The 288,358-nt window shown below is 44.6% G+C and overlaps 2 protein-coding genes across 4 annotated transcripts; one reads left to right on the top strand and one right to left on the bottom strand.

Moving 5' to 3' along the window:
* Nucleotides 1–50,211: 50,211 nt before the first annotated feature.
* On the bottom strand, nt 50,212–72,733 carry EXOC1L (exocyst complex component 1 like). Its single transcript, XM_056551676.1, has 3 exons — nt 72,213–72,733; nt 52,183–52,313; nt 50,212–51,305 (listed from the first exon to the last, which is right to left on the bottom strand). The coding sequence occupies exons 1-3, from the start codon at nt 72,331–72,333 to the stop codon at nt 51,042–51,044; spliced, it is 516 nt and encodes a 171-aa protein (XP_056407651.1). The 5' UTR covers nt 72,334–72,733; the 3' UTR covers nt 50,212–51,041.
* A 15,577-nt stretch (nt 72,734–88,310) lies between these two features.
* LOC130302034 (uncharacterized) lies at nt 88,311–235,657 on the top strand. 3 transcript variants are annotated; one of them, XR_008852373.1, is made up of 18 exons: nt 88,311–88,346; nt 88,420–88,493; nt 90,857–90,968; nt 100,865–100,939; nt 106,504–106,592; nt 107,777–107,939; nt 113,877–113,957; nt 127,894–127,958; nt 136,853–136,930; nt 178,647–178,707; nt 179,297–179,441; nt 181,473–181,552; nt 190,880–190,943; nt 210,454–210,494; nt 222,523–222,585; nt 223,789–223,836; nt 225,334–225,539; nt 233,864–233,990. XR_008852373.1 is itself a non-coding variant. In XM_056551663.1 (17 exons), exons 1-17 carry the CDS (start codon nt 88,317–88,319, stop codon nt 234,083–234,085), a joined length of 1,491 nt encoding a protein of 496 aa, XP_056407638.1. In that variant the 5' UTR covers nt 88,311–88,316; the 3' UTR covers nt 234,086–235,657. The 3 variants fall into 3 exon arrangements, 2 of the variants coding, with proteins under 2 accessions (XP_056407638.1, XP_056407639.1); XM_056551663.1 differs by lacking the exon at nt 225,334–225,539 and having other exon boundaries at nt 233,864–235,657; XM_056551664.1 differs by lacking the exons at nt 88,311–88,346; nt 88,420–88,493; nt 225,334–225,539 and adding an exon at nt 88,901–88,952 and having other exon boundaries at nt 233,864–235,657.
* Nucleotides 235,658–288,358: the final 52,701 nt, after the last annotated feature.

Below are 288,358 nucleotides of genomic sequence, written 5' to 3'. Positions count from 1 at the left end.
GGAGTTGCAGGGATTGCTGTGTATGGCAGTGTTGAAAAATAACAGTGAAAAATCAGATCAACATGTTTGCTTAGGTGGCTATATTCTGGCTATATTGAGGCTTTGAGGGCTAGGACTGCCCAGACATTGCCGTCCCCAAATTAAATTTTGTGCTGAAATTACATTGTGTGCACTGTGCAGCAGAATCCTATTGACAGCAATTTAAAGTGGAATTTCAATTGGAAATTCCATAGTCTGAACCCAGCCTTACGTGGCAGGAGAGGGGACTTACAAAATTGATATACCTTACCATCCCTGGGGGGGATGGCGAGGATAAAGATTTTAACATATATAACACGTTGCCAAGCTTAAACTTTAAAATGTAAACTTTTTAAAAGCATAGAATTTTTTTCCAGAGTGCCACTTTAAAGCAGTGTGCCATTGACTGCATATGCCTTTTATTCCCTATTGTATAGATCAGCTGATCACCCACTCCTCCTGCAGGCTGTTTAACTTTTTACAGTCTGGCTGCTGTTTTTAAACAAATGTTCTTTGTTCTTTTAACCCCTTAGGGACTCAGCCCATTTTCACCTTGAGGATCCAGCCCTTTTTTTTGCACATCTGACCACTGTCACTTTATGCATTAATAACTCTGGGATGCTTTAACCTATTAATCTGATTCCGAGAATGTTTTTTAGTGACATATTCTACTTTAATATAGTGGTAAATTTTTGTCGCTACTTGCATCCTTTCTTGGTGAAAAATCCCAAAATGTCATAAAAATTTTGAAAATGTAGCATTTTTCTAACTTTGAAACTCTCTGCTTTTAAAGCGCAACTGTCATGACCTCTCGGCTATATAACCTACAAATAGACTTATTACAGTGTGCAGTTGGTGTTTACAGTATAGTTTCTACCTTATTTCTTCCAGCTTTTATCAACCCAAAAAACACTTTTGATACCAGCCGCACACAGTCGGATAGGCGTGGCACAGTGTACAGGGTACACACAGGTCCCAGCGCATGCGCCCCGCAGAGTGTGTTATCCAGGCAAGCGCTCGCTCCACTAACAAGCGCTTGCTCCCGCTGTCTGCCTCCTCGGTTCACCTGCGCAGTGCTAGAGGCAGAAAGCGCACCTCTTCTCTGCCTCTAGTAACAGGACTGTCCAGCATGCACGTCTCCAGACAGACACTGTAGAGAAGAAAAAAGACTAGATAGCACGCGCTGCGTCACGCAGGTTAGGTGAGCTGAGGGTCACATGCGCTGGGACCTGTGTCTCAATCACACAGCAGTCCCAGCGATGATGTACAGGGGGTGGGCGTGGTTTTGGTGGGGTATAGCGTTCCCACTGATATCTTTTAATTAAAGAAACCCTCCAGATTTGATAGTTTTTGCCCATTACATGCATACTCACCATCATTAGTCCTACAGCGCCATCTGTTTGATTCCATCATAGCTGCATCCTTGTGTTTCATTACTGTAACTCGGTCTGACATACTAAAAATCAGGGTGCTTAATGTGTCAGAGAAAGTGGTTGGTCCTGGGTCAGCTGACTTCATGTGAACTACAGTATGACATTATCAGATCACTCTTGCTAGCTCCCAGACACCTTCCAGCTATACCTGTATGCTGCTGCTGGTGGTATATCTATGGGATCAGGAAATATAGTAGTTATACACCTTCCCTGAGGCTGTGTTCACACATTGGCCCTGATTTACAATTGTACACCCGACATGTGTTGGGTTGTGCGCCATAAATTCTGTCTGCGCCAGAATGTGCGCCAGTATTGAAAAAACCCGACTAACTCTGCATTTTACTGAGAAACCCCGATAAATGGGCGTGGTCACTGGGGAAAGTGGGAGTGGTCACCAAAATGGGGGCGTGTCCCGACATTTTCACAAAAACCCACACTATTACCTAAGGTTTCCACAGAAAATGTAATGGATTTGAGCTGGAAAAAAAAGCAAGATGTAGGGAAAAGTGCAAAATGTAGGGAAACCTTAGTAAATACTGTGGGGAAAAAATTGTAGAGAATTAAAACCCACAAAGAAAACTACACTACACTCTTAGTAAATCAGGGCCATTATGTTTTATTTTGCTTCGTTTTTTATTAGTTTTTTCCAAAATCGGTGCAAAAATTGTGCTATTTTATTGCAACTGGGCAAATCACAATAAAAATTGTCACTAACTGCCAAAATGCAGTAAAACTATATGAAAAATGCTATTAAAAATTCAGTGTGTACACACAGCCTAAGGACTTGAAATATTAATTTAATACACTACAATTGTGGTCCCGTTGCTGTCAATAGGATTTTGCTGCACAGTGCACATTTCAGAAGTTCAACGGTGGACCTTCTGCCACTAAAGTTCTGCAAACAAAAGTTTGCTCATTCTTTGAGTGGAAACCGTGTGGATTACATTGCCCTCTATAGGAATGGCACTGTCTGCTTGGTCCTAGGCTGCTCTCAGAATCTCCGGCCTGAAGTTTTTGCCCAGAGCTTCAAAATATAGAGTTTAACTAGACTTTAAATATACTTTAACTCCTCAATGACCTCCATGCAGCTTTTTATATTAGTAGTAGAGAAGGGGTTGTATGGAGTAGATTCAGTGTTTCCTCTCGCTCCTGCAGTCGTGGGTGGGGGGGGGGGGGGATGTCGAGGATAAAGATTTTAACATATATAACACGTTGCCAAGCTTAAACTTTAAAATGTAAACTTTTTAAAAGCATAGAATTTTTTTCCAGAGTACCACTTTAAAGCAGTGTGCCATTGACTGCATATGCCTTTTATTCCCTATTGTATAGATCAGCTGATCACCCACTCCTCCTGCAGGCTGTTTAACTTTTTACAGTCTGGCTGCTGTTTTTAAACAAATGTTCTCTGTTCTTTTAACCCCTTAGGGACCCATTTTCACCTTGAGGATCCAACCCTTTTTTTTGCACATCTGACCACTGTCACTTTATGCATTAATAACTCTGGGATGCTTTAACCTATTAATCTGATTCCGAGAATGTTTTTTAGTGACATATTCTACTTTAATATAGTGGTAAATTTTTGTTGCTACTTGCATCCTTTCTTGGTGATAAATCCCAAAATGTCATAAAAATTTTGAAAATTTTGCATTTTTCTAACTTTGAAACTCTCTGCTTTTAAAGCGCAACTGTCATGACCTCTCGGCTATATAACCTACAAATAGACTTATTACAGTGTGCAGTTGGTGTTTACAGTATAGTTTCTACCTTATTTCTTCCAGCTTTTATCAACCCAAAAAACACTTTTGATACCAGCCGCACACAGTCGGATAGGCGTGGCACAGTGTACAGGGTACACACAGGTCCCAGCGCATGCGCCCCGCAGAGTGTGTTATCCAGGCAAGCGCTCGCTCCACTAACAAGCGCTTGCTCCCGCTGTCTGCCTCCTCGGTTCACCTGCGCAGTGCTAGAGGCAGAAAGCGCACCTCTTCTCTGCCTCTAGTAACAGGACTGTCCAGCATGCACGTCTCCAGACAGACACTGTAGAGAAGAAAGAAGACTAGATAGCACGCGCTGCGGCACGCAGGTTAGGTGAGCTGAGGGTCACATGCGCTGGGACCTGTGTCTCAATCACACAGCAGTCCCAGCGATGATGTACAGGGGGTGGGCGTAGTTTTGGTGGGGTATAGCGTTCCCTGTGCCACGCCTATCCAACTCTGTTCGGCTGCTATCCGGCAGAAATAAAGTAGAAACTATACTGTAAACACCATCTGCACACTCTAATAAGTCTGTGCGTAGGTTATATAGCCCTGAGTTCATGACAGTTGCGCTTTAAGGAAAATGGATATTCCAAATAAATTACATATTGATTCACAAATACAATGGGGGACATTTATCAATGTTTGCTTATGTATTCCTTTTTTTTAGTTCTTTATTTTATATATATATTTTTTTTTTTACTGGTTGCAGCCTGTTGATAAATGTATTTCACGTAAGCAATTTATTTTTTTGCTTTGGTAGTGGCTTTTTCTGCTCCATGTCTGAGCTGGAGAAAATGTAGTAGTTTTTTTCATGTAATGTGACTTTTTTGCGACTTTCGCACTTAATAAATCTCTGAACACTGCAAGTCAAAATTAACTTTTGCTTTGGTAAGCAAGTTTCTTTTTTTATTGCTTAGGACACTGCACAATCAAAAAGTCACACAAAAAATAGAGTAGTCGCACATGCGACTTTTTTGCGACAATTTTAAGCAAAAAAAATCTACTAAATGCTTTGATAAATGTCCCCCAATATGTCTACTTTATGTTGGCATCATAAAGTTGACTTTTTTTTTTTACTTTTTGAAGACAGAGGGCTTCAAAGTATAGCAGCAATTTTCAAAATCTGAAATTTTCAGGGACCAGTTAAGTTTGAAGTGGATTTGAGGGGCCTTTCTGTGGGAAATACCCCATAAATAACCCCATTATAGAAACTACATCCCTCAAAGTATTCAAAAGGACATTCAGAAAGTTTGTTAACCCTTCAGGTGTTTCACAAGAATAGCAGCAAAGTGGAGGAGAAAAATCTAAATCTGCATTTTTTACACTAACATGGAAATACCTCATATGTTGATATAAAGTGCTCTGCGGGCTCACAACATGGCTCAGGAGGGAAAGAGAAACTTTGGGATTTTTTAAAACAAATTTTGCTGTCATTATTTTTGGGGGCCATGTTGCATTTAGGAAGTCCCCATGGTGCCAGAACAGCAAAAAAAAAGAAAAAAGAAAACCCCACATGGCATACTATTTTGGAAACTACACCCCTCAAGGAAGGTAACAAGGTGTATAGTGAGCCTGGATGTGAAAATTTGATTTTTAACACTAAAATGATGGTGTTACCCCAAATATTTCTTTTTCACAAGGGGTAATAGGAGAAAATGCCCCCCAAAACTTTAAACCCCAATTCTTCTGAGTATGGAAATACCCCATATGTGGACGTTAAGTGCTCTGCTGGCACACTACAATGCTCAGAAGAGAAGGAGCAAAATTTGGATTTTTGAAAGAATTTTGCTGAAATTATTTTTGGGGGGGCATGTTACATTTAGAAAGTCCCCAGGGTGCCAGAACAGCAAAAAAAACTACACATGGCACACTATTTTGGAAACTACACCCCTTAAGCAACGTAACAAGGGGTACAGTGAGCCTTAACACCTCACAGGTGTTTGACGGGTTTGCGCTGAACTTGGACGAGAAAATGAAATTTTTTATTTTTAACACTAAAATGATGGTGTTACTCAAAATTATTCATTTTCACATGGTGTAATTGGATAAAATGGACCCCAAAATTTGAAGCCCAATTTCTCCCGATTAAGAAAACGCCCCATATGTGGACGTTAAGTGCTCTGCTGGTGCACAACAGGCCTCAGAACAGAAGGAGCACCATTGGAATTTTGGAGAGAAAATTTTGCTGATATTGAAGTCGGTGGCCAAACCTCCCATGGTGCCAGAACAGCAGAAACCCCCCACATGTGATACCATTTTGGAAAGTATACCACTCCAGGAACATAACAAGGGTTACAGTGAGTACTTACACCTCACAGGTTTTTTGAACAGTGGGATATAAAAGTGAAAAATTAGATTTTTCGCACAATGCTGATAGTGTTACTGCAAATGTTTCATTGTCACATGGGATAATAGGGGAAAAGGCCCCCAAAATTTTTTTGTGCAATTTTGCCTGAGAAAGAAAATACCCCATATGTGGATGTAAAGTGCTCTGCGGGCGCACTGCAATGCTCAGAATAGAAGGAGTGCCATTGGGCTTTTGGAGTGAAAAGTTTGTTGGACTTGAAGTTGGGGGCCATGTGCGTTTACAACACCCCCATTGTGCAAGAAACCCCACCCATGTGACACCATTTTAGAAACTGCACCCTCCCGTAACATAACAAGGGTTATACCTCACATGTTTTTTTGAACAGTGGGCCATAAAAGTGAAAGAATACATTTTTAACACTAAATTGCTGGTATTAACCAAAAATGTTTTGTTTCACAAGTAGTAAGAGAAAAAAAGCTCCACAAAATTTGTAGCCCAATTTCTCCAGAATAAGGAAATACCCCATATATGGCAGTAAAGCACTATGTGGGTGCAAAACAGGGCATAGGAGTGAGACAGCACCGATGAGATTTGAGGCCTAAAGTGGTGATTTGCACTGCAATGGTTGAGGTTCTGACATAAAATCTTAAAAAAACAAGAAAAGAAAAACATGTGACCACAATTTAGAAACTACCTCCCTCAAGGAAGGTTAAAAAGGGTACAGTGAATACTTACATTTTCACATGGTTTTTTGAACAGTGGGCCGTAAATTGAAAAAATTGATTTTTTTACACTATAATGCTGGGGTTACCCAATTTTTTACATTTTCACAAGGGGTAATGGGAGAAATTGGGTTACAAATTTTGGAGGGCTTTTTCTCCTGACTATGGAAATACATCCACTTATGGGGTAACGTTCTGGGCGGGGGCACAACAAGGCTCAGAAATAATAGAGGTCTGTTTGCATGCCTATGGCATATCAATAGCCGCCGGTTACATACATTCAGAGGAAAATACAAAAATGAAACACACACATGTGACACCATTACAGAAAGTACCCACCCTGAGGAATGGGTATAGTATAGGACATTTTGAACACACAGGTTTTCCTAAATTTTTTTTCCAGGAATGGATGAAGAGTAGCTTTTGAAAATTGTAATTTTCAACTTATGCTCTGCTTCATCTTTCTGGGAACAACTAATATGTGACTCCAAATTGTCGCCTGGAAATACGTAAGAGCTCATGAGCAAGAACTCTTCGTATTTTAGGCCGATGTTTCCAACTGACCTAACAGTTACCGTATTTATCAGTGTATAACACGCATTTTTTAGGCTAAAATTTTTAACCTGAAGTCTATCTGCGTGTTATACGCCGATAAGACGCTGCAGTTCAATGATTTAAAGCGGGTGCTTTAAATCAATGAACTGCAGCGGCTTTTGCAGGTCCAGAGACCTGCCGTCGCTGCCCAATTCTCTGCCCCTACCTGTTCTGGGGTCCAGAGACCGCTGCCGCTGCCCCGTTGTCTCCCCCATCCCCGGTTTTATAATTACCTGTTCCCGGGTTCGAGTCCGCGCTGCTTCGGGCTCCTGCATCGTTGCTATGCGCTGCGCAATGACGAGTGACGTCTTCAACACGACGTCACCGTCAGTGGACCAGCGCACAGTGACAGCTAAGGAAGCCTTTGGAGCCAGAAGCAGCATGGACCTAAACCCAGGAACAGGTATTTATAAAACCGGGGATGGGGGAGGCAACTTTTTTTACCCAAAAGTTTTTATCCTTGGAAAAATGAGTGTGTGTGTTATAGGCTGGTGCATGGTATACCCCGATAAATACGGTACATACATTCAGAGGAAATTACAAGAAAGGAACATCCACATATGTGAGTCTTCACGCCATACCACGCTCGCTTGGTTGGGATGTATTGCCGGAAGCTGAGTCTCCCCTTAAAGCTGATGAGAGACTCATCAATAGAGACCTCCCTTCCAGGGACATAGGCCTCCCAAAATTTGGCCCCAAAGTGATTGATGACTGGCCTGATTTTATACAGGCCGTCATATGCAAGATCAGTGCGGGGGGCACATGCCACATTATCAGCATAATGCAAACATTACCTAATGGTCTCGAACCGGGGACCCGTCATGGCCATACTGCAGTGTGGGGTCTGGTAGAGGACGTCCCCACTCCAGTACTGCCTGACCCTTGGTTTTTTAGCTAGACCCATATGCAGCACGAGGCCCCAAAAGGTCCTCATTTCGGCTGCATCGACTGGGAACCAGCCACCGGGCCTAAGTAAAAAGGAGCACAGGTTTGCATTGACAAACTGTTGGGCTTACAGATTCATCTGCTCAACCATCATATTGACAAAGTTGTCACTGAAAGAAAAAACTAAAATAGTCCATTTCAGTGAACCAACAAACTCAGGAATCATGGGCTCGTGGTCCGCTGGAGTCCAGACAAGTTCTCCGGTACAGGGCACCAGTGAACTTGGCTAGGGGGCTTGACTAGTATGAGCGCCAGGGGGCTCATACTAGAATGGGGCACAGAGTCAAGAGCAGAGGAGGTTTGCAGCAACATGTCCACCGTATGGCATATGCCTCCTCCACTGAAAATGTCCTGCGGGCCATTTTCCTACTCTAATGGGGATTAAAAAATTAAAAAATAAACTAAAAAAATAAAAAACTTTTAGGACTTCTAGCGCAGAAATCCCTGCAAAAAACAAACAAACATTTACCTAATCAGTGGTGTGAGCAATGATTAGCGCTTGGTGGCGGCAGAAGGGGCAGAAGTCAGTAGGGGGTCTGGCCACCCAGCCAAGAACAGTGGCTGGTGGCACGTACACAGACCCCCACACAAAAAACCTGAAAAACAAAATAAAAAATGATTAAAACCCGAAAAAAAGCACCTGTCTGAACCCCCCCCAAAAAATGCTGATCAGTGATAAATCACTGACAGCGTTGGGGCAGGCCGCACACACAGGTATGGTCAGTCCACACAGTATGGACCACCTATAGGTGCAAAGAAAAAAGCGCCTGCACCACAAAAATAAAAACACTGATCAGTACTAAGTGACTGATCAGCAGCGGGTGGGCTTTAGCTAACGGTGGCTGGCCACTCTTTTATATGGAAAGAGGGAAGGCCACAAAGTTTAGCAAAAAAAAAAAAGGTCTGCGCCCCCCAAAAATAAACGCTGGGGCCAGACCGCAGTGACCCTGTAGGGCGCGGGTCACACAGCTAAAGGTGCTGCGGACCCACGGACACCTATAGATGGTACGCTGAAATTTTTTTTTTTCTTTTTTTAACTCCTTCACGACGTATATTCATGTCCTGCGTTCGCTCTGCGATATAACGCGGGGTCACGTGCGGGGCCAAGCAGCATATGTTTTTCTTTTGAGGTAGATGCATATAACTCCATAGCATATAAGCTAACAAGCCAGTGGCATGAACATTTGTACTCTTTTATTTTCTTTTACTCTATTAAGGTTTTTTTTTTTTTAAGTATACAAAACCCTATTAGTGTTTTATGGGTGGTCTGCATGGGCCCTGCAGACACCACACATATAGCACGATTTTATCTACATATATATATATATATATATATATATATATATATATATGTTAATAAACACAATGATTATTCAAATATCTCTCTCTCAGTATCTATTTTTTTTAAATTACCGTATTTTTCGCCGTATAAGACGCACTTTTTCTTCCCCAAAACTGGGGGGGAAAAGTTGGTGCGTCTTATACGGCGAATACACCCCTATTGCGGTGGTCCTACGGCCATCAACGGCTGGGACCCGCGGCTAATACAGGACATCACCGATCGCGGTGATGCCCTGTATTAACTCTTCAGACGTGGCGATCAAAGCTGACAACCGCGTCTGAAGCGAAAGTGACACTAACCCGGCTGTTCAGTCAGGCTGTTCGGGACCGCCACGATTTCACCGCTGCGGTCCTGAACAGCCCGACTGAATAGCCGGGTTAGTGCTTACAGGACACCGGGAGGGACCTTACCTGCCTTCTCGGTGTCTTCTCCGTTCAGGATCCCCTGTATGGCCGGCGCTCTCCTTCCTCGTCATCACGTCGTCGCGTACGTGCGTCGGCGTGCGTAACGAAGTGATGGCGGCGACGGAGAGCGAGGATACCCGGCCGGCAGCAGAGACGTTCTGGAGCGACGGGGACACGGCGACAGCCATGCAGCGACATCCAGGGCAGCGGTGACGGGTCCGAAGCGGCGGGGACACGTGAGTATTACCTCCTATGCAGCGGTCTTCAATCTGCGGACCTCCAGATGCTGCAAAACTACAACTCCCAGCATGCCCGGACAGCCAACGGCTGTCCGGGCATGCTGGGAGTTGTAGTTTTGCAACATCTGGAGATCCGCAGGTTGAAGACCACTATTGGGTTCAAAATCTTTATTTTTTTAGATTTTGCACCTATAAATTGGGTGCGTCTTATACGCCGGTGCGTCCTATAGGGCGAAACATACGGTATATAATTTTTAGTAAATTCCTACACTCCTCACTCTAAATCTAGCTTTAGAATGGTAACTTTCTCCTTTATCCTTTCGTTAATAACTCTGGGATACTTTTACTTTTCATTCTGATTCATTCTGATTTTGTGACATATTCTACTTTATGTTAGTGGTAAATTTTTGTCGATACTTGCATCATTTATTGGTGAAAAATTCCAAAATTTTAAACTCTCTGCTTATAAGGAAAATGGACATGCCAAATAAATGATATATTGATTCACATATACAATATGTCTACTTTATGTTGGCATCATAAAGTTGACATGTTTTTACTTTTGGAAAGCACCAGAGGGCTTCAAAGTTCAGCAGCAATTTTCCAATTTTTCACAAAATTTTCTAAATTGGAATTTTTCAGGGACCAGTTCAGTTTTGAAGTGGATTTGATTGGCCTTTATATTAGAAATACCCCATAAATTACCCTATTATAAAAATTACACCCCTTAAAGTATTCAAAATTACATTCAGTAAGTGTGTTAACCCTTTAGATGTTTCACAGGAATAGCAGCAAAGTGAAGGAGAAAATTCTAAATCTTGATTTTTTACACATGCATGTTCATGTAGACCCACTTTGTGAATTTTTACAAGGGGTAAAAGGCAAGAAATCACCCTAAAATTTGTAACCCAATTTCTCTCGAGTAAGGAAGTATCTCATATGTGTATGTTAAGTGCTCTGTGGGTGCACTAGAGGGCTCAGAAGGGAAGGAGCGACAATGGGATTTTGGAGAGGGATTTTTTCTGAAATGGTTTTTGGGGGGCAATGCACCCCTATGGTGCCAGAACAGCAAAAAAAACAACACATGGCATACTATTTTGGAAACTACACCCCTCAAGGAATGTAACAAGGGGTACAGTGAGCCTTAACACCCCATAGGTGTTTGACGACTTTTCGTTAAATTCGGATGTGTAAATGCCTTTTTTTCCCAATAAAATATTGTTTTTTCCCCAAATTTTACATTACAAGGGGTATTAGGAGAAAATGTCCCCCAAAATCTGTAACCCCATTTCTTCTGATTATGGAAATACCCCAATGTATGGACGTCAAGTGCTCTGCTGGCGAACTACAATGCTCAGAAGAGATGGAGCGCCATTGAGCTTTTGGAGGGAGAATTTGGTTGGAATAGAAGTCGGGGGCTTTGTGCATTTACAAAGCCCACCGTGGTGCCAGAACAGTGGACCCCCCCACATGTGACCCCATTTTGAAAACTATACCCCTCATAGAATTAAATAAGGGGTGCAGTGAGTATTTACACCCCACTGACAATTGACAGATCTTTGGAACAGTGGACTGTGCAAATGAAAAATTACATTTTTCATTTTCACGGACCACTGTTCCAAAAATCTGTCAGACACCTGTGGGGCGTAAATGCTCACTGTACCCCTTATTACATTATGTGAGGGGTGTAGTTTTCAAAAAGGTGTCACATGTGAGGGTTTTTTAAACACACGTGGCCTTCAATTCTGGACAAATTTTCTCTTCAAAAGCCCAATGGCGCTCCTTCTCTTCTGAGCATTGTAGTGCTCCCGCAGAGCACTTTACATCCACATATGGGGTTATACATTTTGGAGGGCTTTTTCCCTATTCTCTCTTTTGAAAATGAAAAATTTAGGGTAACAACAGCATTTTAGTAAAAAAAATGTTTTTGTTCATTTTCCCATCCAACTTTAACGAAAAATCGTCAAACACCTGTGGGGTGTTAAGGCTCAATATACCTCTTGTTACGTTCCATGAGGGGGGCAGTTTCCAAAATAGGGTCACATGTGGGTATTTATTATTATGCGTATATGTAAGAAGCGCTGTAAAATCAGCCACCCCTGTGCAAATCACCAATTTAGGCCTCAAATGTACATAGTGCACTCTCACTCCCAAGCCTTGTTGTTCGTCCGCAGGGCATTTTACGCCCACATATGGGGTATTTCCGTACTCAGAAGAAACTGCGTTACAAATTTTGGGGGTCTTTTTTTCCTTTTACCTCTTGTGAAAATAAAAAGTATGGGCAACACCAGCATGTTATTATAAAAATTTTTTTTTTTTTTTACACTAACAGGCTGGTGTAGACCCCAACTTTTCCTTTACATAAGGGGTAGAAGGAGAAAAATCCCCCCCAAAATCTGTAATGCAATTGCTCCTGAGTACGGAAATACCCCATATGTGACCCTAAACTGTGTTCTTGAAATACGACAGGGCTCCGAACTGAGAGAGCGCCATGCGCATTTGAGGACTAAAATAGGGATTGTATAGGGGTGGACATAGGGGTAGTCTATACCAGTGATTCCCAAACAGGGTGCCTCCAGCTGTTGCTAAACTCCCAGCATGCCTGGTCAGTCAGGGGCTGTCCGGAAATGCTGGGAGTTGTTGTTTTGCAACAGCTGGAGGCTCCGTTTTGGAAACACTGCCATACGACTCGTTTTTCATTTTTATTGGGGGGATGAGGTACAGTGTTAGGGGGGTGTATATGTAGTGTTTTAGCCTTTATTTTGTGTTAGTGTAGTGTAGTGTTTTCAGGGTGCATTCACCTGAGCGGGGGTTTACGCTGAGTTTCCCGCTAGAAGTTTGCGCCTCGGCAGAAAATTTGCCGCAGCTCAAACTTGAAGCAGGAAACTCACTGTTAACCCGCCCCTGTGAATGTACCCTGTACATTCACATGGGGGGGGGGGGGGGGGCGGCGGTGGAGGCAAACGTCCAGCTGTTGTGAATCCCAGCCTGTCACTCACCTCGATCCTCTGCTGTCTCTTTACCTGCCTCTCAGCTCCGGTGCGCCTGCCTTAGGAGATGGGGACACGCGCGCTGGAGCTATAAGATTTAAAGGGCCAGTACGCCCATAATAAGTCGTAACAGCTGTGCCTCACTTATATATTCCTGTACCTCCCACACATTCCTGCCGGATCTTTGTTGCCTTGTGCCATTGAGAAAGCGTTAATGAGTCTTGCCTTGCCGTGTTTCTGACCCCTTGTTCTGTGACCTGACCTTCTCCAAGTTGGACTTGCGGGGAGAATTTAACCTTATTCGTATCCGCGAGGGAGATGAATGAAAACAGCCTTCAATACTCGTAAATGGACATTTTGAGTATCTCGTGATGCCTTTCGGTCTCTGCAATGCTCCTGCCGTTTTTCAAGAATTTGTCAAAGATATCTTCTGCGATCTTCTGTACACCTGTGTTGTCGTGTACCTAGATGACATCCTGAACTTCTTTACCAACTTAGACAAGCATCATACACGTGTATGTCTGGTTCTTCAGCACCTTCGGAAGAATCATCTCTACGCCAAACAGGAGAAATGCCTATTTGAGAAGTCAAGTCTCCAGTTTCTCGGCTACATTGATTCTCATCATGGCCTGCAGATGGATCCAGATAAATTGTCTGCGGTATTGCATTGGCCTCGTCTTTCTTGCCTACAGGCTATTCAACTCTTTCTGGGACTATTTAACTATTATCGTCCATTCATCCCACATATTCTCTTCCTTTGTTGCTCCAATTGGGGCTCTCACTAAAAAAGGCTTTAATCCCAAGACTTGGTCTCCTGAGGCCAAACAGGCCTTCTCCCGTTTAAAGTCTGCATTTGCCTCTGCTCCCGTACTTTCTAGACCTGATCCGGAGAAGCCTTTTGCCTTGGAGGTTGATGCCTCATCAGTTGGAGCCGGTGCCGTTCCCACTCAGAAAATTGCCAAGGGCAAGACTGTAACTTGTGGTTTCTTTTCCAAGACTTTCTCACCTGCTGAGAGGAACTACTCCATTGGAGATCAAGAACTCCTCGCTATCAAGCTTGCCTTGGAGGAATGGCGACATTTATTGGAAGGGTCTTCTCATCCGGTCAGCATCTACTCAGACCATAAGAATCTTCTGTACCTTCAGTCTGCTCAGTGATTGAATCCCCACCACGCAAGGTGGTCTTTGTTCTTTTCTAGATTCAATTTCTTCATTTACTTCCGTTCTGCTAGCAAGAACATCAAATCTGATGCTCTCTCCAGGTCCTCAGACACTTCCATCGCTATGGATTTTATCACCGATCTGCCACCATCCCATAATTGGGTTGTGGTTTATCGGGTTCCCAATATGGCTAATTTCATCCCTCTACCAGGTCTCCCATCTACTCCACAGCTGGCGAAGTACTTTTTGCTACTTATCTTCCGTCTACATAGTCTTCCACAGCATATCATTTCGGACTGCGGAGTTCAGTTTGTTGCTATGTTATGGAGAGCTCTTTGTGCCCATCTAGACAATAATCTGGACTTCTCCTCTGCCTACCACCCTCAGTCCAACGGTCAAGTGGAGAGGGTTAATGAAATTCTGAAGACTTATCTTTGTCATTTTGTTTCTGCTCGCCAAGATGATTGGGTCGACCTTCTCCCTTGGGCAGAATTCTCTTATAAGGATTCAGAGTGCACAAGGTCTTCTCCCTTCTTTGTTGTTTACGGACTCCATCTCCATCCTCCTCTTCCCCTTCTAGTTTCTTCCTATGTGCCAGATGTTGATCAGCTTGTCTGTGACTTTTCTTCCATTTGGCTACAAACTCGACAGTCTTTATCTTAAGCTTCCTTACGCATGAAGGCACAGGCTGATAAGAGTAAAAGACCACCTCCGTCCTTCTCTCCTGGTGACAAGGTTTGGATTTCCTCCAAATACATTCGGTTCAGGATTCCCTGCTACAAGCTTGATCCTCACTTTCTAGGCCCCTTCCAGGTGTTGCAAAAGATTAATCAAGTCTCCTACAAACTCCGTTTACTTGCTACTTTACGTATTCCTAATTATTTCCATGTTTCCCTCCTCAAGCCTCTAGTCATTTCCGGCTCTTCTGATGTCTACAAGGTCAAAGAGATTCTTGCCACAAAAGTAGTGAGCCCCGAATTGTCAAAATCAGCGGGATGACTTCTGGATCTCCACCTTATTAGACCCTCGCTACCGTCCCAAAATGGGGGCCTTTTTTACACCCACTGAGAGGGAGGACAAACTGACCTACTACAGAGAGATTCTACGTAGTCAGTTGGCTGATGCCTATCGGCCACATGGTCCATCCACTCGCAGGTCTGACTCGGGGGGCCCTCTGCGCTCACCTTCCACTGCCATGCCACCTTCCACTGCCATCAATCAGCAGCAGCCTGAGTCTACAGTCGCTGAGGAGTAGCTTTCTTCACCCGCATAGTGAAGCAACTCATCAGCAGCAGGTAGACATGGAGCAAGACCTGAACCAGCAGGTGGTGGCATACCTTGACATGGCCATGCCAACAACCATTGAAGATCCGCTGGACTTCTGGGCAGCCAAACTAGATTTATGGCCACAACAAGCAGAGTTTGCACTGGAAAAGATGTCCTGCCCTGCCAATAGTGTGCCATCAGAGCGGGTGTTTAGTGCAGCCGGGGCCATAGTCACCCCAGGGCGAACTCGTCTGTCCACTAAAAATGTGGAGGGACTGACGTTTGTGAAGATGAATCAGGGATGGATCAGCCAGGATTTCCAGCCACCAATGCCAGATGCCTCAGAGTAGATTGACCATGCTGCTACACCAACATTTCTGTTACGCCGAGCGCTCCGGGTCCCTGCTCCTCCCCGGAGCGCTTGCGGCGTTCTTCTGTGTGCAGCGCCCCGGTCAGACCCACTGACCGGGAGCGCTGCACTGTTATCACCGGCGGGGATGCGATCCGCGTAGCGGGACGTGCCCGCCCGCAGGTCGCATCCCAATCTCCACACCTGCCCCGTCCTCCTGCTGTTCTGTCCCGGTGCTCTCTAGGGTCCGCACGCGCCGGCTTTCTGAAATTTAAAGGGCCAGTGCCCCATTAATTGGTGCCAAGCCCAATCAGTACCTACACCTGCTAACACATAAAAACCCACTTCCCCTTCCTGTCCTTGCTGGATCTTGTTGCCTTAGTGCCCTGTGAAAGTGTTTAGTGTGTTCCCAAGCCTGTGTACCCAGACCTTCTGCTGTTGCCCCTGACTATGACTCTTGCTGCCTGCCCTGACCTTCTGCTACGTTCGACCTTGCTCTTGCCTTGTCCCTGTGTAACGCGCCTGTCTCAGCTGTCAGTTGGGATTGAGTCGCTATCGGGTGGAACGACCTGGGGGTTACCTGCCACTGCAAGTCCATCCCGCTTTGCAGCGGGCTCTGGTGAAAACCAGTAACCCCTTAGACTCCGTTCCCCTGGTACGGCCCACGCCATCACCCCACCCCACTGACACAGAGGATCCACCTCCAGTGTCCTCGCTGCATACCAGTCCGGATCCTGACAGTAGATCTGGCCATGGATCCCACTGAGGTCCCGCTGCCTAGTGTCGCTGACCTAACCACAGTGGTCGCCCAGCAATCACAACAGATCGCGCAACAAGAACAGCAGCTGACTCAACTGACCGTCATGCTGCAACAGCTTCTGTCGCAACTTCAGCAATCATCTCTTCCGCCAGCTCCTGCATCTCCTCCGCAGCGAATGGCTGCTCCTAGCTTCCGTCTCTTGTCTCTACCGGACAAGTTTGATGGGGACTCTAAACAGTGCCGTGGATTCCTGTACCAGTGTTCCCTACACTTGGAGATGATGTCGGACCAATTCCCCACTGAACGGTCTAAGGTGGCTTTCGTGGTCAGTCTCCTGTCTGGAAAGGCCTTGTCATGGGCCACACCGCTCTGGGACCACAACAATCCCGCCACCGCTATTATCCAGTCCTTCTTCTCAGAAGTACGTAGTGTTTTTGAGGAGCCAGCCCGAGCCTCCTCAGCCGAGACTGCTTTGCTGAACATCGTCCAAGGGAGTTCTTCTGTAGGCGAATACGCCATCCAGTTCCGTACCCTCGCCTCTGAGCTATCATGGAACAATGAGGCCCTCTGCGCGACCTTCAAGAAAGGCTTATCCAGTAACATCAAAGATGTCCTGGCCGCACGAGAAATTCCTGCAAATCTGTCTGAACTTATTCATTTGGCCACCCGCATCGACATGCGTTTCTCTGAAAGACGCCAGGAACTTCGACAGGAAAAGGATCTTGTTCGCACCAGGCGATTTCTCTCCCCGGCTTTCTCTTCCTTTGCAATCTGTTCCTGTGCGTTCCACCGAGGAGGCTATGCAAGTGGATCGGTCCCGCCTGATCCTACAAGAGAGGACGCGCCGCCATAATGAGAATCTGTGCCTGTACTGTGCTAGTACCGAACACTTCCTAAAAGACTGTCCTATCCGCCCTCCGCGTCAGGAGAAACACACTCAATTACTTCACAAGGGTGAGACGACTCTTGGTGTGAATTCTGCCTCTCCACGTCTGACTGTGCCTGTGCGGATTTCTCCTTCCGCCAATTCCTCCTTCTCAGCAGTGGCCTTCTTGGACTCTGGTTCTGCAGGATACTTTATTTTGGCCTCTTTTGTTAATAGGTTCAGCATCCCAGTAACCGATCTCGTCAAACTGCTCTATATCTCTTCTGTTAACGGAGAAAAATTGGACTGCACTGTGCGCTACCGCACAGAACCCCTGCCTATGAGCATTGGACTGCACAACTGCACCTGAAGTTCTTCTCGACCTACCGTGGCTCCAACGTCATGCTCCTACCCTCGACTGGACCACAGGGGAGATCAAAAGTTGGAGTCCTTCTTGTCACAAACGATGCCTCACATCTGCTCCCATTTGTCAAACCACTGAGGCTCCACCTATACCGGGCCTTCCCAAGGCCTACCAGGACTTTTCAGATGTTTTCTGCAAAATGATTGTCCCATTGACCTCCTTCCTCCTTCGGACCACTCCGCTCCGTGGCAGGATCTACCCTCTGTCTGTCCCAGAGACTCAAGCCATGTCTGAGTATGTCCAAGAGAACCTAAAGAGAGGTTTTATTCAGAAGTCCTCATCCCCTGCTGGAGCGGAGTTCTTCTTTGTTTCTAAAAAGGATGGATCCTTACGACCATGTATTGACTACCGCGGTTTAAATAAAATTACCATCAAAAACCGCTATCCCCTGCCTTTGATCTCTGAACTCTTTGACCGTCTTCGCGGAGCTAATATATTCACTAAATTGGACTTAAGGGGTGCGTATAATCTTATGCGCATCAGGAAAGGTGATGAGTGGAAGACCGCGTTCAATACCAGAGATGGACATTTTGAATATCTAGTTATGCCCTTTGGGCTCTGCAACGCCCCTGCAGTCTTCCAGGACTTCGTTAATGAGATATTTCGGGACTTATTGTATACCTGTGTTGTGGTTTACTTGGACGACATCTTGATTTTTTCCTCCAACTTAGAGGAACACCGTCGTCATGTCCGTCTAGTGCTCCAAAGACTTTGTGTAAACCACCTGTATGCTAAATTTGAAAAATGTCTCTTTGAATGCAACAGTCTTCCTTTCCTAGGTTACCTAGTCTCTGGCCAAGGGCTTCAAATGGATCCAGATAAACTGTCAGCGGTTTTGGATTGGCCATGCCCTCCTGGACTCCGCGCTATCCAACGCTTCCTGGGATTTGCCAACTATTACCGACAGTTTATTCCCCACTTCTCCACCATTGTGGCCCCTATTGTGGCCCTGACCAGGAAGAATGCTAATCCTAAGTCATGGCCTCCTCAAGCAGATGAGGCCTTCAATCGTCTCAAAACTGCCTTCGCTTCTGCACCAGTGCTGTCCAGACCTGATCCATTGAAGCCATTCTTCCTGGAAGTTGACGCTTCCTCAGTCGGAGCCGTAGCCATACTTCTTCAAAAAAACGCTATCGAACGTAACATTACTTGTGGTTTTTTCTCTAAAACTTTCTCTCCGGCAGAAAATAATTATTCCATTGGAGATCGTGAACTTCTGGCCATCAAGTTAGCACTCGAGGAGTGGAGGCATCTATTGGAGGGTTCCAAACACCCCATTGTCATTTACACTGACCACAAGAATCTCTCGTACCTCCAGTCTCCTCAGCGTCTGAATCCTCGCCAGGCTAGATGGTCGTTGTTTTTTGCCCGTTTTAACTTTGAGATACACTTCCATCCTGCTGACAAAAATGTCAGAGCTGACGCCCTTTCTCGTTCCTCTGATGCCACCGAATCTGAAACCCCTCTGCAGCATATCGTACTGCCTGAGTGCCTGGTCTCCTCTGCTCCAGGCTCACTGGGACAAACCCCCCCTGGAAAGACTTTTGTTCCTCCACGCCTTCGCCTCAAGATCCTCAAATGGGGGCATTCCTCTCACCTGGCTGGTCATGCTGGCATTAAAAAGTCCATCCAGCTCATTTCCCGTCTGTATTGGTGGCCTACACTAGAGAGTGACGTTACTGATTTCGTTCTGGCCTGTACTATTTGTGCCCGGGATAAAACCCCTCGCCAGAAACCTGCTGGACTCCTCCTTCCTTTGCCCGTCCCTGAGCAAGCATGGTCCCAAATTGCCATGGATTTCATTACTGATCTTCCCGTATCCCATGGCAATACCGTCATCTGGGTGGTCGTTGATCGTTTTTTCCAAAATGGCTCACTTCATTCCGCTTCCAGGTCTTCCTTCTGCACCACAGTTGGCGAAGCAATTTTTTCTGCACATTTTTCGCCTTCACGGGCTTCCCACGCATATCGTCTCGGATAGAGGCGTTCAATTTGTGTCAAAATTTTGGAGAGCTCTCTGTAACCAATTAAAAATCAAATTAAATTTCTCGTCCTCCTTTCATCCCCAATCCAATGGACAAGTAGAAAGAGTAAACCAGATTCTTGGTGACTACTTGCGACATTTTGTCTCCTCCCGCCAAGACGATTGGGTCGACCTTCTGCCCTGGGCTGAATTCTCGTACAATTTCAAAAATTCGGAATCCTCTGCCAAATCCCCATTGTTTGTGGTGTACGGCCGTCACCCTCTGCCCCCCCTCCCCATTCCCACTTCTTCTGAAGTTCCTGCTGTAGATGAAGTAACTCGGGATTTCTCTGTTATCTGGAAGGAGACTCAAAAGTCGCTCCTACTGGCCTCATCTCGTATGAAGAGACATGCAGATAAGAAGAACTCCTCCTGTCTTCGCTCCTGGGGACAAAGTGTGGCTCTCTGCCAAATACATACGCTTTCGTGTCCCTAGTTACAAGTTGGGTCCTCGCTACCTCGGTCCTTTTAAAATCAAGAATCAAATTAATTCTGTCTCTTACAAGCTTCATCTTCCCTCTTCTCTTTGCATTCCTAACTCTTTCCATGTGTCACTTCTCAAACCTCTTATGCTTAACCGCTTTTCTCCCAAGGTTACTGTTCCTGCTCCTGTTTCTGACTCCTCTGATGTCTTCGCTGTCAAAGAGATCCTTGCTTCCAAGTACGTCCGAGGTAAAAGATTTTTTTTATTGATTGGGAGAATTGTGGCCCTGAAGAAAGGTCCTGGGAACCTAAGGCCAACATTTTTGACAAGGAGCTTGTCCGCAGATTCCTGGGCTCCAAAAAGAGGGGGAGACCAAAGTGGGGGGTACTGTTACGCCGAGCGCTCCGGGTCCCTGCTCCTCCCCGGAGCGCTCGCAGCATTCTTCTGTGTGCAGCGCCCCGGTGAGACCCGCTGACCGGGAGCGCTGCACTGTTATCACCGGCGGGGATGCGATCCGCTTAGCGGGATGCGCCCGCCCGCGGGTCGCATCCCAATCTCCTCACCTGCCCCATCCTCCTGCTGTTCTGTCTGGCGCGAGCGGCCCCGCTCTCTGGGGCGCGCGCGCGCCGGCTTTCTGAAATTTAAAGGGCCAGTGCACCATTAATTGGTGCCTGGCCCAATCAGTACCTACACCTGCTAACACATAAAAACCCACTTCCCCTTCCTGTCCTTGCCGGATCTTGTTGCCTTAGTGCCCTGTGAAAGCGTTTAGTGTGTTCCCAAGCCTGTGTACCCAGACCTTCTGCTGTTGCCCCTGACTGCGACTTTTGCTGCCTGCCCTGACCTTTTGCTACGTCCGACCTTGCTCTTGCCTTGTCCCTGTGTACCGCGCCTGTCTCAGCTGTCAGTTGGGGTTGAGTCGCTATCGGGTGGAACGACCTGGGGGTTACTTGCTGCTGCAAGTCCATCCCGCTTTGCGGCGGGCTCTGGTGAAAACCAGTAACCCCTTAGACTCCGTTTCCCTGGTACGGCCCATGCCATCATCCCACTGACACAGAGGATCCACCTCCAGTGTCCTCGCTGCATACCAGTCCGGATCCTGACAATTTCCCAATTATGGTTGGTTATGAAACCCTCTTGGGTTATCAATTAGGGCTATGAAACCCTCTTTGGTACTGCGATTGCCTGCTCCTGGCTCATCCTGTGTCTTTCAGGAACTACTTGCCTCACTGATGCTTCTGGCCTTAAGCCTTTAATTTTTGGATGTTTAGCAGTAGCTAAATATATGCTTAATGCAAATGTCAACATTGATCTTTAAATGTAAGGGGTTGGTTATGAAACCCTCTTGGGTACTGCTCCTGACTGCTCCTGACTCATTCTTTGTCTTTCAGGAACTACTTGCCACCCTGATGCCTCAGGCCTTGGGCCTTCAATTTTTGGATATTTAGCAGTAGCTAAATACATGCTTAATTCAAATTTCAACATTGATCTTTAAATGTAAGGGGTTGGTTATGAAATCCTCTTGGGTACTGCGAATGATTGCTCCTGACTCATTCTGTGTCTTTCAGGAACTACTTGCCTCCCTGATGTCTCAGGCCTTGGGCCTTCAATTTTTGGATGTTTAGCAGTAGCTAAATACATGCTTAATGCAAATTTCAACATTGATCTTTAAATATAAGGGGTTATGAAATCATTTTGGGTACTGCGAATTGTTACGCCTAGCGCTCCGGGTCCCCGCTCCTCCCCGGAGCGCTCACGGCGCCTCTCTCTCCGCAGCGCCCCGGTCAGTCACGCTGACCGGGAGCGCTGCACTGTCATGGCCGTCGGGGATGCGATTCGCACAGCGGGACGCGCCCGCTCGCGAATCGCATCCCAGGTCACTTACCCGTCCCGGTCCCCTGCTGTCATGTGCTGGCGCGCGCGGCTCCGCTCTCTAGGGCGCGCGCGCGCCAGCTCTCTGAGATTTAAAGGGCCAGTGCACCAATGATTGGTGCCTGGCCCAATTAGCTTAATTGGCTTCCACCTGCTCCCAGACTATATCTGATCACTGCCCTTGCACTTCCCTGCCGGATCTTGTTGCCTTAGTGCCTAGAGAAAGCGTTTACTGTGTTTGTCCATACTGTGTACTTGACCTCCTGCTATTGCCATATTGACTACGATTCTTGCTGCCTGCCCCGACCTTCTGCTACGTCCGACCTTGCTCTTGTCTACTCCCTTGTACCGCGCCTATCTTCAGCAGTCAGAGAGGTTGAGCCGTTGCTAGTGGATACGACCTGGTTGCTACCGCCGCTGCAAGACCATCCCGCTTTGCGGCGGGCTCTGGTGAAAACCAGTAGCAGCTTAGAACCGGTCCACTAGCACGGTCCACGCCAATCCCTCTCTGGCACAGAGGATCCACCTCCAGCCTGCCGAATCGTGACAGTAGATCCGGCCATGGATCCCGCTGAGGTCCCCCTGCCAGTTGTCTCTGACCTCACTACGCTGGTCGCCCAGCAAGCCCGACAGATCGCCCAACAAGATCACCAGCTGTCGTACTTGACCACCATGACACAGCAACTTCAGTCGCAGCTACAGCAGCTTCAGTCACAGCTACAGCAATTTCAGTCACAGCTACAGCAGCAACAACCATCTCCTCCGCCGGCTCCTGCACCTCTTCCGCAGCGAGTGGCCACTCCTAGCCTCCGCTTGTCCCTGCTGGACAAATTTGATGGGGACTCTAAGTTTTGCCGTGGCTTTCTTTCGCAATGTTCCCTGCACTTGGAGATGATGTCGGACCAGTTTCCTACTGAAAGGTCTAAGGTGGCTTTCGTAGTCAGCCTTCTGTCTGGGAAAGCTCTGTCATGGGCCACACCGCTCTGGGACCGCAATGACCCCGTCACTGCCTCTGTACACTCCTTCTTCTCGGAAATTCGAAGTGTCTTTGAGGAACCTGCCCGAGCCTCTTCTGCTGAGACTGCCCTGCTGAACCTGGTCCAGGGTAATTCTTCTGTTGGCGAGTACGCCATCCAATTCTGTACTCTTGCTTCCGAATTATCCTGGAATAATGAGGCTCTCTGCGCGACCTTTAAAAAAGGCCTATCTAGTCGCATCAAGGATGTGCTGGCCGCACGAGAGATTCCTGCCAACCTGCAAGAACTTATCCATTTGGCCACCCGCATTGACATGCGTTTTTCTGAGAGACATCAAGAGCTCCGCCAGGAAAAAGACTTAGATCTCTGGGCACCTCTCCCACAGTCTCCGTTGCAATCTACGCCTGGGCCTCCCGCCGAGGAGGCCATGCAAGTGGATCGGTCTCGCCTGACCCAGGAAGAGAGGAATCGCCGTAGGGAAGAAAATCTTTGTCTGTACTGTGCCAGTACCGAACATTTCTTGGTGGATTGCCCTATTCGTCCTCCACGTCTGGGAAACGCACGCTCGCACCCAGCTCTCGTGGGTGTGGCGTCTCTTGATTCAAAGTCGGCTTCTCCACGTCTCACGGTGCCCGTGCGGATTTCTCCTTCAGCCAACTCCTCCCTCTCAGCCGTGGCCTGCTTGGACATCGGTGCCTCTGGGAATTTTATTCTGGATTCCTTGGTGAATAAATTCCGCATCCCGGTGACCCGTCTCGTCAAGCCACTCTACATTTCCGCGGTCAACGGAGTCAGGTTGGATTGCACCGTGCGTTACCGCACGAAGCCCCTCCTAATGTGCATCGGACCTCATCACGAAAAAATTGAGTTTTTGGTCCTCTCCAATTGCACTTCCGAAATTCTCCTTGGACTACCATGGCTTCAACGCCATTCCCCAACCCTTGATTGGTCCACAGGAGAGATCAAGAACTGGGGCTCTGCCTGCCATAGGAAGTGCCTCTCCCCCCCTCCCAGTCCCGTCAGGCAGGCCTCAGTGCCTCCTCATGGCCCCCGTCCTGGTGTCACACTGCCCCGTGCCAGGCTTCGCCCTCTGCCCTCCCTCCCCATTCCCACTCCTGCTGTACTGCCTGCCGTTGAGGAAACCCTCCACTCTTTCCCGGTGTCCTCATCCCAGGGGAGGCAGTTACCGGACAAAGAAAAGGGGAGACCTAAGGGGGGGGGTACTGTTACGCCTAGCGCTCCGGGTCCCCGCTCCTCCCCGGAGCGCTCACGGCGCCTCTCTCTCCGCAGCGCCCCGGTCAGTCCCGCTGACCGGGAGCGCTGCACTGTCATGGCCGTCGGGGATGCGATTCGCACAGCGGGACGCGCCCGCTCGCGAATCGCATCCCAGGTCACTTACCCGTCCCGGTCCCCTGCTGTCATGTGCTGGCGCGCGCGGCTCCGCTCTCTAGGGCGCGCGCGCGCCAGCTCTCTGAGATTTAAAGGGCCAGTGCACCAATGATTGGTGCCTGGCCCAATTAGCTTAATTGGCTTCCACCTGCTCCCAGACTATATCTGATCACTGCTCTTGCACTCCCCTGCCGGATCTTGTTGCCTTAGTGCCTAGAGAAAGCGTTTACTGTGTTTGTCCATACTGTGTACTTGACCTCCTGCTATTGCCATATTGACTACGATTCTTGCTGCCTGCCCCGACCTTCTGCTACGTCCGACCTTGCTCTTGTCTACTCCCTTGTACCGCGCCTATCTTCAGCAGTCAGAGAGGTTGAGCCGTTGCTAGTGGATACGACCTGGTTGCTACCGCCGCTGCAAGACCATCCCGCTTTGCGGCGGGCTCTGGTGAAAACCAGTAGCAGCCTAGAACCGGTCCACTAGCACGGTCCACGCCAATCCCTCTCTGGCACAGAGGATCCACCTCCAGCCTGCCGAATCGTGACACGAATGACTGCTCCTGACTCATTCTGTGTCTTTCAGGAAATAATTGCCTCCCTGATGCCTCAGGCCTTGGGCCTTCAATTTTTGGATGTTTAGCAGTAGCTAAATATATGCTTAATGCAAATTTCAACATTGATCTTTAAATATAAGGGGTTATGAAACCCTCTTGGGTACTGCCAATGACTGCTCCTGACTCATTCTGTGTCTTTCAGGAAATAACTGCCTCCCTGATGCCTTAGGCCTTGGGCCTTCAATTTTTGGAAGTTTAGCAGTAGCTAATACATGCTTAATGCAAATTTCAACAATGATCTTTAAATCCCCACCGGGGCCGATCCGAGGACCTCACTAAACCATCCAATCGGTAGTAGAGACATGCGGTGTGTACAAAGGGCAGAGACTTAATGAACCCGAGCTTATGACCCGCGCTTAGTTGTGATTCTTCTTTCCTGGCAAATAATTGCAATCCCTGATCCCTATCATGAACGGGGTTCAGCGGGTTACCCGTACCTGTCGGGGAAAGATAGACACACGCTGATCCGTTCAGTGTAGCGCGCGTGCAGCCCCGGACATCTGAGGGCATAACACACCTGTTATTGCTCAATCTAGCGAGTGATCGTGCAATGTAAGGGGTTATTAAAGCCATTTGGGTACTGCTGATGCCTACTCCTGACTGCTCCTGTGTCTTTCAGGAACTACTTGACTTCATGATGCTTCTGGGCTTGGGCCTTTAATTTTAGGATTTTTGAAATACATACATACATGCTTAATTTAAATTTCAACATTTATGGTGCAATGTATGGGGTTATTAAACACTCTTGGGTAGTGTTTTTTTCAAATTTTCTGATAATTATCACAGTACTAAAATTGAATTTTCCACAATAATAACCATTATACCATTGAACACTTGTTTTGTGTATTTTTTTAAGTAAAATTTTCAAAAAAAATACGCAGAGGGATGAACTCTGCTTCTTTATTTCATAAAAAATTATTTTATAGAAGAATGTCTTTTGGTGGTCCACCGTCCAGCATTATAGAGTCTTCTGAACTCTTGGATATGTGCTTGTTCTTAAACAAAGGTACAAAAACAAAAAATGGCCGGTCAGGGCTATGGAGACGTTGCGCCTACATCTTACGGGCACATGAGCCCTGTGGGTGCTTGTGAGATTAGGTCCATTGTACCCACACGGTGGGGTCCGGGACACAAATTTTGATTTAAATTTCAAATAAAAAAATCACACATTTGGTCTCCTCATGCTGCAGCCAACTCCAGGCTGCGTCATTCTGGTAATATAAAGAGAGCACTCACTGCCCTAAATTTTCGTTAACATTTTTCGTTTACTGATGCTGCTGTGGGTCTGGGAATTTCAAATTTTCTCATAGGTAGCACCCGCTATCCAAAATCTTTTTCAAAAATTTATAAAATTGTTGTGTTTTTTGGGGGGATTGTGAAGCCCTGGTGTGTACTCATGCATCAGCCAACTCCAGGCTGTATCATTCAGGCAATATATGGTTTACTGATGCCGCTGCTAGGCCTGGGTCTGGGAATTTACAATTTTCTCATAGGTGGCACCCGCTATCCAAAAGTCTTCCTCATAAATTTCTACTATTGTTGTGTTTTTTTGGGGGGATTGTGAAGCCCTGGTGTGTACTCATGCATCAGCCAACTCCAGGCTGTGTCATTCAGGCAATATGTGGTTTACTGATGCGGCTGCTGGGCCTGGGTCTGGGAATCTCAAATTTTCTCATAGGTAGCACCCGCTATCCAAAAGTCTTCTTCATAAATTTCTACAATTGTTGTGTTTTTTTGGGGGGGATTGTGAAGCCCTGATGTGTACTCATGCATCAGCCAACTCCAGGCTGTGTCATTCAGGCAATATATCGGTAGCACCCACTGTCCTAAATATTCTTCATTTTTTTTTTTAAATGGTTGCTTTTTCTTTGGGATTCTGAAGCCTGGTATGTACTCAATGCTGCTTCCTGCTACACTCTGTCAGCCCGTTGGTCCTGTGACAGTGTGCTACTCCGCCTCCACATCCTCCACTGTGTCTTAAGGCTCCACTGCCCGGACAAGTCTCAGTGGCCCTTCAGCATACCATGTGTGCAGGTCACGGCGGTGTCACACTGTTCTTCACATGGTTTGCCTTGGCGAGAAGTCTTGGAAACAATGGCCGGTCAGGGCAATGGAGACATTGTGCCTAAATCTCACAGCCAACTGAGCCCTGTGGGGGCTTGTTAGATTTGGTCCTTCATACCCACACGCTGGGGTCCGGGACACGCAAAGGTTGTATTAAATTTCAAATAAAAAAATGATGGCGCTGCTGGGCCTGGGTCTGGGAATTTCACATTTTATCATAGGTAGCACCTGCTATCCAAAATCTTTTTAAAAAATTTCTAAAATTGTGAAGCCTTCTGTGTACTCGTGCATCAGCCAACTCCAGGCTGTGTCATTCAGGCAATATATGGGTTACTGATACCACTGTGGGGCCTGGGTCTGGGAATTTCTAATTTTCTCATAGGTAGCACTCGCTATCCAAAATCTTTTTCAAAAATGTGTAAAATTTTTTGTTTTTTTGGGGGGGGAGGGGGAAGGCGGGGATTGTGAAGCCCTGGTGTGTACTCGTGCATCAGTCAACTCCAGGCTGTGTCATTCAGGCAATATATGGTTTACTGATGCCGCTGTGGGGCCTGGGTCTGGGAATTTCAAATTTTCTCATAGGGAGCACCCACTATCCAAAATCTTTGGTTTAAATTTCTTAATTCATCTTTTAATATTGGGAATTGTGAAGGCCTAGTGCCTACTCATGCTGCTGGCAACTCCGGGCTGTGGCATTCATCCACTATATGGTCTCCTCATGCTTCAGCCTCATCCAAGCTGTGTCATTCAGCCACTATATGGTGTCCTCATGCTGCCAACACCTCCACGCTGTGTCATTCAGCCACTATATGGTGTCCTCATGATTCAGCCTCATCCAAGCTGTGTCATTCAGCCACTATATGGTCTCCTCATGCTGCCAACACCTCCACGCTGTCATTCAGTCACTATATGGTCTCCTGACACTGATGCCACCACCAGGCTCTGTCATTGTGCTGCTGTGCGGCAGTGATTCTAACAGCGATGCCGGTAATCTGCATGTTATTCTGAATAACAGTATTATTTCACTAACCCAGCACACTCCATATGCATTTTAGAACACAGCAAAGTGTTCTATACCCCTGTAGAGGCTGTATGTAGGCTAGAAATAGCCTTTTTTTAATATAGATTCGCTGCGAAAAAATTGGATCGAAACTAACTTTTTCGGAAAATTCGGTGAATCGGCCGAATCGAATTTTTGAAAAGTTCGCTCATCTCTAATGGGGATGTTTGAGGGATAATTTTTTGCGCCTTGATCTGAAGTGTTTATCGGTACCATTTTTGTTTTGATCTGACTTTTTGATCACTTTTTATTCATTTTTTTATGGTATTTTTTTATGGGAAAAGGGAGTGATTCAGACTTTTATTAGGGAAGGGGCTATATCACATTTATTAACACTTTATGTTTTTTTTTACAATGTTATAGCCCTCATAGGGGACTTTAACATTGCACACACTGATTTCCTACACTGATCATTGCCATGCAATATCATGGCATTGATCAGTGTTATCACCACTTGACTGCTCATGCCTGGATCTCAGGCACGGAGCAGTCATTCGACGATTGGACAGCAAGGAGGCAAGAAGGGATCCTCCTCGCGATTTCACCGCTGCAGTCCTGAACAGCACCACTGATCTGACGGGAAGGTTTACTTTCACTTCAGACGCGGCAAACAAATTTAGTCACCGCATCTGAAGGCTTAATACTGGGCACCACTGCGATCGTGATGTCCAGTATTAGCCGCTGGTCCAGGCCATTGATGGCCACTGGGACCAACCCGATATGAAGCGGGGTCACCGCGTGACCCAGCGTTATATCGCAGAGCCGGCGCAGAACGTCATTATACGTCCTGCGATGTTAGGAGTTAAGGACTGGGGATGCAGGGCCTACCTGTACGCCCCGGGGTCCCCAAGTGGTTAAGTTTCAACATTTTTTCACAACATGCTGCTGTTTATGTAGCATCATTTTAAAATAGGCAAAAAGGTAGTTCCTCAGCTCACCTCTCCAGCCAGAAACCTGACGCACAGCACAGTGTGAACCAACACCAAGGCAATATAAGAAAGTAGAAGTCCAGCGCAGGGTCTTGTGCAAATAAAAGCTGATACTTTATTCAAGATACGAGACAGCAGGATACAAAGTAATGCATTTCAGCCAGTGTGACCAGCCTTACTCATACAAAGGTACAAATGATACAGCCATTCCTTTATGGGAGAAGGAATCAACGAACCGCCCAGGTAAGCATCTGGGTCAATTAGTTGAATCTACTGATGGCATGACATAAGAATATAAATAAATAATATGTAAATATATATAGAATATAAAGATATATGTAAAACTTGCCAAGAGTATATAAAGAAGGAGAGGCACCAAAAACTTTGTTAGTACACTATTGAGATAATGAAATGAAAGGAATATATCATGAGAAATTACCATAACATATGTAAAAAAATAATAATATATTGTAAACCATGGTAGACAGGAAAAAGATAAATATATACTGTATATGTTACTTAATAATGTAAAATAACATCGTGTCTACGGTTTAGTCCTTTGGGAAATCGAGAGTCAAAATCCAATATACCTCACGGTCAAGGATTTTTTGTCTGAAATTCCCACCCCTAATGGGGGGAGTAACCCTTTCAAGTCTGCACAAGACCATGGAAGAATAATCTCCCTGGTGGACCTGTGCGCAATGTTGTGCGACCATGGATGTATGACGAGAGTTGAAATGAGCAATGTCTGAAATATGTTTTCTGATTCTGACTTTGAGTGAGTTTGTAGTACACCCTACATATTGAACTTTACAGGTAACGCAAGAGAACAGATATATAACGTGTTGCGTTACAATTTATGTATTGTTGCATTTTGTAATTTTTTCCAGTAGAGTATGAAGTGAATTCAATGACATTATGCATAAATTTGCAACAAATACATATTTTGTGACCACATTTATATGAACCCTTTGTAGTAAGCCAGGTGAGTGTTGTAGACGTATTATTGAGAAATAATAGAGAAATATAATTTTTGCCCTATAGTGGGAGCTCTTTTGAACACACATCTGTAGCCTGTATCCAAAACTGAACTGTATAAAGGATCACTAGTAATGATCAGCATATATTTGTGGATCAGGCTGCAAATTGTGCCAAAATCGTGACTGTATAGAGTAACAAATACAATAGGTTTTTTTATTTTTTTGTTGTGTGGAAATGTCATTAGATTCAATGTTGTTATACACCTGAGAGGAAGAAGATATAAGTTGGGCACTGTTTTTGTTCAAAGCTTCTATGTTATCTGCCTCCTTTTGAAAGAGCTCCAAAGTGGAGCAATTTCTTCCTGCTCTGATCATCTCCTCCACGGCAGGATTATGAATCACGTGGGGGGGGGGAGGGGGGGATGACAGGAGGCAGGATGAAGGATGGTATTAGATGCTGTATTTTTACAAAAAGTAGAAGTAACAATCGTTTCTGTGGCCACATCGCCAAGCAAGTTGAGATCCAAAAAGGAAACAGAATGTTTCCAACATGAAAGTGTAAACTTAAGTCCCAATTGATTGTCATTCAGGAAGGCAGAAAACCCCTCTACAGCCGCTACATCGGGCCCCCAAATAAACAAGAGGTCGTCGATGTAGTGGCCATACCACCGAATGCAACCAAAAAAAGGATTACTGGAGGCGAAGAGAGACCCCTTCTCCACCAACACATATATATGTTGGCGAGAGAAGGGGAGAACTTCGTCCCCATCGCTGCCCCGGTGTCCTGCAGGAAGTACATATCGTCAAACATAAAAAAAATTAAGGAAAAACAAAAATTCAACACAAATGACTATGTATTCCTGCAGGTCACCGGGATAGTGGGAATATGTAGTGAGAAACCATCTGAGTGCAACTATGGCTTTGTCATGGGGAATAACCGAATATAGTGCAGTAACATCAGCTTTGATCCAGGAAAATTTGTAATTTCGTAATCTTCCTGTGGGGGAGATGATCAGAGCAAGAAGAAATTGCTCCACTTTGGAGCTCTTTTAAAAGGAGGCAGATAACATTGAAGCACACCTCACATGTAGAGGCTATCCCAAATGGAACAAAGACAGAGCTAGGAACATTGCTTTGAACAAAAACCATGTCCAACTTAAATCTTCTTCCTCACAGGTGTATAACAACATTGAATCTAAGGACATTTCCTTACAAAAAAAAAATGAAAAACCTATTGTATTTGTTACTCAATACAGTCATGATTTTGGCACAATTTGCATAATGTCATTGAATTCACACGTTATATATCTGTTCTCTTGCGTTACCTGTAAAGTTCAATATGTAGGGTGTACTACAAACTCACTCAAAGTCAGAATCAGAAAACATATTTCAGACATTGCTCATTTGAACTCTCGTCATACATCCATGGTCGCACAACATTGCTCACAGGTCCACCAGGGAGATTATTCTTCCATGGTCTTGTGCGGAATTGAAAGGGTTACTCCCCCATTAAGGGGGGGGGGGAATTTCAGACAAAAAATCCTTGACCGTGAGGTATATTGGATTTTGGAACTTGATTCTTGATTTCCCAAAGGACTAAACCGTAGACAAGATGTTATTTCACATTATTAAGTAACATATACAATTAATATTTATTTTTTTCCTGTCTACCATGGTTTTCAATATATTATTATTTTTTTACATATGTTATGGGAATTTCTCATGATATATTCCTTTCATTTCATTATCTCAATAGTGTACTAACAAAGTTTTTGGTGCCTCTCCTTTATATACTCTTGGCATGTTTTACATATATCTTTATATTCTATATATATTTACATATGCATATTTATTTCTTTATATTCTTATGTCATGCCATCAGTATATTCATCCATCTATTATGGAATTTTTTTAATAATATTTTTATATAATTTTTTTATATATATGTACTTTTGTAATTCTATCTGTGTTTTTTGTATTTTCCCTGTGGGAGTGGATTCAACTAATTGACCCAGGTGCTTACCTGGGTGGTCCGTTGATTCCTTCTCCCATAGTACCTTTGTATGAGTAAGGCTGGTCACAATGGCTGAAATGCGTTACTTTGTATCCTGCTGTCTCGTAGCTTGAATAAAGTATCAGCTTTTATTTGCACAAGCCCCGGCGCTGGACTTCTACTTTCTTATATTGCCTTAGTGTTGGTTCACACTGTGCCGTGCGTCAGGTTTCTGGCTGGAGAGGTGAGCTGAGGGACTACCTTTTTGCCTATTGCCTTGAACTTCCCTCATGCTTCCTGCCTCCTTGCGGTTTTTCTTAAGACTGCGATATACTGACGAATATACAGCATGTCCAATAGCATTTGTTTGCAACCGCTGGAGAAACGCCAGACACGTGCAGAACGTATAAGCCAAATTTTCAATGCCACTAATACAGACATGCAGGATATTGTGGATCTCAAGATTCACATGGATAATTTGGAGAGTGCACTATCATCTGAGACCAAAATCTGGTGGGATATTTCCACTCTAAAGAAATAAGTGGAGCAAGCTATGATTCTGCGGGGATTACATATCCGCAAATTTCCCACTACCATATTTTGCCAACGTTTTCAAGAGGAGTGGGAACATCTTCTTACTGACTCCTCTTTGAGATTCATGAAGTTAATTATTGATTATGAGGAACAAGCACTGAGTGATATAAAAGAAAAAATATCCTCACTTCAACATACAATCTGACAATTTGAAAATCATCCCTCTTTTGTCTCATATGATGAAAGGATTAATACCAACTTATCCAAACTTGAGTATTAGGAAATCAAGTTTCGCAGGGATTTACAAGATTATAAAACAGGTGCGGCTTATCATTGGACCCAATGTGGATAATAAAACCTCCACACCCCATTCTATTTTGAAAAAGAACACAAATTGCTAAAACAAACGCAATAAAGTGAATAAGCCACATAAAGTAAGCTTCAACGCTACCGGCATGGACTCCACTGACCTGGACTTGCGTTCTCAGGAAGCTTAAGCCGGATCTTCCCTTGTTGTGGCTAACAGCACTTCCTCCTCCCCACAGGTGTCTCTTGATGTGGGACACAATGTAAATTCATCCACTCCAAAAAATGGAGGTCGGGGAAGAAACACCGGCGAACCCAGCAAAAGAAATCCTCAGCTCGGAGTGAAGAAAAGGAATTAAACTTACCGGTCATCAACATCTCGGCCAAGGTACTTACGGAGGCACAAGTATCTACATTGGCAAAGGGACTTTCTTTTTCTCCGACACACAGATTTGACTTTTTTCATACCATGTTGGACATTAATCGATTTGTTAGGAACATCACTCTCCGTAAGCATTTTTCTAATTGTAATGATGATGATAATACCATATCTATTAATAATGACAATACTGTCTCTGTTAATGCCAACTCTTTTTGTACGCAACAATCTAATACAAGTTCATTGCATGTTCTTATGCCTTCTGATTGTACTTATATCTCCAGTGAATCTCGGGCCCCTGGGGCCAATGCGGCCGCGGGCTTCTCCTTTCGGGAGCTTGTGGCTGTTTCTGACCTACAGGAGCTTACAGATCCCCATTATGATTTTGTCATTCCTTTCTTTTCGGTTTCTAATCCTGATATTTACCCGGTCAGGTCTAGAACTACTGCACTGGATAACTTTCAGGAGTGCATGGAAAGAGAACTGTCCCGTCTAATGCATAACTCGCCTCTGCTCCCCCGCCATCTGCCTTGTTGTGAAAGATTAGCTATATCTGAATTATTTGAAATGCAGGATATTATTGTACGCGAGGCAGATAAGGGAGGGGGTGTTATAGTTATGGATAAGGGATTATATTACAAACTTAATTTGGACATGTGATCAGATGAGAGAACTTACAAAAAATGATCTAGTAACCCTGTAACCAGTTTTAAACAACAATTGTTTGACCTTGTGGATCTTATGGAGAAGAAGGTTTTTTTCACCACCAAACAGGCTGACAATATAAAAATTTCACATCCAGTCACAGCCATTTTCCACTCTCTCCCCAAGATCCACAAGGAGGTCTTCCCTCCTACCATAAGGCCTATAGTTGCAGGAATTACCTCTTTCAATGAGAGACTGTGTGCGTGGGTTGATACCCTACTCCACTGGTCATTACCATACCAAGATTCCTCAGGGATACCAAACACGTTCTGGCAGCATTCAGCCAGATACAGTGGAATGACAAATTTTCTTGGATCACAGCTGATGTTACTGCACTATATTCGGTTTTTCCCCATGACAAAGCCATAGTTGCACTCAGATGGTTTCTCACTACATATTCCCACTATCCCGGTGACCTGCAGGAATACATAGTCATTTGTGTTAAATTTTTGCTTTCCCATAATTTTTTTATGTTTGACGATATGTACTTCCTGCAGGTCACCGGGGCAGTGATGGGGGCGAAGTTCTCCCCTTCTCTTGCCAACATATATATATGTGTTGGTGGGAGAAGGGGTCTCTCTTTGCCTCCAGTAATCCTTTTTTTGGTTGCACTCGGTGGTATAGCTGCTACCTCCTGTTTATTTGGGGGTCCGATATGGCGGCCATAGAGGCATTTTCTGCCTTCCTGAATGACAATCAATTGGGACTTAAGTTTACTCTTTCATGTTGCAAAAATTCAGTTTCCTTTTTGGATCTCAACTTGCTTGGCGATGTGGCCACTGAAACGATTGTTACTTCTACTTTTCGTAAAAATACAGCAACTAATACCATCCTTCATTCCGCCTTCTGTCATCCCCTCCACATGATTCGTAATCTTCCCATGGGGGAGATGATCAGAGCAAGAAGAAATTGCTCCACTTTGGAGCTCTTTCAAAAGGAGGCAGCTAACATAGAAGCATGCCTCACATGTAGAGGCTATCCTAAATGAAACATAGACAGAGCTAGGAACATTGCTTTGAACAAAAACCTTGCCCAACTTATATTTTCTTCCTCACAGGTGTATAACAACATTGAATCTAATGACATTTCCGCACAACAAAAAAATAAAAAACCTATTGTATTTGTTACTCAATACAGTCGCGATTTTGGCACAATTTGCAGCCTAATCCACAAATATATGCTGATCATTACTAGTGATCCTTTATACAGTTCACTATTGGATACAGGCTATGGATGTGTGTCCAAAAGAGCTCCCACTATAGGGCAAACATTATCCCCTAGTCTTTTTCTCAATAATACGTCTACAACACGCACCTGGCTTACTACAAACGGTTTGTATGAATGTGGTCACAAAATATGTATTTGTTGCAAATTTATGCATAATGCCATTGAATTCACTTCATACTCTACTGGAAAACATTACAAAATGCAACAATACATAAATTGTAACACAACACATGTTATATATCTGTTCTCTTGCGTTACCTGTAAAGTTCAATATGTAGGGTGTACTACAAACTCACTCAAAGTCAGAATCAGAAAAAATATTTCAGACATTGCTCATTTCAACTCTCGTCATACATCCATGGTCACACAACATTGCGCACAGGTCCACCAGGGAGATTATTCTTCCATGGTCTTGTGTGGAATTGAAAGGGTTACTCCCCCCATAAGGGGTGGGAATTTCAGACAAAAAATCCTTGACCGTGAGGTATATTGGATTTTGGAACGTGATTCTTGATTTCCCAAAGGACTAAACCGTACACAAGATGTTATTTTAAATATTAAGTAACATATACAGTATATATTTATTTTTTTCCTGTCTACCATGGTTTCCAATATATTATTATTTTTTTACATATGTTATGGGAATTTCTCATGATATATTCCTTTCATTTCATTATCTCAATAGTGTACTAACAAAGTTTTTCGTGCCTCTCCTTCTTTATATACTCTTGGCATGTTTTACATATATCTTTATATTCTATATACCGTATTTTTCTTCATATAAGACGCTCCGGCACATAAGACGCACATACCGTATTTATTGGCGTATAACACGCACTTTTTTAGGCTAAAATTTTTAGTCCCCTGCGTCGTTGCTATGCGCTGCACGGCGCGGCGCATGACGACAGTGCGCTGCGCCGTGCATAGCAACGATGCAGGGGACGCACGACGGAGGCCTGCAGCAGCGCGGACCCGACCCAGGTAATTATGCCACCGGGGATGGGGGGAGGCAACGGGGCAGCGGCGCCGGCAATGGGTGCCGCTGCCCCTTCTCTCCCCCTGGCTGTCGGCCGGCAGCAGGGCTCTAGACCCCAGGAAAGGCAGGGGGAGAGAAGCGGGCAGCGACGGCCTCTCTCCCCCTGCCTTTCCTGGGGGTATATCGGGGTATACACGCGCACACACGCACCCTCATTTTACCATGGATGTTTGGGTAAAACACTTTTTTTACCCAAATATCCTTGGTAAAATGAGGGTGCGTGTTATAGGCCGGTGCGTGGTATACCCCGATAAATACGGTAATTTTATAGGATAAAAATCTAGAAAAGAAAGATTCTGAACCAAATACAATGTAAAGTATAGGACAGTGATCTTCAACCTGCGGACCTTCAGATGTTGCAAAACTACAACTCCCAGCATGCTGGGAGTTGTAGTTTTGCAACATCTGAAGGTCCGCAGGTTGAAGACCACTGGTATAGGAGGTAATACTCATGTTTCCCCGCCGCTCTGTACCTGTCTCCGCTCGTCACCGCTGCCCTGGATGTCGCCCTCCATCTCTGTTTCGCCGCGTCCCCGGGGTGTCCCCGTCGCTCCGGAACGTCTCTGCTGCCCGGTATCCTCGCTCTCCGTCGCCGCCATGACCTCGCTACGCACGCCGCTACGCACGCCGCTACGCACGCCGCTACGCACGCCGCTCCTATTGGATGACGGGACGGCGTGCGCAACGACGTGATGACGACGAAAGAGAGCGCTAGCCATGCAGGGGATCCCGGCATGGAGCAGACACCGAGGAGGCAGCTAAGGTCCATCCCGGTGTCCTGTAAGCTGTTCGGGATGCCGCGATTTCACCGCGGCGGTCCCGAACAGCCCGACTGAACAGCCGGGTTAGTGTTATTTTCGCTTCAGACGCGGCGGTCAGCTTTGATTGCCGTGTCTGAAGGGTTAATACAGGGCATCACCACGATCGGTGATGTCCTGTATTAGCCGCGGGTCCCGGCCGTTGATGGCCGCAGGGACCGCCGCGATAGGTGTGTATTCGCCTTATAAGACGCACCAACTTTTCGCCCCCAGTTTTGGGGAAGACAAAGTGCGTCTTATACGGCGAAAAATACGGTATATTTACATATGCATATTTATTTCTTTATATACTTATGTCATGCCATCAGTATATTCAGCCATCTATTATGGAATTTTTTATATAATATTTTTATAATATCATTTTGTTTTCCTATATGTACTTTTGTAATTAGATCTGTGTTTTTTGTACTTCCCCTGTGGGAGTGGATTCAACTAATTGACCCAAGTGCTTACCTGGGCGGTCCGTTGATTCCTTCTCCCATAAAGGAATGGCTGTATCATTTGTACCTTTGTATGAGTAAGGCTAGTCACACTGGCTGAAATGCATTACTTTGTATCCTGCTGTCTCGTGGCTTGAATAAAGAATCAGCTTTTATTTGCACAAGACCCTGCGCTGGACTTCTACTTTCTTACATCATTTTAAAATGTTTAATACTTGTTTTGTCTATTCGTGCTTACCGCTTCATTATTCACAGTTTTGCTACGCTCAGCGGGAAAGGAAACATGCTTGTTGTATTATTATTTTTTCTCTGGCTCACAATGATGTCTGATATTCCAGGATAGCTAAGTGCAGTGTCAGTTCCTTCCTATTCTTGTTTTTTTCCTCCTGTTACTTCCTTTCCCTTTAAATAGACAGAAGGCAATTAATCATCATAATATCTTATTGAATACATTTATATCATTTATATGATAAAAACTATAATTTAAGATGTATTAGATTAGTGATGGATAATATCTTTCACCTTTTTAAAGTGACTGCCCCCTCCCCCCCCCCCCCAACAACAATGATGCCCTGTCTACTTGGCCTCCCATGATTTTGAGAACAAGTCTGCCACTCCATCCATTACCTATTGGACTGCTGGAAATAACCAAGTGCTTTAGATACAGGATAACTGAAACTGGTTGGCAACACCTTAAATGTGTATTCCAAGAATACAATTAGGTCATCTCTGCACAACCCATTTTACCTCCCTTCATTCCAAAAGCCTTATGGCCCATTCACACTACAGAAATTCTGCACACTAAGAAATTTTCTATTTCAATGGGATTAATCTGCACAGTTCACACTAAGGAATTTCCATGGAATCCAGTTTTTGTTGAAACAGTTAACATGTTCATTGTTTCAGCAAAATTCCACTGCGAAATCCCATTTGTTCCATGGGACTTTTTTTTTTTTCCAGATGCCTATTCCCATGTAAAATATGCTGCTATGGGGACGTGTCTGGTTATGGCCGAGTAAAGACGTGCTTCTGGGAGCTCCTGCCTGCCACCACCTGTTTTGCCTGTCTTCTGCCGCCGACATGGAGAGATTGCAAAAGAAAACTAAGGGGCAACCTGCCACAGGGCCCCTGTCCCCACTTTTGGGACATTGAATCCTATTTTACTCGGTCCCAGCTCCTCCATGCTGGGACCACACTGCCTGCTGAGGGAACCTGCTCCATCTTGGAGAGGCCGGCGCCGGAGCTCCACTCCCCCGCTCATCACCCCGCATCTCCTACCTGCTCCGGGAGCGGGACATCTGTAGCCACAGCACCTGCCTTTAACTCGGAGACACTGTCAGAGACTACTCCCCACCGAGCTCCGACGTCTGCTGCTGCCGCCTGCTGCTCCGGTCCTGGACCTGCCGCGGACACACGCCTGGACCCTGCTGCTGCTGCCACCGCCACTCTGCGCCAGGTGGGCCTGCTCCCTGTTACAGGAATCTCCGCTGCAGCACATTGTAAGCCTCCTTTGCTTCCCACATCCCTGACTGTGCCCCAGTCACGGTCCCCTGCTCTGGACCTTCTCACAGGGGACTCTGATATAATCACTTCGCTGCTGATGCTGCAATCCCCCCTGGGGCCCTCACATCCACAAGTGCGGGCTGGGTGCACTGGCCCCATGGCCCTTGCTCTGTCACCGGGTCCCCCAGCTGGAGTGCCTGCATCCTCCCCTAGGGTGCTGGCAGCCCTGGAGCCCCCCTGCCTCTGGCATACCCGCAACTGCACCGTCCCCACCCTGATTCTCTGGATCCTCCTGGGATGCCGCCCATGCCGGGACTTTAGCCTTATCCCTTGTCGGGGGTGCACGCCATTCTCCTTCCACCCGGGGTTCCCTGTCCCCGCTTGGTGGGCTGCTCCACGGCTCCCCACCTCTGCCCATTGACTCCCCGTCATATGTGCCGCCTATGTGCCGCCTGCCTGCAGCCTGGATTTCACCGCTCCGATTTTACAGCAATCCATGCGGCCCTTGGGAGGGTTCTCCTCCCCTTCAGGACTCATGCCTCAATTCCCATATTATATAGTAAAGTTGATGAATCAACTGTAAACCAGTCCTCAAGGTATATTTAAAGACAAAGTGTAATGCAAAAGAGATGAAAAAGAGATGATCCTGATATAAAAATAAAATTAAAAATGTATTAGAATAATCACAAAAATGTTAATTAGTCACTAATATTCGCTGTCCCTGCAGGGCCCTAGCATGGGACATAGAAATCAGCGAAAATATACTAATAAGATGTCATAAAAGAATATCATAAAAGAATATTAAAATAGAAACTTGCATCCATATAAATTGGTCTATAATCAATAATATAGTCAATAATGCGCTATTTAGTAACAGAAAGAGAGTTCTGTGTTTTTCAATAGCTGCAAAGTTTAGTTCCAATAGCTAGATAGTGACAAAGTTCAACAAAGTTCAAAATGTAGCGATCTTTGTATATGATGAATTGACAGTCATTGGTGATACAGTGTTGCAAAGTAGTTCCAATGGCTAGGTAGTGACAAAGTTCAGCAAAGTTCAAGTGTAGCAATCTTTTTATATGATGAAATGACAGTCATTGGTGGTACAGTATTGCAAACTGTAGTAAATTGTATTACTTCAAATCACTAGATGTGATAGATAGATACGAGGTCTGGTGCACAGCACCACTCACCGCTCCTGACGCCGTCTAGGTAACTTTCTGTACGGGCTGGTGTGGAGATGTCAGTCTCCAGCGATGCCCGGTGTCTCTGCTAGCCGTGCGGATCTCCTTCTCCTTTGGTCCTCGGCTGGCACGGATGGCACCGGGCTTTCAGGTATGCCGTGGATCGTGTGTTGGTCCAGGGAGACAGCAGTGATGGCAAAAAGTAGCAATGTAGTAGCAGCAATGGCGATGTAGTGGCAGCATTGAGAGTAGGTGCTGCGTGCCTCGTGTGAACTGAGCGCTGTGCGTGCGTAGTGCAGCGGTGGTCCCGAAACTGGGGACTTCCAGCAGTTGCAAATGGACTTTTTAATAACGCTATATTGAAGATAAATTCAGATGGATTTGGGTAGATGCAAGTCTATGGTCAATGCACGTTTAATGGACCGGATGTGTTGGGTGCCTCAACACCTATTACTCTGGCTGACCTTCAATCACTGGTTCATGCTCTCCCCACTAAGGGTGACATCTCAAATCTAGCTAAGCAGCTTGTGGACGAGTGTAAGCAAGAATTTGCGCAGTTCCGATTGGAACTATCAGCTCTTACTGCAAGGGTCTCTGAAGTGGAGACTGCGCAAGATTCAACTTCTACTTCTATGCAAGCCCTGCAATCTGTAGTCAGCAGTCACACGGAACAACTGTTCTCCCTGGAACAACATCTGGACGATATTGGAAACCGCAGCCACAGGAATAATATCCGTATTCGGGGTCTCCCTGAAGTGGTGTCCCCTGGGGAACTATGGGATGCTCTCACTTTTATCTTCAACGACCTCCTAGACCGTCCACCTGATGCTTATATTGAAATGAACAGGGCTCACCAAGCATTGTGGCCACCTAGTACGGATGACCAACACCCTTGCGACGTGATTTGTCACATCCACTTTTATGCCCTGAAAGAGGACATTCTCCGCAGCACCAGACGCCGCCAACGGATCTTCTTTAAAGACGTTCCTATTCAACTTTACCCGGACCTATCCCGCCACACGTTGGCGCAGAGGGCTGCCCTGAAACCTCTTCTATCTGCTGTTTGGGACCGGGGTATCCAATAACGCCAGGGCTTCCCCTTCTCCCTCTTGGTTCGACAAAATGGACGGACTCATTCCCTCCGATCTCCTGATGACTTGCCGGGCTTTCTTCAAGATTTGGCGCTTCAAGATGTTGCCCTCCCGGACTGGTCAAAGTTACTTTCCTTTCCGGCTAAACGTCCGCTACTGGGGTCGGCCCCACCTCCTGCCAAGTCTCCAAGATCGGAGATCTCCAAGATCTCATCCCCGTGGCCCCAGACGAAGAGGTCCCCAGTGTCCCCTCATCGCAGGGATCTGAAGTCACTGCCTCTGCACCCAGGGGTGGTGGAGGAGGAGTTTGGACCTCTGTTATGTGATTGTCTACTTTTAGTTGCCCTTGACAAACCTCAGTTTTTTCCCTCAGGTTGCTCCTGTCAGTTCCAGCTTGCTGGCCCTCCCCATGATACTCTCCTGTAACTACCTCCTCCCTCTCCCTGATTAATTTTTCTCCTGTTGTTCTGCAGTGGCCTTTATTTTGTCTTGTCATATTTTTGTGGCGGTGGGGGCTCCCTTTCTCTCCCCTCGTTCTCTGACCTACCCTTCCCCCTCATAGGTGATAGGTCCTGGTGGGCGGGTGTCCCCTGGGATCCTGTGTTTAATATTGTTTTCTTTTCCTAGTTTATGCTGCAGTAGTTTCCTTCTGTCTTCTACTGCTTTTTGTGTTTCTTTTTCTTTCTTTTCTCTCCTGGTCCTCTTGCTGGTCTCCTGATCTTCTACTCTCCTTTTCTCCGATCTGTTCGTCCTTCTTCTCTTTCCCCCTTCCCTGCTCAACTCCTCTCCCTTTTTCCTATCCTTCTTCTCTCCTCCCCTTCCTCTTCCCCTTTGGAATTTGTCCACTGATATTTACTGTGTGTCTCCCTTTGCCTTTTGTTTCATTATGGCCGACCTCAAGATTGACACCTTTAACGCTAAAGGTCTGAATACACCTGAGAAGCGTTCTCAAGTGCTCCACCACTTTCACAAGCAGAAGGTACACCTGATTTGCTTTCAGGAAACTCACTTCAAGGTAGGACACGAACCCTCCCTTAAGCACCCACACTATACGTCATGGTTCTGCGCCAATAATCCTCACTCCAGGTCCTGTGGGGTGGCGATTGCCATTCAAAAGTCCCTGCCTCACCAGGTCCTGGACTGCACGATTGATCCCTCTGCCTGGTACATTGTCCTCACACTCAGTAGGGGGTCATGAACTCACTCTCCTGAATGTTTACGCTCCTAACCTTAATCAGATCCCTTACCTATTGAAATTTATGGACATGGTCCTCCCACTGCTAAAGGGCACCGTAATCCTACGTGGCGACCTTAACCTTACTTTAGATCCCACTCTTGATAACTCCTCTGGTCGCTCTTCTACCTCATACTCTGCCATTAAGCAGTTGAAACGGGCTCTCTCCCTCTTACAATTGCAGGACGCATGGCATTTGCTTCAACCCTCAGACAGGGACTATAGTTTTTTTCCCCTCCCCATAACTTCTATAGCAGAATTGACTACGTCTTCCTACAGCATAGTGCCTTGTCCTGGCTAATTTCCTCTACCATTGGCAATATTCTTTGGTCTGATCATGCTCCTGTCTTCTGCACACTGAGCTTGCCATTTCTTGTCAAGGGGGAGTGGACCTGGCACCTGAATGATTCCCTCCTACTTGATTCTGTCTGTATGGCTGACGTTGACAGGACAATTACGAACTTCCTCCTTGATCATACCCAGGATCCCGCTCCCTCTGTCGTGAAATGGGAGGCCGCGAAATGTGTGCTTCGGGGAATCTTTATCAAACATGGTGGCCGCCTTAAAAAAGAAAAGGCAGCTGCCTTGAAACAGGCTCTGAGGCGGGTTTCTGACCTAGAACTGGCCCACAAACGTGCACTTTCTGCCTCTGTCTTGGTTGACCTCTTGTTGGCACAAGAGGAGGCCAAGTGTCTGCTTGATGCCTCATCAAAGCGTGCTCTCCAGCTTTGCCTCGGAAAATTTTATGAGTTTGGTAACAAAAGTGGACATATGTTGGTCAGGGCGCTTAGGGAACGAATGGTCAGATCTCATGTTCCTTGCCTCACGGTCCCGGGGGTGAGGGGACGGGCGCACACTACCCCTGAAATAGTCGAAGTGTTTCGCACTTACTACACTGACCTGTACAACTTACCCCCTGCTACCCGGTCTGGCTCCGGGCAGAACTCTTTCCCTGTCCCTGACCTTCCCAGTCTCTCCCCCGCCATTGCGGAGGAACTGGACGCTCCGTTTTTGCAGGGTCAGCTTTTGGGAGTGATCTCCTCCTTGCCTGGAGGGAAGAGTCCCGGCCCGGATGGCTTTACGATGGGCTTCTACAAAGAATTTGGTGAACGCCTGGCCCCTATGCTTTTAGCTGCGTTTAACGAGGTAGGCCCCGACGTACCCTTTCCCCCTCAATCCACGTTGGCCCATGTCGCGGTCCTCCCTAAGCTGGGCAAAGACCCGCTAATGTGCTCTAACTATAGACCTATTTTGCTTTTAAATGTGGACCTTAAAATTTCTGCTAAACTTATTGCTTGGGGCTCATTTACCCAGGCTCATCCACTCTGACCAGATGGGCTTTGTCCCGGGAAGGGAGGCTCGCGACAATACCCTTAAAACCCTAGATATCATACATTATGCTCAATCTCGTGGCATCTCTTTAATGATCCTTTCCCTCCATGCTGAAAAAGCATTCGATCGGATATCCTGGTCTTCCCTCCGAGAAGCTCTACACACAATTGGCCTTGGTCCTGTCCTCTCCTCGAAAATCCTGTCCCTGTATCACTCCCCCTCCGCTCGATTAAAGGTTAATGGCACCCTCTCCCAGTCCTTTCAAATCTCCAACGGTACTCGCCAGTGATGCCCCTTATCCCCTTTACTGTATGTCCTGATCATGGAACACCTACTGGCCTCGATCCGCAGCAGCCCGGACATCTCGGGGGTTAGAATTGGAGGACACTAATATAAATGTTCGGCTTTTGCTGACGATCTGTTAGTATACGTCACTAACCCCCATATCTCTCTCCCCTCCATGTTATCCGGATTTGGGGACTGGTCCAACTTCAAAATTAATGTGTCCAAATCGGAAGCGTTAAATGTATCTCTCCCCCAGCCCCTAGCCGATTTCATACGCACTAATTTCCCTTATACTTGGCCCTCCCCTGGTTTACCTAATTAGGGACAACGATCAGGGCCGATCTCTCCTATCTTTACCAGTGTCATTTTGCAACCTTACTCACTCATTTCTCTGCTCACTTGGACAGATGGCAAGATAAAACCCTTTCCTGGTTCGGTAGGGTCAATGCCATCAAAATGACACTCTTGCCGAAGTTGTTGTAGTTGCTCCAGACCATACCGATTGCCCTCCCAGCTTCATTTTGGCAAACCTAGCAAGGCAGGTTCGGTGCCTTCATTTGGCCATCAGGGCGTTGGTGCCTTAGAAGGGTGGTACAGTTTCGCCCCAAGGAGGCGGGGGGAGTGGGCCTCCCTAATTATCGGCTCTACTACATTGCAGCTATGCACGCACGTCTACTGGACCTGCTGCACAACTCTGCCACAAAATTGTGGGTACGATTAGCACGGGACGTCTCTCCTACAGACTTCTCCGGGCTTCCATGGCTGTGGCCCCCTCCTCCCTCCACCTTCACCAGGTTGTCATTTACCTCTGTGCAGACACTCTCTGTGCTGGGCAAGTCTGGGTCCCGAGACTCCTTGATCGATCGGGCGGGCCCACTACTGCCCATTACTGGGAACCCTGCCTTTCCCCCTGGGTTGTCACCGGGCACTTTTCTGGGGGGTACGAGCCACTCTCCATTGAGGTTTCATCATGTGCTTTCATCCTCGGAACTGCTCCGCCTCTCAGCCCTGTGTCCAGGCCCAGCGTCTCAAAGTCGTGACTATATCCAATTACAGCATTTTTATGCTTCTGTTAAACTTAACTCCCACTTGCATCGTGCTTTGACCCCCTTTGAGACGCTCTGTCTCGCACCCCGCTGCCACCTCACACCATAAGCTTCCTCTATCAAATGTTGTTAGATTGCCACACTTCCTCCCTACCCCCTTTTTGCGCAGCATGGGAGACAGAGCTAGGGAAATCCTTTACCCCCGCCCAGTGGTCAAAGTGCTTTCATCTCACTCACAAATCGGTCGTTGCTAATAAGGGGCAGGAGACCAATTATAAAATTCTGTCTCGCTGGTATAGGACCCACCGATGGTACCCTGCGGTATCCTCCGAATGCTGGTGCTGTGGAAATGCACAGGGCACTATGCTGCACATCTGGTGGGATTGTCCCGCACTGACGCAGATTTGGTCAGATGTCTTGCATTCTGTAGGGGTGGTTACTGGGATTTCTGTCCCCAGCTCACCTGAGGCGGCCTTATTGTTTCAATTTCCCATATCTTCCACTTCTGGTAAATCCCTCCTAAGTCATATGCTCCAAGCAGCCAAGACGGTTATTCCCCGTAGGTGGCGTTCACCAATGCCCCCGACGGTTAATGAGTGGGTGATGGAAATCGCAAACACTCAACGCATGGAGGAGCTTATGGCATTGACTCCTGCGGAGAATGAACGTTATACTAAAACGTGGTTTGACTGGCTCACCTTCCAGGAATCCTCAGGCTACCGGGCCCTTCTGGTCGATGTAGTGTCCTACCCTCTCTTTTACCCCTTTTCCTTGTCTCTCTCTTTCCATATTCTTTGTTCCCCGTGGTTTCTCCTGTTCTCATTTCCTCTCTACTCTCTCTTCTTGCTTTCTCTTCTAGGCGTTTCTCCCTCCAATTGCCGGCTGGTTATCCGGCTCGGACTTGTACACTCTCCGCCCTCCTCATTAGACCACTTACCTGTTGTCTTTGTTTTCATTTTCTTGTTATCATCATCAGTCATTGTGTATGAAATCTTGTCATGCACAAGGTTTCAATTGCCTATATTGCATTATTATAATGTTCTGGTACTCGTGTCCTTTGGTCATACCCTGTACTGAATTTTTGTGCATTTGGTTTTTCTGCCTGCTACCATTTTTTCCTTTTTATTTCTGTTATTTCTGTTTATACAAAATAAAAATTTCGAAAAAAAATTAAAATATATATGCTGCTATTATGGGTGGTGCCTATTTCATGAGTGTGCAACAGAAATTCTGCTCGGGTAACACTAAGTGAAATTTTTTTAGTGTGAACAGGTATTTAAAAGGAATCTGTCAGCTGCAATTAAGGTTCCAAATAGCTGTTAGGGCAATGATAGCTTTCAGAAATCTGTCTGTGATTCCATGATGTAGAAAAATGATTTTATTCTCCTGTGCCAAGAGTCAAAGAGGCGTTCCCAAGACACTAAAGAACTAAGGGATGGAACTTGCTCCCCCTCCTATCCCCTTCCCTGATCAAAACTTTATTGCATGGGATGTAATACTAGGCAAGGTTCACACTGCCATTGTGCTTCAACCAGTTTAGGCTCTTTTGTTCCGCAAATGGATCCTGAACAGGTTGAAGCCCAACTGACACCACTGGGTCCAAATGGAGTTGAGCAGAGAAAAAAAATAGGAAATTAACTATTTCATTTCTACGCTCAACTCCCGTCCTACCGATGAACTGAGCGATGGAGCCTTTATTGTTTTGAGAATTCCATATGTATTTGTGTTGATTGTTTTGTGATGCTTACTTCATCAGGTTTTTCATTTAAGTGCTTTTCCTACCAACAACACTTCTCACCTATCTGCAAACGGCTCACAAACAAAGATAGATTAAAGAAAAAGGACTGCCTTTAATGTACAATAATACATTGAGAGCAAACAACAGATGTGTCTGAGTGATATCCACTCACATTAGTAAACTTGCACATAAAACTCTTTGTGGGTTTGAAAGCAAGGTGGCTGCTTGATGTTAACCCTCAGTTATGGATATAAATGTAATTTATTTTAAATATGAATAAAATATTGATATATCCGGCAATCAGAGGGAACATAAAATGTTTTAGATGAAAGTTGGGAATGTACAAAAAAGAGACTATTCCATTTCACCAGGGGCACTGAGAACAAATTCAGGAGGGTTCAACTTAAATTAGTTTTATCAAAATGATATGTGAATAGATTTTATTAGATGGGTTTGAATCTATTACTGTATTAGTACTGTTTTTTATTAATATTTATTGTGATTTTCTTTTTGTGTTGGATATGTGATTGATTTGTATAATTTTAATGGATGTTTTAGACATGTATACCTATGTATTCATGCTATGTTGCCATGTTTTTATGCAGTTTACAATCTTATGAAGGTGAATTCCACTCCTGGAAGGGGTCATTGACCACAGTTGTTGCAGGTTTTGCTGCAGAAATGCTGTGGATCTGCCTGATGCTAAATATGGAAGCTGTATATTCCCAACCCATTATCTAAGAAATGGAGTGTCTGGAATGTGCTGAAAGGTCATAGGTTCTTTTATTTCTGTCTCTGTCCCCCAACCCACCCCGTGTTTCTTCCAAAAAGAATAGGTTACCTTGATAAAATTTAACTTAGTCTTGTAAACTGGCCTTTGCCCAAGCTACATTTGTTTCAGCTAGCTCTAGTCAATGCTAGGCCTACATCCATACAGGCCATATATACTATACCTTCAGTCAGTGTTTCTACCTTGATTCCAATCCATGCTGCAAGAATACATTTTATATTACCTTAGCCTCCAAGAGGGAAGGTATTTTCCAAGAAAGGATAAGTTATACAAGGACCTTTCGCTGTCTTTTGCTAATTCAAGCCTATGGTCAAGTCAGTGGCAGCCTGTCTGCCAATACCAAGTCAAGGACCTCCTTGCATGAACCTTTCTGAGTGTCATGACACAGATTACCACCAGAAGAGTAAGTAAAGTAAAGTCCTATATTGCACCTTACACAACGGTTAACCAATCCATGAGTCCAGTAGTTCCAGGAATTTGGATTTTAAAATTTACAGAACCTTAAATCCCTGCACAAAAATCTGCAGAAGACATTTTCATGTTCACATGCGAGAGCACTTTAAAGGGGTACTCCGGCGCTTAAACATCTTATCCCCTATCCAAAGGATAGGGGATAAGATGCCTGATCGCGGGGGTCCCGTCGCTGGGGACCCCCGTAATCTTGCACGCAGGACCCCAGTTAAAATCAGTCCCCGAAGCATGTTCGCTCCGGTTCTGATTACCGGCAACCACGGGGCCGGCGGCGTGTGATGTCACGCCTCCGCCCCCGTGTGATGTCACGCTCTGCCCCTCAATGCAAGCCTATGGGAGGGGGCTTTAATCAGACCCGTGGTTGCCGGTAATCAGACCCGGAGCGAACATGCTCCAGGGACTGATTTTAACTGGGGTCCTGCGTGCAAGATCACGGGTTTCCCCAGCGGTGGGACCCCCGTAATCAGGCATCTTATCCCCTACCCTTTGGATAGGGGATAAGATGTCTAAGCGCCGGAGTACCCCTTAAAGTTCCCTAAAATTAGCTAAGTTGCTGTAAAAACACTATTTCAAGGGACAGTGATCAAATCTACATTGTCCTGACTTCTAAGCTTTATTATCTGAAACTATTTTCAAGTGCTGTATACTTATCTGAAATTGGGAAAGAAGTACAGTAAAGTTTACAATGGATTCTCCTAGTGGAGCTCCAACACGGATGTGTACTTAGCCTTACCTTTTTTGTGCTCCATATTTGTGCAGTTAGACATGAGGACCGGTGGTCATGTGACTCATGGACAGGTCCATAATCCCTCTTCTACCCAGAGTTGTGCAGGGAAGAGTTTCTGCACAGAACTGACAAAACTGCACAGATCTTGAGAAGCAGCAAGTTCTGGGCAGGCAGTGAAGACCCCCCTCCCTACTTTACAATGATAAACCAGCCCATGTATGTAATTATTAAATTGTAATAAGTAAAAGCAGAAGAAGCACTGGAGAGCTGAATTTTTATACCTGTATATTTATGAAGTATTATTTTATTGGAAGCTGGGCACCATTAAATGCGGAGAAGGACAAACTGGACTGGTTTGTGTACAGACATGCAAGTCTCATGTGCAACATCAGGTGCTGCTCTTTAGTGCTATGCTGATCTGAATGAATGCAATCATTAAGGATTAAAGGGGTACTCCGCTGCTCAGCGTTTGGAATAAACTGTTCCGAATGCTTAGAGCCGGCGCCGGGATCTCGTGACGTCATAGCCACGCCCCTTCATGATCTCACGCCCTGCCCCCTGAGCAGCAGAGTACCCCTTTAAAGCTGAGCAGCAGGCAGGTGGAAAAAAATACAATGCAGGCTTTGTTTAAATAGGGGGAGATTTATCAAAACCAGTGCAGAGGAAAAGTTGACCAGTTGCCCATAAGAACCAATCAGATCACTTCTTTCATTTTGAAAAGGGCCTCTGAAAAATAAATGAAGCGATCTGATTGGTTGCTATTGGCAAGAGGTCAACTTCTCCTCTTCACAGATTTTGCTAAGTCTCCCTCATAGTGTTTTTGTTTCCATTTACCATATAGGTTTGATATTTAAAAAGTGAAAAAATGTATATGTTAATGGCTGCTAGAAACAGATGCTGCGGCATGCCATGCTGCAGACTCATTTTCCTATTGACTAAAATTATATAAAAAGCCCCCTTTTGGCATACACAATAGCATAGTTGACTACATTGTTTACATAAAGCAAAAAAGAAAAGACATTTGACTAGGTAGGTATATAAATAGATTTTATTTTTGGTAATATTACTGATAAAATTAACAGTACACATTGATACTACTCTTGATACATTGAAATGATGGAGTTTCCACAGAGAATAATAATTCTGCATGTTATAATCATTTAAAATTTGTATAATATATTAATTACAGCCAAAGTTCTCACCCTGTGGTTTGTGTACCTTATGGGGGTACACATTATTTCTCTAGGGAAGGTCACGCTGTTCTTTTCAGTGTACAGCCCAGTATTATACTATCACAGGCATGAGGGTACTTTGGTGTAAAGTATTCGAGTAGAGTGCTTAGAAACAATGAGAAACAATGCACAAATTGGATTTCCATAACTTTTGGAAATGTACAAAGATGAATTTAATCAGGGCCGATGGGAGTCCAGACTTTTATGTAGCACTGCGTCTCCATAGTTGAAGGCAACAACTGATGTCACAACTCCCATAATAGACACAATTCAGAATCCAACCAATTGCCAAAACTGTTGCATTCTATTATGCGTTTTAGAGAAACGTCTGAATAGCCAAAGTGTGGTGTTTCTTAGAAAACAGTGACCCTTATGTTCGATGCTACCGTCATAATATTCAACTAGATACAAAATGGTTCAGATGGTTAAGAAAGTGCTGTGACACCTTAGATTTAGGTATAGGGTGAGGGTGGCTTAAGGTGTCGGAACCACAGAAATAATTGGTAATGACTTGAATGTGAATTTTATCTTATAACATTTAAGGTGCCCTTACACATTAGTGAAAAGTTTACCAAATCTGCCGACTTTAGTGGGACTGACTGACTGACTAATGTGTATGGGGGCCTGACAACTCTCCCCTCAACTGACAGATAGTGTTTGGTTAGAGAAAAGATTTCAATTGTCCAACTCTATTGTTCTTAGAGGGATAGATTGTTATTTTTCTTCATGAAAAAGTTAATTTTTTTAAATGTCTTAATGATTTACCTTTATTATTCTACTTTGTACCTTTTTACATGAGACATAAGAGGTATTCCTGCCTAGTCTTATGCTTGTCATTTACTTAACATTCACCTCAGTTTAGACTAAGTATTGCCTTTAGCATATTCCCATAATATATTAGCCCCTAAAAAAGTTCAGTAACAATCTGACTGACATAACTCACGTAGCCTACAACCTGGATTGTGCATGCTCTAACACTAGAATAGTTAATTTAGACAGACCTAACAACAGGTCACTTGTGACTTTTAAGAGATTTGGTAACCTTTTTGCTGCTTACCATGTAGCCTATGGCATAGGACATAAAGATAAACAAAGAAGATTGGAAGCGTAAAAACATATTCTCATAAGTACTAAGCAGTCCCCGTTGTTTGAAGACCAGATGACACCCTCTTCTATGTAGGAGGAGTCAAAATTTAACACCTTGATGTCCCTCTTTGTATGGAGAGTGTTCAGCTTAATTAAACTTCGAGCAAAGGCGTACTTGGAGGCACAGCTGTAGGCTTCCACATTGCAGACTTCATCAAACATCATATCGAAATGTGGGTTGTCCTACAGAATATAAAGGAGAGTTACATCAAGCACAAAATACACTATTGGGGTTTGATCAAGAACAATTTTTATTTTTTTGTTACAAATTTGAGTCCAGAAAGCAGGCAGAAGAGGGGAGCACCAAAGACTGAGCACTAGCAGAATGACAGCGGCAGGGAATTGGGGCAAAAAAAGGTCAAGTGGCAATAGTTCAGTGCTGGAAATGATTATTGAGATAAAAATAATAATGGCGATACAAAGGGACAACAAAGGAACAGACCAAGAAGCACAAAGCATGTATACGGCAACCAGGAAGCAAAAGGCACATATATATAAAGCATGTATAGAGCAAAGTCATGCAGTCAAAACCAGAAAGTTCCTTTCCACTCTATGTGGTTTCCCAGTGATTCTAGATGCCCAATTAGCATTGTTAAATATAAATATTAATAAGCATTCTCATCACCACAAGAAAATAATACTTCCCACCCTGATATCAGTATGTCAGGCTATTGTTAAAGGTGGAACTCAGATTCCATCCCCACACTTAAAGGGGTACTCCGCTGCTCAGCATTTGGTACAAACTGTTTCAAACGCTGGAGCCGGCGCCGGGAGCTTGTGATGTCATAGCCCTGCCCCCTCATGACATCATGCTCCGCCCCCTCAATGCAACTCATTGCATTGATGGCTGTCACGCCCCCTCCCATAGACTTGCATTGAGGGGGTGCGGTGTGACATCACTATGACGGCTATGATGTCACAAGCTCAGCCCCCTCCCATAGACTTGCATTGAGGGGGCGGGACATGATGTCATGAGGGGCGGGGGGGGGGGGGGTTGGTCAAGCAGTGTTATTGGCATTGACTTATTAATGAGTATTGTATTTTTATGATTAAAACTTACAGTATCTGGTTCTTTACCATCAATATATTGAAGATCTTTCAGAAACCACATCTCGGCCACTTCATATTTCTCATCTAAACAAACTCTGTAGTGTCTCACCAAGGATATATGAACTTCCTCCTCCTTAGCCACTGGAAGACATAATTACAATGTTACACAGTCTCTTGCAATGATATATAATGCACATGAATCATCTGCTTGAAATATTCAAAGACTTTAACATTCCTCCTGGGACTCTTTAAAGTGGCAATGAAGATTATGTATAGATAGATGTATTTTATCTATAATTTATCTCCTTCTATTCCAGATGTCAGGCTGAAAATCAACAAGGACAGTGACTGAGTTTTGTTAAATGCATCATATAACTCATCTGAAATCATCTATACTTGATTTAATATGATGATTTTAGCTATTTTAGATGTCATATAAAACTAATGTTTGTAAATCAAGAGGCCTAGGGTGTCTATGGGGACATGATTATTTTATCACAGCTGGTTTTTAGTCCTTTTTATCTTTTCACTAGCTGATTACCCGGCGTTGCCCGGTTTTTCCTTCCTAATCCTTGTTGGGGAGGAAAATATCTTGACCTCCTATCTTGACCTCCTATCTCGACCTCCCATCCCGTCCTCATATTCCGACCTATAATATGTGTACCAGGTATTGAAATATCTCCAGCCGTACAGAAGTTATGTGAGAACATACATTTCCCATTGATTTGCATGGGACTTTAAACAAAACCCCCGACCCTCACAAATGGGGGTAGTTAAGGGTTAAATGAACTATCCTATATTTTAAGTGGACATATAAGTAACATGTGACCAAGTATTATCAAAATATCTCCAGCCGTTTGGAAGTTATGCAGTAACATATATTTCCCATAGACTTGCATAGGACTTTAAACATAAACCCGCCCCTGGCCCCTGGGGTAAGTAAGGGTTAAATCACCTATCCTATGTTTGTTGCTGACATGTGTAACATGTGTGCCAAGTTTGATGTTAATATCTTTAGGCGTTTGGAAGTTTTTGTGGAACATGCACACATACATACATACACACACACACACACACACACGTTGAGTTTTATATATATATCTATATATAGATTTACTTCTCAAGATCAGTGTCTGAGAACTAAATTTATTTTATTGTATGAACAATACAAACATGGAAATCACCATCATCATTTAAATACTCCTTTATATAAGAAGATAACTATCTTAAATCTAGAGGTGTATGATTCTACTTGGATTTTTAGTATTTAATACTGTTCCTTATCACCATCACTTGGCCTGGGCATTAGAAGCCTTTGATCCTGGTCCAATCTACTGTGTCCTGAACCTCATGGCCAACTGATGGACAAAATGACAGTATATATGCTTTGTAGTAACGCAAAACAATATATTTATAATAACATAATGGCCACAATTTATACTAGTGTATATAAATGAGGTTGTGCTCCAAGGCATTGCATTGCGCCAGATCATTAAATTAATTGCAAGAAAAAGGACTTATGAATATGAGTCTTATTAGACTAAATAACATCAGTTGAAGAAGATAAAACAATCTTTCCGGTACAGTATGATCCAATTTTGCAGCAGCTGCATGCGGACTAAACCAGAACCACAGTGGTCATGGTCAATGGCTGCATGAGCTTGAAGGGAATAATGCACTTTTACTGCCAAGGTCATACGGCTAATAGCCTACACATATTGGTGTGTTTTCATCCATAGGTGGTAGTCATAGTGGGGTAACGTAGCCTTATAATATGAATAACAATAATGGATTCGATAGAATAGTGATGATTGACAAGATTCAGTTACATATCTGGCCACCGTGGGGTTAACATTGCACATGTTAAGAGAACCCGTCACTAAGTTTTACCCTATATCCTGATAACGGCATCTGCAGCAATGCTGTGGTATTGTATGGCTCATCGGATCACCTGCGGCAGGACAGCGAAGATCTGGTAAGCCAAGATGGCAAGTGGAGGTCCCCTGCTTTGTTATTTTTACAAGGGGTAAAAGGAGAAAAAGCCCCACACAATTTGTAACACAATTTCTCTCGAGTAAAGAAATACCTCATATGTGGAAGTAAAGTGCTCTGTGGGTGCACTAGAGGGCTCAGAAGAGAAGGAGCGACAATGGGATTTTAAAGAGCGAATTTTGCTGAAATGGTTTTTGGGGGGCATGTCGCATTTTGTAAGCCCCCATGGTGCCAGAACAGCAAAAAAACACCCCACATGGCATACTATTTTGGAAACTACACACCTCAAGGAAAGTAACAAGGGGTACAGTGAGCCTTAACACCCCACAGGTGTTTGATGAATTTTCAATAAATTTGGACGTGAAAATGAAAAATTTTATTTTTTCCCTAAAATGCTGATGTTACCCCAAATTTTTCATTTTCACAAGGGGTATTAGGTGAAAATGTCCCCCAAAATTTGAAACCCCATTTCTCTTGAGTAAGGAAATACCTCATGTGAGAATATTTCCGGTGGAAAACATTTTTATTTAATTTTTTTCATATCAACTAGCTCCAGAAAGTTAAACAGATTTGTAAATTACTTCTATATAAAAATATTAATGCTTCTTGTACTTATCAGCTTCTGTAGACTACAGAGGAAGTTGAGTTGTTCTTTTCTGTCTGACCACAGTGCTCTCTGCTGACACCTCTGTCTGTGTCAGGAACTGTCTGGAGCAGGAGCAAATGCCCATAGCAAACCTCTCATGCTGTGGACAGTTCCTGACATGGACAGATGTGTCAGCAGAGAGCACTGTGGTCAGACTGAAAAGAACAACTCAACTTCTGTAGTAAACAGCAGCTGATAAGAACTGGAAGGATTAAGATTTTTTTTTTTTTTTATAGAATTCATTTACAAATCTGTTTAACTTTCTGGAGCCAGTTTAGATGAAAAAAAAAACAATTTCCTCCGGAGTACCCCTTTAAGGCCAAAATGAGTTGCGTCCTTTAGCGGTTAAAGGAAATCTGTCAACTCTTTTTGGTACTAAGTGATGCAGACACTGTTGGATAGCTGTTAGGTATATAAAAGAAAACTGATGCTTTATAAAATGTAAGCTTTACATATGCTTTATAAAAAAAACTGTTTATTTTTCTTCCACATCTCATCTTCTTGAAAGAAATTAAGCTCTACTCATTAGCTTGCCTCTTGTAGCTTGGAAGATAAATACTCTTCCTGAAGATCAACCTCTATTCAGATAGTTTCAAAGCCTTAGATTTGTTGACCACAGATCAATACAGCCTCTCCATATATACCATACAGATTCCATAATAATTTTCCATTGCAGTTATGTTCATACTTTATGATTGGGCTGAGCCGCCTGTTAAAGAAGAACTTATATCCAAATAATCCCAAGAGGGGCTCCCAGGATTAATAATGCAAATTGTACCAATTCCCATCCGGGTTCACACCCATTCGGGACTAATGATCTCCAACTAGGGAACCCCCTTGGGGATCATTAGTCACGAATGGGTGTGAACCCGGAGCAGAATTGGTACAATTTATTAAAGAAGAAGTCTCATAGTGAGAAACTTATCCCCTATTCTATCGCAGCAGTTGGGCCCCCTGCTATCTCCTATACAGGGCTCCAGCTTTCCCTGGAGTGGCACGTTACGACCCCCGCCCGAAGCTGGGGCCGCCACGCCCCCTCCATATACTGTATCTCTATGGTAAAGCCGTTCGGCTCGGGAGAGCTGGGGCCCCCTACAGGAGATCACAGGGAGTCCGATCCTGGGGCCCCATTCAGGAGATTGTGAGGTCCAAGCAATCGGACCCCCTGTGTCTAAAACGTATCCCCTATCCTGCGAAAAAGGGATACATTTTTCACTGTGACATATTACCTTTAACTCCTGTTCTTGTAGAAGTACAAGACCTAAGTGATTACAACAATTAAAAATGCCAATCCCTGCCAGGTATTAAATTATACCCCCATGATCACATTAAATAATGAACCATTTCAGTACCATTTTCATGTTTAGGGTACATTCACACAACGGAATTCCACGGTGTAAACATAACATTTGTGTGAATGGGTCTCCGCGAGACCCGTTCACACTGCGGAATTTCAGTGGCGGACAGCTCCGCTGCTCAAATTGTTCCACGCATAGAAAGAACATGTTCATTCTTTGTGCGGATTCCTTGAGCACTGCATAGTCGTCAATGGTGACGGCCCAGTGCCCAGAGGCCCTAGCGCCGAAGTATTTTCGGCAGCGGCCACCAGATGGAATCTCCGTTCTCTGAATTCAGCGAGCAGAGATTCCGCAGTGTGAACGCACCCTAGGATCATTTGACCGTGCATTATTTTGTGCTTGTATTTATTTTTGAGGATCTATGTTGATGTGTTAATAATGTGATACATCAATATTATCTAACATCTCTGATACAACCCTGGTGACCAAAACTTGCTTTATTTTATTTATGGTGGATTTGCAGAGAATGAAGAGAGGCATTGACCATAGACTTGTTCATGTACATCAATGACTGTCAAAGACCTAGTTGTCCTTGATTTTGTTTGTTTTAACCAAAGCATCCATAAAAAAAGAAAACAAAAAATGTTGTTGTCTTAAAGATAAAAGTTAATAGAATAAAAGTGGTGTTAACTGAGAAACAGGAACGCAGACATCTAGCTTTGGAAGGCTCCCTATAATATAGATGCATGCATGATGTTTACAATAAGATAATTCCTTTTCATGCGTATTAAATATTAATATTAAATGCTTAAGGTGTAATTACTTCTCATAGAACTAGCACTGACTTAGCACTGACATTCCATTGACAAAGGCATTAGGAATGTCAGTTGTAACTCTAAAGATCTGCTGTACTTGATAATGTATCATTAGCATGGTCTCTGAGTACATTATAAGACAGCCCAGCACAATGCTTTAACCCCTTTTGTTTTACATGTTGAAAATTACTATAGGTATTAATACTGCTATGGACGCCTTTGGATACATTTTTCATAGAATGTATTATAGGATAAAATGTTTTTGTATTTGGTTTCTGTTAAAAATCTTTGAGCATTTGGCTTCTGCAGCTTGCACTATCATAATACACGGCAAGCTGCTTAATGCCATTCAGTGTCAATTCCATTAGACAGGCTCGAGTGTTATAGAGAAACAGCATTGTCTGGAGATCGAGCTGTCAGAGACCTGGCATAATGGAAGTGACACTTGCAGCTTGCTATGTATTGTGAACCATGTACATGCAGATGCCAAACAATGCACATTTTTTAATAAAAAATAATTACGAAGATGCTGTTTAGACAATACTATATGCAATTCAGCAAACAAACAAAAAGATCCAAAAGTGTCCATAGCCTTTCAACATGACTTTCAATTAGTACTCTAAAGCAAAAAATATAAAACAGATGCTTTTTCTTCATTTATTGAACTAAGCATTATGTGTACAAGGGTATAAACACACTCCACTATTAGTAAGTTTTTAGTCATTAGCTAAAAACTGCTGTAGCTATTACAATGAGCCATGAAGTCAACAATCTTCAAACACAAAACTGTATATTTGTACCACAAATTTTGAAAAAAATTAAAGGGATGGGTGCACAATCACATGTTATACGTTGATCTATTGCTTCTGTGAGAAGGTGAAAGGCATCGTGCTGGATGGGCGTTATGTGTCACCAAGGCTCCTGAAGTAAGAGCCAGTATTATTTATTGTCGGTGCTGCGATGCAGTCTCACACTGTGGCTGTAGTATGGCAGGAAGGCAAATCCGGGACGGCTCTTACTGGGAATGACTAATTGCAGGGTGAGGGTCATTCCCCACAATCCAGGCCGCCTTTTGTTGGCCTTAAAGGCAACCTGAGGGGGATTTGCTAGTTGCAGCTCACACTACCAGAGAGAGCTGCATGTGGAGTTTGTCCCTGTGTTTGCTCTAAGGTTGGAAGCTGAACAGCCTGCCTGGAGGCCTGGAAAAGACTTGCTTGATGCTGCATGGCATGGACTCAGGTGTGAACAAACACCTAAGAAAATAACATGTGGACTTTTGTTACGTTTTCCTTTTGTTCTGCATGTAATGACTGTTTGCTGTGTGCCACGTGTGAATAAAACACTGATCTTTGATTTGAAAACTTTGATTTGATACTGTTTCCTTGCCTCTATACTGCAACCGCACCTATTTGCAAGAGCAAGTTATCACATTTGGTGGAGGATATGGGCAGCGCAGGTAGGTCAGCGGTTGAATTGCAGTACGCTGTTGCCAAGAACCAAGCCTGGGAGAACCCGTTGGAGTTGTTGCTAGGGGCAACAAACCTTACGACAAGTGACTGTCAGTACGACAGGTGTGTTTTTCCTGTGAGACAAGGCAAAGCAGTGCTCCAGTGTCTGCAGTGATTCAGTGTCTGCAGTCTTGCCAAGATGGAGGCTGTCGTAAAAGCACTTGTGGAGGCCAACTTGCAACAGTGGGAGTCCAACAAGCACCAGCAGGAAACCAACCAGCTGCTGTTGCAGCACGTGATGGCTGAGCCTGTCAGGCCACAGTATTATGTCCTGTTGCACCGCCTGCAAAAATGGCTGCAGCCAGAGGTGCTAAGCCCCCACGCTATGCTGGAATGTCTCCTGGCCGATGTATTCTGGGGGGGCTTTGCCACATTCCCTCCAAAGCTGGATTGGCCAGGTAACCCATGACAATGCCCTTGGGATGGTGGACCTGGTGGAGAAGTTCGATGCCACCATGAAACTGCGGGAGGGGGCGGTGAAACCCAGGAGGTCCCAACCCTTGCCCAGGCAGCTAGAAAGCCCTAAAAGTCCCTGGGAGGTGTTTTCCAAAGGCCCCGCCCTGTTGCTGTGTTGGGGGTGTCAACAACCGGGACATGTTGGGGCTGATTGTCCCCAGCGGGAAGAATTTATGGACACCAACTACGCACTCCGCCCGTCCCTGTATGCCCAGAGAGTGTGTGCCACAGTTGTTCCCAGGGCAGCGGACTCTGATAATCTCTGCCAGGTGAGGATGGAAAATACTGTCGTGGTGGCCCTGATTGATTCAGGTAGCATGGTGACTTTAGTGAGGTCCAACCTGGTGCCACCCACGGAGTACACGGGACGACAGGCTGGAGTACTGTGTATACATGGGGACTCTGATAATCTCTGCCAGGTGAAGGTGGGAAATACTGTTGTGGTGGCCCTGATTAATTCAGGTAGCATGGTGACTTTAGTGAGGTCCAACCTTGTGCCACCCACGGAGTACATGGGACGACAGGCTGGAGTACTGTGTATACATGGGGACTTAAAAGACTGCCTTGGTGACTTTGTTAACAGCAACTGGCTGCCGGACTCATGAGATGGCCATTGCCACAAAGTTGCCATATGAGATAATAGTTGGGAGAGACTTTCCAGGGTTCGTGTCTCTGTGGCCCCAGACAAGAGTTCCCAAGACCTGCTCAGGGGTGACCCCGGAACCCTGGGAACCTGAGTCAGAAACAACGGCAGTTGGGGTGACTACCACTACGGTGGAGGAGGAGGAGGTGTCGTCTCCACTGAGGGTAATGGTAGGAGATGAAGAGGATCTGCTGTCAGGGCCAGAGTTGGCAGACCTCAAGGTTACAGGAGAAAATTTTGGCACAGCACCAGGACCCGACTCTATCTCGGGCCTGGGAAAATGTTTTAATTGTTGAAGGTGCACCACAACAACAGGGAGCTTAGACTGTATACCCCCGTTTTGTGGTCCACCAAGGGATGCTGTACCAGGTAAACCAAATTTGGGGTGAGAATGTGGAATTGGTGGTGACTAAAGCATATCGGAGGCTGGTGTTAGAGTTAGCCCATCAGCATTTTCTAGTGGGGCACAGGACCGAATTTTACAGCACTTTTACTGGCCCAGTGTGTATAAAGAGGTCTAAAGCCACATTACCGTAGTCCCCTGATCCCTCTCCCCATCATCAAGGTTCCATTTGAGCGGATCCCTATGGATCTGGTCGGCCCATTGCCAAAATCAGGGGGCACCAACACATCCTGGTAGTCCTGGACTATGCGACTCGTTATCCCGAGGCACTGCCTCTATGACATACCTCAGCCATAGCTAAGGTGCTAATAGAGTTGTTTTCCTGAGTGGGCTTACCTAAAGAGGTATTGACTGACCAGGGTACCCCGTTTATGTCAAAGGTAATGAAAGAGCTCAGTAAGTTACTGCAGGTAAAACAGCTATGGACCTCCGTCTACCACCCGCAGATGGACAGCCTGGTAGAAAGGTTTAACCAAACGTTAAAAAATATGTTAAAGCGGGTGGTGGCTAGAGATGGAAAAAATTGGGATCTTTTGCTGCCTATCTCATGTTTGCAGTGTGGGAAGTGCCCCAGGCTTCTACTGGGTTCTCTCCCTTTGAACTGCTATACGGCAGACATCCGCATGGTCTGTTAGACATAGCGTGGGAACAGCAGCCCACACCGCACAAAAGTGTAGTTGAGTATGTCACTCAGTTGCAGGAACGGATGGAAACAGTGTTGAACTTGGTTAGGGAACATATGGAGGCAGCTCAGTGAGCTCAAAGCAGAGTGTATAATGGCCAGGCTTGGGTCCGGAATTTTAACCCGGGAGATCGGGTTCTGGTTTCAGTACCAACGGTGGATAGTAAATTTCTGGCCAGGTGGCAGGGTCCCTATGAAGTGATCAAAAAGGTAGGGGAGGTTATGCACAGGGTACACCAGCCTGGGCCAAGGAAGCCAGAGCAAGTGCACCATGTACACTTAATGAAACCTTGGAAAGACAGGGAGACTAGTGTAGATGACAGCCCCCGGCCAGGTTTGTTAGGGGTGGAGTTTCCCCTCCCTCAGTCTGGTGTAAGGGAAGCAGTTGCCACAGTGAAAATTGCTGACAGCCTTTCCTCTGCACAGACTCAGGAGGCCAGGGAGTTCGTCAGTAGGAACACTGATGTGTTCTCAGACCTTCCTGGACGTACTGCTGTCATCCGCCATGACATTGTCACTGAACCCCAGGTAAAAATACGGTTGAAACCATACCGGGTACCTGAGTCGCGGCGATAAGCCATCTTGGAAGAAGTACAGGAGATGTTAAAATTGGATGTCATCGAGGAATCAAAGAGTGAGTGGGCCAGTCTGATAGTCTTAACACCTAAGCCAGATGGTATGTTGTGGTTCTGTAATGATTTCCGCAAACTTAATGAGGTGTCCAAGTTTGATGCATATCCCATGACCCGAGTTGATGAGCTTATTGAAAGGCTAGGACAGGCTTGGTATTTTTATATTTTGGACCTCACCAAAGGGTACTGGCAGGTGCCCTTGACGGAGGCTGCCAAAGAGAAAACAGCCTTTGTCACACCAGAAGGTTTGTTTCAGTACAAGGTGTTACCCTTTGGTTTACATGGCGCTCCTGCTAAATTTCAAAGGCTAATGGATATTGTACTTCCGCCACATTGTCAGTATGCCTCAGATTATCTGGACGATATCTTCATCCACAGTACAGACTGGGAAAGTCACCTTCCTAAAGTACAGGCAGTGGTAGACTCCCTTAGGAAGGCCGGGTTAACTGCTAACCCCCAAAAATGTGCCATAGGATTGTAAGAGAACAAATACCTGGGGTATGTCAATGGGCGTGCTGTTGTCAAACCCCAGGTAAACAAAATAGAGGCCATCCGGAATTGACCCCGACCTGTCACTACCCGAAGTCGTTCTTAAGAATGGTGGGTTACTATATGAGATTCATCTCCCATTTTGCTACGGTGGGGGCACCCTTAACAGACCTCCTGAAGGGACGCTAGTCCGTCATGGTCCGTTGGAACGAACAGAGCAAGCGTTTTCAGCTTTAAAGTTGGCCCTATGTGGGTCTCCAGTGTTGGTGACACCCGACTTCAAAAGGGAATTTGTGGTACAGACTGATGCCTCTGAGATAGGTCTCGGTGCTGTACTCTCCCAGGAAGTCAATGGGGAAGAGCATCTCATTGTCTTTCTTAGCTGCAAACGGACCCAGGCACAGACCAGTTATAGTATAGTGGAGAGAGAGTGCCTGGCCATTAAGTGGGCACTCGAGTCTCTCCGCTATTATCTGTTGGGCAGGAAGTTTTGTCTCGTATGGATCATTCCCCCCTGAAGTGGATGTGCCAGGCCAAGGACAAAAATGCCAGGGTCACCAGGTGGTTTCTGTCGCTACAGAATTTTAAGTTCAAGGTTGCACACAGAGTGGGTCCTTTGCGAAGCAACACCGTTGCTCTGTCACAAGCCCACTGTTGCATAAGTGTTCACCCCCTCAGGCTTGAACAAAGGCGGAAGGGGGGTATGTGAGAAGGTGAAAGGCATCGTGCTGGATGGGCATTATGTGTCACCAAGGCTCCTGGCTTTGTAGTAAGTATTTATTCAGTACAACTGGGAGGAGAAACACAGTTGGCACTGCTAATATGCCCGGAACAGACACACCTTCGTAGGAATACTGACTTGCAGATGTATGATACCACAATAGCAGTTGCATCAATCAATCCGGTGCTCAGTGAATAGAGTGAAGGTACAATGTCCCATAATATAAGATAGAAGGAAACTCACGGCACTTGGTCTGGATGAGGTTAAATGTCTTTATTCCCAGTAGAGGTACATGCAGACGTCGGGAGGGGGAGAAGAGATGGGTCAACGTCTGTTTCGCAGCTCACACTACTTCCACAGGTCCCTACGTCACTTCTCCTTCCTTCACACTTTTAATACAATTCGAAAAGTGCTCCTGTTCGGTGAGGGCGTTAACCCATCAATTGCCGAACGGTGCCTGTATCTAAAAAGCAACAGCTAGTTCACATTGTACGTTAACATCACTATACATCATCCGATTAAAATTACATAGTGACCACAAAAACTTGTGCACATATATTATACATCACTACAGATCCTAAAACTCAAAAACATAATCAATTTGTTCAAATACTGAACACATTAATATCTCTCCGATCATTCAAGCCTAGTTGTCCTAGGGCTCTTGATTTTAACATAATTGATGTTTCTTTCTTTAAAAACATCGTATTCATATCTCTGCCTCCCGGGGTACAATCAATTCGTACGAGACCCATGAAGGACATGGATGAGATGTCCCCTCCATTGGTTTCCCGAATATGCTTAATTAGTCTAGGGGCCCCTTTACCTGTAGATATGGATCTGACATGTTCTGAAAATCTAACGTTCAGTGGTCTGATTGTTTTGCCGACATAAAACATGCCACACTCACATTTGATGGCATAAACGACCGACTTTGTGCGACATGTTATGTTAATCTATCCTATATGATTCACCTCTCAATTCTACCTCTTTGCTAGGACACATATATCTTAACCAGTTACAAGACCCAAACCGGAAGTTGCCCGTAGGAATAACTTGTGTTAACCAATTCGTTTGGGCTTAGTTCACACGTCCCCTAACTAGCTTATCGCGCAGGTTAACGGTCCTGCGGAATGTGATGAGTGGTTTCTTTTTCACCACATCCTGGAGGATCTCACCCTGCGCTAGCAAGAACCAATTTTTATGAATAGCATTTTTAAGAACTTGTTCCATCAGACAATATTCAAATGAAAAAATGAAACGTTTATCCTTGGAAGCCATGCTGCCTTGCTTTTTCTTCTTTTTAACCAGAAGTTTTTGTCAATCCAAAGCTCTCGCATTCCTATAAGCATGCTGCAGCATGGCTTCTGGATAATTTTTCTGCCGTAGCCTTTCCATAAGTTCCTCTGCCTGAAAATCAAAATTTGCAATATTAGAGTTAATGCGTCTTAAACAAAGCATTTGACCAAATGGCAGCAAATTTTTCACATACATGGGGTGGTAACTATTGTGATTCAGTAGTGAATTAACCGCTGTCTCTTTGCGGCCAAAAATCCACAAGTCTCTCGACTGCCCACCCGGGGTTGGTGACGGAGTTGGTGTCCAAATACCTTGACTGGTATTTACGGCCTTTATTGGAGAATGTTCCATCGTATCTACAAGATACAGGGGAGCAGCTGGCCAAATACAAATTAGCAAAATTCGGGGCGACCGGAGTCACCATTGTTGTCCCCGACGATTGCCTGTACCACCTTCGATCAAATTGGAAAGAATTACATTTTAACACTAAGAAGAGAAGTTCACAAATAAAATCAATCATGCCAGCACCCAACTCTGGGACATAACTTAATTGTCTGCGGATCGCCAGTACACCTGCATCCTGCAGGATGCGGGTGTACAAGCTCTCCACATCTATGCTGGCAAGATGGAACGTCTCCTCCCAAGAGAAATCCTCCAATAATCGAAGGAGGTCCCCTGTATCTTGTAGATACGATGGAACATTCTCCAATAAAGGCCGTAAATACCAGTCAAGGTATTTGGACACCAACTCCGTCACCGACCCCGTCCGGGCGGGCGGTCGAGAGACTTGTGGATTTTTGGCAGCCAATACCAGTAGGGACGTTTTGGATATTCCACTATAAGTTTTTCTGCAAACTTCGCTGATATTAAACCCTGCTCAACTCCCCATCTCAGAACTGAACAAATCTTACTGGTATATTCGATAGTTGGATCCCTAGTTAGTGGGGTATAGGTATCAGTGTCCTGCAATTGTCACATGGCCTCCTCTAAATAATATTCACGAGATAACAACACAATATTGCCCCCCTTGTCGGCCGGTTTCAATATAATATCTTGTCGGGATTGCAGCCATTTCAGAGCGTTTAGCTCATTACTAGATAGATTAGATTTATCTTTTGGATATATAAGAGACAAAACTTCTCTTGTGACTGCTTCCATAAATTGATCTAACGGACTCCCGGCCGGCAATGGGGGATTACATTTAGAAGGGTTCCCTTCTTGAAACATTTCATTAGATACCTCCGTATGCTGCTCATAGGGTCCCGCTAATTCACACAGTGCGGTCAGAACGATCCGGTCCTGTTTGTTAAAATTAGGACTAAGACCAAAACCTAGAGGACCTCTACTCGGACGGGTCTCCCCCTCCCCTGTATATCCTGTCCCGGTGCTGGTAGCAGAGGACCGGAAAAAACGAAACAGGTACATTTTTCTAATTGCTCTCCTAAGGTCTATCTCGAACTTGACCGGATCGAACTCTGTAGTAAGACAAAAATGTAACCCTCTATTCAACATAGCAAGACATTCATCAGTTAGAGTCACATATGTTAAATTGACTACATTAGATATAGCATCTAGGGGGTTAATACTCACTTATGTGGTGGTAATGGGGACAGTATCACCTACTGACACCAGGTGACCTGTTGCCTTTTGTAGTGTACGATCTGTAGTGATGTATAATATTTGTGCACAAGTTTTTGTGGTCACTATGTAATTTCAATCGGATGATGTATGGTGATGTTAACGCATAATGTGAACTAGCTGTTGCTTTTTAGAGGCACCGTTTTACAGGCATCGTTCGACGAATTATGGGTTTACGCCCTCACCGAATAGGTGCACTTTTCAAATTGAATTAAAAGTGTGAAGGAAGGAGAAGTGACGTAGGGACCCCTATCCAAAGGATAGGGGATAAGATGCCTGATCGTGGGGGTCCCGCCACTGGGGACCATGAGTTTCCTTCTATCTTATATTATGGGGTATTTATTCAGTGTCTGTGCTGCGATGCAGTCTGACACTGTGGCCGTAGTATGGCTGGAAGGACAATCCGGGACAGCTCTTACTGAGAATGACCAAGTGCAGGGTGGGGGTCATTCCCTACAATCCAGGCCGCCTTTTGACGGCTTTAACCTGTTCAGGACCCATGACGTATGCATACGTCTTCACACCCTGGGTCTTAAGGACCCATGACGTATGCATACGTCATGGCGTTTTCCGGTCTCTGCCGCTCGCCGGGCAGAGATCGGAACTGGATGCCTGCTGAAATCCTTCAGCAGGCATCCAGGGCAAACGCCGAGGGGGGCCATGTAGGCCCCCCATGTCGGCGATCGCCGCAAATCGCAAGGGAAATCGCCCTTGCGATCTGCGGCGATACCGGGCTGATCGGGTCTCTGGGACCCGACCGCCCGGTAATTTCGCATGATCCCGGCTGTCGCAGACAGCCAGGACCATGCTGGAGTATCGGAGCGAGGTGGCAAGCCGGCCACCTCCTCCGATCCCCTGCGATCTGTCGGTTAGTTAACCGACCAATCGCAGGAGGGGGAGCGGTTACTTCCTCCCGTCCTGCCCGGCCCCTGAAAGTCCGGAGAGGACGGGAGGAAGACCGGAGGACGCGGCGGGGGACGGGGGAGTGCTGGGGACCGGCCCCGGTACTTACCTCGTCCCTGAAGACCCGGATCCAGACGATGAAGATGGCGGCGGCGGTGACAGGTGAGTAGATCTTCAGCCGCGGTCGGGCCCTTTACAGCAATGCACGTCGCCATAAAGCGACATGCATTGCTGTAATAGGACCCTGTAAACTACAACTCCCAGCATGCCCAGACAGCCCTTGGCGTCTGGGCATGCTGGGAGTTGCAGTTTTGCAACATCTGGAGGTACACAGTTTGGAGACCACTGTGCCCTTCCAGATGTTGCAAAACTACACATCCTCAGCATGCCCTTACTGTCCAGGCATGCTGGGAGTTGTAGTTCTGTAACATCTGGCCCTTCAGATGTTGCAGAACTACAACTCCCAGCATGCCTGGACAGTTTTGGCATACTGGGAGTTGTAGTTTTGCAACATCTGGAAGGGCACAGATTGGGAACCACTGTATTAGTGGTCTGCAAACTGTAGTCCTCCAGATGTTGCAAAACTACAACTCCAAGCATGCTGGGAGTTGTAGTTCGGCAACATCTGGCTCTAAAGATGTTGCCGAACTACTACTCCCAGCATGCCTGAGAATGTTTGGGAGTTGTGGTTTTGCAACAGCTGGAGGCACACTGGTTGGGAAACATTGTTTCCTAACTCAGTGTTTCCCAACCCGTGTGCCTCCAGCTGTTGCAAAACCACAACTCCCAAACATTCTCAGGCATGCTGGGAGTTGTAGTTTTGCAACAGCTGGAGGTCCCCCCCTGTGAATGTACAGGGTACATTCACATGGGCAGGGGGCTTACAGTGAGTATCGGGCTGCAAGTTTGCGATGCAGCAAATTTTGCGCGGCAGCTCAAACTCGCTGTAATCCCCCCGCCCGTGTGACTGTACCCTAAAAACACTACACTACACTAACACAAAATAAAATAAAAAGTAAAAAACACTACATATACACATACCCCTACACAGCCCCCCTCCCTCCCCAATAAAAATGAAAAACGTCTGGTACGCCACTCTTTCCAAAATGGAGCCTCCAGCTGTTGCAAAACAACAACTCCCAGTATTGCCAGACAGCCGTTGACTGTCCAGGCATGCTGGGAGTTTTACAACAGCTGTAGGCACCCTGTTTGGGAATCACTGGCGTAGAATACCCCTATGTCCACCCCTATGCAAATCCCTAATTCAGGCCTCAAATGCACATGGCGCTCTCACTTTGGAGCCCTGTCGTATTTCAGGGCAACAGTTTAGGGCCACATATGGGGTATCGCCGTACTCGGGAGAAATTGCCTTACAAATCTTGGGGGTCTTTTTCTCCTTTCACCCCTTATGAAAAGGTGAAGTTGGGGTCTACACCAGCATGTTAGTGTAAAAAAAATAAACTTTTTACACTAACATGCTGGTGTTGCCCTATACGTTTCATTTTGACAAGAGGTAAAGGGGAAAAAAGCCCCACAAAATTTGTAACACAATTTCTCCCGACTACGGAGATACCCCATATGTGGGCACAAAGTGCTCTGGGGGCGCACAACAAGGCCCAGAAGGGAGAGTGCACCATGTACATTTGAGGTGATTTGCACAGGGGTGGCTGATTGTTACAGCGGTTTTGACAAACGCAAAAAAAACAAAACCCCACATGTGACCCCATTTCGGAAACTAGACCCCTCACGGAATGTAATGAGGGGTGCAGTGAGAATTTACACCCCACTGGTGTCTGACAGATCTTTGGAACAGTGGGCTGTGCAAATTAAAAATGTTGTACAGCCCACTGTTCCAAAGATTTGACAGACACCAGTGGGGGGTAAATGCTCATTTTATGCCTTGTTACGTTCCTCAAGGGGTCTAGTTTCCAAAATGGTATGCCATGTGGGGGTTATTTTGCTGTCCTGGCACCATATGGGCTTCCTAAATGCGACATGCCCCCCGAGCAAAATTTGCTCTCAAAAAGCCAAATATGACTCCTTCTCTTCTGAGCATTGTAGTTCGCCCGTAGTGCACTTCAGGTCAACTTATGGGGTACCTCCATACTCAGAAGAGATGTGGTTACAAATTTTGGGGGGTATTTTCTGCTATTAACCCTTGTAAAAATGTGAAATTTGGGGGGAAACACACATTTTAGTGATTTTTTTTTTTTTTTTTTTACGTATGCAAAAGTCGTGAAACCCCTGTGGGGTATTAAGGCTCACTTTATTTCTTGTTACGTTCCACAAGGGGTCTAGTTTCCAAAATGGTATGCCATGTGTTTTTTTTTTTGCTGTCCTGGCACCATAGGGGCTTCCTAAATGCGACATGCCCCCGAGCAAAATTTGCTCTCAAAAAGCCAAATATGACTCCTTCTCTTCTGAGCATTGTAGTTCACTCATAGTACACCTCAGGTCAACTTATGGGATACCTCCATACTCATAAGAGATGGGGTTACAATGTTTGGGGGGTATTTTCTGCTATTAACCCTTGCAAAAATGTGAAATTTGGGGGGAAACACACATTTTAGTGAAATTTTATTTTTATTTTTTTACATATGCAAAAGTCGTGAAACCCCTGTGGGGTATTAAGGCTCACTTTATTCCTTGTTACGTACCTCAAGGGGTCTAGTTTCCAAAATGGTATGCCATGTGGGGGATTTTTGCTGTTCTGGCACCATAGGGGCTTCCTAAATGCAACATGCCTCCCAAAAACCATTTCAAAAAAACGTACTCTCCAAAATCCCCTTGTCGCTCCTTCGCTTCTGAGCCCTCTACTGCGCCCGCCGAACACTTTACATAGACATATGAGGTATGTGCTTACTCGAGAGAAATTGGGCTACAAATATAAGTATACATTTTCTCCTTTTTCCCCTTGTAAAAATTCAAAAATTGGGTCTACAAGAACATGCGAGTGTAAAAAATGGAGATTGTGAATTTTCTCCTTCACTTTGCTGTTATTCCTGTGAAACACCTAAAGGGTTAAAACGCGGACTGAATGTCATTTTGAATACTCTGGGGGGGTGCAGTTTTTATAATGGGGTAATTTGTGGGGTATTTCTAATATGAAGACCCTTCAAATCCACTTCAAACCTGAACTGGTCCATGAAAAATTGTGAGTTTGGAAATTTTGTGAAAAATTGGAAAATTGCTGCTGAACTTTGAAGCCCTCTGGTGACTTCCAAAAGTAAAAACTCGTAAATTTTATGATGCAAACATAAAATAGACATATTGTATATGTGAATAAAAAAAAAAATATTTGGAATATCCATTTTCCTTACAAGCAGAGAGCTTCAAAGTTAAAAAAATGCAAAATTTTCAAATTTTTCATAAAATGTTGGGATTTTTCACCAAGAAAGGATGCAAGTTACCACAAAATTTTACCACTATGTTAAAGTAGAATATGTCACGAAAAAACAATCTCGGAATCAGAATGATAACTAAAAGCATTCCAGAGTTATTAATGTTTAAAGTGACAGTGGTCAGATGTGCAAAAAATGGCCGGGTCCTGAGGTGTAAAATGGCTGGGTCCTTAAGGGGTTAAAGGCAACCTGTTTCACCAGCTGAGTTGCTAGTTTCAGCTCACACTACCAGAGAGAGCTGCATATGGAGTTCGTCCCTGCGTTTGCTCTAAGGTTGGAAGCTGGTGAACATCCTGCCTGGAGGCCTGGAAAAGACTTGCTTGATGCTGCATGGCATGGACTCAGGTGTGAACAAACACCTAAGGAAATAACAGGTGGACTTTTGCTACATTTTCCTTTTGTTCTGCATGTAAAGACTGTTTGCTGTGTGCCACGTGTGACTAAAACACTGAACTTTTATTTGAAAAGTACTGTTTCCTTGCGTCTATACTGCAACCGCACCTATTTGCAAGAGCGAGTCATCACACTTCTCAGTGCAATTTACACAACTAACATCAGGTATTTAGTATATATTTTATTTAAACTGTATAAGGCCATTTTCCACTTCACAGCCAACTGAATAAAGTGGGTCTCAAACTCTAATAGCGTGATGTGGGGCAGCAACCACCTTTGCCACAATGCCAGTGCAGCAAGGTGAGTAACTGAGTGGTCCTGCAGCCCCACTACTGACAGCTCCCTGGCTCTGAGATACACCATCCCAAAGACATAACTGCACAGCAACAACAGCTGCCACATGCTGCCACACCAGTGTGAACCGATTACTAAGCTCACATTGACATATGCTCTCTTCCAGAAGACTGGGAAAAGCAAGGCTTTAACCAATTGAAAACGCTGGCAGGTATGGAAAGGGGAGCTTAGTGATCTGTTCACACTGGTATGGAGGCCATTGTTGCTGCAGTGCTGTGTTTGTGGGGTGGCATAGCCCAGAGCCAGGCTAGGTCTGGCAGTAGTTGGGCTGCAGGAACAATGGTTCGCCCCCCCCCCCCCTTATGGGCACTGGTATTGCAACTATGGTTGTCACTGTCCGGCATTAAAGTTAGGAACCCACTTGAAATAGGTGGCTGTGAAGTGCCAAGTGGGCTTATACAGTTCAATCCAGATGTATACTAACTTCCATGTTGTTAGTTACCAATATTTTTCTAAGAAACAATAAATCAATGTTTAACATGTAGATGTGCACCCTGGTCTTTCTAAATTTGTGGTACATTTGTATTAGTTTGCCCCTCTTGGTTCCATCACTCCACCCATTTGGCTCAGGCATTTATAATTAACAGGAGACTGCATAATGGTTAATACCTATCTTCTTCCAGTCTGCTGGCAGGGAGCATTTGGAAAGGTGAACCGAATGATCTGTTTACACTGGTGTGATACAATGTGGCGGCCATTGTTGCTGCACCACTGTGTCTGTAGTTGGAGTAGCCCAGAGCCAGGGGACTAGGTCAGGCAGTAGTGGGGCTGCGGGACCACTGGGTCATTTCCCTTATGGGGACTGAGGTTGTGGTGATGGTGATGATCGCCACCTAGCGCCTTACCATTAAAGTTAGTTATTAGTATATAACATGTGAATGTACAGCCATGTTAATCTTTCTAAATTAATGTTACAAAACTGTATATAAGCTTCTTTGCCACTTTGTTACTCTAAATCTTCCTTTATGGGTAATATGCTTCCATAGTAGAGCCATGCGGTAGAGTAGATTAGAAAAAGTAAGTCACTTTTGGCTTATGTCGGCTTAGGCATTGCTGAATGTAGTATCTATAGCTGTAGTCTACACTTCTCTATTATCACAACTTCCTGAACACATTTCAAACCAGTAAAATGTAAAAATGCTTTGGCTAAAACTGTAAACTGCAACCTCGGGATGACGCAATGTTTGGTCATCTTGAAATGGTCTCCTTTCCTATATTTAATAAATCACATATCCTCTCACTAGTTACATGCCTTCATTTTCCTATTTCAATATCAATCATTCTATATCTTGGTATTTATATATTGTAGCTAGCAGCAAATATTTAACCAAAATATACAGAATAGGGAAAGAAAAAGCTTCTTGTGTTTGGGCCAAAAAGTGTTTATGTACATATAATGTACATATAAAGTGTTCTGATCAGCATTATGTAGTATAGTAACAAAGGCAATAATGTTCTGTTGTTTTCCCAGGAGACATAATACAGATTCAGATTAATATCATTTTAACAAATGAATATAAAAATATTGCATGAAATTCCAAAGAAAAAACTGTGTTAACTTCGTATGACATTTTGAATATGATATCAATTTTATATTTTAAATTATTCATGAAAAAGCACTAACACTTGTCAAGGTATATTGCAATTTTATATTCAGTAGTCTACCTGCAGATAGTACATAGGACATTGATACACAATGTCAATACATAAGTTAATGACATAAATATTGCAGGTAAAAGTAAAGCATTGAAATACATTGTATATTACCTGAAGCACACAAATAAAACCTTTCCTTGCTTTTGGACCTTGTCTCGATGAACTCATACAAAGCCTGTCCCAAAGGTTTGAAAAGTTTTTTTTCCATGTCTTCCTTTAAGAGTGATGACATGTCCAGTTGTTGATTCTCTTGTATAGTTGGAAATCATCCAGACTCACAAGAGTGATTGTCTGCTTACCCTCGTCGTTCTCCTTAGGTCTTTAAGTACCATGGAACTGTGACCCGTAGCAGCCTCCTAGTGTCTTAAGAAGAACAATTTCATGGAAGTCTTGCAGCAGATATCTTCTAGGTTGAGGTTTTGTGACCTCTTGTGAGCAGGGCGTTTGCACAAGAACTCATATTTTGATGTATATAGAGACGCAACTTAACCATTCTTGTCATTTGTAGAGATTTTTAAATTCCAAACTGAGAGAAAAGAAAAGCTGTTTAGACTCCATTAAAATAATCTGTTAACAGCTGTCTTGATGTATTGATTCAGCTCCTCTTCCATTAAGACTATTATTACAAGTAGCAAATGAAGGCTGGGCCGTTCTTTTATACTGCTGAACACTTAACGCTTCCCACAAGTCTATACCCATGACGTTGCTGTAGAAAAAGGAGCCAGACAATTCCCAGTCCAAAACCGCTTTTTAAAACCATGCAGCATCACTTGCATTATCGCTAAGAGCACCACTTCATGAAAAGAGCTGTATTCATTTATATTCGGCACTTCCCTTTACAGTTGCCAAGAGTTATTTATTAAAAGACACTCTCTTTGTATCTGAAATCAATTTTCATTAACAGTGAATGAATCCATGCAGTATTTCTCTGTATAATTGAAATTCACTTCTGGTCCCAAATAATCCCCTATTCAATCTGCATTTACAAAATGGCTGGCCTTGCTTGTGGGCATCTTGTTACCCTGGATGTACATAGTAACAAGATAAAGTCTTCCTCCATCAGTTGTGTTTAGTACCCAGGATTGGGATTGATTTCTTGGAAGTGTTCATTCTACTAATTTCTAAGTGATTAGATCAAGAGAACTGGATCAATTGTCTTATATCATCCTAATAGAATCCAGAGGTTGAAACCAAATATGGTAGAATTCTATTATCTTTAGTCCAACAAGATTCAAGATTTCAATTAGGATGGAGGAAAATTGATTGGAAATAGTATTGAGTTGTTTGCAATTGAAGGAAGACATTGGTTAATATATTAGAGGATAGTATTAAAGGTCTTTTCATACCAAGCACAGTACAGGGAAGCGACCAAGGAGCATGCTAAGGTTTTGGGAAAAACTGTTTTTAGAGATTTCAGAATGAAGGCAATTACAATATACTGCTTGAAAAGTATAAAATATATATAGTTACACAGACTATGTGTCCAGTATGTGTCAGCGTTCCGTTGCATCCAGACTGCCAATATCTTTTTGCCTTTACTCATCAAGGTGGACAGTACACCTGGACCCGCTTGCCACAAGGAGCTCAGAACTCCCCCAATCACTTTTCTCAAGCCTTATCCACTTGTCTGGATCCAAGGTTATGCACCCATCATAATGTGACTCTACTTCAATACGTGGATGACCTTCTACTCTGTGCCACATCGCAACATGAGTGTGCCACCACATCAGTGGATCTACCATCTTTCCTTGCGTCAATCAACTGCAAGGTGTCCCTTTGTATTCTGAAACACACCCCGACAGCCAACAGGTCTAAACCCATATGAGACACATTTTTTTTTTTTGGGGGGGGGGGGGGGTCCCTAAGCTAGGATGTTACTACTCTCAGAAGCTTAGTGCAGGAAATGATTGTTTGGTAAAGTTTGTTATCACACTGTTGAAATGAGCTGAGAGTAACACATGCTGCAGTTTACTCTTCCATTCCAGATCCAGACGCTGAACCAGGAAGTCACAATCTGCAGCCCGGAGAGTTTGTCCTCGTGAATAGACATATGAGGGGGCCGCTGGAACCTAGATTCAAAGGCCCCTACCAGGTTCCACTGACAACTCCGACCTCGGTGAAACTGGAAGGAAAATCAACATGGATACACGCCTCGCACTGCAAGAAGGTTCCTACACCATGTTCCTGATACATATCCTTTTTTGTATATGTGGAGTGTAAACCCAACAATCCAATCCAACTCCACAACACTACTGGGCCAATTTGACAATGACCCAAGGGTTGTATACCATGTATTGGTATTACTCTTCCAGTGCCGATTGGCTACCTTTGAATTTGACTACTGTGACATAGTGAATCGTCCCGAGGTGCCAAACCAATGTCTTATGTATGGAGATGACAATTCAATAAACATTTGTGTGGTGGATGACTACTGGGGGAACAAATGTGACTATTGGGGAGCAGTGGAATGGAACACAGGGACTGACAGGGACTATAGACCATGGAGTGTCAATAGAAGAAAAGTAAATACTGGCAAGTCTCTACTCCAGAGAATGACACTTACTAAATCAGGCTCCTGTAACAAAAATGGGAAAACTGGTTCTCGTATGCCTCTTACCATCAAGATAGAAAACCCAGGCCCACAAAATCAGGGGGAATATATTCTAGGGTTGTACATGGCGGGACACTCAAGGGGAAACTGGGGACAATTCAGCCTAATGAACATGGCCACTTCAAATGAGTCAAAAGATCAGTTAAGACCAATAATAAATGCCATACTGCAACATGTATCTAATATAGAAGTCTCAGGTGAAGTATCAATCTGGGTACAAAGAGGGGTGGCTTACAAGGAGCCACTCGTCTCAAACCAGTGAAGCATCCAATACCCAATTTTTTTTCCCCACCTGAACCTGAGACTATTAGGCAGAGTATATTGTAACAATCCAAATGAAAGCAGCACCTCCTGAAAACAATGTGGTCGGGTGCACGCCCTAGAACCTCGGTGCTCCGGGCCGTAGTAGGTATAGGTCAATGTAGGCAGCACACCAAAATCAGTGCAAAATTCAAGTGTTTATTCCAAGGATAGGTGACAACGTTTCGGCGATCTCACACCGCCATATATATATATATATATATATATATATATATATATATATATATATAAACAGAAATATATGCTAATATGCTGCAGAAAAACATTATTTTCCTTATAAACCTATATATCAGCTTGCTATTTGCTTGCAACTAATATGGAGACTTTGGGAATAAGTCCTGGTTTTTCCAAACTTTTTTCTTTTAGAATTATGAAGGCTACTGTGCTCTTGGGAATTTCCGGTGAAATAAAATAATGAAAGGGACTTTAAACTTTCTGAATGCATTGTATTATAGTAAAATGTCAATGCCAGTTTTCTCAGAATAAGTACTCTTTGTACTTTTTCAATGATATGTAACGGAAACACCTTTTGAAGATTTGTGTTGGTAATGATATAATGTTGGATATGTAGTGGGCACACAACATGTAAATTAGGCATATGGTGAGCATTTTGATCCTTCATACTTAAGATGTACAGCATTATCACACTGTCTGAATGGTTGACTGCAACAGTTAAACCCAATGGTGGCCCCTTCGCCATGCTAGCTAGCAAGTTATTTATCCACTACAATTCTGCATATAAATGTCAGTACATATTGACAGTAAAAATGCCCATACACCTTAGTCTAAAGTCTGTTAAACCCGCCGACTCAATTAAGTGTATGGCAGCCTCCCAGCTCTCATCACGACAGATGATGTCAAGGAGAGAAGGATTGGACATGTTGAATTTTAATTATCATACCCTATTGTTCTGGGAGAGCTTCAGATTAGAGTGAAGATAAACATTCAGCTGTGTGGCATGTTCATCTGTAGTTGGAGGTTGACAGAGATTTGCCTGACACTTTCCGAATTATATATTAATTATATATACAGGGGTCCCTCAACAAATGATGGTAATTCGTTCCAAACGACCCATCGTTTATCGAATCCATCGTATGTTGAGGGATTTGTGCAATGTAAAGTATAGTAAGTTATACTCACCTGTCCCGCCGCTCCGGACCGCGTCCTCACCGCTCCCGATACTGTCCCAGGGGCTCCCAATGCTGTACCGCTGCTCCGGCGTTTTCTTCGGGATCCTCCGGCTTCTTCCACATCTTCTGCAGGGTCCGGGCCTCGCTTTCTGGTGACGTTATTACGCTGCTGCGCCGACACGGCGTGCGTAGCTACGTAATAACGAAGCCGTAAAGCGAGGCCCGGACCCTGGAGAAGATACAGAAGACGCTGGAGGATCCCGAAGTGGACCCGGAGCAGCGGGGATAGGTAAGCGAACCTGTCCGGGATGCTTAAACTGCTATTCGACAGCAGGTTAAGCATTTTGAGCTGTTGGATAGCAGTTAATGCGATGGCCCCGACATATAAAAGCATCGTATGTCGATGCTGACAGAGACATGCGATGGCCTCTGAGAGGCCATTGTATGTCGATTTGATCATATGTCGGGGCCATCGCATGTCGAGGGGTTACTGTATATATATATATATATATATATATATATATATAAAATGTGTCTGCCTCAGTGCATTCATTGGCACACTGCATTGCAGGGATGTAGTTGTAGTTGTATGTAGCTAGAGTCTGTTGTTTTGTTACGCACTGTGCTATAAGTTTGAACATGTTATTTATATTTAATGGTATTGGTCCCCCATTGTATTGATATACATGTATAGGGGAAGCCATTTTGCTCAGATATTACTGAACTTACCTCTCTAAGAACTCTTGGGTGTAGTCCATCCGGCCCTGGAGATTTGCTTACATTTACTTTACTTAACTTACCTTGTACCATCTCTACATTAAGCCAGTTCAGTACATTACATGATGTGTTACCAGCACTGACCTGGCCAATGTCAGCTCCTTTTTCCATAATGTATACAGAACTAAAGAACCCATTCAGTAACTCCGCCTTCTCTTGATCGCCCGTGACAACCTCCCCATTATCATTATTAAGGGGTCCTACATGCTCTGTCCTTGGTTTTTTTGTATTTATATATCTAACTGGCAACTCCGCACAACGTCAGGGGAGGTCACACGTCTCCCCGGCAACCACGCAGCTCACTTACAGTAGCCGCGGCCGAATACTGTCAAATACTGGCCAATGCATGGCCGGTATTTGTCAGCGCTTTCGCGTACCCCCAAGCAACCCTTGGTGTACCCCTAGGGGTACACGTACCCCAGGTTGAGAACCCAGGTTATATACTGTCTCACCGGAATATTAAGAAGCCATCTGGGTAAATGACAACTGGAAAATAAAATAAAACTGTTTGTCGAATGTGCTACATACAGGTTTTCCTGAGGAGCTGGAGACGATGAGATCTAAGAATTCTATCTGGAAATAATCATTGCATGATGTAAATTTGAGTTTGTGGTTATTTTTGTTAAAATTTTGGATGAAGGTTACTAGTTCTGTTGGTTTTTTGGCCCAGATGAGTATGATATCATCAATGTAGCGTCGCCATAGGACCAGACCTGTGCCTGGGTGGGGAGTGATGGTAGACCCCTCCCATGCCGACATAAATAGGTTGGCATAAATAAGCGCAAATCTGGTTCCCATTATTATTTACTGCCTGTCTGCTGTGAATAATAATTACCATTAAAATTTAAATAATTATGTGTTAGGATAAATTATATACTGTCTAAAATTAACTGTATCTGTGGTGGTGGTAAATTGACATCATAAGATGTTTATTAAATATGTCTGTGCCCAAATTGTGTGGAATGATGGTATAAAGAGAGCTGACGTCTAAGGTGGCTAGTAAATAATTGGGATTCCATGTCAAGTTTTCAATAATGTTTATTATTTGGGTTGTATCTTTTAAATAGTGGGGGGTGTTCTAAACGTATGGTTGCAGGAATTGGTCAATGTGTTGTGATAAGTTAGATGTGATTGAACCTATGCCGGAGACTATTGGGCGGCCGGGGGAGGGGGGGGGGGTAGTTAATTGGGTCTTTGTGGATCTTGGGGATCGTGTAAAACACGGGGATTCGCTCTTGTGTTCCTACCAGAAATAGTTTTTCTTTTTTGGTTAGTTGTGCGAGTTCTGCACTATATTGCATCGTGGGGTCTTTTGGGAGCCGATAAGTCTGTGTGTCTGATAATTGTATAAGACGCCCTTTATTATATTGATCTGTGTCGAGTATCACGATACCCCCACCTTTGTCTGCTGGGCATATCATGATACCTTTGTCCTGCTGGAGCTGTTGTATCTCCTGCCTTTCTTTGAATGTAAGATTGGATTTGTTATTTGTTGTTGGATTAAGTCTCTGGATGTCATGCCTAACAGCTTGTTGGAAGGCAAAGATGTAAGGTCCCATTTCGTGTCTGGGATAAAAGTTTGATTTAAAAGTACATTTAGTGTGGCTGTATGGGTCTGCTGTAGTGGTTGGGGTCTCTTAAAGGTGTTTGATGAAATATTTTTTCAGGCACAGTTTCCTGACAAATTTTTCTATTCCTACATATGTGTCAAATTTATTGAGTTGCTGAGTGGGGGCAAATTTAAGTCCTTTGTTAAGTAGTGTAGTTTGGGATTGAGTGAGGGTTGTGGTGCTCAGATAAAAGATACTACTAGTACTAACTAATTGGCTTTGCCTATTTTGTTGGGAGGGGGTATTGTTGATTCTAGTTCTTCGATTTCTTTTACATAACCTCTTTTTATAAGGTATTGGGAGTGTGTGTCGAGTGTTGAGGATGGTGTCTCTGAGTGAGAAGATGGCATTGTTGTGGGAACTTCTGTTTGGATCGTGTTATTGTTGCATCTTGGAGGTAATTGGTGGGTTGTGTGTGTGTTGTCTGTTTCGTGATTGAAGTGGGGAGAAGTGGTGGGGACTTGGTCGTATGTGTTGGTTTGAACTGATTTGGGGAATAGTGTCTAGTGGGGGTGTATGTCTTTGATGATATCTCGGAAAGTGATGATTGTAAATGGGAGGGTGATGTGCATTATTGCTTCTGCCTAAAAAAATCATCAGAGATGGGAGTGTATCTGTTGTGTGTTGATACGTAGTATCTTAAATGTGGTTTCTGAGGTGGAAAATTTTTTGCCATTTTGTTGGGATTATCTTTATTTGTGCACAAAAAAGAAAGGATGGGACCCTAACATGCAAAATCAATTCACCTTCTGCTGGGCATATGGCCTCTGACTGGGTGACATGCAGGATCCACTATGAAATTGAAATTAAAAACCTCCTATGAGGTGGCCCCAATTTGGATGGGACCCTGACATGCTTAATTCACTCACCTACTGCTGGGCATATGGCCTCTGGCTGGGTGACATGCAGGATCCACTACCAATTTAAAACCTCCTGTGAACAGGGAGGGGTGCAGAGCTAGAGAGGGTGTCAATCCCCTTTGCTTGTAAAGCAAAAACACAAAAAAGAAAAATAGCCAGCATAACTGTTGTGTGTGTTTCTGCTGTGTGTTGATATGTTGTATCTGAACTGTGGTTTCTGAGGTGGATAATTGTTGGCCATTTTTTTGGGATTATCTTTATTTGGCGGTATATTTTCACTGTTTCTAAGCCAACTAAATCTTTTAGATTTTTTTCAGAATAATATCAGATTCTAATTTGTCCAGTTTAGTGCATAATTTCTTTTGATAATTTAAATAGCTCTTGTTTTTTTTCATATTTGACTAGCTGGTCTTTAATGTCTTGTATGTTTGTGTCGTGTACGTTGAGGAGTTGCGTTCGTCTTTATAAGTTGCATCAATATTCTTGACTGCTCCTTCAGTCAACTATTAAATTCGTCACTGTTCAGGTTACCTGCTGGAGTTTTATGTAACATGAGGCCTTTTGGGATAGAAAATGTCTAAGACTTTAAATTTCCCATTGCTGTCTAAGACGTTTGTGGGATGCATATTCTGATCTCTTAAATAAATCTGATACTGTAGGTTGTGTACTGATGTGTGCTTCATGTTCTCTTACTGGTGTGTTCTCTGTGAATTGGTAATCATCGATACTTCGTTTTTTGGCCTCTAAATGTTTGGAAAGGACAGGAATTAAATTGTTCTGAATACAGGGTTTAAATTTAAAAATTTTGAAGAAAAAATTAGGATGTAGTCAATAAACGTATATTTTATTTAAAATAATTAAAGGGATACTTTGGCCCTAAGACATCTTATCTCCTATCCAAAGGATAGGGGATAAGACATCTGATTGCGGGGGTCCCACTGCTGGAGACCCCCACAATCTCTCATGCAGCACCAACCTGTCTCAGCTGCACGAAGAGACGACCATGGGGCCTGAGTATCCGCGCCCTTGTGATGTCACGCCCCACTCCCTCAATGCAAGTCTATGGGAGGGGGCTGAGCTGCGGGGACTGCAGCACTTGCGAGGAGCTGATCATAAGAATTTGCAGAAGCAGTAGGGTGGATATAGTAGTTAGTAGATTGAATGGGTATGGTCAGACGCGTTTCGGGGGAGTCCCTCTTTATCAATGGATATATGTGACTGAATGGGGTATTGCTCTTTAACTGGCAACATTACCATTAGTCCCTAATGCAAAAATTAGGTTTTAGCTGGTATATTCTCTTTTAAGTGTTATTTTCTATTTTAATTTCATTATTTTTCTAATGTATTTTAGCTACCAATGGAAGGTACCATGTGTACATATGCATATAGGTTTTTTACATTTTATTTCTTTATTTAACTTCCCACCAAGGAACAACCCCTGATCCTGTGAAATAGAATCCAGGACAAGTGTTCCACTGACAAATGGTTACCAATCAAAATGGCACACTATATAAGCCTGCCATATCCCATTCAGTCACATACATCCATTGATAAAGGGGGACTCCCCTGAAACATGTCTGGCGATACCCACGCAATCTACTAACTACCATTGTACCGCCACTGTTTCTACAAATTCTTATGATCAGCTCCTCGCAAGCGCTGCAGTCCACGCAACTCAGGACTACCGCATGGTGTGTTTACGTGCCTGACTGCTGCACAAGGATAGCTCCCTGATCAGATTTGCCAGCGATACTTGTGCTATTCAACTACCGTCATCCTGAGCCGGACGCCGGTCTGTGCCACAGACCAGCCAAGGGAGCCGGCACCTGCACGCTGTACAACACAAACAGCGCTTCTCACTATTATCTGCTCACAGCTACGATCTTCGTTTCACCCATACACAGCTACGATCTCTACTTCGGGACCACAGGTAAAAGACATCATCAGGCCGGGAGCAGCACGTGCCAACCTGTGGGGCATAACTATTACAGATGAGTAGTTTGTCTTAACGATTTACTTTCCAACTGGATTTATTGCTTTCTCAAATTGCTTGTGCCATAGTACTAACTGATTGCCATAAACTGTTCCAAATCAGCACTCGGCACTATCTAAGATATTATTTTTCCTTCAAAGTCGCCCTTATATTGTAACTATACTGGTTTTAACAACATATAACCATCCTATGTTACGACCTTAGTACCAGAAATAACATTTGAATTTAAGTTCAGAAAGGCGGCAGATTGCATCCACCATCTGAATCTGTAGTAAGGGCCCTGCTCAGATTCTAGTCATGCCTATTTAATTATTTCTAATAAAATATACATTTATTGACAGACAACCAGCTACATCCTAATTTTTCTTCCAAAAATTTAAATTTTTAAACCCTGTATTCAGAACAATTTAATTTCTGTCCACATCTAGAAGGCTGATTCCATTTATTTTTTTACCCCAACAGGAAATATCAGTTCACAAGAAAATAGTCTCTGTAATCTGGTAATCTCACAACATAGCCATTTAGTTCCAAGACAAACACAGATCCTTCCTAAGCATGTCCATTACTGTCTGGCAGGTACGTACTAAAATCACCTTATGGTGGATAACGCCTTTAAGGGCTCATCTAATGTGGATGAGTTCAGGGGCAGCTGAGTCAGTTTGTACTCTGGAACCTTCCATGCTTATGGGTGCAGATTTTGGAGGCCCATTATGGACGGGTTGAGAGAGACATGGACAGCTGTGTATTCAAGTATTCAAGCATCTGCACAAGAAAAACGGCTACAATGTTTTCCTGCATTGTAGGAATCTTGGACTTTTGGACTTTATTCACTTTTGGGGTACACTATAACAGCATATGCCGGGGACAGTACAGCTGGGTGTACTCAATTGACTGGCTAGTTTACTGAGCCCTGTGTGACAAATCGCAGGTAATTCAGAAGAAACTTTAAGGCAAAGCCAGCTCACCCCTGGTCCGGATATTGAGCACGGAAAAAGTGCGGACTTGCACTCAAGCACAATGAGAAAATAGAAAGGAATCCAGCTCAACTGCAGATCAAATATGGGCAGCTTTATTTCAAATCATGCCCAAAGCAACAGGTACAAGTCGGAAATACATTTCTGACTTGTACCTGTTGTTTTGGGCGTGATGTGAAATAAAGCTGCCCATATTTGATCTGCATTTGAGCTGGATTCCTTTCTATTTTCACAAATCGCAGGTAGGTTCTCTGTGGTTATCTTGCCCCCACCTTCAGCCTCTGTTTCCAAACAGCTTCCACCTACTACACATGCAAATACATACCACACAAATACATACATATTATGTATCAGTATAACAGCTCTGATCTCTTAAACCTGTTGTTCTGGGAAACAGCACTTTACAATTGGGGAGTTATTTATGACACTTCTCCACTGCTTAGGCAAGTAAAACTTTCTCCATTAATACAGTATGTACATCTAGTTTATATTTAATGGAGCATGAAAGTATTCTTTACTCCAAGTGTGTTTACTTTAAATAGTGTCTCCCCTATTCCATTACTAAACTATTTTTATATATATAATGGTCAAATGTATTCTCAGCAGAGGTGTACTTTAACACTGTTAGAGAGCCAAGGCTCAAAGTGCACCTTTACCTCTGTGAGGCACATTGCCTTTTATAGGCAATGCCAATTGTGCTACTCAACCTGCTTTAACAGAAATAACTTCTATTATAATATCTGTAATGTCTATTATTTGTTAGTTAGGTTATATGTACAACCTTCTCCCTTTCATACTTAAAAATGTGATTTTAAATAAAAGTTTAAGACTCTTCTGGTGGTGGCTTATCTCTGAGAACAAAAGGATTGGTAGATGAAATTCAACATGGTCGATCCTTCTGTCCCCCAACATTATCAGTCTGGGAAGAGACAGAAGCCCCCCCCCCCCCCCCCCCATTCATTATTTGGTTGGTCAAATTTTTGTAGGGGAATTTGTGAACAGAAAATCCGCCTGAAGAATGGCGTTGCTCATTCTTCAGGCGGATATACTCGCGGAACACATTGCAGTCTATTGGGGACTGCAATGTCCGCACGGTCCTAGCGCCGCACTCATAATCTCTAGACGCAGATTTTCCGTCTGAAAATTCCGCAGTGTGAACCTAGCCCTAGAGACACTCTTCGTAGCTATTCTTCACTCTGGCCAAAAACAAAAAGGACAATTCTTAACAGAGAAACCCCCTCTATTAACTCACATTTTCTTAATAGGATACATAAAAATGGGCTTAATTTTCTGGATAATGACTTGGATAAATCAGTCTTCTTAATTCATCCTGCTCTCTAACATGCTGCCAGCAGATTGGACTGCAATTTCTCTTAAAGGTATGCTGTCAGTTACATTTTTGGGAGAACATGGCAGGCTTTATTTAGTGTGACGAATATGCAATAACTGGGGACATCTGGGGGATGCAAATACTTTGCTATGCCATTGTGCATTTCTTACATAGTCACATAGTTTATAAGGTGGAAAAATGAATCCATCATGTTTAACCTTAAACCCCACTGTGTTGATCCAGAGGAAGTGGAAAATCCTCCATGAGGTGGATGTCAATTGCCCCAGAACAGAGGAAAAATTCCTTTCTGACTCCAATACGGCAATCAGAATAAATCTCTGAATCAATGTTCTATGCCCAAAAAATATGATATAATATGTAATTTATTCTCCATAACTATAAATATTATATTTTTCAAAAAAAATCCAGTGCCCTCTTGAACTTATTTATTGAGCCAGACATCATAACATTGTGTGGCAGAGAGTTCCGTAGTCTCACAGCCCTTACAGTAAAGAATCCCTGTCTGTGATAATGGGGAAACCTACTTTTCTCTAGATGTAGAGGATGCCCCTTGTCATGGTTACCAGCCTAGATAAAGATAACTAGAAAGATCTCTGTGCTGTCCATTCATATACACTGCTCAAATAAAAAAAAAAGGGAACACTAAGATAACACATCCTAGATCGGAATGAATGAACTCATTGTATGAAATACTTTCGTCTTTACATAGTTGGATGTGCTGACAACAAAATCACACAAAAATTATCAATGGAAATCAAATTTATCAACCCATGGAGGTCTGGATATGGAGTCACACTCAAAATCAAAGTGGAAAACCACACTACAGGCTGATCCCACTTTGATGTAATGTCTCACAAGGGGTCTGAGGATCTCCTCTTGGTACCTAATGGCAGTCAGGCTACCTCTGTCAAGCACATGGAGGGCTGTGCGGCCCCCCAAAGAAATGCCACCCCACACCATTACTTACCCCCCGCCAAACCGGTCATGCTAGAGGATGTTTCAGGGAGCAGATTGTTCTCCACAGCATTTCCAGTGCTCAGTGTGAACCTGCTTTCATCTGTGAAGAGCACAGGGTGCCAGTGTCGAATTTGCCAATCTTGGTGTTCACTGGCAAATGCCAAATGTCCTGCACGGCATTGGGCTGTAAGCAGAACCCCCACCTGTGAATGTTGGGCCCTCATACCATCCTCATGGAGTCTGTTTCTAACCGTTTGAGTAGACACATGCACATTTGTGGCCTGCTGAAGATAATTTTGCAGGGCTCTGGCAGTGCTCCTCCTGCTCCTCCTTGCATAAAGGCGGAGGTAGCGGTCCTGCTGCTGGGTTGTTGCCCTCCTATGGCCTCCTCCACATCTCCTGATGTACTGGCCTGTCTCCTGGTAGCGCCTCCATGCTCTGCACACTACGCTGACAGACACAGAAAACCTTCTTGCCACAGCTTGCATTGATGTGCCATCCTGGATTAGCTGCACTACCTGAGCCGCTTGTGTGGGTTGTATACTCCTTCTCATGCTACCACTAGAGTGAAAGCACCGCCAGCATTCAAAAGTGATCTAAACATCAGCCAGGAAGCATAGAAACTTAGAAGTGGTCTGTGGTCACCACCTGCAGAACCATCACAGAAGTGTGATTGACTTGGAGTTACATTGTGTTATTTAGGTGTTCCCTTTATTTTTGTGAGCAGTGTATTTGTACATTGTGATCAGATCGCCCCTAAGATGTCTTTTGTCCAAACTAAATAACCTGTCTTGGTCCTGTAATCCTCCCATACCATTAATTATCTTGGCTGCCTCTATGCCTCTCTGATACATCCCATGACTTAATTAGCCTTGACAGCAGCTGCCTGGCACTGGGCACTAAAGTTGAGCTTACTGTCCACCAATACTCCCAAGTCCTTTTTGGTAGCACTTTCATGCTGCCCTCACATTGAGCTCCAACAGGTTCTCCCTACCTCCAAAGCCTTGATTTATAGAGCTCTCTCTGTTTGGGTATAGGAAGGGATCTCATAATCAAGGCCCGGTTGGGAGAAGCCAACAAGATCACCCAACCTGAGAGTAATGATTGGTAAGTGTTCTGACTAAAATGATTAGAAAATGTCCTTAAAGGGGTACTCCGGTGCTTAAACATCTTATCCCCTATTCAAGATGCCTGATCGCGGGAGTCCTGCCGCTGGGGACCTCCGGGATCATGCACGCGGCACCCCGTTTGTAAACAGTGCCTGGAGCGTGTTCGCTCCGGGACTGATTATCGGCGACCGCAGGGCCAGCGGTGTGTGACGTCACGCCTCCGCCCCGTGTGACGTCACGCTCCGCCCCTCAATGCAAGCCTACGTGAGGGGGCGTGATAACTATCAGGTACAGACACTATATTACACTAACTTTACAGCCCCTTTAGCATAGTCAAATAAAAAAGGATCCTGGAATACCCCTTTAATTTGCTATCAATTCCAGAGGCGCTCCTATGGGAAGGGGGGTCAGCTGTTTCAGTCACTCCAAAACCATGATTTTAGGTGGGACAAGGGCCATTTTGCTACTTTGCAAGACACCAGTACTATTATTGAGGTAGGACAGTTAAAGGGACTGTTGCAGATCTTGCATTGTGCCCAGGAGCTTCAGGAATTCCTTTCTCACAGACAACATAAAAAAGGAGAATAATAAGGGGAAAATGTAAAAAGTGTCTATCATAAAATAATAAATACCTTTTCTGAACAATCGAATATTTTGAAATCCAGATTTGTAGCCAAAGGTTATCCGAAGGATTTGATTAACAACGCATACAAAAGAACATGTATACTTACCCAGGAAGAATGCTTGGAAAAATCGGACCCAGGGACATCATATCTGAGAAAGAAAGAAAAGAAGAAAAACATCGAAGAAACAAATAGATGCAATTTTGTCACTACATCAGCGGGGCAAACAGAGATAACAAAAAATCCTAAAAAAACATTGGGACCTGTTGGTCAGTGATCCTTATTTGGGAAAAATTCTTCCAAAAAACCCTGGACTTACTTTCAGGCGAGCACCTACGATAAAGGGCATGATAGCCCCTAGTAATTTGAAAAATCAGAGTGAATCCACTTGTAGAAAAAAAAAATACATGAAATATTAGGTGTTTACAAATGTTAAAAATCCAGATGTCTTTGCTGTCAAACTATATGTCACAATCGAAAATGTTTTTCCAGCCCATGATGGAGACATGAGTAATATATCTATAACCCCTATAGAACATGTTCCATCTGAAAGGAAAAATGGGTTTGAAGCCTTAGTACGGAAAGAGATGTACTGGATTTATAATCTCCAGACGTTACAGCCTCATGGACTTAATGAGGCAGTGGAATTAATTACCTAGTGGGAATAATAAATAAATAAACTAATAAATAAATATAGATGTTATCACATATACCAAGGTTAGGGATTCCTTTTTTTTAAGAAAACATCCTCATCTGTACTTTCCCTTTTTTTGATTACTTAATTTTTTTGCATCCAGGTGTATATATTGTCCATATAAAATGGAGATACTAATTAGGAACTCACTCTCTGTGCCCTGCTATTATGTTGTTATTTATTGATATTTGTCAGACAATGTTGCTATTTAGGAGTGGGATATTTCATCTACGGTTATGTTGTATATATCCATTGTATGGGCTTACCACTGTCTGTACCTCTGGAGAGGCATTTCTTTGTCCTGTTTTTTGGTGTGTCTGTCGGCGGCGCGGTGCCATCTTCCGGGCATTGGCATGTTCCTCTGATGGCGGCATCTTGATGGGAGCCTGCATCAGCGGGACTGGTGGGTGTCGGTCTCCCATTGTGATTTTGGCCAGAGGTCCTTATGCACGGTCCTGTTCCGGGAGCTGGGTGCCTTCAGCGCTGACCTGGTGAACACGCTCACTTGGATAACGATCTGTCAGCCGAGGACCGCAGTCTTTTTCCCGATCCAGGGAAGGTATGTAAATCTCTGATACGCTCCCCACAATACTCGGACGCATGTAATATTTAGTCATTTTAATTCCTCCAAATCCATGGACTTGGATCTGAATATAATGTCACTTTTATCAATGTATTTTAAGGATAATTGTATGTTTTTCCATGTTTTATTATTTTTACTAATCCTTTCGCGGGTATTTCGGGGATATAAATAAAGCGTCATCCCGATAGCCCAATCAGAGAGCCTGATGAAGAGGGGGTCCCCTCCCCTCGAAACGCGTCATTCTGTATATCTTGCATGCTGGAAGAATAAATCTTCCTGGTTCTTTTATAAGCTATCCGTGTCCGAGCGGTTATTTGTATTTTTATTTTACTTTCCTGATCCACAGAGGAGAGCGCCGATCAAAGCACGTCCATTGATGAGATCACCTGGATCCACTGCTGTTTCTATAAAAATAATAAATTAAATATATAAAGCAACAACAGACACAACCATTCATATGCAGTTCTATAGAACAGTTCTTACAGGAAATATCATTTATTTAGTAAGCAATGTCACCCTGACTACACATACCACAGAATCATTGAGGTAGGTAAACATTTCCTCATGCAGTCAGCTGTGTTAGTAACTCATTGTTGTCACAGGACGGTGTATAGGCTGCAGCATGAGTAATGTGCTCCTTACTAATGAAAAGGTAATACATGATTATTAATAACTACTCTTATCATTATGATTATATAGATTATATATATAGTGCATTTTTACAGGGAGGATGCCGTCGGTTCTATCGGGTGGCCACCAATATCAAGCATGTGTGTGGGATGCTGCTCAGCATGAAAAGGTACTGTCACCTAGAGATGTGCTAATGTGTGTGTTACTGTCTGCAACGTGATCTTATTTATCTAAATGCCGCAACTCTGGAACCTAATATGCCAGGATTTTTTATAGCAGCAAAAAAAGCAGCATTGTTTCAGCTCCTTATCCGTCTTCATGCTTAGAGTAATGGGAGTTTAAAGCTGAATTTCTTTATTAAAGGGGTACTCCAGAGCTTAGACATCTTATCCCCTATCCAAAGGAGCGTGTTCGCTCCGGGTCTGATTACTGTCGATCACGGGGCCGGAGCATTGTGACGTCACAGCTGTCACGCCCCCTCCCATAGGCTTGCATTGAGGGGGCGGAGCGTGACGTCACACGGGGGCGGGGCTGTGACGTCACAATGCTTCGGCCCCGTGATCGACAGTAATCAGACCCGAAGCGAACACGTTCATTTGGATAGGGGATAAGATGTCTAAGCGCCGGAGTAACCATTTAAACCTAGTAGTATTTTAACAGATGTGTCATAATTGTGTAGCTACATGGGATACCAGACAAGAAGCACAAAGCTTCAGGGCTCATTCACACTACGTAATCACCGCCTGGAGATATTCCGGATGGAGATTCCATCTGTTACGGGCGATGTCAAAATATGTCGGTGCTAGGACCACTGGGAAATGCACCATTTCAGTAGACGGCGATACATTTCAGAGCAGATTCTGCAGAAATAATGGACATGTTTGTTTTTTCGGCAGAGTCTTAAAACCAGAATTCTGCCGCGGAACGTGGTGCAGCAGAAATCCATTGAAAAAAATGGAAGGCTGCTGCACTATAATTTCTGAGCAAAATTCCGCTTGGAAAATATGTAGTGTGAATGGGCCTTTAGGTGAACCGTAATTGGGATAACTTGTTGTTTTTCTGACAATAAAAAAAGCAAATGCCTATAAAATGATTTGAATATTTGATTATCTGGTTAGTTCTCATTTGTTGGAATTTATTATACCGTTAATATTTATGTAGTGAGGTGCAAAATTGGTAATTTTCCAGTATGTCTGAATCATAAATTTGGCCATTTGGTGGGGACCTATACGCAAACATGTTGGGGGGAATTAATCAGAACCTGTGTAGATGAAGAGTAGTGTAGTTGCCCATAGCAACCAATCAGATCGCTTCTTTCATTTTTCACAGGCCTCTTTAAAAATAAAAGAAGCGATCTGATTGGTTGCTATGGCAACTGCACCCCCTCTTCCTTTATACTGGTTTTGATAGAACTCTCCCCTTCTCTTTAATATAAAGTGTAAAAGAAAGATGTACCCTATGTGTAACCTGTACATCCACACTGGGACCATGTGAACAAGAAAGGGCACCTACCTCTATTAGATCCCATACAATCTCTTTATTTCATTGCTTGTTGTATAAACGTTGGATTCTGGCCAAGTGAAAACCAGGCTTGTCTTTGTTCATAAATCCACAGCTTGGAAAATATAGGCTTTGTGTTGGTAATACCGTATTTTTCGCCCTATAGGACGCACCGGCGTATAAGACGCACCCAATTTATAGGTGCAAAATCTAAAAAAATAAAGATTTTGAACCCAATAGTGGTCTTCAACCTGCGGACCTCCAGATGTTGCAAAACTACAACTCCCAGCATGCCCGGACAGCCGTTGGCTGTCCGGGCATGCTGGGAGTTGTAGTTTTGCAACATCTGGAGGTCCGCAGATTGAAGACCACTGCATAGGAGGTAATACTCACATGTCCCCGCCGCTCCGGACCCGTCACCGCTGCCCTGGATGTCGCTCCATCGCTGTCGCCGTGTCCCCGTCGCTCCGGAACTTCTCTGCTGCCGGCCGGGTATCCTCGTTCTCCGTCGCCGCCATCACGTCGTTACGCACGCCGACGCACGTACGCGACGACGTGATGACGAGGAAGGAGAGCGCCAGCCATACAAGGGATCCCTGAACGGAGAAGACACCGAGGAGGCAGGTAAGGTCCCTCCCGGTGTCCTGTAAGCACTAACCCGGCTATTCAGTCGGGCTGTTCGGGACCGCAGCGGTGAAATTGCGGCGGTCCCGAACAGCCCGACTGAACAGCCGGGTTAGTGTCACTTTCCCTTCAGACGCGGCGGTCAGCTTTGATCGACGCGTCTGAAGGGTTAATACAGGGCATCACCGCGATCGGTGATGTACTGCATTAGCCGCAGGTCCCGGCCGATGATGGCCGCAGGGACCGCCGCGATAGGGGTGTATTCGCCGTATAAGACGCACGACTTTTCCCCCCCAGTTTTGGGGAAGAAAAAGTGCGTCTTATACGGTGAAAAATACGGTAAATAAAAATAGCTGTGTGCTTTATTTGTGGACGGTATTGATGCTATTTTTCATGGTTTTTTTGCAGATATATTGGAAGAAACAGTGTGCTAGAATGGGCGCTCTTCCACCTTCAGATGCAGATACACAGTAGGAGAGATTTGCTCTTTAATATCAGCAGCTTCTCAAAAAACAATATGGTAAAGTATATGAGAGTATATGTAAAGAATATTAGAGTATATGAAGGTGGCACGATTTAGTAACAAATGCCTTGATACTATTGAATCATGTTTTACTTTAAGGCATTGCTGCTTGTAAAAAAAAAAAACAGCGACCCACATTTGCTATGGCTCATACGCCAGAATTTTGACACCACCTGCGCCATAGTTTAAAACCTTTTATTATGTTGTGTGTGCCAAAAACAACTGGAAAATCTGTCTCTATGGACATTGGTGTGACCTACCTGCAAAGTAGGTTATAGGCATTAAAGGGGTATTCCAGGAAAAAAAATGTTTTATATATCAACTGGCTCCAGAAAGTTAAACAGATTTGTAAATTACTTCTATTAAAAAATCTTAATCCTTCTAATAATTATCAGCTGCTGAATTTGAGTTGTTCTTTTCTGTCTGGCAACAGTGCTCTCTGCTGACATCTCTGCTTGTCTTGGGAACTGCAGAGAGTAGAAGAGGTTTGCTATGGGAATTTGCTTCTACTCTGGACAGTTCCCGAGACAGGTGTCATCAGAGAGCACTTAACCCCTTAACGACGCAGGACGTATATTTACGTCCTGCGACGGCTCCCGCGATATGAAGCGGAATCGCGCCGCGCCTATGGGACCTATAACACTGCAAAAAAAATGTAAAAAAAAAAGTGTTAATAAAGGTCATTTAACCCCTTCCCTAAGAAAAGTTTGAATCACCCCCCTTTTCCCATAAAAAAAATAAAACAGTGTAAAAAAAATAAAAAATAAACATATGTGGTATCACCGCGTGCGTAAATGTCCGAACTATAAAAATATATCATTAATTAAGCTGTACGGTCAATGGCGTACGCGCAAAAAAATTCCAAAGTACAAAAAAGCGTATTTTGGTCACTTTTTATACCATTAAAAAATGAATAAAAAGTTATCAAAATGTCCGATCAAAACAAAAATCATACCGATAAAAACTTCAGATCACAGCGCAAAAAATGAGTCCTCATACTGCCCTGTACGTGGAAAAATAAAAAAGTTATAGGGGTCAGAAGATGACATTTTTAAACATATAAATTTTCCTGCATATAGTTATGATTTTTTCTAGAAGTGCGACAAAATCAAACCTATATAAGTAGGGTATCATTTTTACCGTATGGACCTACAGAATAATGATAAGGTGTAATTTTTACCGAAATATGCACTGCGTAGAAACGGAAGCCCCCAAAATTGCAAAATGGCATTTTTTTTCCCGATTTTGTCGCACAATTATTTTTTTTTCCGTTTCACCGTGCATTTTTGGGTAAAATGACTAATGTCACTGCAAAGTAGAATTGGCGACGCAAAAAATAAGCCATAATATGGATTTTTAGGTGGAAAATTGAAAGGGTTATGATTTTTAAAAGGTAAGGAGGAAAAAACGAAAGTGCAAAAACGGAAAAACCCTGAGTCCTTAAGGGGTTAAACAGAAAAGAACAACTCAACTTCAGCAGCTCATAAATACTGAAAGGATTAAGATTTTTTAATAGAAGTAATTTACAAATCTGGAGCCAGTTGATATATATATATATATATATATATATATATATATATATATATATATAAAAAGTTTTTTCTTGCATAACCCCTTTAAGGGCTTGGCTTAAAATTCAGCACAGTGCACCAAAAAATATGTGCCATTTTTGGCACATTAACTGAAGTAAGTAAACTAATAATTAGTGCAAACCAAAACTCGGTAATGCTAACTTAGGCTAGACAGTCTACAAAAGCGTATTTGAAGTCTATGGAAAGAAGTTCTGAAAGTTTGTGTCTGGCACAGTGTGGCAAAATCTCTTAAACGGGTTATCCAGAAAAAAAACTTTTTATATATATCAACTGGCTCCAGAAAGTTAAACAGATTTGTAAATTACTTCTATTAAAAAATCTTAATCCTTTCAGTACTTATGAGTTTCTGAAGTTGAGGTTGTTCTTTTCTGTCTAAGTGCTCTCTGATGACATGTGTCTCGGGAACCGCCCAGTTTAGAAGAGCTTTGCTATGGGGATTTGCTTCTAAACTGGGCGTTTCCCGAGACAGGTGTCATCAGAGAGGACTTAGACAGAAAAGAACAACCTTAACTTCAGAAGATCATAAGTACTGAAAGGATTAAGATTTTTTAATAGAAGTAATTTACAAATCTGTTTAACTTTCTGGAGCCACTTGATATATAAAAAAAAGTTTTTTCCTGGAATACCCCTTTAAGTTTTTGCACCAATTTGTGCAAAAGTTTAGCAATTTTTTTGTCACCCTGTGCCATACATGCCGAAGCCCAAATAGGGTGTGGCTTCACCAGAAGCGGGCTTGGCCTTTCCACACATCAAACTAACTAAAATTCAGGCCTGCTTACCAGCTTAAATAGTAGTTGAAATCTACGTTAGCTCCGAGCTGACATAGATTTCTGAGGCTTAGATGCATTGGATTTATTAAAACACTTGTCTTACTAAATCCCTCCCGTCTGTCACTGTCTTAGCATGAGACAGTTTTAGTAAATTCCCTCCATTGTTTTAGTATCAAACGGAGTAAATTTATTGAGGCTTAAGAATGTTTCACATCATACAGTACAGCATTTGCAAAGTAACAGAACTAGTGCAATAACAAAGGATTAATGCGATATATAGGTCAACATGAACCAAAATCCAAAAGGGGAAAGGGGGAGGAACCAGGAAGGGAAGGGTAGGGGGGGGGGAGGAAGGGTCAGGTACATATAAGCTCAGTACATAGTAGTTCGGAGCACACAACTAGAAAGGTCAACCATTCCAGAAGTGGGGGGAAACAAACAGGCGATGGTGAGAAGATGGCATCAGAGTAAAATCATACATATAAGACCCATTACAATGAGATATAGTAAGAGATATCCATACCATGAGGGGAGTTTATCCAGGGATCCCATACTTTGTTAAAGAGCAACATCTCATCCCCCCTGATAGCATTCAAACGTTCTGATAACATAATATCATTAATTTTTGTTATGACCATCGATATGGACAGCACAGATGTTTTCCATTTGGAAGCAATATGAATTCTCGCTGCCAGAAGAATAAATTGTAATAGTCTAAATTTGGCACCAGGTAAGGCCCGAGGTCTGTGGCCCAACAGGAAAATAGCCGGATTTCGTGGGCAGGAGACATGTAAGACAGAAAAAATCAGGTCCCCAACCCGGTGCCAAAATGCGGTAACATACTGGCAAGACCACCAAATATGCAACATATCATCTGTATCCTGACATCCTCTAAAGCACAGAGGGGAGACAGATGGGTAAATGGCGTGCAACCTGGAGGGAACACAATAGGTCCTATGAAGTATTTTTAGAGCAGTTTCTGATAGGGAGGTCTGCCAACTACCTCTGCTCAACTGCACACAGCATTCATGCCATTGCGGTAATGATAAGGTAATTTGGAAATCATCCTCCCATTGAGGCATAAACAATAACTTCGTGTCCCCGGGAGGACGGTTTAGAACCAAATAAATAAGGGAAAGAGTCCCCGTGCGTAATGGTGAGTATATAGCCGTGGTTTCATAGAAGGAGTTCTCTATGGCACATGAAGTAGTATTTAAGGAGCGCCAGAAGGAGAAGATTTGGGAGACTCTGAACATTTCCTCAGGAGGTGGGTTATACCTGCTGATGAATTCTGATTGGGTAGTCAATCGTTTACGTACAAGGAAGTGGTGGAGTAAGTAGAGTTTGTGAGAAAGCCACCAAGAAAAATCCGACCTCTGTAGACCAGGAGGAAAGGAAGGGTTAGCAAGTAGGGGGGTTGTAGGAGAAACTGGAGATTGCAGCTTGTACTTAAAGCGCACCGACCGCCAGAGGAGAAGAGAATAGAGGGATAGGATAGCTGAGGAAGGAACATAAGAGGAGACTGAAGCAGTAGACCACATGAGAGATTGTAAGGTATATGGAGAAAGCAACTCATTTTCTAGCGTAACCCAACGGGGAGAGTCCGATGGAGAGTTACAAAGGACTAGTTGAGCCAGACGAGCAGAGTGATAGTAGTGTATGAAGTTAGGTACAGAGAGCCCACCCAGTCTTTTGTGGTAGTACATGACACTTCGAGGGATTCTGGGTTTAAGACCCCGCCAGATGAACTCAAAAACATCTCTCTGTAACCTCCTAAGGTCCGTCATGCGGACTGGGATAGGTAAAGTCCTAAAGAGGTAGAGAAGTCTAGGTAATACCATCATCTTTATGGAGTGGAGACGTCCAAGCCATGAGATGTGGGGAAGGTTCCATCTGGCCAGGTCCTCCCGAATAGATTTGTAAAGAGAGGGGTAGTTAAGTTTATACAACTGTGATAAAGAAGAAGGCAGCGCGATTCCTAAGTATGGAAGGAAGGAAGAAGAGGGACGTAATTGAAAGTTAGTAGATATAGAAGTACACAGCCGAGAAGGTGAATTACATAAAAGGATCTCCGACTTGGACCTATTGATTACCAGGCCCGATATTGTCGAGAAGCGATCGAGTAAGGGGAATAGATTAGGAAGGGAAATCAGGGGGTTAGTTAAGGTAAGTAACAGGTCATCAGCAAATAAATTGGTTTTATACTGTGAAGAACCTATAGAAACTCCGGTAATATCTGGGTGGGAACGAATTAGGCTCGCCAGGGGTTCCATGACCAGAGCAAAAAGTGCCGGGGACAGGGGACAACCCTGGCGAGTACCCCTCAAAATAGAAATGGGAGACGGGTGGAAGATGGGAGTTTGAGGTATGCTACAGGGTTAGAATAGAGAGTATGAATAGCTTGTACAAAGGGTCCAGAAAATCCCATGGCAGACAGAACCCCAAACAAATATGGCCAAGATACCGTGTCAAAAGCCTTTTCTATGTCGAGGCCTAGGAGTGCCAGAGGAGTATTATGTACTGAGGCCCATTGGATGATGGAGAGCACTTTTCGTATGTTGTCTGGGGCCTGTCTGCCCGGGATTAAGCCTACTTGATCATTATGTATTAGGTTAGGTAACAATCGATTGAGGCGGTGCGCTAATATGGACGTAAACAGTTTAGCATCTAAGTTAATAAGCGAAATGGGTCTATAGTTAGAGGGTAGTAGTGGGTCCTTATTGGGTTTGGGAATAACTACTATGGACGCTTGCAGAAATTCAGGTGGCATAGGGGTACCGGATAATAATTTATTGCAATAGGCAGTGATGTGGGGAATTAAGATAGAAGCAAATTTCTTATAATAGAGGGCGGAGAAGCCATCAGGTCCTGGGGCCTTACCCAGCTTCAAATCGGAGATCGCAGCATCCCCCTCCTCAGCCGTGATAGGGGAGTTAAGGGAGTCTCTAGCGGTGGAGGTAAGTGTAGGGAGGGGAATCGAGGATAGGAATGTAGAGATGTCAGACTGTGAAGGAGAAGAGCGGCCAGTATTATATAAGGAGGAATAGAAGGAATGAAAAACCGAGTATATACGGGATGCGTCTGAGGTGGGCACCCCAGGTTTTAGTTGTATGCTATGCACTTTATTAATTCTCTGTCTATTTCGTAACATGGATGCTAGGAGGCGGTCTGGTTTATTTGCCCATTTATAGTAAGTAGTTTTTGTCCAGCGCAGGGCTTTCTCTGTGCGTTCAGATAGAACAGTGTCTAGCTGTAATTTAGTGATGCGTATGGCCTGTAATAAATACATGGAAGGATTAAGCTGATGTGCAATGGATAGCCTGGCCAGCTTATTTTCAAGCATGGTCTGAGCTTTTAGGCGTTCCCGTTTGAGACGGGAAGCCAGAGAGATAATCCTACCTCTCATATAGGCCTTGTGTGCCATCCAGACCCACCCCGGTTCAGTAAAAGAAGAGGAATTATAAGAGAAGTAGTCAGAGAGGTCGGATTCAAGTTGGGTACGTACATGTGGTCGGCATAGCAGTGACTCGTTGAGTCTCCATGAGAAAGGTGTGGAACAGCGAGTACCTATGTTAAATTCAGAAAGAACAAGATCATGGTCAGACCAAACACAATTAATATGGCGAGCATGAAGTAAGTGAGCAAGAGTACATGAGTTAGTTAAAATCCAATCTATACGTGTATAGAGATTGTGTGAGGGGGAGTAATATGTATACCCCCTCTGTTGTAAATTATGTTCCCTCCAGGTATCAACCAACTCAAGGTCAGCAAAGGTCTGCAGCAAAAGCCTCTGCTGGGCCCCCGTGCGACGGAAGGAGGTGGTGGCAGATCTGTCTAATATACCGTTAAAGACCATATTAAAATCTCCGCTCCAGATGAGATAGTCATAGGTAAGAGACTGTAACAGGGTCGCCACGGTTACAAAAAAGGCAAGGGGTTCTTCATTAGGGGTATAGGAATTGACAATACACATTTTTTTTTCTTGGTAAATTCCCTCTAGAATGAGGTACCTACCCTCGGGGTCGTCATGTATGGTTGTGGGGGTGAAAGGGAAAGAGTTCTTCAATAATATCACTACCCCCCTCGTTTTTGTCTGAAATGAAGCAGCGTAGAAGCGAGAGTAATTCTTATGCAAGAAATTCGGAAAGGAACTAGTGGTGAAATGAGATTCCTGGAGATTGATAACATCTGGGTCATGTGTGAGATAATCAATAAATGCCTTTTTCCTCTTAATCGGGGAGTTGAACCCCCTCACGTTATAGGATAAGATGCGACACATTAGGAGTGAGGGTATAGAGCTGAGTAAAGCATTCGTTGACCAAGACATACAACAGTAAGGATGAAAAATCGGAAAAATTCAAGTGTACTGCAGTTGGTAAGATAGTGCAGAGGGGGAAAAGAAAAGACAATAGAATGGACACTTCAGGTGAGGGGGGGGAGAGGAACAAACAAGGAAAACCAAGAACAAGGGAATAGTACCAGAAGAGGATGGACAAAAAAAACCCCATCATAACTATCCTTCCCACCATCTCTATCATTCCTGAAGGAGAAAGGGGCAACAAGATCATCCACCCCCACCGAGATTCCTAAGGGTAGAGCATCAGCAGCAGCATGTAATAGCACAGTAAGCACAGTTGGGCAATAGATAAAGAGAAGATCTAGAGGAGAAAGGAGTAGTAACATAAAGTAGAAATTAGGAGGAGGGAGGTGGAAAAGAACCGGCAACAGAGTAAAGAGAAGCATAAGTAGAAAGCAAGAGAAAGGAAGAAAGAGTACTGGTAATGACTCACTAAGCCGAAAAGGTGGTTAGAGATAGGCACCCCAAATACCCGAGAGTAAAGAGCAAAGATGCTGGTATGCATCTGGGCAATTTAAAAAAAAAAAAAAAAAAACAGCAATCATTAGCCAGTATATATAACTATAAACTCCAAAAGGACCTCCATAATGCAAGGAGGTACAGCATAACAAAACAGTCATTATAAGAAGGAAAACGGATGAACTAGAGTCCATGGAATCCGACTCCACCTGTAAGAATAAAGGTTAGGCAGAGATATAACACATGGCCTGCGGCAAGAGAAAAATAAAATAATAAAGAAAAATAGGCTATTCAGCCAGGCTTGTGAGGTTGAGATCTTTGGCGCTTGTGGGGAACTTCGGCTCTTTGCCACATCCTTTTGAGGGTCGGAGAGCGTGAGGGTAATGGAGCATGTTCATCATATGGAATGTCCTCACGATGAAGAATTTCCATGGCTTCCGAGGGATTGCGGACCACATAGGAGCGGGAACGAATCTGGAACTGCAGTGAAAAGGGGAATCCCCATCGGTACTTGATCTGGGCCTTTTGGAGAGCCAGGGTGACCGGTCTCATGTTCCGTCTTCTTTCAAGTGTGGACGGAGCCAGGTCCGCATAAAGATGGACCGAGGACGGCATGCCGGGTAAGGGAGAGACATTGCGGGCTGCTTGAAGGATTTTGTCCCTCATGTCAGGATAGTGCATACGGAGTACTACATCTCTCGGTACGTCAGGATTTTTAGGGCGACCCAGTGCTCTGTGGATCCGGTCCATGCGGAGGTAGGTCCGGTCAGTTTGTGGTAGTAGAGCAGTGAACAACGTCAGAGTCGCAGTGTTTAAGTCGGTTACTGCTTCCGGTAGTCCGCGAAAGCGAATGTTTGCTCGTCTGGATCTATTTTCAAGATCTTCCAATTTTAGTTTCAGGATATCAAACTTATCATTATGCTCAGAGAGGAGACCTTTGTTAGCCTCTATAGCGTCAGCTAAGTCATCGGCCCTTAGTTCCATGTCGGAAACTCTGCTGCCTAGGTCGCCCACCTGTTTGGAGAGGTCTGCCACGGCCTTTGAAAGTTCTGTCTTAAACATCGCTTGGATGGAGCGGTATAATTCAGCCGGGTTCATAGGGTCAGCCGGTAGGTCTGGTACTGGGGACTCGTCCACTATGTCCTCCTCCTCAGGAGCAGCAGGGCTGGAGGCGCGCGAGGGAGTCGGCGCCATATTGGATCTTCGCCCCGAGCGAAAAAATTTCAGGTATAGTTTGGGATAAGGACTTTTGCGAGTCTCCTGTCCGGCTCTTCTCCCGCAAGTTTAGCCCACCTTAAGAGTGTGCGATGCTGCTGTGGAGCCGTAAAAACAGCGCTGATTATGGCTTAATCTCGGCAGGTGGCGCGGAGCTCACGGGGAACATGTCCTTCTCAGCGAGCCGCGCGCATGCGCCGCTTCCCCCTCCATTGTTTTAACATTGACTCATCATATCACTTACCACAGCTGATGGACCAGTGTGACCTCCTGTGACACCTAGGGACAATTTTAGCCTTTTTGCTGCTCAAGGAGCAATTTAGAGGTGAGGAAGGCTGACAGGTACATGGAGAGGCAGGATGAAATACTGCCTGTTTGCAAATAGGAAGGGTCAGCAGCATCAAAGGTGAAAAGCTTAGCTCACCCCATTGATCTGTACCCATCTATGCACTTCATTCTTGCACAGAATATACTATTATGTTATATTTTAAAGTGTACCTGTCATCAAGAAAAACAACTTGTTGACATGTCCTAAAGAAATGTCAAAAGTTTTTATTGTTTGGGGTCTGAGTGTTTAGAAAGCGACTGATCGCTAGAATGAGCGCGTAGAAGAATGCCCCTCTTTGTTTATGAAACCAGGATGGCCCCATAGAGTCGGCAGAGAACATGCTGAGCCCACACTTCTCCAAGCTTGTGATCAGTCTGGGTGTAAACTCACACAGTTAAAGGGGTACTCCGGTGAAATTATTATAATTATTTTTTAAATCAACTGGTGCCAGAAAGTTAAACAAATTTGTAAATTACTTCTATTAAAAAATCGTAATCCTTCCTGTACTTATTAGCTGCTGAATACTACAGTGGAAATTCTTTTCCGTTTGAAACACAGAGCTGTCTGCTGACATCACGAGCACAGTGCTCTCTGCTGACATCTCTGTCCATTTTAAAATAGACAGAGATGTCAGCAGAGAGCACTGTGCTCATGATGTAAGCAGAGAGCTCTGTGTTTCAAAAAGAAAAAAAATTCCGCTCTAGTATTCAGCAGCTAATAAGTACAGGAAGGATTAAGATTTTTTAATAGAAGTAATTTACAAATCTTTTTAACTTTCTGGCACCAGTTGATTTAAAAAAAAAGTTTTTCACTGGAGTACCCCTTTAAGTGCATGTACTCTTTAAAAAAGTTCATCCTCTCTATTATCATATGTGCTCTGAGCTGTTTAAAGTCCTGAAATATACACTTGTGTAATGAATATACTATATAGCAGTGGTCTCCAACCTGCGGACCTCCAGATGTTGCAAAACTACAACTCCCAGCATGCCCGGACAGCCAAAGGCTGTCCGGGCATGCTGGGAGTTGTAGTTTTGCAACATCTGGAGGTCCGCAGGTTGGAGACCACTGCTATATAGTCTATGTTCTGTATAAATTCTATGCCATGGGGGAAATAATACAATCCAGCTACTCATTTTATTGAGTTATTTGTTTGTTTTTAATTATTATTTTAGAAAAAGGATTTTGAAAACTTGAAGAGTTTGTTATCTGTGCCCCCGATACAAAGGAGTCCTGAAATTCTTCGACAGGTAGGATGAAAGCTTCATATTTATTCTGGAGTATTGATTATCCATTGTAAGAGCCGTTATCACTCATTACTAGGCATTCATTGCTGCCACTATCTGGAGAAAGAGCGATTATAATCTAACCTGCATTCCTGTACTGACACATTACACCTGTCTGAATAAACAGCAGGAAACTTTAGCCACTCACAACTCCCAATAATGTAAATGGAAATAGATACCATTGTGGTGTCCCGGTACCGTATTGCAAACCGTACCTAGTGTAGAGTTCCCCAAAGTCAGGTTAACTACGTTCAGCTAGGGTTCCTCAGTTGGGACAGCCCCTAGTTGTCTCTCTTCAAGTCTATCTCTAATGCTAATATATGTATATATTTAATAATTATATATATTTTATAGTAATGTATAGTGCTTACCTTGTTCAGCGTCGCAGGACCTTCGGTCATGTGACCATGATAGTAACCTCTATGGTATGTTGTAGGACCTTAGGAGGTCCTTTGGTCACGTGTTACCCACAAATCTCTGTAATGGTGATTGACATCAATATGGACCAATTAGCATTAGTCCAGCCCATGCCCATATAAGGGAGCTGCGTCCAATTATCGCTCTCTTGGGTTGCTGCTCTCGTGGATGCCGAACTAACAGGATGGTGCTACGCAACTTTCAAAGACACACTAGGCCTCAAAAACCTGCCACCTCAGCTGAACCAAAACCGTGAGTTCACATCTAAATCCCCGCTAATGCTAGCGTGACTACTGGACCGCAACTAACCCCTAAATCCAGTGGAGCAACGCAATATACTAAAAAGACTCTTAATGCTAAAGTCCCAACCTTTGCCAATCTCCAAGGAAAGCTGTTATTATGCTTAGAGACTGTTATGTTATTGAAGCTTTCAGAAAACCTTCAGTAAAAGTTAATGCTGTTTCAGAAACTCTCCGGTTGTGGACAATCTATTCTTCTTATCTACCTCCCTATCGCTCTTGGGAAGGGTGGCGGTAGGAAAAACGTTATTGAGGAACCCACACCCTGGCATCGCGAATAGCAAGGGTTAACAAGCACCCTTTAATTACTGCACAGCTACACTCCCCATACCCCACGCCCCCAAGGCTATCACAAATGCATCATAGCATTAAACATACAGGTTCATATCTCCCTTGATGCGGACATGCTTGAGTCTGAGATAGTGGGGGACTTCATCTCAAACATATCAGCATCAGGTGAGATATGTTAAATGCTACAATGTACGTATATTATGTCCTATGGGTGCTATATTTGGATGCTGAAAGTATATATACACTGTCAATTGTAGCTGTCCAGGCATTGTGGGAGTTATAGGTTAGCAACAGCTGGAGGCACCCTGGTTTGAAAAAACTGACCTATGTACACATTAGCCCTGATTTACCATTGTAAACCCGACCAACTCTCCATTTTAGAAAACTTGAAAAAGGGGCGTGACTGTCAGGGAAAAGGGGCATGGTCATTTTTGAAAAATCCCAACATATTTGCTAAGGTTTCCACAGAAAATAGGGTGGATTTGAGCTGTTCAGCACAGAGCAAGTGTACAAATAACAAAAAGGAGATTTTTTACACTTACCATAAAATCTTTTTCTCAGAAGCTCCATTGGGGGACACAGGAACCATGGGTATATCTTGCTGCCACTAGGAAGCTGACACTAGGCATGACAAAAAAAGGTCGGCTCCTCCCAGCAGGATATATCCCACCTACTGCCTTAGAGACACTCAGTTTTAGTCCCAAAGCAATAGGAGGAACCGAAAAAGTACAGAGTCCGGAGGGAGCCCAGTCAAAACACATGAACCAACAGACTGACAGGTGACCGACTCTCAGACCACAACTAAAACACTGGGTGGGAGTTGTGTCCCCCAATGGAGCTTCTGAGAAAAAGATTTTACGGTAAGTGTAAAAAATCTCCTTTTCTCATTCAGCTCCATTGGGGGACACAGGAACCGTGGGACGTACCAAAGCAGTCCCCGGGGCGGGAAAACAATGCAACCTGGAATTAAGCGGACGGCAGAGCCACCGCTGCCTGCAAAACCTTACGCCCCAAACAGGCGTCGGCGGATGCAGAAGTGTGCACTTGGTAAAACTTGGTGAAGGTGTGCACCGAAGACCAAGTGGCCACCTTACACACCTGTAGGGCCGAAGCCCTGTTAAAGACCGCCCAAGAGGCCCTCAGGATATGCAGAACATGCCCTCCCGTGCGTGCACTGTGCTCAATTGAACGTGCAGTAAGCGCAAAATTAAGAGGCGGGGCTACGCGCCAGGACCAGGCCAAAGCCTCGGACTAAAGTAGCGGCATGGCCCCGGGCCAGACGCTCTGAAATGCCGCCCGGAGGTAGGAGAAGCCGGCAGTGGTCTCCCAACTGTGGGGACGGCTGCCGGAGATACTACAGCCGCGGACTAAGTAGCGGGCAGGTCCCAGACCGGACACCCGCAATGTCACCCGGAGGTAGGAGAAAGCCGTCAGCGGTCTCCCAAGTGTGGGGACGGCTGCCGGAAGATACAAACATGCCGCAGTAGCGGCCACATGTTGGCACTAACTGTTGAAAACTGCCGCAGGCCCCTAAAGTGCCCCCTCTCGCAACTGCCGCAGGCCCCACAAAAAAAGACCTCTCCACACAAGTTTTAATAAACGGTAGTCCCATCATTAACCCCTGAGGGGCCCCAGGGTGGGGATGAGGTGGGGTGGGGGTGCCGGGGGGAGAAGGAGCATACTTACCTAACTGTGGAGGTATACTTACCTCCCTAGAAGTCTTCTCCCCAGAAGTCTTCACCAGTCTAGGCCAACTGCATCATGCCAGGCTTCAATAAGCGGGGCGAACAGAGGCAATAGGTGATCCGGACCCAAGGTACAACCTAGTGCTGGTCATTGGCGAGGAAGGGTTAACGGACCATACTCTAGGGACCGTGCCCTTCAGTCGCATGTGGGGAAATCAGGCAGCGCCATGCTCCTGTCACCCCTACCTAGAAAAACTAAAAAGGAGAAAAAAATCTAAACTCTAACACTAGAAAATTATAAAATAGACCAGGTCTGGAGAAACCCAGACCTATGTTGCTTCCTAGGACACTAAGCTAAAAACTGAGTGTCTCTAAGTCAGTAGGTGGGATATATCCTGGTGGGAGGAGCTGACCTTTTTTTGTTATGCCTAGTGTCAGCCTTCTAGTGGCAGCAAGATATACCCATGGTTCCTGTGTCCCCCAATGGAGCTGAATGAGAAAGGTAGGGAAAAGTGAAAAATGTAGGGAAACATTAATAAATACTGTAGAAAAATATCTGTTGGGGGGAAAAAAAAACACAAAGAAAACTCCACTCCGCTTTTAGTAAATCAGGGCCAGTGTGACTGCACCAGCAGAATAGTGAATGCAGCTCTGTAATATAATCCATTACGGTATGTTTTTTTTTTTACACATACCCCCAGGAGAACTTCTGCGTATCCCTGGGGGTACATGTACACCAGGTCGGGAGCAGCTTTAGATGATTTTTTTTACAAACTCTATATGGGCTTTCATGTGTCTTTTCCTGGAAGAGGCTTCTTTCTGGCCACAAACTATGCTATAAACCCTGGATTGGTGGAGTGTTAGGGTCTATTCACATGGCAGAATTTCTGCTTGTGAAATTCCACCTCAAATGAAAGCCTGATAGACTTCTGTGGGATTTCGCATTCCCATTCACACTTCTGAATTTCTGCACCGATTCTGCACCAATTCCGCACAAGCCAGGAACCACCGAAGGAAGCGGAATTGTGGAGGTAATTCTGCCGTGTGAATAGACCCTTACAGTGATGGTTGACCTTTTGGAAATTTCTCCCATCTGCACACATGATCTTTTGAGCTCAGAGTGACCACTGATAACCTCTCTAAGGAGTTATAGGTGTCCTGGTTCTTCAAAACCTTTTCCATTTAAAAATTATGGAAGCCACTGTGTGCTTGGGAAATTTGTACCCTTCTTCAGATCTGTGCCTCCACACATACTGGCTTTGATTTACTATTGTGAACCCGACATGTTTTGTTGGGTTGTGTGCCAGATTCTGGCACATTGCGTCAGATTCTGTCTCACTACGCCTAAATTCTGTCACATTGCGTCAGAAATTAGAAAAAACTGACTAACTCTCCATTTTTCTGAGGGCGTTCCCGTCTGGAAAAGGGGGCGTGGCCACAGAAAAGGGGCATGTTCCTGACAGAAAATTGGGTGGATTTCAGTTGAGGAAAACCCAACAGATCGGAGCATGTATATATAAAAAAAAAGCAAAATGTAGGGAAACCTTAGTAAATACCATGCAAAAATTAAAACCCACAAAGAAAACTACACAACACTCTTAGGCCCTTTTCACACTACAGATATCATCCTGTACAATAATGGATTAAAAAAAACGGATGCAATAACTGGTAGTAACGGATGATAACTGATGACCATCATCCATTATTTTTAATGTTTTTTTTAAAAACCTGATGTTGTTAGTCCGTTATCATCCGCTATTACCAGTTTTTATTACCTGTTTTAATATTTTCACATTCTCATCATGTGGATGCACGGCTGCAACATCACAACATTTAAAAAAATGAAAGGGTCTGAAATGTTTTCGAATGCATTGTATGCATCAGTAATGTCTTTTACAGATTTCTACAATAACGTTTTTATGGACCAAGTGCTGTGTGAAACCTATTCTATACTCCACTGATGTTATGTAATAGATATAGTGCAACTTCACTAAACTTCACACCGATCAACCGTTAAAGAATACACTGGAAAAAAAAAAATTCCAATCAATTGGTGCAAGATTATACAGATTTTTAAATTACTTTTATGTAAAAATGCTAAAGGAGAACTCCAGGATAAAAAAATATATCCCCTATCCTAAGTATAAGTAGGGGATAAGTGTCAGATAGCGGGGTCCAACCGTTGAGACCCCCCCGTGATCACGGTGTCCCGGCTCTCCTTCTAAATGGAGGACTTTCATCACCACATAAAGTGATATCCAACATGCCTCCTCCATGCAGCTCTATGGGAGAGCTGGAGATTTCCGAGTGCACCGCTCTCCCAAGGAGATGCATTGAGTGGGCGTGTTGGCCATCGCTTTGTATGGTGGTCGACATGACCCATTCCAGAGAATCGCGGGAGATTGCGCGTGCGGGGGTGGGGGGTCCCCGACTGCTGAGACATATGGGGCAAGTTTTTCTATCCCAGAGATCTGCTTTAATCCTTCCAGTACTTATCAGCTGCTGTATGCTCCAGGGGAAGTTGTGTAGTACTTTCCACAGTAGTCTGACCACAGTGTTTTCAGCTGCCACCTGTCCGAGTTCAGAGCATGAGCAAATCCCCAAAGCAAACCTCTCCTACTCTGGACAGTTCCTAACATGGATAGAGGTGGCAGCAGAGAGCACTGTGGTAAGAACTACACAACTTCCTCTTGAGCATACAGCAGCTGATAAGTACTGGAAGGCTTAAGATTTCTTAACTTTCTGGCAACAGTTGGTTTGTAAAAAAAAATAAAAAATTTGCCTTCGGATTACCCCTAATACACTAATGCTTTATAACACGTTTTTATCCTTCAAGATACGGTTTTGTCTAAAGAAGAATAGAGCATTTCAGAGTCTTCGTGAGAAGACACAGTTGGAACTTTGTCAGCATCTTATCTACCAAGAGTAAGTGTTCAGACTGTACAGATCAGTAAATGGGAAACAAAAAATTCTTATAAGTGCATTGTTTTGATAACATGATGCCCCTGGTTATGATCTATTAAAGGGGTACTCCGGTGGGAAAAAAATATGTTTTAAACCAACTGGTGCCACAAAGTTAAACAGATTTTTTAATTACTTAGTTCTTTATATGAACAGAGGTGTCAGCAGAGAGCACTGTGGTCAGACAGAAATGACATTCAAATAGAAAAGAACTTCCTGTGGAGCATACAGCAGCTCATGAGTACTGTAAGGATTAAGATTTTCAAATAGAAGTAATTTACAAATCTGTTTAACTTTCTGGCACCAGTTGATTTAAAAAAATTGGTTTTCCACCGGAGTACCCCTTTAAGACAGTCACAAATACTCAGTTCAACTGAAAGTTTGGGCAATTGGTCTCCACTGTGCATGTAAGCAAAGGGGATTATGGGAAAGTGTATGCCTGGCAATAGCACAGTCACCGTTCCAAGAGGAAACGTATATCCTGGGGGAGAAGACTTATACAGTCATATAAGTTACTTTACTTAAAAATAGCACATACTCCTTCACATATAGTATATGCACCAACTTTTCTTTGTGGGAAAATGATTCTCCTCTAACAGCTGTACTACTTCCTCAGAAGGTTCCCTTCATTTTATGGAGTCATGCAGTAAAAGGATACAGTAGAAAATAGTTTTCCTTGTCCATGTGAACTTACAGTCTTAGGGTAGAGTCACATGTAATGGATCCGTAGTGTATCTTATGCTGCGGATCTGCCAGTGACCCCACCCAATAGTGTGCCTCCAGCTGTCCCCCCCCCCCCCTGTGTAGCGCTCGCAGCAGTAATCCGCTGCTACGAGCAGCCACACAGGGACAAGCAAGTTGCCGCGCATGCGCAGTGTACTCAGACATCTTGAGTGCACTGCGAGTGTGCTCAGTGACTCGCAAGTCCCTGTGTGCCTGCTCTTATCGGGGGATAAACACTACACGGGGGGGGGGGGGGACAGCTGGAGGCACACTAAGCAGGGGATATTGAATCATCTCTATCTCTGACATATACACAGACTCCAGGAAGTTGGTGTGCTTGGGAAAAACAAAGAAAGAACAAGTGTTGGTTGTTTCTATCATGTCACTCTCCATTACTATAATTGTATGATGTGTATGTTTTACAGATATGAATCAAAAACCTTAGTTATTAAACAAGGACATGTACCATGCGAGTGTTATATAATGTTATCTGGACGATTAGAAGCAACTACAGAGGCGTCCAGTTCAAAGAAGCAAAGTTCATCATCTTCTACATTATATGAAGTTGAAGAAGGAGATTTTGTGGGGGTAAATATTTATTACATTTCTAGAATTTATCACAACAGGTAGAACAATATATTACTTATATATGAGATTACAGTAAGCAAATTCTGACCTCTTTAAGGCTAAGTCTCCACTTGGTTTTTTGCACTGCGTTTTTAGGGATTCAAAAAACGCCTGAAAAATCGCCAGTGCAAGTGACGTCATTATACGTTTTTTCTGGCGTTTTTTCCAGCGTTTTTTTCATTTGTGTGGAAATTGCACCTTGGCATTTTTTTTTTGGTACCCAAAATTTCTTGGGTACCAAAAAAAAAAAAAAAAGGATGCAGCAGTGATGGAAATTTTTTTTATTAAATGCAATGTATATATTTTATAACCCAATTTTTATTATTTTTTAATAAAGTGTGTGCTTCACTTTTTTTTATTTTATAAATTTTTAACATTTTTTATGTAGTACTACTACTCCCAGCATGGAACAGACTGTTCCATGCTGGGAGTGATAGTACCTGCACTACAGACATATATTGTCCAAGCGAGCGGGTCTATACATCGCTCGCCTCTCTGCACTATACTCCGCCCAGAGCTGTGGTTGGCCGGATGGTTTCAGCCAATCACAGCTCTGAGGAAAAGATGAATGAATGAGTGGCCGGCCCGGAGTATAGTGCAGAGCAGGGATGCGCGCAATGTATACAGTCGCTCCATCTCTGCTATAGACAGGTCGGTAGCAGCGGGTGTCAGTAGTGACATCCACTGTGATGTGTCCTTAAGCAGGCACTACTACTCCCCACATGGAGCACACTCTGCTCCATGCTGAGAGCTGTAGTACCTGTATTAATAGACAGATCGCAGCAAGTGTAACTTCTGACACCTGCTTTGATATGTCTGTTAATGCAGGTACTACAGCTCCCAGCATGAGGCAGAGTGTGCTTCATGTAGGGAGTAGTATTACCTGCAGTTATGGAAAGATCACAGCGGGTATCACTTCTGACAGCCGCTGCGATCCTCCTGTATAATGTATAGATGCAGTGGCCGCTCTCCTATGGTCCCCTGCACGGCCGTATATATACACTGTCACGATTCGGCAGGCTGGAGGTGGATCCTCTGTGTCAGAGAGGGATTGGCGTGGACCGTGTCGGTGGACCGGTTCTAAGTTGCTACTGGTTTTCACCAGAGCCCGCCGCAAAGCGGGATGGTCTTGCAGCGGCGGTAGCAACCAGGTCGTAACCACCGGCAACGGCTCAACCTCTCTGACTGCTGAGATAGGCATGGTACAAGGGATAAGGCAAGAGCAAGGTCGGACGTAGCAGAAGGTCAGGGCAGGCAGCAAGGATCGTAGTCAGGGGCAACGGCAGGAGGTCTGGAACACAGGCTAGGAACACTCAAGGAAAGGCTTTCTCTGGCACAAGGGCAACAAGATCCGGCAAGGGAGTGCAGGGGAAGTGAGGTATAAGTAGGGAGTGCACAGGTGGAACTAATCAGGGAGATTGGGCCAGGCACCATCATTGGTGCACTGGCCCTTTAAATTGCAGAGACCCGGCGCGCGCGCGCCCTAAGGAGCGGGGCCGCGCGCACAGGGACAACACAGACGGGGAACGGGTCAGGTACGGGGACCGAGATGCGCATCGCGAGCGGGCACGTCCCGCATCGCGAATCGCATCCCGGCTGGGAGCAATATCGCAGCGCACCCGGTCAGCAGGTCTGACCGGAGCGCTGCGAATAAAAGAACGCTGCGAGCGCTTCGGGGAGGAGCGGGGACCCGGAGCGCTCGGCGTAACAGTACCCCCCCCCCTTGGGTCTCCCCCTCTTCTTGGAGCCTGAGAACCTGAGGATAAGACTTTTGTCCAGGATGTTGTCCTCAGGTTCCCAACATCTCTCCTCTGGGCACTTAACTACAAAGGGTCCAAGATAACGTGGTCCCAGATTAAAACTGGGGACACGGAAGCGGATATACTTGGTGGAGAGCCACACAAAAACAGGAGGAGTTCTTCTTTTTTCTTCGGCAAGCTTCTTCACCCGGGATGAGGCTAGTATGAGGGATTTTAGAGTCTTTTTCCAGACGGTGGCGAAGCCCCGGGAAACCTCATCAACAGCGGGCACACAAGAAGGCGTGGGAGTGGGGAGGGAGGGAAGAGGGTAAAGCTTGGCACGGGGCAGAGTGTTAACAGGACGGGGGCTGTGAGGATGAGACACAGCATAGTCCAGATAGGCCTTGGGGAGACCAGGTAAAGGAGGAGACACAGAGGTTTGACTGACGGGACTGGGAGCAGACGTGAGGCATTTTCTGTGGCAAGAAGCACCCCAGCTCTTGATCTCCCCGGTGGTCCAGACAAGGGTAGAGGAGTGACGTTGGAGCCATGGCAGACCGAGGAGGACTTCAGAGGAGCATTTGGGGAAAACAAAAAGTTCAATTTTTTCGAGATGCAGTTCCATGCTCAAGAGCAGGGGTTCTGTGTGGTAACGCACAGTGCAGTATAGAAGTAAATCTTTCTTTCTGCGGCGAGTCCTCTCTTCAGGCGTCAGGCGAGATCGATCCACTTGCATAGCCTCCTCGGCGGGAGGCACAGGGGTGGATTGCAAAGGATACTGTGAGAGAGGTGCTCCGAACGGTGTGGCACATGGCAGGGCCTTCCCAGGCAGGAGACCACGGCAGAGTCTAGAGTCCCCATCAAATTTGTTCGGCAGGGACAAGCGGGGGTTAGGAGCGGCCGGTCGCTGCGGAGGAGTTGCAGGAGCCGGCGGAGGAGATGGTTGTTGCTGTTGCAGCTGCTGTGTCTGTGACTGAAGTTGCTGTATCTGCGGCAGCAGCTGCTGTATCTGTGACTGAAGTTGCTGTGTCACGGTGGTCAAGTATGACAGCTGGTGATTTCGTTGGGTGATCATTAGGGATTGCTGGGCGATCACCGTGGAAATGTCGGCAAGACTTGACAGCGGCACCTCAGCGGAATCCATGGCCGGATCTACTGTCACGATTCAGCAGGCTGGAGGTGGATCCTCTGTGTTAGAGAGGGATTGGCGTGGACCGTGTCGGTGGACCGGTTCTAAGTTGCTACTGGTTTTCACCAGAGCCCGCCGCAAAGCGGGATGGTCTTGCAGCGGCGGTAGCAACCAGGTCGTAACCACCGGCAACGGCTCAACCTCTCTGACTGCTGAGATAGGCATGGTACAAGGGATAAGGCAAGAGCAAGGTCGGACGTAGCAGAAGGTCAGGGCAGGCAGCAAGGATCGTAGTCAGGGGCAACGGCAGGAGGTCTGGAACACAGGCTAGGAACACTCAAGGAAAGGCTTTCTCTGGCACAAGGGCAACAAGATCCGGCAAGTGAGTGCAGTGGAAGTGAGGTATAAGTAGGGAGTGCACAGGTGGAACTAATCAGGGAGATTGGGCCATGCACCATCATTGGTGCACTGGCCCTTTAAATTGCAGAGACCCGGCGCACGCGCGCCCTAAGGAGCGGGGCCGCGCACACAGGGACAACACAGACGGGGAACGGGTCAGGTACGGGGACCGAGATGCGCATCGCGAGCGGGCGCGTCCCGCATCGCGAATCGCATCCCGGCTGGGAGCAATATCGCAGCGCACCCGGTCAGCAGGTCTGACCGGAGCGCTGCGAATAAAAGAACACTGCGAGCGCTTCGGGGAGGAGCGGGGACCCGGAGCGCTCGGCGTAACATACACATATTCCTATTTCTCACAGAGAGCTGTGATTGGCTGGAACCATCTGGCCAATTACAGGTCTGCTGGAAATATGAATAAGTGTAAATATACGTCAGGGCAGGGGACCATAGAAGAGCGGCCGCCGCATCTATATACTATACAGAAAGATCGCAGCGTGCGATCTGTCTATTTGTACAGGTAGTACTACTCCCATCATGGAACAGTGTGTTCCATGCTGGGAGTAGTAGTACTAACTAAAAAAAAATGTAAAAAAATAAAGCAAAAAAGTGAAAAACACACACACAATAAATTTTATAATTGTCGGCTACATTTGTATTTCCCCGCACACATAATAGTAATATATATATTTTTTCAATAATATACATTTTGTTAGATACAATTTTTTCCTTCACTACTGTATATTTTTTTTTTTTTTTATTTAATGGTACCCTACGAAATTTTATTAAAATTACATCACTTTTTTGGATCGCTAAAGTCCAAAAAAGATTACCGCCTGCAAAAATGCCAAAGTTAAAATCCACATAGCGTTTTTCCTTGCGTTTTCTCACTCCCATAGACTTCTATTGGAGCAAAACGCCACGATTTTGACAAAAAATGCTGGTTTTAGGGAACTACAGCGTTTTTTCCAAAACGCCAAAGAGCGAAAAAAAACGCTGAAAAAGTGGAAAAACGCCAAAAGAATTAAAAAAACGCCAAAGTGAAAAAACGCAAAGTGGAATTCGAAATTTGCGACTTCTCATTGACTTACAGCTAACGTCTGGCCGCAGCGTTTTTTGACGGCAGAATTGGCCTTACGCATCTTCTTGACCAGGAAAAATCCCACCTTAAAAATATAACTAGTGTCACAAAGCAATTGCAATTGGTGCATTTTATTGTGCTGTGGGTGGATAAGGAAAATGCAGAATAGTGCAGCTTTTTTTTCTGACATTTTTTAGGAAAACTGCCACTGCAATTATTTGCATATATTTGTCCTGGTGGGTTTATGGGGATTTTATTCACTGCAGTTTTTGAGCCAAATACAGAAGTGGATCAAACAGGCAGGAGAAGTATAAGTCCTTCCTTTATATGTCCTATTCCTTTAGAATACACTTCTGGCTTTGACTCAAAAATTGCAGTGGAAGCTATCCAAAAAATGGCAGAAAAACCTGTGTGGAAACCTAGCCTTACCAAGGTTAACTGACAGTTACTCTTATACCTCAATGTGCAAAAATATATATATATTTATAATAAAAATAAACATTTTCTTGGTCCATCCTGTGGGTGAATTAAGTCATAAGAAACTCCAAAATGGCAATAACTATTATCCTACTGACCACCAACAAATTCCCAGCCTCTGCATTTTTTGTTAAAACTGAACCTACAAAAACTATGAATCCAGCTATACTGCTATTACATGTGCTTATATTTCTGGTAGCTCTGGACTTAGTGTGACTTTACAGTTACCCATATACAATTGATGGAATTTTGGCCAAAAAAATTTATCTAATGTGTGTAGGTATATTCAAGTCTTATGTGGGTTGCAGAGAGAATACAGTGTAGTAGAAATCTATATGATCCTCAGTACCCCTTGAATTTTAAGCTGAATTGATAAGAATAAAAAGTCTTGATTTAAAGGGGTACTCTGCCCCTATACATCTTATCCCCTATCCAAAGGATAGGGGATAAGATGTCAGATCGTGGGAGTCTCATCCTAACGCCTCCAGACCACGGTGACGGGATATCGTGACGTCACGACTCCGCCCCGTGTGATGTCACACCCCGCCCCCTCAATGCAAGTCTATTGGAGGGGGCGTGATGGCAGCTCTGTGACCTCACTCCTATCCTTTAGGCTGATCGGGGCTGTTGCTGACAACTCTGATCAGCCCTATTTTCTGGGTGATCGGGTCACCAGAGACCCGATCAGCCCAGAATTGGAGAAAATCGCATGTCTGAATTGACATGCGATTTTCTCCGATCGCCGACATGGGGGGGGGGGGTGTCTCAGGACCCCTCTGGGCGATGTGCTGGGGTGCCTGTTGAATGATTTCAGCAGGCATCCGGCTCCGGTCCCCAACCGGCTAGCGGTTGGGACCGGATTTCCCACGGGCGTATGGATACGCCCTGTGTCCTTAAGGACTCGGAATGCAGGGCGTATCCACATGCCCTGTGTCCTGAAGAGGTTAAAGAAAATATTTTCACATCTGAAATATCAATGGGTGATCGATGCCTGTGAGCACTGATAATTCATGCCTCACAACGTGAACAAGTCTTTTAGACAGCATATTGATTCATTCTTTTCTTTATTTCGACAGGATATTGGCCTTGTTACTAATGAAAGACTTACATCATGTGTGTGCAAATCTGACGTGGAACTACTGGTGATTGACAAAGAGGTACCGTAATTGCAAACTCTCCAGCTAATCTTACATAGACTGTTATAGTCTGGTCCTTTTCATACACAACTAGTAAATATATATATATATATATATATATATATATATATATATACTTTAGCGATGGGTTAGATTGCTTAAGTGGTCTGTCTTTGTTTTTGTTGTGAACAACTGAGTTCTTGAGCTTTAAAGGGGTTCTCCGGTGCTTAGACATCTTATCTCCTATCCAAAGGATGGTGGATAAGATGCCTGATCGCGGAAGTCGCGCTGCTGGGGACCCCCGGGATCTTGCACACGGCACCCCGTTTGTAATCAGTCCCCGGAGCGTGTTCGCTCCGGGTCTGAGTATTGACGACCGCAGGGTCGGCGGTGTGTGACATCACGCCTCCGCCCCCGTGTGACGTCACGCTCCGCCCCTCAATGCAAGCCTACGGGAAGGGGCGTGACAGCTATGACGCCCCCGCCCATAGACTTGCATTGAAGGGACGGGGCTGTGACATCACAAGCTCCCGACACCGACTGCAGCGTTCAGAACAGTTTGTTCCAAACGCTGAGCAGCGGAGTACCCCGTGAAAGATGTGCCAGTTGGCAGGTTGTAAAAACTGCTAGTCTAACCCAGTCAGTTGTAGCTTTATGTTGGCCCACCTCATGAAGCTGTGAGTGGACCAGATTACATTTTCTTCTAGATCTGGACAGTTCCTAAAATGGGCAGCAGAGGTCAGCTGAGAGCACTGTGGTCGTGACATAAGAGAAATCCAAAAAGAAAAACATTTCCTCCGTAGTATACAGCCCCTTAAAATTACTGAAAGGATTACAATTTTTTAATAGAAGTAATTTACAAATCTGTTTAACTTTCTGGCACCAGTTGATCTAAAAAAATAAAAAAGTTTTCCTTGGGAGTACTCTTTTAACCTCTTGGACCCCCACTAAGCCCGAGAATGAAGCGGTCAGGTTGCTGGTTTAGTACTACATGCTCTTTCTTGTTTTCTCTAAACTATGGTGCCTCTGGCTGCAGAGAACTACAGATGGCTACGTTCACATGCATGGGGCTGCAATCCAGTTCCCTGCACAGCTATAGAGACATTGCTGTGCAGGAACAAACAGTAACTAGGATACAGTGTTAACAGAACACCGAGACCTTTCTTTCTCATGATCAATTGGTGACAATTGTAACAATGTACTATCACTTTATAAGATGGAGATACCTATTTAAAGTGAAATAACTAGAATGACTAAATATCCCTTGAGTATATACAGTAAATCCCATCTCTATAATAATGTAATCATCTGAGCATATTTCCCAGCCTAGAAACCACAACAATCATTCATAGTTTAATAGCATTTATTGTAATGGAATAAAAGGAGCATAATGTTTTTTTATTATTCTAAAGCTTATGTGGCATCCTTTCCAGAGACCACTCAGGTCAAATACAGTATTGGTAGTTTACGGAATATTTCATAGATTTTAGTTTTAAAAACTTTCAAATGGAATTTGATGCAAGCTCTTTATGCAGGGTCTTAGGTATATAGACTATTGCCGGCAATTTTTTTTTAACCTAGAACAGGGGTGTTTATGAAGCGCTTAGTTCCTTCTCCCCATTGAGAAGACATGCATAATCGACCAAGCCAGGCATTCATGTGTATGGTTGGTCAGGAGGAATAGCTGTTGGATGAACAAACATTTGGCTAACAGCTGTCTAATATGTATGACCAGCATTACAGTATGTTCACATGGTGGAATTTCCGTGTGGAATCTAATGAAAAAATTCAGCTCAGAAATTCTGCTACAGGAAGGTGTGGTATGCCTCGGGGGTGTAGGGTAGTTGGGGTGTTGCTGTAGTATATGAGGGGTTAATTTATCCCTTGTCACTCGTGACGCCAGGGTGAGGGTTCAAACTCTGAGGTAATGTTGGGTCTATCGCCACCCTTCCCAAGAGCGATAGGTGAGTGTAGAATAATGGATTGTCCACAACCGGTGCTGAACTGAAAAACTGGTAGAAACTTTACTGAAGATTTTCTGTACATGCAGTAAAAGTAACGGTCTATAAACAGCACGGCAATGACCGACAGTTGGCTGGGTTCGGTAAGTTGTCTTTAGTTTAGGAGGATTTTGTAGCATAGATCCACTGGATTTAGGGGTAGTTTTAGGTCCAGTGGTCTTGCAGAGATAGCGTGGAATGATAAGAACTCACAGTCTTCAGTGTAGGCTGAGGCTGCAAGGCTTGGGCCTAGTATTGTCTTTGGAAGTTGCAGAGGTCCTACCTCATCCAGAGTCAGCAACCCAAGAGAGAGATTAATGGCTGCAGCTCCCTTATATGGGCAGGGGCTGAACCATTTTAGATTGGTCCACGTCAGCTGTCACTCACTGTTACATAGGATTGTGGGTGATCACCTGATTAGAACCACTAGAGGTCCTTTAGCAAACCATAGAGTTCTGTGAACCAAGTCACATGACCCGCAGGTCCTGCGATGCTAGCAAGGTAGGCATCCTGAATATACATATTTACACTTTTATTTACACAAACTTTAGCTAACTGAGGGGTGATGAGGGGTTAACTAAAGAAGAGGAGCCCCACTGTTCCTAGGAAATCTGACTTTGGGGACCCCACCACAAGGTACAGTATGAAATACGGTACCGGGACACCACAAACCTCCTTACTTAAAACAAGTCGACCCCGACGCCTGTCCCCTAAGGCAGAGGGACTAGGACAGGATTACTAACCAAAATTCACATCCTGACAAAATTTGAGTAAACATTAGACACCTTTAAATTCTCTAGACATGTTTCTTTTTTCTCTGACTAGCATTCTGTCTAGACAATTATGAAGCTTACTAGACATTATGAAGCTATCTAGACATTATGAAGCTCACTAGACAATTATGAAGCTCACTAGACAATTATGAAGCTATCTATCATTTAGTTTCTAGCTCCTTAGACATTTTTATAGCTCTCTCTATACATTTATGAGGCTAACTAGAGATTTATGCAGCTCTCTATACATTTTGCTTCAAGCTGACTAAACATTTTTGAAATCTCACCACATTTTCTTTTGTTTTGCCACGATGAGTCACCTGTTAGTACACAAAAGTTATATTGGCTTGTCTGAGGCTATCTACCAATAAGTTTAGCTGCTAGGGTCTATCCGCTACACGCTACTTACCCCTAGAACACAACAGAATAACCTTACCTAGGTTACCTTTAGAAATACGTGTTTAATTTTACTTTGCAAGAGCACCTACTGGCCAGGTAGAGCATCTCACACACGTAGGACAGAGAATAAAGATTAGTGTACCTAACAGTGGCAGGAATTGAATATTGATAGGCTACAATTCCTAAAATGTTTCTTGAGTGTGAGATATGGTTTTGTTTGGTATACTGAAAAGACTGAGGTAAGTACATTTAAGTGAGCTATATGAGGTACTATGTGTGCAAGTACTGCTTAGTAGTTAGTCTTGATACCTTAAGGGTAGTTTACTATTTTTATCTTTTTCTGAGACAGGTGCTAGCGATTGGCGACTGGAATGCTACTCTCGGAGGGGCCGGGAGAATTACCTATTTAGCAACTACTAAAACACCTTTTTAGTATGTTTTATACCTTTGTATGTACATGTATACAAGAATTATTTACGTTTTTTGTTTTTAGTGTACACGTGCATCTAGCGGGAATTTTCCGTGTACAACCTTTAACTACTTTTTATGTACACAGACACAAGCCTATTTTTCTGTGCACAAGAACCATATACATTTTTATTATACAAGTTTACATATTTATTAACTCTCCAACAAGGTTCAGGCGCATACACCTGATAAGTGCCATTTTTAGCAAGAAAGTCCCATAAATAGAGATATACACAAAATGGATGTGTAAGGATCTGCAGTCCACCTACACTAGGAGTCTATGGGAAACACGGCTTTACCACAATCAGCCGGGCACAAAACTTACGAATCTCCTACTGACTAGGAGTCTCTTGACCTAATGGTCAGGCACAAAGCTTAGTGGTTACGTTGCTGAACTTGGAACTGGAACAGTCTTAGCATAGTCCTGCTAGGCACAATTTTCTTGGGCTTGGTTACTGGAAAACAAAAGTGGTTAGCAAAGAAAAGCAACAGTCATTACTTTACAGTCCTTCAGAAAACATTCTTTCTAACTCTTCTTGTTCCTCTTGTAGAGCCCCTAGCCCTTCCAACATCAGGGGCTGGCTGGGAGTTGATATAACTCTCCCACATCACATTGGTGAGAGTAGAATGGGTAACAGTGGGATTCAAAGTGACCAGGGGTTTACTGGTCGTGATCAAGGTTGGTGCAAAAGGTTTTAGCACCATCTCCATGCCAGGAGTGGGCCAGAGCACTTTCGTTGGTACCCTGGAAACAGACAAACTCTCATTGCTCCGAGAGGGTCTAGGTACGGTCTTTGGTGCCCGCAATTTGGGCCTACTTTCTTGGTCCTGAGCAGGCCTTGGCACTTTGCTATACGAGGAAGATGACTGTTGTTAGGGAGGCTCCTCCTCCTTGAGTACAGTAGTGGAGGCATCAGCAGCAGACCATTTCAGCCTCAGGTTGAAGGGATCTGATTCCCAATCTGTAGACGGAAAGTATTTGAAGGGAAGCTGTGTTGGGGCTGTTGGTCTTGTGACCGCAGCAGCCGATTCTCTATGCAGGCCCTGGACGGGGGTGTACTCCACTATCTCACCCACCTCCAAAGAGTAGAACTTTTTATGAAGATATGGCCTCTGTACTGCTCGCCGGTTTATGAGGATGGTTTGCCCTGTATCGCAGTCTATGAGTGTCCCATAACCTCTGACCTTGTCGAAGTTGGCCACAGTTGCTCTTTGTCGTTCTAAAGGCTCCTCCCCTTCTCGGGGATGATCCCACTTGCGGATGAACAGTGCTTCCATTTCTTTAGTAGTCTCCTGATAACGAATCCTTTCCTCAGAAGGCAAATGCACATTAGGGGCGTACAGTTCTCTATGTCGGGCCTTTATTTTGTCCATCAACTCAGCCTACTCGGCTTCCTGATGGGCCCTTTCTCTTTGTGCGGTTGGAATTGGTGGGAGTGGCTTCCCAGGTATGGGTTGTAGAACCGAGTGCATATATTCGATGAATCCCAGCTCGTCCACAAAAATCCACTGGGGCAAATCTGGTGAGCCCAGTCGTGCACTCTGCAGGCTGGATAGGGGTATTTCAGGCTCAGGGCTGGAGGAGGAAGAAAAGGCCGCCTCTGGCGGGGTACTCGCTGCAGACTCCTCCGATGGGATTTTGGCCCATGAGCCCCAAGTCCTGTGGTGAGGGGACAATCTCACCGGCGATGCTACTCTAGGTGTCCCAGCGCTGTCTCATGGAGGTGTATCCGGCCAGTCATCATCATAATCATAGGGCAGTAGGGGAAAATTGCAGGCCCCCTCTTCGTCCAATGACAACCGCTGCAGACGGTCGGCAATATCCTGGAACAGTTGGGCTGCGACCGCCACAACTTTCCGTTGCTCCGGCGCCATTTTGATGTTCTTACCATGTGGAACGCTGCTCTACTCCATGTTTGTACTCTCCGGCTCCTTGTGCAGACTGAAGAGGTCGCTGTGCAGGGTCTCTTTTATATTGGGCTTCCCCAAAATGGCTGCCGGCAGGAAGAACGTCATCGGTGCAGCCCCGATTTCCAGTCCTCCCAGAAACTACTCCTCTGTCTCTAAGTTCCCTTTCGGCTGTGATGCAGCAACTTGGCAGCCACGCCCAGGGGCGGGGCGTGGCACAGCGTGAGACTTCTTTCTTGCGCTTCTCCGACAGCAGGTTAACTCTTCCTGTGCTGACCGGACCAGAGGATCGCAGCATGTATTCATTTCGCAGTTTACACATTCTTGCTGCGAATAAATCTTCGCCTCCCCCCTTACTTTTCGCATGGCCCCCTTGTATTGTGCAGCACGCGCGCCGATCTTGTACACAATAAAGCGGTTTACAGCACATGAATAAAGTCCGTTATATTGGGGGGAGTACAATTTCACTAGTGGCAACAGCAGCAGGCACACAACCGAATCCTGTTCGTCAGACGCCAAACAGGCTTTGTGGTATGCCTCAGGGGGTGTAGGGTAGTTGGGGTGTTGCTGTAGTACATGAGGGGTTAATTTAACCCTTGTCACTCGTGACGCCAGGGTGAGGGTTCAAACTCTGAGGTAATGTTGGGCCTATTGCCACCCTTCTCAAGAGCGATAGGTGAGTGTAGAATAATGGATTGTCCACAACCTGTGCTGAACTGAAAAACTGGTACTAGAGTCTATAAACAGCACGGCAATGACCGACAGTTGGCTGGGTTCGGTAAGTTCTCTTTAGTTAAGGAGGATTTTGTAGCATAGATCCGCTGGATTTAGAGGTAGTTTTAGGTCCTACCTCATCCAGAGTCAGCAACCCAAGAGAGAGATTAATGGCTGCAGCTTCCTTATATGGGCAGGGGCTGAACCATTTTAGATTGGTCCACGTCAGCTGTCACCCACTGTTACATAGGATTGTGGGTGATCACCTGATTAGAACCACCAAAGGTCCTTTAGCAAACCATAGAGTTCTGTGAACCAAGTCACACGACCGGCAGGTCCTGCGACGCTAACAAGGTAGGCATCCTGAATATACATATTTACACTTTTATTTGCACAAACTTTAGCTAACTAACTTTAGCTAACTCCTAAAGAAGAGGACCCCACTGTTCCTAGGGACTCTGACTTTGGGGACCCCACCACAAGGTACGGTATGAAATACGGTACCGGGACACCACAAAGGAAACGTTGTGGTTAATGGAACTTCCACTGTCACATTAAGACAGCAAATTTTTTTCTACAGAATTTTGGCTGCAGAAATTCTGCATTCTTGTTCCACAAAGAATAAACGTGTCAATTTTTTTTTTTGGCAGGGTCCCGCATTGAAGTGAACTCTGCCTGAAATCTGTGTGTTGAACTAATAAAATAGTGCATAAATTTAGCACAAATTCTGCGCACATTCCATGCGGATTGCAAAAAATATACTACCAGCTTGGCAGAACAGAATATGAGTGGAAGCACCAAAATGCTGCTGTGTGAACATAGCCTTAGAATGATAAAGCAACAGGAAGCTCATAGATCAACTGCAACTTTATCTTAAAGGGGTGTCTGATCGCGGGTGTTCCGTCGCTGGACCCCGTCGATCTCTCCTGCAGGACCCCCTGTCATCTGGTGCATGGAGCAAACTTCATTCTGTGCCTGAAGACCAGCAATACAAGGGCCCGAGTATCATGATGTCACAGCCGCACCTCATTGTGATGTCACACCCCGTCCCCTCAATGCAAGTCTATGGGAGGGGGTGTGACAGCTGTCATGACCCCTCCCATAGACTTGCATTGAGGGGGCGGGACATGACATCACGAGGGGGTGGGCCCATGACTTCACAATCCTCCTGCCCTGATCAGACATCCTTTGGATAGGGGATAAGATGTCTAGGGGTGGAGTAGGGGTGCACGAATGCTGCCTCCCCGCCTCTCCCATAGAGATATATGGAGGAGGCGTGCCGACCGCAACGTCATGCTGCGGCTGGCACGCCCCCTGCATGGGAGAGCCGCGGCCCCGTACAGGAGATCAACAGGGGCTCCAGCGTTCGGACCCCCCGCGATCAAACACTTATCCCCTATCTTGAGGATAGGGGATAAGTGTTTGTAACGCTGCAGATGTTCTTTAAGGCTCCTTTACACAGGTCAATTATAAGCTAAATTATCATTTGCAGGATTTCTAGTTCCCAATAATTGGCCTAAGAAAACGCTCTTTTTTTAGGTGATTGCATCTGTGTAGTTAACACTCTTCCATCCTACCTGGGAATTGCCCGTACATAAAAAATGTGTTACAAACATCAAATGTGAACATACTCCAAGAAAAAAAAAAAGTAGAAATGATGCGAGTTCAACAACTATAGATATAATTCAGGGTGGATGACATGTACAAACACTAAAAATCAATAGTGAAGGATAAGATCTGATCTGTAGTTAAGACCACTGGGTTGAGATGACATTACAGTAGAGATCCAATAGATCTCTCTTTTTCTCAGTAATCTCAGGTGGTCTCCAACACGCCAGGGTCTCTTTACAAGCTCGATGCCATGAAAATACATGGAAGTGAGATCTCCAGAATGAGATCTCCAGAATGAGTCTCTCTGAAGTGTGAACTGTAGGGACAATCCTGATTTTAATAGGTTCTACATATATCTTACATATATATAGATTCCCATCTGACCTTGTGGATCCCCGTTGATCCTGATGGACATTTGTCATTTTCCCTGCATGGCTGCACTCTCAACTTCCACTGTGCAGGAACAGCTGCAATACAGCTGCATTGAAGTTATCTCACAAATTCATAGGGTATCCAAGATATTCCATCACTTATAAGGCTCCCATCTAATAACTACCCTACATTTATATGGTATACATTGACATATTGACAGATCGGTATACTGATGCATACTGTACCAGTGGCAGGTCCACAGAGGTCAGTGGACTGAACATAGTCTACTAGTGACTACATGGGGTTCATTTCTAAGCATATACTGTTATTTAGTCCGGGTGGTGTTGGTACGCCACGGTATACCTCAGCATGTCATTCTGCTGGTATGCCACCATTACGGTACGGTATGAACTTTTAAATGATGTTGCTTTTTGTCTGCTCATAATTTTATCACAGCTACAACAATGTTTACAGTTAGTTTATTATAATATTCACACATCTGAAGAAATGGCTGTGAAGTGAGTATTTAAGCTAGCTATATGTTAATGCTTAAAACAATGAGTCATGCATTGTTAATCAGTTCCGGCAGTTATCAGCATAGGGGCGTAATGAATGTTGTGGTGAGTAGTATATTGAATGTACTGGTAGTTGCTGCCAATTTCCCGACAACAACAGTTATTTATGCATTTTCTAATAGCATCTGCTTTAAATGCAGCAGTCAGGGTGCTATCCTACTATATATATATATCCAACATGTTTACAGGATGTAACCCATTATACTGTGGCATTTCTGTCGCTTCTATGTCATTGCTAGAGGATTCCTACATCAGTGTAGACAGTTGTTGTTTTGTTTTTTTCTTACTGATTGGAGTCATATACCGAATTAAAGAATTATATTATTTTATTTAATATGTTTCTATTTTATCATTGTACATTTTTTAATTACATTTTTAGTACATTTTAGTTGTGTGTGTGTGGGGGGGGGGGGGGGGGGGGAGCAGGGGGGTTTAGCCAAATTGCATGTGCTTTCCGGGCAAGATATGTTTTACAAGAAGCCTCATAGACAGAGTAAACAAAATACTGAACAGGACCTTGTTGACATCTGTGGGAGCATTTTCTAGGTGTAGAGGTCATTATGCAGAGGGGGGTAGGGGGCGGGGGTCTGGTTGCTGCAACCATCAACTATTGTAAATGGTGGACTCTGTGTTATCTGCATATAATTGTCACCTTTCACTTTAGTTCTGCCTGTGATTATAGAGAGGATACTGCTGAAAGGTTTGCTCTGTAGAACAGGAAGTGTCTAATTATTATTAGAACTAGCTACATAATGAAAACTGCTCCCTGAACTGCCCTCTACTACTGACCAAGATACCTGCAGGGTTGAACGACTGGGTCAAATTACCACTGACCTGGATGGGCGGCTGTCACCTGGTCAAAATGATTAACTTCCACCCACCCGATTCGTGTACCCATAACAAACTTTGCCACTTCTGTTAAAGCATCTGGATGTGGTGTGTCTGCAAAAAGCATTTTCTAAATTTATCTGGACAGGCAAGTGAGTGTAGAGCAACAGTTTGGTCATTGGTATACACAATGTGGAGGAACATGTGAATATTCCAAACGTAAAGTTGGTGTGTCTCTTCTAATGTGTCCTCAATTAGATTTATGGCTCCTTATGCCATTCTAATCAGGCTCTTGAAAAAGATTTTGCCAACCCATGGGAATGCTGCGCTACATTCGAAGTACACTAAACTACCTCCAAGTCCTCCTGTGTAACACTATAGTGACATGGAAGGAGGTTTGGATTGCATTCGGTCTTCCATTTATCCTCTTCAAGTGCATGCCCCTTTCGGCACACCCGGGGATACTCCAGACTATATCTGGAAGGAGGTCATTGCCATGGTTTGGTAACTAAAGGGGCACTAATGGATAGGGGGACAAAGCATTGGCTCACTCAATTTCAGATTATATAAAGTATAGCTTACCCTCTTTTGTTTCATGTTTATCAGATCTATGGCCCAGATTTATCAAAGAATGTCTACAGTAGAGCTATTTTCCCACGTTTATTTGGGTGGTGGGTTTGACTAGCGTGTATCTTATTTATCAAGAAGTTGCAGCAGGATGATGAATTTTGCGCAGCTCTGCTGTGATGGGAAAAGCTCTACCACATACACTTTTTCTAGACACTTGTGAGGGAGGGAAGTAGACACTTTCCCGGGTCCTGAATTTGGCAGGAGCCAACTTTCACAGAGCTGCCGGGACATTTTTACTTGCATTTTAGACACTACAATCAAATTTGATTGCGATGTCTAAGGGTTTAAATCAGGGCATCACCATGATCGGTGATATCTGGCATTAGAGATGGGTCCTGTTGGCAGATAGCCGCCAGGACCACCCAGCTATGACCTCCGCTCCGCTCCTAAGCGCGTGTCATAGAAGGGGAATGGGACGCTGTTGTCCACAAGAGGTTAAAGGTTGAATTGCGGAAGGTAGAAGTGATTCTCACACCTACTGGTAGGTGGTGTAGCTTTGCGCCTAAAAAAAACCTTTGTGCACAAAATAGTAGTGACTTTTGACAAAAGTCGCAAATTATAAATACGTGACCACTGCATGGTCAAAAAGAAAAAGTTCTACAGGTAGGCAAAAAGAGTGAAACTGTCTGTATCAAAAGACGTATAAAAGTCTCAAAATATGCTGCTTGCGCCTGAACTGCGCCTAAACATAGACAAAAAAACGCTCTAAAAGCAATGATAAATCTCCCCCTTTGTCTTTGGCAAGGCACATCTGTGTGACCTCTTTAAGGAAGATGAACAATTTAAATTACATTATTGGTACTACCCCTAGAAAAAATAATCTCAATATCGTACAACACCCTCAGAAAAAAATAATTCCCCGGGTGGGTGCGCTGGACTCAGACATACAGAATGTTATCTTGGAAGGATGTGGTATAATTCAAAAACTCCAGAACAATTATAAATGAAAAGTGGAGGGAAAGTTACTTTGAGATGGCACATGCAGTGTTCTATGGTTTTAATATCCTTCAGACACCAATGTTTCCAGATCGAATTGTGGAAGGTCCCAGGTGGCTTTCACAAACCTTTGCCATGGGGTGTAGGGCTGTAACCATATGCAAACCTTCCGGCACAGGATGGTAGGCTATATAGACATTCATTGGCACCACAGGATGCCCCTGACACCACAAGTGATTCTGTTCATCATTTGTGGCCTCCAGTAGATGGAATTATGCAGGACTTAGTCCATATAAAATTACTAGTTGCCTTGCTCAGGTGTTTTTTTTGTTTTTTTTTTACAGTAGTTGTCGGAAGAAATTCCTGATGTGCCAATGGTAGTTGCGCAATTGAAACTTTTGTTTGGAGAACAAGTGTTCAAAATGCATATTTTTACACTGGAAAATCTCAAATGAATCATTATAAACAAGGGATAATTGAGGCCATAGTATGCCCATTTCATCTTATGGAGTGGTACAGCTTGGGATCTTGCTTAACTCTTTGGGCTGCTTAAAACTCCCCTAATAATGGTGGGGTGTTCATTGTTCTTCCTCTTTGGGTCAGAAATGGGGGTCATCTGTCAACTGTCCTAAGTAGTTTCCCAGGGAAGCGGCCACAGGGACTCTTTTGACTCTTGTTATTATGATAAATTTTTATGGTAATGTTGCTTATAACAATGGACCGACCACTTCTCCTTGGTTACACCATTTTGATGGTCAGCAATACTATCTTGCTGTCCTTTATGAGATAGTACATTCCACTAAGACTACAGAGATGTTGCTATCTATCTATCTATCCTGATTTTTGCACTGGAATTATGCAATAAAACCCTTGTTTTTTCACAATTTTTGTGTGCTGCTATTCTCTGGAGTACTATTACAAGTGGAGCCCTAACCCAGGCACCCATATAGCGTGCACCTACTACAGTTTATTAAGAAGGTTGTGCTGCTTCCCTTGGAATTTAATTTATCTATCTATCTCATATCTATCTATCTATCCGGATTTCTTTTATTCATATCTATCCCTCTTTCATTGTTTCATATCTCTCTCTCTCTCTCTCTCTCTCTCTCTCTCTCTCTCTCTCTCTCTCTCTCTCTCTCTCTCTCTCTCTCTGTCATCAGTTTTGTCCTGGAAAAGCCTGTTACTTACTTAAGGGCTCTGTATTATAAGCGCCTATTCTGTTCTGTAAATAAGAGCTAATACACAAGGATTTATTAACTGGCATGCGTGTGTGTCTGTTTTTTTTTTTTTTACACATTGACTTGCACTGAAGTTATAATCTAATAATAAACACGCTTGTTTTGCAGGTTTTGCATTGCACAATAATACAATCTCTCTCTCTCTCTCTCTCTCTCTCTCTCTCTCTCTCTCTCTCTCTCTCTCTCTCTCTCTCTCTCTCTCTCTCTCTCTCTCCTCTCTCCTCTCCTCCTCTCTCCTCTCTCCTCTCTCTCTCTCTCTCTCTCTCTCTCTCTCTCTCTCTCTCTCATCAGTTTTGTCCTGGAAAAGCCTGTTACTTACTTAAGGGCTCTGTATTATAAGCGCCTATTCTGTTCTGTAAATAAGAGCTAATACACAAGGATTTATTAACTGGCATGCGTGTGTGTCTGTTTTTTTTTTTTTTACACATTGACTTGCACTGAAGTTATAATCTAATAATAAACACGCTTGTTTTGCAGGTTTTGCATTGCACAAAAATACAAAAGTACAAAAAAAATTATACTCATGGAAAATGAGAACATATTGAACCTTTGTCCACCTTTGGGCACAATTTTACATTATATTATAGATATAAAATTTTATGGGCTATCCAGTTGTGTAGAGCTGATGGTCCATGCACAGCTGCTATGAATGCAGCAACGTTGTACAGTGAGAAGCACTGTAAACTGTGAAGAAGCTGCACAAGCACTGTAACCGATTCAAATTACTGATCAGCATTGGGTGCTGAAAGTTTAGACACTCCCAAGTTGTTAATAGCCTATCCTAAGGTTAGGCCATCAGTTTTAATAACCAGAACATGCCTTTTAGATGAATTCACATTTTTTTCAAGAAATTTCTGCACCCGTTCTATTTATCTAGAATACCTCCATTCCTTGAGATTAATTTCTGCAACAAAAATCTGCCACATGTGAACTTATCCCGAATCTAAATAGATAGTAGTTAGTTAAGAAAGTAGTTAGAAAACAAGGTCACCCGCACTAACCCGAATATACAGGTGACTCTGTTTCTAACTAATTCTACTGGGTGAAAATCCGTGCAGCCGTTCAGGAGATATCCATCTTGTTGGTAATATGGTATTTTATTCTTATGTTCTATGTGCAATGCTTTCTGCAGCCCACTCCAGTGATGACTCCGCCCCTTTGACCAATAACTCTATACTAAGTAAAATTTGTATCTACAGTCATTTTAAATAAAAAGTTTGTGGCTAAAAACATCGATATACTAAATAATCAAGCAATTATAGGGCTAATACAAATACTAAAGGGGAATAAATGTGCACTAATGGACTAAAGTTTAATGCACTTTAAATAAATGGCTCATTTGTTTTATAAATTGTTCAATAATATTCTCTGAAGAGGTTTTTGTTTTACAGGAACAGTTTGCTCTGTTCCAAGGAGCTTCACTTGCTTACCTAATAATTCATAACTAATCTAAGAACAAAATGTACAGTGTATTGTGACTGAATTTATCCTGTCCCATCTTTCAGGCATTCAAAGAGATCCTCGCTGCAAAAGTGAAAGTTGAATATTATTCCTTATGCGATTTCCTCAGGTAAACTTTAATAATTTCTTGCAAAACTTTGCATGGTCCAAGATTCAAGTTAAGCCACAAGGTTTGTATAATACAGTTAAAGGGATTATCCCCCATAAAGTGATGTTAGTACGTACCTGGCAGACAGTAATGGACATGCTTAGGAAGGATCTGTGCTTGTCTTGGGGCTAAATGGCTATGCTGTGAGATTACCATAACACTGTGGCTAGCTTTTTGTGAACTGGTATTTCCTGTTTGAATTTTGTTTTTTTGACTACAAATCCCATAATTCCATGTTCCTCCCTCCCACACATCAGCCACCCCACCCATTGAAACATAAATGAGCTGCATCCCTTCAAAAGACCTGTGGTTTTCAATCAGGGTGCCTACAGCTATTGCATTAGTTGCAGATTGATCTCTCTCCCACCAAGCGATCGCTCTACCCATTGAAGCAGACAGGCTCCCTGTCATCAGCTTACTAGTGAGTCAGGTTTCGACTGCATTGCAAGCTGGGAAAAATCTGAGACAACAGTCATTTCGTATGCTGTTAAAAATAAATATTGGAGTGAAAATCACAGAAGAATTGTGAGAAAACCGTCACACACAGGTACAGACACTATATTATGAACTACACTAACATTACAGCCCCTGCAGCATAGTCAAATAAAAAAAAATCCTGGAATACCCCTTTTAAAAAAATGACACATTCATTATATGACATAGAGTATCAATGGCAAACTTTTGGGAGTAACAGATTTTTTAAGTGTATTCTTAGGCTGGGTTTACACCATGTTTAGGGCTTCCATCACAGGTATCTGTTGGCATCCTGCCGAAATAAGGATCCCGACGTATACTTTAGTGGAGAGCAGCACATACCATTCATTTCAGTGGCTTCAATGTCGGGGATTGAGATAATGACGGATACCTGTGATGTAACCACTAAATTCAGTGTGAACATAGCCTTACTGTTTATTAGAAATGCTTTAAAAATACAAGTAATGGATTGCCTATGCTTAGTAATGAGAAGTTACACAGATCTAAATCTTTCTCTATTATGAAGCTTTTCATTTAACTCCTCGGAGACTTTCTAATCTAAACAGCAAAATGTTTCCAGAAAGCATTTTACTGACTTCATTGAAGCAGATCTGTCAACTACCTTTGCTGCTCTATATTAGGTCATCACAGGGCTGTAATTGGGGGAAAATAGGCAATTGTCCAGGTTTCCCATAACCATAGTGGCCCCCTGGGGATTCCAATTTTTTTGCTCCCAATCCTCAAGGGAAAAGCCAGTTTGAACTTTTATCATGTCCTCAGGACATGGATACAGTTAATACCTTCCACCCTGCCCTGTCATTCTTTCTCTTGTAGGCCATGGGCTGCCTTATTCCTGCAGCTTACATGTTCCCAGGGCCATGGGCAGAATGTCAGCATCCTGGCTTAGGTGGTGTGATGAAATCACCGGCCAGTATATTTGGGCCAGAATTACTTATTTGGGGAACAAAAGTGGGAGTTTGTATGTTGTTGGGCCCAAGGTTAATTTTTATAGCTATTCAGGGTAGAAAACGGGGTATCATTAATAATACCCCCTTCTGCTCCCCCCCCAAAAAAATAACCACCCCCTTTTATGTCGCTACACAATACACAAAGGGGCACTATTAATTATAACTGTGTAGAAATAAAGGATATTATTGTCAAAACTGTATATTACTGTCTAAGGGGCACAAGGGAGAATTACTACTGTGTAGGGGCCTAATGATAACTAATACTACTATGGGGAGTACTTAGACTAGCACTATTACTATGTGAGGTCCAAAATGGGCACTTTTGCTGTTTGGGCACTAAGAAGATCACTGTAACTATGTGTGGGCATTATATCTGTGTGGGTTACAAACAACATTTACCCAATTGTAGACCAGTATATAGAGGGCTTAATCTTATTTTCCAATAAACCACTGCAGGTAGCCCACAAAAAGGGGGAAATAAAGAGATGCTAGTGTAGTTACACTCTCCTAGGAACAATGTAGCAAAATTACATTTACAATTCATTGTAGATATAAACACATGGGCCCTGATTTATCAATCTGTCTGAGACAAAAACTCCCGTGGAAAACTTTTTTTTTTTAAATCAACTGGTGCCAGAAAGTTAAACAGATTTGTAGATTACTTCTATTAAAAAATCTTAATCCTTCCAGTACTTTTTAGCTGCTGAATACTACAGAGGAAATTCTTTTCTTTTAGGAACACAGAGCTCTCTGCTGACAGCATGACCACAGTGCGCTCTACTGACATCTCTGTCCATTTTAGGAACTGTTCAGAGTAGGAGAAAATCCCCATAGCAAACATATGCTACTCTGGACAGTTCCCAAAATGGACAGAGATGTCAGCAGAGAGCACTGTGGTCATGATGTCAGCAGAGAGCTCTGTGTTCCAAAAAGAAAACCATTTCCTCTGTAGCATACAGACCCTAAAAAGTACTGGAAAGATTAAGATTTTTTTAATAGAAGTCCGTTACAAATCTGTTTCTGGCTTTCTGGCACCAGTTGATTTAAAAAAAAAAAAAAAAAAAGGTTTCCACGTGAGTACCCCTATAAGATATAAAACATAAGCTGTGATTGGTTGCTTGGGAAAATCACTCCAGTTTCTGTCTCAGACAGATTGATAAATCAGGGTCATTATGTAGAACAGGTTAAAATATATGTTTAACATGTAAAATTCCTTGGCTATAAACCTTGGCAGTTTGCTGTAAAATGCATGTGGTTTCACCATGCGGTACTGCGGCCTTCACGCCCCCTCCCATAAACCTGAATGAAGGGGGCATAGTGTGACATCACAAGGGGGTGTGACGCCACGACCACGGCCTCCCGAACCCAGTGTTCTGAACGTAATGTTCAGAACACTGGGTGTCTATATGAAGATCGCGGGGGGTCCCAGCGGCTAGAACCATGCGATCAGACATCTTATCCCTTATCCTTTGGATAGAGGATAAGATGTCTAGCAACAGAGTACCCCTTTAAAGGGGTTCTCCGGTGCTTAAACATCTTATCCCCAAAGGATAGGGGATAAGATGCCTGATCGCGGGAGTCCCGCCGCTGGGGACCCCCGGGATCACGCACGCGGCACCCCGTTTGTAATCAGTCCCCGTTCGCTCCGGGTCTGATTACGGGCGACTACAGGGCGGACGGCGTGTGACGTCACGCCTGCACAGGCGTGTGATGTCACGCCCTGGCCCGCAATGCAAGCCTACGGGAGGGGGCGTGATAGCTATCACGCCCCCTCCCGTAGGCTTGCATTCAGGGGCGGAGCGTGACGTCATACGCCGGTGCAGGCGTGACGTCACACGCCGCCCGCCCTGTAGTCGCCGGTAATCAGTCCCGGAGCGAACACGCTCCGGGGACTGATTATAAACGGGGTGCCGCGTGCATGATCCCGGGGGTCCCCAGTGGCGGGACTCCCGCGATCAGGCATCTTATCCCCTATCCTTTGGATAAGGGATAAGATGTTTAGGCACCGGAGAACCCCTTTAAGTAACTCATGTCTGTTATTTTTTATACCACTATCTCTAATAATATACCTATTATCTCTGATGTTTGTGCATACTGATATGCAGGTTGCTAAACTTATGTACTTTATCTATTTGCCTTTATATAACTGGATGTTGCCATTTTCTTTTCTGTTTGTAAACATCCTTAAAAGATCAATACAAATAGAACAATAAAATAATCCATAAAACAAAGCAATAACAGGGCATTCTTAGTAAACATGAATCATGTTGTTGTCTATCTGTATGAGTTGTTGTTGTATTGCAATAGATTGATAGTGTTACCAAGAAGAAACACTGGAGGGTGCAAGAGGGTTTTAAATTTAGGGATGCTACAGTAATTTTGTATACTTCAAGTGTGTGACTCTGTGCATCTTATTTTTCAACACACAATGCTCTACTTTAATGTACAACACAGATAATAAAATGCTTAATCCAGTGTTTCCCAACCAGGGTGCCTCCAGTTGTTGCAAAACTACAACTCCCAGAATGCCTGGACAGCCAAAGGCTGTCCAGGCATGCTGGGAGTTGTAGTTTTGCAACAGCTGGAGGCACCCTGGTTGGGAAACACTGGCTTAATCTGACTAGGTCAGTACTGTGTCAGACTCTGTAGGGATATGCTCTGTTGACAGCAGTTATCGACTGAGTCATACACTTTAGAAGGAATAACAAAGAAAAGCACAATTCAGAGTTCTAAGAAAGATTGTATTCCCTGTAAAAATTGTTATTTCATGATAAATGTAAATATTTACTTGAACAGATATGTTAGGAGAGCGGTCAGGTTCCTTTTTAAAAAAAAAGTCAATACCATCGACAAATATGGAGGAGAAATTCTTCTCTACACTGAAGATTATGCTGAAGGCTTTGCATCATAAGTTTTTTTTACTGACAACAAATAGAATTCTTCTTGGGGAAAAAAATAAAAAAGTAAATTAAAAACACTAGTATTTCTGTATTTATAGTAAGGTTGACACCAGGTGGCGCTGTAATTCTCTCTCTTATCAAGTGAAAAAGTTTAGCAGAGTGAAAAAAAAACAGCAGCGTCCTCAGATACTACACTGCTCAAAAAAATTAAGGGAACACTAAGATAACACATCCTAGATCTGAATTAATGAACTAATCATATGAAATACTTTCGTTCAATGTGCTGACAACAAAATCAACAAAAATTATCAATGAAAATCATATTTATCAACCCATAGAGGTCTGGATATGGAGTCACACTCAAAATCAAAGTGGAAAACCACACTACAGGTTCATCCAACTTTGATGTAATGTCCTTAAAACAAGTCAAAATGAGGCTCAGTAGTGTGTGTAGCCTCCACGTACCCGTATGACCTTCCTACAATGCCTGGGCATGCTCCTGATGAGGTGGCAGATGGTTCCTGAGGAATGTTCTCCCAGACCTGGACTAAAGCATCTGCCAACTCCTGGACAGTCTGTGGTGCAACGTGGCATTGGTGGATGGAGCGAGATACCATGTCCCAGATGTGCTCAATCGGATTCAGGTCTGGGGAATGGGCGGGCCAGTCCATAGCATCAATGCCTTCCTCTTGCCGGAACTGCTGACACACTCCAGCCACATGAGGTCTAGCATTGTCTTGCATTAGGAGCAACCCAGGGCCAACCACACCAGCATATGGTCTCACAAGGAGTCAGAGGATCTAATCTCTGTACCTAATGGCAGTCAGGCTACCTCTGGCAAGCACATGGAGGGCTGTGTGCCCCCCCCCGAAAGAAATACCACCCTACACTATTACTGACCCACCGCCAAATCGGTCATGCTGGAGGATGTTGCAGGCAGCAGAACGTTCTCCACAGTGTCTCCAGACTCTGTTACATGTGCTCAGTGTGAACCTGCTTTCATCTGTGAAAAGTACAGGGCGCCAGTGTTGAATTTGCCAATCTTGGTATTCTCTGCAAATGCAAAACATCCTGCACGGTGTTGGGCTGTAAGCACAACCCCCACTTGTGGATGTCGGGCCCTCACACCACCCCTTTTCTGACCGTTTAAGTGGAAACATGCACATTTGTGGCCTGCTGGAGGTCATTTTGCAGGGCTCTGGCAGTGCTCATCCTGCTCCTCCTTGCACAAAGGTGGAGGTAGCGGTCCATGCTCTGGACACTACACTGACAGACACAGCAAACCTTCTTGCCACAGCTCGCATTGATGTGACATCCTGGATGAGCTGCACTATCTGAGCAACTTGTGTGGGTTGTAGACGCCGTCTCATGCTATCACTAGAGTGAAAGCACCACCAGCATTCAAAAGTGACCAAAACATCAGCCAGGAAGCATAGGAACTGAGAAGTGGTCTGTGGTCACCACCTGCAGAACCACTCTGTTGTCTGTTCCATTTGCACACCAGAATGTGAAATTGATTGTCAATCAGTGTTGCTTCCTGAGTGGACAGTGTGATTGACTTGGAGTTACATTGTGTAGTTTAAGTGTTCCCTTTATTTTTTGGGACAGTGTATAATATCAATAGTGACTGACTAATGGCAGGGATGACAGCAATGAGACGCGTAATTCAACTTAAAATCTATGCACGCAATACAATTTTTTCCTCAATGTGTGTTATTTTATGCTTGAGAGAATTATTCAAGACAAATGTGATATTAAGTGTATTTTTCTAACAAGCGACTCAGCTCTTCCATCAGAGCAATGCAATATGCATTTTTTTATAATAATTTCTCCATAGTAAATTACCAACTATGTACACAATGAGCTTTTATAATTTAATAGTAAGTTTTGTTTGTACACGTGATGTCAGGAAATATTTATAGAGTTTGTTAGACTGTCTGTAATAAAGTGAGACTCTAGGTCAGTGGTCTTCAACCTGCTGACCTCCAGATATTGCAAAACTACAACTCCCAGCATGCCCGGACAGCCTTTGGCTGTCTGGGAATGCTGGAAGTTGCAGTTTGGCCTTCCTAGTGGTTGCCACAGTAAAGATCGTTTTACTTTCACTTTCAATACCCCCCCCCCCCCCCTCAACCGACGGTTCCCTACCTGATCCAGTATCCAGCAGGCTCCAGCAAAGATCCCGGGTCCCCAGGCATCTTTTCCTGCAGGTACGGCCTCCATCTTCTTCCCAGATCCCCTCGACATCCAGGGGCGGGCAGAACTAACGTTCTGACTAATGGCAGGGGATAGGAGGAGATCGCAGCTCTGCGACCTCACTCCTATCCCTTAGGCTGATCGGGGCTGTTGCTGACAACTCCGATCAGCCCTATTTTCCAACGGCTGTCCGGGCATGCTGGGATTTGTAGTTTTGCAACATCTGGAGGTCCGCAGGTTGAAGACCACTGCTCTAGGTATCTGAAGTTTTTTTTTTACCTCAGTCTTTACTTCAGATCATGACCCCTGCACTGAGGGAGATTGTGACCTGAACCTGTCTTCTGTAGGAAATGAGCCCTTCTTTCTGCTGAATATTGTTAGAATCAGCATAGGAAATCTGAAAGACATATTTCATATTTTAATAGTACAACTGTTATTTTTTTTGCAAATTTTTAACATTTACAAGAATATATAAAGGTGTGTCTTAAAGGGGTACTCCACTGGAAGATATATATTTTTTTGTAAATCAACTGGTGCCAGAAAGTTAAACAGATTAGTAAATGACTTCTATTAGCATTTTGTAATCCTTCCAGTACTTATCAGCTGCTATATGATCCACAGGAAGTTCTTTTCCTTTTGAATTTCCTTTCTGTCTGACCACAGTGCTCTCTACTGACTCCTCTGTCCATTTTAGGAACTGTCCAGAGTAGGAGCAAATCCCCATAGAAAACATATCCTACTCTGGACAGTTCCTAAAATGGACAGAGGTGTCAGCAGAGAGCACTGTGGTCAGACAGAAAGGAAATTCAAAAAGAAAAGAACTTCCTGTGGATCATACAGCAGATGATAAGTACATGAAGGATTAAGATTTTTTAATAGAAGTAATTTACAAATCTGTTTAATTTTCTTGCACCAGTTGATTTAAAAAAAAAAATAAAAAATAAAATGTTTTCCAGTGGAGTACCCCTTTATAGAGTAAATCTTAACTTGGGCAGCTCAGTCTCGCAGGCAATCGTAAGGTTCCTGCACACATCCCATTCATCAATAATAGAGCTTGGACACAAAACTCGCTGGGTGTGGTACAGTTGCCCTTGCTTCCCACGCTGAAGAATGCATGGACTTGAAACTTTGGATTTACCCTTTACATGTACTTTGAATACACTGCTCACACAAACTATAGTAAAACCAATACTGATTGCATTCTGCGAGTTGAAGGGCACATTCAGGAATCTAAAAATCACCTGAAGATATTTGTGGACAGCAGCAACTGGCTGGGGAGAAAGAAGCTACAAACGTGTGTCTCCATTTTTCTTGGGGGTCTTAACACACCCATGTGTTACAAAGAAAGCCCATTGGTTTTAAAGGGGTACTCAGGTGGAAAACTATTTTTTTTAAACCAACTGGTGCTAGAAAGTTAAACAGATTTGTAAATCACTTCTATTAAAAATTTTGTAATCCTTCCAGTACTTATCAGCTCCTGTATACTACAGAGAAAGCTGTGAATTTCTTTTCAGTTGACCACAGTGCTCTCTGCCGACACATCTGTCCATGTCAGGAACTGTCCAGAGTAGGAGCAAATCCCCATAGCAAACCTCTCCTTCTCTGGACAGTTCCAGACACAGACAGAGGTCTCAGCAGAGAGCACTGTGGTCAGACAGAAAATAACTATACAACTTCCTGTGGAGCATACAGCAGCTGATAAGTACTGGAAGGATAAAGATATTTTAATAGACGTAATTTACAAATCTGTTTAACTTTCTTCCTCCAGTTGGTTTAAAAAAATGTTTTCCACCTGAGTACCGTATTATGGGCAGCATGTAATACATAATGTTCCCTGTGGTGGCGCTGTGGAAAAATGAGCAGCAGGTTCCCATAAACATTACAACAGAATAATTGCTGGTGAACACAGCAGAAGAATGTTAGGGAGCTGCTTCTAACAAAAAGGCATTGCTTAAAGATAGATAGATAAAATTGAAATAATTACATAAATAATAAAATAGCATTATTGCATAGTTATCGTTAACCATTGGTTTCTGTAAGTAAAATGTAAAAATTTTACTGTTTGGTATCTTTTTTTATCTGTAGCATTTTTCTGTCTCGGCCATAGCAATTGCAGGTGATATTTTTGTTAAACATGCTCTATTAAAATGATTGAATTGATAATGTCAGGTCTTTATTTTTAATATGTGGTTTAGCATAGTACAGGGGAACCTACAGTATGTAAATAGACAACATTAGTTATTCTGTTAAGTATAGTTTTTTTATTTATTAATAAAAATTATTATAAATATATTTTGTAACATGTTTTGTCTTACAGGGGTCTGTTATTGTTTTCTTCATGGCCTCCCGAGAAATTAGAACTTCTTGTTCATTGCTCTGTTCAACGAAGTTACAGGTCAGAAATGATATACTGTTATATACTGTTTGGTTTTGTGAGTTGTACCTAAGTGATCTACTTGTGTCTGGTCACCCCCTCCAACCCCTCTGATTGACACCCTCTAGGCTGTACTGTCGTCCTCCCTCTCCCCTGTAATCTAGAAACCACGGAGATCGCCCAGAAGTGTAAATAAGGCTCAAAATCCCAGTGGAAGTTCCCCAGCCTGGCAAGTCCTGGCCATTTGCTCTTAATCATCTCTGTACCTGCTTGCATCTGCCTATCCTATTGACTGATAGAGAGGAGATGGACTGAACTTACCTGGGCGTTTTAGTCATTTGCATAATTATGCATAGGCTTATATCTCAGCCAAGGTAAGTTCTCTCAAGTCACCCAAGTGTAAGTAAAAAGTGCAAAGTGTGTTCACACAAAAAACCGTGCACGAGGCTGCGGTCCATCCCATCGCAAGGCCTTCTCCGAAAGGAGAGAGGCCTCCAAATCCACCAAACCCTTCGCTTCCGGGCCAAAAGGCACCTTCAAGGTTCAAAGCATAATGTCCCTTTTCGGCGAAGCTACTCAGGGATTGAAAGTGCTCCTGGCAAACAACTAGGCGTTAGCCAAGTTTTCACCAAGGAGCCAAGGCACCCCTGAGGTTAGGAAGGAAGTAAGGAACCTAATGGCCACACACACCTCCACTAGACCGGCAGGAGGGACACCTAGAAGGGTTTCCACACCCTGACCAATTCTAGTGAACATAAAAAGGACGCAAACATGGACACAGTGACAAAAACATAAATAATAAATAAGTGAATGTGCGCAGTGTGATGCTGCCCTAACATCCGTCTGGATCTATAAAAATTCCTCAACAGCTAGAAGCTCAGAACGCTAGAGGTAAGTGCCCAAAAGAGTTAGAGAAAAAGTGCATGCTATGTGCCATCTTTCAAGTGGGGTCGAAACTCCCAAATGATATCTGGGCCCTGGGGTCACCACTCCTAGGGCACTTTTGCACCTCTGTTCTTACTCTACCCAGACCTTAGGGCCAGATCCAGAGGGTACAGGTATTTCAGGGTCTGTCGCCATGCCAAACGGCTGACCCTGGTACATCTTCCTCACTCTGTGTGGTTCTCCATCCTGCCTTGGTGGTCTTCCACACTGCCAACTGTCTCAGCACTGGGAATGACTATGGAGCTAAAAAGAATCCTGATGAGAAGCTGTATGCCTGCTGACAGGTCCACTATAAGTAAGCATGTTATTTGTATCAAGGTGAATGCTATAAATACAAAAAACACAAGCATTTTTTTACTTACCCCCCCCCCCCCAATATCAAAACTATACATTATACACAAAATAGTGCCATTGACCATTAAATAACTCACCCCACAAAAACAAATGCTATCACTGCTCTATCATCAGAATTGTAAGCCATGTCCCTTCAAAGAAGTCATACCCCTTCATCAATCTGCTAGCAATGAAGAATAGATGCATTAGCAGAAAATACATTTCTTTAGGTTTTTTTTTTTTAAGAATGTTTCTAACATAGACAATGCAGAAATGTTGCAGACTGAGGAACAATAGTGACAAGTCTATCTTTTGTTTATTTTTTACCGTACTTTTGTTCATTTCTAGGTAGAGTGTTCTTTAAATCTATAGTAGAGTCATATCCCAAAGGTCTGGAATGGTTCACTATCCCAGGTACCTTGTGGCAGTAAAATACATTTAATTGTAGAAAAATTACTTAAAGATCAATTTCATTAAAACAGAATACAAGTGCTGTCTGCCTAAACGCATTAGCCATCAGTTCCGTTAGATGTGTCTGTCATTTTCTTGTTATTGATTGAGACGGTTAGGAGCATGGATTGATTTCATGTCAGAATATTTATATAAAATATATCAGTAACATCTGCTATTATTAAAGTAATGACTCGATGTGTACATTATTAGTCATGTCATTTGGTGGCTATTAATTTAATCTAGTTCCTGTCTATCTGTAACTATTAACTTTTTTGATAAATTTACATGTTCTTCACATTAGAATGGGAGATGGACTGGTTGAACTGCCATCATTGAGGCTATAAATCACACATATTACACCAAAAAGAAAAAAAAAGAAAAAAAAAGAAACGGTTGTCCAAGAATGGAAAAACATGGCTGCTTTCTTACAAAAACAGTGCCACACTTGTTCCCAAGTTATGTGCAGTATTGAAATTAAGTCCTGCCTTCTTTCAGAAAAGGTACAATAATTTCCAAGAAATGGGAGGTAAATCGCGCTGCCACCAGACATAAAGTTGAAGGGTATAAAATAGACTTTATTGCACTAAAGAGGATCCACGCAACACGTAGTTGCGTGGTTCCTTTTTTGTGCAATACAGCCTACTTTGACATGGTGGTTCACCCTGTCAATCACTCTTGTGTCTGTGGCTACAGTAAGCCAGCAGAAACAAGAGGATGGAGCGTTCCTCTGTGTTCTGGCTTGCGATTGACGTTATCAGATGCCGGAGTGCAGACGAAGAGAAAGGAAGAGGAGGGAAGAAGACTTAAGAGAAGAGCCTCAGAAGGTAAGTATACATGCGGGCGGGCGGGTGGACATGTGGGTTGGCGGACAGGCAGGCGGACATGCGGGTTGGGGGGCGGTCAGGAAGACATACGGGCAGCCAGGGGGCTTACTGGGGGGCAGTCTTTGCCTGTGCCTATTCTGTTTCTAGGGTGCAAATGCAAACTGCACTTGCAGGGCTGCAATACAGGGGTCAATTTAGGTGTCAGATGCACTTTAATGAAACACCACCAATGTGTAAGATGAGATGACTCTCAATTGGTGTACTGCTGCTGCCTGCTATGGTGGACACTGCTGCATACTGTGGGGGACACTGCTGGCCTAATAAGGGGTACACTGCTTGCCTGATATGGGGTACACTGCTGTCTACTATGGGGGACACTGTTTACTACTATGGGGCACACTGCGGCCTACTGTGGGGACACTGCTGCATACTGTGGGGTACACTGCAACCCACTGTGGGGGACACTGCTGCTTACTGTGTGGGACACTGGCGCCTACTGTTGGGGTACTGGTGCCTACTAGTGTTGGTCACGAATATTCGCAATTCGAATATTATTCGCGAATATCGCATATTCGCGAATTCGCGAATTTCGCGAATATAGCGCTATATATTCGTAATTACGAATATTCATATTTTTTTTTTATTTTTTTTTTCACAGTACACATCACAGTGATCACCCCTTTCTGCTTCCAGCTTGTGTGGTATAAAGAAAGCTGTAATACTACTGTGTGAGACTGCCGTGCGAAAATTCGCATATGCGAAAATTAGCATATGCAAATATTCGCATATGCGAATTTGCGCGTATGTTAATTTTGTATATGATAATATTCACATATGTTAATTTTCGCATACGCGCATTTTCGCATTTGCGAAAATAAAACGAGAATATAACGACTATGCGAATATTCGCGAATATATGACGAATATTCGTCCATATATTCGCGAATATTCGCGAATTCGAATATGGTCTATGCCGCTCAACACTAGTGCCTACTATGGGGGCACTGGCACCTACTATGGGGGCACTGGCGCCTACTATGGGGGTACTGGCGCCTACTATGAGGGGAATCTGCCACCTACTATGGGTGGAATCTGCTGTATACTGTGGGGGACATCTGCTGCCTACTGTGGGGGACATCTGCTGCTACCAACTCTACTAAGGGGGGCATTATTACAGTTTGGGGGCATTAAAGTTATTGAAAAAGTGTGGAGCCTAAAATGTTTTTTCCCCACCATGTTTTTTTCCCGCCGAAGAGATCATCATGGCGTCCTGAGCTGGAGAAGTAAAAGGAAATTGACCGAGATCAGAGAAGACGTCACCTGATATAACTGTATGTAATCTTTTATATGGTCTGTAGTGGTAATGATGGGGGTTGTTGTCAGTCACCTGATATAACTGTATGTAATCTCTTATATGGTCTGTAGTGGTAATGATGCGGGTTGTTGTCAGTCACCAGATATATCTGTATGTAATCACTTATATGTTCTGTAGTGGTAATTATAGGGGTTATTGTCAGTCACCTGATATAACTGTATGTAATCACTTATATTGTCTGTAGTGGTAATGATGGGGGTTGTTGTCAGTCACCTGATATAACTGTATGTAATCACTTATATTGTCTGTAGTGGTAATTATAGGGGTTGTTGTCAGTCACCGGATATAACTGTATGTAATCACTTATATTGTCTGTAGTGGTAATGATGGGGGTTGTTGTCAGTCACCTGATATAACTATGTAATCACTTATATGGTCTGTACTGGTAATGATGGGGGTTGTTGTCAGTCACCGGATATAACTGTATGTAATCACTTATATGGTCTGTAGTGGTAATGATGGGGGTTGTTGTCAGTCACCTGATATAACTATGTAATCACTTATATGGTCTGTACTGGTAATGATGGGGGTTGTTGTCAGTCACCGGATATAACTGTATGTAATCACTTATATGGTCTGTAGTGGTAATGATGGGGGTTGTTGTCAGTCACCTGATATAACTGTATGTAATCTCTTATATTGTCTGTAGTGGTAATGATGGGGGTTTTTGTCAGTCACCGGATATATCTGTATGTAATCACTTATATGGTCTGTAGTGGTAATGATGGGGGTTGTTGTCAGTCACCTGATATAACTGTATGTAATCTCTTATATGGTCTGTAGTGGTAATGATGTGGGTTGTTGTCAGTCTGTTGGTATAGGACGTCCTCCTAAATTTAGGTGACAGACTGACAACATTATTGCCGTATTCTGTGCAGGATTTATTGCACAAGATTTTCTGCTAAAGATTTTAATGTACATTAAATGACTGAATACAGCTTCAAATCCAGTGCAGAATACTGTGCGTGTGAATAGACCCTAAAGAAGTATTCTCATTCTGCAGCTGCAGGTGTGGTTAGGGTGAGGCGGGGGTGTGTGGTTGGGGAGTGTGGCTCTGGGTGTGGTTAGGGGTGTGGCTTGCCCCTCTTTGCTTTTAGCAAAAGTTGGGAGGTATGGGTTATATGACCCAAATCTCATGACAGTTGCACTTAAATGTTTTGCCAGGATGTACAACATATAAAAGGTCACACAACTTCAATCAATTTGCAAATACTGTTGTGGCTTACATATAGCAAAAGCCTTGGCTGAGTTTTGTGCCAAAAAAAATCCCTTGGCATTTCTACTACAATTTTTTCATTTTTAGCAGCAACAGCAGCAGTTTTGAGCCCTTGAATTTACTGTTAGGGCTTTAACAGAAAACTTACATTCAGAGGATCTACAGGTCATTGGAAGGTTAGGGAAATGTCACTTTTTACTAATAAGATGTAATATACTTACCCCGATGCAATCCAACAGCTTGAACAGTTTCTTATTTCTACTCTGACAGACCTCGATGTTGTCATCTCAACAAGCTGACAGTGGGGATGGTTAGGGGGAACACCGGCTGAATCAGACTTGGCACCGGCATACAATGATGTTTGACTTCTGGCCAGAGTCGCCTGTGATTAGGATTTGTTTTAGAGCCATAAATGCATTATTATACTGATATTGGATTCCTGTATTACTGACCCACTGTCTGACTTCTTACTTTGCCTCTAACTGAGTTTTTCACTCAGGATCCCTCTTGGTTCTGACACCTGGTTTGTGCACTGACCTGGGTTGGTTCTGATTTTGGCCTTGTTATGCCTTTCTGGTTCTTACCTAGTCCATATGACAGGTACATTTTGAATGGGTACTCCAGTGGAAAACAATTTTTTTAAATCAACTGATGCCAAAAAGCTAAACAGATTTGTAAATGACTTCTATATAAAAATCTTAATCCTTCCAGTACTTATCAGCTGCTGTATGTGTTAAGGGCAGAGCTCCGGCCATCCATCCTGGCCGTGAGCGCTCCCCTGTTTCTGCCCGTCCCGGGACTCGCAGTACAGGACAATGCTCCAGGCGTTGCTAGGGGCAATGCTCCAGCTGTTCCATCCAGTCATGAGCACTCCCCATCCTGTGCCTACGGCGGCTCCGGGACTCGCTATGCGGGACACGCCCGCATGCGAGTCCCAAGTATCCCCTTACCTTGCTCTGCGCCCAGCAGTTCCTCTGCCCTCCTTCGCCGGTGTGCTCATCCCCTCCCCTTAGGGCATGCATGCCGGCATTACTAAATTTAAAGGGCCAGTACGCCCATAATTGGTTCTCCTCTGGGCGGACTCTATATTAGTCTGGCACTAGTGTTGAGCGGCATAGGCCATATTCGAATTCGCGAATATTCGCGAATATATGGACGAATATTCGTCATATATTCGCGAATATTCGCATATTCGTTATATACTCGTTTTATTTTCGCGTATGCGAAAATACGCGCATACGAAAATTAGCATATGTGGAAATTCGCATATGCGTAAATTAGCATATGCTAATTTTCGCATATGCGAATTTTCGCACGCCAGTCTCACACAGTAGTATTACAGCCTTCTTTACACCACACAAGCTGGAAGCAGAGAGGGGTGATCACTGTGATGTGTTCTGTGAAGAAAAAAAAAAAAAAACGAATATTCGTAATTACGAATATATAGCGCTATATTCGCGAAATTCGCGAATTCGCGAATATGCGATATTCGCGAATAATATTCGAATTGCGAATATTCGCGAGCAACACTATCTGGCACCTCCCTAATATGGTGCCAGATCTTTGTGTTTAGTGCTCTAGTGAAAGCGATTGTGATTTTGTGCCATATTAGTGTTTTTGCCCTCCAGTTTGGGACCGGACTTTGCAACTTTGCCGCCTGCCTCCGGACCTTGTGCCTGTGACCTGACTTTTCTTCTTTGCCACCTGCCTCCTGACCTTGTACCTGTGACCCGACTATGCTTCTTTGCTGCCAGCCTCCTGACCTGTGCTGCATCTGACTATGCTTCCTGTCTGTGCCAAGTTCATCTGGACATCCTGTATGGATGGATCATGCCAGGGGTAGCAACCTGGGTGCCGCCTGCCGCAGCAAGACCGTCCAGCTTTGCAGCAGGCTCTGGTGAAAACCAGCAGCACCTTAGACTCCGCTCCCTGGTGCGGTTCAGCCATTGTTCACACAGGTCAGCGGATCCACTTCACAGCCATCTACTGGAAGACCGTTACAGTAAGATCCGGCCATGGATCCAGCCCAGGTTCCTCTGCCAAGTGTTGTCAACCTCTCTATGATTGTGGCCCGACAGTCTGCACAGATTGAACAACAAGCGCAGCAGATGACCCAGCTTTCCACACTGGTGCAGCAACTACTAGCTTCGCAACCACCTCCGGTAGAACCCTCCGCTGTTCCTGTTCCTGTTGCTTCAGTAGGCTCCAAGATCCGTCTGTCTCTGCCTATTAAATATGATGGAGATCAGAAGTTGTGCAGGGGCTTCATAACCCAGTGCTCTATGCACCTAGAACTTCAAGCGGATCAGTTTTCTACAGAGCACGCCGAGTGGCATTTATCATCAGCCTTCTTTATGGAAAAGCTTTGGCCTGGGCTACCCTGCTGTAGGACCACAATGACCCATTGTTCTCAGATCTCCAGACTTTCCTTACTGAATTCCGTAATGTATTTGAGGAACCAGCTCGGACGTCTTCAGCAGAGACAGCCTTACTGAATCTCTCTCAAGGAAATTCTTCAGTGGGAGAATACGCAGTGCAATTCTGCATCTTGGCCTCTGAACTGGCTTGGAACAATGAGGCCTTGTGGGCTACGTTTAAAAAGGGTCTTTCAAGTAGGATCAAGGATGCCTTGGTGGTTCGAGATCTTCCTTCCTCCCTGACTGATCTCATTAATCTTAGCACTAGAATTGACGTACTGTTCTCGGAGAGACAAGAGGAGCTACGTCGTGAGAGAGAACCACTTCAATCATAGTGTTTTCCCTGTTTGGCTTTCAACGTCCACTGCAATTCTCTCCTACACCACCAGCAGAAGAGCCCATGCAGGTGAACTGCATTAGACTCTCTTCTCAAGAAAAAACTCGATGACGCAATGAGAACTTATGCCTTTATTATGCCAGTCCTGAACACTTCCTTAAGGAGTGTACTCTTCATCCACAGCGTCCAGGAAGTGCTCGCAACTAGGGCACGTAGGAGAGGCGTCCCTGGGTGTGAATAGTACCTCTCCTTCTTTGAGCATGCCAGTTTTAGTTCATACTCCTGCAAAGTCTTCATTCTTCCCTTCTGCCTTCCTGGACTCTGGTTCTGTTGGAAACTTTGTTGACCCTTCCCCAGTCCAAAAGAATCGGTTGCTGGTGTCCCGGCTAGAAAAGCCTCTGTATAGCTCTTCAGTTAACGGAGAAAACCTCAGGGCTATTGTCCTTTAACGTACTGAACCTCTTAGTATGCAAGTAGGAGTGTTGCATAAGGAGAAGATACAGTTCTTTGTGCTACCACATTGTACTTCAGAACTTCTTCTAGGACTTCCTTGGCTTCAGCGTCACTCTCCTTAATTTGATTGGAATTCTGGAGAGGTTTCTCGTTGGGGAACTTATTGTCAAGGTCACTGTCTGGAGCCCTGTCTGCCTAAGACAAATTCTTTCCCACCCAAATTCTTTACCACCCACCCTTCGAGACTTTGCTGATGTATTCTGCGAAAAATAAGCAGAGACTCTTCCTCCACATCGTCCCTACGATTGTCCCATTGATCTTCAACCAGGAACTACACCTCCTCTGGGAATAATTTATCCGTTGTCTGTTCCAGAGACTCAAACTATGGGAAAGTATATTCAAGAAAACCTACGAAAGGGGATTATCAGGAAATCCACCTCTCCTGCCGGGGGCTGGTTTCTTCTTTGTTGGGAAAAAAGGATGGTTCTCTTCGTCCCTGCATTGACTACTGGGTACTTAATAAAATTATAATAAAAAATTGCTACCCTTTGCACTTGATCTCTGAATTCTTAGATCGACTACGTGGAACCAGAATCTTCACTAAATTAGATCTCCGTGGAGCATACGATCTAATTCGCATTCGTGAGGGCGACGAATGGAAGACGGCCATTTTGAGTACCTAGTGATGCCATTCAGTCTTCAATGCTCCAGCAGTCTCTCAAGTATTTGCTAATGACATCTTCCGTGATTTATTGTATACCTGTGTGATGGTCTATCTGGAGGATATCCTGATCTTCTCTTCCAATTTAAAACTTCATTGTGTGCATGTCCACCAAGTCCTGCAGCGTCTATGGGATAATCATCTATTTGCCAAGCTGAAGAAATGTCTCTTTAAGAGAACTAGTCTTCCTTTTTTGGGTTACATAGTCTCCCATCAAGGTCTTCAGATGGATCCTGCTAAGTTTTATGCTGTTTTGGACTGCCCACGTCCTTCAGGCATTTGGGCAATTCAAAGTTTTTTGGGGGTTCGCCAACTGTTTATTCCTCATTTCTCTCTAGACCAGATCCTGGAAAACCGTTCAGTTTGGAGGTAGACACTTCTTCAGTAGGAGCTGGTGCAGTTCTTACCCAAAAATCTTCTAAAGGAAAAAACATCACTTGCGGTTATTTTTCCAAGACCTTTTCTCCTGTGGAGAAAAACTATTTTACTGGTGACCGGGAACACCTCGCCATTAAACTTGCCTTAGAAGAATGGTCGATATCTTTTAGAGGGCTCTACACATCCAATCAGTATTTTTACTGATCACAAAAATATTTTATATTTACAATCTGCTCAGCGCCTGAATCCTCGTCAAGTAAGATGGTCACTCTTCTTCTCTTGATTCAACTTCTTCATTAATTTTCGTCCTGCAAAGAAAAATGTTAGAGCCGATGCGCTTTCTCGTTCTTCTGATGTTGTTGGTCAGGATATCACTCCTCGTCATATCATTCCTCCTGAGTGCCTTATTACTCCAGCTTCTCTTCTTAAAGTTCCTCCTGGAAAGACATTTGTGCCCTCTCACCTCAGACGTTGTGTCCTCCTTTGGGGACATTCCTCATTGTTGGTTGGTCACTCTGGGATCAAGAAATCTTTTCTGTTAATCTCTAGACACTATTGGTGGCCTCATCTCAAACAAGATGTCACAGATTTTGTCAGTTCATGTACCTCCTGTGCTCAAAATAAGACTCCTCCGTTAAGACCTGCTGAACTCTTAAAGCTTTTGCCTATTCCGAATGCCCCTTGGACTCATATTGCAATGGATTTCATCACTGATCTTCCTCCTTCCGGTAACAATACCGTCATCTGGGTGGTCGTTGATCATTTTTCTAAGATGGCACATTTCATTCCTTTGGCTGGACTTCCTTCAGCTCCTCAGTTGGGCAAACATTTCCTCCAACAAATTTTTCATCTTCATGGTCTTCCTTCCCACATTGTCTCAGATTGTGGGGTGCAATTTGTCTCCAAATTCTGGCTTGCCCTTTGTTCTTGTTTAAAAATTAATCTGGACTTTGCTTCCGCCTACCACCTTCAATCCAATGGGCAAGTGGAACGAATTAATCAGGTCCTGGAAGGCTTCCTGCGACATTTTGTTTCTGCCCAGCAGGAAAATTGGGTTGATATTCTACCCTGGGATGAATTTTCTTACAACCAGAAAGACTCTAAGTTCATGAAGACTTCTCCCTCCTTTGTTGTCTACAGTCTTCATCCTCGTCCACCTCTTCCACTAACCGATTCCTCTGGAGTGCCGGCTTTGGATACCCTAATCAGAGATTTTGTGTCCCTTTGGCAGGAGACTCAATGCTCATTGCTATCCGCTTCCTCCCAAATGAAGTCTCAAGTGGACAAGAGAAGAAGACCTCCTCCATCTTTTTCTCTCTTTGTCTCTCTTCCAAGTATATACGCTTTAAAATTCCTAGTTACAAGTTGGGTCCTCGTTACCTAGGTCCATTTGTGATTCTTCAAAACATCAACCCTGTCTCTTACAAATTATGTTTGCCCTCCTCCCTCTGCATTCCAAATTCTTTCTCAATGTCTCTCTGCTTAAGCCTTTGGGCATTAACCGTTTTCTCAGAAAGTTGTTGTTCCCACTCCTGTCTCTGGTCCTTGCTGCTAACACTATTAGAGGAAAACATTATTTTCTTGTAGACTGGAAGGGGTTTGGTCCAGAAGAGAGGTCTATGGAACCAGAGGAGAATATTTTTGATTACAGTCTGGTTCAAGACGTTCTTAGACCCAAGAAGAGGGGGAGACCCAAGGGGGGTACTGTTAGGGGTAGCGCTCCAGCTATCCATCCTGGCCGTGAGCGCTCCCCTGTTTCTGCCCGTTCCGGGACCCATGGTGCGGGACGCACCCACACACGTTTCCCAGACGTTGCTAGGGGCAATGCTCCGGCTGTTCCGTCCAGCCATGAGTGTTCCCCATCCTGTGCCCGCGGCGGCTCCGGCTTTCTGGCCCCAGTTGATTTAAAAAAAAAAACATTTCCACCGGAGTACCCCTTTAACCCCTTAAGGACCAAGTGCATTTTAATTTTTGCATTTTTGTTTTTCCTCCTATTATTTGCTCGCTGAAACTTCTAGGAAAATGGAAATTTTTCAACTTATGGGGGGGGGGGTTGTTTTTATGCAGTGCTCTTTGGTAAAAATTATACATTATCTTTATTTTGTAGGTTAATGCAATTAAAACGATGCCCTATTTATATAGTTTTTCTATTACTGTACTATTTAAAAAAAAATGCAAACTTTTTTTAAACAAAATTGGTAAGAATAAAATTCTCATATTCTCACCCCTACATATACAGGGATGTGTGAGGACTCATGTTATGCACCCTGATCTGTAGTTTTTATCGGTAACATTTTTGTTTTGATAGGACTTTTTGATCGCTTTTTATTATCATTTTTTTCCAATATATGATGTTATATAAAATCTGTATTTTTGGTGTTTGGTATTTTTTTACATTTAAGCTATTTACCATGCAGGATTATAAACATTATATTTTAATAGTTTGGACATTTACACATGCAGCGATACCAATTATGTTATTTTTTATTTTTTTTGGGGGGGGGGAAATAAGGGGGATTTGATTTTATTATTAGGGGAGGGGGTTTTATATAATTTTAGAAACTTTTTATTATTTTTTATTTTACACTTTTTAAGACCCCATAGGGGACTTTCATATGCAATCATTAGATTGCATTTACTGTATAATACTATGCCTATGGCATAGCATTACACGGTAAGATCGGCAATCCACTGATATAGCCAGGCTAAGCCAGGCTACATCATTGAATCGGCGATCAGGCGGCAGGAGGTAGGGGATCCTTCTTTCCCATTTTGGCTCATGGAACCTCTGCGACGTGATCTGTGAGCTCCACTTAGCTGCCGGTGTAATTCTTTACACTGGCATCTTCCACTTTCACTTTAGATGCTGTAATCGGCACTGATCACAGTGTGTAAAGGGTTAAATGCAAGGCAGTGGTGGGATCACCGCTGCCCTGCATAAGCAGTGAGTGTAAGGCTACTGATTTTAGCCGACATTCTGAAGCGAATCCAGCTGCTGCACTTACTTCAGAGCCGCTTAAGAATTCAGGGCATACACGTGCGTCCTTGATCCTTAAAGAGGTATTCCGCTGCTCAGCGTTTGTTGCAAACGCTGAGCAGCGGAGTACCCCTTTAAGAACCAGCAACTGTATGCCCTTCATCCTTAACAGGTTAACATATAATATTACTTATCCTACATGGTGAACACTATAAACTTAAAAAACTCAGTACCAATAAATCTACAGTTCACTAAGCCCACAGACAACTCCCCAGAAAAATGTAATAGTCAGAAATTAGAAAATGGCATTGCAAACCAATTTTCTAATTAAACAAAAAAAAAAAGGTATCCCTGCATATTTGTGCAATTGTATTTTTTATTTTATTTCTTTAATTTTTTTTATTTATTTAAATTTTTTTTTTTTTTTTACAATACACTATATGGTAACATGAACAATGTTAATAAAGAAAACAACTTGTCCTACAAATAATAATGTAAAAAAGAAAAGACGGAAACTGTTTGGTGATTTTCTCTTTGTGGCTTCTCATAACTACATATGCCGATCAGTTGCAGCACGATATGTTAAGATTATTCTTATGAAAGACTCAGGAAACAACTGGCTATGGCTTTAAAAATAAAGGAGTAGGAAGCTAGTGTGATCCATTTTATGGAGTAATTGACAGTTCCTGGAAATAGCAATCCCCTTAAACATGTTACAGTCGTACTGTACTTTATATAAGCTATATTAATAGAAAAGTGACCCAAGGACTTTACCTTAAATTAAGTCATTTTCTACATATACCTTTGTGTTCTTTTGTAGTTGCTTTATCTTTATTATTATTATTATTATTATTATTGTTCAGACTATGGTGTATGCATGTATCTTGGAGCTCTGTTGTTTTTTTGAGTTGCTGCCAGTTGAGTTCAGATTTGGCATTCATTGTTCCTGCAGACTTAGAATAGTGCATGTTTCTTCACATTTCCTCAACAAATAAAATTAGGATCCTTCATTTCCTCATTTTCATATTTATACATAACTGCCCACATATGGTAACCATGTGGCTTGGATCCAAACAAGAAGAAATCAGTGATCCTAACCTATATATTTATCTGCACTACAGAATACCAGGACTGGGGAATATATGAAAAGAATTACATGGCAGAAATTTTAATAATTTGCCACCTGCCAAATGATCATTTGACATTAGAATTAGTTAAGTGATTTAATAGCTATATATTATATATAAATGGGTTGGAAACAAAAACTTGAACACCCCTTTTTTTTTTTTTTTTTTTACATAGCTTTACATCCACTTTACATAGCTTATATCATGGTTGATGATCTTTGTTGTAAAAAATTGTAGCCAAAATTGTAGCCAAAATTTCAGCCACTCAGTAAAAACTATCAGGTGTGATTTGCACAAAGATGTGTTTTCTGGCTACAATTCCATGAAGGGCTCTTCTGTTCCTTGCTTTGACTTTTGGCCAAAGCTACTGTTTGCAAATGTTTTGCTGGTCTTTACATACTGAGATGTGATAAAAGAGGCAATAGACCTCAACACACCATCAACTCATCAACTTTAGTCACAAATACCCCAACAATCATTCCCTTTTAGAAGTCTGTTAGGTCTCACATATGAAACCCCTAAAACAAACAGATTTTTTTATTTTTTATAGACCCCTAATATAAATAAATAAAGTTTTTTGGAACATAATAAATAGTAAAGTTTATCAACAGCAATGTAAGATATGTGAAAAGGGATGTGATGGCAGGTGTGTCAGGAAAAGTTTAATTTTACCATAGAAAAAAAAGGGTGTTCTAGTTAGTGTGTCCAAACCCTGTATATACCATCCCCTAACCCAAATATATACCCTAATTTTAAGATATATATATATTTAAATGGGCACTCATTAAACATGATTTTTTATATTTGATTCCTTATGTCGAATAAATAACTTTTGTAATTGGCTTCCATTAAAAACAAAAAACATTTTATGTTAGTTTTTCTGCTACATACTTCTGGCCACCAGGGGTCTCACATCTCAGGTTTTGGTCTCCTGCATGTAATTACAGGAGACCAAACTCAGGAAGTACTTCTCTACACTGAGCTTGATTGACAGCTGCAAAGAGCCTCACTGACAGCTGCACAGACTAATAGCTGCACAAACTAAAAGCTGCACAGACTGAAAGCTGCAAAGAACCTCACTGAAAGATACACAGAGTGAAAGTTGCTGCACAGAGCTTGAGCTATTCTATTCATTACAGCTCTGCAACAATGTGAGGGCGGAAGTGGTCCCCCAGCAGGCTTTAGTAATGTCATGCCTGCTGGGAAAGGCCCACGTTCTACTGCTGGGAGATTGCACTATGTGAGCAAGAATAAAAGGTAAGATACAAAGCTTTTTAAAGCTCTAATTTTTTTTTAAGGGTGGGAGGAGGAGTGCTTGGAGTAGTTAGGGAACATAGCCTGAGTTTGTTTAGAAAAGTTTTTTTGGTGACAGGTGCTCTTTAAGAAAATGTGCTCAGTATTATATCTAACAAAGTGAAAAATACAAAATAAACATCCTTCAAAGTAAAATGTTTATCCATGCCCAGTATCTGATGCTAAATCATTTTCCAGGCTTTTTCTGAAACAAACGTGTGGATAATGTACAACATATGACCTCTGTGGACAGTAATTGACATGAGCAGTTAGGAAGAGTGCAACTGCTAGACATTTTTTCAAAATCCCAGGAAACTGGCAAAAAGGTATATACTATCTCTTACAATTGACGTGCACTTGAGTTTTAAGTACTGAATGTAGTCTACTAGTGAATGCGTTAAGTCTATTTTTTAAAAAATATACTTTAAAGTATAAAAAAAGTTTATGTTTAGGAAATGGGCTGTTCGCGTTCACAGCAGCTACATTGCTCATAGGAACCTCTAGTTTAGTGGTGGCTCATTGATTTCTCTGGGGCCTGTGCTGAAATCACTGTGCAAATAAAGGGAGGTGGCAAGATGTAGATTTTTTTAAAGTAATTTTTTGCCATTAAACTTTTTTCCTATAAACATTACTATGCAAAGATCTTAGGCTATTGTGAAAGTTTTGTGTTTATTAATGAAAAAAAATGCAAAGCGAATGAATAGGAATCTAAATCAAGCTGATATTTAAAGGGAACCTGACATCCAAAAATGTGGGGAAAACTATTTTTTATAAAGGTCACATGTCGTATGTAAATGAGGCACGACTCGTCAGTAGTCATGGCTCCCTGGGCTGTAATCACGCCTATTCAGACTGTAATAAGGCCTATCTAGGTATCATTGAGCAGCTCAGTCAGGGCCTATTGTGATTGCTCACAGCTAGGCTGTCAATCATGTCTGGATAGGTGTGATTAGAGCCTGACTAGGCATCATTACTGCCCAGGGCACCTTGAGTATTACAGCAAAGCCGCATGCCTGGTGATTACTTGAGCCTCATTTACATACTGCGTGCGACATTTATAAAAGTTGTTTTTTCAACATTATTAGACATACCAGAAGACATCCAGGCATGGTAGGATTCATGATATTAAAGGGGTACTCCGGTGGAAAACAAGTGGGAAAAAGCTTTTTCAAATCAACTGGTGACAGAAAGTTAAATCACATTTATTAACTTTTTAAAAACTTTTTTGTAGTCCCATCCTTAGATTGCATACACTGAACAATGCTAGGCCATAGCATAGCATTGATCAGTGTTATCTGTGCTCGATTGTTCCACCCTGCAGAGCCTGGCTGGAGCATCGAGGGACAGATCAGATGGCAAGGAGGCATGTAAGGGCCCTCCCACCATCCTCTTAGCTGTTCGGGACAACGCGATTTCACCGCGGCGGTCCAGAACAGCCTGCTGAGCTAATCGGCATGTGTTTTCTCCCATTTTAGTTGATCGCAGCGTCTAAAGGGTTAATACAGGACATCAGCCCAATTGGTGATGTCTGGTATTAGCCACAGGTCCTGGTTGCTCAGGAGCTGATCACGCTTCACATAACGGGAGCCGGCAATGGAGATAAATATACATTCATTGTCGCTAAGGGGCTAACCTCTATTACATGTTGCCACTCGTTATGTAGGGTAAAACTTATTGACAGGTTCCCTTTTGCTTTCAAAAGAGTTTCAATTCTTCTAGGTACACTTGCACAAAGTCTGGGATTTCGTCTGATGTATGATTACAGTGGTATATCTGCAGCAGGACAACAACCCCAAACATAAAAGCAATGTCATTAAGAACAAGGAGTCCCGGAAATAGTCATATGGTCCACCACAAAGCCCTGATTTCAACATTGTGAAGTCTGTCTGGGATTACATAAAAAAACTGAAGGATCTGAGCAAGTCTACATGTGGTGTCCATGGGGTGTTAGTAAGAATACCTGATCACTTCGTGATGCCAGGGCACTGTTATCCTATACATGGTCTGAGGTTGGGGATAGCTATTTCTGAGCCAGACACGGGGAGTAAATGAACACACCAACATCAGGTTACGGATAACTGTCTTATCTGAGCTAGGTGCAGATGGTAATACACGTACAGCTGGGTTTAGGTGAGAGAGTGCAGCGTAACCTTGGGAGCCCTGTTGCCTTGATGGGACTTGTGGTGCATACACCAAACAGATTAATACTAACTTGTGAGATGGAAGATTAAATCCTGGTAGCTAGGGTCCTGTCAAGGTACTGAAGATTTGTCCTCAGGGGTATGAATATCCACCTTGTGAGTAATCCTTGCAGGATGACCAGTTGAGAGATTAGATTTGAAGTAGGCCTCTCCTCAGAGCATACGACACACACACACGTGAACTACACTGTAGCTCAGCTTGCTCTCTACTGAACAACTCCTCCCCTCACTACACTATACAAGGGAGACTTTAAGGGATCCCATTGGCAGGCAGGGCCACATGGGATTCTCTGCTCTCAATTAAAGGTACAGTCACATAGAAAACATATATACATATAAGAGAATTAATTTAAGAAAATATATTATCTATACACTATACATAATTAATTTAACTGTGAAACACCTTGTGCTTCCAAGGTGCCACAGGACAGCTATTGGTTTTGGGACACCACATACATTCACAAAATTCTGTGGTTAGTTCTCCAAAATGTTTAGAACAAACTCCCTGACGAGTTCTTTCAAAAACTATGTGCCAGTATACCTAGAAGAATTGATGCTGTTTTGAGAGCAACACCTAAAACTTTAATATGAGTAATAAGAATAAGAATAATAACAATAATAATAATTAATAATATTAATAGTAATTATTTCTTTAGATAGTGGAATAATCAAAACGTGAAAAATCATAAGGGGCTCACGCAGGTCCCGATGTATTCAACATCCAGCCTCAAAAATTATATCAAAAAGATGGACCTCAAGTCCGGGATGAGCAAATAGGATTAATGTATATATTAAAACATAACGTTTAATTCTATTTAATAAATTAATATATTAAATTCTATGGTCAATAGAAATCAAACTAGGCGGCTCTGGGTTCTGCAGGGCCCAGCCAGCCCAGAGCTGCCACCCACTTGGGGTATGTATATAGCAAGAACCACAACATGTAGGACTATGATGCAAAATGCCAACGCGTTTCTGCCAGTTTGTATTCACTGGCGTCCTCAGGGCATCAAGAAATTATCTAACACAATTGACCATTGGTTAAGAATGTATAAAGGTCACAATAATTCTAAACATCAATATTTATGCCACCTCAAGTCATCAAGAAAATATCTAGCACAATTGACCATTGGTTAAGAGTATATAAAGGTCTCTCTGATTCTAAACATCAATATTTGTGCCAACAGTTGTGGCTTGGTCATATATACTGTGACAATCGATTCAATTAGACCAGAGACTCTGCAAGAAAATATTTATATGCTTTCCCTAGTTAACTCCTGCAAGGTAAAACAGCATGACAGATTCCTGCAAAGAAACATAGGGGGACAAAAGAAGAAGTCTAGCCCTATTAGTGGTCTCTGTTTCGGTCTTCTCCCTGTAAGAAAGATAATCCACATTTACTAATTGATCCTGTGAAGAAAAGGCACTAGAGCTGTACATAAACAGGTCCAGTCCTACTCACGGTTTTGAAGTGTCACAGCAGCATACGACGCTGTCCTGCTGATCAGCAGGACGCCTGTTTCGGCATCTCTCACCTAGTGCGGTGAGTTGGCGTCTGACGTCACGTCCGCCCGCTCTGCCTTTATACAGCGCGAAGCGCCGCGCCTCCCATGACGCGACCTGGGAGGCGCGGTCCGGCTCTGCCTATACGCGCTGCCACAACAGAAAGCACGCGGGCGGGGCGGCGAATGTAAACAAACTAACAGGGTTATCTGGCAGATAGACTCCGACAGGATACTAACGCTGGCTCGTGATATAGAGATTATTAAGTAAGTAAGCTGAGATGTATATCGGTCATTTAGATGAGACAGATAAATAATTAAGATAGATCCTAAACATATCCACAAAGGGGATGTGATGGATTAACATATATTAAGTATAAATGCTAGAAATACCTCAGGCACAGCCACTGGCAAGCCCTAGGACACGCGGCGCAAATAGAAAATTTTTTTTTTTTATTATGAAATGGGGGCAGAACCCCAAGAGTTATCGTATATTACTCAGGAGAATACTCCGAGGTGGCAATTAGGAAGGGGGAGGGGGTCCCTAAGTGGTAAGGGAGGGGTAATAGCGGGGCCCTAAGGAGCCTGTCATGGTCCTGGAAGGCCCTACACTGCCAGCCCTAAGCCTAGGCGGGGTGGCCGCCCTAATAAGGGCGGTCCCGCACAGGAACCTCCTGTTAAAGTCTATTTAGCCCTAGCTAAGGGAGTGACTGACTCCTTATCAGCCTGGCTAAGGCTGTCCCTGGCTGCCTAACCACACTCCCCAAATCATTGCCACCTCAGAGGAAGCTAGCAAAATGTAATTGTTCATTAAGCCCATATGGGGATGTGGAGTTTAGCCTATAGATCCAACAACATTCTTTTTGTTGTAGCAATCTATCCAGGTTGCCCCCCCTCTCTGAAGGGATAATCTTCTCAATTCCTGTAAAGTGTATGGCCTTCGGATCACCATTATGTACAGTATTCATAAGGAGAGCTATCGGGGTCTCTCTTTGATTCCTTATGTCCCCCATATGCTCTAGGACTCTTTTCTTTAGTGGGCGAATAGTCTTGCCTACATAGAGTAGTGGGCAGGTACATGTGGCAACATATACTACTCCAGGGGTCGAGCAATTAATGAACTGATTAATATTCAGGGAAGAAGATGGTATACAAGAAGTCTTATTAACAAACTGACAAGCCCGACAGTGGCCACATTGGTAACATCCATTGGGGGGTCTTGATTTTCCTAGCCAAGTTTGTCTACTAGAATCATTCGTGCTCAGGTGACTCTGTACTAAAAGATCTCCTAGACTTTTCCCACGTCTGTATGTAATCTCGGGTTTTTCCCCTATTAAGTCACTTAGGTCCGGGTCCATTTTTAAAATATCCCAATGTTGCGAAATTATGTTTCTAATGGGGATGGCTAGTTTATCAAACATTCCGATGATTCTAGCTGGTTGGCGCCCCATTAATTCCCTAGGTTTAGGTATCAAAAGATCGCCACGTGTCCTAGTGGTTGCCTCAGTGAGTGCTTTCTTGAGGATATAATGTGGATAACCTCTCTCCTGGAAGCGTTTTGTCATCTCTTTAGCCTCAGACTGGAAATCCGCATGTCTCGAACAGTTCCTCCTGAGGCGGAGAAACTGCCCCTTGGGGATCCCCCTTTTAAGGGGGGCTGGGTGGCAACTCTCCCACCTCAGGAGGCTGTTCGTCGACGTTGGTTTGCGGTATATGGTGCTCATCTAAATGACCGATATACATCTCAGCTTACTTACTTAATAATCTCTATATCACGAGCCAGCGTTAGTATCCTGTCGGAGTCTATCTGCCAGATAACCCTGTTAGTTTGTTTACATTCGCCGCCCCGCCCGCGTGCTTTCTGTTGTGGCAGCGCGTATAGGCAGAGCCGGACCGCGCCTCCCAGGTCGCGTCATGGGAGGCGCGGCGCTTCGCGCTGTATAAAGGCAGAGCGGGCGGACGTGACGTCAGACGCCAACTCACCGCACTAGGTGAGAGATGCCGAAACAGGCGTCCTGCTGATCAGCAGGACAGCGTCGTATGCTGCTGTGACACTTCAAAACCGTGAGTAGGACTGGACCTGTTTATGTACAGCTCTAGTGCCTTTTCTTCACAGGATCAATTAGTAAATGTGGATTATCTTTCTTACAGGGAGAAGACCGAAACAGAGACCACTAATAGGGCTAGACTTCTTCTTTTGTCCCCCTATGTTTCTTTGCAGGAATCTGTCATGCTGTTTTACCTTGCAGGAGTTAACTAGGGAAAGCATATAAATATTTTCTTGCAGAGTCTCTGGTCTAATTGAATCGATTGTCACAGTATATATGACCAAGCCACAACTGTTGGCACAAATATTGATGTTTAGAATCAGAGAGACCTTTATATACTCTTAACCAATGGTCAATTGTGCTAGATATTTTCTTGATGCCCTGAGGTGGCATAAATATTGATGTTTAGAATTATTGTGACCTTTATACATTCTTAACCAATGGTCAATTGTGTTAGATAATTTCTTGATGCCCTGAGGACGCCAGTGAATACAAACTGGCAGAAACGCGTTGGCATTTTGCATCATAGTCCTACTTGTTGTGGTTCTTGCTATATACATACCCCAAGTGGGTGGCAGCTCTGGGCTGGCTGGGCCCTGCAGAACCCAGAGCCGCCTAGTTCGATTTCTATTGACCATAGAATTTAATATATTATTTTATTAGATAGAATTAAACGTTATGTTTTAATATATACATTAATCCTATTTGCTCATCCCGGACTAGAGGTCCATCTTTTTGATATAATTTTTGAGGCTGGATGTTGAATACATCGGGACCTGCGTGAGCCCCTTATAATTTTTCACGTTTTGATTATTCTACTTAGTAGTAATATATTGGTTATGGCAGGCTTCATTAACAATGCTCTAGACACTAATAGCTGGGTGACAGAAGCAAGAGATGTTTTTTCAGAGAGTCAATTCTCCCAACCGAGATACACGCCATCGATGCGTTCGGCCTTCAGGGAGGTGACATTTCTCTATAAACAGCATATTACCTCCTTTTGGGAGATTCAAGCTTTTGATAGTTATTTAAATAATAAAATAGTCCTGAGAGGACTGAGGATCCCAATTTTTCCCTCCAAAAGATTAAGAACTCCCTCACTCTTAGAGAAGTGGGAGACAGAGGCAACCGCAACGTCATTTAAATTCATGACCTTTCTCTTAGAAGCAGAAAAAAACAATCTTGAACAGGTTTCAGTGAAGCTGCAAGAACAAAAGGAGATAGTACTTCGTTTTAAAAGTGATCCAGAATTCAAGAATCGTGAAATACAACTACAAAATCAGATAGAAAAATATCAGTATCAGCTAAAACAACGTAAACACTCCCAATTCATTAGGGATCTAGCTGATTTTAAGGAAAATAAAGCATACAGCGTCCTGGAGAAAAATACCCAATCTAGGGACACTGACACAGATCTAACATCATCAGTGTTACGCCAAGCGCTCCGGGTCCCCGCTCCTCCCCGGAGCGCTCGCTACACTCTCCTCACTGCAGCGCTCCGGTCAGATCCACTGACCCGGGGCGCTGCGATACCGCCTCCAGCCGGGATGCGATTCGCGATGCGGGTAGCGCCCGCTCGCGATGCGCACCCTGGCTCCCGTACCTGACTCGCTCTCCGTCAGTCCTGTCCCGGCGCGCGCGGCCCCGCTCCCTAGGGCGCGCGCGCGCCGGGTCTTTGCGATTTAAAGGGCCACTGCGCCGCTGATTGGCGCAGTGGTTCCAATTAGTGTTATCACCTGTGCACTTCCCTATATCACCTCACTTCCCCTGCACTTCCTTGCCGGATCTTGTTGCCATCGTGCCAGTGAAAGCGTTTCCTTGTATGTTCCTAGCCTGTGTTCCAGACCTCCTGCCGTTGCCCCTGACTACGATCCTTGCTGCCTGCCCCGACCTTCTGCTACGTCCGACCTTGCTTCTGTCTACTCCCTTGTACCGCGCCTATCTTCAGCAGCCAGAGAGGTTGAGCCGTTGCTAGTGGATACGACCTGGTCACTACCGCCGCAGCAAGACCATCCCGCTTTGCGGCGGGCTCTGGTGAAAACCAGTAGTGACTTAGAACCGATCCACTAGCACGGTCCACGCCAATCCCTCTCTGGCACAGAGGATCCACTACCTGCCAGCCGGCATCGTGACAGTAGATCCGGCCATGGATCCCGCTGAAGTTCCTCTGCCAGTTGTCGCTGACCTCACCACGGTGGTCGCCCAGCAGTCGCAACAGATAGCGCAACAAGGCCAACAGCTGTCTCAACTGACCGTTATGCTTCAGCAGCTACTACCACAGCTTCAGCAATCATCTCCTCCGCCAGCTCCTGCATCTCCTCCGCAGCGAGTGGCCGCTTCTGGTCTACGACTATCCTTGCCGGATAAATTTGATGGGGACTCTAAGTTTTGCCGTGGCTTTCTTTCCCAATGTTCCCTGCACCTGGAGATGATGTCGGACCAGTTTCCCACTGAAAGGTCTAAGGTGGCTTTCGTAGTCAGCCTTCTGTCTGGAAAAGCCCTGTCTTGGGCCACACCGCTCTGGGACCGCAATGACCCCGTCACTGCCTCTGTACACTCCTTCTTCTCGGAAATTCGAAGTGTCTTTGAGGAACCTGCCCGAGCCTCTTCTGCTGAGACTGCCCTGTTGAACCTGGTCCAGGGTAATTCTTCCGTTGGCGAGTATGCCGTACAATTCCGTACTCTTGCTTCAGAATTATCCTGGAATAATGAGGCCCTCTGCGCGACCTTTAAAAAAGGCCTATCCAGCAACATTAAAGATGTTCTGGCCGCACGAGAAATCCCTGCTAATCTACATGAACTCATTCACCTAGCCACTCGCATTGACATGCGTTTTTCCGAAAGGCGTCAGGAGCTCCGCCAGGATATGGACTCTGTTCGCACGAGGCGTTTCTTCTCCCCGGCTCCTCTCTCCTCTGGTCCCCTGCAATCTGTTCCTGTGCCTCCCGCCGTGGAGGCTATGCAGGTCGACCGGTCTCGCCTGACACCTCAAGAGAGGACACGACGCCGCATGGAGAATCTCTGCCTGTACTGTGCTAGTACCGAACACTTCCTGAAGGATTGTCCTATCCGTCCTCCCCGCCTGGAAAGACGTACGCTGACTCCGCACAAAGGTGAGACAGTCCTTGATGTCTACTCTGCTTCTCCACGTCTTACTGTGCCTGTGCGGATGTCTGCATCTGCCTTCTCCTTCTCTGCTGTGGCCTTCTTGGACTCCGGATCTGCAGGAAATTTTATTTTGGCCTCTCTCGTCAACAGGTTCAACATCCCGGTGACCAGTCTCGCCAGACCCCTCTACATCAATTGTGTAAACAATGAAAGATTGGACTGTACCATACGTTTCCGCACGGAGCCCCTTCTAATGCACATCGGACCTCATCACGAGAGGATTGAACTTTTGGTCCTTCCCAATTGCACTTCTGAAATTCTCCTTGGACTTCCCTGGCTTCAACTTCACTCCCCAACCCTGGATTGGTCCACTGGGGAGATCAAGAGTTGGGGGCCCTCTTGTTCCAAGGACTGCCTAAAACCGGTTCCCAGTAACCCTTGCCGTGACTCTGTGGTTCCTCCCGTAACCGGTCTCCCTAAGGCCTATATGGACTTTGCGGATGTTTTTTGCAAAAAACAAGCTGAGACTCTACCTCCTCACAGGCCTTATGATTGTCCTATCGACCTCCTCCCGGGCACTACTCCACCCCGGGGCAGAATTTATCCTCTGTCCGCCCCAGAGACTCTTGCCATGTCTGAATACGTCCAGGAAAATTTAAAAAAGGGCTTTATCCGTAAATCCTCCTCTCCTGCCGGAGCCGGATTTTTCTTTGTGTCCAAAAAAGATGGCTCTCTACGCCCTTGCATTGACTACCGCGGTCTTAATAAAATCACGGTTAAGAACCGCTACCCCCTACCTCTCATCTCTGAACTCTTTGATCGCCTCCAAGGTGCCCACATCTTTACCAAACTGGACTTAAGAGGTGCTTATAATCTCATCCGCATCAGAGAGGGGGATGAATGGAAAACGGCATTTAACACCAGAGATGGACACTTTGAGTATCTGGTCATGCCCTTTGGCCTGTGCAACGCCCCTGCCGTCTTCCAAGACTTTGTTAATGAAATTTTTCGTGATCTTTTATACTCCTGTGTTGTTGTATATCTGGACGATATCCTGATTTTTTCTGCCAATCTAGAAGAACACCGCCAGCATGTCCGTATGGTTCTTCAGAGACTTCGTGACAATCAACTCTATGCCAAAATAGAGAAATGTCTGTTTGAATGCCAATCTCTTCCTTTCCTAGGATACTTGGTCTCTGGCCAGGGACTACAAATGGATCCAGACAAACTCTCTGCCGTCTTAGATTGGCCACGCCCCTCCGGACTCCGTGCTATCCAACGTTTTTTGGGGTTCGCCAATTATTACAGACAATTTATTCCACATTTTTCTACCGTTGTGGCTCCTATCGTGGCTTTAACCAAAAAAAATGCCGATCCCAAGTCTTGGCCTCCTCAAGCGGAAGACGCCTTTAAACGGCTCAAGTCTGCCTTTTCTTCGGCTCCCGTGCTCTCCAGACCTGACCCATCTAAACCCTTCCTATTGGAGGTTGATGCCTCCTCTGTGGGAGCTGGAGCTGTCCTTCTACAAAAAAATTCTTCCGGGCATGCTGTTACTTGTGGTTTTTTTTCTAGGACCTTCTCTCCGGCGGAGAGAAACTACTCCATCGGGGATCGAGAGCTTCTAGCCATTAAATTAGCACTTGAGGAATGGAGGCATCTGCTGGAGGGATCAAGATTTCCAGTTATTATTTACACCGATCACAAGAACCTCTCCTACCTCCAGTCTGCCCAACGGCTGAATCCTCGCCAGGCCAGGTGGTCTCTGTTCTTTGCCCGATTTAATTTTGAAATTCACTTTCGGCCTGCCGATAAGAACATTAGGGCCGATGCTCTCTCTCGTTCCTCGGATGCTTCTGAAGTTGAACTCTCTCCGCAACACATCATTCCTCCTGACTGCCTGATTTCCACTTCTCCAGCCTCCATCAGGCAAACTCCTCCAGGAAAGACCTTTGTTTCTCCACGCCAACGCCTCGGAATCCTCAAATGGGGCCACTCTTCCCATCTCGCAGGTCATGCGGGCATCAAGAAATCTGTGCAACTCATCTCTCGCTACTATTGGTGGCCGACTCTGGAGACGGATGTTGTGGACTTTGTGCGAGCCTGCACTATCTGTGCCCGGGATAAGACTCCTCGCCAGAAGCCCGCTGGTTTTCTTCATCCTCTGCCTGTCCCCGAACAGCCTTGGTCTCTGATTGGTATGGATTTTATTACTGACTTACCCCCATCCCATGGCAACACTGTTATTTGGGTGGTCGTTGATCGATTCTCCAAAATGGCACATTTCATCCCTCTTCCTGGTCTTCCTTCAGCGCCTCAGTTGGCTAAACAATTTTTTGTACACATTTTTCGTCTTCACGGGTTGCCCACGCAGATCGTCTCGGATAGAGGCGTCCAATTCGTGTCTAAATTCTGGAGGGCTCTCTGTAAACAACTCAAGATTAAATTAAATTTTTCTTCTGCATATCATCCTCAATCCAATGGACAAGTAGAAAGAATTAACCAGGTCTTGGGTGATTATTTACGACATTTTGTTTCCTCCCGCCAGGATGACTGGGCAGATCTTCTACCATGGGCCGAATTCTCGTATAACTTCAGAGTCTCTGAATCTTCCTCCAAATCCCCATTTTTCGTGGTGTACGGCCGTCACCCTCTTCCCCCCCTCCCTACCCCCTTGCCCTCTGGTCTGCCCGCTGTGGATGAAATTTCTCGTGATCTTTCCATCATATGGAGAGAGACCCAAAATTCTCTCTTACAGGCTTCATCACGCATGAAGAAGTTCGCGGATAAGAAAAGAAGAGCTCCTCCCATTTTTTCCCCTGGAGACAAGGTATGGCTCTCCGCTAAATATGTCCGCTTCCGTGTCCCTAGCTATAAGTTGGGACCACGCTATCTTGGTCCTTTCAAAATTTTGTGCCAGATTAATCCTGTCTCTTACAAACTTCTTCTTCCTCCTTCTCTTCGTATTCCTAATGCCTTTCACGTTTCTCTTCTTAAACCACTTATCATTAACCGTTTCTCTCCCAAATCTGTTCCTCCCACTCCTGTTTCCGGCTCCTCGGACATCTTCTCCGTCAAAGAGATTCTGGCATCTAAAAAGGTCAGAGGGAAAACCTTTTTTTTAGTGGATTGGGAGGGTTGTGGTCCAGAAGAGAGATCCTGGGAACCTGAGGACAACATCCTAGACAAAAGTCTGCTCCTCAGGTTCTCAGGCTCTAAGAAGAGGGGGAGACCCAAGGGGGGGGGTACTGTTACGCCAAGCGCTCCGGGTCCCCGCTCCTCCCCGGAGCGCTCGCTACACTCTCCTCACTGCAGCGCTCCGGTCAGATCCACTGACCCGGGGCGCTGCGATACCGCCTCCAGCCGGGATGCGATTCGCGATGCGGGTAGCGCCCGCTCGCGATGCGCACCCCGGCTCCCGTACCTGACTCGCTCTCCGTCAGTCCTGTCCCGGCGCGCGCGGCCCCGCTCCCTAGGGCGCGCGCGCGCCGGGTCTTTGCGATTTAAAGGGCCACTGCGCCGCTGATTGGCGCAGTGGTTCCAATTAGTGTTATCACCTGTGCACTTCCCTATATCACCTCACTTCCCCTGCACTTCCTTGCCGGATCTTGTTGCCATCGTGCCAGTGAAAGCGTTTCCTTGTATGTTCCTAGCCTGTGTTCCAGACCTCCTGCCGTTGCCCCTGACTACGATCCTTGCTGCCTGCCCCGACCTTCTGCTACGTCCGACCTTGCTTCTGTCTACTCCCTTGTACCGCGCCTATCTTCAGCAGCCAGAGAGGTTGAGCCGTTGCTAGTGGATACGACCTGGTCACTACCGCCGCAGCAAGACCATCCCGCTTTGCGGCGGGCTCTGGTGAAAACCAGTAGTGACTTAGAACCGATCCACTAGCACGGTCCACACCAATCCCTCTCTGGCACAGAGGATCCACTACCTGCCAGCCGGCATCGTGACAATCAGATACTGACCTCTCTGAAGGCAGCTCCCAACCACAGAGAGGGGGCTATAATCGCTATACAACTAGAGGTAAACGAGGAAAAGGGAGAGGGAACTATAGAGGAAATTATAGAGGCACATATAATAACTCTACAACACCATGCAATATGAATGTACCTCCACCCTCATCCTCTTCCTCATCCTCTTTTTTAGAGATGAGTCATCAGGATCATCAATCAAGAGATCCCTATCAGCTACGGCAGCCCCCGATCCGCAGACCCCAATATCGTCACTAAACCCGCCCCAACAGACCCACATAGTTAACCTATCTAGTGTGGTTTTAACGGAGGCACAACGGAGTGTCCTTTTAAAAGGACTCTCGTTTGTTCCCACTGTCAATCATGACCCCTTTGAGTGGATGAAAGATCTAAATTTATTTACCAGACGCCTCAAATGGCATAAATTTTTTAAATTAAAGGAGAAACGAGAAAGTATGGAGCATGGATTGACGGAGGAGGAATTACAGGTGGCTAGACAACTTGTGGGCCTGTTGGAGGAAGGAGAGCATCCTGAGGGCCTGGGCCCGTTTACTAATTTAAAACCAAAAAGTAAAATTTTCCCTCCAATTAATGATACATCATGTATCGATGTCTTCTTGAGACTAGTCACGAGAGATATTAAGGAACTCTCAGATACGCCAAGAGAAACCTCTGCTCTAAGAGATAATTTAACACATTGGGAGAGAAGGGCTTTGTCCCAACTCAGGAGTGAGGACCAATTGATTATAAAAGCCTCTGATAAAGGGGGGAACATCGTCCTGATGGATAAACCAAAATACATCAGGATGGTAAGAAAATTACTTGATGATCAGGAAACCTATGAGACACTCCCCGCAGATCCTACCAATAATTATTGCAGGGAGCTAATATCGATCCTACAGACTGCCCTAAGCAAGAAACTTATTGACAAAAAAGAATTTGATTTCCTAACCCCCTCCACACCTACGATCCCCACGTTCTACGCCCTACCCAAAATACATAAGGGCCTAATTCCTCTAAAGGGCCGCCCCATTGTATCTGGGGTTGGTAGCATGGCGCAGAACGTGGGGATCTACGTGGATAAAATTCTGCGACAATTTGTACTCTGTTTACCCTCGTACCTTAGAGATACGATGGACCTCTTAAAACGGATAGAGGGAATTACAGTGACTGAAGGAACTATACTAGCAAGTATAGATGTTGAAGCCCTTTACTCGTCTATACGCCATTCAGTAGGACTACAGGCTGTAGAATACTTCCTGAACACTAGGGGCTCCCAGTACCATGAGCATAATCTTTTTGTTCTACAATTAATGAACTTTGTTCTGACAAGGAATTATTTTTTGTTTCAAGGCCGCCTCTACCACCAGCTCAGGGGGACCGCGATGGGGAGCCCCTGTGCCCCCAGCTACGCGAACCTCACCCTGGGCTGGTGGGAGGCGACCACCTTGTTCAGCGATGAAAGAGAACATTTTAGCGACCCAGCCATGATTTGGCTGCGGTTTATTGATGATATTTTTGTTTTGTGGAATGGTACTGAGGAAGAGTTCGGTTTACTAGTGAGAGAGATCAATAAGAATAATCTGGGCTTGTTTTTCACCTATGAAACCCAGACCAAAGAACTGGCCTTTCTTGATATTAAAATACTGATAGACAGTGATCTCTCCCTACAGAGCACCATATACCGCAAACCAACGTCGACGAACAGCCTCCTGAGGTGGGAGAGTTGCCACCCAGCCCCCCTTAAAAGGGGGATCCCCAAGGGGCAGTTTCTCCGCCTCAGGAGGAACTGTTCGAGACATGCAGATTTCCAGTCTGAGGCTAAAGAGATGACAAAACGCTTCCAGGAGAGAGGTTATCCACATTATATCCTCAAGAAAGCACTCACTGAGGCAACCACTAGGACACGTGGCGATCTTTTGATACCTAAACCTAGGGAATTAATGGGGTGCCAACCAGCTAGAATAATCGGAATGTTTGATAAACTAGCCATCCCCATTAGAAACATAATTTCGCAACATTGGGATATTTTAAAAATGGACCCGGACCTAAGTGACTTAATAGGGGAAAAACCCGAGATTACATACAGACGTGGGAAAAGTCTAGGAGATCTTTTAGTACAGAGTCACCTGAGCACGAATGATTCTAGTAGACAAACTTGGCTAGGAAAATCAAGACCCCCCAATGGATGTTACCAATGTGGCCACAGTCTTGTCAGTTTGTTAATAAGACTTCTTGTATACCATCTTCTTCCCTGAATATTAATCAGTTCATTAATTGCTCAACCCCTGGAGTAGTATATGTTGCCACATGTACCTGCCCACTACTCTATGTAGGCAAGACTATTCGCCCACTAAAGAAAAGAGTCCTAGAGCATATGGGGGACATAAGGAATCAAAGAGAGACCCCGGTAGCTCTCCATATGAATACTGTACATAGTGGTGATCCGAAGGCTATACACTTTACAGGAATTGAGAAGATTATCCCTTCAGAGAGGGGGGGCAACCTGGATAGATTGCTACAACAAAAAGAATGTCGTTGGATCTATAGGCTAAACTCCACATCCCCATATGGGCTTAATGAACAATTACATTTTGCTAGCTTCCTCTGAGGTGGCAATGATTTGGGGAGTGTGGTTAGGCAGCCAGGGACAGCCTTAGCCAGGCTGATAAGGAGTCAGTCACTCCCTTAGCTAGGGCTAAATAGACTTTAACAGGAGGTTCCTGTGCGGGACCGCCCTTATTAGGGCGGCCACCCCGCCTAGGCTTAGGGCTGGCAGTGTAGGGCCTTCCAGGACCATGACAGGCTCCTTAGGGCCCCGCTATTACCCCTCCCTTACCACTTAGGGACCCCCTCCCCCTTCCTAATTGCCACCTCGGAGTATTCTCCTGAGTAATATACGATAACTCTTGGGGTTCTGCCCCCATTTCATAATAAAAAAAAAATTTTCTATTTGCGCCGCGTGTCCTAGGGCTTGCCAGTGGCTGTGCCTGAGGTATTTCTAGCATTTATACTTAATATATGTTAATCCATCACATCCCCTTTGTGGATATGTTTAGGATCTATCTTAATTATTTATCTGTCTCATCTAAATGACCGATATACATCTCAGCTTACTTACTTAATAATCTCTATATCACGAGCCAGCGTTAGTATCCTGTCGGAGTCTATCTGCCAGATAACCCTGTTAGTTTGTTTACATTCGCCGCCCCGCCCGCGTGCTTTCTGTTGTGGCAGCGCGTATAGGCAGAGCCGGACCGCGCCTCCCAGGTCGCGTCATGGGAGGCGCGGCGCTTCGCGCTGTATAAAGGCAGAGCGGGCGGACGTGACGTCAGACGCCAACTCACCGCACTAGGTGAGAGATGCCGAAACAGGCGTCCTGCTGATCAGCAGGACAGCGTCGTATGCTGCTGTGACACTTCAAAACCGTGAGTAGGACTGGACCTGTTTATGTACAGCTCTAGTGCCTTTTCTTCACAGGATCAATTAGTAAATGTGGATTATCTTTCTTACAGGGAGAAGACCGAAACAGAGACCACTAATAGGGCTAGACTTCTTCTTTTGTCCCCCTATGTTTCTTTGCAGGAATCTGTCATGCTGTTTTACCTTGCAGGAGTTAACTAGGGAAAGCATATAAATATTTTCTTGCAGAGTCTCTGGTCTAATTGAATCGATTGTCACAGTATATATGACCAAGCCACAACTGTTGGCACAAATATTGATGTTTAGAATCAGAGAGACCTTTATATACTCTTAACCAATGGTCAATTGTGCTAGATATTTTCTTGATGCCCTGAGGTGGCATAAATATTGATGTTTAGAATTATTGTGACCTTTATACATTCTTAACCAATGGTCAATTGTGTTAGATAATTTCTTGATGCCCTGAGGACGCCAGTGAATACAAACTGGCAGAAACGCGTTGGCATTTTGCATCATAGTCCTACTTGTTGTGGTTCTTGCTATATACATACCCCAAGTGGGTGGCAGCTCTGGGCTGGCTGGGCCCTGCAGAGCCCAGAGCCGCCTAGTTCGATTTCTATTGACCATAGAATTTAATATATTATTTTATTAGATAGAATTAAACGTTATGTTTTAATATATACATTAATCCTATTTGCTCATCCCGGACTTGAGGTCCATCTTTTTGATATAATATTCTTTAGATAGTGCCAACATATTCTGTAGATTGTCACCATTCAAATCGATCCCTTTCTCCATTGGGGTCCACAATTAAAATTCCAAATTTCCCTATTAATATGCTTTTGGACTGTGTGTAAAAACCAGAGTACCCAGATGAAACTCATGCAAACACTGCAGATCTTGTCCTTTGTGGAATTTGAACCCAGGGCCCCAGTGCTGAAAGGCAACAGTGCTAACCACTTTTCTACACAAACAACTTATAGGAACACCAGCAATGAATATTAAAAGGTGCAACAGGGGACAGGTGAAAGAATAATTGTCCATCTTATTGAGCTTAAGTGACGCAGGGTGGCGGGTCACATTCTCAAAAAAATTGCCAAGATTTCCAGATTTACCAATCCACTGATGACAGAAACTGTCACCATTTTCCTATAATAACCAATTGCAGCTCAGATTTCATTTTACCAGAGCTTGTTAAGATATGAAAGTTGAGCTTTGATTGTTGTTATGGGAAAACCAGACAGTTTGGTGTCATTCACCCTAAAGAATCTCTGCTCAGAGACATTCTAGGTGGAGACTCCATCTGCTGGCAGAACAAGGCAGTGATAGGGCCACTAGGAAATGTGCTGTTTCTATAGATGGTGGAAATTAGTGTGAATAGTGCAGCAGAAACCCATTGAAAACAATGGCAGGTTGGATCAGGTCAGATCAATGCATCTGAGGTACAGTTGATCAGTAAAAACAGGAAGAAACAATATTCATTATAGATCTGAGCCATTCATTTGAAAGATTATAACAAATGTTTTAGAGGTAAGAGTTCTGTTTTTCTTATGAAGCTGTAAACTACTTTCTTTACCTACTCATGCTGCTTTAATGCTGGATGGACAAACCTTAAACTCCAGGCATGCCCTGACTAAGAATATATTTCCACTTCTTTCTTCTTGGATCCAAAAAACAGAAAGTGTATGGGATCTTAAAAACATTGAATTCAGCAAATGCAATTGCACAGGTAAACACAGAGGGACTTTGGAGCAGAGCTTTTTGTTTATGGTTGTCATTTTTAGCGCTCTGGCCGCACGCGCTTGCCGTGAGCGCATGGCTCCGTCTCCTGCTGCTGCCGGCAGACCTGGGATTCACATTGCGGGATGCGGCCGCATGCGAATCCCAGCCCATCACTCACCACCTGCTCCTCCTGCACTCCCCTCGTCTTCCCTGCTCCGGCGCGCATGTCCCCATCCATTAGGGCGTGCGTGTGCCGGAGCTCTGAAATTTAAAGGGCCAGTGCGCCCATAAATTAAGTAACACTTGTGCTCACTTAATAAAATCCTCCCCATCCCACACTTCCTTACCGGATCTTTGTTGCCCTAGTGCCTGAGAGAAAGCGTTCCAGTGTATTGCCTTGCAGTGTATCATACCCCTTGCTCCTTTGCCGCCTGCCTACTGACCTCTTGCTACGTTACTTACTATGCTACTGTGCCACCTGCCCTGACCTTCTGCTATCCTGACCACAAGTTGCCGTATCCTACCTGTGCCTCGCATTCCTCAGCTGCCTGTGTGGTTGAGCCGTGCCAGGGGTAGTGACATGGGTGCTGTTTTCCACAGCAAGTCCATCCCGCTTTGCGGTGGGCTCTGGTGAAAACCAGTGACACCTCGGACTCCGCTCCCTGGTACGGTCCGTGTCATCTGCCACACTGCTTTGCTCTATGACTTGCTCCTCTGCTGCCTGCCTACTGACCTCCTTCTATGTCCTGACTACGCTACTATGCTGCCTGCCTTGGCATTCTGTTATCCTGACTACGAGCTGCCTTATCCCTCTGTCTGAGTCATCTGCCACACAGGTCCAGCGGATCCACATCCACCGGTTTTCCTGTCTGCTGAAACGTGAGTGTTACAGAAAGATCTGCCCATGGATCCCGCTGAGGTACCCCTGCCTGAAGTCGCGGATCTTCCCTCCGTTGTGGTATGTAAGTCTCAGCAGTTGGCTCGACAGGCACAGCAACTTACCCAACTATCTGCTATGATGCAACAGCTATTGTCCATGCAGCAACAACAGCAGCAGCAACCGCAACATGTCCCACTCCCTCCACCAGTTCCTGCAGTGTCTTCTGGCTCCCAGCTATGTCTGCCTTCACATTCTAAGTATGATGGGGATTCCAAGTTTTGCAGAGGCTTCGTTACACAGTGTTCCATGCAATTGGAGCTCATGTCTGAACAGTTTCCAACAGAACGTGCAAAGGTGGCCTTTGTCATTAGCCTACTGTCCGGAAAAGCCCTGGCCTGGGCTACACCCCTTTGGGACCGCGGTGACCCGGTATCCTCCAACTTGTCAGCTTTCTTGGCAGAATTTTGCAGTGTCTTTGAGGAACCCTCATGTGCCTACTCAGCTGAAACGGCTTTGCTGAACCTCTCTCAGGGGAATTATTCCATTGGTGACTACGTGGTTCAATTCCGCACTCTAGCCTCAGAACTAGCATGGAATGATGAGGCCTTGTGTGCCATATTAAAAAAAGGACTGTCAAACAGGATTAAAGATGCCCTCGCAGCACGTGATCCTCCATCTTCTTTAACTGAACATATTCCCTTGGCCACACGTATTGATGTGCATTTTGCTGAGAGGCAGGAAGAACTGCGTTTAGAGAGGGAACCTGTCCGAACGCAGAGATATCCTCGCCTGGCACCCATGTTTCAGTGTCCACCTCTACAGTTTCCTGCGCCGCTTGCCGAAGAGGCTATGCAAGTGGATTGTTCTCGTCTTACAAAACAAGAGAGGTCACGACAATGCAGTGAGAATTTGTGCTTGTATTGTGCTAGCCCGGAGCACTTCCTCAAGGACTGTACTGTTCGTCCACAGTGTCCGGGAAATGCTCGCACCTAGGGTACATGGGAGAGACGTCCCTGGGTGTGAATACTACCTCTCCTCGTGAATACTACCTCTCCTTGCTGTACAAGTCTTCGCTTCAGCTAAGTCTTCCCTCTGCGCTACAGCATTTTTGGACTCTGGATACGCAGGTGACTTTATTGATGCTTCTCTGGTCCACAAGTATCATCTACCTGTCACTTGGCTTGCCAAGCCCTTGTTCATCTCCTCAGTTAATGGACAAAATCTGAACTGTATGGTTCACTTTCATACCGAATCTCTTGTCGTGCAAGTGGGTGTATTGCATAAAGAAAAGATTGAATTCTATGTTCTGCCACACTGTACTTCTGAGATTCTTCTTGGCCTTCCTTGGTTGCAACACCATTCTCTGAAACTGTATTGGAGAACTGGAGAAATTATTCGCTGGGGACAATCCTGTCAAAATCTTTGCCTTCAACCAGTTCAGCTTAAAGTTGTTCCTCGTCTTCCTCCTTTTCCTGGCCTGCCGCCACCTTATCAAGATTTTGCTGATGTCTTCTGCAAGAAGCAGGCTGAGTCTATAGATGTTCTGCCTTGTACTACTCCTCATAGAAGGATTTATCCTTTATCAGTTCCTGAGACCAAAGCCATGGCTGAGTATATCCAGGAGAATATCCAAAAGGGATTTATCCGTTAGCCCTCCTCTCCCGCTGGAGCAGGTTTCTTCTTTGTGGGGAAGGGGGATGGCTCACTCTGTCCATGCATTAACTACCGGGATCTTAATAAAATCACAGTCAAGAATCGTTACCCACTACCTCCTATATCTGAACTTTTTGACCACCTCCGAGGTGCCAAAGTCTTCTCCAAATTGGACTTACGTGGAGCATATAACCTCATTCGTATCCGCAAGGGAGATGAATGGAAAACTGCCTTCAATACTTGTGATGGACATTTTGAGTATCTCACAATGCCTTTTGGTATCTGCAATACTCCAGCAGTTTTTCAAGAGTTTGTCAATGATATCTTCCGTGATCTTCTCTACACCTGTGTTGTCGTATACCTTGATGACATCCTGATCTTCTCTACCAATTAGAGGAGCATCGTTCTCATGTTCGTTTCGTTCTTCAGTGTCTACGGAGGAGTCATCTCTACGCCAAACTGGAGAAATGCCTATTTGAGAAATCTAGTCTTCCGTTTCTTGGCTACATTGTCTCTCATCAAGGCCTGCAGATGGATCCAGATAAATTGTCTGCCGTATTGGATTGTCCTCGTCCTTCGGGCCTACATGCTATTCAACGCTTTCTGGGATTCTCTAACTATTATCGTCAGTTTATCCCACACTTTTCTTACTTGGTTGTTCCAATTGTAGCTCTCACTAAAAATGCTTCTAATCCTAAGTCTTGGCCACATGAGGCTGTCTCCCGCTTAAAGTCAGCGTTTGCCTCTGCTCCTGTGCTTACAAGACTAGATCCGGAGAGGCCCTTTGCTTTGGAGGTTGAGGCCTCATCTGTTGGAGCTGGTGCAATTCTTACTCAGAAAAACGCCAGGGGCAAGACTGTAACTTGTGGGTTCTTCTCCAAGACCTTCTCTCCTGCTGAGAGGAATTAGAGGAATTGGAGATTGTGAACGCCTCACTATCAAGCTAGCATTGGAGGAACGGCAACCTCTTTTGGAAGGATCTTCTCATCTGGTCAGCATCTACTCTGATCATAAGAATCTTCTATACCTACAGTCTGCTCAGCGTTTGAACCCCCACCAGGCAAGGTTTTCTTTGTTCTTTTCTAGGTTCAATTTCTTCACTTCCATCCAGCAGACACCAGCAGACAAGAACATCAGGGCAGATGCTCTCTCCAGGTCCTCTGATGTCATTGGTTTGGACCCCACGCCTAGGCATATTATTCCTCCTGACCATTTGATTTCTGCCGCTCCTGCCAAAATTCAGCATGTTCCTCCGGGAAAATCCTTTGTGACCCCCAGACTGAGACGCAAGGTACTGAAATGGCGTCATTCTTCCTTGACAGTAGGTCATCCTGGAATACGTAAGACTCTACTACTAATCTATCGGCACTACTGGTGGCCTCATCTTGAACGTGATGTTTCTGATTTTGTCAGTTCCTGTGATACTTGTGCCCATGACAAAACTTCTCGGCAGAGACCTGCCGGACTTTTACAGCCTTTACCACTTCCGGAGACTCCCTGGTCCCATATTGCCATGGATTTCATCACTGATTTGCCAGAATCTCGTAATACACTGTAATTTGGGTTGTGGTAGATTGCTTTTCCACCCTCGACCTACCACCCTCATTCCAACGGTCAGGTGGAGAGGGTTAATCAAATTCTCAAGACTTGTCTTCGGCATTTTGCTTCTGCTCGCCAAGACGATTGGGTCGACCTCCTTCCCTGGGCAAAATTCTCATATAATCAGAAGGATTCCGAGTCCATGAAGTCATCTCCCTTCTTCCCTTCTTTGTTGTCTACGGACACCATCCCTGTTCTCCTCTTCCACTCCCAGTTTCCTTCATGGTGCATGCTGTTGATGAGCTGGTCCGTGACTTCTCTACCATCTGGCAACAAACTCATCAGTCGTTATCTCAGGCTTCATCAAGCATGAAAGCGCAAGCTGATAAGAGTAGAAGACCTCCTCCATCCTTTTCTCCTGGTGACATGGTGTGGCTTTCCTTCAAGTTCATCCGCTTCAAGATTCCCTGCTATAAGCTTGGACCTCGCTACCTTGGTCCCTTTCAGGTTCTGCAAAAAATGGAATCATGTCTCCTACAAACTCTGTCTGCCTGCTACCGTATATACTCTAGTATAAGCCGAGTTTTTCAGCACGATTTTTCGTGCTGAAAACACCCCCTCTCCACCTGTCAATCCCTTCTCAGTGGTCTTCAACCTGCGGACCTCCAGATCTTGCAAAACTACAACTCCCAGCACTGCGGCCTTCATCATCATCCAGACCCCCCCCCCCCCTTTAATTTTCTACTTACATCCCCTCGGTAGGAAGAAAGGCTGAGCTGGTCCGGGCCATCTATGCTGCAGGGACCGTCCGGTGGGGAGGGTTAGTCGTTCCGGGTTGTCCATCTTCACCGGGGGGGGGCCCTCTTCTCCACTCCGGGCCCGGCCCCGGACTAGTGACGTTGCCTTGACGATCACGCACAGGGACGTTCATGCGCAGGGACAAACGTCCCTCTGCGTTGTCGTCAAGGCAACTTTACTAGCCCGGGGCCGGTCCCGGGGCAGAGAAGAGGGCCCCCCTGGTGAAGATGGACAGCCCGGAACGACTAACCCTCCCCACCGGACGGTCCCTGCAGCATAGATTGCCCGGACCAGCTCACCCTTCCTTCCCACCGAGGGGAGGTGAGTAGAAAACTATCCCAGCATGCCCGGACAGCCGGGCAGTCCGGGCATGCTGGGAGTTGTACTTTTGCAACATCTGGAGGTCCGCAGGTTGAAGACCACTGGATTGACAGGCGGTGATGATGAAGGGGGGGGGGTGGGATGATGGCAGGCGGTGATGATGAAGGGGGGATGATGAAGGGGGGGATGATGACAGGGTGATGATGACGGGGGTGTTAATGACGGGGGTCTGGATGATGACAGGGGGGGATGATTACATGGGGGATGATGTATTTCCCACCCTAGGCTTATAGTCGAGTCAATAACTTTTCCTGGGTTTTTGGGATGAAATTAGGGGCCTCGGCTTATATTTGGTTCGGCTTATACTCGAGTATATACGGTATATTACGTATTCCCAATTCCGTCCACATCTCACACCTCAAGCCTCTTGTCATTAATAGATTTTCTCAAAAGAATCTTGTCCCCACGCCTGTCTCTGGCTCTTCTGACATCTACAAGGTTAAAGAGATTCTGGCCTCAAAGACTGTGAGAGGTAAACAATTTTCTTCTGTTTGACTGGGAGGGTTATGGTCCTGAGGAGAGATCTTGGGAGCCAGAGGAGAATATTCAGAACCGTGACCTTCTCATGAGTTTTCTGAACCGTAAAAAGAGGGGGTGATCAAAGGGGGGGGGGGTACTGTCATGTTTAGCGCTCCAGCCGCACACGCTGGCCGTGAGTACATGGCCCCGTCTCCTGCTGCCGCCTGCGGGGCTGAGATTCACATTGCGGGACCCGCCCACATGTGAATCCCAGACCGTCACTCACCACCTGCTCCTCCTGCACTCCCCTCTGCTTCTGTGCTTCGGCACGTGTGTCCCCATCCCTTAGGGCGTGCGCGTGCCAGAGCTCTGAAATTTGAAGGGCCAGTGCGCCCATTAATTAACACCTGTGCTTACTTAATAAATTCCTCCACCTCCCACACTTCCCTGCTAGATCTTTGTTGCCCTAGTGCTTGAGAGAAAGCGTTCCAGTGTATTGCCTTGCCGTGTAACATACCCCTTGCTCTGTGACCTGACCTTGCTTCTTTGCTGCCTGCCTACTGACATCTTGCTATGTTCCTGACTATGCTACTGTGCCACCTGCCCTGACCTTCTGCTATCCTGACCACGAGTGACCGTATCCTACCTGTGCCTCGCATTCCTCAGCTGCCTGTGTGGTCGAGCCATGCCAGAGGTAGCGACCTGGGTGCCACCTGCTGCAGCAAGTCCATCCTGCTTTGTGGCAGGCTCTGGTGAAAACCAGCAGCACCTTAGACTCCGCTCCCTGGTAGACCCATGTCATCTGCCACACAGGTCCAGCGGATCCACATCCACCAGTGTTCCTGTCAGCTGAAACGGAAGTATTACATTGGTGTAGAAGTCCATATTCAAGATTCTAAATATTTCAAGATATTTCACATATTTAGAGATATCTAAAAGACCACAAGAGGATGGAATAAAGTGCTCTTTTTATTCCAGATGATTGCTCCCAGTGTTTCCCCATTTTGTAAATAATTTTAACTGGGTAAACAAATAAACAGGATAATGCAATATAAGTAGAAAAACAAGATAGATGAGCAATTGTGTGCTTTATTAATGCCATTGAGGGTTATTTCCTGTTTATGGCTGTTTCCTGGAATTTATATTATTTTCTTTATTTTATATTTTGCTTAGTTGTAATGTTGCTTACAGGATGCAGCACAATGGCAGACTGACATCATGCTGACATAATGCATTACTGCTATAAATGGCATTTTTTTCCCTTAATTCATTATTCTATATTATTTTGCCAATGTACGGTTATATCTGTTTATTACTTTGCTTTTTATTTAAATTATTTAAAGGTCAGGAATTACTTTTCCACCGAACAAGGGATAAAACAGGACTATTAATATACTGAAAACACAGTTCTATGAAATGTGCACCATGGTAAACATGTTCTCTGCGTGTTATGTAGGTATCAGAAATTCTGTGTAGGTTATGGGTCTCATTTATTGAAATCGGACTTGCTACCCATATAAACCATTCACAATTAATCTTTTCATTGCAATTTAAAAGGGTTATCCAGCTTAGAAAAATGTATTCCATATCCAAAGGATAGGGGATAAATGTCAGATTGTGGGGGGTCCCAGCAGTTGCAATCTCCTGCCCGGCGCCAGCAGATCTCAAGGAATCCCAGCGGTCGGACCGGCCACAATCTGACACTTATCCCCTATCCTTTGGACAGGGGATTCATATTTCTAAGCTGGACTACTCTTTTAAGAAACATAGTTCAGTCCTGATTGGTTACTAGTTAAGAGGTAACATAGTAACATAGTTCATCAGGTTGAAAAAAGACCAGAGTCCATCGAGTTCAACCTATATCCCTACTGAGTCCCTACTGAGTTGATCCAGAGGAAGGCAAAAAACCCTCATACTAGAGGTAAAAATTCCTTCCCGACTCCAAATATGGCAGTCAGAATAAATCCCTGGATCAACGTTCTGTTCCTATAAATCTAGTACACATAACCAGCGATGTTATTACTCTCCAAAAATGCATCCAGACCCGTTTTGAACTTTTTTTACAGAGTTCACCATGACCACCTCCTCCGGGAGAGAATTCCACAGTGTCACTGCTCTTACAGTAAAGAACCCCCGTCTGTGCTGGTGTAGAAACCTTCTTTCCTCTAAACGTAGAGGATGCCACCTTGTTATAGATACAGTCCTAGGTATAAATAGATCATGGGAGAGATCTCTGTATGGCCCCCTGATATATTTATACATAGTTATTAGGTCGCTCCTAAGCCTTCTTTTTTCTAAACTAAATAACCCTAATTCTGATAATCTTTCTGGGTACTGTAGTCCTCCCATTCCCCGTATTACCCTGGTTGCCTGTCTTTGAACCCTCTCCAGCTCCACTATATCTTTCTTGTACACTGGTGCCCAGTACTGTACACAGTATTCCATGTGTGGTCTGACTAGCGATTTGTACAGTGGTAGAATTATTTCCTTGTCGTGGGCATCTATGCCTCTATTGATGCACCCCATGATTTTATTAGCCTTGGCAGCAGCTGCCCGACACTGGTCACTACAGCTAAATTTACTGTTAACTAAGACTCCTAAGTCTTTTTCTATGTCAGTCGCCCCAAGTGTTCTCCCATTTAATACATAATCCCAGCTCGGATTTTTCCTCCCCATGTGCATTACCTAACATTTATCAGTGTTGAACCTCATTTGCCATTTCCCAGCCCAAACCTCTAACCTATCCAGATCCAGTTGTAACAGTGCACTGTCCTCTATTGTGTTTACCACTTTACAGAGTTTAGTATCATCTGCAAAAATTGTTACTTTACTATTCAACCCCTCTGCAAGGTCATTAATAAATATATTAAACAGAACAGGACCCAAGACGGACCCCTGTGGTACCCCACTAGTAACAGTCACCCAATCAGAATAAGTACCATTAATAACCACCCTATGTTTCCTATCACTGAGCCAATTACTTACCCATTTACACACATTGTCCCCCAGCCCGATCCTTCTCATTTTATGCACCAACCTTTTATGTGGCTCCATATCAAATGCTTTGGAAAAATCCAGATATATTGACAAAGCACAAGATGTTAAAAGCAACTTTGTCAAATATAGCCTTTCATTGTCACCTAGATAATACCTATGAATAGTTTATTGATACCCTGCATTGTGCACATGCACTTTCTTTATAGGGCCGGGACAACAGTTGTTGTGGACAGCACCAAATCTTCATCCTTAGTGGCAGTGAAATCGGTAGGTACAGAGAAACCAATTCAAGTCTAGTTAACTATGCACTAGAAAGAAGAGAGCAGTCAAAAATGTTCTTGAGGAAGGCTAAGAAATGAACAGAAACATTGCCATTTTTATAGTTTTGTAGTAAACACAGCCTTATTTATATCTATCTTTTATCTGTCTCATATCTATCTATCTATTTACCTATCTATCTTTCTAGGCTGCTGAAATTTATCTCTCCTGTAACACTGCTGGTGATGGAATAAAACTTCTATTCTTGTTTTATGGACATTGATGTTCTGCAGTTTTCCTACATAGAAAGCCCTTAACCAAGGATCCTGTACCCGAGTGCACCTTTGCATTAACTTGATGCATGTGCTGTTCTTCAAAATTGTTTTAAATTATCTATCTATCTATCTATCTATCTATCTATCTATCTATCTATCTATCTCATATCTATCCCTTCCATGAAGATAGATGAATAAAATATCCAGCATATACACGGTACCTATAGTAGTGATGTTTATCTAGCTATCTCTCTAAAGATTATCACATTTCTTACACTAAATATGTATGAAAACATAGCAGCATCTATCTATCTTTTTTTTAGGGCAAATGTATGATTGTGGTGCATCTCACTCAGGATAGGCCTTCAACTTCTTATACAACAAAAAACTATTCATTGGTGTTGAATCACCTTCCTACTGTGTCATTTCCACTGGAGAAAAGAGAAGGTTCTTTGCATCATTTTGAAAGTAAGTTTTATTTACTGTATCTGATGCGCATACAAAAAATTAAATAAAAAAAAAAACAACCCGGGAAGTCAGAAGTCTGGTCCTTATTAACCACTTAAGGACGCAGCTCATTTTCACCTTAAGGACGCAGCCCTTTTATGTAATTCTGACCACCGTCACTTTAAGCATTAATAACTCTAAGATGCTTTTACCGATTATTCTGATTCTGAGATTGTTTTTTCGTGACCTATTCTACTTTATTTTAGTGGTAAATTTTCGTCATTACTTGCATCCTTTCTTGGTGAAAAATCCCCAAATTTCATGAAAATTTTGAAAATTTAGCATTTTTCTAACTTTGAAGCTCTCTGCTTGTAAGGAAAATGGATATTCAAAATAAACTTTATAATGATTCATAAATACAATACATCTACTTTATGTTGGCATCTTAAAATGGACATATTTTTACTTTTTGAAAAAATTATAGGGCTTCAAAGTATAGCAGCAATTTTGAAAATTTTCATGAAAATTGCAAAATCTGAAGGGACAGATGTTACAGAACTACAAATCCCAGCATGCCTGGGCAGTCTAGGCATGCTGAGAGTTGTAGTTTGGCAACATCTGGAGGGCCACCGTTTGGGCACCACTGTAATAGTGGTCTCCAAACTTTGACCCTCCAGATGTTGCAAAACTACAACTCCCATCATGCCCAAACAGCCTTTGGCTGTCTGGGCATGCTGGGAGTTGCAGTTTGGCAACCACTAGAAAGGCAGCAGTAAAGATCGCTTTACTGCCCCCTTCCTCCCCCCCCCACCTTCGCTTCCCTACCTGCGCCACTGATCTCCACTGTCTCCACCTATGATCGGCGGTCCCCACGGCATCTTCTGGTCAGGTAACGGCCACCATCTTCTCCCCCTGTTCTGCCCGACATCCAGGGTTGGGCAGAGTGGGGGGGGGGGGGGTTCCATGGCAACCCCCTGTCATGCACTGCCATTGGTCAGAATTCCTTTCTGACTAATGGCAGGGGATAGGAGGAGATAGCAGCACTGCAATCTTGCTCCTATCCCTCAGGATGATCAGGGCAGTCACTGACAAATCTGATCATCCCTATTTTCCGGGCGATCGGGTCACCAGAGAACCGATCAGCCCGGAATAGCAGAAAATCGCATGTCTGAATAGACATGCGATTTTCTGCGATCGTCGACATGGGGAGGTCTCAGGATCCCCCCTCGGCAATGTGCCGGGATGCCTGCTTAATGATTTCAGCAGACATCCCCGTCCGGTCCCCAACCGGCTAGCGGCGGGGACCGGAATTCCCACGGGCGTATGCATACGCCCTACGTCCTGAACAGGTTAAGTAACAATTCTGTAGCATGTTTTCTTCCAATGCTGCATACCATTTCTGTTATTCCTCATAGAAATTTGTAAATTGAATGCTGAGTGTTACCATTCCCCTAGTTAAAGGGGTGTGTATCTACAAAGTAATGATTGAACAGTTTAAAGGGGTTATCCAGGATTACAAAATCAAAACTTCTTCCTATCAAAAACCACTCCCTGTCTGTCGTCTGTCTCCAGATTGGGTATGGTTCTGCAGCTCAGTTCCATTGAAGTGAATGGTATCAAGTTGTAAAGCCACACCCAACCTGGGGAGAGACGTGGAGCTGTTTTGGAAAGAAATTAGCTGTGTTTTTCTATTCCTGGATAACCCCTTTAAGACCAAATAGGGACATACATTTGACCACGGCTGGCCCAAGGTATTCTGCTGTCTGGTTCAGAGAAAGAAATGCTGCACATCCAGATAGGAGGGTTGCTAGCTAGGTAGCCAGATTGTTCTGTTTTTTTTTTTTTTTTTTTTTTTATAGGCGATACAATTATTTACTAAAACAGAAATGTCTACTAGTAGAATATGATATGCACATACTTACATTAACATTGTAATTTATTACTGCTTATTTAATGCATTGTGTTTAACTACATTTCAACTAAACAGTCCAATTGTGTAGGACATGATGGTCCTATTAGTAATGATAATGTGCATTTTGTTTATTTTACCAGGATCTTTTTCACCAAGAACATCCTATTCCGCTTCCTTAAGAGCCCCTTCTACTGAGATGCACAAGAGACCTCGGCCACAGGTGATATGTTGTTGTTTTTTTTTTTTTTTTTTTAAATTCTTTAATAAGAAAAAATAGTAATTAGAAAAAATTAGTTATCTCTTGAGTAATATTGTTTCTTCTTCTGGAGACTGCCTGCTGGCATATCCTGCTCTGAACTGGAAAAGGACAAGAACCTGTCCTGACATAGCTGTCTACAGAGGGGTGTCTCTTCTTTTTGGACAAAACATCAAGAAAATATTGAGTCACAATAATCTATATTGAACAAATAAACATATTTTATAGGGATAAAAACATATAAATTCACCTGAACATTGTGTCATGAAATTCAAACAGAGAAGAATCTCACTCAGGCGAAAAAAGGGAACTACCCTGTGTCAAGGAGTCGGACATATGTAAACTTTAAATAAACAGAAATTGACTTCAGTCCAAAGCAAAGTAAAGTGCTCTACATAAGCCAGCGCATTACATATAAATAGCAGCAAACAACAGGGAGGACATCAAGATAACAATCACTACATACAAGATGATGCTGAATCACATGCAGAATGCAGCCTATCAGCAGCCAACCACCCCTATATCATCAACAGCCATCTTGCGGCCAGTCACATCAGCGTTCTATTGCAGAGAGGGACAGAGAGCAGTGTGTGGCACAGAAACACATTTTTACAGCAGCAATTCACCTCAAGCCCAAATACAGCCAAGAAGCACTGATAGGGAAGGAAGAGAGATTGAGAGAGAAAGTGTAATTGTGGGTGTATTACAGCAGTGATTCAACTTGAGCCCAAATCCAGCCTAGAAGCACTGATAGGGAAGGGAGTAAGATTGAGAGAGAAAGTGCAATTGTGGGTGTATTACACAGCGACTGTGTGCTGCAGCACTGGTGTGTACAACTACTGAAAAGATAATAGTGGCCAGCCAGTTAAGGTGAGCAGAGCACTAAAGAGTATTATCCTCTATTAAGTGTAACCTGTGCGTATATCTAAGGGGTGTACCATTTTGTTCCTGTTAAAGTCTTAAGGGCCTAATTACTGTGAAAGGCCACCCAAAAGTACACACCTGCTGGTGTTGTAGACAAATACTGTTGTAAGCGTACTGGAGCGCATTGTCCTCCCCTTATAAGGGCACACCACATACGTATATCTAAGTGGTGTATCGTTTTGTTCATGTTAAAGGGGTATTCCAGGAAAAAACTTTTTTTTATTTTTATCAACTGGCTCCAGAAAGTTAGATTTGTAAATTACTTCTATTAAAAACTCTTAATCCTTTCAATAATTATCAGCTGCTGAAGTTGAGTTCTTGTTTTCTGTCTGGCAACAGTGCTCTCTGCTGACATCTCTGCTTGTCTCGGGAACTGCACAGAGTAGAAGAGGTTTGCTATGGCGATTTGCTTCTAAACTGGGCGGTTTCCGAGACACGTGTCATCAGAGAGCACTTAGACAGAAAAGAACAACTCAACTCCAACAGCTCATAAGTACTGAAAGGATTAAGATTTTTAATAGAATTAATTTACAAATCTGTTTACCTTTCTGCAGCCAGTTGATATATAGAAAAAAAAGTTTTTTCCTGGATAACCCCTTTAACGACGAAGGACGTATATTTACGTCCTCCGCCGGCTCCCGCGATATGCCGCGGGGTCACGCAGTCATATCAGGTCAGTCCCGGCGGGCATCAACGTCCGGGACCCGCGGCTAATACAGGACATCACCGATCGCGGTGATGCCCTGTATTAACCCTTCAGACACGGTGATCAAAGCTGACCGCCGCGTCTGAAGCGAAAGTGAAAGTATCCCGGCTGCTCAGTCGGGCTGTTCGGAACAGTGGCATCCCGAACAGCTTACAGGACACCGGAAGGGCCCTTACCTGCCTCCTCAGTGTCGGATCGGTGAATGACTGCTCCGTGCCTGAGATCCAGGCAGGAGCAGTCAAGTGCCGATAACACTGATCACTGTGAGCACTGTTATAGGTCCCTATGGGAGCTATAACACTGCAAAAAAAAAAAAGTAAAAAAAAAGTGTTAATAAAGATCATTTAACCCCTTCCCTAATAAAAGTTTGAATCACCCCCCCTTTTCCCATAAAAAAAAACAGTGTAAATAAAAATAAAAATAAACATATGTGGTATTGCCATGTGTGTAAATGTCCGAATTATAAAAATATATCATTAATTAAACCGCACGGTCAATGGCGTACACGTAAAAAAATTCCAAAGTCCAAAAAAGCGTATTTTTGGTCACTTTTTATTCCATTAAAAAATTAATAAAAAGTGATCAAAAAGTCTGATCAAAACAAAAATGGTACCGATAAAAACTTCAGATCACGGCGCAAACAATTAGCCCTCATACCACCCTGTATGTGGAAAAATAAAAAAGTTATAGGGGTCAGAAGAGGACGTATAAACGTATAAATTTTCCTGCATGTAGTTATGATTTTTTCCATAAGTACGACAAAATGAAACCTATATAAGTAGGGTACCATTTTAACCGTATGGACCTACAAAATAATGAAAAGGTGTCATTTTTACCGAAATAGGCACTGCGTAGAAACGGAAGCCCCCAAAAATTACAAAATGGCGTTTTTTCTTCGATTTTGTCGCACAATTATTATTTTTTCCGTTTTGCCGTGGATTTTTGGGTAAAATGACCAATGTCACTGCAAAGTAGAATTGATGGCGCAAAAAATAAGCCATAATATAGATCTTTAAGTGGAAAATTGAAAGGGTTATGATTTTTAAAATGTAAGGAGGAAAAAACAAAAATGCAAAAACTGAAAAACCCTGCGTCCTTAAGGGGTTAAAGGGGTACTGCCACCGTAGACATCTTATCCCCTATCCAAAGGAAAGGGGATAAGATGTCTGATCGCGGGGGTTCTGCCACTGGGGACCCCCGCATTATTGCATGCGGCACCCACCTGTTTTTTCACCAGAATCGGTGGAGGGTCCAAGTCGCGACTACGGGAACGGAAGTCCGTGATGTCAGGACTCCGCCCCCGTGTGACATCACGCCCGTCCCCTCCCATAGACTTGCATTGAGGGGACGGACGTGACGTCAAACGGGGGCGGAGTCCTGATGTCACGGACTTCCGTTCCCGTAGTCGCGACTCAGACCCTCCTGCGGTGCCGGTGAAAAAACAGGTGGGTTCCGCATGCAATAATGTGGGGGTCCCCAGCGGCGGAATCCCCATGATCGGACATCTTATCCCCTATCCTTTGGATAGGGGATAAGATGTCTAGGGTGGGAGTACCCCTTTCAAGGCCTAGATACTGTGAAAGGCCAGCCAAAAGTACACACATGCTGGTGTTGTAGACAAATATTGTTTTAAGCATAGTGGAGCGTATTGTCCTCCCCTCATATACGCACTAAGTATGTCAGGCAGAGAAGTGCCATGACGTACTCATAGGAGTGGCAGAGGCCTAAATTCATCAGGTGGTGGTAGAGATCGCAGTAGACCAGGGGTGAGTGGCAGCAGGATTTGCAGCAAGAGGCCTGAGCTCATTCTTCCACTATATGGTATCCTCATGCTTCCGCCACCTCCAGGCTGTGTCGTTCAGCCACTACATGGTCTCCTTTCATTCCAATCAAATTCTCTTTAAAAAAAACCTCAATGGCGCTCCTTCTCTTCTGAGCATTGTAGTTCGCCAGCAGAGCACTTGACGTCGACACATGGGGTATTTCCATACTCAGAAGAAATGGGGTTACAAATTTTGTGGGGCATTTTGTCCTATTATACCTTGTAAAAATTTTACATTTGAGGGAAAACTAGCATTTTTGTGAAAAAAATAATAATTTACACATCCAACTTTAACGAAAAGTCGTCGAAACAGCTATGGGGAGTTAAGGCTAACTGGGCCCCTTGTTACGTGCCTTGAGGTGTGTAGTTTCAAAATACTATGCCATGTGGGTTTTTGTATTGCTGTCCTGGCACCATAGGGGCTTCTTTAATGTGACATGCTCCCCAAAAACTATTTCAGCAAAATTTGCTTTATAAAAGCCAAATGTGACTCCTTCTCTTCTGAGCATTGTAGTGCGCCAGCAGAGCACTTGACATCCACACATGGGGTATTTCCATACTCAGAAGAGATGGGGTTACAAACATTTTGTCCTATTATCCCTTGTAAAAATTTTAAATTTGAGGGAAATCTAGCATTTTAGTGAAAAAAAAAATGATTATTTACACATCCAACTTTAATGAAAAGTTGTCAAACACCTGTGGGGTGTTAAGGCTCACTGGACCCCTTATTATGTGCCTTGAGGGGTATAGTTTCCAAAATGGTATGCCATGTGAGTTTTTTTTTGCTGTTCTGGCACCATAGGGGCTTCCTAAATGTGACATGCCCCCCAAAAACCATTTCGCCCCTTCCCTTCTGAGTCCTCTACTGCACCCGCCAAACACGTGACATACACATATGAGGTATTTTCTTACTCGAGAGAAATTGGGTTACACATTTTAGGAAGATTTCTCTACTTTTACCCTTTGTAAAAATTCAACAACTGGGTCTACAAGAACATGCAAGTGTAAAAAATGAAGATTTTGAATTTTCTCCTTCAATTTGCTGCTATTCCTGTGAAACACCTAAAGGGTTAACAAACCTTTTGAATGTCCTTTTGAATACTTTAAGGGGGGGAAGTTTTTATAATGGGGTCCTTTATGGGGTATTTCTAATATGAAAGCCCTTCAAATCCGCTTCTAAACTGAACTGGTCCATGAAAAATTTCTGTTTAGAAAATTTTGGGAAAAATTGGAAAATTCCAAAACTAAAAACATGTCAACTTTATGATGGAAACATAAAGTAGACATATTGTATATGTGAATCAATATATCATTTATTTGAAATATTAATTTTCCTTATTAGCAGAGAGCTTCAATGTTAAAAAATGCAATTTTTTTTTATTTTTTCATAAATTTTTTGAATTTTTCACCAAGAAAACAGTGGCTCTATTCTGTTCCCTGCACAAGTCAAACAGTTAGTTTGGTCTCCTCCCAGCCTGATAGGAGACCAAACTCAGGAAATGCATTCGGGGCATGGCAAGGCACAGCTCTCACAGGCTTCAGTGACATTGTGCCTGCTGGGGAATGCCCACTTGAGGAGAAAGGGGAAAAGGTATGATACAGAGCTTTTTAAAGCTCGGAAACATTTTTTAAGGGAAGGAGGGGTGGTAGGATTAATTAAGGAATTTAATATGAGTTAGTTTAGAAAAAATAGTTTGATGTCAGGTACTCTTTACCCCTTCAGGACGGAGCCCATTTTGGCCTTAAGGACCGGAGCGTTTTTTGCACATCTGACCACTGTCACTTTAAACATTAATAACTCTGGAATGCTTTTAGTTATCATTCTGATTCCGAGATTGTTTTTTCGTGACATATTCTACTTTAACATAGTGGTAAATTTTTGTCGATACTTGCATCCTTTCTTGGTGAAAAATCCGTAAATTTGATGAAAAATTTGAAAATTTTGCATTTTTCTAACTTTGAAGCTCTCTGCTTGTAAAGAAAATGCATATTACGAATACATTTTTTTTGGGTGTTCACATATACAATATGTCTACTTTATGTTTGCATCATAAAATTGACGTGTTTTTACTTTTGGAAGACACCAGAGGGCTTCAACGGTCAGCAGCAATTTTCCGATTTTTCACAAAATTTTCAAACTCAGTATTTTTCAGGGACCAGTTCAGGTTTGAAGTGGATTTGAAGGGTCTTCATATTAGAAATACCCCATAAATGACCCCATTATAAAAACTACACCCCTCAAAGTATTCAAAATGACATTCAGTCAGCGTTTTAACCCTTTAGGTGTTTCACACGAATAGCAGCAAAGTGAAGGAGAAAATTCACAATCTTCATTTTTTACACTCGCATGTTCTTGTAGACCCAATTTTTGAATTTTTACAAGGGGTAAAAGGACAAAATTTTTACTTGTATTTGTAGCCCAATTTCTCTTGAGTAAGCACATACCTCATATGTCTATGTAAAGTGTTCGGCGGGCGCAGTAGAGGGCTCAGAAGGGAAGGAGCGACAAGGGGATTTTGGAGAGTACGTTTTTCTGAAATGGTTTTTGGGGGGCATGTTACCTTTAGGAAGCCCCTATGGTGCCAGAACAGCAAAAAAAAAACACATACCATTTTGGAAACTAGACCCCTCGGGGAATGTAACATGGGATAAAGTGAACCTTAATACCCAACAGGTGTTTCCCGACTTTTGCAAATGTAAAAAAAAAAAAAAAATTTTTACCTAAAATGCTTGTTTTCCCCAAAATTTTTTATTTTTAAAAAGGGTAATAGCAGAAAATACCCCTAAAAATTTGAAGCCCAATTTCTCCCGATTCAGAAAACACTCCATATGGGGGTGAAAAGTGCTCTGCTGGCGCACTACAGGTCTCGGAAGAGAAGGAGTCACATTTGGCTTTTTGAAAGCAAATTTTGCTCTGGGGGCATGCCGCATTTAGGAAGCCCCTATGGTGCCAGAACAGCAAAAAAAAAACCACATGGCATACCATTTTGGAAACTAGACCCCTCGGGGAACGTAACAAGGGGTTAAGTGAACCTTTATACCCCACAGGTGTTTCACGACTTTTGCATATGTAAAAAAAAAAATTTTTTTTTACCTAAAATGCTTGTTTTCCCAAAAATTTTACATTTTTAAAAAGGGTAAAAGCAGAAAATACCCCCCAAAATTTGTAACACAATTTCTCCCGAGTACGGCGATACCCCATATGTGACCCTAAACTGTTGCCTTGAAATACGACAGGGCTCCAAAGTGAGAGCGCCATGCGCATTTGAGGCCTAAATTAGGGACTTGCATAGGGGTGGACATAGGGGTATTCTACGCCAGTGATTCCCAAACAGGGTGCCTCCAGCTGTTGCAAAACTCCCAGCATGCCTGGACAGTCAACGGCTGTCCGACAATACTGGGAGTTGTTTTGCAACAGCAGGAGGCTCCGTTCTGGAAACAGTGGTGTACCAGACGTTTTTCATTTTTATTGGGGAGGGGAGGGGGGCTGTATAGGGGTATGTGTATATGTAGTGTTTTTTACTTTTTATTTTATTTTTTGTGTTAGTGTAGTGTAGTGTTTTTAGGGTACAGTCGCACGGGCGGGGGTTCACAGTAGTTTCTCGCTGGCAATTTGAGCTGCAGCAGAAAGTTTGCGGCAGCTCAAATTTGCAGCCAAATACTTACTGTAATCCTCCGCCCATGTGAGTGTACCCTGTACGTTCACATTGGGGGGGACATCCAGCTGTTGCATAACTACAACTCCCAGCATGCCCGTTGGCTGTCGGTGACTGCTGAGAGTTGCAGTTTTGCAACAACTGTAGGCACACTGGTTATGTATCACTGAGTTTGTGACCTAACTCAGTGTTTCACAACCAGTGTGCCTCCAGCTGTTGCAAAACTACAACTCCCAGCATGTACGGTGCATGGTGTACGGTGACTGCTGAGAGTTGTAGTTTGCAACAGCTGGAGGCACACCGGTCGTGAAACACTGAGTTAGGTCAAAAAAACAGTGTGCCTTCAGCTGTTGCAAAACTACAACTCTCAGCAGTCACCGACAGCCAACGGGCATGCTGGGAGTTGTAGTTATGCAACTAGCAGATGCACCACTACAACTCCCAGCATGCACTTTAGCTGTTTGTGCAAGCTGGGAGTTGTAGTTATACAACAGCTGAAGGTACACTTTTCCATAGAAAGAATGTGCCTCCAGCTGTTGCAAAACCATAAGTCCCAGCATGCCCATAAGGGAATGCTGGGAGTTGTGGTGGTCTGCCTCCTGCTGTTGCATAACTACAGCTCCCAGCATGCCCTTTTTGCATGCTGGGAGCTGTTGCTAAGCAACAGCAGGAGGCTGTCACTCACCTCCAACGATCCAGACGCTGCAGGTCAGTCCCGCCGCCGCCGCTGCTCCTGGGGCCCCGATCCCAACATTAACGCCGGGGATGGGGGTCCCCAGCACCCGGGGTGCACGTCCCGCACCCGCTCACGTCCTCCAGAAGAGGGGCAGAGCGGGTGCGGGAGTGACACTCGCAGCAGGCGCCCTGATTGGTCGGCCGGTAATCCGGCCGACGAATCAGGGCGATCGTGAGGTGGCACCAGTGCCACCTCACCCCTGCAGGCTATGGCTGTTCGGGGCCGTCGGAGACGGCCCCGAACAGCCAGTAATTCCGGGTCATCGGGTCACTGGAGACCCGATTGACCCGGAATCGCCGCAGATCGCTGGACTGTATTGTCCAGCGATCTGCGGCGATCGCCGACATGGGGGGGCATAATGACCCCCCTGGGCGATATGCCGGGATGCCTGCTGAACGATTTCAGCAGGCATCCGGCTCCGGTCCCCAACCGGCTAGCGGTGGGGGCCGGAATTCCCACGGGCGTATGGATACGCCCTCGGTCCTTAAGGACTCGGGATGCAGGGCGTATCCATACGCCCTATGTCCTGAAGAGGTTAAAGGGGTACTCCGGTGGAAAACTTTTTTTTTTTTTATCAACTGGTCCTAGAAAGTTAAACAGATTTGTAAATTAATTCTATTAAAAAAATCTTATTAATTCTAGCACTTATTAGCTGCTGAATACTACAGAGGAAATTATTTTCTTTTTGGAACACAGAGCTCTCTACTGACATCATGACCACAGTGCTCTATACTGACACCTCTTTGCATATTAAGAACTGTCCAGAGTAGCAGAATATCCCCATAGAAAACATATGCTGCTCTGGACAGTTACTAAAATGGATAGAGACATCAGCAGAGAGCACTGTGGTCATGTACTGTGGTCAAGTACCCCTTTAAGTAAGCCCTAATGCATTAACAGTGCCCTCACATAATAATAGTGCTCTATAAGTAAGCCCTAATACAGTAATCATGTCCTCACATAATAATAGTGAATTTTAAGTAAGCTATCATTGGAATGGCATATGCAGTGCTAATGGAGTCACTACATGAGCCTGTGAGGTAATTTACATCCACTTATAAATTCAGATGTATTATTGATGAAAATTATTTTGCAGGTGAAAGAAAAATGAGTGTTCCATGTATAATATAGCTGTTTTTATTTAGAGGCATATATCAGTTGCATGTGCATCATATAATATAAATGGCTGTACAGTAGTGTTAGAATGATCATATCACAGCCTTCAAAAGCGCAGTGTGCAGCAATTACGGAGCCTGTCTGTTAGAGAGTTACAGTAGTCACAACAGAACTGCTTAATGATATATTACTGCATCAAATAGAGTTTAACTGGCAGTGCGTCTTCCTTGAGTCTATATATCGCTGTCATGATGCTACTTACAACAGCCGGGAGCAGCCTATTTCTCCGGTGACAGATGACCTTCATTGACTCTTGCTTAATGTTTTGCAGACTGCAGGACCATCAACCATCTCATTAAGAGACAGAAGCATACATTGTGATTTGGACTGCGCAGGTAATAAATCTATGGGGAAAACCAAGTTATATAGATGACGCTGTGCTACACTGGTGATTGCCTGTTACTTGATGTTTTAATATACTACTGACGTGTTATGTGACTTCAGCAACATCATGGAATTGGAAATGAGTCATGAGGAAGTGGGTCTCATCTAGGGATGAGCGGATCGAATCTGACGAATCCAAATATCGCCGCGATCCGAGTGCATGAATCGCTTCATTAAACTCCATTTAATACAGTTCAGGCTCCAAGGCATTTAGGTTGGTGGCTTCACATGTCAGGACATGGGGCAAAGAACTCTGGGAAGGCAGGAACACGGGCCGGTGGGATAACCCTGAATCACATGCAGCATGCAGCCTATCAGGAGCCAGCCACCCCTGTGATGTCACAGCCCTATATAATCGGCAGCCATCTTGCGGCAAGTCACATCAGCAGTCTATTGCAGAGAGAGACGGACAGAGAGCAGTGTGTGTTGCACAGAAATTTTTTTTTACAGCAGCGATTCACCTTCCAGTCACATCAGCGTTCTATTGCATATAGAGAGGGACACAGTGTAGTGTGTTGCACAGAAAAGCATTTTTACAGCAGCGATTCGCCTCAAGACCAAATCCAGCCTAGAAGCACTGATAGGGAAGGGAGAGAGATTGAGAGAGAAAGTGCAATTTTGGTTGTACTACACAGCGACTGTGTGCTGCAGCACTGGTGTGCACAACAACTGAAAAGCAAACAGTAGCCAGCCAGTTAGGGTGAGCAGAGCACTAAAAGCCATAATCACCTGGTATTAGTGCCTAATACAGGTTGTGTGGCAGAGCGTATTGTCCTCTATTAAGTGCAACCTGTGTGTACATATGTGGTGCCTGCCAAAATTACACACCTGCTGCTGTTCTAGACAAATACTGTTTTAAGTGTAGTGGAGCATTTTGTACTCCCCTAATAAGTGCATACCACGTATGTACATCTAAGTGGTGTACCATTTTGTTCCTATTTAAGTCTTTAGGGCCTACTTACTGTGAAAGGCCAGCCAAAAGTACACACCTTCTGCTGTTCTAGACAAATTAAGTTTTAAGTGTAGTCGAGCATATTGTACTCCCGTCCTATTCGCACTAATCATGTCAGGCAGAGAAGTGCCAGAACGTGCACAGAGGAGTGGCAGAGGCCTAAATTCATCAGGCGTAGGCATAGGTCGCAGCAGACTAGGGGCAAGTGGCAGCAGGAGTCGCAGCGAGAGACCTGAGCTCCCGGTATCAGCTAGCGGTGGTGTCTCGACCAGCAACCCATCTGCCGTGATTGAATGGTTAACTCGGTCATCCACTTCATTACAAGTGACATCTGACACTCCCAGTCAACAGCCGGTTGGCACAACCCTCAATTGGCATGGCCTTGGAGCAGTCCCTGTCTTCCCATTAACTCTGTCCTATGCTGTTCCCTCCCCTACAGAAGTATCTTATGCTGTGGGTTCAGCTCCACTATTTAGTAAGGACGATCTACTAGAGGACAGTCAGCAACTACTGCCCAGCCAAGAAGTGGAGGAGACATCCGCTGCTTCCTCCGCTAGGCTGGCAAGTAGTGATGAGGAGATTGGTGTGGGAGGTGGTGTTGCGAGCGTTCAGGCTCCTGAAGCAGACACCGTTGAGGAACCTGAGGAGTGACGTGCACAATGCATGATGATGAAGCTATTCGCACTTGGGACCCGGGTGCAGAAGGGGCTTCATCATCAGGAGAAGAGGGTTTCAGGTTGCCCCTGAGGCAGCAGCTCAGCCAGCAAGATAGTAGCATGGTTGGCAGTCAGCATGGTGGCAGAAGTGGGAAGTCTGGAGCCAAACATGCCCGGGGTAGACCGCCTGCTTCGTGGCAGCCTACCTGCCCGGGAGGTAGTGGAACAGGGAATCCTGGAGTCGGCGGCAGTAGTAGTCAGACAGTGCAGACTGTTGGGTGGAAAATCAGCTACTCTGCGATGTGGCAGTATCCGGAGGATGTTAACATGGCCACATGCAATTTAAAATAATGTCTTTAATCTTTGCAAATGTGAGGCCCTATGGTCTGGTCAGGCTGCCGCCAAGTTGCTGGTACTGCAGTCCCTCCCTTTTCAAGTGGAGATTCAGAGCATGGGGGTGTGCTGAGAGGCAGGGGCTGGGACAGGTGGTAGTTGGCCTCGCGGCGGACCGACAGCTCAATTTTAAGATACAACTAGGAACTTTGCCATAGTTTACACTGCAGCAATTATACACTATTGGAGCTGGAATTACTGCGACTGCTGGCACCAGATTTGCCTTCCAATGGGTCCTCAAAAAAGGATTTAAAGTTTGCTGATTCTAATTAGCAGGCTCTGTCATTGTGCTGCCATGTGATCTCCTCATGCTGATGGCACATTAAATTTGTGAATCTATTCAATATCTTCTATTTAAATAAAAAAAAAATCTATGTCATCTTTTCAAGACTGAGGCCCCATGGTCGTCGTCATATATTACCTCTGTAATCACCACAAGAATCCAATGAAACAGATAGGAGCGATAACACTGAACCATAACTGATTAAATGAAACATTTGCAGTTCCACATAGAGTAAGACAGTCGGGGGGTTGCTGAGAGGCAGGGGCTGGAACAGGTGGTAGCTCACCTCGAGGGGGATGGCCAGTCCGATGCTCACCAGAATGGGTCGTCAAAAATGGATTTAAAAAAATTAAGATAAATTCAAATGAAATTAAATAAAAATTACATTTAAAAATCTCTTTAATCTCTTCAATTGTGACGCCATATGGTCTCCCTGCTGCCACATCCAGATGCTGTGCGGCAGTGATTCTAAGGGTACATTCACACGAGCGGACCCACAGCCTATTTTACACTGCAGATCTGCCACTGAAGGACCGCTGCATGGTGGCTTTACATGTGCAGCATTATGCCTAGTCTCTACTCTCATCATTTAATGTATTCACTAAGGGTTGTGAAGGAATACACATATGCTTAAGACACTGGAAGATAAATTGCCCTTAGCTCATTGCAGAAATGCTTAAAGTCAACTTAGTTCAAGATAATTTGCATTCTGTAGACTGGACCACAGAAAAGCTATTCACAAACAATAATAGAAGCAAAGGGATTTAAAAATACTTTATTTACTTTTCTCATATTTTCTCATGGGTAATGTAATAAAGACAACCACTTTTTTTTTATACAGGACAGTATGGCACTGGTCTCAAGAAATGTGACTTTTACTTAAAGGGATGCCAGAAAATTATACAGATTTGTAAATTACTTCTATTTAAAAATCTTAATCCTTCCAGTACTTATCAGCTGCTGTGGACTACAGAGAAAGTTGTGTTGTTCTTACCGTCCTGTCCACAGTGCTCTCTGCTGACACATCTTTCTGTATCAGGAACTGTCCAGAGTAGGAGAGGTTTGCTATGGGGATTTGCTTCTGGACAGTTCCTGAAATGGACAGAGGTGTCAGCAGAGAGCACTGTGGTCAGAATGGGAAGAACTATACAACTTCGTCTGAAGTATACAGTAGCTGATAAGTACTGGAAGGATTAAGATTTCTAAATAGAAGTAATTTACACATTTGTTTAATGTTCTGGCACCAGTTGATTTGAAAACATTTGTTTTCTACCGGAGTACCCCTTTAAAGGTGTTTTCACAGACTTTAATTTTGGAGCTTTTATATGTAAATTTTTTCCCCCAATATATTAATATTTGTAGGATAGGATAGACCACCAAGCCAGGTCTGACTTCCTGCACCTCAACGATCAATTTACTAAAAATGCTGTGACACTCCAGTGAGTGCCATGGCCTCTCCATTGTTTACCAAGAAGAGCTCTGTAAATGTAGTAGTCTTCTTCACTCAAATAAGACAGAGCTGTAGTAGTATACCTGCTACGAAATATACAGAGCCATGTTTGGTAAACAGAGCCACAGACCCTTTCACCAACTGATCACTAGGGGTGCTTGGATCTGGACCCCTATACACCTAGTATTATTGGCCTATCTTATATTTTGTTGTTATTCTTATGCATTTTATTAATGTGTTACTATGTCTTTAAGCAAAGGAATAGTGTACCCCATGTGACCCTGCCTGCCAATGGGAACCCCTAAATTCTTGACCATTTAGTGTAGTGGGGGTGGAGTTGCCCCAGTTCAGAGTTGACTTCAGCCTAGAGCTGTGAGCAGAGCACAAGTGTGGTTAAGGTGTGTTGTGTGTGGAGAGCTCTAAGGGAAGGCCCAGATCAAATCTACTTCATCCAGTCATTCCGCAAGGATCACCCGCACAGTGGAAGTTCATGCCCTGGCGGAGGAAGCTACACGACCTTGAAAGAACCCTTGCTACCAGGATCAATCTTCAAGTCTCTCAAGTCAGTATCAATTTATTGGGTGAAAGCACCACAGGTCCCAACAAAGTAACAGGGCTCCTAAGGGGTTACGCTGCATCCTCTCACTCTGAACCAAACTGTTCTTGTAATACCATCTCCACTCTGCTCAGTAAAGACAGTTCTCCGTTACCCGACGTCGATGTGTTCCTTTACTCCCCATGTCTGGCCCAGGAGAAGCTGTCTCCAACCTCGGACCGTGTATAGGATAACGGTGCCCTGGCATCACAAAGTGATAAGGTAGTGCTCCTGGCACCCCCGTGGCACCACACATCCTTAGTGCTCGTTCACACAAGCAGATCTCCCACTGTGAGTTTGAAAAGGAAGGGGTCTCCATGCGCTACCCGCAGCAGATTTTTGCCAGCAGAACCTCTGCTGTTGAAAATCCGCCTCAGACCCTATTGACTTCAATATCAGCAGCAGTCACTTACCTTGTGTGAGGCTGGCAAAGCTCATTCGCTCGCTTCATAGACTCACTGCACTGCGCTGTGTACATATACAGCATGGTGTACCTAGTACCAGGTGGCTATACTGTACATGAATGTCAGGTGTTGCCAAGGGGTCAAAAATGTTTCTTTGAAATGAGAGTTTGAATCTGTTGGCAACTACTCCAATGTTTCTCTGCACAAATATTCCTCTGCGCATTTTGGCAATTTTCACGGTCTAGGCACAAACATATAAGTATACCTAATGTGACACTTCTGTCTAGAATCTTCTGTTTCTAGTTGTAAATACTGTTAATGTAATGTTTTACTTAATTTCTGATATAGATTTGACCTATTAGACCTATTTGTACAAATCTTCTAGGAAAAGTCAGGGAGCTCTCCTCTATATTATCTTTATTCTCTTCTATGTAGTTTATTACTTAAAAAAAAAAAGTAAATATCAAACAGTATGAATATTTTTCTTATAAAAAATAAAGGCACGTGAAAAGAATTGGCTTTTATAGGCCACAGTAAATATAATCTAGCATGTAATAGACATTGACATATTAGACTAACTGGGGAGGTATAATCGGGAGCATTGATCTTATACAGAGGGCACGACCCTTTCTCTATTCTAATTCATTAGCTAAAGTGTTGACAGGGTATGTGGGTGCTAAGAGAGAGAAGCATTCCCATACGTGTCTTCATTTTAGTTTGGTGAGAAATAAAGGGTCATTTTGCTTCACACACTAATTTGTTAATATATTTCAAGAAGAAAAAGAGTTGGGTTAACACATTTTTAAAGAACACAAACACGCTTAAGAATTTGTTTTGTAACTGCGATTTCACACTGCTAATTTTATGCTAAGGATTTTATGCTACGGAGTATTACTTATCCCCTATCCCAATAGTTGGACCCACTTTGTCATGAATGAAGTGGCCAATTGCACATGCTCAAAGCCGTTTCATTAATTGTCTATGGAGCTGCTGAAGAGAACCAAATACATAGTTACATAGTTACATAGTTACATAGTTAGTATGGTTGAAAAAAGACATACGTCCATCAAGTCCAACCAGGGGATTGAAGGGAAGGATGTAAGGGGATAAGGGAAAGGGATGTAGTTTTATAATTCTGCATAAGCTTTAATGTTATTTTGTTCCAGGAATGTATCTAACCCTGTTTTAAAGCTGTTAATTGTTCCTGCTGTGACCAGTTCCTGAGGTAGACCGTTCCATAAATTCACAGTCCTCACGGTAAAGAAGGCGTGCCGCCCCTTTAGACTAAACCTTTTCTTCTCCAGACGGAGGGAGTGCCCCCTCGTCCTTTGGGGGGGTTTAACCTGGAACAGTTTTTCTCCATATTTTTTGTATGGGCCATTTATATACTTATATACGTTTATCATATCCCCCCTTAAACGTCTCTTCTCAAGACTAAACAATTGTAACTCCTTTAATCGCTCCTCATAGCTAAGATGTTCCATGCCCCATATTAGTTTGGTCGCGCGTCTCTGCACCCTTTCCAACTCTGCAGTGTCCCTTTTATGGACTGGTGACCAAAACTGAACAGCATATTCCAGGTGAGGCCGTACCAATGATTTATAAAGGGGGAGTATTATGTCCCTGTCCCTTGAGTCCATGCCTCTTTTGATACATGACAATATCCTGCTGGCTTTGGAAGCAGCAGCCTGACATTGCATGCTATTCTGTAGTCTGTGATCTACAAGTACACCCAGATCCTTCTCTACCAGTGACTCTGCCAGTTTAATCCCCCCTAAGACATACGACGCATGCAGGTTATTAGTACCCAGATGCATAACTTTACATTTATCCACATTGAACCTCATTTGCCAAGTGGATGCCCAGACACTTAGTCTATCCAAGTCATCTTGTAACTTATGCACATCCTCTATAGACTGTACCGTGCTACAAAGCTTGGTGTCATCTGCAAAGATAGAAACAGAGCTGTTAATACCATCCTCTATATCATTGATAAATAAATTAAACAGCAGCGGGCCCAGTACTGAACCTTGGGGTACACCACTAATAACCGGGGACCAATCAGAGTACGAATCATTTACCACCACTCTCTGGGTACGATCCATGAGCCAGTGTTCAATCCAGTTACAAACTAAAGTTTCCAAGCCCAAGGACCTTAACTTACCTGTCAGACGTCTGTGAGGGACAGTATCAAACGCTTTGGCAAAATCCAGAAACACTATATCCACAGCCATTCCTCTGTCAAGGCTTCTACTCACCTCTTCATAAAAGCAAATTAGATTGGTTTGACAACTTCTATCCTTAGTAAACCCATGCTGGCTATCACTTATAATACTATTATCCCCTATGTATTCCTGTATGTAATCCCTTATAAGTCCTTCAAACAATTTACCCACAATGCACGTTAGACTTACCGGTCTATAATTGCCTGGCGAAGACCTAGAGCCCTTCTTGAAGATTGGTACCACATTAGCCTTGCGCCAGTCCCTTGGCACAATACCAGACACCAGAGAATCTCTAAATATCATGAACAAGGGTACAGATATTACTGGACTTACCTCTCTAAGAACTCTTGGGTGTAGTCCATCCGGCCCTGGAGATTTGCTTACATTTACTTTACTTAACTTACCTTGTACCATCTCTACATTAAGCCAGTTCAGTACATTATATGATGTGTTACCAGCACTGACCTGGCCAATGTCAGCTCCTTCTTCCATAGTATATACAGAACTAAAGAACCCATTCAGTAGCTCCGCCTTCTCTTGATCGCCCGTGACAACCTCCCCATTATCATTATTAAGGGGTCCTACATGCTCTGTCCTTGGTTTTTTTGTATTTATATATCTAAAAAAATATTTAGGATTAGTTTTGCTTTCTTCGGCCACCTGTCTCTCATTTTGAATTTTTGCTGTTTTTATTACATTTTTACAGATTTTATTTAGCTCCTTGTACTGTTTAAATGTTATAGCTGACCCATCAGATTTGTATTTTTTGAAGGCTATTTTTTTGTTGTTTATTGCTCTTTTAACCTCATTTGTCAGCCATGTAGGATTTAGTTTTAATCGTTTATATTTGTTCCCCTTTGGTATATATTTAGCTGTATAGTTATTTAGAGTTGATTTAAAGATGTCCCATTTACCTTCTGTATCAGTATTTGAGAACACCTCCCCCCAGTCTATGTCCTGTAGTGCAGCCCTCAACCCAGGGAAGTTTGCCTTTTTAAAGTTATATGTTTTTGCTTTCCCCGTCTGTCTTTGTTTTCTACATTTTAAGTCAAAAGTAACTATATTGTGGTCGCTATTACCAAGGTTTTCCCGCACAGTTACATTACCAACCAGCTCTGCGTTGTTGGAAATGATCAGATCCAACAAGGCATCACTTCTTGTTGGGTCCTCCACAAACTGGCCCATAAAATTATCCTGCAATAAATTTAGGAATTTTCTCCCCTTTGTAGTTTTAGCCAACCCCGGACCCCAATCTATATCTGGATAGTTAAAATCTCCCATTATTACCACTGTACCTGCCCGGGCGGCCCTCTCTATTTGTTTATACAGCCGACCTTCTATCTCTTCAGTGATATTAGGGGGTCTGTAGATTACACCAAATATTATTTTTTCAGTATTTCCCTCCTTTTGTAATTCTACCCACAATGATTCCACATCCTCAGAATCATCACACACTATGGCATCGTTCACATTGACTTTCATACCACTTCTTACATACAGACAGACTCCACCACCTTTTCTGTTCATTCTATCCTTGCGAAACAATGTAAACCCCTGCAGATTGACAGCCCAGTCATGCGAGGAGTCCAGCCATGTCTCAGTGACCCCAACTATATCAATGTGTTCCTCCAGTATCAAGGCCTCAAGCTCCCCCATTTTATTTGCTAGGCTTCTGGCATTTGTGAACATACACTTTACATTTCCATTAAGTTTTACACATGTAGTCTCACTAATGGGATTTTCAGAGTTATTGGGGTTAATGTCATTTTTTGAGTTATAAGGGCTAATTGTACTATTTAAGTTATTGGGGCTAATGGGATTTTTTGAGTTATTGGGTCTAACGTTATTATTTAAGTTATTGGGGCTAATGGGATTTTTTGCGTTATTGCGTCTAACGTTGTTATTTAAGTTATTGGGGCTAACGGTATTTTTTGAGTTAATGGGGCTTATTGTAGTTATTGAGTTATTGGGGCTAATGAAATTTTTTGAATTATTGGGATTACAATTTTTCGGGCTACATTTATTTTTACAGCTGGTTTGTAACGCATGAATCTCCTTATCCACTGCTCTTAACCTCCCCCCACAGGACTCCTCTCCACCCGCCATTATGTCCTGACCCCTCTCTAACCTATCCATCCCACTGTCTGCTTTCTTTGCTTTATTATCCTCCCCCCACTCACCTAGTTTAAATACTCAGCCACCCCTTCCAGGATTCTCTCCCCCAGCACAGCAGACCCCCTTCCATTCAGGTGCAAATTATCCTTAGAATAGAGTTTGTACCCTAATGAAAAGTCAGCCCAGTGCTCTAAAAACCCAAACCCTTCCCCCTCACACCACGACTTAAGCCATGCATTTAACTCCCTAAGCTCCCGCTGTCTTTCCTGTGATGCGCATGACTGCTAGACTTTCTTTAGAGTCTCCTTGCATTCTTTGCATGTGTAACTTACTGCCCCATTCATAACATGGGACCTTGGGCCTCATTCTGGAGATGACCAGGGGTCCCAGTGGTTTGACCCTCCCCCCTGTGATCTGAAACTTATGCTTTATTGTATAGGGGATAAGTGATGTGAAGGCAGAATACCTCTTTAAATCAATATAAATAAATGGCTGAAATCAACAGAATACAATCTGAAATTCACAGTGTATTAAAGGAATACTCCAGTACTTAACAACTTATCCCCTTAGTATCTGATCATGGGGGTCCGACCACTGGGACCCCCCTGCTATCTCCTTCCTGGCACCCCGGCTCTACCCATGCATGGAGTGGTCACCATTCCGTGCATGGAGCTGTGTCGACCACCCCATGGAGCAATGGTAAACAAACCCACTCCATGCATCTCTATGGAAGAGTTGTACAGTAGATACACAAGCGCTGTATCTCCAGCTCTCCTATAGAGATGCATGGAGAAGGCATGTCAGCCACTGATCTGTGTGGTGGCCGACACAGCTCCATGCATGTAGCAGTGTCCTTTCAGTGTATGGGGAAAGCTGGGCGCCAGACAGGAGATTACGGGAGGACCCAGCGGTCAATTTATCCCCTATCCTGTGCTTAGAGGATAAGTTAGATAATGGAGTATCCCTAATAATATATTTACCTTAAAAATGTAGTTAGGTACAGTGGGGATCAAAAATTTGGGCACCCCAGGTAAAAATTTGTATTAATATGCATAAAGAAGCCAAGGAAAGATGGAAAAATCTCCAAAAGGCGTCAAATTACAGATTAGACATTCTTATAATATGTCAACAAAAGTTAGATTTTATTTCCATCATTTACACTTTCAAAATAACAGAAAACAAAAACAATGGCGTCTACAAAAGTTTGGGCACCCTGCAGAATTTATAGCATGCACTGCCCCCTTTGCAAAGCTGAGACCTGCCAGTGTCATGGATTGTTCTTAATCATCATCTGGGAAGACCAGGTGATGTCAATCTCAAAGGTATTAAATGCCCAGACTCATCTGACCTTGCCCCAACAATCAGCACCATGGGTTCTTCTAAGCAGTTGTATAGAAATCTGAAACTGAAAATAGTTGACGCTCAAAAAGCTGGAGAAGGCTATAAGAAGATAGAAAAACAATTTCAGATGTCAATATCCTCTGTTCGGAATGTAATTAAGAAATGGCAGTCATGAGGATCAGTGGAAGTTAAAGCAAGATCTGGAAGACCAAGAAAAATATCAGACAGAACAGCTCGCAGGAATGTGAGAAAAACACTTCAAAACCCACGTTTGACTGCACAATCCCTCCAGAAAGATCTGGTAGACACTGGAGTTGTGGTACACTATTCCACTATAAAGAGATACTTGTACAAATATGGTCTTCATGGAAGAGTCATCAGAAGAAAACCTTTTCTACGTCCTCAGGTACGTTTGGAGAAGAAGGGGAACAGAATTTAATGAAAAGAACCTCTGTCCAACTGTTAAGCATGGTGGTATTGTGGGGGTTGTATTGCAGCCAGTGGCACAGGGAACATCTCATGAGTAGAATGAAAAATGGATTCAATAAAATTGCAGAAAATTTTGGATGCTAACATGATGCCATCAGTGAAAAAGCTGAAGTTAAAGAGAGGATGGCTTCTACAAATGGATAATGTTCCTAAACACACCTCGAAATCCACGAAACTGAAGGTTTTGCCATGGCGGTCACAATCTCCTGACCTCAACATAATTGAAAATCTATGGATAGACCTTAAAAGAGCAGTGCATGACAGACAGCCCAGAAATCTCAAAGAACTGGAAGACTTTTGTAAGGAAGAATGCGCAAGGATACCTCAAACAAGAATTGAAAGACTCTTGGCTGGCTCCAAAAAGCGTTTACAAGCTGTGATAGTTGCCAAATGGGGCAGTACAAGATATTAACTCTGCAGGGTGCCCAAACTTTTGCAAACACCATTTTTTTGTTTTCTGTTATTTTGAAAGTGTAAATGATGGAAATAAAATCTAACTTTTGTTGACATATTGTAAGAATGTCTAATCTGTATTTTGATAGGTAGGGAGGGAACTTTTCCCATTGTCTAACTGATTCGATTCCACAGACTCTAGACCAGAGTTTACACGGACCAGAGTTCCTGGCCCTATCTTATATGAAGGATAGCCTTATGCCTGTCTCATGCATGATTAGACTCCTTCACGTTATCTACAGCGACCACTTTTTAGCAAAATGGGTTGTGAATGCTAGACTATAAGGAGCTATATAATCCCCCAACCCCCTCCAAACATAATTCATGGCCCCTCAGCCTCCTGTTTACATCGCCGGAGACAATTATTTACACCCTACTTTGAAATGAATTCTCGCCTATCTGACAATTGAGTGAAAAGTACAGATAGTCAACCCAACAGTTAAACCCCTATATCACGGGAATAGGATGGGATATAAAGAAAACACTGTTGGAATCAGGGCACCTGAGGCTACAAGGCGGTACAAAACTTTTTTTTGATTTTTTAACCATAGCTGTCAATTATCTAGGTAACAAGTGTATAAACTATAAAATAAGAGTGAAAAATATATATCAAGCTGTTTATATAATAGGTGTCTTTTTTTATTCCTTTACTGTAAATAATAATTTGTGTACCAAAGTTTTTTTTCTAAGTATAGGATTGTCTGGGCCCTTTGACAAATCATAAGCAGGTGTCATGTCTTACCTCTACCAATAAGTAAGGTGTGTGTATTGTAGTAAGGAAAACATGGATATTTACATGTCATTTATCATGTCGAATCACTATTATACAATGGCTGGTATAGAAATAGACCCTTCTGGCAGAATTCAGTATTGAGGCCTTAGGAATATACAGACAGATCTAATCAGTTTGACCAATTGTTTCCAATTGAACATGTTACACGTCAGCGTGCGTGTGCAGATAACACTGATCCATAATGTAATTGTGAAATACTGCTGGAGTGTTGCCATCAATATCCATCAGTTCACACCGTACTGGATTATTGGGAGTTTGAGGAAGAATTTTTTAAACCATATTCTGTCCATAGATAATTCTAAATGATTTTTCCTAAAACAATACACAGGAGCGCTTGGCTCAGCTGAGCTTGCATGTTTACTTCAATAAAGAGATGGGAGTAAGCTGCTGCGGTCGGTACATGTGTGAGCATGGCTGTCTGCACTTTGGAGTCCCACTAAACATTGTATGCACTCGCAAATGTACCAGATAGAGCCACTATAAGACTATATTCAGTCCACCAAAAGCAATGCATCTGGCAAGGTAACGCTATGGTATAAATCAGCCTTCCTTATGGCTGCTTTTGACATATACCACAAGCATAGGGTAGTTATTTAATGCGAATATCGGCTAAAGTACCAAAAAATGTCACTTGCTTAGAACAACACTGAAGCTGATAACTGTACTCTAGGATTCAGTGTGAATGTGCAAGCCTCCCTGGCTTGTCAATCACTCCTTGGTAGACATTAGAGATGAGCAAATTTAGAAAAATTCAATTCGGCCAATTTGCCGAATCTTCCCCAAAAATTGGGTTGGGGCTGAATTTATTCTCTGCGAATCGCTGTTAAAAACAGCTATTTATGGCCTAAAGAGAGCCTCAATAGGGGTTTACAACACTTTACTTTGTCCTAACACGCATAGGGAGTGTGCTATATTAGTGAAATAATACTGTTATTCAGTATGACATGCAGATTACAGGCATCGCTATTAAAATGACAGCCGCAGAGCACCTGGATATGGATGCAGGGAGACAAATGGTGTCAAAATTGAAGAGAATAAATAGATTTTTTATGTAAATTTAATTTCATTTAATTTTAATTTATTTTAATTTTTTGAGTACCCATTCTGGTGAGCATCGAGCTCGCAGTCCGCCATGGGGTGAGCGAGGCCTCTCACGCCCCCCCCCCCCCCCCCACTGTCTTAGTCCTTGTGGAATTGCAAATTTCATTTAATCAGTTATGGTTCATTGTTATGTTCATTGGATTCTTGTGGTAATTCCACAGCTAATATATGACGACGACGGTCATAGGGCCCCAGTCTTGAAAAGATTACATCGATTTAAAAAAATGAAATTTAAGATTTTGAAACTGTCATTTAATATTACACTTCCAAGTTTTAATGTCCCGGGCCCCGGCGTTTACTTTGAATAAATAGTGTATTTCAAAAGACCAAATGTAACAACAAGTCACACGTCACACGGCGGCACAATGACAAAGCCTGGAGGTGGCATCAGTATGAGGAGACCATATAGTGGCTGAATGACACAGCCTGAAATTGACGGCAGCATGAGGAGACCATATAGTGGCTGAATGACACAGCGTGGAGGTGGCAGAAGCATTAGGAGACCATATAGTGGCTGAATGACACAGCGTGGAGGTGGCGGCAGCATGAGAAGAACATATAGTGGCTGAATGACACAGCCTAAAAGTGGTGGAAGCATGAGGAGACCATATGGTGGCAGAATTAGACATCCTGGAAGTGGCAGCAGCAGCATTTGGAGTCCTGAAAGTGACCCAGTGACAGAGTGGTGCGGTGGGTGGCAATATCAGTACCCAATGACGAAAGTGGGTGAAAAAAGGTCTGATGCGGAGGAATGTTTGTAACTGTGGAGCAGAGCCCTAAATCTGTTTTGCACTATACATATTTGTGAAGTGTTGGTGTGGCACCATGGTGAATCTACTCTTAAGCATCAGGCATTGGTGGGTGGAAATCCTGGCTGATCCATGCCTGATTCATCTTCACAAAGGTCAGTCTCTCCACATTTTGTGTGGACAGACGAGTTCTCCTTGGGGTGACTATGGCCCCCGCCGCACTAAACACCCGCTCTCATGGCACACTACTGGCCGGGCAGGACAGCTTTTCCAGAGCAAGCTCTGCTACTTGCGGCCACAAATAAAGTTTGGCTGCCCAGAAGTACAGCGGATCTTCAAGGGGTGTTGGCATGATCATGTCAAGGTATGCCACCACCTGCCGGTTCAGGTCCTGCTCCAGGTCTACCTGCTGCTGATGAGTTGCTTCACTATGCGGGTGAAGAAAAATACTCATGAGTGACTGTAGACTCAGGCTGCTGCTGATGGAGCTGGTACTGCTCCTGCCACCCCACCCCTCCCCAGCAGCCATAGCAGTGGAAGGTGAGTACAGAGGGCCCCCGAGTCAGATCTGCGAGAGGATGGACGATGGCACCGATAGGCATCGGCCAACTGACTATGTAGGATGCCTCTGTAGTAGGTCAGTTTGTCTTCCCTCTCAGTGGGTGTAAAAAAGGCCCCCATTTTGTGGCGGTAGCGAGGGTCCAATAAGGTGGAGAGCCAGAAGTCATCCCTCTGCTGAATGGTGACAATTCGGCGGTCACTATCCAAGCAAGTGAGCATGCATCGTGCCATTTGTGCAAGTGACTCGGAAGGACTCCCTGCCTCCATCTTCACTGTATATTGCCACAGTGTGTCTGGGTCCTCTGTCTCCTCATCCTCATAACCCTCTAGCTCCTCTGGCTGCTCCTGCTCCTCCTCTCCTGTGAGATAACTAGAAAAATGCCCATTTCACGAAACCTAAACTGTGCTCCACTGTGCCCCTCCCCCTCGTCCTCCTCCAGTTCAGCCCCCACAGGGTTCATGTGGCCATGAGATGTAGGCACCACATCACCAGTGCTCTGACCAGCCATCGTTTCCAACATGTGTTGTAGGAAATGAAGCAGTGGAATGACGTCGTTCATCCTGTAATCCTGGCGACTGACTAATAATGTGGCTTCCTCAAAGGGCCTGAGTAAACGGCAGGTGTCACGTATGAGCTGCCACTGGTTGACATTGAAGTTACACAGGGAAGCACCAATATCCACTTGGATCATCAAGAAATCGGTGATGGCTTTTCTCTGTTTGTATAGTCGGTCCAACATATGGAGGGTGGAATTGCAATGTGTGGCAACGTCACAAATCAGACTATATTGGGGGATACCGTTCTGACACTGCAGCTCAAGGAGGGTGTGCTTTGTGGTGTACGAGTGGCTGAAGTTCATGCAAAGTTTCCTTCCCATTGTTAGAATGTCTTGCAAATGGGGGAACACTTCAGGAACCACTTGACAACCAGATTGAACACAAGTGCCATGCAGGGCGCATGGCTCAGCCTTCCTTGTTGCAGCACACAAGATGTTCTTCCTGTTGTCAGTCACCATGGTTACCATTTCCAGTTTTTGTGGAGTAAGCCATGCTCCAATTTCTTTGTGAATGACTTTTAGCAGTTCCTCCCCTGTGTGACTCCGTTCCTCAAGGCAAACCATGTGAAGTTCAACGTGACAACGCCGTGACCTGCACACTTGGTATGCTAAAGGGGCACTAAGACTAAGTCTGTGCAGTGGAGGCTGAGGACACGGTGGAGGATGAGGAGGCGGAGTCGCACACTGTCACAGGACCAACGACCTGAGAGGGTGGAGGAGGAAGCGGCGTGACCTGTCAAAGTTGGTGTTGTGGCTTTGCAGGAACCACATTCACCCAGTGGGTTGTGAAGGACATGTATTGTCCCTGACCATAGTTACAGCTCCAGACATAGGAGCTGCCATGCACTTTGGTACACACCAACAGGCTCAAGGACTGGACCACCTTCTCTTCCACAAAATTGTGCAGGGCTGGTACTGCCTTCTTCTCAAAGAAATGATGACTTGGGACTCTCCATCTTGGCTCGGCACAAGCCATCAGTTCTCTGAAAGGTGAAGAGTCCACCACTTGAAAAGGGAGGGACTGCAGCACCAGCAACTTGGACAGGAGCACATTCAACTTCTGTGCTGTTGGATGAGTGGGTGCATACTGTTGTCTCTTGGACATGGTTTCGCCGATGGATTGCTGGTGGAATGACTGACTAAAAGTAGGAGGAGCAGGAGCATCTGGAGCAACAAAAGAAGATATGACACACAGCTCCCTTTGGCTGAGGTGGTGGAGCCTTGGCTGGCTGAAAGAGTGAGCGGCGTTCCACTGGGTGATGCAGCAGGCTGGACCACCACATCGGAGCCACGGTTCTCCCAGGCTGCTTTATGGTGGCGCAGCATATGTTGACGCAGGGCCGTGGTGCCAACACTGGGACCCTTGCCACGCTTCACCTTCGCCGACACATCTTGCATGTGGCTATATTAACCTCCTTGATGAAAAACTGCCAAACCGCAGAGTAGCTGATTTTACCACCAACAGTCCACACTAATTGACTGCTACTGCCGCCGTCTCCAGGAACCCATGTTCCACTATCTCCCGGGAAGGTAGGCTGCTGCCAAGCAGGTGGTCCCCGCCAGGCATGTTTGGCTCTAGAATTTCCATTTCTGCAACCATGTTGACTTCCAACCATGCTACCACCTTGCTGTCTCAGCTGTTGCCTCACGGGGAACCTGCAACCCTCTTCTCCTGATGATGATGAAGCCCCTTCTGCACCCGGCTCCCAATTGCAATCGGCTTCATCATCATCAACAAATGTCTGCACGTCACTGATGTCCTCCTCGCATTCCTCAACAGTGTCTGCTTCAGGACCCTGAACGCTGGCAACACCACCTCCCAAGTCACTCTCCTTATACCTACTTGCCCGCCTAGCGGAGGAAGCAGCGGATGTCTCCTCCACTCCTTGGCTGGGCAGTAGCTGATGACTGTCCTCTATTAGATCGTCCTCAATGAATAGTGGAGCTGAACCCACAGCATAAGATACTTCTTTAGGGGAGGGAACAGCATAGGACAGAGGCAATGGGAGGACAGGGACTGCTCCCAGGCCATGCCAACTAAGGGTTGTGTCTGAGGAACCCACCAACTGTTGACTGGGGGTATCAGATGTCACTTGTGGATGACCGTGTTAACCAATCGATGATGGCAGATGGGTTGCTGGTCAAGACACGACCACTAGCTGTGACTCCTGCAGCCACTCAATTCTAGTCTGCTGCAACCTCTGCCTGCGCCTGATCAATTTAGGCCTCTGCCACTCCTCTGTTCACGTCCTGACACTTCTCTGCCTGACATACTTAGTGCGTATAGGAGGGAATGCAATACACTTCACTACGCTTAAAACAGTATTTTTTCTAGAACAGCAGGTGTGTAATTTTGGCTGTCCTTTTTTACAGTATCTAGGCCCTTGAGAGTTTAACAGTTACAAAATAGTACACCACTTAGAAGTAAGTATGTGGTATGCACTTATGAGGGCAGAAAAATGCGCTACAGTACGCTTAAAAAAGTATTGGTGTAAAACACCAGACAGTGATTACTTTTGCCTGGCCTTTCACAGTATCAAAGCCCTTGACAGATTAACAGGTAAAACATAGTACATTACTTAGATGTAGGTATATGGTATGCACTTATGAGGGGAGGACAATGCGCTACAGTACGCTTAAAAAAGTATTGGAGTAAAACATTAGCCGGTGATTACTTTTGCATGGACTTTCACAGTATCTAGGCCCTTGACAGATTAACAGGTACAAAATAGTACACTACTTAGATTTACGTATGTGATATGCACTTTTGAGGACAGAAAAATGCGCCACAGTATGCTTAAAAAAGTATTCGAGTAAAACACCAGCTGGTGATAACTTTTGCCTGGCCTTTCATGGTATGTAGGCCTTTGACAGATTAACAAGTACAAAATAGTACACTACTTAGATGTATATATGTGGTATGCACTTATGAGGGGAGGACAATGCGCTACAGTACGCTTAAAAAAGTATTGGAGTAAAACACCAGCCGGTGATTACTTTTGCATGGACTTTCACAGTATCTAGGCCCTTGACAGATTAACAGGTACAAAATAGTACACTACTTAGATGTACGTATGTGATATGCACTTATGAGGGCAGAAAAATGCACTACAGTATGCTTAAAAAAGTATTGGAGTAAAACATCAGCCGGTGATAACTTTTGCCTGGTCTTTCACGGTATGTAGGCCCTTGACAGATTAACAGGTACAAAATAGTACACTACTTAGATGTAGGTATGTGGTATGCACTTATGAGGGCAGAAAAATGCGCTACAGAGCACTTAAAAAACTTTTTTGTGCACATCAGCAGTACACAAGAATCCTGCGGCACACAGTTGCTGTGTACTAAACCCAAAATTGCACTCTCTCAAAGACTATTAGGAATGGACTGCTGGGTATGTATTATACCGTCTACAGACTAGTATAACCAGCAGACCATTTGTTGTGGAACAAAGAAACAGAGTTGCTTTAAAAACTTATTCCTCCCTCCTCTGCTAAAGTTTCTCCAGCTAAGCCAGCTTGTTCAAACGTATGAGGCAACAAACAGCACTCTGCCCCTCTCTGTAATACAATGCTGTAGAAAGCGCTTGGGAGGTTAATCGCTGTAGTAAAAAAAAAATTAAGTGAAAAACGCACTGCTCTCTGTCCACCAGAACGTTGACATGACTATGAGCTGAAACGCTGCTGGAAAAAGCTTTTCTGTGTAACACACAAAGCGCTGCCTGTCCGACCTCTCTGCAGTGAAAGGATGAAGTGACTAGCCGGAATATGGCTGCCGATTTATATAGGGCTGTGACATCACAGGGATGACTGGCTGCTGATAGGCTGCATCCTGCATGTGATTAAGGGTCATCCCACCTACCCTTGATCCCGCATTCCCAGGATTACTTGCCCCATGTCCTCACATAGAATTGCGGCGATATTAGCATTTGTTGGAGATCGAATTTTCCATGAAATTTGGAACAAATTCAGGTTTGTCATATTCGATTCGCTCATCTCTAGTAGGCATGACTGCAAGCCTAACTCTGGGGGGTCGGTTTGTTTTCATAGTAACAGTCTATGATTTCAGGGCATACACAGCGATGACCTGTCTATGTAAACTTTTGAATTACTTTCTATTTTTTTTTAATTTTATTATGTTTTGACAAGTGCATTGTTTACAATGATTCCAGCTGCATAACAAGTGCTGTCAATTACTGAACTTCATCCGCTCATTAACTTTACCGTGACTAAGTGCCAGATCAGTTCTGACCTATTGTAGGACTACGACAACAACTGCCAGTCTGTTACATGATTTGGCTTTTACATCCTGGAAACTAAAAAACTGTTTTCTGTTTTGGCTCAGAAAAGAAGCTCAATGACAAAGGAAGATGTGATCAGCAAGACGTAAGATACTTTTTTCTCTGATTAAATATAAAATTTTTGTTTGTACAATTTTATCACCATCTTTTCTTCCACCTCCAAAGAGGCAGTCTTTTGAATAAGTCTAATGTTCTTGATTCACATAGAATAATACATAAATTTAGGTGCATTACTGTGGTAGATGTAAACAGTGACATATGGCTTAGGCTAAGTTTCCATTTGCTTTTTTCCCTAGCAGTTTTTGGAAATCTGCCACTGCAGTTTTTGAGCCAAAACCAGAAGTGTCTTCAAAAGGAATGGGAAATATAATGGAAGGACTTATACTTCTCCTCCCTTATGGATCCACTTCTGACTTTGGCTCAAAAACTGCAGTGGCAGTTTTCCAAAAATTGCCAGAAAAAAAACCAAGTGGAAACCTAGCCTAACCCTGAAAATGATGTTAAAATTGAGACATAAGCCAGTATATCCTTATATGAAGTACATACCTGAGCCCATACACCAACACCAAGGTTTCTCAAGGGGCACGGGACCTAACACTAAACCTACCTGTGCCATATGGTCAATACCAGGGGCCTGTGGGCAATTACAGCAGCATTAGGACCAACTCACAGCCTGCTCCCAGTTCCTCCAGTGTGGCTAAGCACACATACAGTGGGAGGAGGGAGGAAGGCTGTGAGCCCCACCCTAGTAGGCTGATGTGTTGCCGGCCTTACAGGTGCACCAAAATGCTGCCTATAATAGTGATTATGGCACATTAAATTTGGAGTTTATACACCTCCAAGTATAAGATTTGAACAACAAGAAAAAAACATGGTCCCAATTGGCAGGAATGCTCAACCCCAAATGCAGTTGTGCATTTATGCTGGGGGAGCAGATCCTGCACTTGTGGTCCATTGCAAAGGGCGATACCCAGCATAAAAATGCATACAATGGGGGATGCCTGCGGCAGAATACATTGGCATCCTACACCATGAAAGGTGTGGATGTGTAACATATAGAGTAATACATAAATTTAGGTGCACTACTGTGGTAGATGTAAACAGTGACATATGGCTAACCCTCAAAATGATGTTCTTGATTCACAATCAGATTGCACAAAATATACTATAAATGCACAGTAAAAATGTTCAGTCATTTCCAAGAGAAACTATTGCCTGTGTGCGCATGAACGTTTGTGTCTTTCTATGTTTGTGTTGGTACCTGTTATGATGGCGGTGTCAACTACTTCAAATTCTATTTAACTAATAAGGACACAGACCCTTTTGCCAGTGCTCTTTCCTTTTTTGCCTTTTTAATTTTTTCCTCCTCATCTTTTAAGAGACATTTTTATTTTTGCATGACCAATTGTACTTTGGAATGACACCTTTCATTTTACCATAAAATGTATGGCGGAATTTGAAAAGAAAGCCGCAATTTTTGGAGGTTTTGTTTTTACGGAGTTCACTTTCCAGTAAAAAAAGACTTTAACCTCTTGAGGACGCAGGGCGTACAGGTACGCCCGTGGGTATTTCTGTCCCAGCCGCTAGCCGGTCGGGGACCGGACCGGGATGCCTGCTGAAATCATTCAGCAGGCATCCCGGTACATCCCGGTCCTGAACCACCCCCCCCCCCCCCATATCGGCGATCGCCGTAAATCGCAGGTCAATTCAGGCCAGCGATTTTCGGCGATTGCAAGTCTGGAAAATAAGGGGGATTGGGCTGTTCGACACAGCCCCGTTCCCCCTGAAGGGATAGGAGTGAGGTGGCAGGGGTGCCACCCCTCCTATACCTGCGATTGATCTATCAGAAGTGACCAGCCAATCACAGAAGGGGGTTACCCATGGGTGTCCGAGCAGAGCGGGGGAACGGTGCAGCTCACCAGATCCAGCAGCGATGACGTCATCCGGCGGTGGCGGTGGTCATGGCAACGGCGGCACAGCGGTGGCGATCAGGGTAAGTGGCCTGGAGATCTGGAGGACCACAGTTTAGCGATACTTTCAGATCTTGAAAAACTACAACTTCCAGCATGCCCACACAGCCATTTGCTGTCCGGGCATGCTGGAATTTGTAGTTTTGCAACACCTGAAGGGCCACAGTTTGGAGATCACTGTGCAGTGGTCTCTAAACTGTGGCCTTTCAGATCTTACAAAACTACAACTCCCAGCATGCCCACACAGCCATTTGCTGTCTGGGAATGCTGAGATTTGTAGTTTTGCAACATCTGGAGATCATTGTGCAGAGGTCTCTATACTGTGCCTCAAGCTATTGCAAAGCGACAACGCTCAGCATGGACTGACAGACCGTGCAAGCTGGAAGTTGTAGTTTTGCCACAGCTGGAGGCACACTGGTGAGGAACACATTTTCTCCTGAGTATGGAAATACCCCATATGTGGGTGTAAAGTGATCTGCGGATGCATGTACATTTGAGGCCTAAATTGGTGATTTGCACAGAGGTGGCTGATAGTTGCAACGGTTCTGACATAGACGCAAAAAAAAAAAACACCCACGTCTGACCTCATTTTGGAAACTACAACCCCTCACGGAACGTAACAAGGGGTATAGTAACCCTTAACACTCCACTGGTGTTTGACAAATTTTCAATAAAGTTGGACATGAAAATGAAAAATTTGATTTTTTTTCACTAAAATGCTGGTGTTACCCCAAATTTTTTATTTTCACAAGGGGTAATAGAAGAAAAAGCCCCCCAAAATTTGTAACCCCATTTCTTCTGAGTATATAAATACCCCATATGGGGTTGTAAAGTGCTCTGCGGGCGAACTACATTGCTCAGAAGAGAAGGAGCGCCATTGGGCTTTTGAAGAGAGAATTTGGCTGGAATTCAAGGCCATGTGCGTTTACAAAGACCCCATGGTGCCAGAACCGTGGGCCCCCCTCACATGTGACCCCATTTTGGAAACTACACCCCTCATGGAATGTAATAAGGGGTACAGTGAGCATTTACGCCCCACAGGTGTCAACTTTATGATGCCAACATAAACTAGACATATTGTATTTGTGAATTAATATATAATTTATTTGGAATGTCCATTTTCCTTACAAGCAGAGAGTTTCAAAGTTCAAAAAATGGAAAAAATTTTCATCAAGAAAGGATTCAAGTAACGATGAAAATTTACCACTATGTTAGGATATGTTCACACTGAGGAATTGGAGAGGAATTTCTACGAGTAATTCTGCTCACTTTTTCCTCTCCAAATCATTCAGCAGTGAAAACCCCATAGAGCTGTACAGAATTTCTGCCCCTCAGTTCACACTGAGGAATTTCCTCAAGCAGAATTCTGACGAGGAAGTATGTTCAGCTTGAAGAAAGAACATGTTCTTTCTTTCAGGCAGAATCAGCGTCGTTCTCCCATAGAGATGAATGTTATTTTTTTTTTCAGTCAGAAGCATTTCCATGCAGAATCCGTGGGGAATCCGCGTGGAATTCGCGCGGAATCTCCACATGAAAAAAAAAAGAGGAGTATTTATGAATTAAAAAAATACATATATTACACCCACTTTCCTCCCACTTTTTATTCAGCAGCCATTTTGAGAAATCAATCTGTGGAAATGGCCACTGGAACTCCTCCCACTCTTCCTCCCACTCTTGATACTCCTCCTCTTCTTCTCCGCTGCAAGAAACCTGCATTTCCGCACAAATTCCACACGAATTCTGCGCAATTTCTGCGTGAATTCCGCGCGAAATCGTTGCTAATTCTGAGCGGAAAAAAAACTGTATTTTGGGGTGGAAATCTTCAGCGTGATTTCCGACCCAATTCCTCAGTGTGAACATACCCTTAAAGTAGAATATGTCGCTAAAAAACTATCTTGGAATCAGAATGAATGATAAAAGCATCCCAGAGTTATTAATGCATAAAGTAACAGTGGTCAGATTTGCAACAAAGGGCTGTGTCCTTATAGGGGTACTCTGCCCCTAGACATCTTATCCCCTATCCAAAGGATAGGGGATAAGATGTCAGATCGCCGCGGTCCCGCTGCTGGGGAGCCCCGGGATCGCCGCTGCGGCACTGCGCTATCATTGCTGCACAGAGTGAGTTCGCTCTGTGCGTAATGACGGGCGATACAGGGGATGGAGCAGCGTGACGTCATGGCTCCGCCCCTCGTGACATCACGGCCTGTCCCCTTAATGCAAGTCTATGGCAGGGGGAGTGACGACTGCCACGCCCCCTCCCATAGACTTGTATTGAGGGGGGCGGGCCGTGACATCACAAGGGGCGGAGCCGTGACATAACGATGCTCTGGCCCCTGTATTGCCCGTCATTACGTGCAGAGCAAACTCGCTCTGTGCAGTAATGATAGCGCAGTACCGCAGCGGCGATCCCGGGGCTCCCCAGCAGCGGGACCTCGGCGATTTGACATCTTATCCCCTATCCTTTGGATAGGTGATAAGATGTCTCGGGGTGGAGTACCCCTTTAAGGTGAAAATGAGCCGCGTCCTTAAGGAGTTAATCTTTATTCTGCGATTCCCATGTTAACATAGCTTTTCTAATATTGTGCTGTTTTTAAAAAGGTCAAACTTTTTAAACAAAATAAGTGTGTTTCAAATTTCTGAATTCTGACCCCCTATAACTTTTTTTTATTTTTCCATACACAGTGCTGCATGGTGACAAATATTTTGCACTGTGATCAGTAGTTTTTTTCAGTTTCACGTTTGGGCATTTACCGTAATAGATCATATATCATTATATTATAATCGTTTGGACATTTCCACAAGTGGTGATACAAAATATGTGGGTTTAAAAAAAAAATATATATTTGAATTTTTTTTTTTTTTGGGGGGGGGGGGGGCGAAGCTGGAGGGGGGGTTTGTGTATTTAAGAAAAAAAAATTCAGTTTATTATTTTATGCACACTTTTTTAGTTCCCATAGGGGACTTTTACATGCAATTATTAGATTATTATTATTATCAGTGATCTACACTGCTCAGAAAAATAAAGGGTACACTTAAACAGCACAATGTAACTCCAAGTCAATTACATTTCTGTGAATTCACACTGTCCACTAAGGACAATAAATTTCACATGCGGTTGTGCAAATGGAACAGACAATAGGTGTAAATTATAGGCAATTAGCAAGACACCCCCCAATGAAGGAGTGGTTCTGCAGGTGGTGACCACAGACCACTTCTCAGTTCTTTTGCTTTCTGGCTCATGTTTTGGTCACTTTTGAATGCTGGCGGTGCTTTCACTCTAGTGGTAGCATGAGACGGAGTATACAACCCACACAAGTGGCTCAGGTAGTGCAGCTCATCCAGGATGGCACATCAATGTGAACTGTGGCAAGAAGGTTTGCTGTGTCTGTCAGCGTAGTGTCCAGAGCATGGAGGCGCTACCAGGAGACAGGCCAGTACAGGCCAGTATGTGGAGGAGGCCGCACAAGGGCAACTACCTAGCAGCATGACCACCACCTCCGCCTTTGTGCAAGGAGGAGCACTGCTAGAGCCCTGCAAAATGACCTCCAGCAGGCCATAAATGGGCATTTGTCCACTCAAATAGTCAGAAACAGACTCCATGAGGGGGGTATGAGGGCTCGATGTCCACAGGTGGGGGTTGTGATTACAGCCCAACACCGTGCAGGACGTTTGGCATTTGCCAGAGAACACCAAGATTGGCAAATTCGCCAATGGCGCCCTGTACTCTTCACAGATGAAAGCAGGTTCACACTGAGCACATGTGACAGACGTGTCAGAGTCTGGGGACACCCGGGAGAATATTCTACTGCCTGCAACATCCTCCAGCATGACCGGTTTGGCGAGGGGCCAGTATTGGTGTGGGGTGGCATTTCTTTGGGGGGCTCCACAGCCCTCCATGTGCTTGCCAGCGGTAGCCTGACTGCCATTAGGTACCGAGATGAGATCCTCAGACCCCATGTGAGACCATATGCTGGTGCGATTGGCCCTATGTTCCTTCTAATGCAAAACAATGCTAGACCTCATGTGGCTGGAGTGTGTCAGCAGTTTCTGCAAGAGGAAGGCATTGATGCTATGGACTGGCCCGCCCGTTCCCCAGACCTGAATCTGATTGATCACATCTGGGACATCATGTCTTGCTCCTTCCACTAACGCCACGTTGCACCACAGACTGTCCAGCAGTTGGCGGATGCTTTAGTCCAGGTCTGGGAGGACATTCCTCAGGAGACCATCCCCCCACCTCATCAGGAGCGTGCCCAGGCATTGTAGGGAGGACATACGGGCACGTGGAGGCCACACACACACACTACTGAACCTCATTTTGAGTTGTTTTAAGGACATTGAGGGGAATTTATCATTGTATATAGAGCTTTTTTGGTTTTTTTTTTTAACACAAACATTTTTTTTGCGCAATATCTGATAGAATTTTTCATGGCCATGTCTACAGTTAAGTTTACCATAGAGCACTTTCTATTGTAGAATCAAATTTATTAAGTGCGGTTTTTTTTTTTGGCAAAAAATTTCGCAAAAGCACTTTTCTTGCGCACCACATACCAAAATGTCTATTTTGGGACAGTAAGGACTGCTACTCCCATCATGGACAGACTCTGCCCATGATGGGAGTTATAGTCCAGGGGCTGAGGTGCAGATCGCACCGGGTCATTATCCAGAGACCTGCTGTGATCCGCATTTATTAACTGTAAAAGCCGGCGGCACATGTTGCTCCACTGCGCTGCTGCCGGCTCCGGTATACACTTTCATAATTCATAATCCCCGCCGACTGGAGACGGGAGCTCTGATTGGTGAAAAGCTATTAACCAATCAGAGCTTCTGTCTCCCGGTGGGGATTATGAATTATAAGAACTGTATATAGAAGCCGTCGGGCAGCGCAGTGTAGCTGCTTGTGCTGCCTGCTTGTATAGTTAATAAATTCGGATCGCAGCGGATCTCCAGAGAATGATCTGCTGCGATCTGCCCTTCTGCCCTTGGACTACTACTCCTATCATGGGACAAAGTCTGTCCCATGATGGGAGTAGTTGTAGTACCGCGGCGTTGCTGAGGGATGGCACTTGCACATCCCACGGCTGCGGGACTTTATAGGACTACTACTCCCGTCATGGACAGACTCTGCCCATGATGGGAGTTGTAGTCCAGGGGCTGAGGTGCAGATCGCATCGGGTCATTCTACAGAGACCCACTGCGATCCGCATTTAAGTTAACAAGCCGGCGGTACATGTGGCTACATCGCGTTCCCCGCCGGCTCCTGTATACACTGTCATAATTCATGATCCCCGCCGCCGGGAGATGGGATCTCTGATTGGTCAATAGCTGTTCACCAATCAGAGCTCCCGTCTCCCGGTGGCGGGGATTATGAATTATGACAGTGTATACAGGAGCTTGTCCCATGATAGAAGTAGTAGTCCAAGGGCAGAGGGACAGATCTCTGTTCACATTATGTGTATTGCATAATGGGTACAGAGCAGTGTGTTCCCAAACAGGTAGACTCCAGCTGTTGCTTAACTACAGCCCCCATGATGGGAGTTGTAGTTTAGCAACAATTGGAGCCTCCCTGTTTATGAACACGCTGCATTATGTGCGCTCTTCCCAAGGGAAAGCGCAAAAAATGTACTAACCCATATTTCTTGTTTTTCTTTTCTTCTCATTTCAGATACGTGAATGAGGAGGACTACGTCAGATTCGGTGGACTGCGACGATGACCAACGTTTTTTAATTTTCAATAAAATGGTTAACGAGGGCTTTGGGGGAGTGTTTATTTTTTAATACATTTTTTTTTCATTGTGTCATGTTTTTTATAATTACATTTTCAGGGTTAGTAGTGGAAGCTCTCTTATAGATTATTAAGCCAGGGCTTAGCATTAGCCCCAAAATCAGCTAGCGCTAACCTCCAATTATTACCCCCGTACCCACTGTCACAGGGGTGCCAGGAAGAGCCAGAGCCAACAGGCCCGGAGCGTCAAAAATGGCGCTCCTGGGCCTAGGCGGTAACAGGCTGGTGTTATTTAGGCTGGGGAGGGCCAATAACAATGGTCCCGGCCCACTCTAGTAACCTCAGGCTATTGCTGCTTGGTTGGCATTTTGCTGATACTGAAAATAGGGGAAACCCTATGCGTTTTTTTTTTATTTTTATAAAGTGTATGGTTCCCTCATTTTTTCAGTATCAGCCAGATACCAACCAAGCAGGAAACAGCCTGACATTACCAGGGTGGGCGAGGACCATTGTTACTGGCCCTCCCCAGCCTAAATAACGCCAGCCTGTTACCGCCTAGGCCCAGGAGCGCCATTTTTGATGCTCCAGGCCTTTTTGTAATGGCTCTTCCCAGAACTCCTGTGGTGGTGGGTACCAGGGTAATAATTGGGGATTAGCACTAGCTGTTTTGGGGGCTAATGCTAAGCCCCAGCTTAGTAATGGACTCCGTCAATAAGACCGGATTCCACTACTAAGCCACGAAAAGTCAATAATAAAAAACACAACACATTGAAAAATTTTATTTATTTAAAAAAAAACTCCCCCCACTGCCCTTGTTCACGCTATTCATCATCGCAATCCACCAAATCTGACATAGTCCTCCACATTCACGTATCTAAATTTGTTTGTTTCCACACATCAGCAAAAACACAAGAAAAAAGAAAAACTGATAAAACGCAGGAAAAAGCTGGGACAGTTTTTCGGGCGTTTTTGCTGATGGACAAAAAACCTCAATGGAATCCTGGCCTCAAAGCAATAGAACTAAATCCCTACATCCACTTTTCCTGTGAGGTAGAGAAGGAGTGCATGGTACAGCGAGGGGGGCATTTCTATATTTGCACAAGATTTATCAAAGTGCACAACCTTTTTAAATTCTGAGCAAGAGTGTAATTTAGACAAGCAGTGTAAAGGGGTAAATCTGTGTCTACAATAGACATCTAATGATAAATTTCCCCCTGCATCAAAGTTGGATCAGCCTGTAGTGTGGTTTTCCACTTTGATTTTCAGTGTGACTCCATATCTAGACCTCCAGGGGTTGATAAATTAGATTTTCATTGATAATTTTTGTGTTATTTTCTTGTCAGCACATTCAACTATGTAAAGACAAAAGTATTTCATACGATTAATTCATTCATTCAGATCTAGGATGTGTTATCTTAGTGTTCCCTTAATTTTTTTGAGCAGTGTACTAATGGAGCCTGACAAACCGTGCTCTATTAGCACTTTGGACCTGGGACCTGCACTGAGCAGGTAAGCGGACCTCCAGACTGTCATTATGGAGCTTAAGTGTCACGATCGCTATTGATCCCAGCACTTAAGGGGTTAATGATTGAGAAGGGCAAGATCACTGCACTCCGTCATTGACTGTAAGTACATGCCTGCTTATAGCAGCTGCCATTTGCAGATTATAAAGCGAGCACAGCTTCTTCATAGTCTGAATGCTGCTCAGTGCATAAATGGTTCTGGTGCCTTAAAAAGTACATGTCATCAAATAAACTTTTCTAAACTAACTCAGGCTATGTTTCCTAACTACTCCTAATACCCCTCCCACCCTTTTCAGAGCTTTAAAAAGCTCTGTATCTTACCTATCTTCTTGCTCACATAGTGCAATCTCCCAGCAGGAGAAAGTGGGTGTTTCTTGGCAGGCGTGACATCACTGGAGCCTGCTGGGGGACCACTTCCACCCTCACATCTTTGCAGTGATGTGATGAATAGAAGGCCTCAAGCTCTGTGCAGCTTTCATTGAGGCTCTATGCAAGTTTCATTGAGGCTCTTTGCATGTTTCATTGAGGCTCTGTGCAGCGGTCAATGAGGTCCTGTCCAGATGTCAATCAAGCTCACTGCAGAGAAGCACTTCCTGAGTTTGGTCTCCTGCCAGGCCGAGAGGAAACCAAACTCACTGTATTAATTGTGGTAGGGAACAGAACAGAGCTACCTAGTGGCCGTTTTTTCTATTACATTTTAAACATATTTATGTTGATAATTTTAAAAGCAAGTGAATGGGAAAGTGTCTTCTAATTACATAAGGAACACCATATTAAAAGTTTTATTTGGTGACAGGTACTCTCTAAGTACCAGAGCTCACATATTCATCCAAAATTCCTAAAGGGTTTTCTTAACATCTGTGACTGAGATTTTGTTAGGAGACTCTGTTGTAGATTCCATAAAAATGTGGCACTATTCTGTCTTTTAAAATACTAGATATAACTCATCCCGACAAACCCCCATTAAAATATGTTGGCACCACAGGGCACTGTTGGTGTCATGTAATAGATCTTGGTACTTCTTGGTATATATATTTCTTGGTATTTCTGTTGTTTTCATTGTGCTGATCCTATGACAAAAAAATAAAATAAAAATAAAAAAGCAACAGAAATAACTACTGCAAGTGTGAACAAAACCTTATTTTAACATGTCAAAACTACACTCCATTTACAGCAAATTCCAGAGCTTAAAACCACATTCTTCACCTGTACTTGCTGCAAATCCATGGCAATTCATAGTAAATTGTATCCAGTTTTGCCATGTGGCACAATACTGCCCTGCTGTGTGTTTACTCTGGTGAGTGCATCGCAACAAAGTGCGTGGTTTTAAAAATTTCAGAAGTCCGAAAAGAGCTTAGATTTGTATTGGTGAGTACTCTGAGTACTTCTTGTTACTGCTTATTCTTAAAGAGGTCTGTGCTGGTGAGAGGATCACTTATCTGGCTGCTGCTGATTTCTGACTGGTTAGATGGCAACATTTCTGGGCTAAACTCCTTAGTTTCTACTCTTCAGTCATTATGAGGATATCCCAGGTGCCTCATACAATAAAGATAAAGGACATGGTGTAAATAATGTTAAGGTTGCAAGTAAGAATAATTTTAATTTGTGTTTGAATTTTTTGAATTAGAATAAGTTGAATTTGTGACACATCTTGGCACAAATAATTTGCCCTAGAAAGATTTAGGTTACTTTCACACGAGTGTAATATGGGCTCATACTCAGCTAGTATTAGAGCTGCAGGTTCTGGCTAGTGATCTGAACTAACAGCATTATAGATCCCTATGGATTGACTAGGGTAAAAACATAAGTTGTGTTGCAGTTGACCATATGCAGTAAATATGTCTCATGTCTATGTTCACCTGTGTTTTTTTTCTACTTGCCACTGTTAGCACATCCTAATTGCTCAATAACAAAACAGCAAGTATTAAAAATCACAGAGTAACAGCAGCATTGTAGAAGTATTTACTGCATATGGCCAATGACAACGCAAACGGATCTTGAGTTCTTACTTTAGTTTGGGTCATTTTAATGGCAGTCGGGCCCAGAAGCCGAATATTGTTGCAGAAATGTCCTTGTTGTTTACTGAATACAAAGTGAAATCCAAAATTTCATCCATTAGCTATGTAAAAAGTCATGTCCAATTCTTTTCTAAAGGTTTTACTGATGAGAAAAACAATGCACTTCGTATGTCAGAATGTGTGGTACAGACAGTGATGTTAATGTTAGTATGGTATAGTAGGGGGTCTTTTAAGGAGTTTTGCCATTATGTGATGGATGCAGACATAGTGTTTCTGTTCTTACCGATAAGTACTCCGTACCGTATAAAGTACTGTTGGCATTTCTAAAACTGTGGTTGTTGGTGAGGTAGATGCATTTAATATTGTTGTTAGGAATAAAGCAAAATGTTATAGCAATGTTCTTGATGTGTACTAATTCTCGTAGCTAAGGCAACAAGCTCTGCAAGATAATGGCAGCTAGAGATAAGTTAGAAAACAAAGACATGCTTCAATGATTGTGAAGACTGCGGAATAGCCATACCTGGATACACATTGTACAAGAACAAAGGATTAGAAGGAAAAGGCACTAGAATACCCATTTATGTTTGGAGTAGAGTTAAATTGTGTTCAAAAGGGTCCAAAGATGGGCAACAAAAATGGTGGTAAGGTCTAAAAAAATGTTTCATGACTGGTGCAGTTGCCCATAGTAACCATTTAGACTGCTTCTTTTACTAGAAAAATGTAAGAAACAATCAAAGATGAGCAACTGGTCAACTTCTCTTCTGCACAGGTTTTGATAAATTATAAACTATGATATTAAATGCCGTTACTGTTGTGCGGTATGAATCATGCTAAATGTATGACATTCAACTGTTGCACATATCCTATTGTCTTATAGGTGAGCCCATTACCATCAGTTCGATTTGTTACTGTTGGGACTCTGGAACGTGGAGGCATCTTTGTGAGTTTAGTTTGTTTTAGTTCCAATTTTCTTATAAATACTCAAAGCACAATTCATTTTTTAAGAGTAAATTATATTTTTAGAGGACCTGTGGCCAACCCAATTTTATAAATAAATAGTTCAGGGTGCCCTTATCACACACCTTTATTTATTCATGTATTTTTTATTTATTTTTTTAAACAATTTTTATTATTGCAACACATATATAATTACATACAAATTTTTGAAATATTATATTTCTCTTTCAAAAACATTACCTTTATTTTTTAAATAAAAGGGAATATCATTTGATGGGTGGGATTATACAGTCACCCCTGATTATAATCCTGCCCATTATCTGATATTTACTCCAATTATTAAAATTATGTTCTTTCCCATTACCTGTAAGTCTATTTAATTAAAATTAAGGTCACACCCATCTGACTGATTCCCTGAATTGTCAGACAAATACTGAATCCACATATCTCATAGTTGGAATGATGATTTTTTAAAGGGGATATCCAGGTTCTGAAACTGCTTTTTATAGCGCTGGGGGTGGCATGAAAACAACCCCAAGGCATATGCTTGCCTACCCCGTTGCTTCAAGGCTCCCACTGTGATGTCATTCAGTCCTCTGCTCACTCTTGAGATGAGCTCTTCTCTTATGTGATGGCGTGCTCAGTGGCATCCCACCTCACTTAGTAACTGGCTTAGTGGACCATCACTAAAGAGAAGAGCCCTACTATGCTTTGTTAGTGCATCTCAAAGTCATATTAGAAAGTAGGTAAGAGTATAGTTACCATGAAGCTTCATGGCTTCTTATGCACCTAAAGCTTCACTATATGGCCAACTTAAGACAAGACTATTAAAAATAGAGGTGTACACATGCACATACTGAATAACTACATAGCTACATGTGATCACATGGCAATCACTGAAGAAAACAAGTCTGAGAGAGTACATTGTGGTTTCTTTGAGAAAGTTGCGTAGAACGCATAGTATGATTTATTAGGGTGGGCATTACTTAGTGTATTTCACTTGTTCTTTTCTCCTTGTTTACATTTAATTACATTTATGAGCACCCCTTCATTTAATTCATTCAGTTATGCCCTTTCTTTAAAAAAAAAAAAATTCAAAAATAAAATAAAATAAGGTACTGTATGTTATACTAATTCTACTACATACATGTTAGGTTGTAATTTATAATATTTTATTCATTTACAGGGACTGGCAGAAACAATGTTCAGGTCCTCTAATCTACGTTTTAGCCTGGTAAGAACTTATGACTTCAGAAAGTTTAACACTTTGTTCAGGTTGTAGATGAATCTTCATGTGTTTCATAATGCATATAATGGCAAAACCTAGATACATTTTTTGAATAAATTAAAACACAAGAACAAAAGTAAACAGGACCAGAAATCACTCAATGTTTAGTATGATTCATTAAATTAAAAGGGTTATTCAGAGATTGAAAGTTGTCCCTATCCCCAGCTGATTGGTGGGGGTTAGACTGATGGGAGCCCCACCAATCATAAGAACGGAGGGCAGGTAAGATTCCACACTGATATATGTAAGGTTATGTTCATGGGGAGGAAAAATCCATGCTGGGAATATGGGCTTTATGGGAAAGCACTGGGGACAACTGACATGGAAAAGAACTTTTAGTTTACAGCAACTTTAACTGTAGCAAGCAGTATCAGGCAGCTGCTGCCAAGGCAAGTAACATCATTGGGTGCTTCAATAGGGGCATAGATGCACATGACAAGGAGAAATTTATACCTCTGTACATATCACTAGTCAGACCACACATGGAATACTGTGTACAGTACTGTGCACCAGTGTACAAGAAAGATATAGTGGAGCTGGAGAGGGTAAAAAGACGGGCAACCAGGATAATACGGGGAATGGGAGGACTTAGAGTTATTTAGTTTAGAAAAAAGAAGGCTTAGGGATGACCTAATAACTATGTATACGTATATCAGGGATCAGCACAGAGATCTCTCCCATGATCTATTTATACCCTGGACTGTATCTATAACAAGGGGGCATCCTCTGGGTTTAGAGGAAAGAAGGTTTCTACACTGGAACAGACGGGGGTTCTTTACTGTAAGAGCAGTGAGACTGTAACTCTCTGCATGTAACTCTCTGCATGAGGAAGTGGTCATGGTGAACTCAACAAAAGAGTTCAAAAGGGACCTGGATTAATATTATGACAGGTTATAATACCTAGATTGTTGGGGTGGAACATTGATCCAGGGATTTATTTTGACAGATTTGGAGTCCATAAAGAAATTTTTCTTTCTAAAATGAGTCTTGAAAAATTTACTTCTGCTCATGTTTTTTTTTTTCCTTCCTCTGGATCAACACTCTAGGATAATAGATGGATGTATTTCTTTTTTGCATTACAAACTATGTAACTATATAATATGCAGCACTGCTATTCATTCTGGGGACAATTTTGTCCCGTGCTCGGGATCCATAGGGGTCTTAGCAATCAGACCCCCAATGATCAGACCCCCAATGATCAGCTTGGTATCCTATATACCTTCTTCAGATGGGCAGACCCCTTTAATTGTTTTAGTTCCTTATTAGACTACTGCTGTAGCTTAACATAAAGTTACCCAAAATTTGTGATAAATGAACAAAAAATGAAAATAAGGTTATTTGAGGTTTTTTTTTTATAGGAAAAAGAAGTCATGTTGCTACCATGCTTTTGCATACAACTTAGCCTAAGCCTATCAATAGTTTTGTTGTTTTTTTCACATGTAGAATTTTAACATAGGAAAAAGTACTGAAGAGAATTACCGGTCCAGAGAAGTCAGGCTGTAGTGATTCTGCAATGCGAATTTCCAGCAAGCACACTTTAATAACATTATTACTGAGATCCGGAAGCCACAAATGTCTTCAAACCATCTATACTGAATATTTTAATTGCTATATTGATAAATAATGAGATCCCCTGGGACTCATTTCTGGTAAGAATTAGTGTGGCAGCGAATGGCCAGATCTCCAGTGTGCTCGCCCTGTCATTTTAACACTTACATTTAAAGGTTATTTAGTTAGCACTGTCTGATAAACATTAAGTAATATGATATATAAACTACACGACAAAGACTTTGTTTTATGAAAAATGTAGTCGTGCTATAAACCAACAAGTATTCACTTTTCAACATGAAATGTAAAAAAAAAATCATTATATTAAGGGTATGATCTGCTTTGTGTGTGCTGTTTTCAATCCTTATACAAAACACAATAGCTGTCCTTACAGGGGTACTCCCGTGGAATTATTTTTTTTTTTAAATCAACTGGTACCAGAGCTGGTTAAACAAATTTGTAAATCACTCCTTTTAAAAAAAATCTTAATCCTTCCAGTACTTTTTAGGGGCTGTATAATAAAGAGAAATCCAAAAAAGAAATACATTTCCTCTGATGTCATGACCACAGTGCTCTCTGCTGACCTCTGCTGTCCATTGTAGGAACTGTCAAGAGCAGGAGAAAATACCCATAGCAAACATGGACAGTTCATAAAATGGACAGCAGAGGTCAGCAGAGAGCACTGTGGTCATGGCATCAGAGGAAATGCATTTCTTTTTTGCATTTCTCTTTAGTATGCAGCCCCTAAAAAGTACTGGAAGGATTAAGATTTTTTAATAGAAGTGATTTACAAATCTGTTTAACTTTCTGGCAGCAGTTGATTTAAAAAAAAAAAGTTTTCCACAGGAGTACCCCTTCAAAGTAATGAATAGAACATTTCAGTAATCTACGTGCAACAGTCCACAGCAAAATGTACAGTAAGTACCGCGGTACTTATTGCCACTGATTCCACATTGAAATGTTAAGGATTAACTACAATTAATGATATTGGATTATTCTTGTGTCAATCCATGGCACTGCAAACTGCAAATCCACTGCATATCTTTGACAACAATCTGAGGATCAGCTTCAGATATCTACTGAAAAAATACATAAAATTAAGTACACATGTAAACCCTAAGTGTTTTCATCAGATTTTGGCAGCAAGCATAAGCTTCGATTCTGTAGTTTCGAGTATTGATAACAAAGTTGTCTATTGTCTAGGACAGTCCCAAATATGTAAAAATAAAAAATAAACTGCGGCTGATATTTCACTGTGTTTATCCCAACTGGTTGCAGACAAAAGATAGGACAAGAGAGTTACAACATATATTTAAAAAAAATAATAATAAAAAAATAAATAAATAAATAAAAAAAAAAAAATATATATATATATATATATATATATATATTTTTTTTTAAATATATGTTGTAACTCTCTTGTCCTAGCTTTTGTATAATATATATTAGAGGTGCACTGAAATGGAAATTACCGAAACAAAACCGAAATAAAAAAAAAATGTCCGTCCGAAACCGATACCAAAAATGACTTCTCCCCGTATTCTGGTAAAATGCAGCGCTCCGCTCATTAGATTAGATTAGATTCCCCCACATTAGATTGCCAGCTCCCCCACATTAGGTCGGGAGTTCCCCCACATTAGTAGGCAGCTCCCCCACAATAGTAGGCAGCTCCCCCACAATAGTAGGCAGCTCCCCCACATTAGGTCAGCATTTCCCCCACAATAGTAGGCAGGTTCCCCACAATAGTAGGCAGGTTCCCCACAATAGTAGGCAGCTCCCCCCAACAATAGTAGGCAGTTCCCACACAATATTAGGCAGCTCCCCCCAACAATATTAGGCAGCTCCCCCCACATTTGTAGGCAGCTCCCCCCACATTAGGTCAGCAGTTCCCCCACAATAGTAGGCAGGTTCCCCACAATAGTAGACAGTTCCCCTACAATATTAGGCAGCTCCCCCCACATTTGTAGGCAGCTCCCCCCCACAATATTAGGCAGCTCCCCCCCACAATATCAGGCAGCTCCCCCACAATATTAGGCAGCTCCACCCCAACAATATTAGGCAGCTCCCCCCACATTTGTAGGCAGCTCCCCCCCACATTTGTAGGCAGCTACCCCCCACATTAGGTCAGCAGTTCCCCCACAATAGTAGGCAGCTCCCCCCACCCCACAGACATACAGCTTCCAGCCATATACAGTGTACGGCTGGAGGCTGTATATCTGTACTGCTGCCCCCACAGTGATCCGGTCACCGCTCCTCCGACCCGGGGTCACATCTACTGCTATGGCCTATGGACCATAGCAGTAGGTGCCGAGACCGGAGGAGCGGTGACCGGAACACTCAAGAAGATGACGCGGTCACTTACCAGGCCCCAGCCAGCGCGCGTTCTCCTGCGATGATCCTGCAGTCCTCCTGCTTCTCTATGGTTGTACGCACGGGACGTCAGTGACGTCCCGTGCGTACGACCATAGAGGCGGAGAGGCGGAGAAGTGAAGGACCGAAGGAGGATCGCAGGAGGACGCGGGGAATGGTGAGTGACAGGCGGACATCCTTATGTCCCGAAAAGATTTTTCAGGACACAGGGATGTCCGGAATAGGAATACTTCTTTTTATGTGCCCGGGCCGGCTCCCGTGTGTGGCTGAAGGCGAGGGCCGACCAGATCATATAAAGACTAATACTGTACACTAAAAACCAGGGGACCTCCAGCTGTTGTGAAACTACAACTCCCAGCATGCCCGGGCAGACTTTGCCGGTCCGGGCATGCTGGGAGTTGTAGTTTCACAACAGCTGGAGGCCCCCTGGTTTTTAGTATACAGTATTAGTTTTTATATGCTCTGGCCGGCCCCCGTCTGCAGCCACACACGGGAGCCGGCCCGGGCACATAAAAAGAAGTATTCCTATCCCGGAGAGCGCGCCCCCCCCCCAGATGTTGCGCCCGGTGCGGCCGTCCCCCCCTGCACCCCCCCACGAGTGCCTCTGCCACTGGCAGTGTTTGTAACTTGTGCTGTGGATTGTGCATTTTTAGTTGTTTCGGCATTTTGCCGAAATAGCTATTTTCGGCCGATATGTATCGGCCGTTGATATATCGGTGCATCCCTAATATATATATATATATATATATATATATATATATATATATATATATTAGCAAGACAGTTGTTATGAATAGTAAAATGTAGTGCATAAATAAATCAGCAAACCCAATACATACATTAAGGCAGTGAACGATAAGTATGCCTATGCATATAAAGTGCTAATAGCAATATGCCAATAGTATAAAGCAAAACCTGTATATAGTCAAAGTACATGAACATACCAGAGACAAAAAAAAGAGTAAACAGTGTGAGGCCCGGAATAAAGCCACCTCAATTGAGTGTAAAAAAAATTAAACTAGCTGATGGGTGCAACAAAAGCAACAGCTCAACATGTGGTAGAAATGAAAATACAGCGAGACACAGCTTGAGTGATGGCATTGTATTTTTGTGGAGTCTGTATAAATTTAACAAACAGCTTCTCCAATCTTATTTCCCGGTCCTCTTCGTGTCCTGTTGATGTCCATCGCTCATGTACTTTACTCCCACAATTCTTTGTTCATTGGTTTGGCTACTTTAACCTCTCCAAATGTGTAAGAGGTAGTTCAGATTTTAAAAAATAATTGCTGAAAAATTGGTAAAAACATAAGACTTTAGGAAATGTTTTGACATGACCATGAACACGTGTGGATAAAACCATGCCTCTTTGTGTTCAACGATGGCCGCACAATGTTGCTGATATTGCAGGGCTATTGGTGAACACATGGGGAGTGTGGTTTCAGCTAAACGCATTCGCTAACATGTGGTAATGAGGCCTATTTGTTTTCTTCTTCACACGATAGTTGGATAGTTGATATACATTAGTAACCTGACAAAAAAGGTTGCTGACGTATCGCATGGTGTACTTCTGATGGGCCTGATTTTTGAACGTACTGTATATGGTAACTTTGCAGACCTATTAGTATGGTTTGCCAGACTGTCGAGTACTTCAAAATTAACATTTAAGTTTGGAAAGTGGACTGAATGTATTCATTAGATGGCTAAAACTTGTATAACTGATGTCCTCTCTGCATCAATCATTACTTTCAACTGTATTTGTCTGCTGAAACGGATTAAAACAAGACATTTTCATTTAGGCATTTAGATTGTCATAGTTACAGATTTTTGACAGGTACAACAATTTTTAAGACTATGAAACCATTAGTTATTTGACATTTATTTTCTAACTGTAAATACACACAGTGATCAGTATTGTTATAACATGAAATAAAATGTAAGATTCCAAACTTTTATTGACAAATACAATACAAGTGTGCAAAGACTTAAAGGGTTACTCCGCTACCCAGTGTCCGGCACATTGAGTTCCAAACGCTGTGTGCGGGCTTCCGTGTTCACGCTCACCCCCTCATGACATCATCATGTGACATCATGTCCCTCCCCCTCAATGCAAGTCTATGGGAGGGGGCGTCCCCTTACCATAGACTTTAATTAAGGGGCAGACCGTGATGTCATGAGGGGGCAGGCGTGAACACAGAAGCCCGCACACAGCATTCTGAACTCAATGTTGGGGAGCGGAGTAACCCTTTAAAGGGTTGTCAAGTGATATACAACTTATCCGACTGCTGCGACCCCCGTGATCTCCTGAATGGGACTCCGATCCTCTGAAAGGAGCATATGCTGCAGATGGCACAGACTCAATTCATTTCTATAGTACACAACTCGGTTTCTTCAGCACTACCATAGAAATGATTGGAGCAAGTGCTCACTTTTTGAAGACTGACCATAGGTTCTCTATGGGATTGAGATCTGGGCAGTTTTCTGGCCATGGACACACAATTTCAATGTTTTGTTTACCAAGCCATTTAGGGGGACTCCAGTGGAAATCATTTTTTTTTTTAAATCAACTGGTGCCAGAAAGTCAAACAGATTTGTAAACTACTTTTATTAAAAAAATCTTAATCCTTCTATTACTTATCAGTTGCTGTATGCTCCACAGGAAGTTCTTTTCTTTTTGAATTTATTTTCTGTCTGACCACAGTGCTCTCTGCTGACACCTCTTTCCATGTCAGGAACTGTCCAGAGCAGTATGGGTTTGCTATGAGTATTTTCTCTTGCTCTGGACAGTTCCTGACATGGACAGAGGTGTCAGTAGAGAGCACTGTAGTTAGACAGAAAAGATTCAAAAATAAAAAAAATAAAATAACTTCCTGTGAAGCATTCAGCAGTTGATGAGTACTGGAAGGATTAAGATTTTTTATATACAAATAATTTACAAATCTGTTTACCTGTCAGGAAACAATTGATTTAAAAATAAATGATTTCCACAGGAGTACCCCTTTAATATTTTTGCTTTGTGACATGGTGCTCCATAATGCTTGATAAAGCATTGTTAACCTGTTGGGGACGGAGGGTGTACCTGTACGCCATCTGCCCACTCCCTGTCTATAACTCGGGGCCACGCCATGGCCCCACCTCATAGTGGGTTGGGCCCGGCACCTAGCAACGGCCGGGACCCGTGACTAATAGCGCGCGGCTATTAACCCTTTAGACACAGCGTTCAAAGTTGAACGCCGCATCTAAAGTGAAAGTAAAATGTTGCCGGTTAGCTCATGGGGCTGTTCCGGATAGCCGCAGCGAAATTGCAGCATCCCGAACAGCTCTAGGACAGCAGGAGGGTCCCTTACCTTGCCTCCTGTTGTCCGATCGCCGAATGACTGCTCAGTGCCTGAGATCCAGGCATGAGCAGTAAAGCGGCACAATAATTGATCAATGGTTTTGTATGAAAAACTATTGATCAATGTAAAAGATCAGTATGTGCAGTGTTATAGCCCCCTATGGGAGCTATAACACTGCAAAAAAAAGTGGGGAAAAAAAGTGAATAAAGATCATTTATAGGGGTACTACCATGCTGACAACTTATCCCCTATCTAAAGGATAGGGGATAAGTTGCCTGATCGCGCGGGGTCCCGCCACTGGAGACCCCCGCGATCTCGCACGCAGCACCCGCTCTCATTAGGCCCCAGAGCGAACATCCGCTCCGGGTCTGATGACTGCCAATCACGGGGCTGGAGTATTGTGACGTCACGGCTCCGCCCCCATGTGACATCAAGCTCCGCCCCTCAATGCAAGACTATGGCAGGGGGCGAGACAGCTGTCTCCCCCCTGCCATAGATTTACATTGAGGGGCGGAGTGTGATGTCACACGGGGGCGGAGCTGTGATGTCACGATCACCGACCCCGTCATCAGACCCGGAGCGGATGTTCGCTCCGGGGCCTGATGAGAGTGGGGTGCTGCGTGCGAGATCGCGGGGGTCCCCAGCGGCGGGACCCCGCACGATCAGGCAACTTATCCCCTATCCTTTAGATAGGGGATAGGTTGTCAGCACGGTAGTACCCCTTTAACTCCTTCCCTTATAAAAGTTTGAATCACCCCCCTTTTCCCATAAAAAAAAAAACAGTGTAAATAAAAATAAACATATGTGATATCACCGCATGCTGAAATTTCCAAATTATAAAAATAAATTGTTAATTAAACTGCACGGTCAATGGCGTGTGCGCAAAAAAATTCTAAAGTCCAAAATAGCGTATTTTGGTCACTTTTTATATCATGAAAAAATGAATAAAAAGGGATCCAAAAAAGTTTGTTCAATACAAAAATGATATTGCTAAAAACTTCAGATCATGGTGCAAAAAATGAACCCTCATACCGCCCCAAACGCAGAAAAATAAAAAAGTTATAGGGTCAGAAGATGACAATTTTAAACGTATAAATTTTCCTGCATGTAGTTATGATTTTTTCCAGAAGTACGACAAAATCAAACCTGTATAAGTAGGGTATCATTTTAATCATAGGGACTTACAGAATAATGATAAGGTGTAATTTTTAACAAAAAATTTACTGCATAGAAACGGAAGCCCCCAAAAGTTACAAAATGGCGTTTTTCTTCAATTTTGTCGCACAATATTTTTTTTCCTTTTCGCCGTATATTTTTGGGTATAATGACTGATGTCATTACAAAGTAGAATTGGTGGCGCAAAAAATAAACCATCATATGGATTTTTAGGTGCAAAATTGAAAGGGTTATGATAAGTAGGAAAAAACAAAAGTGTAAAAACCCTCCGTCCCCAAGGGGTTAATCACCAAAATGAACAAAACATAAGCATTTTGGGTCAATGGCTAGGAAACTCCACAGACCTCAAACCCATTGAGAACCTGTGGTAAATCTTTACAAATTGGGTGGACAAACAAAAACACAAAAAGTGTGAGAAACTGAAAGCCCTGATTAGGCAAGAATGGGTTGGCATCAGTCAGGATTTGGCCCAGATATACCAGGGCAAATTGCCTTTGCCTTGAAAAGTAGGGTCAGCACTCAAAATGTTGGTACATGATGTATTTGTCAATAAAATGTTAAACTTATGAAATTATTATAATTGTACTTTAGTATATCATGGAAACATCTACTAAAAGACCTTAAAACACTAAAGCAGAATACTTTGTGAAAACAAACATTTTTGTCAGTCTCAAAACGTTTGGCTATGACTGCCGTCATAGCCAAACGTTTCGAGAAGCAAATAGTAGGTCATACCACTGACAGCTACAACTGCCACATATACTAGTCCATAGAGTACATAGTAACAGAGTCCATTGAGTTCAACCTAAAACCCTACTGTGTTGATCCAGAGGAAGGCAAAAAGTCCCCATGATACTGATGCCAATTGCTCCATGACAAAGGAAAAATTATTTCCCGACTCCAGTATGGCAATCAGAATAAATCCCTGGATCAACATTCTTTCCACATACTGTAAATCTACTATCCATAACCTGTAAAATTATATATTTTACATCCAGTAAACATCCAGACCCCCCTTGAACTTGGATATTGAGTCAGACATCACAGCATCATGTGGAAGAAAATTCCATAGTCTCACTGCTCTTACAGTAAAGAATCCCTGTCTGTGATGATGGTAAAACCTTTATGCCTCTAGACCAGGGGTCTCAAACTAATGGCTCTCCAGATGTTGCAAAACGTCAACTCCAAGCATGCCCAGACAGCCATTGGCTGCAGGCAACGGCTGTCTGGGCATGCTGAGAATTGAAGTTTTGAAACATCTGGAGGGCCACTAGTTTGAGACCCCTGGTCTAGACGTATAAAAAGATCACTAGAAATAGCAGAATTAGTTTACACCATAAACTTCTAAAGCTAATTTTGAAAACAATCTGTGGCAGTGTTTAATACTTACCATTACCACAAAGAGTTGCAGTGGACAATGATATCATTGATAACTAGAAAAGAGAATAACAGTAAAGTGAGGACTACACAAGTACTACACAAAGGAATAGACAATTTGAGAAGTGAATTGGATGTTTTTGAATGACATTTTTTTTGTTTGACAGATAAGTGAAGGTGCTGACTGCATTTTTATTCCATCAAAACTTTTCCTGGTTGAAGCCCCTGTCAAGTCTAGACAGATAGCACAAGAGCTGGTGAACAGTTTTCCAACAGAGACAAAGATCAGAGAATGCTACGCCTCCCTGCAAACATGGAGAGCCTACAAGGAAAGAATTATCGGAAAGCCTGTAGATGGACGCATGAAATTCCCAAATCTTAGGAAATAAATGATGAGAAGGTTAAATACATATTTGCAATGTATAATAATTAATAACTATAAAGATGTTGCTTGAGTAGATTCGTACACCACTCACCACCTCTCGGAGTAGCTGCACCGCCTGTGCACAGATGTGCCGGTCCCACCCTCGGCCAGGTACTAGTGTAGAAAAAGGAAAGATCGCCCAGCACTCGGGATGCAGTTAAAAGTAGCTTTTCTTTATTCGAAAATCTTCAGACAATGGTCACAACAGAGTAAAGCGTCTAATCTATAAAGATGTATACAAAACATTCTGCATTCCAACCATTTTGACTTCAGGCCACTCTTAAATGGGCACTATCAGATTCGAAATCTTTTTACATGTTGTACATCTTGGCAAAACATTAACCTTTCTAACATACTTCATAAGAAAATTGTATTTACTTTTTATAGAATTCATGGCTTATAAAATCATGGCTTTGTCCAAGCTGAAGCACATACATGGACAAAGTGCAGTAAGTGAGGGTGGGCAGGCACTCCTCTGTGTCTGATAGGACAGGAGAGAGTACAGAGGAGTGCTATCAGACAGGAGAGAGCACAGAGGAGTCCTATCAGACAGGAGAGAGCACAAAGGAGTGCTATCAGACAGGAGAGAGCATAGAGGAGTGCTATCAGACAGGAGAGAGCACAGAGGAGTGCTATCAGACAGGAGAGAGCATAGAGGAGTGCTATCAGACAGGAGAGAGCACAGAGGAGTACTATCAGACAGGAGAGAGCACAGAGGAGTGCTATCAGACAGGAGAGAACACAGAGGAGTACTATCAGACAGGAGAGAGCACAGATGAGTCCTATCAGACAGGAGAGAGCACAAAGGAATACTATTTGACAGGAGAGAGGAGTACCGTCAGACAGGGGAGGGCAAAGAGGAGTGCTATCAGCCAGTAGAGAGCACAGAAGAGTGCTATCAGACAGGAGAGAGCACAGAGGAGTGCTATCAGACAGGAGAGAACACAGAGGAGTGCTATCAGACAGGAGAGAACACAGAGGAGTACTATCCAACAGGAGAGAGCACAGAGGAGTCCTATCAGACAGGAGAGAGCACAGAGCAATACTATTTGACAGGAGAGAGGACAGAGGAGTACTGTCGGACAGGAGAGAGCAAAGAGGAGTGCTATCAGCAAGTAGAGAGCACAGAGGAGTGCTATCAGACAGGAGAGAACACAGAGGAGTGCTATCAGACAGGAGAAAGCATAGCAGAGTCCTATCAGACAGGAGAGAGCACAAAGGAGTCATATCAGACAGGAGAGAGAACAGGGGAGTCCTATCAGACAGGAGAGAGCACAGAGGAGTCCTATCAGATAGGAGAGAGCACAGGGGGGTACTATCAGACAGGAAAGAGCACAGAGTAGTGCTATCAGACAGGAGAGAGTACAGAGGAGTCCTATCAGACAGGAGAGAGCATAGAGGAGTACTATCAGACAGGAGAGAGCACAGAGGAGTACTATCACACAGGAGAGAGCATAGAGGAGTACTATCAGACAGGAGAGAGCACAGAGGAGTACTATCAGACAAGAGAGGCACAGAGGAGTATTATCAGACAGGAGGGAGCACAGAGGACTACTATCACACAGGAGAGGCACAGAGGAGTACTATCAGACAGGAGAGAGAACAGAGGAGTCCCATCATACAGGAGAGAGCACAGAGGAGTCCTATCAGACAGGAGAGAGCACAAAGGAGTCATATCCCACAGGAGAGAGAACAGGGGAGTCCTATCAGACAGGAGAGGGCACAGAGGAGTACTATCACACAGGAGAGAGCATAGAGGAGTACTATCAGACAGGAGAGAGCACAGAGGAGTACTATCAGACAGGAGAGGCACAGAGAAGTATTATCAGACAGGAGAGAGCACAGAGGAGTACTATCAGACAGGAGAGGCACAGAGGAGTGCTTTCAGACAGGAGAGAGCACAGAGGAGTCCTATCAGACAGGGGAGAGCCCAGAGGAGTACTATCAGACAGGAGAGAACACAGAGGAGTACTATCAGACACGAGAGAGCACAGAGGAGTACTATCAGGCAGGAGAGAGCACAGAGGAGTTCTAGCCCACCCTCACTTACTGGACATTGTCCATGTGGGACCTATGGGACCTATAACACTGCAAAAAAAAAGGGAAAAAAAAAGTGAACAAAGATCATTTAACTCCTCCCCTATTAAAAGTTTGAATCACCCCCCCTTTTCCAATAAAAAAAAAACACAGTGTAAATAAAAATAAACATATATGGTATCACCGCGTGCGGAAATGTCCGAATTATAAAAATATATCATTAATTAAACCGCTCGGTCAATGGCGTGCGCGCAAAAAAATTCCAAAGTCCAAAATAGTGCATTTTTGGTCACTTTTTATATCATTTAAAAACGATCAATAAGTCCTATCAATGCAAAAATGTTACCGTTAAAAACTTCAGATCACGGCGCAAAAAATGAGCCCTCATACTGCCCCATACACGGAAAAATAACAAAGTTATAGGGGTCAGAAGATGACAATTTTAAACGTATTAATTTTCCTGCATGTAGTTATGATTTTTTCCAGAAGTCCGACAAAATCAAACCTATATAAGTGGGGTATCATTTTAATCGTTTGGACCTGCAGAATAAAGATAAGGTGTCATTTTTACCGAAAAATGTACTACGTAGAAACGGAAGTCCCCAAAACTTACAAAACGGCGTTTTTTTTTTTTCAATTTTGTCGCACAATGATTTTTTTTCCGTTTCACCCTAGATTTTTGGGCAAAATGACTGACGTCATTACAAAGTAGAATTGGTGGTGCAAAAAATAAGCCATCGTATGGATTTTTAGGTGCAAAATTGAAAGAGTTATGATTTTTTAAAGGCAAGGAGAAAAAAACGAAAATGCAAAAACGGAAAAAACCCCGGTCCTTAAGGGGTTAATGAAAACTGAAATTGTGATCACGCGATCAGCAGCCATTTCATGAGAAATGATTCAGCATTGGTGGAGATTCCAGTCACATGATTGTGACATCACACAGGTACTGAATCTCCTCAGAGGACCACAAGCCCAGCCAGAGAAAAGATGTGCTTCTAGCTGTTAGAGACTGCACCACAGAGACAGCACCTGTTATAGAGAGAGACCTGCACCACAAAGCCAGCACCAGTTATAGATAGAGACCTACTGGCTGCACATCTGGTGAATGCAGTAAGAGGAAACTGCAGCTAAACTGACCTGGTTACGGGCATTGTAGGGTAGGTCAAAGCCCTTTCTACCCTGTTCCACCACAGGGCACCTGTCTTCTCATTCAAAGTAAATACTCTGAGGTCCAGTGATGGACATTACACAGCTCAGCCTGTTTCAGTGACATTGCTGAGCTGGACGTGTAAGGGCCCCATCTCTCCTATGTGCACCAATGGCCATTAGGGCAAAGAGAGGCGGTGGGCAGCAGGTTTGCAAGTGGGTGGGTAAGGAAAATCCACATTGCATTGTTTTTCCTGTTATACTATTGTCATTGTGTTTTCTTATGTCTGATTGTTAATTTGCTATTTCCTATATAAAGTTAGTTCCAGTTGCTGTGTCAGTCTTATTTTGTCAAGTATGTTCCCTGTGGGACCCCACATCCCTACCCCGGATGCTTCACTGGGTGGATGCACTGCTGCAGACATGTACCCTAGCTCCCAGATACCGGAGGCTCAGGATCCGCCTGTTGAGCATAGTGAGGTAACTAGGGTAAGGGACCACCGAGATGTTAATGGACACCCACAACACCCAGCTACAAACATATAAAAAGTTTTTGTATCTAACAGTGCCCATTTAAGGGTTTTGTCTAAGTAGTCCACCTGTTTTTCTTTACCCTATTTATGAAGATCTGGACTTTGCTGAAGATAAAAATCAGGCTGCTACCCAGCGTGAATGGTGGATGACACAGCAGATCAGAAGACACAGGGCCGTAGCCAAGGGTTAGGGAAAGGAAAGTCTACAGGAAGAGGTCTTAGGCTGGTTGAGTAGACATAGTATAGTAATAGACATAGAATGGTCGTGGTCACTAGTCCGGATCATACTCAAGAAAGACAAAACAGTATGGAGCAGGCAGGAGTGGAGTTAAAGGGAACACGTCAACTGTTTTATGCTGCCCAAACAGGTGAAGGGAGCATGATCAGGCATTTCAGAGAAAATATAGTTTAAGAAAGCTACCAGTAACCGAGCAACTGGTCATTGGGGCGGCTACCATTGCCTCTCTCTGCCCCTCGAGCACTGAGTGATGCATCTCTCCCTGTACACAGATAGGAAAAGACACATCACTTAGGCCCGACAGTGTAAGAAGCAGCTGCAAGGACCACATTACTTGTCTCCTTCCCTGGCTCCCAGCGGCTATTTTAAACTGTGATTTCTAAACTAAGACAGTAAATCATAGTTTGTTGGGATTGTGCTCCCTACATCGGTTTTGTGCAACATAAAACAGGTGACAGGTTCCCTTTAAAGGATTTCACAGCAGAGGAGAGGCGCAACGCTACAGCGCAGAGCTCCATTCGGCAGCATAGGAGCCTCAGCACAGGGGAAGGAAGCACTTACTATAAAGATTGACGTTAAAGGGGTATTTCAGGAATTTTTTTTATTTGACTATGTTACAGGGGCTGTAATGTTAGCGTAGTTCATAATAAAGTGTCTGTACCTGTGTGTGATGGTTTTCTCACAATTCTTCTGTGATTTTCATCCCTATAGTTATTTTTAGCAGAATACCAAATTACTGTTGTCTCAGATTTTTCCCAGCCTGCAATGCAGCCGAGACCTGACATCACTAGTCAGCTGATGACAGGGAGCCTGTCTGCTTTAATAGGTGGAGCGATCGCTGGGTGGGAGAGAGATCAATCTGCAACTAATGCAACAGCTGTAGGCACCCTGATTGAAAACCACAGGTCTTTTGAATGGATGCAGCTCATTTTTGTTTCAATGGGTGGGGTGGCTGATGTGTGGGAGGAAGGAAAATGGAATGAAGGGATTTGTAGTCAAAAAAAGAAAGCTCAAGCAGGAAATACCAGTTCACAAAAAGCTAGCCACAGTGTTATGGTAATCTCACAACATAGCCATTTAGCCCCAAGACAAGCGCAGATCCTTCCTAAACATGTCCAGTACTGTCTGCCAGGTACGTATTAAAATCATCTTATGGTGGATAACCCCTTTAAACGTCAGGGTGCACTGGAGGCTTGGGAACACCCCCGTGCACCAAGCTCCTCATTGGGATATAAAGTAAAAGAAGACTATTGCTGGATCAAAAGCACGGATTGGGGAAGGGTAAGTATAATTTTCAAAATTATTACAATAACATGACACAACATGTCAATGACATTGTCTTGGGTGGTTTTTGGATGGTAAAGAGTATTTTCTTAAGTTTAGAAGTTTAAAATGTTTATTTGTTATTTTTTTTATTTTTTATACATGATTCCATTAAACCATGTTTGAAAAACATACGTCTAAAGGTGTGCATAAGTTAGCTTATGTATCTCATTGAGAAGTTTGAAGCTGATAAATAACCTAACAATAATGAGGCTTAAAGGTTAACACGACCTCATGTCTCTGTGTTTAGAAAAGCACTGCACACAGTGTACAGTGTACATGGTTGCAACGTCTGAATGACTTAGTCTAGCATATGTATAAACTCAGGGGAAGTTACCTTCATGTAGCATTGTGCCTGCTGTGCGCTCATCATCTGATGGGTGAATCACTAAAGACATGTTCATTCCTGAAGCCGTTACTTTGCCTAATTAGTAAAAATATTGTCCTATAAAGCCTAAAACTCATTTCCCATGTTTATCAAGTCATTTGTAATCTCTTTAGAATTCAAACCAATTTACTTGTCAATTTATAATGCGCAGCACAGCTAATGTATTGCAAATCAGGCTATTAATGTTGAAAATTAACTATGGAAAAAGCGAGTCTGAGGATCGGCGTTTTATTTCATGTTCTAATTACTAATTGAGGTATTAATCTTGAATATAGTGACTGCAGGTGCATGGTATATATTGTAGATAATCTTTTCTTGGTGACTAAAATTTGGGATATATATAGAGCCATATTAAACAAATGAAATTAAAATATTAAACGTAGTCATTTATTGAGTGACAGACTGACAAAAATCACCACAAGAGCCGGGTATGTAATAGTCTCTGAAATTACAATGGATCTCAAGGTAACTTCTAAGCAACTAAAGACCGTTTTCATTTAATTTTCATGTTTTCACAATTAGGAGGATGAAACAATGGGGTAGATGGAAGGATTGCAAGGAGAAAGCTGCTGCCTTCCATACAGAATATTATTGTTGCAGTTTGCTAAAGATCACCTGGACACACCAGAAGGCTACTGGGAGAATATTTTGTGGATGGATGAGAAGTGTTTTGTTTGGGGAAAAGAAAAGACCACATTTCAGCATCCATTCCTCATACCATCTGTAAAGCACGGTCTTGGTAGTATCATGTTTGGGGCCTGTTTTGCTGTTTCTAGGCCAGTATGACATGCCATCACTAATGGAACAACGAATTCTGAATTATACCAGAAAATTCTGAAGGAAAATGTCAGGACATCTGCTCGTGAGCTAAATCATAAGAAAATGCGAGTTGTGCAACAAGACCCTAAGCATACAAACCGTTCTACCAAAGAATGGTTAAAGATTAATTAGGCTAAAGGGATTATTCAGCAATTGGCATCCTGTCCCCTATCCACTTATCCCTTACCTTAAGTGTCTGACCATAAGGGGCTTGGCTTCTGGGACCCTCAGCGATCTCCAGAATGGTGCTCAAATTTCCCTTTATGCCCCTCTATGACAGCATAATAGACAGGGTGGATCACCCCCCCCCCCCCACCCCATCAGACACTTATACCCTATACTGTGCATCGGCATGCAATGGGATTGCTTTGCAACGGCTCCTAGGCTGCAAAGCGGAAGTGCCTAGTGACAGTGAATATTTCATCTGGGAACTGACAGGTCCCGCTATGCCATCCATTGTATTGCATTTGTGCCCGGAGGAGGCTGGGGCGACACCACTGTTAAATGATCACTTCCCGCTTTGTGTTGTCACCTGATGCATCCCCCATGCACCCCCCTAGTAATGCCACTGTCTATGTACAGTATAAATAAAGATGGGCCCTAGAATCATTTCCTCTGATGGGCCTGAAATACCTCAGTCCAACACTGCCTTCCTTTCTTAGGGTAAGTTCACATGTTTTTTTTTTTTACATTACAACAGATTTTTGCTGGCTAGTTTATTATCTATTGTTGCAGTATTGGACATGAATAAGGCTAATCTACAGGCTGGCATCTTCCATGCAGAATATGCACGAGTAAATGACATTACTTACCCACACGTACGTTAAATTTATGCAGAAAGACCTTGGTGCCACAGTAAACAGTGTGAACTACAGTACCTATTCCTGGTCAGAAAAAAAGAACTATACAACTTCCTCTGTAGGAATTAAACAAATGACATCAGCTGCCGGTAGCAGCTGCCGGTAGCAGCTGGCACAAGCTGAATATGGGTTAGGCTCAGCTCCTATGCCCACTCTATACTTTCCAACCAAACATATAACGTATTACATCAATTGTCAAGAAGGGATAAAATGTTGGTATGGTCTGGCTCTACGCCTGCCCTTTGTTTGTGATATTGTAGCTCAGTTACATTTAGGTGAATGGATCCAAGTTGAAATACCACACAAAACCAGAGAGCCGGACAAAAGAATCCCAAAGTGTCCACTGCTGGGACAACCAATCAGCTGTAATCTGTGAGGAATTTTAGCAGTAAATGTTCAGCTTCCCTGCAGCACCATCACAGGGGAAATTACCGTATTTATCGGCGCATAACACGCACTTTTTAGGCTAAAATTTTTAGCCTAAAGTCTATGTGCGTGTTATACGCCGATACACCCCCAGGAAAGGCAGGGGGAGAGAGACCGTCGCTGCCCGCTTCTCTCCCCCTGCCTTTCCTGGGGTCTAGAGCCCTGCTGCCGGCCCTTCTCACCCCCTGGCTATCGGCGCCGCTGCCCGTTCTGTCCCCCTGACTATCGGTGCCGGCGCCCCATTGCCGGTGCCGATAGCCAGGGGGAGAGAAGCGGCGCCGACAGCCAGGGGGTTGCCTCCCCCCATCCCCAATGGCATAATTACCTGGGTCGGGTCCGCGCTGCTGCAGGCCTCCGGCGTGCGTCCCCGGCGTCATTGCTATGCGCTGCACGGCGCGGGGCATGACGTCAGTGCGCCGCGCCATGCATAGCAACGACGCAGGGGACGCGCGCCGGAGGCCTGCAGCAGCGCGGACCCGACCCAGGTAATTATGCCACCGGAGATGGGGGAGGGGCAGCGGCGCCAGCAATGGGTGCCGCTGCCCCTTCTCTCCCCCTGGCTGTCGGCGCCGCTTCTCTCCCCCTGGCTATCGGCGCCGGCAACGGGGCTCCGGCACCGATAGTCAGGGGGACAGAACGGGCAGCGGCGCCGATAGCCAGGGGGAGAGAAGGGCTCTAGACCTCCAGGAAATGCAGGGGGAGAGAAGCGGGCAGCAACGGCTTCTCTCCCCCAGCCTTTTCTGGGGGTGTATCGGGGTATACACGCGCACACACGCACCCTCATTTTACCATGGATATTTGGGTAAAAAAATTTTTTCCCCAAATATCCTTGGTAAAATGAGGGTGCGTGTTATAGGCCGGTGCGTGGTATACCCCGATAAATACGGTAAGCATTATTTTATGTTAATGAAAAACAATAGATTTTTTGAGCAATGCAGGACAGAACATGTCCTCCAAAAAACAGAGGCACATATAGTAAATGCTTTCAACTCTGGAGATGAATACGTTATGAAAATATACTTTTTAAACTATACAACTCTTTTACCAATATCCTGATGGGACGTTAGTCATAAAAGTAAATGTCAGTACACTAGTAAGATGTATCTGCTGTATTTACAGAAGGACTACATATCTCCAGCTATCCTGCTGACAGCTTAGCCCATCCAGTTTTTGCTTTAGGTTGTGGTGTGCACCATATCATAGCCACATTATCATATCCAAGTTTTCTATTATTTAGAAAATTCTATGCGGCATTATGAATTTTTTTCTGGTGTAAAAAAACTTTGAAGCTATTTACCTTTTGGATCACTGCATTACCTATCTGTCAGAACTGCTCATGCTGACTTTTGTACATCTGCCTTTAGGATATCGCTGCGTTAGAAAAAAAGATACCTCCAGGCTTGATAACACAGAGGTTTGACCTTTAGAGCATATTCATTTATGTTAATAGCTTTAAAAATAGATATATAAAAGAGGAAAAGAATAACTAAAAAAAAAAGAATATATATTGTGGCAGTGTGGCAAGGAAAGGGTGTATTTCCTTGGCTCACCCTGCAGAAGCTCTCACCTGCTTCTTAAGTAATGAGGCAGGAAGGAAGGGAAGTGTATATGAGATGGAGACTCAGTGTAATGGGGGCTCTTCCTAGGAGACAGCATGTGGGCTGTAGGGAAGAGACAGAGCCTGCTGAGGAGTACACAGCCTGAGCTAAGAGAGGCTCAAAGAGACTGCCATGAATTGTGAGTAGAAGGTTGCAGGGGACATACGTTTAACCGGCTGAGGGAAGCTCAGCGGTTGTTAGTCAGGACAAGCTGATCTGTTTAGTCAGTGACCAGACGGTCTAGGATTTTGTTTTGTTCCTGCTTTTTGTTTATTTCTGTCCCTGCAACCTGTCTGTCTAATAAAACTGGCAAGGTGCCAGATTTGCATTATAAGCATTTGTTTGCTGGTTTATTGAGAAGAAGCGCATCCTGTGGCGTGGTCCAGGACGATCCCAGAGCTAATCCCCAAGACGGATCGTCACAATATATATATATATATATATATATATATATATATATATATATATATATTTGTGGTCGGTGCTCAGGCGAATCAATATACCTAACCTACCTAAAATACAGAAACCACAATTTCCATATAACCGTACTCCCTACCTAATAAGGCAGTCAGAGTCATGCACTGCCATTTAAGAGTACACCTGAAAAGAGTGCATACCCTGGTTAAATGTATAACATAATGATTAAAATAACAAGGGCGGGTTTGGTGGGTTGTGAATAACCCACAGCATGGATTACTGGAACAGTCGAGGCTCTTAAAGGTACACCCGCCCCTCCCACAAATTCAGGCTAATAAATTAGCCTTCTTACTTGTGGTAGGTGCTCATGCAAATCAATGTACCTAATCTACCTAAATTACAGAAACCACAATTGCCATATAACCTTACCCTACCTAATAACCTTTCCCTACCTAATAAGTCAGTCAGAGTGATGCCATTTACTGCCACGTAAGAGTACACCTGAATAGAGGGCAAAACTCAGAGATGAGAACAAAAACACTTTATGACATGTTACATTTACAAGCAACTAGAAAGCATAAGACATATCTACGTTAGCCCTCGGTATATGTCGCACGTAAATACTGGAGTTCCAGTAACCCAATTTCCTGATTACGTGAGCATAAACACTGTGACTAGATGCTGAGACTGCCGCACTAATAAGTAATGAAATGACCAGAGAGAGCCGTGGGGTCACCACCTAAGGATTAGACTAATACACCTACATTGTTAGGGCTCTGCCTTCTGCTCCCGGCAGTGGCGCGGTTCGCATTGCAGGACGCTTCCGCATGTGAACCCCGGACTCCCGCTTACCTTCCGCCCCGTCCTCTTCTGTCCCCGCTTGACATTTTCCTCACGTTTCGGGGTGTGAGGAACAGCCCCACTCTGTTCTTCTCCTCCTGCCGGACTCTGCCGGCGTGCGTGTCCCCGCCTCCTTGGTCGTGCACGCCGGCTTTTCTAAATTTAAAGGCCCAGTGCACCAATAATTGGTGCTAGTCTCAAAACAACCCTATTTAGTTTCCGACACTTCCTACTGTTCCCTGCCGGATCTTTGTGCTCTTTTTGCCTAAGAGCAAACGTATACTTGTGTCTTACCTTGCCGTGTATCCGACCCCATGGTACATATCCTGAACTTGCTCCTGTGCCCCATGCCTTCTGACCACTTGCTACCTGACCTGACCTTGCTTCATTGCCGCCAGCGAAGACCTCCTGCCTGTCCTGAGTTCATCTGTGCCTCATCCTTCCTGTGCCTCATTATACCTCGGCTGCCTGTGGGGACGAGGCTTATCAAGGGTAGTGACCTGGGTGCAACCTGTTGCAGAAAGTCCATCCCACTTTGCGGTGGGCTCTGGTGAAAACCAGAAGCACCTTAGACTCTGATCCCTGGTACTGCCCACACCATCTTCCTCACAGGTTAGTGGATCCACCTACCACAACCGTTACATACATATTTGACAAAATGAAGTGTTGTGAGAGCAACACCATCAAACAATAGTAACGGACTATCCGGACAGGAATCTGCTTGTGCTGCTGAAAACTTATGGAGGACCCCACCGGACCCACTTATGTGAAGTTGGGAATTAACAGATCCCAACTATTTATCTGGGCAAAGATGTTTGGAGTAACTCAAACATAACACGTAGTGAGTGGATTTCAAGCCAAGCTGGTGTACCTCAAGAACTGCCCTTTGACTGTCTTACAGGTGAACTCACCTGGTCTTAATAACCCTAAATAGTGCCGCTTTCAAGTTCAAACTTCAAAATTGATGAGGCCAAAAGGAGACATCAGGACATAATACAACTGTCCAAATAATCTCCCGACAAAAGTTGCCTGGAAGGACACTTGCAGACCTGACTCTTCTGAACCAATTTTTTACGCTGCTTGACTGCATGGGATGAGAAGATGTACACCCTCTTCGAATGTGACAAAGCCAGAAAATGTGCATACCTGAAAAATAAATCTTTATAGTATTAAAGGCTAGTTAAAGTGAAGAGTGGAAAAACCCGAAAAAAGCTAATAGGAAAGGGACAGAGGTCTCCCACTGGATATCTGATATATATATATATATATATATATATACACACACACACACACACACACACCAAGCTATCTTGTACACTCTCTGTGACCTGTAGATGTGAAAAGTCTCAACAGAAAACAAACTATATGCCCGTATGCACAACCCCAAGGGCTAAATAACATATATAAACATAAAGACCTAGTCACTAACCTAAAGCTGTGTCAGGTTGTAACTGTAACCGACCAGTGGACATGACAGGCCTAGCCCACAATGAAACCACATATGCAGCAAACATAACCATGAGACTCAACCAATATATAACTAATATCGTCATCAACCTGAAGCCGAGACACATGAAAAAACCTCAACAGAAAACCAAGCTATAACCCTGTATGCACAACCCAAATGCTAAATAAACATATGAAAACATATAAATACATTGTCGCCAACCCGAAGCTGTGTCAGGTTGTAACTGAACGTACCTGTAGATGTGACAGGTCTAGCCGAAAATGAAAGACTCAACCAATATATATATAACTAATAGTATCATCATCAACCTGAAGCCGAGACAGGTCGTAATCATGATTGACCTGTAGACGTGACAATTCTCAACGGAAAAATCAAGCTATATGCCTGTATGCATAACCCTAATGCTAAATAAGCATATAAACATATATAATGACATTGTCGCCAACCTAAAGCATCTCAGGTTGTAACCTAACCGACCTGTAGACGTGACAGGTCTAGCCGAAAATAAAAGACTCAACCAATATATATAACTAATAGTATCGTCGTCAACCTGAAGCCGGGACAGGTAATAATCATGACTGACCTGTAGACGTGACAAGTCACAACAGAAAACCAAGCTATATTCTCGTATGCACGACATGCTAACCCACCGAATTATCCGTGCATAGATAAACACAATGCCATAAAAAACATGCACAGTGTCAAAGATATGAATGTATAGTCTAAACACCATAAACATATGCACAGTAAAACGTTTTGAAACTTATGTACCAAATGAACATATGAATGTGTACCGAGTATGAACACTATAAACGTATGCCTAGCATAACTCCTTGAAATGTATGCAGAGCATGACAATATGAACGTGGGCCTGGCATAACCATCAAGACCATATGCACATCACAAACACCATGACCGCATGCTCAAAACAAACACCCTGACCGTATGCACAGACCAAACAATATGAGCGCATGCACCGAACAAACTATATGAACGCATGGCTAGAATGAACTACATGAGCGTGTGAGTGTATGCACAGAACAAACTGTATGTTTGGATGATGCACTGATATGTGATACTACACATAAAACTATTCTTTTGCTGTCTGTCCCACAGTACAATATATATAAAGCACTGATATGAAGCAAGACACAAAGTTTAAAACCAAATTCACACCAGTGCTCAACACACGTGCATTCCCAGGACAAACTGACTGTATGCCCCAAACAACTATATAAGCATATGCACATAAACTATCTGATCAAATGAGCACATATGCACAAAACAAATAATGTGAGCGTGTAGACATATGCACAGAATAAAATATATGAGCTTATGGCCGGAACTAACTATACCAGCATATGCACTGAACAACAATATAATCATGTGGGTATGTGGATGGGACAAACTATATGTGCATAAGCACAAAACAAACTATCAGAGCGTGTGGTCAGAGCAAACTATAAGAGTGTATGCCCAGGAGAAACTATGACTGTATGCACAGACCTCACTATATGAGCATATGGCCAGAACAAACTACAGAAACGTATGCACAGAACAAACTATATGTGTGGCACCGAATAAACTATTTTGGCGTATGCACACAACAAACTATATGGGCGTATGAACAGAACAAATTATATGGGCGTATTCACAGAACAACTATATGGGCGTATGCACAGAACAAATTATATGGGCATATGCACAGAACAAACTATATGACTGTATGGCCCATAGAAACTATATAATTGTATGGCCTGAATAAACTATATGAGTGTATGACCAGAACAAATTATATGCGCGTATGGCCAGAACAAACTATATGAGCGAATACACAGAACAAACTATATGCGTGTATGGCCAAAACAAAGACTGTATGCACAGAACCAATTACATAAGCGTAAGCGCAGAACAGATTATGTGAGTGTAAGCATAAAACTATATAAGCATATGCACCAAACAACTATATGAGTGGATGCACAAAAAAATTATATGCATGTCTGCACCGAACAATCTATAGGCTAATGAGCATAAACACCTAACAAACTATACAAGCGTATAGCCAGAGCAAACTATGACTGCATGCATGGAACCAATTACATGAGCATATCCATAGAACAAACTGAGTATATGTACGAGACTATATGAGAGTATGCACCTACCAACTATATGAGCGTATGCACAAAACAAACTATATGTGTGTATGCCCAAAACAAACTGTATGCGCGAATGCCCAGAACAAACTATATGAGCATATGCACAGAGACTATATGGCGTATAACAAACTATGAGCGTCCGTACCAAACAAACTCGATGAACATATGCTGAGAACAAACTATATGAGTGTATACACCGAATAACTCTGAGCGTATACACAGAACGAACTATATGTGCATAACGAAGTATGTGAATGAATGCACAGAACAAACTATATGCGCATACGCACAGAACAAACTATACGAGCGCATGCACAGAGCAAACTATATGAGCAAATGCACAGAACAAACTATATGCGAGTATGCCCAGAACAAATTACACTGCTCAAAAAAATAAAGTGAACACATCCTAGATCTGAATGAATGAACTAATTGTATGAAATACTTTTGTCTTTACATAGTTGAATGTGCTGACAACAAAATCACACAAAAATGCTCAATGGAAATAAAATGTATCAACCCATAGAGGTCTGGATATGGAGTAACACTCAAAATCAAGGAGAGAACAACACTACAGGCTGATCCAACTTTGATGCAATGTCCTTAAAACAAGTCAAAATGAGGCTCAGTAGTGTGTGTATGTGGCCACCATGTGCCCGTATGACCTCCCTACAACGCCTGGGCATGCTCCTGATGAGGTGGCGAATGGTCTCCTGAGGATTGTCCTCCCAGACCTGGGCTAAAGCATACGCCAACTCCTGGACAGTCTGTGGTGCAACGTGGCATTGGTGGATGGAGCGAGACATGATGTCCCAGATTTGCTCAATCGAATTCAGGTCTGGGGAACGGGCAGGCCAGTCCATAGCATCAATGCCTTCCTCTTGCAGGAACTGCTAACACACTGGAACCTAGGGCCAACCGCACCAGCATATGGTCTCATGAGGGGTCTGAGGATCTCATCTCGGTACCTAATGGCAGTCAGGCTACCTCTGGCAAGTACATGGAAGGCTGTGCGGCACGCCAAAGAAATGCCACCCCACACCATTACTGACCCACCGCCAAATCGGTCATGCTGGAGGATGTTGCAGGCAGCAGAACGTTCTCCACGGCATCTCCAGACTGTCACGTCTGTCACATGTGCTCAGCGTGAACCTGCTTTCATCTGTGAAGAGCACAGGGTGCCAGTGGCGAATTTGCCAATCTTGGTGTTCTCTGGCGAATTCCAAACGTCCTGCACGGTGTTGGGCTGTTGGGACTCTGCGACAACGTGCTTGCCTATTCCGCTATGTTGCTCCACTTGCAGACTCCCGGCAAACTGAGAGGATCTAGCGGTGCTGCTCCTTTCATGCAGGGCTTCGGGAAAATGGCCACCAACCGGAAGCGCGTCAGCGGTGCAGTGCTGACTTCCGCTCCCCCAACAACAAGGGACAGATCTTTACAGTTCCACTTCAACATCGATACAGCAACATGGTTTCCACGCAATCGGGCGGGACAATTTCACGCGCTTCTTCGGCACATCTTTAACCCTTGCATGTACAGACAACACTTTATAAAGTAGCATAGCTTTGGACCTGATTTTACACATGATTGGCATAGTACTTGAATGATTCACAATGGCAGATAACAGTCTATTCTTCACCTCCCCCTCTATTTCACAAGCGCCTCTGGTTAAACACTTTTCAATGGCAAAGTCTCGTACACTTTCTGGCTAAATTTTTATCGCACGCTCATGCGTTTTACTCTGCAATGCTGGACTCAGTTCAGACTGGGGGGTACTTTAGGCATAAGGCGCACACCCGTATCCTGTTCGTAGGATGCCAAAAGTTGTGGTGAGGGTGTGATGAGAGCAGATGGAATTACCCTAGGGGCAGATGGCATTAACCCCTTGTGTTCGTGACTCCAAGGCGTGGTTTATCCTCCACACCACCTGAAGGAATACCGCTGGATCCTGGGCTAGGCACGGGGGCAAATAATGACTCCGACGCCAAGTTACAGCAAAACAGCAGCTTTACTGAGTCAGACAGGTGTAACAGTCTATAGAGCTTGGCTAGTCCAACGGAGGCGACTAGTGACTTCAGAGACCTTAGAGCTTGCTGGGACTTATAGTTGACTTGGACAATTTGGATGCAGGCCACACTGACTTGAGACAGGATGACTTGGACTGACTTGACTGACTTCACCCCTTCTTTAGCTTACCAGGCTTTGACTTGACCTGTGGGACCCCACAGGTCAAATCCGTGGTTGCTCGACTGACGTTAGGCCTCCTCTGGACTCCAGACACACACCTAGGACTTGACCTTACTGTAACTCAGCAATGATTTAAAGAGAGATAGCAGAGGCTCCACCCAGGGCTTATATGGGAGAGACTCTGAGGGGTCCCATAGGTCACTCTGTAGGTCACATGGTCACTGGTACCTCACTGGGTTACAATCACATGACAACAGGTCTTAAAGCTATAACACATTTTATGTACATGATATGGTGTAAGATAAGCATTTAAGGTAGTAGGTAGAACACAAGTGCAGGGGGGCCCAGGGGTCACTGTATGGAGTCTGCCGGACAGGGCAGTAAGGGTACAGGGGTGCAACTCATGTACTGGGCCACCACATATGTATATATGACCGTATGCACAGAACAACAATCTTTACGCTGTACGCTGTACGAGCAATGGCTGTCCTGTTACTCTTCCTCCATCCCAGGATGTCCATGGAGGGGTCAGTAGCAGGGGCAAATAGTCAGTCCGATCCTGCTCCTCCTTGCTACTCCCCCCTCACAGCATCAGTCTCACATAAAGGCTAAGGTGATTTTCACATCTAAAAAGTAGTCTACATATGTGGGAATACTGGCAGAATGGTATGCTGACATATACCGAGGTGTACTCAGGCTGGGTCCATATGGTTTGTGGACCATATGCTATCTCCTAGTAACAAAGTTCATTCCATTTATGAGTGTTTAGTTTTTTTAATTTTAGTTTTCTTCTGGTACTCAAATGTACGACCACCTACAGTGGTTTTTCTGCCAGAATTTGGTGCCTATTTGTTACATACTTTCCACTGCAGAAGCAGAAACATAAGGAAAAAAGTGAATGAGTTTGAAATCCAGAGCAACATTGACAATACATTTTATTGCAGATTTATTGTAGATTTATTGTACAGTGGTCCCTCAACATACGATGGTAATTCGTTCCAAACGACCCTTCGTTTGTCGAATCCATCGTATGTCCGTGCAATGCAAAGTATAGGAAGATGTACTCACCTGTCCCCGCCACTCCGGACCAGGTCCTCACTGCTCCCGATGCTGTCCAAGGGGCTCCCGATGCTGTCCCGCTGCTCCGGTGTCTTCTTCGCGATCCTCCGGCTTCTTCCGCATCTTCTGCAGGGTCCGGGCCTCGCTTTCTGGTGACGTTATTACTCTGCTGCGCCGGCGCGACTTGCGTAGTGACGTAATAATGACGCCAGAAAGCGAGGCCCGGACCCTGGAGAAGATGCAGAAGACGCCGGAGGATCGCAAAGTGGACCCGGAGCAGCGGGAATAGGTATGCGAACCTGCCCGAGATGCTTAAACTGCTATCCGACAGCAGCTTAAGCATTTTGCGCTGTGGAATAGCAGTTAATGCGATGGCCCCGACATATAAAAGCATCGTATGTCGATGCTGACATCGACATGCGATGGCTTCTGAGAGGCCATCGTATGTCGATTTTATCATATGTCGGGGCCATCGCAGGTCGGGGGGTTACTGTATATTTATTGACATCCCCATTGAGGTCAATGGGGAAAAAAAACACATGAATCCGCAACATTTCCTTATTTTACCTGCTCTTTGCTCTAGATAAAAAAGTCGATGGAAACATTGCCCACAGGACTTTACTATAGTAACTCAGAATTTCCTAAGATTATATTTGAACATGGATTTTTTTTAAACCAGAGAACCCCAGTATATCTGCATCTCTATGGAAAGAGCAGAGAACACATCGGGAGGCAATAAAGTCTCCCACTCTGATATACTGTTCCAAACTCCACTACTTTTCTTTATTAAGTTTATAGAATAGGCTCAGGTTAATGTTTCAAGCCTTAATCTGGTCTTTGTGTCTTGTTATACAGTATGTTCTTTACTTTTTTATGACTTATTGAATCTTTCTATATCCATCTGAAATTTAGCCTACGGCAAAAATATTGCCTTTAATCCAACTATAGTCACACTGAAATATCAAGCTTATTGCTATGATTCACCAGTGTGCCAGATCTTGACCTCACATTCCCTTTTGAAAATGTTCTGTACTTCTGTACACCTCTAGATTCTGAGCTATCTAGTTTTCATCCATGTTTGTTCATCTTGAATGCAGAAGTACATAATAATAAATCATCTTGTTCTTTTCTCTCTACAGATCTTATGTCAAATCTGAATGTTAGCACCTATTTGTCAATATTTACAGTTTCATCCATGCGTGTAAGATAAGATTCCCACATAAACTAGTTAAAATAGTGGTAAGTTGTATTGTTTATTACTGATCAAATAAACATCAGTATCAAAGAAATTCTGATAGAGCATATGATTTTTAGAATACCAAGACACATGCAGATTTAGATTAAACACGATACCATTCCGACTGCTATCAGCTATCAATACTCACCACAGCATTTGCGGCAAAGAGTTGGTTCTGATGGCTCATCTGATCACCCGCAGCATGACCACAGGGATCATATCAGCCAGGATGGTGGACGGAGGTCTCCTCTCTTGCCTCCAGCTGTTCTCACAGGGTCTTGTTCTCTAGTCTGCCAGAGCAGAGAAATAGATTTCTGATAATACTCATGAGTAGAAACGAGCGAACTTTGAAAAAATTTGGTTCGATACGAATTTATTTGCGGCAAATCTATATTAAAAACAGCTATTTCTGGACTACAGAGAGCCTCAATGGGGTGTAGAACACTTTGCTTTGTTCTAACATGAATATGGAGTGTGCTGGGGTAGTGAAATAATACTGTTATTCAGAATAACATGCAGATTACAGGCATTGCTTTTAGAATCACTGCCGCAGAGCGGCACAATGACAGAGCATGGAGGTGGCATCAGTATGAGGAGATCATATAGTGGCTGAATGACACAGCGTGGAGGTGTTGGCAGCATGAGGAGACCATATAGTGGCTGAATGACACGGCGTGGAGGTGTTGGCAGCATGAGGAGACCATATAGTGGCTGAATGACACAGCGTGGAGGTGTTGGCAGCATGAGGAGACCATACAATGGCTAAAATTTTAATTGAAGATTTAGGGTAGCTAGTGCTACTATACACATTTTTAAGGCCCAGACCCAGGCCCAGCATCAGTAAACCATATATTGTCTGAATGACACAGCCTGGAGTTGGCTGAAGTATCAGGAGACCAAATAGTGTCTGAATGGCACAGCCTGGAGTTGGCAGCAGCATAAGTAGACACTAGGGCTTCACAATACCTAAGATTAAAAGACGAATTTTGAAATTTTTATTGAAGATTTAGGGTAGCTAGTGCTACCATAAAACAAATTTTAGGCCCAGACCCAGGCCCAGCAGCATCAGTAAACCATATATTGTCTGAATGACACAGCCTGGAGTTGGCTAAGACATGAGGAGACCATTGAAATTTAAGATTTTGAAATTGAAATTTAAGATTTTGAAATTAAGGATTTGAAATTGAAATTTCACTACTCTGCCTGACATACTTATGGATGTATATGAGGGGAGTACAATATGCTTCACTGCGCTTAAAACAGTATTTGTCTAGAACAGCAGCAGGTGTGTACTATTGGCTGTCCTTTCACAGCATATAGACCCATGACAGATTAACAGGTACAAAATAGTACACTACTTAGATGTAGGTATGTGGTATGCACTTAGAAGGGCAGAAAAATTTTCTACAGTACACTTAAAAATACTTATTTTTACCTGTGTCCCAGATTCCAAAATCCTTTATAATCAGAAAATGTCAGAATAACACCTTACCTTCAAAATAATAAAATGATACATACATTTTCTGAAGAAAAGGATCCTTCATTAGATGACAATATGAGTCTTGTGTGTTCCAGTGACATTAGCTCATCGGAAAAACAGGAAAACATGATACAACTTAATTCTGCAACTGAAGAACCACAGCAAAGATTGAATGACTTAAAGCCTACTGGAACTTCAAAATGGTAAATCTACCACCTGGGATAGTCAGTCAATTCCAACAGCCGGTGGTCAGTATCCACAGTTCCCTGTTTCCGCTAGTCTTTGACAATATTCCTTTTATCATTGGTATCATCATGGCAATAATGCTGGGAGAGTAACTCAAGGATACCCACATGTTTCCTACAATACATAGTCAATGTATGGAGACCATATGGTGGGATAATGACACAGCCTGGAGGTGGCTGAAGCATGAGGAGACCATATAATGTCTGAATGGCACAGCCTGGAGTTGGCAGAAGCATGAGGAGAGCATTGAAATTACAGATTTTTGAATAGAAATTTAAGATTTTTAACTTGAAATTGAGAATTTTGAAATTGAAATTTTAACTCCCAAGTTTTAGTCTCCTGGGCCCCGGCGTGTGGATAAAAAGGACTAAATATAACAAGGAGTCACATGGCAGCACAATGACAGAGCCTGGAGGTGGCATCAGTATTAGGAGACCATATAGTGGCTGAATGACATAGCATGGAGGTGTTGGCAGGATGAGGAGACCATATAGTGGCTAAATGACACAGTGTGGAGGTGTTGACAGCATGAGGAGACCATATAGTGGCTGAATGACACAGCTTGGATGTGGCTGAAGCATGAGGAGACCATATAGTGTCTGAACTGCACAGCCTGGAGGTGGCTGAAGCATGAGGAGAGACCATATAGTGGCTGAATAGCACAGCCTGGAGTTTGTGGCAGCATAAGGAGACCATATAGTGGCTGAATGGCACAGCCTGGAGTTTGTGGCAGCATGAGGAGACCATATAGTGGCTGAACGGCACAGTCTGGAATTTGTGGCAGCATGAGGAGACCATATAGTGTCTGAATGGCACTGCCTGGAATAAGGCCTCACAATCTCTAAGAATAAAAGATGAATTTTGAAATTTCCATTGAAGATGTATGGTACCTAGTGCTACCATAAACATATATATTTAATGTCCTAGGCCCAGCAGCATCATTAAAGCATGTAGTTGCTGAATGACACAGACATGAGCTGGCTGACGCATCAGTATAACATTTATTGAATGAATGGCACAGCCTGGAGGTGGCTGAAGCATCTGTAAACTATATATTGGATGAATGGCACAGCCTGGAGGTGGCTGAAGCATGATGAGACCATATAGTGCCTGAATGGCACAGCCTGGAGTTGGCAGAAGCATGAGGAGACCATTGAAATTTAAGATTTTTTAATTTAAATTTAAGATATTGAAATTGAGACTTCAACTCCCAAGTTTCAGTGTTCCGGGCCCCAGCATGTGGGTACAAATGACCAAATCTAACAATGAGTCACATGTCACATGGCAGCACAATGACAGTGCTCAGTGACCCTAATGCAGAGGAATTTCTGAAACTGGGGACCAGCACCTTAATTATGTTTTGCAGTATCCATGGCAGCACAATAAAAGAGCCTGGAGGTGGCAGCATCAGCAGCATGAAGAGACCATAGAGCAGCACAATTAGAGAGCCTGGAGGTGGCAGCATCAACATGAGGAGACCATATGGCAGCACAATGACAATGCCTGGAGGTGGTAGCATCAGCATGAGGAGACCATATGGCGGCACAATGATAGCACCTGGAGGTGGTAGCATCAGCATGAGGAGTGTCATGCCCTGTGCTCCGGCCACTAGCGCATTGTTCCCTTGTCCCCGGCTGCCGGCGGGGCTGGGATTCGCATCGTGGGACGCTCCCGCATGCGAATCCCAGCCTGTCACTCCCCTCTCTCCCCTGCTGCCTCTGCTGTGTCTCAGTTCCAGCGCGCGCGTCCCCGTCCCTTTGGGCACGCATGTGCCTGAGCTCAAAAATTTAAAGGGCGAGTACGCCCATTATTATTGTGTACACCTGACACCATCCTATAAGTCTTTGAACCTCCCACACTTCCCTGACGGATCTTCAGTGCCCGTAGCCTGAAATTAAGCGTCCCTATAGCCTGTTAGCCTTACCCGTGTATCCAGATCTTCCGCTACGTTATTAGACTCCGCACCTTTGCCCCCTGCCTTGACCTTCTGCTACGTTTGACTACGCTACTGCCATATCCTTCGGTACCTCGCCTTGCCCAGCAACCTGTGTGGTCGAGCCATGTCGGGGGTGACGACCTGGGCGTCCCCTGCGGAAGCAAGCCCATCCTGCCTTGCTGCGGGCTCTGGTGAAGACCAACGGCACCTTAGACTCCGCTGCCACACAGGTTAGAGGATCCACATCCAGCTCCGTTACAGCAAGATCCGACCATGGATCCCGCTGGGGTTCCTCTGCCTCAGTCCGGATCTCGCTTTCATCGTGGCGCACCGGTCACAGCAGTTGGCACAGCAGCTGAACCAGTTATTCGCCATGATGCAGCAGTTGATAACCGCTCAGCAGAAACCGCCACAACCACAGCCTCCTCCTGTTCCGCTGGCACCTCCCACTCCTGCAGTCGTCTCCGGATGAAAACTCCGCCAGTCTCTTCTCGAGAAATATGAGGGGGATCCCAAGTCCTGTCATGGTTTCGTGACTCAGTGCTCCAAGCACATTGAACTCATGGCGGATCAGTTTCCTACAGAACGAGCAAAGGTGGCCTTCGTCCTCAGTCTTTTAGCTGGAAGGGCTTTGGCCTGGGCAACTCTGCTTTGGGATTGCAGTGATGCTCTCACTACCAATCTCCAGACTCACGGAATTTCGGGGGTCTTCGAAGAACCTGCTCGAGCTTCCTCGGCTGAGGAGTTGCCACAGGGCAACTCCTCTGTGGGCGGGTATGCCATCTGGTTACGTACCCTGGCATTGGAGTTAGCATAGAATGATGAAGCTCTTTGCGCCACCTTCAAGAGAGGATTATCAAGTTAAATCAAGGATGTCCTCGCTGCCCAGGAATTGCCATCTAATCTGAATGAGCTTATACAGTTGGCATCCCGGATTGATATCCGTTTCTCAGAGCGACATGAGGAACTATGCCAAGAAAGGGAGTCTGCACGACCTCGGCGCTTTCCCCGTCTGGCACCTGTCTTCAAGCAGCCACCGCAACCGTCTATGTTGCCTCCCGCAGTGGAGGCTATGCAGGTGGACCGGTCTCGCCTAACCCCGCAGGAAAGGACTCTCCGACGAACCGAGAATCTATACCTATACTGCGCCAGTGTGGATCACTTCCTAAAAGATTGTCCTCTGCGTCCTTAGTCACAGGGAAACGCTCGCACCTAGGGTTTGTGTAAGAGGCCTCCCTAGGTGTGAATATCACCTCTCCACGCTTAAATATGATAGTCCAGCTTTTCCTACCTTCCAAAGAGATCATCTCCGTTCTTGCCTTTTTGGACTCTGACTCCACGAAAAATTTCATTGATGCTTCTCTAGTGCATGGCATCGTCTGCCAGTGTCCTGCCTGTTAAAGCTTCTGTACATCTCTACAGTGAATGGTGAAAGTCTGGACTGTACTGTGCTATATCGCACAGAACCATTGTCTATGCAGGTCGGAGTCTCGCATAGGGAGAACTTGTCCTTCTATGTTCTCCCTCATTGTACTTCTGCTCTCTTGCTTGGCCTACCATGGTTGCAACTCCATGCTCAGCAGCTGGATTGGAAAACTGGAGAGGTTCTTTGCTGGGATCCGCATTGCAATAACAACTGTATCCACATACGTATGTCAAAATTGGTACCATCTTCTTGTCTGCCTTCCTTTCTTCAGGACTATGCTGATGTCTTCAGTGAAAAGCAAACCGAAGTGTTACCACCACCCTATGATTGTCCAATTGACTTGCTGCCTGGCACCACACCTCCCAGGGGCAGAATCTACCCTTTTTCTGTTCCTGAAACTCTGGCCATGTCTAATTACATCCAGGAGAACTTTCAGTAGGGATTTATCGGGAAATCCTCTTCCCCTGCCGGAGCCGGTTTCTTCTTTGTGGAAAAAAAAGACGGGTCTCTGCCACCTTGCATTGACTACCGAGGTCTGAATAAAATTACAGCAAAGAACCGCAAACCACTTCCATTAATCTCTGAGTTGTTTGATCGTCTGCGAGGTGCCAAAATCTTCTCTGAATTGGATCTTCGTGGGGCCTATAATTTGATTTGTATACGAGAAGGGGACGAATGGAAGAATGCATTTCATACTCATGACGGTCATTTTGAGTATCAAGTGATGCCATTCGGACTCTGCAGTGCTCCAGCAGTCCTTCAGGAGTTTGTCAATGACATTTTTCGTTACTTCCTTCACTCCTTTCTTGTTGTTTATTTGGATGACATTCTCATCTACTAGCCCAATATCCAGTCTCATCGCTCTCACCTCCGGCAAGTGTTATATCGTCTCCGTGAAAATCATCTCTACGCTAAACTAGAGAAGTGTACTTAAAAAAAAAAAAAAACAACTCCATTTCTGGAGTATATTATTACTTGTCAAGGCCTTCAAATGGATCCCAACAAGCTGTCCGTAGTATTGGACTGGCCTCAACATCGGGCTTGAAAGCAATTTAGTGCTTCCTCAGCTTTGCCAATTACTATCAGCAATATATTCCTCACTACTCCACCCTGGTAGCCCCCATCGTCTCGCTTACCAAGAAGACAGGTGATCCAAGAGTTTAGACTCCTGAGGCTGAAGAAGCTTTCAAACAGTTAAAGTCTGCCTTCGCTTCGGATCCGATTCTATCTAGACACAATCCTAGCAAGCCATTCATCTTGGAAGTGGATGCTTCCTCAGTTGGAGCAGATGCAGTGTTGACGCAGATATCTTCTAAGGGGAGAACTTTAACCTGCGGATTTTTCTCCAAAACCTACTACCCAGCGGAGAGAAATTATACCATCGGAGATTGCAAGATCTTGGCCATTAAGTTGGCATTAGAAGAATGGTGTCACCTCTTGGAAGGCTCTGTACATTCACTTACTATCTATTCCGACCACAAGACCTTGCTCTATATCCAGTCTGCCCATCGTTTCAACCCCCGACATGTTCGTTGGTATCTGTTTTTCTCTCCAGATTTAACTTCTTAATCCACTTCCGTCCTGCAGAGAATAATCTTCGTGCTGACACTCTGTCCAGATCCTCCGATGTTCAAGGCCTGGAATCCCATTCTCAATATATTATTTCCCCTGATCGTCTCATCTCAACAGTGCCAGCGTGTCTTCAGCACATGCCACTAGGAAAGACTTATGTACCTCCCCGTTTAAGACTCTGAGTCCTGAAATGGGGTCATTCCTCTCTATTGGCCGGTCATGCTGGAATTCATAAGTCCATACAGCTCATCGCCCGACAGTATTGGTGGTCCACTCTAAAACTGGATTTTGTTGATTTTGTCCGATCATGATCAGTTTGTGCCCGGGACAAAATCCCCCGTTCAAAGCTTACTGATCTACTATATCCTTTGCCAGTTCCAGAGCAACCCTGGACCAATACTGCAATGCACTTTATTACTGATCTTCCCTCTTTTGGCAGAAATACGGTCATTTGGGTTGTTGTGGATCGATTCTCTAAAATGGCTCATTTCGTGACATTCCAGGATTACCCTCTGCACCACAGCTTGCCTAGTTATTCCTCTGCCATATCTTCCACCTGCATGGATTGCCCTCCCATATTGTCTCCGATTGAGGAGTCCAATTTGTCTCTAAGTTTTGGAGGGCTCTCTGTTCACGCCTTCAAGTTAAATTAGATTTTTCTTGGGGTTACCACCCTCAATCCAATGGACAGGTTGAAAGGGTAAACCAGGTCTTGGAAGACTATCTCCGCCATTTTGTATCTGCTCACCAAGACAACTGGGCTGATCTGCTACCCTGGGCCTGCAACCACAAGGATGCTGAATCCTCCGGGTCTTCTCCTTTCTTTGTGATCTATGGACTTCATCCTCCTTTACCCTTGTCCACTTCCTCCGGAGTCCCCATGGCCGATGATCAAGTGCAGAACTTCGTCTCCATCTGGCAAAAGACTTGTGACTCTCTTCAGCGTGCCGCCACTCATATGAAATCGCAAGCAGACAAGAAAAGACGTCCTCCTCCCGAATTTGTCCAGGGGACAAAGTGTGGCTGTCTTCCAAGTTCATCCGTTTTAAGGTACCATGTTATAAACTGGGCTCTCGCTATTTGGGCCCTTACAAAATTAAAGGGGGCAGCAGCAGCATGAGTGCCATGCCAAGTGAGAGTTGAGTCTGAGGAACCAACCAACTGTTGACTGGGGGTGTCGGATGTCACTTGGGATGAAGTGGATGACCGAGTGAACAAATCAATCATGGCTGATAGGTTGCTGGTCGAGACACGACTGCTAGCTGACACCGGGAGCTCAGACCTCTTGCTGCAACTCCGGCTGCCACTCGCCCCTACTCTGCTGCGACCTCTGCCTGCTCTTGATGAAATTAGGCCATACTTATTACATATATCAGGGGAGTACACTATGCTTAAAACAGTATTTGCCTAGAACAACAGCAGGCGTGTGCTATTAGCTGTCCTTTCACAGCATAGAGGCCCTTGACAGATTAACAGGTACAAAATAGTACACTACTTAGATGTACGTATGTGGTATGCACTTATGAGAGCAGAAAAATGCACTACAGTACACTTACAAGAGTGCAACACCAGACGGTGAGTACTTTTACCTGGACTTTTACAGTATCAAGGCCCTTGTCAGATTAACAGTAGTGATGTTGCGAACATAAAATTTTCGGTTCGCGAACCGCAAGCGCTAACTTCCCCAAAAGTTCGCGAACCGGGCGAACCGCCATTGACTTCAATGGGCAGGCGAATTTTAAAACCCACAGGGACTCTTTCTGGCCACAATAGTGATTTAAAAGTTGTTTCAAGTGGACTAACACCTGGACTGTGGCATGCTGGAGGGGGATCCATGGCAAAACTCCCATGGAAAATTACATAGTTGATGCAGAGTCTGGTTTTAATCCATAAAGGGCATAAATCACCTATTATTCCTAAATGGTTTGGAATAACGTGCTTCAGCCCCTATTAGGCATCACATAGTTAGATTCTCCCCTTTAGACAGCACATAGATTCCCCCATATTAGGCAGCACATAGTTTGAGCCCCCCTTGAGGCAGCACATAGTGGGATTTGAACCCAAGGCCCCAGCGCTGCAAGGCAGCAGTGCTAACCTCTGAGCCACCATGCTACCCTTAGCATACATCTAATATCCATGGTTGCTAAAATGGACAGAGATGTCAGCAGAGAGTACCATAAAGATTAGGCATGTACACATGGATGAAAAATGTGGTATTGTTGCAGCCGCTTCTGTAGCAGCGGACAGAAAAATTAGGCATGTACACATGGATGAAAAATTGGGTATTGTCGCAGCTGTAGCAGCAGCCAGAAAAGGTGCAACAGCAGAGGCCAGAAAAATTAGGCATGTACACCTGGCTGGAAAATTTGGTATTGTCGCAGCTGTAGCAGCGGCCATAAAAATTGCAGCACCATAACAAGTGCAGCTGCAGAGGCCAGAAAAATTAGGCATGTACACATGGATGAAAAATTGGGTATTATCGCAGCCGCAGCTGTAGCAGCGGGCAGAAAAATTGCAGCACCATAACAAGTGCAGCAGCAGAGTCCCGAAAAATTAGGCATGTACACCTGGCTGGAAAATTTGGTATTGTCGCAGCCGATGCTGTAGCAGCGACCAGAAAAATTTCTGTTTGTTTCACCAGGAAGAAAGTGCCCTAAAACATTGCGGCTTGAACCCTAGTTGGTGGCGGATAAGTCACGCAAGTAATCCGGCATTCAGAGTTCAAATACAGCAGCGTGTGGACCATTTTTAGCCCAAGGCAAGTCATCTGATCAGGCTTTGTTCAGTCAAATGTATCGCCCAGTGTCAGTCCCTTCGGGATCCATCCCTCATTCATCTTAAGAAAGGTGAGGTAATCCAGACTTTTTTGACCAAGGCGACTCCTCTTCTCAGTGACAATACCTCTTGCTGCACTGAAGGTCCTTTCTGACATGACACTTGAAGTGGGACAGGCCAGAAGTTTGAGCGCAAATTGGGATAGCTCAGGCCACAGGTCAAGCCGGCACACCCAGTAGTCAAGGGGTTCATCGCTCCTCAGAGTGTTGATATCTGCGGTTAAGGCCAGGTAGTCTGCTACCAGTCAGTCAAGTCGTTCTGTGATGGTGGACCCCGAAGGGCTGTGGCGATGCGTAGGACTTAAAAAGCTCTGCATGTCCTCCATCAACAGCATGTCTGTACAGCTTCCTGTCCTTGCCGGCGTGTTCGTGGGAGGAGGAGGAGGATTACTTTCACCTCTTCCCCTGTTAGATCCCTGTTGTGCTGTGACATGACCCTTATATGCTGTGTACAGCATACTTCTTAATTTATTTTGGACCTGCTGAATCCTTTCCGCCTTGCTGTAATGCGGTAACATGTCAGGCACTTTATGTTTATACCGGGGGTCTAGTAGCGTGGACACACAGCACAGGTCGTTCTCCTTCATCCATTTTATACGTGGGTCCCTCAACAGGCACGACAGCATGAAAGACCCCATTTGCACAAGGACGGATGCCGAGCTACTCATGTCCCGTTCCTCGTCCTCAGTGATGTCAGGGAAGGTATAATCTTCTTCCCCCCCATCCACGTACAACACCACGGCAACCAGATAGGTGACAAGGAGCACCCTGGGATGACTGTTGTGGTTGGTTGTCCTCCTCCTCTTCAAAGCCACATTCCTCCTCTGACTCCTCTTCCTCACAATCCTCTTCCAGCATTGCTGCAGGTCCAGCAAGCAATGCTGATAAGGCTGTTTCTGGTGGGGATGGTGTCCACAACTCTTCCTCTTCACACTCATCTACTGCCTGATCCAGCACTCTTCGCAGGGCACCCTCCAGGAAGAAAACAAACGGTATGATGTTGCTGATGGTGCCTTCGGTGCAACTGACCAGGTTTGTCACCTCTTCAAAAGGACGCATGAGCCTACAGGCATTGCGGATGAGCCTCCAGTAACGTGGCAAAAAAATTCCCAGCTCCGCAGATGATGTCCTAGCACCCCGGTCATAAAAATATTCGTTGACGGCTTTTTCTTGCTGGAGCAGGCGGTCGAACATTAGGAGTGTTGAATTCCAATGTGTTGGGCTGTTGCAAATCAAGCGCCTCACTGGCATGTTGTTTCGCCGCTGGAACATGTAGGAACATGGCCGTGTAGGAACACCTGAAATGGCCACACACCTTCCTGGACTGCTTCAGGATATCCTGTAAGCTTGGATACTTGAGCACAAAGCGTTGTACAATCAGATTACACACTGTCACGATGCCGGCTGGCAGGTAGTGGATCCTCTGTGCCAGAGAGGGATTGGCGTGGACCGTGCTAGTGGATCGGTTCTAAGTCACTACTGGTTTTCACCAGAGCCCGCCGCAAAGCGGGATGGTCTTGCTGCGGCGGTAGTGACCAGGTCGTATCCACTAGCAACGGCTCAACCTCTCTGACTGCTGAAGATAGGCGCGGTACAAGGGAGTAGACAGAAGCAAGGTCGGACGTAGCAGAAGGTCGGGGCAGGCAGCAAGGATCGTAGTCAGGGGCAACGGCAGGAGGTCTGGAACACAGGCTAGGAACACACAAGGAAACGCTTTCACTGGCACGATGGCAACAAGATCCGGCAAGGAAGTGCAGGGGAAGTGAGGTGATATAGGGAAGTGCACAGGTGAACACACTAATTGGAACCACTGCGCCAATCAGCGGCGCAGTGGCCCTTTAAATCGCAAAGACCCGGCGCGCGCGCGCCCTAGGGAGCGGGGCCGCGCGCGCCGGGACAGGACCGACGGAGAGCGAGTCAGGTACGGGAGCCGGGGTGCGCATCGCGAGCGGGCGCTACCCGCATCGCGAATCGCATCCCGGCTGGAGGCGGTATCGCAGCGCCCCGGGTCAGTGGATCTGACCGGAGCGCTGCAGTGAGGAGAGTGTAGCGAGCGCTCCGGGGAGGAGCGGGGACCCGGAGCGCTCGGCGTAACAGTACCCCCCCCCTTGGGTCTCCCCCTCTTCTTAGAGCCTGAGAACCTGAGGAGCAGACTTTTGTCTAGGATATTGTCCTCAGGTTCCCAGGATCTCTCTTCTGGACCACAACCCTCCCAATCAACTAAAAAAAAATTTTTCCCTCTGACCTTTTTGGAAGCCAGAATCTCTTTGACGGAGAAGATGTCCGAGGAGCCGGAAACAGGAGTGGGGGAAACAAATTTGGGAGAGAAACGGTTGATGATAAGTGGCTTAAGAAGAGAAACGTGAAAGGCATTAGGAATACGAAGAGAAGGAGGAAGAAGAAGTTTGTAAGAGACAGGATTAATCTGGCACAAAATTTTGAAAGGACCAAGATAGCGTGGTCCCAACTTGTAGCTAGGGACACGGAAGCGGACATATTTAGCGGAGAGCCATACCTTGTCTCCAGGGGAAAAAACGGGAGGGGCTCTTCTTTTCTTATCCGCGAACTTCTTCATGCGTGATGAAGCCTGTAAGAGAGAATTTTGGGTCTCTCTCCATATGATGGAAAGATCACGAGAAATTTCATCCACAGCGGGCAGACCAGAGGGCAAGGGGGTAGGGAGGGGGGGAAGAGGGTGACGGCCGTACACCACGAAAAATGGGGATTTGGAGGAAGATTCAGAGACTCTGAAGTTATACGAGAATTCGGCCCATGGTAGAAGATCTGCCCAGTCATCCTGGCGGGAGGAAACAAAATGTCGTAAATAATCACCCAAGACCTGGTTAATTCTTTCTACTTGTCCATTGGATTGAGGATGATATGCAGAAGAAAAGTTTAATTTAATCTTGAGTTGTTTACAGAGAGCCCTCCAGAATTTAGACACGAATTGGACGCCTCTATCCGAGACGATCTGCGTAGGCAACCCGTGAAGACGAAAAATGTGTACAAAAAATTGTTTAGCCAACTGAGGCGCAGAAGGAAGACCAGGAAGAGGGATGAAATGTGCCATTTTGGAGAATCGATCAACGACCACCCAAATAACAGTGTTGCCACGGGAAGGGGGTAAGTCAGTAATAAAATCCATACCAATCAGAGACCAAGGCTGTTCGGGGACAGGCAGAGGATGAAGAAAACCAGCGGGCTTCTGGCGAGGAGTCTTATCCCGGGCACAGATAGTGCAGGCTCGCACAAAGTCCACGACATCCGTCTCCAGAGTCGGCCACCAATAGAAGCGAGAGATAAGTTGCACAGATTTCTTGATGCCTGCATGACCTGCGAGATGGGAGGAGTGACCCCATTTGAGAATTCCGAGGCGTTGGCGTGGAGAAACGAAGGTTTTTCCTGGAGGAGTTTGCCTGATGGAGGCTGGAGAAGTGGAAATCAGGCAGTCAGGAGGAATGATGTGTTGCGGAGAGAGTTCAATTTCCGAAGCATCCGAGGAACGAGAGAGAGCATCGGCCCTAATGTTCTTATCGGCAGGGCGAAAGTGAATTTCAAAATTAAATCGGGCAAAGAACAGAGACCACCTGGCCTGGCGAGGATTCAGCCGTTGGGCAGACTGGAGGTAGGAGAGGTTCTTGTGATCGGTGTAAATAATAACTGGAAATCTTGATCCCTCCAGCAGATGCCTCCATTCCTCAAGTGCTAATTTAATGGCTAGAAGCTCTCGATCCCCGATGGAGTAGTTCCTCTCCGCCGGAGAGAAGGTCCTAGAAAAAAAACCACAAGTAACAGCATGCCCGGAAGAATTTTTTTGTAGAAGGACAGCTCCAGCTCCCACTGAGGAGGCATCAACCTCCAATAGGAAGGGTTTAGATGGGTCAGGTCTGGAGAGCACAGGAGCCGAAGAAAAGGCAGACTTGAGCCGTTTAAAGGCGTCTTCCGCTTGAGGAGGCCAAGACTTGGGATCGGCATTTTTTTTGGTTAAAGCCACGATAGGAGCCACAACGGTAGAAAAATGTGGAATAAATTGCCTGTAATAATTGGCGAACCCCAAAAAACGTTGGATAGCACGGAGTCCGGAGGGGCGTGGCCAATCTAAGACGGCAGAGAGTTTGTCTGGATCCATTTGTAGTCCCTGGCCAGAGACCAAGTATCCTAGGAAAGGAAGAGATTGGCATTCAAACAGACATTTCTCTATCTTGGCATAAAGTTGATTGTCACGAAGTCTCTGAAGAACCATACGGACATGCTGGCGGTGTTCTTCTAGATTGGCAGAAAAAATCAGGATATCGTCCAGATATACAACAACACAGGAGTATAAGAGATCACGAAAAATTTCATTAACAAAGTCTTGGAAGACGGCAGGGGCGTTGCACAGGCCAAAGGGCATAACCAGATACTCAAAGTGTCCATCTCTAGTGTTAAATGCCGTTTTCCATTCATCCCCCTCTCTGATGCGGATGAGATTATAAGCACCTCTTAAGTCCAGTTTGGTAAAGATGTGGGCACCTTGGAGGCGATCAAAGAGTTCAGAGATGAGGGGTAGGGGGTAGCGGTTCTTTACCGTGATTTTATTAAGACCGCGGTAGTCAATGCAAGGACGTAGAGAGCCATCTTTTTTGGACACAAAGAAAAATCCGGCTCCGGCAGGAGAGGAGGATTTACGGATAAAGCCCTTTTTTAAATTTTCCTGGACGTATTCAGACATGGCAAGAGTCTCTGGGGCGGACAGAGGATAAATTCTGCCCCGGGGTGGAGTAGTGCCCGGGAGGAGGTCAATAGGACAATCATAAGGCCTGTGAGGAGGTAGAGTCTCAGCTTGTTTTTTGCAAAAAACATCCGCAAAGTCCATATAGGCCTTAGGGAGACCGGTTACAGGAGGAACCACAGAGTCACGGCAAGGGTTACTGGGAACCGGTTTTAGGCAGTCCTTGGAACAAGAGGACCCCCAACTCTTGATCTCCCCAGTGGACCAATCCAGGGTTGGAGAATGAAGTTGAAGCCAGGGAAGTCCAAGGAGAATTTCGGAAGTGCAATTGGGGAGGACCAAAAGTTCAATCTTCTCGTGATGAGATCCGATGCACATTAGAAGGGGCTCCGTGCGGAAACGTATGGTACAGTCCAATCTTTCATTATTTACACAATTGATGTAGAGGGGTCTGGCGAGACTGGTCACCGGAATGTTGAACCTGTTGACGAGAGAGGCCAAAATAAAATTTCCTGCAGATCCGGAATCCAAGAAGGCCATAGTAGAGAAGGAGAAGGCAGAGGCAGATATCCGCACAGGCACAGTAAGACGTGGAGAAGCAGAGTAGACATCAAGGACTGTCTCACCTTTGTGCGGAGTCAGCGTACGACTTTCCAGGCGGGGAGGACGGATAGGACAATCCTTCAGGAAGTGTTCAGTACTGGCACAGTACAGGCAGAGATTCTCCATGCGGCGTCGTGTCCTCTCTTGAGGTGTCAGGCGAGACCGGTCGACCTGCATAGCCTCCACGGCGGGAGGCACAGGAACAGATTGCAGGGGACCAGAGGAGAGAGGAGCCGGGGAGAAAAAACGCCTCGTGCGAACAGAGTCCATATCCTGGCGGAGCTCCTGACGCCTTTCGGAAAAACGCATGTCAATGCGAGTGGCTAGGTGAATGAGTTCATGTAGGTTAGCAGGAATTTCTCGTGCGGCCAGAACATCTTTAATGTTGCTGGATAGGCCTTTTTTAAAGGTCGCGCAGAGGGCCTCATTTTTCCAGGATAATTCTGAAGCAAGAGTACGGAATTGTACGGCATACTCGCCAACGGAAGAATTACCCTGGACCAGGTTCAACAGGGCAGTCTCAGCAGAAGAGGCAAGGGCAGGTTCCTCAAAGACACTTCGAATTTCCGAGAAGAAGGAGTGTACAGAGGCAGTGACGGGGTCATTGCGGTCCCAGAGCGGTGTGGCCCAAGACAGGGCTTTTCCAGACAGAAGGCTGACTACGAAAGCCACCTTAGACCTTTCAGTAGGAAACTGGTCCGACATCATCTCCAAGTGCAGGGAACATTGGGAAAGAAAGCCACGGCAAAACTTAGAGTCCCCATCAAATTTATCCGGCAAGGATAGTCGTAGGCCTGAAGCGGCCACTCGCTGCGGAGGAGGTGCAGGAGCTGGCGGAGGAGATGATTGCTGAAGCTGTGGTAGTAGCTGCTGTAGCATCACGGTCAGTTGAGACAGCTGTTGGCCTTGTTGCGCTATCTGTTGTGACTGCTGGGCGACCACCGAGGTGAGGTCAGCGACAACTGGCAGAGGAACTTCAGCGGGATCCATGGCCGGATCTACTGTCACGATGCCGGCTGGCAGGTAGTGGATCCTCTGTGCCAGAGAGGGATTGGCGTGGACCGTGCTAGTGGATCGGTTCTAAGTCACTACTGGTTTTCACCAGAGCCCGCCGCAAAGCGGGATGGTCTTGCTGCGGCGGTAGTGACCAGGTCGTATCCACTAGCAACGGCTCAACCTCTCTGACTGCTGAAGATAGGCGCGGTACAAGGGAGTAGACAGAAGCAAGGTCGGACGTAGCAGAAGGTCGGGGCAGGCAGCAAGGATCGTAGTCAGGGGCAACGGCAGGAGGTCTGGAACACAGGCTAGGAACACACAAGGAAACGCTTTCACTGGCACGATGGCAACAAGATCCGGCAAGGAAGTGCAGGGGAAGTGAGGTGATATAGGGAAGTGCACAGGTGAACACACTAATTGGAACCACTGCGCCAATCAGCGGCGCAGTGGCCCTTTAAATCGCAAAGACCCGGCGCGCGCGCGCCCTAGGGAGCGGGGCCGCGCGCGCCGGGACAGGACCGACGGAGAGCGAGTCAGGTACGGGAGCCGGGGTGCGCATCGCGAGCGGGCGCTACTCGCATCGCGAATCGCATCCCGGCTGGAGGCGGTATCGCAGCGCCCCGGGTCAGTGGATCTGACCGGAGCGCTGCAGTGAGGAGAGTGTAGCGAGCGCTCCGGGGAGGAGCGGGGACCCGGAGCGCTCGGCGTAACACACACATGCGCCATGCACGGCACATGTGTCAACTTGCCCAACCTCAATGCCGCCAACAAATTTGTTCCATTGTCACAAACCACCTTGCCGATCTCCAGTTGGTGCAGAGTCAGCCACTGGTCCACCTGTGCGTTCAGGGCCGACAGGAGCGCTGGTGCGGTGTGACTCTCCGCTTTGAGGCAAGTCAACCCCAAGATGGCGGGACACTGCCGTATTCAGGATGTGGAATAGCACCTGGGAGCTGGAGGGGTGCCGGTGATGTGGAGCAAGATGCAGCAGTGGAAGAGGACTCGGCCGAGGATGTTATGGAAGAGGATGGAGTAGGAGGAGTAGAGAAGGTGGCAGCAGGCCTGCCTGCAAGTCGTGGCGGTGTCACCAACTCCTCTGCAGAGGCAAGCATTCCATGCTTGGCAGCTGTCACCAGGTTTACCCAATGCGCAGTGTAGGTGATAAACCTGCCCTGACCATGCTTTGCAGACCAGGTATCAGTGGTCAGATGGACCCTTGCCCCTACACTGTGTGCCAGACATGCCATAATTTCCTTTTGCACAATGGAGTAAAGGTTGGGGATTGCCTTTTGTGCAATAAAATTTCGGCCGGGTACCTTCCACTGCAGTGTCCCAATGGCTACAAATTTTTTAACCCCTTAAGGACCCAGCCATTTTACACCTTAGGACCCGGCCATTTTTTGCACATCTGACCACTGTCACTTTAAACATTAATAACTCTGGAATGCTTTTAGTTATCATTCTGATTCCGAGATTGTTTTTTCGTGACATATTCTACTTTAACTTAGTGGTAAAATTTTTTGGTAACTTGCATCCTTTCTTGGTGAAAAATCCCCAAATTTTATGAAAAAGTTTAAAATTTTGCATTTTTCTAACTTTGAAGCTGTCTGCTTGTAATGAAAATGGATATTCCAAATATTATTTTATTTTATTCACATATACAATATGTCTACTGTCACGATGCCGGCTGGCAAGAGGTGGATCCTCTGTGCCAGAGAGGGATTGGCGTGGACCGTGCTAGTGGACCGGTTCTAAGATACTACTGGTGTTCACCAGAGCCCGCCGCAAAGCGGGATGGTCTTGCTGCGGCGGTAGTAACCAGGTCGTATCCACTAGCAACGGCTCAACCTCTCTGACTGCTGAAGATAGGCGCGGTACAAGGGAGTAGACAAAAGCAAGGTCGGACGTAGCAGAAGGTCGGGGCAGGCAGCAAGGATCGTAGTCAGGGGCAACGGCAGGAGGTCTGGAACACAGGCTAGGAATACACAAGGGAACGCTTTCACTAGGCACAAGGGCAACAAGATCCGGCGAGGGAGTGCAGGGGAAGTGAGGTATACATAGGGAGTGCACAGGTGAAGACACTAATTAGAACCACTGCGCCAATCAGCGGCGCAGTGGCCCTTTAAATCGCAGAGACCCGGCGCGCGCGCGCCCTAGGGAGCGTGGCCGCGCGCGCCGGGACAGGACCGACGGAGAGCGAGTCAGGTACGGGAGCCGGGGTGCGCATCGCGAGCGGGCGCCACCCGCATCGCGAATCGCATCCCGGCTGGAGGCGGTATCGCAGTGCACCCGGTCAGTGGATCTGACCGGGGCGCTGCAGTAGCGAGGGTGTAGCGAGCGCTCCGGGGAGGAGCGGGGACCCGGAGCGCTCGGCGTAACAGTACCCCCCCCCTTGGGTCTCCCCCTCTTCTTGGAAACCACTGCGCCAATCAGAGACCAAGGCTGTTCGGGGACAGGCAGAGGATGAAGGAGACCAGCAGGCTTCTGGCGAGGAGTCTTATCCCGGGCACAGACAGTGCAGGCCCGCACAAAATCAACAACATCCGTCTCCAGAGTCGGCCACCAATAGAAACGAGAGATGAGTTGCAAGGATTTCTTGATGCCCGCATGGCCTGCGAGATGGGAGGAGTGACCCCATTTGAGGATTCCGAGGCGTTGGCGTGGAGAGACAAAGGTCTTCCCTGGAGGAGTTTGCCTGATGGAGGCTGGAGAAGTGGAGATCAGGCAGTCAGGAGGAATGATGTGTTGCGGAGAGAGCTCTACTTCCGAGGCATCCGAGGAACGAGAGAGAGCATCGGCCCTAATGTTCTTGTCGGCAGGGCGAAAGTGAATTTCAAAATTAAAACGGGCAAAGAACAGAGACCACCTGGCCTGGCGAGGATTCAGCCGTTGGGCAGACTGGAGATAGGAGAGATTCTTGTGATCGGTGTAAATGATAACTGGAAATTTTGATCCCTCCAGCAGATGCCTCCATTCCTCAAGTGCTAATTTAATGGCTAGTAGCTCTCGATCCCCGATGGAGTAGTTCCTCTCCGCCGGAGAGAAGGTCCTAGAAAAAAAACCACAAGTAACAGCATGCCCGGAAGAGTTTTTTTGTAGAAGGACCGCTCCAGCTCCCACTGAGGAGGCATCAACCTCCAATAGGAAGGGTTTAGATGGGTCAGGTCTGGAGAGCACGGGAGCAGAAGAAAAGGCAGACTTGAGCCGTTTAAAAGAGTCTTCCGCTTGAGGAGGCCAGGACTTAGGATTGGCATTCTTCTTGGTTAAAGCCACGATAGGAGCCACAATGGTGGAAAAATGTGGAATAAATTGTCTGTAATAATTGGCGAACCCCAAAAAACGTTGGATAGCACGGAGTCCGGAGGGGCGTGGCCAATCTAAGACGGCAGAGAGTTTATCTGGATCCATTTGTAGTCCCTGGCCAGAGACCAAGTATCCTAGTAAAGGAAGAGATTGACATTCAAACAGACATTTCTCCATTTTGGCATAAAGTTGATTGTCTCGAAGTCTCTGAAGAACCATGCGGACATGCTGGCGGTGTTCTTCTAAGTTGGCAGAAAAAATCAGAATATCGTCCAGATACACAACAACACAGGAATATAAGAGATCACGAAAAATTTCATTAACAAAGTCTTGGAAGACGGCAGGGGCGTTGCACAGGCCAAAGGGCATGACCAGATACTCAAAGTGTCCATCTCTAGTGTTAAATGCAGTTTTCCATTCGTCCCCCTCCCTGATGCGGATGAGATTATAAGCACCTCTTAAGTCCAGTTTGGTAAGGATGTGGGCACCTTGGAGGCGATCAAAGAGTTCAGAGATAAGAGGTAGGGGGTAGCGGTTCTTTACCGTGGTTTTATTAAGTCCGCGGTAGTCAATGCAGGGACGTAGGGAGCCATCTTTCTTGGACACAAAGAAAAATCCAGCTCCGGCAGGAGAGGAGGATTTGCGGATAAACCCCTTTTTTAAATTTTCCTGGATGTATTCAGACATAGCTGTCACGATGCCGGCTGGCAGGAGGTGGATCCTCTGTGCCAGAGAGGGATTGGCGTGGACCGTGCTAGTGGACCGGTTCTAAGTCACTACTGGTATTCACCAGAGCCCGCCGCAAAGCGGGATGGTCTTGCTGCGGCGGTAGTGACCAGGTCGTATCCACTAGCAACGGCTCAACCTCTCTGACTGCTGAAGATAGGCGCGGTACAAGGGAGTAGACAGAAGCAAGGTCGGACGTAGCAGAAGGTCGGGGCAGGCAGCAAGGATCGTAGTCAGGGGCAACGGCAGGAGATCTGGAACACAGGCTAGGAACACACAAGGGAACGCTTTCACTGGCACAATGGCAACAAGATCCGGCGAGGGAGTGCAGGGGAAGTGAGGTATAAATAGGGAGTGCACAGGTGAACACACTGATTAGAACCACTGCGCCAATCAGCGGCGCAGTGGCCCTTTAAATCGCAGAGACCCGGCGCGCGCGCGCCCTAGGGAGCGGGGCCGCGCGCGCCGGGACAGGACCGACGGAGAGCGAGTCAGGTACGGGAGCCGGGGTGCGCATCGCGAGCGGGCGCCACCCGCATCGCGAGTCGCATCCCGGCTGGAGGCGGAATCGCAGCGCACCCGGTCAGTGGATCTGACCGGGGCGCTGCGGGAGCGAGAGTGTAGCGAGAACTCCGGGGAGGAGCGGGGACCCGGAGCGCTCGGCGTAACAGTACCCCCCCCCTTGGGTTTCCCCCTCTTCTTGGAGCCTGAGAACCTGAGGACCAGATTTTTATCTAGGATATTGTCCTCAGGTTCCCAGGATCTCTCTTCAGGACCACAGCCCTCCCAGTCAACCAAAAAGAAGGTTTTTCCTCTGACCTTTTTGGAGGCCAGTATCTCCTTTACAGGAAAGATGTCAGAAGAACCGGAGACAGGAGTGGGAGAGATAAGTTTAGGAGAGAAACGGTTGATGATGAGTGGTTTAAGAAGAGAAACGTGAAAGGCATTAGGAATACGAAGAGAAGGAGGGAGAAGAAGTTTATAAGAGACAGGATTAATCTGGCACAAAATTTTGAAAGGACCAAGATAGCGTGGTCCCAATTTGTAGCTGGGAACCCGGAAGCGGACATATTTAGCGGAGAGCCATACCTTGTCTCCGGGAGAAAAAATGGGGGGAGCTCTTCTTTTCTTATCAGCAAACTTCTTCATGCGTGATGAAGCCTGTAAGAGAGAATTTTGGGTCTCTTTCCATATGGTGGAAAGATCACGAGTTATTTCATCCACAGCGGGTACACCAGAGGGCAAGGGAGTAGGGAGGGGGGGAAGAGGGTGACGGCCGTACACCACGAAAAATGGGGATTTGGAAGAAGATTCAGAAACTCTGAAGTTATACGAGAATTCGGCCCATGGTAGAAGATCTGCCCAGTCATCCTGGCGGGAGGAAACAAAATGCCGTAAATAATCACCCAGGACCTGGTTAATTCTTTCTACTTGCCCATTGGATTGAGGATGATAAGCAGAAGAAAAGTTTAATTTAATCTTGAGTTGTTTACAGAGAGCCCTCCAGAATTTAGACACGAATTGGACGCCTCTAGCCGAGACGATCTGCGTGGGCAACCCGTGAAGACGAAAAATGTGTACAAAAAATTGTTTTGCCAACTGAGGTGCAGAAGGAAGACCAGGAAGAGGGATGAAATGTGCCATCTTGGAGAATCGATCAACGACCACCCAAACAACAGTGTTGCCACGGGATGAGGGTAAGTCTGTAATAAAGTCCATACCAATCAGAGACCAAGGCTGTTCGGGAACAGGCAGAGGATGAAGAAGACCAGCGGGCTTCTGGCGAGGAGTCTTATCCCGGGCACAGACAGTGCAGGCTCGCACAAAATCCACAACATCCGTCTCCAGAGTCGGCCACCAATAGAAACGAGAGATGAGTTGCACGGATTTCTTGATGCCCGCATGACCTGCGAGATGGGAGGAGTGACCCCATTTGAGGATTCCGAGGCGTTGGCGTGGAGAGACGAAGGTCTTCCCTGGAGGAGTTTGCCTGATGGAGGCTGGAGAAGTGGAGATCAGGCAGTCAGGAGGAATGATGTGTTGCGGAGAGAGCTCTACTTCCGAGGCATCCGAGGAACGAGAGAGAGCATCGGCCCTAATGTTCTTATCGGCAGGCCGAAAGTGAATTTCAAAATTAAATCGGGCAAAGAACAGAGACCACCTGGCCTGGCGAGGATTCAACCGTTGGGCAGACTGGAGATAGGAGAGGTTCTTGTGATCGGTGTAAATAATAACTGGAAATCTTGATCCCTCCAGCAGATGCCTCCATTCCTCAAGTGCTAATTTAATGGCTAGTAGCTCTCGATCCCCGATGGAGTAGTTCCTCTCCGCCGGAGAGAAGGTCTTAGAAAAAAACCCACAAGTAACAGCATGCCCGGAAGAATTTTTTTGTAGAAGGACCGCTCCAGCTCCTACTGAGGAGGCATCAACCTCCAATAGGAAGGGTTTAGATGGGTCAGGTCTGGAGAGCACGGGAGCTGAAGAAAAGGCAGACTTGAGCTGTTTAAAGGCGTCTTCCGCTTGAGGGGGCCATGACTTAGGATTGGCATTCTTTTTGGTTAAAGCCACGATAGGAGCCACAATGGTGGAAAAATGTGGAATAAATTGTCTGTAATAATTGGCGAACCCCAAAAAACGTTGGATAGCACGGAGTCCGGAGGGGCGTGGCCAATCTAAGACGGCAGAGAGTTTGTCTGGATCCATTTGTAGTCCCTGGCCAGAGACCAAGTATCCTAGGAAAGGAAGAGATTGACATTCAAACAGACATTTCTCCATTTTGGCATAAAGTTGATTGTCACGAAGTCTCTGAAGAACCATGCGGACATGCTGGCGGTGTTCTTCTAGGTTGGCAGAAAAAATCAGGATATCGTCCAGATACACAACAACACAGGAATATAAGAGATCACGAAAAATTTCATTAACAAAGTCTTGGAAGACGGCAGGGGCGTTGCACAGGCCAAAGGGCATGACCAGATACTCAAAGTGTCCATCTCTAGTGTTAAATGCCATTTTCCATTCATCCCCCTCTCTGATGCGGATGAGATTATAAGCACCTCTTAAGTCCAGTTTGGTAAAGATGTGGGCACCTTGGAGGCGATCAAAGAGTTCAGAGATGAGAGGTAGAGGGTAGCGGTTCTTTACCGTGATTTTATTAAGACCGCGGTAGTCAATGCAAGGACGTAGGGAGCCATCTTTTTTGGACACAAAGAAAAATCCGGCTCCGGCAGGAGAGGAGGATTTGCGGATAAAACCCTTTTTTAAATTTTCCTGGATGTACTCAGACATAGCAAGAGTCTCTGGGGCAGAGAGAGGATAAATTCTGCCCCGGGGTTGAGTAGTGCCCGGGAGGAGGTCAATAGGACAGTCATAAGGCCTGTGAGGAGGTAGAGTCTCAGCTTGTTTTTTGCAAAAAACATCCGCAAAGTCCATATAGGCCTTAGGGAGACCGGTTACAGGGGGAACCACAGGGTCACGGCAAGGAGTACTGGTAACCGGTTTAAGGCAGTCCTTGAAACAAGAGGGACCCCAACTCTTGATCTCCCCTGTGGACCAATCCAGGGTTGGGGAATGGTGTTGAAGCCAGGGTAGTCCAAGGAGAATTTCGGAAGTGCAATTGGAGAGGACCAAAAACTCAATTTTTTCGTGGTGAGGTCCGATGCACATTAGGAGGGGTTCCGTGCGGTAACGCACGGCACAGTCCAATCTTTCATTGTTAACGCAATTGATGTAGAGAGGTCTGGCGAGACTGGTCACTGGGATGTTGAACCTGTTGATGAGAGAGGCCAAAATAAAGTTTCCTGCAGATCCGGAGTCCAAGAAGGCCTTAGTGGAGAAGGAGAAGGTAGAGGCAGATATCCGCACAGGCACAGTAAGACGTGGAGAAGCAGAGTTGACATCAAGGACTGTTTCACCTTTGTGCGGAGTCAGCGTACGTCTTTCCAGGCGGGGAGGACGGATAGGACAATCCTTCAGGAAGTGTTCGGTACCGGCACAGTACAGGCAGAGATTCTCCATGCGGCGTCGTGTCCTCTCTTGAGGTGTCAGGCGAGACCGGTCAACTTGCATAGCCTCCACGGCGGGAGGCACAGGAACGGATTGCAGAGGACCAGAGGAGAGAGGAGCCGGGGAGAAAAAACGCCTCGTGCGAACAAAGTCCATATCCTGGCGGAGCTCCTGACGCCTTTCGGAAAAACGCATGTCAATACGAGTGGCTAGATGAATGAGTTCATGTAGGTTAGCAGGAATTTCTCGTGCGGCCAGAACATCTTTAATGTTGCTGGATAGGCCTTTTTTAAAGGTCGCGCAGAGGGCCTCATTATTCCAGGAAAGTTCTGAAGCAAGAGTACGGAATTGCACGGCGTACTCGCCAACGGAAGAATTACCCTGGACCAGGTTCAGCAGGGCAGTCTCAGCAGAAGAGGCTCGGGCAGGTTCCTCAAAGACACTTCGAATTTCCGAGAAGAAGGAGTGTACAGAGGCAGTGACGGGGTCATTGCGGTCCCAGAGCGGTGTGGCCCATGACAGAGCTTTTCCAGACAGAAGGCTGACTACGAAAGCCACCTTAGACCTTTCAGTAGGAAACTGGTCCGACATCATCTCCAAGTGCAGGGAACATTGTGAAAGAAAGCCACGGCAAAACTTAGAGTCCCCATCAAATTTATCCGGCAAGGATAGTCGTAGGCCAGAGGCGGCCACTCGCTGCGGAGGAGGTGCAGGAGCTGGCGGAGGAGATGATTGCTGAAGCTGTGGTAGTAGCTGCTGCAGCATCACGGTCAGTTGAGACAGCTGGTGGCCTTGTTGCGCTATCTGTTGTGACTGCTGGGCGACCACCGTGGTGAGGTCGGCGACAACTGGCAGAGGAACTTCAGCGGGATCCATGGCCGGATCTACTGTCACGATGCCGGCTGGCAGGAGGTGGATCCTCTGTGCCAGAGAGGGATTGGCGTGGACCGTGCTAGTGGACCGGTTCTAAGTCGGTTCTAAATAGGGAGTGCACAGGTGAACACACTGATTAGAACCACTGCGCCAATCAGCGGCGCAGTGGCCCTTTAAATCGCAGAGACCCGGCGCGCGCGCGCCCTAGGGAGCGGGGCCGCGCGCGCCGGGACAGGACCGACGGAGAGCGAGTCAGGTACGGGAGCCGGGGTGCGCATCGCGAGCGGGCGCCACCCGCATCGCGAATCGCATCCCGGTTGGAGGCGGAATCGCAGCGCACCCGGTCAGTGGATCTGACCGGGGCGCTGCGGGAGCGAGAGTGTAGCGAGCGCTCCGGAGAGGAGCGGGGACCCGGAGCGCTCGGCGTAACAATAGCAAGAGTCTCTGGGGCGGACAGAGGATAAATTCTGCCCCGGGGTGGAGTAGTGCCCGGAAGGAGGTCAATAGGACAGTCATAAGGCCTGTGAGGAGGTAAAGTCTCAGCTTGTTTTTTGCAAAATACGTCAGCATAGTACATATAGGCCTTAGGGAGACCGGTTACAGGGGGAACCACAAGGTCACGGCAGGGAGTACTGGGAACCGGTTTAAGGCAGTCTTTGAAACAAGAGGTACCCCAGCTCTTGATCTCCCCTGTGGACCAATCAAGGGTAGGGGAATGGCGTTGAAGCCATGGTAGTCCAAGGAGAATTTCGGAAGTGCAATTGGGGAGGACCAAAAACTAAATTTTTTCGTGATGAGGTCCGATGCACATTAGGAGGGGTTCCGTGCGGTAACGCACGGCACAGTCCAATCTTTCATTGTTAACGCAATTGATGTAGAGGGGTCTGGCGAGCCTGGTCACTGGGATGTTGAACCTGTTGATGAGAGAGGCCAAAATAAAGTTTCCTGCAGATCCGGAATCCAAGAAGGCCTTAGTGGAGAAGAAGAAGGTAGAGGCAGATATCCGCACAGGCACAGTAAGACATGGAGAAGCAGAGTTGACATCAAGGACTGTTTCACCTTTGTGCGGAGTCAGCGTACGTCTTTCCAGGCGGGGAGGACGGATAGGACAATCCTTCAGGAAGTGTTCGGTACCGGCACAGTACAGGCAGAGATTCTCCATGCGGTGTCGTGTCCTCTCTTGAGGTGTCAGGCGAGACCGGTCAACTTGCATAGCCTCCACGGCGGGAGACACAGGAACGAATTGCAGAGGACCAGAGGAGAGAGGAGCCGGGGAGAAAAATGCCTCGTGCGAACAAAGTCCATATCCTGGCGGAGCTCCTGACGCCTTTCGGAAAAACGCATGTCAATGCGAGTGGCTAGATGAATGAGTTCATGTAGGTTAGCAGGAATTTCTTTAATGTTGCTGGATAGGCCTTTTTTAAAGGTCGCGCAGAGGGCCTCATCATTCCAGGATAATTCGGAAGCAAGAGTACGGAATTGTATGGCGTACTCGCCAACGGAAGAATTACCCTGGACCAGGTTCAGCAGGGCAGTCTCCGCAGAAGAGGCTCGAGCAGGTTCCTCAAAGACACTTCGAATTTCCGAGAAGAAGGAGTGTACGGAGGCAGTGACGGGGTCATTGCGGTCCCAGAGCGGTGTGGCCCATGACAGAGCTTTTCCAGACAGAAGGCTGACTACGAAAGCCACCTTAGACCTTTCAGTAGGAAACTGGTCCAACATCATCTCCAAGTGCAGGGAACATTGTGAAAGAAAGCCACGGCAAAACTTAGAGTCCCCATCAAATTTATCCGGCAAGGATAGTCGTAGGCTGGAAGCGGCCACTCGCTGCGGAGGAGGTGCAGGAGCTGGCGGAGGAGATGATTGCTGAAGCTGTGGTAGTAGCTGCTGTAGCATCTCGGTCAGTTGAGACAGCTGATGGCCTTGTTGCGCTATCTGTTGTGACTGCTGGGCGACCACCGTGGTGAGGTCGGCGACAACTGGCAAAGGAACTTCAGCGGGATCCATGGCCGGATCTACTGTCACGATGCCGGCTGGCAAGAGGTGGATCCTCTGTGCCAGAGAGGGATTGGCGTGGACCGTGCTAGTGGACCGGTTCTAAGATACTACTGGTGTTCACCAGAGCCCGCCGCAAAGCGGGATGGTCTTGCTGCGGCGGTAGTAACCAGGTCGTATCCACTAGCAACGGCTCAACCTCTCTGACTGCTGAAGATAGGCGCGGTACAAGGGAGTAGACAAAAGCAAGGTCGGACGTAGCAGAAGGTCGGGGCAGGCAGCAAGGATCGTAGTCAGGGGCAACGGCAGGAGGTCTGGAACACAGGCTAGGAATACACAAGGGAACGCTTTCACTAGGCACAAGGGCAACAAGATCCGGCGAGGGAGTGCAAGGGAAGTGAGGTATACATAGGGAGTGCACAGGTGAAGACACTAATTAGAACCACTGCGCCAATCAGCGGCGCAGTGGCCCTTTAAATCGCAGAGACCCGGCGCACGCGCGCCCTAGGGAGCGGGGCCGCGCGCGCCGGGACAGGGCCGACGGAGAGCGAGTCAGGTACGGGAGCCGGGGTGCGCATCGCGAGCGGGCGCCACCCGCATCGCGAATCGCATCCCGGCTGGAGGCGGTATCGCAGTGCACCCGGTCAGTGGATCTAACCGGGGCGCTGCAGTAGCGAGGGTGTAGCGAGCGCTCCGGGGAGGAGCGGGGACCCGGAGCGCTCGGCGTAACATCTACTTTATATTTGCATCATAAAATTGATGAGTTTTTACTTTTGGAAGACATCAGAGGGCTTCAAAGTTCAGCAGCAATTTTCCAATTTTTCACAAAATTTCCACAATCACAATTTTTCAGGGACCAGTTCAGGTTTGAAGTGGATTTGAAGGGTCTTCATCTTAGAAATACCCCACAAATGACCCCATTATAAAAACTGCACCCCCCAAAGTAATCAAAATGACATTCAGTCAGCATTTTAACCCTTTAGGTGTTTCACAGGAATAGCTGCAAAGTGAAGGAGAAAATTCACAATCTTCATTTTTTACACTCGCATGTTCTTGTAGACCCAATTTTTGAATTTTTACAAGGGGTAAAAGGAGAAAATGTATACTTATATTTGTAGCCCAATTTCTCTCGAGTAAGCACATACCTCATATGTCTATGTAAAGTGTTCGGCGGGCACAGTAGAGGGCTCAGAAGGGAAGGAGCGACAAGGGAATTTTGGAGCGTACGTTTTTCTGAAATGGTTTTTGGGGGGCATGTTGCATTTAGGAAGCCCCTATGGTGCCAGAACAGGAAAAAATAAACACATGGCATACCATTTTGGAAACTATACCCCTTGAGGAACGTAACAAGGAATAAAGTGAGCCTTAATACCCCACAGGTGTTTCACGACTTTTGCATATGTAAAATTTAAAAAAAAAATGTCAATAAAATGTGTGTTTCCCCCAAAATTTCTCATTTTTTCAAGGGTTAATAGCAGAAAATACCCCCCAAAATTTGTAACCCCATCTCTTCTGAGTATGGAGGTACCCCATAAGTTGACATGAAGTGCACTATGGGCGAACTACAATGCTCAGAAGAGAAGGAGTCATATTTGGCTTTTTGAGAGCAAATTTAGCTCGGGGCATGTCGCATTTAGGAAGCCCCTATGGTGCCAGGACAGCAAAAAATACCCGCATGCCATACCATTTTGGAAACTAGACCCCTTGAGGAACGTAACAAGGAATAAAGTGAGCCTTAATACCCCACAGGGGTTTCACGATTTTTGCATACGTAAAAAAAAAGTAATTTTTTTCACTAAAATGTGTGTTTCCCCCCCAAATTTCACATTTTTGTAAGGGTTTATAGCAGAAAATACCCCCCAAAATTTGTAACCCCATCTCTTCCGAGTATGAAGGTACCCCATAAGTTGACCTGAAGCGCACTATGGGCGAACTACAATGCTCAGAAGAGAAGGAGTCATATTTGGCTTTTTGTGAGCAAATTTTGCTCGGGGAGCTTGTCGCATTTAGGAAGCCCCAATGGTGCCAGAACAGCAAAATAACCCCCACATGGCATACCATTTTGGAAACTAGACCCCTTGAGGAACATAACAAGGTGTACAGTGAGCATTTACCCCCCATTGGTGTCTGTCAGATCTTTGGAACAGTGGGCTGTACAAAATTTTTAATTTGCACAGCCCACTGTTCCAAAGATCTGTCAGAAACCAGTGGGGTATAAATTCTCACTGTACCCCTCATTACATTCCGTGAGGGATGTAGTTTCCGAAACGGGGTCACATGTGTGTTTTTTTTTTTTTTTTTTGCATTTGTCAAAACCGCTGTAACAATCAGCCACCCCTGTGCAAATCCCCTCAAATGTACATGGTGCACTCTCCCTTCTGGGCCTTGTTGTGCACCCCTAGAGCACTTTGCGCCCACATATGGGATATCTCCGTAGTCAGGAGAAGTTGCATTACAAATTTTGGGGGGCTTTTTTCCCTTTTACCTCTTGTCAAAATGAAAAGTATAGGGCAACACAAGCATGTTAGTGTAAAAAATTAATTTTTTTACACTAACATGCTGGTGTAGACCCAAACTTCACCTTTTCATAAGGGGTGAAAAGAGAAAAAGCCCCCCAAAATTTGTTAGGCAATTTCTCCCGAGTACGGTGATACCCCATATGTGACCCTAAACTGTTGCCTTGAAATACGACAGGGCTCCAAAGTGAGAGGGCCATGCGCATTTGAGGCCTGAATTAGGGATTTGCATAGGGGTGGACATAGGGGTATTCTACGCCAGTGATTCCCAAACAGGGTGCCTCCAGCTGTTGCAAAACTCCCAGCATGCTTGGACAGTCAACGGCTGTCCGGCAATACTGGGAGTTGTTGTTTTGAACAGCTGGAGGCTCCATTTTGAAAACAGTGGCGTACCAGACGTTTTTCATTTTTATTGGGGAGGGGAGGGGGGCTGTGTAGGGAAATGTGTACATGTAGTGTTTTTTACTTTTTATTTTATTTTGTGTTAGTGTAGTGTAGTGTTTTTAGGGTACAGTCACACGGGCGGGGGGTTACATCGATTATCCCGCTGCGAGTTTGAGCTGCCGCGCAAAATTTGCTGCATCGCAAACTTGCAGCCTGATACTCACTGTAAGCCCCCTGCCCATGTGAATGTACCCTGTACATTCACAAGGGGGGGACCTCCAGCTGTTGCAAAACTACAACTCCCAGCATGCACAGTCTATCAGTGCATGCTGGTAGTTATAGTTTTGCAACAGCTGGAGGCACACGGGTTGGGAAACACTGAGTTCGGAAACAGACAATGTTTCCCAACCAGTGTGCCTCCTGTTGTTGCAAAACCACAACTCCCAAACATTCTCAGGCATGCTGGGAGTAGTAGTTCGGCAACATCTTTAGAGCCAGATGTTGCCGAACTACAACTCCCAGCATGCTTGCAGTTGTAGTTTGCAACATCTGGAGGACTACAGTTTGCAGACCACTGATACAGTGGTTCCCAATCTGTGCCCTTCCAGATGTTGCAAAACTACAACTCCCAGTATGCCAAAACTGCCCAGACATGCTGGGAGTTGTAGTTCTACAACATCTGAAGGGCCAGATGTTACAGAACTACATCTCCCAGCATGCCTGGACAGTAAGGGCATACTGAGAATGTGTAGTTTTGCAACATCTGGAAGGGCACAGTGGTCTCCAAACTGTGGACCTCCAGATGTTGCAAAACTGCAACTCCCAGCATGCCCAGATGCCAAGGGCTGTCTGGGCATGCTGGGAGTTGTAGTATATAGGGTCCCAATACAGCAATGCATGTCGCTTTACGGCGACGTGCATTGCTGTAAAGGGCCCGACCGCGGCTGAAGATCTACTCACCTGTCGCCGCTGCCGCCGCCATCTTCCTCACCGGGATCCGGGTCTTCAGGGACGAGGTAAGTACCGGGGCCGGTCCCCAGCACTCCCCCGTCCCCCGCCGCATCCTCCGGTCTTCCTCCTGTCCTTTCCGGACTTCCAGGGGCCGGGCAAGACGGGAGGAAGTAACCGAACAATCGCAGGGGATCGGAGGAGGTGGCAGGCTTTCCACCTCACTCCTATGCTTTAGCATGGTCCTGGCTGCCTGTGACAGCCGGGATCATGCGAAATTACCGGGCGCTCGGGTCCCAGAGACGCGATCAGCCCGGTATCGCCGCAGATCGCAAGGGCGATTTCCCTACATGGCCCCCCTCGGCGTTTGCCCTGGATCCCTGCTGAAGGATTTCAGCAGGGATCCGCTTCCGATCTCCGCCGGGTGAGCGGCGGAGACCAGGAAAAGACATGACGTATGCATACGTCATGGGTCCTTAAGACCCAGGGTGTGATGACGTATGCATACGTCATGGGTCCTGAAGAGGTTAAAGGCATCAGACTCCACCAGCTTGTAAGGTAAAAACTGGTGGGCTAGCAGTTCAGACAAGCCAGCTGTCAGACGCCGGGCTAGGGGGTGACTTTGAGACATTGTCTTCTTGAGCTCAAACATCTCCTTGACAGACACCTGACTGTGGGCAGATGAGCAGGAACTGCTCAAGGCGAGAGACGGAGAGGCGGATGGTTGAGAGGGGGCAAGGAGGGCAGCAGTGGTTGACCTGGCTGAAGATGCTGGACCAGAAGGAGGATGGCGGCGTTGACTTTGTGTGCTGCTTGTACTGACATGTTGATCCCATAGGCGTTTGTGATGTGACATCATGTGCCTTCGCAAAGCAGTTGTGCCTAGGTGGGTGTTGGACTTCCCACGACTCAGTTTCTTCTGGCACAGGTTGCAAATGGCCTCGCTGTTGTCAGAGGCAGACACACAAAAAAAATGCCACACTGTTGAGCTCTGCGATGACGGCATTCTGGTGGTGGCAACAGCATGCGTTGATTGGCGTCCCATCTGGCTGACGCCGGGTGCCGATGCATGCTGTCTGACTGTGCCACTAGCTCCTTGCGACGCCCTCCCCCTGCTTTCAACTCATCTCCTCCTTCTCTCTGTCTCCCCATCTGAAATTTCCCCCTCTAGTTCTCTTCTAACGGGCACCCATGTGGCATCCACGGACACATCGTCATCATCAACACCTTCACCACTATCTGACACCTCAAGAAAGGAAGCACCAGCAGGTACAACATCATCATCACACCGTACGTCCATGTGTGTAATGCTGCCTGACTGAGACATATCCCTGTTAACTACATCCTCTGGCAATAATGGTTGCGCATCACTCATGTCTTCAAACTGATGTGTAAATAACTCCTCTGACGGATCAAGTAAAGCTGCTGCGGTGCTAGTGTTGGTGGTGGCGGCAGGCGGGCAAGTGGTAGCATGAGAGGTGCCCGAAGCTAAGCTAGAGGAGGAGAAGGACGGTGTGTCAAGGTTCCGAGCGGAAGCTGTAGTAGATTGGGTGTCTTGTGATAGCCAGTCAACTAAGTCCTCAGAACTTTGGGGGTTCAGGGTACGTGCCCTCTGAACACTGGCCATTCTAGGGCCAAAGGGAATCCCAGCACCACGACGGCCCCTGCGGGGTGGCCTTCCTCTGCCTGTCTTTTTTTTTGGTTAAATTTGCACAACTGTCACACCTAATGTGATTGGCATTAGGGTGACACAATTTGCCCTGCAGGCCAAAAAAATGGCAACTGTGACGTGAACTGACAGTGATGACTGATTTTATTTAACTGCCAAAAAGGTATTTTTTTTTTAATTTGCACAACTATTACACCTAATGTGATTTGCACTAGGGTGACACAATTTGCCCTGCAGGCAAAAAAAAATGGCAACTGTGATGCGAACTGACAGTGACGACTGATTTAATTTAACAGCCCAAAAAGTTTTTTTTTTTTTTATTTGCACAACTATCACACCTAATGTGATTTGCACTAGGGTGACACAATTTGCCCTGCAGGCAAAAAAAACTGGCAACTGTGACGTGAACTGACAGTGACGACTGATTTTATTTAACAGCCACAAAAGGTATTTTTTTTATAATTTGCACAATTGTCACACCTAATATGATTTGCACTAGGGTGACACAATTTGCCCTGCAGGCAAAAAAAATGGCAACTGTGCCGTGAAGTGACAGTGACGACTGATTTTATTTAACAGCCAAAAAAAGTTTTTTTTTTTTAATTTGCACAACTGTCACACCTAATGTGAGTTGCACTAGTGTGACAATGAGCAAAAAAGCTTGCCAGCGGAGTTCCCCTTTTAAGCAGTGGTCCCCAACCAGGGTGCCTCCAGCTGTTGCAAAACACACGGACTGATATATTTCAGCCCTTTGAATACTGTAGTAGTAAGTTGCTTTAAAGAAAAAAAGCTTGCCAGCGGAGTTCCCCTTTTATGCAGTGGTCCCCAACCAGGGTGCCTCCAGCTGTTGCAAAACACACGGACTGATATATTTCACCCTTTGAATACTGTAGTAGTTAGTTGCTTGAAGGAACTTAAGTTTTATACTGGGGTACCCCTTTTAACCAGCGGTTCCCTCCCAACCAGGGTACCTTCAGCTGTTGCAAGACACATGGACTAATATCTTTCAGCCCTTTGAATACTGTAGTAGTTAGTTGCTTGAAGGAACTTAAGTTTGATTCTGGAGTACCCCTTTTAACCAACGGTTCCCTCCCAACCAGGACTGATATCTTTCAGCCCTAAAAAGGGCTTTTTTGGGTGCTGTCCTTAAAGCAGATGTTACACTAGTGCTTTAGAAGTAAACTGAACCCTGAATACACCACCTAGCAGCAACCTAGCTATCGCTTTCCCTATACAGCAGGAGCAGCTTCTCTGACCCTCCACTTCCTAAGCCTGCAGCATGCTGAATGAGGGTAAAATGGCGTCCGTGCAAGAGGTAGGAGAGTCTGGAAGGGAGGGACTGCTGCTGATTGGCTGTAATGTGTCTGCTGACTCTGACTCACAGGGTCAAAGTTTACTGCAATGTTAAAGTATAGGGGGCGGATCGAACTTCACATATGTTCGCCCGGCGATGCGAATGCGAACATGCTAAATTCGACGGGAACTGTTCGCCGGCGAACAATTCACGACATCTCTAATTAACAGGTTTAAAATAGTACACTACTTAGATGTAGGTATGTGGTATACACTTATGAGGACAGAAAAATGCTGTACAGTACGCTTAAAAAAAATGTATTTTTGCACAACACCAGCAGTAGACAACAGTGCTGCAGCACAAAAAAGCTGTGTACTAAACACAAAATTGCACTCTGTCAAAGACTATTAGGAATGGACTGATGGGTATTATACCATCCACAGACTAGTATAACCAGCAGATGATTTGTTGTGGGACAAATATTGCACTGAAAAATTATTCCTGCCTCATCTGCTAAGGTTTATGAAGTTGAGGCAGCTTGTTGAAATGAATTAGGCAAGACACAGCTATCTGCCCCTTTCTGTAATACAATGCTGAAGAAAATAACTGGGAGGTTTATTGCTTCAGTAAAAATCCTTTTATGTGAAAAACACTGCTCTCTGTCCACCAGAACGCTGATGTGACTAGGATGTGAAATGCTGCTGAAATTAGCTTTTCTGTGTAACACACACAGCGATGTCCATCTGTATGCAGTGTAATGAATGATATGACGAGCCACAAAATATATAGGGCTGTTACATCACAGGGGTGACTGGCTGCTGATAGGCTGCATTCTGCATGTGATTTAGGGTCATCCCGACTACTTCCCTTCTCGCCTTGCCTTCTCAGTGTTCCTTGCCCCATGTACTGACATGTGGATCCGCCATTGTATATGCCCTGGAGCCTGGACCACAGTAAATAGAGTTTAATGAAGCGATTTACGCGATAGAATCACGGCGATATTCGCATTCATTGCAAATCGAATATTTCTTGAAATTTGTAACAAATTCGGGTTCGTCAGCTTCGATTCGCTCATCTTTACTGATGAGTGCTATGCATATGCATAGCATTTAACAGTGCTAGGCTAGGTTTCCAAATATCCTTGGAAAAATGAGGGTGCGTGTTATAGGCCAGTGCGTGGTATACCCCGATAAATACGGTATATCCTAATGAGTCCCTACTGAGTTGATCCAGAGGAAGGCAAAAAACCCTCATACTAGAGGTAAAAATTCCTTCCCGACTCCAAATATGGCATCAGAATAAATCCCTGGATCAACCTTCTGTCCCTATAAATCTAGTATACATAACCAGCGATGTTATTATTCTTCAAAAATGCATCCTTTTGAACTGTTTTACAGAGTTCACCATGACCACCTCCTCAGGCAGAGAATTCCACAGTCTCACTGCTTTTACAGTAGGGAACCCCGTCTGTACTGGTGTTGAAACCTTCTTTCCTCAAGATGTAAGAGGATGCCCCCTTGTTATTATACAGGGTATAAATAGATAATGGGAGAGATCTCTGTACGGTCCCCTGATATATTTATACATAGTTATTAGGTCGCCCCTAAGCCTTCTTTTTTCTAAACTAAATAACCCTAATTCTGATAATCTTTATGGGTACTGTAGTCCTCCCATTCCCCGTATTACCCTGGCTGCCCGTCTTAGAACCCTCTCCAGCTCCACTATATCTTTCTTGTACACTGGTGCCCAGTACTGTACACAGTATTCTATGTGTAGTCTTACTAGTGATTTGTACAGCGGTAGAATTATTTCCTTGTCGTGGGCATCTATGCCCCTATTGATGCACCCCATGATTTTATTTGCCTTGGCAATAGCTGCCTGACACTGGTCACTACAGCTAAATTTACTATTAAAGGGGTACTCCGGTGAAAAACTTTTTTTTTTTTTTAAATCAACTGGTGTCAGAAAGTTAAACAGATTTGTAAATTACTT

This window comes from Hyla sarda, chromosome 1 (assembly GCF_029499605.1).
Source record: "Hyla sarda isolate aHylSar1 chromosome 1, aHylSar1.hap1, whole genome shotgun sequence".
In the NCBI taxonomy this organism is placed as follows: Eukaryota; Metazoa; Chordata; class Amphibia; order Anura; family Hylidae; genus Hyla; species Hyla sarda.
This window is presented reverse-complemented; position numbering and strand designations above follow the sequence as displayed.

Excerpts from the sequence above, each read along its gene's own strand:
- EXOC1L (XM_056551676.1), bottom strand. The coding sequence starts at position 72,333 with ATGTCATCACTCTTAAAGGAAGACATGGAAAAAAAACTTTTCAAACCT. Across the intron at positions 52,314-72,212 it reads GTTTTATTTGTGTGCTTCAG|TGGCTAAGGAGGAGGAAGTT; the intron begins GTAATATACAAT and ends TATGTCTTCCAG. Across the intron at positions 51,306-52,182 it reads ATGGTAAAGAACCAGATACT|GACAACCCACATTTCGATAT; the intron begins GTAAGTTTTAAT and ends TATATTCTGTAG.
- LOC130302034 (XM_056551663.1), top strand. The coding sequence starts at position 88,317 with ATGAGTAATGTGCTCCTTACTAATGAAAAG. Across the intron at positions 113,958-127,893 it reads TACTGGTGATTGACAAAGAG|GCATTCAAAGAGATCCTCGC; the intron begins GTACCGTAATTG and ends CCCATCTTTCAG. Across the intron at positions 181,553-190,879 it reads ACAAGAGACCTCGGCCACAG|ACTGCAGGACCATCAACCAT; the intron begins GTGATATGTTGT and ends AATGTTTTGCAG.